Source organism: Pygocentrus nattereri, chromosome 11 (assembly GCF_015220715.1).
Source record: "Pygocentrus nattereri isolate fPygNat1 chromosome 11, fPygNat1.pri, whole genome shotgun sequence".
Lineage (NCBI taxonomy): Eukaryota > Metazoa > Chordata > Actinopteri > Characiformes > Serrasalmidae > Pygocentrus > Pygocentrus nattereri.
The window spans coordinates 31,942,093-32,174,874 of record NC_051221.1 but is presented as its reverse complement, the minus strand read 5'-3'; the positions used below and the strand labels follow the sequence as shown (position 1 = coordinate 32,174,874).

The window sequence follows — 232,782 nt, the reverse complement described above, 5'->3', positions numbered from 1 at the left end:
AAAGGACGGATACGTGAAATATTGCGAAGGTGGAAAAATGCCGACCTAGACAGAGACTTGATGTGCGGTTCAAAAGACAAAGAAGGGTCAAAAAGAACACCTAGGTTTCGGACAGTGACAGATGGAGTGATTGTAATATAATTTACAGTGAGAGCAAGATTTTTGAGAGCGTTAACAGTTGACTTGGAGCCAGTAACTATAAACTCGGTTTTGTGTGCATTTAAAGAAAGAAAATTTGCCCTAAGCCAGGAGTTCAGGTCAGTAAGACATCTATTTAACTGGGGTGGGGGAAACAGTGCTGCTGGTTTGAAGCTGAGATAGATCTGAGTATCATCAGCATAGCAATGAAAGTGTAAATTGTGACTACGAAAAATATAACCGAGGGGGAGAATATAGATTATAAAAAGGAGGGGACCAAGGACGGAACCCTGAGGGACACCATGTTCAATGGGCACTGTGTCAGACGTATGGTTCCCAATTGAAATAAACTGAAGCCTGTTAGTCAGATACGAGTGGAACCAGGATAGTACGGTTCCAGAGAGACCAATCTCAGTGAGCCTAGTTAAGAGAACATTGTGATTTACTGTGTCGAAAGCAGCAGTGAGATCAAGAAGCAAAAGAATGGAGATGCAACCTGTATCCGCGGAAAGGAGAAGGTCATTTAGGACACAGAGAAGAGCAGTCTCTGTGCTATGATGCAAACGAAAACCAGATTGAAATTTTTCAAATAGATCATTAGAGTTCAAAAAATCAAGCAGCTGGGAAGCCACGACCTTTTCTAGAACTTTAGAGATGAATGGGAGATTTGAAATAGGCCTGTAATTGCTCAAAATTGTTATATCTGAGTCAGGTTTCTTAATGATAGGTGTGACAGCTGCTGTTTTTAAAGACACAGGAACATATCCAGAAGTGAGTGAAAGATTAACCAAGTGGCATATTGGTTCGGAAAAGATAGAGACACAGCGTTGAAGAAGATGGGTAGGAACAGGGTCCAGTCGAGAGGATGAAGTCTTAGAGTTAGCTATAATATTGACAATAGAAGTTGAGTCAGTCAGAGAGAAATTTGAAAAAGAAAGTGACAGAGTTGGAGAGAAAACGATAGGCCCATGGTAGTCAACAGGGGTATTCAACAGGTCTTTATAGATGGTTGACACCTTGTTACCGTAGAATTTCAGAAAGGCATTACATAGATCAGTTGAGGCAGTATTTGGAGTTGATGGGGGTCGCAGAAGCTTATTTACCACTGAAAACAGAAGCTTGGGATTCTGACCAGCAGCAATGAAAACATCCGCGTAGTATGATGCACGAGCATTGTTTAGTGCTACTTTGTATGAGGCCAGATGATCAGTGTAAGCTAGATAGTGAACCTGCAACCCGGATTTCTTAAAAAGACGTTCTAGACGTCTTCCAGCTGTTTTCATATTGCGGAGAGCAGGAGTAAACCAAGGCGATCTATGAGTAGAAGGCACAGATCTAGTTTTCATCGGTGCCAAGGTGTCAAGACAAGCACGTAGAGTACAGTTATAGAAAGATATAGCATCATCAGTGGATTGCATTGAACTAAGATGGGCAAAATTAAACGTTTCCAGAGAGGCCAACAGAGAAGGACAATCAATAGCCTTAACATTACGATAAGTAAGTACAGATTTTGAGTGAGGTTTAGGAACAGGTGGAGAGAAAGAGGCATTGATTAGTATATGGTCAGACACACCAACACAATGTCCAGTTATATTAGTAATAATCCCACCCGTAGAACAGATTATGTCCAGAATATGACCCTTCTTATGAGTCGGAAAGTCAACGTGTTGAGTTAGATCAAAACAGCTTATCAATGACAGGAATTCTGAAGAGGCAGAAGAGTTAGAGTCAAGGTGGATATTAACATCGCCAAGAACAATGATGGAAGAGGAGAGTGAACTGGCAAACGCCAAGATCTCCCCAAATTCTGACAAAAATTCAGTCAGAGAACTCTTCGGGGGGCGGTAAATCATTAAGAAGATACACCCAGGAGCCTTGAGAACCATGACTTCAAAAGAGGAAACATCTTGCGGGTTGCCCAAAGTCAATTCAAAATTGTCCCTGAATAAAACCGCCAGTCCCCCACCTCTACCTGTTTTTCTAGGTGAGGCCAGATAATTAAAATTAGGGGGAGAAGCAGCATTCAGGTAAGAAAAGTCACCCGGTACCTGCCACGTTTCAGTTAAAAAGAAGAGATCCAACTGATGCTGGTCGATAAGGTCATTGACTAATGCAGCCTTATCTGTGAGCGAGCGACAGTTCAGTAGCGCCAGGTTAGATAGACGATGTGCCGAGATCGAAGGAGCAGACTGATGTGACGATGTAGAACGAGGGACCTGAATTACAGCATATGACGATCATTGCAACATTGCTGGAATGTAAAATATTTTGATATGTGAGACTCTGTGAAAAATACACTGTAAAAAGTGACTCGTCAGATCTACCCAAATTACTTCATGTGGGAACAAGTAAACTAACTAGTTTTATTAAACTTAAATAAATAAGAATAATAATAATAATAATAATTCTTTATTTTTATATAACGCTTTATCAAGGACCCAAAGACGCTCACAATTCAAAGTACATAGATAACACACGTACCACAGACAACAAGAGCACAGTAATACATACAAAAAGACAAGGCAGTAGCCTTGGCCACAGTGGTGCAGCCACCTCCAGCTGGCGTGCAGAGCAGAGTACAGCCGCAGCGGTGCAGCCTCCTCCAGCCGGCGTGCAGAGCAGAGCACAGTCGCGGTGGTGCTTCTATAGACAGACCAAAGACCGTGCATAATACAGTTCTATGGTAAGACCAATAACACAGTGTACAGTACAGTTCTATAGACCGACCAATGATGGTGCACAATACAGTTCTGTTGACAGACCAGTGACAGGGCACAACACAGTTCTGTAGACAGACCAATGACAGGGTACAATACAGTTCTGTAGCCAGACCAATGACAGTGCACAACACAATTCTGTAGACAGACCAATGACAGTGCACAATACAGTTCTATAGACAGACCAATGACAGTGCACAACACAGTTCTGTAGACAGACTAATGACAGGGTACAATACAGTTCTGTAGCCAGACCAATGACAGTGCACAACACAATTCTGTAGACAGACCAATGACAGGGTACAATACAGTTCTGTAGACAGACCAATGACAGTGCACAATACAGTTCTATAGACAGACCAATGACAGGGTACAATACAGTTCTGTAGACAGACTAATGATAGGGTACAATACAGTTCTGTAGACAGACCAATGACAGTGCACAACACAGTTCTGTAGACAGACCAATGACAGGGTACAATACAGTTCTGTAGACAGACCAATGACAGTGCACAATACAGTTCTATAGACAGACCAATGACAGTGCACAACACAGTTCTGTAGACAGACCAATGACAGTGCACAACACAATTCTGTAGACAGACCAATGACAGTGCACAACACAGTTCTGTAGACAGACCAGTGACAGTGCACAACACAGTTCTGTAGACAGACCAATGACAGTGCACAACACAGTTCTGTAGACAGACCAGTGACAGTGCACAACACAGTTCTGTAGACAGACCAATGACAGTGCACAACACAGTTCTGTAGACAGACTAATGACAGGGTACAATACAGTTCTGTAGACAGACCAATGACAGTGCACAACACAGTTCTGTAGACAGACCAATGACAGGGTACAATACAGTTCTGTAGACAGACCAATGACAGTGCACAATACAGCTCTATAGGCAGACCAATGACAGTGCACAACACAGTTCTATGGTAAGACCAATAACACAGTGTACAGTACAGTTCTATAGACCGACCAATGATGGTGCACAATACAGTTCTGTTGACAGACCAGTGACAGGGCACAACACAGTTCTGTAGACAGACCAATGACAGTGCACAATACAGCTCTATAGACAGACCAATGACAGTGCACAACACAGTTCTATGGTAAGACCAATAACACAGTGTACAGTACAGTTCTATAGACCGACCAATGATGGTGCACAATACAGTTCTGTTGACAGACCAGTGACAGGGCACAACACAGTTCTGTAGACAGACCAATGGCAGTGCACAACATAGTTCTGTAGACAGACTAATGACAGGGTACAATACAGTTCTATAAACAGAACAATAACAGTACACAATACTTTTTACTCTTCGTCTTCTGTTGTTTTTACTTTCTACAGCGAAGCACTTTGAGCTGAATTATTTATGTATGAAAGGTGCTATATAAATAAAGTAAGCACCGTACATAGACAAAGCTTTTCTCTGTCTAACAGCTCATTCTCTACCCCAGCTCATGTCTCTCTCTCTTTTTTTCTCTTGTCACACAGTAATAGACTTTCATAATGAAATACAGGTTCCGAAAAAAACAATAGTGGGTAAGGAGGAAGGTGAGCCATTTTTCTGGTGAGCACAGAGGCCAACTCCTCTGTAAGCTGTGTAAGACAAAACTGAAAGTCTTGCAAGCCTGTGTCACTTCCCAGTGTGGCCACCAGAGGTCGTCCTGCGTTATCTCCTTCTCCTGTCATGTCCCAGTCTGGCCACCAGAGGGTCACATCACGTTGTCATGGTAACGTCCCACCCACCTACTGATTCCTCATTATCTGCTCTCTTTTAAAGTTGCTCAGGATCATCAGAGAGGCTTCATGAGGGTTTACTGCAGATATAATACGTGGTCATGTTGGGAGACGAGCTAAACCAGCTTTAATTCCATGCTGGCTGAAAATGATTCACGAAAACACATTTCACCTTTAACTTGCATGCCTTCATTGGTGCCAATTGCAATTTAGCTTTCAAAGGCAAAGAAAAGGTGGTCATGGTGGTCATCAGAAGTCATGGCTAGGCGTGGTGCTTCAATAGCCAATCAGATCAGCCCCTCTCAAGAGATGAGCATGCGCTGGTGGTGAAGCTCAGTGATAACTTTGCTCCTAATGGCAAAATAGGCTGATTCCATTGCGTGTATGGAGAGAGAAAATCTGATCATCTTATAGATTTCACTTTGATATTTTCGTAGAAAACTGGGCCACATTAAAAATTATGAGATGACCAAAGTCGTGAGAGATTGTCACGCAAATCAAATATTAGTCCATTTGAAAAGCTAGATTCTCTGATTTGAGGTGATTTTTCCCCTGCAATGGTTTAGTGTTTTAACTTTGAAGCACCGCGTTGCTGTTTCAGTTAGCTATAACATTATACATTACATTCTTATGTATTCTGAATTTTTGTGAGCCCCCATTTCAGCTATGTGCTTTTCTAGAGTTGAGCCTTAAACCCCAAATATTTATAATTACCATTATTTTATCTCAGATGATGTACAATAATGAATTTAAAAAAAACAAACCAGGTTTCACCACGGGAACCACGGGAAGACGCGGATAATACAAAAATGACTGATTTTGACATGCGGAGCTAGTAGAGAGGACTTTAATTTTGAAGTGTGGCTGGTTGACAGCGCACATGAAGTGCGCGGCCACAGTGTCCGCTTTCAGCTCTGTGGGTGTCTGAGGGAGATGGAGAGCTCGGAGGCTGACACGTTAGGCGGCGGTGTTCGCTCTGATTAACACAATAAATACTGAGATTAAGGTTCTGTTTGCCTCAGTAACTGCGGTATAAACACTGAGGTAACAGCTTCACTGTCGTCGGAGCCCCAGGAAAGTATGGTTTGAGTTTGTGTTCATGTCGCCGGTACTCGGCTTTCCGTTCGCGCTGCTTCATAGCCCTGTAGCCGGAGCTAGCGGGCTAGCACTGTTGGCGAGACCTTAGCTAAACAGAGGGTGGCTGAAGTGTTTGAAAATCACCAGAGGAGTATATAATAAAGACTATTACGTCCCGAGTAGTCACACTCGGCGTTTAGCTTGGTTTCATCTGCTTGTCTGTCCCCGTAATTGGCGTTAGCCATTAATTCTTATCTTTCTGATCAAGCTTAGCTATCCTATCCTCGTTAGCCACGTCCGTCCACTGTGGCAGTGTCTTGTGTAGAAACGGGTTCCGAGTTAAATAACGAGAGAGCCATCGGGAAACGGGATCATGTGTCTGAGGTCTGCTCTTCGAGCTCGCTACGTGACGCGTACTTCGACACGAACTACTGGATTCCTCTTTCTGTGAAGCAGAACTGCCAGGGTGTCCTTACTGTAGCCTCCAGGTTTCAGGGCAGGTGTACCAGACAGTTTGGTTAGCTTATAGTTTATATTTGAACACTCCGTCCTGCTGCCTTCTAAACTCACATCAAACAGCGCCCTATACATAAACCAGTGATTGGAAAGCCATGTAGGTTTTGTAGCTGTAGCTTCTAACTGAGGCTGCCCGTTTTAATATGTAGATAGCTAACCTTACATATTCAATGCAGTCAGATGGCAAACTTTTAACTTTGTTGAGCTAAGTGAGGATAGGTATTTGGTAAATATTGAGTGTTTAAAAGTAATTTAGTTCGGGCTTTGTTTAGCCTGCGGGTGAGAACAGTTCAGTCTAGTTCTGTTTCTGCCGTTTTGATGGTGTTTTGTAAATGTGACCTGGATCTGCTTTTATACAGGTGCAGATAGTTTCTTTGTCGACGTATAGAGTACTGGTACTAGGCATCTAAATAATTTCTGTACATTGCATGCTGTAAAATGCTTTTTTTGCTTTGTGTATGCTTTGTCATTGTGCTTTAACTGTGCTTGATTTCCTTTACCCTGTTTTGTTTATTTGTTTGTTCTTAAAATCAGTGATGGCGGCCCTGTCGGAAGAGGTGCTGTTGGTGGTGAAGAGGGTCCGGCAAAGGAAACAGGATGGAACACTTTATCTTATGACTGAGCGCATAGCCTGGGGCCCAGAGGGAAAGGATCGCTTCACAGTCAGCCACCTGTACGCTGACATCCGCTGTGAGTGACACCTTGGAAGCCAGTTTTTTGGTTAGGATCCTGCACAGGTTTGTCACTAAAGACGAAATCTGTAAACACGCCGTGTGCTGGAGGCACTGCCTCAGTTAAAGGATTCTGCATGAATTAAATAAATCACAACATTGGCCATGTGATATTGGAAGAACATCTCCACCACTAAACAAACCAGAGCCTCTTTACATGTAGTTTCAGCTGTCAGTTGCCTCATTTGCACATTGTGACAAAAAGTAGCTTTTCAGGGTAAGATATAGTCGCTGGATTGGAAAATGTTTGTACAGTTCTGCCTTTAAAAGGTATACAAGTTTTGTTTAGGGATGTATGATGATGTCAGAATCATATTAGCAAATGATTGCATGAAAAAGTTTAACAGCATTGGGCAGATGATTATATTGGACAATATTTAATTACATATATAAGAGTAGAATGTGTTGGTGATGCGAGGTCACTACACTAAAGTGTCTGCATTTCATTAGTTGTACTGCACTGTTAAATTTAGAGCAGTAAAAGGGTTTTTTTGGCTAATCCAGGTGGATCAGGTCCCAGTTTATACATTTTTATAACTGTGTATGTATCTGTGTAAGCAACAACAGTGGTAGATATGTAGATAACATCAGTATTAATTCACAGTTCCCATATTAGTGGAGCCCTAGTTTGGTCCGAAGCAAGTTTGCCCATGGACTTGGATCTGGATTACCTCTCACCGGATTCCATCTCCACTTTTCAGCTGGACCAGATGAGCTCCAATTTGACTTTTCCCCACATTTTCCTGCATATCATGTCTTTTCAGTGTTACTTATGTTTACTTTTTTCCTCATTAAGACAAGAGTGGAAAAACTCAAACTTGGACATTTTCTTGGAAGGGAGTGCAAGCAGGCTTTTGGTCTGGAGCTAACTCCAGCCTTGTGCGCCCTAGTCTTTTGTTTCATTGTTGTTTATTCTCTCATCTGCCAGTCAGCACTCAACAGGTGCATTTCCACTCATGTCATTGTACATGGATAACTGAAATGCATTCTGTTTACACTTGCGTTAAATGTGCTTGAGATTAGTCTTGACCACCTTCGAATGTGGTTTGTGTGGTCCAGTCGTAATCTGCTCAGTGCCTTGGGGTGTTTATACCTGCCATTCCTTGCGGCCATGTGATCTGATTAGCAATGATGCACGTTAATGCAGGGTGTAAACAGGCCCTTTGTCATGACTAGTGGTTTTGCATGTAGTCAGATGGCCACACTGAGTGACGAAACCTCAGACTCTTTGGCTTTCAAGACTACTTAGGTAGAGTCTGACACAAAAAAGCTATTAAAGATGTTCTTTGGTGCGAATTGTCTACTGTTGTGGGTTTTTAAATTTGCCCTTGTGGAGTTTAAAATGTACACCGAGTCCTGATCAGACAGAGCAGCTTCTAGCTTTATCTTCTAACTTTTAAATTGTAGTTAATGTACTTTGATATATACAGTACTTGGCAAACTCTTTTATTAAAATAATTTATCTTGGTAATAAGTGTGTTAATAAGTGTGTTTGTGCGACTACAACCACCATGTCAGTAGTCACCATGTCAGCCACTACATATTATATGAATATTATTTGTATTTATGAGCAAACCAACTGCCCATGTACATTGATTTTTAAACAGTCTTCTCATGCGTCTTCTTGCACATTACTCTGTTTCAAACCTAACTCTTGTAATAGTAATAGTGGTCAAATCTCATCTTTGGTACCATTGACTTATTTGCAATCGATTTGACAGGCCCTTTAGTCACCGTAGTTCTAAGAATGGGAAGTCTTAATTCCGAATCATCATGATGTAAAATTCCATGTGGTTAATGGTAATAACTTAATGTTATTCTGTTTAGTTACTATTTAACTTTGTTATGCCGTGCTATTTAGAAAGTAGCTTTAGATGAGTTTGAAGTGACTGCTTTTTAATAGATAATAACTGTCGGGTGGTGGTGCGGTAGAGCAAGCATCTCTAGGGGTAGGGTAAAAAATGCCCAAACCTGTTTTTGACCTACAGCCTATAGAACAAGAACTGACCACGTTAACTGTTTTAATTATGTTTGGTAGGCTTTGGCTGTTTGTGCTGGTGCAGGTGACTATATATTTTTAAGACAACTTTTTTTGCTTTATGAACTTGCAGGTCAGAAGATTAGTCCTGATGGAAAAGCAAAGATCCAGCTTCAGTTGGTACTACACACAGGAGAAAGCACCACTTTCCACTTTGCTAATGAAAGCACAGCTCTAAAAGACCGGGATGCTGCCAAAGACCTCTTGCAGCAGCTCCTGCCCAAGTTTAAAAAGAAAGCTAACAAAGAACTAGAGGAGAAAAACAGGTGAGGTTCCTTTTATACATGTTGACCAATTGAGCACTTTTTTGCAACATTTTTTTCCATTGCTGTGGTCTAAATGCTTGCAGCATGAGACTTTCAGGTTTTGGCACACTATGCATGAAATCACAAAAAGAATAAAGCATATAAATACAAGTAGACTGCATTTTCAATCTTTATTTCTCCAGGATGCTGCAGGAGGATCCGGTGCTGTTTCAGCTCTATAAGGATCTGGTAGTGAGTCAGGTTATCAGTGCAGAGGAATTCTGGGCCAGTCGACTAAAGCTGAATTCTGTCGATCATGCTCTTTCCAACAACAACAAGCAGGAAGTGGGAATATCGGCAGCTTTCTTGGTAAGCCAAAGACGTAGCATGTTGCCTTTGCTAGTTTTCTCTTCAGGGCAATAGATATGAATCTATCAGTATGTATTCATGTGCGAAAATATTACATGAGAAAGATTGTAATGGCATGTTGCTGTGGCTACAGGCAGACATTAGGCCCCAGACTGATGGATGTAATGGCTTGAAATACAACCTGACCTCTGACATCATTGAATCAATCTTCAGAACCTACCCTGCAGGTGAGGAGTCATTGTGCCAGCTCTGGACACGGTGGAGTCAGTTTTAATATTAATAGTATTAATAGAAGTATCTCCTTAGAACTCAGAACACAGACTGTGGTAAAGGTGATTACTGCATAATAATGGCACAGATAGTTTATAGTGGAACAATACCCATGGCCACGATTTGATTGGGTTTATGAATCAGTATTCACACAAAATACAAATAAAGAAAAATGACAGTCCTGTTGTTGCACTTAAGCATGACGCTACAGCTGGGAGACAGGAGGAGTGCTGGAGAGAGTTATTGATTGATGCTGATTGTTTGCAAACATTAGTGTTCAAACAATGCAGGTGCATTACTTTATGGCATAAATAGTAGTATATCCATTATCCACAGTGCTTAATCACATTTTGTGCATGAATAAATTATGATTGTAAAAAGGTTGCTGACCTTATATCTCTCTCTCTCTCAGTTAAACAGAAGTATGCTGAAAATGTGCCTCACAACCTGACGGAGAAAGAATTCTGGACACGATTCTTTCAGTCACACTACTTCCACAGAGATCGCATCAACACTGGCCAGCAGGATATTTTTTCGGAGTGTGCCAAGCAGGATGAGAAAGGTAACATGCCAATGAATTGTTTGCAAAACATTTAAATGCTCCAACACTTACTTATAAACCTTTATAAAGCATTCATTAGATGATCTGGAAATTGAAAGTTCTCACTTTACTGGGATGATAATGAGTATACTCACCTCCACAGTTTTGTAGTTTCTCACCTCTCATGCTTTTTTTTTGCCAAAGGTCTGAAGTCCATGGTTGTTCAAGGTGTTAAGAACCCAATGGTGGACCTAATGTCTCTGGAGGATAAAACATTAGATGAGGTAATGTTAGCAACAAGTTGTGGGAACTGAATTCTGAACATTCACTCCATTTTGCAGTGCTGATAGTCAGAATTCTGTATTGCTCATTTAACAGTTGTGATCTTTGTCTTCAGGGCTATGGATCTTTAACAGCTCTTCCCAACTCAAGTAAAACTGTAAAGGAGAATAGCAACTCTGCCATCATTAAACGCTTCAACCATCACAGTGCCATGGTGCTGGCAGCTGGCCTACGCAAAGTGTGAGCATTAAGGGTGTGGGATTATAAAGTTGTATGCAAAAGTGTGGACAAGTCAAGTTATATGTTGTTTTGTTTTGTTTTGTTTTTTTTGTTTTTTTTAAGTGAAGATAAGTACTTTTTACATTTGACTTTTTACATTTTAAAGCACATAATAAAACAAATTAAACTGTGAAGTGTAATGAATTTGACCCACACGAAACCCTATCTCTGTATGCAGAGAGGCATCCAGTGACCAGGCCAGTGAGACCAGTAGCACTGATGGAAATTCCAGAGACTCAGACTTCTTCCAGCCTCCGATTAAAAAGGTTTAAAATGTGACAGTTTATTTAAATATCCTTTTATTGTTTGTAGGACATGTTAAGGAATTTGTGCTTTGTTTTTTATCTTGTTTTTTATTTTTTTATTTTAGGTGAAATTGCAAGAGGCTATTGAGTATGAGGACTTGCAGAATGAGTCTGGGCCTAAAACCATTGCTTTGAACCTGAAAAAATCTGACAGGTATTTTTGAGATCATCTATTACAGGAAAGTTACTTACTGTGCATTACTGCAAAGTTGATCTCTCTCTTTTCCCCCAGGTATTCCCATGGCCCAGTTCCTCTGCAGTCTCATCATTACTCCACCAGTCAGGATATCATCAATTCAGTCAGCTGCATTCAAGAAGAGATAAGCTGCTATAAACCCTGCCTTACTCGGGTATACTGCCTGTTAGCAAGATTTGCCCTAGACCAAGTAGCTGTTACACTGTTTTAACTACGGCATGGAGAGAACAAATTTGACTTATCATTTGATTTCATTACAAAAGCCCAGTTGTTCTGTGTTATTTTAGGTGATGTCCAGCAGTGCTGCTAGTTCAGCTATTACAGCCCTCTCTCCTGGAGGAGTACTAATGCAAGCTGGAGCCCAGCAGACTATCAGTCGTGAGTTGCACAAAAATTCTTTCTGGGATCTCTTTTTATGTAAACTTAGAATGTTCTGTAGTTTTTTTGTTATTGTAGTATTGTAATTGTATGGCTATATTTGTAAAACAGTCTCAAAAAAAAGGTTTAAAAACATGTTTGTTGTTTTGGTTTTGCTTGTTTTTCCCTCCACATTCTTGTTGTCAGTCATGCTGTTTGCTAATTATTTTAAAAATAACTTCTTCAGGTTTTTTATCCATTGTTACATGTTTGAGCCAGAGGCTCAGGTTAGGTGCATTTTTGCACATTGGAAGATGAATATTTTCCTTGTCTTTGGATTTGCATACCATCAATACCATGCACCATTTTCCACTGTAAAGTTATTCTAGTTCATTGTCCTCTCTGTGCTTGTGTGTAGAGTTGGTTTCCACTGATGTTCAGAGTGAGCTAAAGCACTTGTACACAGCAGCAGGAGAGCTGCTACGGCACTTCTGGTCCTGTTTTCCAGTGAACACACCCTTCCTGGAAGAAAAGGTAGAGATGACACTTTTTTATTTTACAGCCTCCGTCAGAAATGCCTTCAACAGTGTTTTGTAATCACACCCTTTAAAGTTTTATGTGTACAGACATTTTGCTTAGTGCGAGTTTATTTTGGAAAGTAGTGTGCCAATGATGGCCACTAGAGGGCTATTCTTCTACTTGTATACCTTAAAATAGTGTGCATGTCCAGTGTTAAAATATGATGTATAGACCAGATGGAGAGTAGTAGTAGTAGTAGTAGTAGTAGTAGTAGTAGTAGTGTAACAAACAATAATTTGCAAATTGCGCTACTATTAGTTGTGATTGTCACATAATGACATCATGTGGTTGCAACTAATCCAGCAGAAAATAAGACAGAAGTTTTTTTTTTTTTCTTGTATAATCTCATGTTTTACATAAGGTTGGAAAGGCTGATATGTTTTAGTTGAATTACATATTTGGCCCACTGTTCTTGCTCACTGGACAAGAAAAAAGCATATTTTTCATAATAAATAGTGTTTTGCTTGGATTGTACAGCATATTTCAGTAGTATTGAACATGCACACAATATTGAGGCTTTAATGTCTTAATTGTCAGGGTTTCGTTTAAGTAGATTGAACAGATGAGGGACTAGAAACACAGTACATACTTTGCATTATTTAGGGTTATCTGAGGCTCCGATCTCAGGGTTTTTATAATATTGAATATTGATCTCCCAAGTCCAGATCCACTAATTATATTTTTATGGATAATACAGCTGTACAGTGCACACCTGGTAAAACCAATCAAATATGTATAGCCTTTAATTATACTACAGTACAAATGCTACTGTAAAATCACTAAATTTTTCTGTGTCCATAGTTTGTGCAGTGTGATGCTTTTTTAACATGATTGTATTTTATATTAGCTTGAAAATTGACTCTGCTACTCTTATTACTAGTTCATTATAGCCACATACTCACTTTACACATGGCTGGTTTAACTGTGTTTTGATCAAAGGCAGCTTGCTTAAAGCCAGTCAGACACATTGGCATTGCAGATATTATGTTTCTTATTTCCACTTCAAAATAGTTCACACATTTAAAGTGCTTGTTAGCTTCTGAAAACTTTTGCAACTTGTGGATGTCTGTTTATCACCACTATGACATTAACATTAATAGGATCAACATTTTCTCAGCCCTGTATATATTAAATATCTACCAATTAAAATATGATTTGATCCTTAACATCACTAATTTTGTTTTCTGTGGTGGTTATTTTTACAAAAGTAACATTTTAGCAGTAACCTTAATTTTGTCACTCCTGTGCTTAGGTTGTCAAGATGCAGTCCAATTTGGAGAGATTCCAGTCGACTAAGCTCCACCCATTTCAAGAAAAGATCCAGCGGGAGTACTTGAGTACCAACGTAAGGCCACTAACCTGTCCCTTTACAGGGCTGCAGAGACAGTAGGACTCACATTTGTCAAACTGCCCAAATCTATATACTTCCTGTACTGCTTAGTGCACCAGCACTCAACAGCCATGCCTTAGCCAATCAGTGCAGGTCTGGTGTATTGATTAGTTTCAAATGTCATTCCTGCAAGCATTAACAGCAGTGTGTGCCATTTTGGCTTAGCTAGTGATTTTGGACATTTTAAATATTTGACACTCATGATTATTTTTTTTTCCTCACAGCTGACCAACCATGTGGAAGAGATGATCCAAGCAGCCTATAACAAGTTCCATGCCTGGCAGACGCGCCGTATGTTGAGGAAAACTTGAAGGAAGAGAAGCTGGACATAATCATTTGAAAGAGGCAATAGGCTATAGGGGAAAATGGAAAGAGGGAGAAAGAACTGGCTCTCCCTTTTTAGGCCAGCAGGGCCGCTCCACCCAGAGTTGAACGTGTAGAGGGAGAGGCCATCTATGTCTAGATGGACAGGACTTGACTCTCTCCAGTTTGGTCCATGTGGAGATGGACTGCACCAATCACAATAACTGTAGTTTTTTTTTCATCGCTCTTATTTTGTTTGTAATGTTTAACTTTGTTTTGCTTTTTTCTCTCCCTTATGTTTAGTGGTTGAGAAGTTGTCTGGCTTCCTAGTTAAGAGTGGAATCAGACATGTACTTTGACAGTGTTGAATTTTATGACCAAACTGTGGGCTTAATGATACCAGAGGAAGTATTCTCAGGAACTTAAAATGTTCAATGCAATGGACTTTGTGTGATGGGGAATTTTTAAATGATGCACAGAAATGGACTAAAAGACAAAGCGGACTTTATATCATATACCAATTTATACCATGTCAGTGCAAAGCAGTATGGCTCTGTAGAGACTTTGGGTGCACTGGACACCCCGAGGTCCGTGTGAGGGAGGGGGTATGAATAAAGCAATACTGTAAAAATACTTTTTCTATAGTGCATTACTGAAGTGTGCTACGTGCATACAGTCAGCTGCACTGCTCTGTGTCTATCCTAACTGCACTGAAGACAAATTTCTGGATGTTACTCAAAATAAAGTCATTGAGATTCCTACTGTACTCATCACTGCATGCATCTGACTGAGCTTTTACATTTTCTTCCCTTGAGTGGCAGAACCTCACCTCTTCAAAATGTTGTGCATCACTGCTGCTTTCAGGAACTTGCATAAAAATGTGTTAAGTAGTTTAGCAATGAGTGAAAGAACTTTAGTGATGATGATGGTCCAAGAAACCAAATTGTAATTTTCTTAAGACTGCAGTCATAGTGACCATTTCTGATTCTAGTGCCATTTTCTCAGAGGTATTATTCAGAGAGCAGATGGGCTGTTTCAGGAGGGCTTGATCAATACTTTTTAAAACTGCATTAGCAGCGGACTAAACTGAAATGTGATGCCATCTTTTTTATCAGATCTAAGGGGGATATTGCAACATTCACATGCTCTGTATTTTAAAACTGATAAAATCTTGAATACGTTTGTCATAGTACAGTTGTCGCTGTTGCAGAGACTGTTGATGTGAGATAAAAGGGTCATTTTAGTTTATCTGTGTAATACAGCACTATGCTGCTCCTCGTGTGCCTCTCGAATTGCAATCAATACAAACCCAAGTTGCCTAATGGACCGTATCACCACGTTATGCTTTTCTGCTGGAGCGTCTGCGCCCTTTTGTAATGACTCGAATAACTTAAATGACAGTGATTCTAAGGCGTAGAAGTATTGACAGTAAAGGTTTGTCACGTTGTGGCATAAAATGCATTTATTTCCACTTTTACATGAGATGCAGAAGTTTGTCTGAAAAAAAAAAGCCTTCAAAGTAGTTCCTCTGAGCGGACAAATCAGTGCGCTTCAGAGAGCGGCGTCATTTTCGGAAGTAGTGCCGGCGAGAGAGAGAGAGAGAGAGAGAGAGAGAGAGAGACTTCTCTCCGCTGTCAAACTGCGGGTTGAAGTTGCAACATTGCGAACAGCCTTCAAAACTAAAGTGGACACCACTGTCAGAGCAAACTTTACCAGGACATGGATATGACCTAAACTGGCCCATATCTGATGAAAGAAGGTAACCTACGGACGTCGTTCATATTTGTCAATAATTCACTGAAGCTCGCTAGGCTAAAGTAACGTTAGAGTGAAGAGATCTTGATTATTCACCGAGAAAAGTAAGTCAGCGTTACCTGGAATCCGCTAGCTAGATAGTCCGAGTACAGCTTCAACTTCCAAAGCGTGAAAATGTAAATTTTATAGCTAACATATTTATAAGTGAACCTTAAATTGTGAAAAGTATCTGAAACTAAAGTAAACGGACCGTCCGCCCCGCTCTGTAACGTTACTGTTAGCTAGCGTTAGCAGGCTAATGCAGGTTAGCTCAGCTCTCTCTCTCTCTCTCTCTCTCTCTCTCTCTCTCTCTCTCTCTCTCTCGGGTCTCGTGATGTTCGGTCATGCTGATATGCTGAAGTGACTGCAGGTAAAATTTATGTCGGTAACACGATTCAGGACTGTTTGAGTTATCAGCAGCGGACGGTTGGGGACGTTAAAAAGTAGAAGTAGTACTTGTGTGATGAAGTTTTGTCACTGCCTGTAAAACTTTGTGCGTTAACGGGACAGCAACGGGGGGAGGAGGAGGAGTGTCTGCCTGTAAGTCTGATGCTTTAACACTGTCGGGACGTGCGAGCTTACTGTCAATAGTGTCTCCTTGACGAGGTTTGTGTCCACTGTTACAGCTCACAGTCCGTCCTGTATTTTCTGGCCGCGCCTGAAACTGAGACACCTTTAGGTTGCAGATCGTGCTGAACAAAGTTAGCCAGCGATTGAAAAAAGAAAGGAAACTTTGTGAGACTCGTATGACTCACGTAGGTGGCGCTGTAAAGTTTTAAACTCGTTCAGATGTTGTTAAAACGGGGACGCGTTGGCGCATACGGTCAGTTACGGTCATGCTTTTTAAATTGAATTGACTCTCATCATATGACAGCAGGCAGCTTGAAGAAGGAAGCAGCAGTTCAGCAGCAGTGTCACCATTAACCAAAGGCCACGGGACACGTTAAGTCAGTGCTCTGTTGACATCCCTATGCACTCATCTCTCTCTCTCTCTCTCTCTCTCTCTCTCTCTCTCTCTCTCTCTCTCTATGTCTCTCTATGTCTCTCATTCTTTATTTCTCCTAGCTCAGCAGGATGATTCCTGTGGTGCCTGAGTCATACACTCATGTCTTGGCTGAGTTTGACTGTTTAGACCCCTTGCTCTCTGCCCTGCGGCTGGACTCGGGCAGACTCAAGGTAGTAAAGCTACTCAACTAACACAGCAGATTTCAATTTTGTGCGCAATTCTCATTATGTGCTTATATTCATATTTAGATTGGTCATTTTCACTCCACATGTATGTCTAGTTCTTTAAAGTTTTAAAGCATGCACTGCTTTCAGTGTGCAGTAACGTGTTTATTATTATACTGTGTTTAAAATTGTCTGTTGGTTTGATTATTTTATGGATATGCTGTGTCATTTTTTTCCATGCGGTCTCTTCCTATTCATCTTTGCCATGTTAATACACAGCGTATACCCCTGGTCAGATTACATGTTCTGTTGATTTTGTAAGTGAAAATAAGTTAAGACATTTTCTACAGAAAACACACTTATATGTGATTCTTTGCTGCAAATCATTTCTTTTTATTTGTTGAGCTCAGTGTATTGTAAAAAAAAAAAAAAAAAAAGACAAAATATAAAATGTGCCATGACTTCTGCACAGGTTGCATTTATGTTTTATTGTTTTCCCAATATGTTAAATGTAGCAGTAGATAGGAATTGCAATAGTTATTTTCACTTTGACAATTAGCAAAATATCTGAGACATGGGCTCTTGAGCTTTTGAATTAAAAGCCCATAGATTCCAATCCAGTGGTGATGTAGGTTGGATGCTTACAGTATGTGTTCCATATTTTTCCTTTGTTACTTTGTGTGTCTGTGTGTGCGTTCGTGTGTATGTGTGTGTTAGTGCACATGTATTGCAGTGTCTAGGAAATGGCTTGCACTTGGCACCTCAGCAGGAGGGCTGCACCTCATCCAGAGAGATGGCTGGAAACAGAGACTCATCCTAACACACAAGGTGGTCACATTGTCCTCACAAAGTGTTTAAAGTTTGAATGTTATGGGAAAATAATGAGAAATAATAAAGTACTTTTTCCCTCTCAGGAGGGCTCTATTACTCAGGTAGCATGTTGCCCACATGATGAAGACTTTATTGCTGTGGCAACAAGGTACTCCATCTTATCCTCTGTGCTCTACATTAGTTATGTTCAGATAGACTGTTAATATTCCTGAACGTAGTTTGCATTTGGATTGTGTATATGTGTTTTGAGTGTAGTTCTGTGTATGTTTATGGTGCTTATTTATTTCAGTGAGGGTCTTGTGGTGGTGTGGGAGCTGCAGTTGGAGAGGCGGGGACGTCCTGAGCGTGCATGTGTGTCATGGGAGCACCGTGGACAGGCCATAACAGCTCTGTGCTGGGATACAGCAGCTCTCCGTGTCTTCATTGGAGACATGGGTGGGAAAGTGTCCTTTCTACGTGCTGGATCCTCTAAACTTGGCAAGGTATAAAAGGGCATCCTAATACTTCGCCATTTAACTTTCAGCTTTTAGATTTATCTTGAACAAGCTTTCGGTACTAAAATTTGATTGGCTGAGCCACTTTTGAAGCCTTTGTAAATTACACATTGTACAAATGATCGCACACATCATATAAATTCTGAGTTAATGTGTCAAGTTTAAGAAACTTTGCACTGTCAATGGATAAATCTTTTTTATTTGTTATGCTGCTGGACAAGCATAAGCTACTGGGAATGACATGGAGAAAAAATGTGAACTGTTATTATTATTGATACATTATTAATAATTAATGAAGTGATTTGAATTTATTAAAAAGTGTTTTTTTAAATCATTTTGCATTGTGTGGCCAATTTATAACATCAATAAGCCGTTTTTGCGTAATGCTTAATAAAGCCCTTTAACTGTGTTAATATCATCATAATACACAACCTTTTATTGTTTGTTGCTTTAAAGGGAAATTCCAATCATTTCTCAACATGATGGAAACAAAGTCAGTAAGAATGTTTCAATGTGAATTGCTGTGTTCTAGAGTCAGAGTCCAGCAGTGTTCTAGGAATCAGAGATTCTGAAACATTGAATGTCTAAAAGCTGCCTCACTGGAGCACAAAATGGTGGCTCATATATTGGCTGAAGCCAAAAGCACAAAAAATACAAAAACATCTTTAAAAATACGATTATTGCAGATGGCGAAATAATACCCAAAGCACAGTCGTGGGCTGGAGGTTAGGGATCTGGCCCTGTGACCGGAAGGTTGCCGGTTTGATCCCCAGCACCGACAGTCCATGACTGAGCAAGACACCTAACCCCCATTGCTCCCCGTGTGCCGTGGATAGGGCTGCCTGCCGCTCCGGGCAAGTGTGCTCACTGCCCACTAGTGTGTGTGTATGTGGTGTTTCACTTCACGGATGGGTTAAATGCAGAGGTAGAATTTCCCCGTTTGTGGGATTAAAAAAAGTATCACTTAACATACTGAACTCAAAAGCAGTGTAGGTTCACTGCTGAACTGCTAAATCATTTCACGTCAAGCCACTTTGAATGGCTGTTTTCATCAGAGTGATTGAATTAAAGAATTCCTCTTTAAGTTGACATATTCAGATGATTGCCTAATGTTGACCTTTACACAGCAAGCGTTTAAAAGGATTCTGTTTGTGTGAGTGTTAGCATGTATGGTTGTGTTCATGTATACGTTTCTGCAGGGTACAGCGTTTGTGATCTTCCCAGTTCAAACCGTCACCACTGTAGACTCCCGTGTGGTGCAGCTGGGATACCTGGAAGGTCGTCTGCTGGTCTCTTCACTCAGCCGCTGCTATCTCTGTGATACTGAAAGGTGTGTGTATTTAGGATGGTTGCGTTTTCATTAGTGTGTTTTTGAGCAAATCCCATCATAAGGTAATAAGTCATTCTCAGATAATGTTTAAATACTTTGTCTCAGAGAGAAGTTTTGGCGAGTGGGCAATAAGGAGCGTGACGGAGAGTATGGAGCATGTTTTTGCCCGCAGCAGCAGCAGGCTGGGCTGAGGGGGGTGACAGGAGCCACCAGCCACCTGCTGTTCTGTGCTCGGCCAGGTTCGCGTGTCTGGGAGGCCAACTTCAACGGAGAGGTGCTCAGTACTCATCAGTTCAAACAGCTACTCGCCTGCCCTGCGTTGCCTCTCATCTCGTACAAGTAAGTGTTTCTGGATCTTTGCATGTCTGTGGCACAAAGTAGAAGGAGTAGTTATTGATGTTTACTGAGAAAAAATGAAATACAGGTTCCTAGATAGAAGTAATTAAATTAAAATTAATGGGTAAAGTAGTGGACACAAAGCACACAATGAATCTGGTAATAACGTGCACATCCTTGAAGCTGACTTTGCCCTGAATAATTTCTGAGTATTTTTGTTGATGTTGATTATATTTTTTTTGTTCTTGCTGTGTTTAGGAGTGAGCCACAGTATAACCCAGGACAGAAGAGTTCTCAGTCTTTAGCTTTTCCTCGACTACTTCACTTTGGGTAACAAAGAACTGATGAATATATCGCTGTTGTCGGAACAAAACCTTGTGTCTCCAAAAGGATGACTTTGTAGGAGAAGGGAAAAACATAATCTACTTTTAATGTAAGTCAGTGGAACCTGATTTTTTTCCAAATAATTCTGAGCCATTTCTTGTGTTCCATTCCTCACGAAATTTACACAGAATGTAAAGAACAACAGGCATTTTCAAATGGTCAAAAACTGAAGAACAACAAAAATGGAGATGCAAAGTTTTGTTCTGACAACAGTCACATAAAATATTAATTATATAATGATATAATATATATCTACACTGTCTTTTTTATCTAGCAGTATCTGAGCTCAGAACTGTCTTTCTCTCTAACGTATCGGTAACTAGCAAAGATACTTTCTCTAGATAGACAAAGCACTTCTTGTAAGTCACTCTGGATAAGAGCGTCTGCTAAATGCTGTAAATGTAAACGTGTGTGTGTGTGTGTGTGTGTGTGTGTGTGTGTGTGTGTGTGTGTGTGTGTGTGTGTGTGTGTGTGTATATATATGTGTGTGTGTGTGTGTGTGTGTGTGTGTGTGTGTATGTATGTATGTATAGAATGATTGCCTAAGATGTTTCAAGTGCACTAGTGAAATTAATAAAATTCTTGTCTGTGTAAAATTGAGGTTCATTTTTGACTGAACAGGGTAAATGGACTTTTATGAGCTTTAAATAAGCTTTTGTGTGTTTGTGTTACAGTGATCTGAACCTCCTGACATGGACAGATTCTGCTATTTATATCTTTACTCCCCAGAGTGGACAAGTGTTGCTGTGGACCGAAGTCAAAGGTCAGAAATAGTGTGCAGGAATGGCCAGTGCTTCTGTAATCTGTAAAATTAGTATATTTTTGATCATTACTTGGCAGCTGAACTTACACCAGGTGTGAAGAGCACTTTTCATTAGGGTTTATTAAACCGCTAGCTTAATGTGTGATTACTTACCAAAGAAACATTATTATGCTTGTAAACTGTGCAGCTCAATTCTGCCCTCTATTAGACAGTCAAGTACGGTTCACATGTTTTAGAAACTTTCTTTAACTTAGTATTTAATTAAAACTCTGTCTCTTTAGTGTTTCTTTTTAACTTGATTTGTCATTCTTTTGTCTATTATTGTGAAACATAATCACCTGCCTGTAAAGCATTTTGGGCTGCTACCAGTATGAAACGTGCTCTATGAACAACTGTATTATTTTTTATTGTTGTTATTATTATTATTATTATTATTAATATTATTATTATTATAATATAGTTTTTGGTACAGTTTCCCAGGTACATTTTTCACGGCTATTTTTCAGCTACTATTTTTTTCAAGCTTCATCCTTGTATAATTATCAGATGCTTGTATCCAGAGTAATTTGAACTGATATGTGAATGTAATGTCTTGCCCAGTGGAATTGTTTCTGCCTTTGTGCTTTTAGTTTTTGAATGGGGGGATCAGACTATGCTAATCTAACCATTTCTAACAGTAACTCTACTCACCGTCACCTTAGTGTCATTATAAAAAAATTAATGTCATCTTGTGAACTAAGACAACTTTTTGTATTCCAAGGGCTCTACATGTGTTGAAACAGAATATAACTAAAATTATAATAATATCACTAATAGTATTGTTAGTATGAGTGCTATGATTTAATATTTGATTGTAATTATTTCATACAGCAGTACTATTTTTGGATCCAAAATATTACAATTTTACTGTATCTATCTATCTATCTATCTATCTATCTATCTATCTATCTATCTATCTATCTATCTATCTATCTATCTATCTATTTATTTATTTATTTATTTATGCTGCCAGTTATTTTCATGTCGATGACTGTTGTTCAAACACTGATGACATCACTGTTTGTTGGTGCAAATGTTTTCTTCTGTCTTCCTAATCTCGGCCACCCTAGATATAGTAGACATTGCGGTGTTCCGTAGCGAGCTATATTGTCTCCATGGCGATGGGCACTTGTCTCACCTGTCGTTGTTGCCTGCTGAACGCTGTGTGGAGAGATTGATGAGGCGAGAGAGCTGGACACTGGCTGCCACTGTCTGCTGCATGTTCCAGCACGCTATAGTGGCATGCAGGGTACGCACACTTACGCATGATTGTACAGTCTTACATCAGTCTTGACCCTTTCACACTCTCCTAACATACCACCCAGGATATGTTGGTACAGTTTGCTTCCTGTGAAAAAACACACAGGCACAGATCTATACACATATTTTTGTGTTTTTCTTTCTGTTTCTCTTTCATTTTTGCTCACTTTTCACCCTCAGGCAAGAAAGTCTATCCCCACTGACCGCCTGGAACATCTCAAGTCCCAGCTTAGCTCCACCTCCCAGCAGCAGCTGATCAGCCAGCTGGATGAAGTTATCAGCAAGTTGGAGCCTTTAGACTCTGCCTGCAGCAGTCGCAGAAGCAGCATCTCTTCTCACGTGAGCCTGGTAGTTGACAACGCAGGGTCAAATTTAATCAAGCTAATACCTAACCAGTTTTACTATATGTACTTGTCAGCAAAGCAGGATCCTCAGTGTAATTGTTGACTCAGAGTTTATCTTAATTATATCTTTATCGCATAACTAAATGATATAGATGTGTCATTTTAGAACATAAGCATTTACAGTTTCAATATAAGATGACAGTCTTTTACGGATATTATAAAGATGCAGAGTGAGGTACGCATTGATAAACGTCTGAATAATCAGTGATGTTGAGAGCATGGTTGACTCTAATAGGAATACATCTTCTCCATTAGGAAAGCTTCAGTGTGCTGGATTGTGGCATATACCGTGTCATCAGCCGTAGAGGCAGCCAGTCTGATGAGGACACTAGTTCCCTCATTAGCCAGTCAATGCTGGAGGAGGAAAGGCTCAAGGAGTTTAACTTTGCTCAGGAAGAGGAGCAGGGGGAGCATGGTAAGAGGGAGACAGACAGAGAGCAGACACTAACAAAAATCGAAGAACAGGATCTACACCATCAGATTTAGCGGAAAGCTTTTTATGTGTCTGTAATGTAAAAAGCACAAGGTGCTTCAGAAGATACAATGTGACTAACAGTGTCTTGTCCCAGGAATCTGTAGGTTCATTTGTATTGTGGATCAAAAAGGGTTTTTTTATTTAAAAAAAAATAAAAAAAGATTTTATTTTACACACTTGAGTAACTGCCCAAGATTGCCTTGTAGACTGTGTACTTTGTATGGTATCAGAACTGTGAGTCCTGTGAGTGAAAGGTGAGAACGTGAAATAAAAAAAAACCTGAAAGCCCTTTAAAGGTCAGTTTGCTGTTCATTTCAGCAGTCTAGCAGTCCACACGATCATCTCTTACAAAGCACAGCGTTTGTGTTCAGGCAGTTTTTGCATGACAGAATATTTTTAATCACGTGAATTATTTCTTATTTTGTTTTGTGAATCACCTTCTTTTTTTTTTTTTCTCTCCACATTTCTTTTATTCCACTCATGTTTGTTATGTCATCCGCTCTCCTTTTCTTTCATTTATTATATTCCCTTTGGCTGTTCTTTGATTTATTCTGAGCCGATTCATTCCCTCACCCCTGCTTTTTATATTTATGCCCCTACGCTCTAATTTTATGTGTCTTACATACTTTCACTCCTTTCTCATCTTTTCATTTCATCTTTTTTTTCTCTGTTTCTCTTCTGCCTTTGTCTTTTTTCCATTCACATTCAGACTCTCAGTCATGTGTGCGTATAGAGGGGGATAAATCAGATCTCGGCCTACAGTTTCATCTGCCACTCTCATTCCGCCCCAAACCACCACGCATGGCCCTGCAGGCTGTTAAAGACAGGTATTCTAACTGAATCATATGCACAAAATTTCTGCTGCATTCCACACCCCATTTACAGGAAGGTTACGACTCAGTAAGGCACTAGTTCAGAGATGGCCCCTAGAAAGTTCAGGCATGATTGTGCTATATTAGCTTAGTCCAGGTGAACACACAAACACACCCTCAGTATTCATACAATATAATTATCAAACAGATCTACCCAAATAGATAAAAATCTGGTCTATTTCTATGGTAGACGTTTAGTTACACATTCATAAAAAGACTCATCTAGACAAGATCCCCTTTTTTTTGGCCAGCTGAAGAGGAAGTGAAACTAAACAGGCTTATTAGTGCAGAAAAAGTACCTGGCTAAAAGTAGATTACTTCTGTATTGTAACTTCCTCTTTCGAGATGGCTGCTGGATTTAGAAAGAGCCACCCCCTTCACTTTTTTTCATTTCACATTGCTTCATTCCATATGAACGGTATGTTTGTTTTTCAGTCCTGTAGTTTCTGTGTTATTCTTACATTGTCTTTATCAAATTTGCACTTCATGTTTACATTTACGTATTTGTAATGGTGCCCTGATTATGATTGTATTAGTTTGGTTTGTAGTGTGAGTCTTAACTTTGTTTCTTTAAGTCCTCTTTGGAACCTTTGAATGAATAGTGGTGAAATCATATTTTGTGTTTGTATGTTTGCATTTAACAGTGTGTCAAGCTTTGTGAAAAAGACCACAGAGAAGATCAACACTCTGCAAATGAACTCTGACCTTTGGACCCGACCTGAGCATAGGGAGAGCGGGCACGGAGAAATCACAGCCTCACCTGCCCCATTCCCAGATGAAGTGGACAATGAGTATGTTTCTTTATGGTGATCTTCAATTGCATAATGATACCTGTTCAGTGTAATCACTGACCTAATTAACTTTGTCTTCCAACCTCAGATCTATTGTTGACCATGCGGAGAATGATCTGCAGGAGCTGAGGGCAGCAACAGAGAAGGCCATGTGAGTACTAGCCAGTGATGAAACTGAGAAATGTAGTGTTTTTCAAAAGTGTGTCTAAACATAGCGTTGAAATCAAGTCCCCTCTCAACAGGGAGTCACCTTTACATGTCCAGAATCCTGGCCAAAACTAAATACAGTTCTCTTTTCTCCCTCTGTCCCTTTCTCTCTCTATCTCCCTTTAGCTTACAGATCCAGGACCCTCTAGTTCTTTTGGAACCTGGATGCCTGACAGAGGTTCTCTTAGAGTGGGTCCCTGTTCTAGAGAGGGTCCTGGGACCAGAGGACCATGTGGACAGAGGAGATAATAGAGAGAAGAAGGAGGAGAAGAAGAGTTTGGAAATGGAAGATGAAGATGCAGACACTCAGTCATGCTCCACCTTCTCTCAGTCTGACAGTGCAGAACAAGACCACACCTCAGCACTTCAGAAGGGAGAAAGCCTTACCGATAACAGCCTCAGTTCTGTCCCTCCTGCTCCGGTGTTCTCGTCACCCTTGACAGCTCAGGTGAAATTGATTCAGCCGCATTTGCCCTCTGACCTCCAGGATAACCTCACTCAGCTTGCCTGTCTTTACTTGGACATGGGCTGCCCGGGTGGAGCAGGTGATGGAGGAGTGGAGAAAGTGTGTGTTTTTCTGCAGACGTTCTTTTTCCTCCTGGATAAGGAGAGAGTCAGGAGGATGTGTATGTTGAGGTACAGAGAGCAACCAGATGTCTTAAAGGCGTATATTGCCGGCATGATGGGTTAGTATCTTTTTTTCTACATAAAAAGTGATTTGTTAAATAACAACACAGTTATGTGTCCACTCTTTGAACACTGCATATTTCATGTTGCATTACATCTTGTTTCATATTAAAAGTAACAAAATGTGTTTTTTTAACACACAGATGTATGTAGTTAAGGACAGAATGTGTTATTTTCAAGATTAAGATTAAGACAGTGTGTTGTTTGTAAGAGTGTAGTATCCATATTCACTGTTTACACACAATTACATATGGGTGGGCAGTATGATAGTATTATTGTTATAAATTATGTCAAAATCTTGGCCAGTTTTTCTGGCCATATCATGGATGTCACCAGTGCTTAAACTTCAATTTATTCAGAATATTCGTGCAAAATCATTGTTTTTATCGTTTTTGATAGTATTATTAAATATGGCCGTATTGATGATTTTTTTGTATGTTCCACCTCAGAAAAAGTAACCATGCGTGGAGATGCATATGGTGTATTGTGAAAATGTCTTGTTGTGTCATGATGTTTTATTTTTGCCATGTCACCCATCCTTAGTATTATACACTATTTACTATTACAGAAAAGGACCAGTTATTTAATTAGTTTTGCTTGACCTTTAAAATAAAATTGTTCTCAATTCAAGCATCTTACCAGAACGTAGGACAATGAAGTCTCTCGGAACTCTGCCTCATGTAATTTAGCTAATTTTTTTAATGAATAGCAAGTTTTACAAGCATGTGCCATTCATAGTACATACGCAGGCAGCAGTAAGATTAGTTAAGTTCAGATCCACAAAGTTTTACACATAATAATAAATCTGGTCATTTTTTTCTCCCTGCTTAAGGTCAGAATTTCCTTTTTGTTACATTTTAAAAATGTATTTGTACAGTGTAGTAGCACTACTATGTTTACATATACATATGCAAAGCACATTTCCATAAACATTAGTGGTTAGTTAGCACGTTTCATTGGACCTTAGTAGTTAGTTCATCAGGTGTCATCAGAGAGTGCCAAACCGGTTGACTGCTGAGCAGTGGAATGTTCCTTTCCCTGTCCAAGTAATTGCTTTGTGTATACGTGTCGTCAGAGTTCACCCGGGGCAGTAAGGTGGTGGAAGTAATCCAGAAAGGAGACTTGCTGAAGTCACTGCGCAGTCTAAGAGAGCTGCAGCCCTGGAATGCTCCCATGCTTCTGTCTCATCTTTACAGGCAAGTTATATGTGCAAACACGTACTACATCACACTTGATTCAGTTGGCATTGGAGCAGGGCTATAATAGTAAAGGGATCTCCAATAAGAAAGACAAAATTTAACTTGATAAATAAAATAAGTATTTTCTGTCCAAACGAGTGCCCTCGCATGAGATGACTAGTCAAATTTTCATTGTATTCAACATTAGATTTTTTTCCCTTGAATATACTATTAACTCACCCAGAAACTATACAATATAATGCACTGAGCCACACCACTTTGGTTTTAAACTGCATGTGCTTTGAGTACTTCTTAAACTTCAGCCATGAACACACAGAAAATAAATGTTAGCAGTCATTGTATAATTTGGCAGAGATTTAATTTAAGGCTGTTTAGAACATGTGATGGAGAATGTTTTAAAATAGCCTGCGTCATCATGTGATTACACCTGTACACATTTTGCATAATATGTGACCAGAGTTTTACCTTTTGATTTGAATCATGATTTTATTTCACTTGCTATGGAACATACCAAACCTGCCTGCTAAATGAATTAGTTTCACTGCCAGAGTAATATATTGCAATTAATTAACTGAGAAAAGGAAGCCCATTAGACCTCCTTCCCCAGTTGTCTTTGAATCAGCTTTTATGTCATAAAGAGCTTGAAGTGTTTTTCTTTTCTTCTTTAATTTTGTCATTTGATATTGAGTTAAAAGTGCCCTGCCTAAGAATGCTTGTTAAATAACTGCAGGGAGAACCCACACATATACATATTATGACCATAAAATGCATCAGTATACAGGTCACCTCATAGTCAATCCTTCCACTAGGGGACCCTGATTTGTTCTGTACTTAGTGTTGAGTATGGTCACAGGATGCTGCTCCTATTGTTAATTATTTTTTCCATTTATTTATTTGTAATTAAGTCATTTTTTTTGTTCTCTTTTCTCTGTTGTAGACTGTATGAGAAACATGGAGAGGTGGCCGTTCGTGCATACCCTCAGTTCTACCCTACAATCCTTCCCTCTGACGTCATGGCTATGGTCCAACCCAGTCACTTTTTGCCCTACCTAGACAATCTCATTCAGTCCCAAGTTGAGGAACAAAGGTATTCATAACAAATTACAGGAGTTAGAAATATTGTCGATGCTTACAGATGTACAGATACCTGCCGGAGTAACTACATTATTGAGTAAATTTATGCATAATTACTTGCACATGCAGTGTACAAGTCCTTTAGAAGCTCTCGCTCTAAAGTATGTGTCCTGACAAGACTGTTTTTCATCCAGTTATACAGGAATGATTTGTTGCACATGTAACCAGTGTAACACATGCTGGCTTGCCATTTCCCTCTCCTACACCAAATCCTAACACAACTGATGTCAGTATTGAGGTGTTTATAAGAGAAGCTACTGAAAGCTGTCTTTCACCACCATTAACAAACTGCCAGATGGTAGAATGTGAGATGTTACTGAGAATGATGTCCATAGACTTGTAGAATCTGTTTAGATCTTTTTTAATAATTTGACATTTTAGAGCCAGCCTCTATTCATATTCCAAAACCATGAGCAGTTTAATAAAATTAACATTTATTCATCAGCAGTTGTTATGCACCATGAGGATATGTTATCATTGCTTAGCTAGTAGTCATTCACACAAGTACATTTGAATTATTTCAAAATTATTTACTAATGCTGCTTCTGCTGAAATGCAATTGATGAATGGTGTAAATAAAAATAAAGTGTCATGTATCACAAAATTACCTATTAGTACATCGCTAGACCAGCTCCTTCAGAACAGACATCTCTTTGTCTCCAGGCTGTCTTTCTTGGGGTCACTCCTTCAGCCTGAAACATTGCGACAAGATTGGCTAGAGCTGGCTCTTACCCATGATGCACCGCAGAGAGAGGATACAATTACAGCCGATGGACAGCCAAAGTATTAATCTGTTATTCTTTAAGTATGTTTTTCCATGTAGACGGAAGAAAACTTCCTTCTGATGTTATTGCTCTTGTTGAAAGGTGGCATTCTCACTACTTTTGCTGGGGCTATGGGCGTCTGTTATCGCTGCTGATCCGCCTGCCTGCTGACCTTGCCTCCAAACAGAAGATGCTTGAGTCGTGTAGAGTACATGGGTGAGTGCAGCAATGTTCCAACTCTCAGGCATAAAATACTACTCAAAAATGAAAAATGTGGGAGAGAGAATTTGTGGGAGAGAGATCCTAGTACTACAAGTTTATGTATGTGAAATGAGTGTTTCTCTAGTATTCAAACAGGGAAAAAGTACAATGTTTGATCAAAGCATTAAATCATTCAAGTTTTTATATTAAGATGCTGTAACTCTGCTCCTGTCTTGTTGAACAGCAGATTGTATCCTCTCACAGGTTCTGGACAGGCTACCTGTATTTGTGCAATGAGCTGCAGCGCCGCACCGAGGCGTTCTCTGCCATTTGTGGACTGGATGACATGAGTCTGCTGGAGGAGCCCAGTGGTAAAAAGCTCTTATATGTAAAATGATTCTCATACTTATAGCATTGCTGTTAGTGATTTCGGACTAGTTGTACCTAATTTTAATTAATGATCTTTATGTATTTTCAAAATAGATTGTTCTGATAGTTTTGTTTGTGGTTCTCTGTAGGTATAGTTCCTCAGACAGTTGAGGAGTGGATGTTATTGATTCAGCTTTGTCAGCAGCACCGCAACAGCAGCAGCCTCTCAGCTTCAGCTGTCACACTTTCATCTTCTGCTGACGCCACCTGTCAGTCCAATGTAAACAAAAGTAACGGCACAAGCAGCGATACCTGCACAAGTGACATGAATGGTAAAGGCATTGATAGTGGGCCTGGTGACCCGTCTAATGATTCAGTGGATTGGAGCAGCCAGGTGAACGTGGAGAAGTTGACATTGTGTCTAGCTCGAGCTGTGGGACCTGATCGGGCTTTAGCAGCTCTGCAGGAGTGTGGAGTGCAGCTGGAGCTCAGCCCCCGTTCTACACTCATGTGTGAGCTTCTGAGAGTGGCAGAGAAGAGGCAGAGGTGAGGGGAGAAAGAGTTTTTGGATGTAGTGACCCCTACAGGTCATCCATCGCTACTGCAGCTATAATGATTATGAGACACAGGCCAGTTTTGCAGACATAGATTAAGCGTAGTCTTGGTCTAAGCTCTGTCAATATTTTATCACTAAAAGTCCCATTAATTTAGGGTCAGGCTTAATCTGAGTCTGTGAAACCAGCCTACAATATTTACAGGCTGTACATCTCCAGTCTATTATGGCTCGTCTTAATTATTCTCACTTTGTCTTTGTTACTCTCTCTCCAGAGCTCTGATTCAGACTATGCTGGAACGGTGTGATCGGTTCCTCTGGTCTCAACATGCCTAATGGAGATTCTCCTCTGGGTCCTCCTCCTCACATCCTCTCTGCTCTCTTCACCACGCAGCAGGATGTTCTGCTTGGAATCTTGCAGTATCTACACTACAGCCTGCCCTCGTTTGTTATGTCAGGGATAATTGATATAATTTTCTCAGTGTTTGAGTGCTGGATCTAATTTTGCCTTTCATTATCCTTTTTTTATTGAATATATGAACAAAAGAGAACTGCTTCTGTATCTGCACTCTTATTCTGAGGTGCTTTATGGTTCCCTGGACCCATTTAAAAACATCTTATGTTGATGGTGCTATTTGTACATACTGTTTTTAATATTTAGTGGCTAAGATCAGATGCACTTTCCCAGTACCACCATATTGCTATTTGCTTCTTCTAATAGGTACTTTGCATGCATCCTAAGATAACACTTACATGTTACTTACATGTCTTTGTTTCAGAATTAGACTTGCATGAATTTATGAATAAGGGTTTGTTTGTATTCGTTGGTTTGTAAAAATTTGTTTGGACCCTTGCAAAGAGTTATGTGTGAAACTACCTGTATAATAGAATGAGCATTCTATAGCAATGACCCATGCAAGCCTGCAATCTTGGATCTTGAATGAATCAGGCAGTATCCCACAAAACAGTTGCCTAACTTTAAGAGGGATTCTACTCTTGCCTTAAGTCATTCTTTTTGTTGTTGACCTACATTTCCTTAAACTATGTAAAGCCTGATCAGGAATTTCTGAAAGTGTGCCATGGTCAGCTAGAGATTAGCTCAGAGTTCAAAGAGGTGGTAAACATTTATTATTAGTTTATTATTATGACAGATTTAAAAGTTTGTTTTCCTGATTTTTTTAAAAGTGTCCTTCACTGCAATATCACAACTTGTCTGATAGTTACAGCAGTTCTTGATCTAGGCTGTGTTTATGACAGTATTAACAATGCATTTTTGTTTCATTTTGTTTCTTAAATAATATATGCTTAGATTTATTTATTTAATTGCATCTAAAGGTATTTTTCTTTGCTAATATATGTGAACATTTGTGAGCCTTAAAAACAATCAACTTTTCATTTGGCCATTAAGATAACCCTCATATAAAGATGCTGTGAACAAGAAAGACTTTTCTTGTGACTAAAACTTCAAGCCTTGTTGGTGACTTGCTGCTTCTTGGAATGTTAGTATTGTGGCAACTGTGGTGAAGATGATAATAAAGATGTCGTCCATAGGAATAATCATATTTATTCATGCATGTTGTGTACAGATGACTCTAAATGTACTGCCACCAATAAATAAATATGTAAGAAAAAGTTTATAAATATTTATTAAGTGCTGAAATACTTCCAACATACAGTATTCTTTGAAATAGTCCATTGAATAAACACTTTCAGGTTGTAATTTATATTTCTCAAAGAGGACACCCCTGTTTTCAGTATTGGAGCCCCCTTTGGCAAGAAGAAGAATAAGTCTTCTTGAGTCTTCCTTCAAGCAGAACCTTTCCACTAGGCAACCAGTATTCTGGACAAAATATCTTGTGTTTTTAAGAACTTCTAAGAATTACCGATCTTCACAATGTCCCCAGATTTCCCAGCGTGATTTATCAAACTCATTCCAAATATATGTGATGTCAGATGTATCTAGGATGACTAATAACTATCCAACAACCACTTGATCTCATCCGACTACAGCATACATTCAACTCTATGCAATATTTTTTATTCAAACAAATGTTTTTATAGGAACAAATAACCAACAGCCCCTTTCCCTTTTCCAGGAAAACCTCTCCTTGTTGATGGGGCTCTCTCCCTGGCCCAGGCTCAATCAGATAGAACTCATACACACCTGGAGAGAAGAGGAGTGATAGACAGCGGATTTGAGAAGAGAAAAAAAAAGTAAGTTCTGAAGGACTGATAAGAGCATGAATTCAAATTGGAAAGTGAGGACTGCCAGTGATGTCAGAGAGTGGATTCCAGCCTGGTGCTTCTTTAAAGGTTTTGATTGTTCTTGCTGAGCTCCTACATTTGACTCAATGATAGGAAAGGTTAAATATGCTTTTGTGCTAACTGATCGTCGGGCCTTTGAAACTAAACCTTTCCTCAATGACATACTGACCTACAGAAGAGGCTGCCTGCCACAAGATGTAGTGCTCATTCACTGCCATTAGAAAAGCTAAGGATGCGATTACCATTAAATATTATAGTTATAATTTATTAAATTAAATATTATAGTTTATAAATATTTATTAAGTGCTGAAATACTTCCAACATACATTCTTTGAATTAGTCCATTGAATAAACACTTTCACTTTTATGTATAATAAATTCCAATGACCAGAATTATAGTGCTTATAGTATCCTGATCAACCATTATAAACACACACACACATACATGCATTGTCTTGTTTTAATATTTGCTTTGCAGGCATATTCATTGTTAATATATTCAACTTTGATATATACAGTGAGCTTGGGCTTTTGCAAAATTGTGCAGTAGCAAAAATCTGAGACCACCCATCATTTACTTATTCTCTTTAATTACTTAAGTTATTTGTATTTTTTCAGTAGATATCTCTGAAGAGATTAGATATAACATCATCTGCTTGCATAAGGAAGGCGAAGGTGAAAGAAAATTGTGACAAAACAGGAGTTTCCAAAACTCAAGTTCAAAAAATGGTTAAAAATAAGGAGAAAATGGGACTCCCAACAACCCTGCAAGACCTGGTAGAACACCAAAACTGTCACAGTCAGATAAACAGTATTTAAAGCTTTCATCTTTGAATGAGAGGCGTGCCACTCTTGCTTTAGATCTGAAAAAATACACAGGCAATTCTGTACGTCGGTCCGCTGTGAGATGACAACTCTATGGGTCTGAAAAGATGTTTAGCTGTGAGGAAGCTGTTACTGAGAAAAGGCAATATACAAAAAAATAACTTTTGTAAATCAAAATAAAGAAGGTGCTGGTGTTCTCAGAAGAATGGAATGACCAGTCCAGAGTCCAGACCTCAACATCACTGAATGTGTTTGAGAAATTTGGATCATAAGAAACAGAAAATACAACCAACGTCTAAGACTGAACTTTGGAGGTGTGTAAAAATATCCCTGCAGATCAGTGAAAAACTGAAAGTAAGTCTCCTAAAAAGAATGGAAGCTGTAATGAAGGTAAAGAGTAGACACACTAAACACTGAAAAATTAGGTATAGTTATTAGTAGTTGAGGCTTTTGTGTTGTTTTCTGCCTTTTTTCATTATTATTATTATTATTATTATTATCATTATTATAATTATAATTATCATTATTATTATGCTTCATCTGTTTAGTGTGAAGAGTACACAAAGCATCCCATTAATATGTACTGTGTTATAATAAAAGTAAAAATAAAGTAAAGGTTTTTCATCTGGACAACTCAACAGCTCTTGGGAACATAGAGGAGGGTGCATGTGGTAACCTAATTAAAAACAAGTTTGATAACCTAATTAGATAAACGATGGAACGTCTGACTTTTGTGAGTATTGGGGCGGGATTGTGTGTGTGTGTGTGTGTGTGTGTGTGTGTGTGTGTGTGTGTGTTCGGTATTGTTTGATGTGGGATTGTTGTCACCGTCCAGTCAGATAAGAGAATTCTGCACATTCCGAGTCGACTGTAGCCAGACTTTAAAAGTCAAAAGCTTCACGATGACCGATTATTTTAGAGGCTGTCCCACTCACACACTGGTCTAGTCTATAATAATAGTAATAAAAATAAGATTTGGGCACTTATTATATGCTGTGGTCAGTTTTAGTGCACATCTGAACCCAGATGTTCAGATTAAAGAAAATTATGTTATAGTTGGTGCAGAGAGTCATCCTGGTGTCAGAATCAAGTGATCTTCAATACAGATGGATGCTGTTCGTATGGTAAGTATGATTAATTACATTTTACTCTAATGCAGGTGTGAGTACTTCTGAATTTAAGGAACGCATTTAAGAATTTTATTTCTGTTGTAGGTGCCTTTTTCTTCCATCACTCTGGCACTTATGATGTGTTTGCTGCCCCTGTTTGCAACTCAGTTTACTGGCAAAAACTCAACAGGTAGAAAACTTTGTTTTGGTTCTCAAATTGCCAAAAATGATTTCTATAAGTAAAACGCATTTAAATATACATCACTGCAAGCAACTGCATTAAGGTCCATTCAGTTAACTCATGAGGTAACTTGGTCATTTTAAAATGTGGCAGTGAATGTCAAACCTGAGATAATTAGGTCAATAACTGAGCTGGTTGAACAGAAATTGACCAGATTGAATTGGAAGTGACTAAAGTGAGGTTGCTGTTTTAAATTTCTGTTTATTTACCAATTACACACAAATGTTGCAATGGAAAAAATAATTACAAAATTTCAATGTACCTGTCAGTTTATTTTAACTGCATCAGACATGGAAATATTTGTGACAGTAACTAAATACAATAAAAATATTATTTTATTATTATATGTATTTTAAAAATGAATTCTAGTGATTTTTAAAAATTGTACAAAAATCAGTTCTTAAAGTGTAAACAAAGTCATTAGAGTGGTTTGGTGTGAAATGGTTAACTGTAGAGAAACTCAGTTTTTTCCCTTTTGGCTCTTCTTTATTTCCACTATTGTATTCTTTCATTAAAAGCATCAGAACAATCATCATAACAGTATACTTCAAAGATTGTGTCTTAAAAGGTGTCTTAAGAAAAAAGCAAACATAACACAGGCCTGGATAATCAAATTCTTTTTGTAATGCATTTTCATCTGATTACTGTAATAATAGTAAATTTTTTAAAAGTGGTGGTAATAGGAACCAGGTGTCAAGCAGTTTACTAAAAACAACACCAGGGAAACGGCTTGTGTCTTCTGAGTTTTAACGTGATGTTGATAATGACAAACTAAATCTCGAAAAAAAAAAAGACTATTTATTGGGGATTGCCGTAAAACACACAGCACGGCAAATTCTCTGTTAAAAATAACCTTTTTAAGAAATACATTTTAGGCCAAAACCTTCAGAAAGCTATTGTCATACAATGTCTAAGACATCAGGCTCCGTATTCAAAATGATTTGTGTCACCACCACTGTAAACTATTCCGTTCTATACAACAGAACATTTCACATCAAACCACTTTAAAGTACTTTGTTTACATTGTAACATTTTAAGTATGCAGAAATATGGACAAATTGCCTTTAATGTCCGCTTTAACTAGTAAACTGCAATTTGGCTGGACCTTCAAGAGTGAGTAGTTATTTATAGTAATTAACCAGCAGCTGTGTGCGCAGGGTATGTGGGCTCCACAATCATTCAAGAGGCTTTGAGGAGAGCGAGAGAGCTGACTGACGCTGCCTATGCACACACAAGTGAGAGGTAACAGCGGAGCTCGTGTTAAGTGATGGTTTGTTGTCTAAGAAATGAATTTTGATGAAACTGTCAGGTACACAGGCACTGATTTTTTTCCATTTTAAAATGTTTCTAGGAAGCTACTGATCATAAAAACAATGTTTTAATGTATTTCATTTGAGGTGGATTTTGTTGCAAAAAGTTCTCTTTGTAATTTCATCAAAGTTTAACTTTATCTAATCTTACATAAAACTGCCCTTTCCTGAATTCCCTGCTACTGATGTACCTGTAAAGTACGAGACAAGCTGGATCAGACGTTTTGGAGTGAAAATAGTTGTGTGCATAGCAGAGTTGATCTCACTGATTATAATGGAGAAAAGGGGGCCGTTATGTGAATAATGTAAAGTGGTAACCATTAAGGCTCATATATACATATTTGTACTTGACTTTGCAACTTTCCCTCCTCTCAGAGTGAAGATGTCTGTATTTGAAGGATCTTTTCGGCCCACTGACCTGCTGGCTCAGTTTAAACAGATAGGCTCCAGTACCAGAGGTCATATCAGCGCTGCAGAACTATTCGACAACACAGTAGAGGTCATCAGAGAGATGGTGTACACTCACACTATGGCTCAGCCTAATCATACTGGTACTGTTACTCATAAAATCACAGTGGCTCAGGCCAAGTATGTGACATACACCCAGTTTATAGCTGTGACCAAACACATTCACTCTAACTGGTTCTATTCATTTCCTCTCCACTTTGTCTAAATCAGAAGACTACTGTGTTATTTTTGCCTCCATGTACAAGCAACAAAAATCTCTACAGCACTGATTGGTTGTGTGTGTGAATCAGAGTTGTTGAGTGTGGAGGACATGGAGACTTTGCTGGAGGTTACAGGATGTTCTACAGGAATGAAGAAACCTGTGTGCAAATCTGACTGTCTCTCAGAACGCTACCGGACCATCACAGGCCACTGCAACAACAGGTATCCACATACAGAACCTGCACTGAACACTAGAACCACAGGTACTCACATATAGAACCCTCACTGAGCATCGCAACAACAGGCACTCGCATACAGAACCCTCACTGAGCATCGCAGCAACAGGTACTCACATACAGAACCCTCACTGAGCACTGCAACAACAGGCACTCCCATAAAGAACCCTCACTGAACACTAGAACAACAGGCACTCACATACAGAACCCTCACTGAGCACTGCAACAACAGGCACTCCCATAAAGAACCCTCACTGAACACTAGAACAACAGGCACTCACATACAGAACCCTCACTGAGCACTGCAACAACAGACACTCCCATAAAGAACCCTCACTGAACACTAGAACAACAGGCACTCACATAAAGAACCCTCACTGAACACTAGAACAACAGGCACTCACATACAGAACCCTCAGTGAACACTAGAACAACAGGCACTCACATAAAGAACCCTCACTGAACATTCGAACAACAGGCACTCACATACAGAACCCTCACTGAACACTCGAACAACAGGCACTCACATACAGAACCCTCACTGAACACTAGAACAACAGGCACTCACATACAGAACCCTCACTGAACACTAGAACAACAGGTACTCACATACAGAACCCTCACTGAACACTGCACTCAAATACAGAGCCTTCTAAAGTAAATCCAAGCTCAAGCTAATGTCTTATTGCTTAAACAAACTGTTGATTCAGTTAAAGCAAAAACACCTTTCCAAAAGCAACATGAGCAGAAACACAAAAGTACAACAAGCTTCTGGCTAATAGAACTTTACTGGAATATCCAGCACCTATCAGCATAGGAATGGAAGATTGTTAGTCTCTGTTCTTCTGTTTTTAATACACCCTTAGTCTGCAATAAAAAGATAAGCCTCAAAAGTCAAAGCTATGACCAGTCGCAAAGCTGTAGAGACAACAGTCATCAAGATAACATAATGACACAAACCCCAAACTGGAATGGTTAACTACATGTTAATAATTAAAATGTAACTTTGCTCACAAATATAGGTCTGTAGAGGTCTGTAGAGAGAATTTAGTTACTACACACCTCTGGTAATGACACACAGGATCTCCACTGGACACTGCATTAACAGCACATACACAGTTAGCTTTGCATTCACACCCACCTGTCATCTATAATAACTTCTCCATTCACAGACACAAACAATATTACAGGAACAGCCACACATTTTACTGAGCACCGCTGTATTTTAAAGACAGGTACACTTCTAACATTAATTATGTGATGATGATTTTTTTGGTGTTAAAATGGACTTTTTTATTCCTCTGCAGACAGAATCCTCTTCTGGGGGCAGCTAATACCCCATACGCCCGCTGGCTTCAGCCACAATATGAGGATCTTCGTGGGGCACCCAGGGGCTGGAACCCCCAGCATACCTATCACAACTTTACACTGCCTCCAGTAAGACATCACTCAATATATATAACCTGTCTTCAGAACATGTGTAGACATCAATTGCATTCCCACACTGGAATGCTCATATGTACACTAATGTTTAGCAGCTGTTTTTGGTGTCTCTGAAGAAAAGCGTCCCTTCTGGTCAGTTCCTCACTGTCCTAACTGCTTTTAACTTCTTATATAGTACTTCTTGAATAATACGTCTACAGGCCTTTAGTAAAAACAAAATAATAAGCTTTCACAGCGATAAAGGTGGAAAACCACAAAGACTACTGGACATTTCAACAAGACAATAGAAGATAAAAGATGCCATTTTGCTCATTGAGTGAGAAGACTGAAAATTTCAATGATGACATGGCTTGAGACTAAAACAGGTTTAAATCCCACTGAGAACATGTGGGCCTAGTTTGGGAAAGACACTAAAAATGGCAGTGAAGAATGTTTACTTTATCAAAGCATGACAGAAGTGGTCAAGAGGCAGTTAGAAGAGCAATTCCTTTTCATGCTGCATATCTTACCAAAAGTAACATCATTTGTTTACACTATATTCAAGTAAATGATAACCATTATACCATTTCCACCCGTCTCTTTGTGCAGGTTCGTGCAGTGTCCCAGGAGGTGTTGTACACCCATAATGAGAACATCTCTCTGGACGAATCACTGTCTCACCTGCTTGTCGAGTGGGGGCAGTGGATTGATCATGACTTTGCCCTGACCCCTCAGAGCCCAAGTACTGCCTCATTCAAAACTGGAGCGGACTGCACACGCACCTGCAGCAAAGATACACCATGCTTCCCTATCCAGGTGCTTACACACACACACACACACACACACACAAACACAAACTAGAGATCCACGCATAGAGTACCAGTTAAACATTTTGAGACATCTAGCTTGGTGCTGATATCAGATCAGGATATCATTAGAAGACACTTTGATGAACATGAAGCTGAGGGTTCCAACATCGACTCAAATGCAAATAGTTTTATATATTAACCAAACTTTTGCAGATATTACATTACTACATTAAAAACAACAGCAAGAAAATTCACATTTCAAAATGCGATGTGCCCATAAAAAAAGAGATTTCCTTATTATTTCGGAGCTGGAGTGGATCAGATAATAAGAATCTCAACCATTTCTCAACCAAGACCAAGAGCTTCTCAGCTTTGATGATGTGAATTATAATAAACTATTATTACTTTTATCTGGGCCTGAAGTATCTAATTTATGTCTTTATCCTTTTTGTCTAAAGTTATTTCTCCTAAAAAAATCACCATTAACACTTTAAATGGTCAGGGCCAAAGTTTTATTACACACTTCTATAACCTATGCATAGTTCAGCCAGTTTGCATTGAAGTCCCTATAGTTACTGAATAATAAGTCTTAGTGTGTAATATAAAAACGCCTGGGATTTTTAGGGGTTATGGCTCTTGAGGTGTACAACATTTGAACAATAAGGTTGCCCTCTGAGTGTCCCCAAACATTTTACAGCCAGTGTACATTCTTCATATTTAAAGGCAATATGTATTTATATCAAGTCTCCCTTCCCCTCTCTCTACCTTGCTCTCTCAGATCCCTCTCTCTGACCCTCGAACAGGTGTTCAGAGCTGTATGCCGTTTTTCCGCTCTGCTCCGGGCTGTGTTATGCGTCGTCACAGAGAGCAGTTGAATGCCATTACGGCCTTCGTAGATGCCAGTATGGTGTACGGTAGTTCAGAAACACTCGCTCTCGCTCTCCGCAACCTGTCCTCCCTACACGGGCTGCTTGCTCATAACCAGCTGCACTCTGACCATGGCCTTGCCTACCTGCCGTACCTGCCCCGCACACATACACAGCTGGACCCCTGTGGCCCACGCCAGGAAACCAGTACTGTCTCACCATCAGAAACAGCAAAGAACACAACATCCATGGGGAACCTGACCTTCTGCTTTCAGGCAGGTAGGCCACTGTGGACTGGCTTTATATGTATTTTTAAGCTGCATTTGTTCAAATATTTACACCCTGGTCCTAACTCAAGCATGTAAGATGTGATAATTACCTTATGACCGTATAACAAAAAAATGTTGTCCACTGAAAAAAAATCCACTGACATAAGAACACAGCATGCTGTAGTAAAAGTAATATTTGTTAGAAAAATAATATATAAATTTGAAGATTCCAGAACCAAAATCAGTAGAGGCAAAGTTTCAGTTAGCCACCCAGAATGAAAAAAAAACAGGTACTCCTGCATTCTCTCCACAGGAGGCTGGAGTATGACGCAGAACTGACTGACCTATTAATAACTAGACATACTACTAGCAGGTACTCTTCAGGTCATTATGAAGATGTTCTGTTATGTGCTGTGGTGGATGTGTTTCAGGTGACTCTCGGGCCAATGAGCACTTGGGGATGATTGCCCTCCACACCCTGTTTCTGAGAGAGCATAATCGATTGGCTGAGGAGCTTCACAAACTCAATCCTCACTGGAGCCCTGACACGCTGTATCAAGAGACCAGGAAAATCCTCGGAGCTGTCCATCAGGTTAAAGCTGTGGTTTAGATTCTGGTCCTGGAGTAGCCTGTCTTACCCATTTGAATGTTTTTGGTGTTCTAACATATCCACATCAACTAATTTGTAAATTAGCTAAATCATTGGATAAAATGGAAAACAGAAATATGTACTATGGGTTACTCAAGGACCAGGATGGGGAAACACTATAGAAGTCTAATCTCAGTTCCATCCACATGTGCACCAAACTTGAGTTACACTTGAGTACAATGATGCCTTTTTTCTATTCACTACTCTCTCTCAGGTCCTGACGTGGGATCACTACTTGCCACGTGTTCTGGGGCCGAGAGCACACTCTGAGCTCATGCCCTCCTATAATGGCTATGACCCTGAAGTTGACCCCAGCATCACCAACAGTTTCTCAACCGCAGCATTCCGCTTTGCCCATGTAACTGTGCATCCAGTAGTGAACCGACTCGGACCTGGTTATCAGCTCCACCCTGAACATCCACCACTGCCTTTGCACCGATCACTGTTCGCATCCTGGAGAGTGGTGAAAGAGGGTGCATGTCACACGCACACTGATTCTGATTCTCTGTGTATCATATGTATCATTTACAGATTAGGTTTCAGAAGAGGTCACACAGTAAAATACTCTTATAATAGAACATCACACAAACAGGCAGCACAGCTACAGTGCTAAAAAGCAGTTTCGGGACACTCCTGAATGCAATTTGTGTCTTGTTTATTTTTCACTTTCCAAGATAAAGTTAGCAGTTATTTATTTATCAGAAAAGTTTTAACCACCAGTGTTGTCAACCAGGCTTACAAACTAAATCTCTAAATGAGCTCGGTACTTAAATGAAAATGTAAGTAAGGCAAGTAAAAGTACTCAAAAATTAGTGGGACAAACTTTTCTGTCACTTTCTTTTGTGCAGGTCATTAATTAGCATTTTATTTTGGATAGTATTTTGTAGCATATCCCTTAATTGGATGCCAGGCATGGAATGCTTGTCCTTGCACTACTGATGCTCAACCAGGCTTGCCAGATTTTCTCTTTGACTGGTCAGAGCATGGCAGATATTTGAAGGCTTCACATCTTTGTGAATGACTTCAGTACTTTTTTCACTATTTTTTTCTGCAATATTTCTCATAGACGTTCTGCTACCAAGAGACAAAATTGATTGACATTTACAGATTTAGGTGTGTTGCATGTTGGCTTTCCAAGAGTATCTCTTGGTAGCCCTGGAGATCTTTGGTTGTTGAACATGTCATTTGGATTATCCATCCATCCATCCATCCATCCATTTTCTAAGCCGCTTCTCCGTCAGGGTCGCGGGGGGGTGCTGGAGCCTATCCCAGCAGTCTTCGGGCGGAAGGCAGGATACACCCTGGACAGGTCGCCAGTTCATTTGGATTAGTCTTCCAATATTTCATTCATTCGTTCATTCATTCGTTCGTTCATTCATTCATTCATTCATTCATTTACTTACTTACTTAAGTGAAACTGAGGTTTAAGTGAAAGTCTTCTACTGTGCAGTTCGACTCAAATTGTTGATTGAAAATTTATAATGTAGCTGAAATATAGATTAAATAATATACTTTTGAATGTGTTAAAGCATAACAGATCAACAAATTAAGTAATTACAGGTACAAATGATGATAGAGGGCTACTTTAAAGCACTGCATACTGTCTTTCCTGTGCTCTGTCAATGTGTAAGAAGTGATCTGATTCTCTCTCTGTAGGTGGTATAGATCCAGTGCTGCGTGGGTTGTTGTTGTCTCCAGCAAAGCTGCAGGCTCCACAAAAGATGATGGTGGAGGAGTTGACTGAGAGGTTGTTCCAGGCTCAGGGGGGCCTGCCGCTGGACCTGGGGGCTTTAAACCTACAGAGAGGAAGAGACCACGGCTTGCCTGGTACTGACTATCATATGTACTAAGCTATAAGTAACAGTACAGTAACATTACAAGTTTTGCCACATGACAACGCTGATCCCAAATTATTATTCTGAAATAGTTAATACACAGCATATGTCTAAAAGTGTCCAAATACCTGTTTGATTTACTGAATTTTACTACTAACTGCTGACACTAGAAAACTAACTACTGATAGAAAAGCACTGCTAATAAAATGGATGCTCTGAAGAAGCCACACATGAGCCCAGGGCCACCATGCCCAATGCCAAGTTTTAGCTAGAGGGCAATAAAGACCCTCCCCCCAGCATTAGGCTGTGGAGCAGTGGAACTGGAGCTCCATCCAGTACATTTGGGAAGAGTTGAAGTGGTGTTTATGATCCAGAAATAATCATCCAACGCCAGTACCTGACCTCACCAGTACCTAACCTCATCTGTTGCGGTGGCAAGCATATCCTCACTGTAATGTTCCAACATCTAGTATAAGGCCTTTTCAGAAGAGCAGAGGTTGTTACTGCAGCAAAGAGGGACAAACACCTTGTTAATACCATGACTTCAGAAGAAACATTGGATAAGCAGGTGTCCACAAACTTTTAGACATCATAAGTCTGGTCTCCCGGACAGATATTAAGCCTACTCCCAGAATACACAGGATTCTGAATGAAAATTCTCCATTCAAAGGAAAATGTAGTCCATGACTAGGCTTAAACCGTTTGGGAAACCAACCTATATTTTATTTGAGGCATGTGTTTAGACAGACTGTGCTTAACAGTTAGTAAATTATTTGATGTGTAATGACTCATCAACCCTTCCTCTCACTCTGCAGGTTACAGTGCATGGCGCAGGTTTTGCAGCCTCTCAGTCCCGGCAAATGAGTCAGAGTTAGTAGAAATTCTAGGTAATGTAGGCTTGGTGCGTAAGCTGCTTGGACTGTATGGCACAGCCCAGAACATTGATTTGTGGGTGGGGGCCATCTCAGAGCCAGCACTGCCAGGTGGGAGAGTGGGACCTCTGCTAGCCTGTCTGCTGGCCAAACAGTTCAGAGCACTCAGAGATGGAGACAGGTGAGCAGAGGGAATTAATCAAACAACTGAGGCAAAGATTACAAACAATGATGAATACAGATATTCCTTTAAATTCTAATTTAACCTGTGCTTACATATGTATGATATATGAACAGATGGGTGGGCAAATGAGCAAATCAGTGAGCGAATGAATGAACACATGAATTTTCCTTTTATTTGTCTCTGTAAGGTTCTGGTGGGAGCGAGAGGGTGTTTTCAGTTCTGCTCAGAGAGACTCATTGCGCACTGCATCTCTCTCTCGCATCATCTGTGACAACACAAACATCCGCCTGGTGCCCTCGGACGCTTTCACTCGTACACTGCACCCTGACCAGCTGCTGCCTTGCACACACACAAACATTACACACTTCAGCCTCTCTGCCTGGAAGGAACCAGACACCGGTGTGTGAATCCGAGACAGCGTACAGTGTTTATTTCTGTTGTGAGAGTTACAGTTACAGTGCTGTGCAAAAGGCAGAGGCCATCCTTTATTTATTTATATTAGTTAAAATGGACAGTAAGTACAAGTTATTCACTTTTTAATGTCACAAAAAAGCAGAAAACATTTAACTGAAAATTATACAGAAGCCCCGTGACCCTGAGGGAGAATCGGCTTAGAAAATGTGTGTGTGTGTGTGTTTGTGCGTGTGTGTGTGTATGTGTGTGTGTGTGTGTGTGTGTGTGTGTGTGTGTGTATACAGAAGCCTCAACAATTAAATATATAATTTTTTTTTCAGTGTTTAGTGTGTCCACCTTTTGCCTTTATTACAGCATTTAGTAGACTTGCTTTCAAAGAAATATGCAGATATTTTTTCTTGTTTTATCTTTTCATAACTTTTTGAACATAAGTTTTTAAAGCTCATGTTTTACTTGTGTTATTTTCATTTCACCTTCCTTGTACAAGTAGATTATCTTATGTATAATCTACACAAAAAGTGTTTTTATCTCCTGAAAAAAATGAATAATGTGCTTAATGGTCATTTTGAATTAAATAAGTCAAGAGTAGTTTCTGGCTTTTAGACAGCAATGACTGGACTTATGGACTTTAAAATATATATAGCTGTATTTATCTTTTTTTGTATCTTCTTTGTTGTTTTAGACCCGCTGTGTGGCTCCATCCCTCGTTTGAAGGTGGGTTTCTCTGTACTGTGTGATTCTGCAGTTCTGTACCAGTGTCCCTCTGGCTATGTGCTACATGGGGCTACACACATCACCTGTGACCCCAACACACACTTATGGACTCCACAACCACCCACCTGTCAAGGTGTGTGTGTGTAAAGGTTTCATATATTATTTCTCTATGAAGATTTGTCTTTGTAACTTTGGCTTTAGTTCAGTCAGCTAACATGAATAATAGTGTGTGTGCTTTTACCAGTTTTGTTTATCTGTGTGTCTCAGATATAGATGAATGTTTCACACAGCCTTCTGTCTGCCCTCCAAACCTGCAGTGTATCAACACACCAGGCTCCTTCATCTGCTCAGGTATGCACTGTCCCAGACAAAGACATAGAGCTCTTATGAATTCTTTGTCTTGGTATGGAAGCCCATTCCCACCAGCTAGCGGAGAGAAAACATTGCCTGATTTTGCCAGCAATATGTCAAAATCTTGAAATAATTACATTTTGTGAAAATACTGACTCAGTATCTTGAAACAATTTTTTTAGTTGAGCTTCAATATCTCAAAGTAATGACAGATTTTCTCAGAATAGCAACTTAATATTGTTATAAAAGCACTTGTCTACTCAAGTGATTGACTTTGTGTCTTGAAATAATCCCATTCTGTATATATTTCAATAAAAAATTCTGAAAAATAATAATTCGATTTCAAGAAAGTAAGTAAGTATGTTAGGATAGTTAATAATAAGTTGAACTTAGTTAGTCAATAACTATCAATATTTCAATAAAACAGTAATTTAATCAAAAACAACAGAAGTCAAAATTTTCAGAAAATAAATAAAGATAGAAATTCATTAGTTTAATAAAATCAATTATTACAATAAAAGTTATTGTAATTATGAAATAAGTAATTATTTCAATGTGCTAACTCAAAAAACGAAGACAGAAAGAAAATAATGGCATTTTCTCCTGTTCCTGGCCAGAATTGGCTTCCATAGCTCGCTTTCGACTTAGAAAAGTCCTCTCACTTTCCCATGCAGAAAGTTTTCATTTTGAAATGATGCACCTGCAATAAAGTTCATCAGTTAATCTGACGCACACTGTCCACAGACTTGGCATCTGCTCCTCTTTCTGCCTCCTCTGTTGTTGCGGCAGTTATGGCAGTGCTGGCAGGAGTGGCCATTATGACCCTAATCATGATCTGCTACAGAAGGCGGGTGTTTTCTTTTTTAATTTCACTTTTGTTTAAACACTGACTCACTGACTGATGTTTGATTATAGTAAGCAGATTTTTTTTATTATTATTATTTCTTTGCTTTTTTTGTAGGTTTTTTCTCAGAGAGGCAGAGCCAGTTACCAGAGCATGCTGTGAAAGGAAACACTGAAATGGTCAATGTTTACATGACTGTATTTAACTTTTTGTATTTATTTATTTACCAAAATGTCTCCTCTGTAGAGAACATGACTTCTAAATATATTGTATATCATCTTAATACACATGTACAGATACACGTTCATCTGATGTTTTTTGTTAAATCACTAATCTATATGAGTGACCATAAGAACAAAAGCAGTAGCTTTTCTTCAGCCAAGATCATCTCTCCTTAACACAATGAAACTGGTCTCAGGTTAATATTCTACTATAGTTATAAATACAGTGTTTTTGTCAGTGTACAGACTGGCTTGTTGTACAAAATGTGTGCATGTGTCTTTAAGAGCTGACTCGTAAACTTTTTTTTCCCTTGCTTTCTTTGCCGTGGCTCTCTGTGAAACCTGTTCTGCGGCTCACAGTAAGACATGGCAGGTTCATTTTCTTTGCAATGGTAGTTTTCTGCTGACCCAAGTAGGAGGCATATTAGGTTAGATGTTTTAGGCGTTCCCATTTGAAGAATAAGGGAAGTTTCAAATGCAAGTCAGTCATTTTATCCAGTAAGCCATGAGACACACATTTTTCCTCTTGATTAGTGTGTCACACACGATCAACTAGAGTGCCTCAGTAGACTCCACAGTGAAACCCCAGACGTCATGATGGTTGAAATGTAGGCATGGGCGATACCACTAATTGTCTTCTTGATACAATACAAAGTAACATCAAGGCCAATCCTGACACCAGTACTGATACCAATACTATTAAAAGTCTTTTTGTGCACATAAAAAGGAGAATTCTTTGTGATTTCTACAGTGAATCAACTAGTAGATGTTTACCTTAAAATGCTGAAAGTTGCAAGCAACTGCATTAATATCATTTATACAGCCAGATACACTAAGAAGGGAGAAGCAAAAGTACTACAATCTACAATCATTCTCCACTTTTTCTGAATCAGACACATTGTTTTGTAAAACGTTAGTTGGTTTACTGCTTAAAGGGCCATACCAACCTAAAAGTTATGCCGTATTCTGTAGTAACTTCAGTTTTTTTCATCGGTCAATATGATTACAGTAAGAAATTTGGTTTCGTAGCAGTAACTATCTGCCTTACTTTTGTATTCACAAAAAAAATTAGGAAAACCACCTTCTGATGATTTATCTTGTCTTTAACTTGGAAAATATTACTTGAGAGACTACTACAGTAGTGCTTTAAGATCCTATACACAGCTTCTTAGTTCATATTAGATACAAACTTACTCATTCAAACCACTCAGCGTTTTATTGCGTTATTCCACATACTCTAATCCTCCAAGGCAGTTCAGCTTACATGAAAAAACACATTAAAATCAATTTTTAGGTTATGTAAACTTGAATAATTGTTCAACATGTTTCCTTCAAGTTCTAAATGTATGATAAAATGATCTGAACCTGCTGTACAACATTGTGCAAATCATCTACAGTAGCGTTAGATGATATCCACAGACATGAGGTCCATGTCTATGTACTTTGTCAGTCTACCTTGAGATGAAAAGAAAAGGCTCAGCTGGATGCTGTTTGCTCCAACTTAAACGTTTATCTTTTAGTTTTTTTAAAAAAGTGAAGCAACTAAATCTGCTAAACAAGAATTCAAGTTTGCATGGATGTGTGCTGCATCCATATTGCACTGGAGCACATTCTGCTTGAAGACATCATGATTGTCACTCATGCAACATTATTATTCAATACAATATCAATTGGAACCAAAGGCCCATCTGAATTCATTACAAAAATAGATGTGAATCCAGGTATAAACACCAGCACTGACTGGTAGCAGAAATGAACAAAAGAAAAATGGACATAGTGCACAAATGAGTGACAGTAAAATGTAATAAAAGTTATAATGCCTGTGTAAAAACACGTAACCGTGCAACACAAGCCAATACAGGGGTTGCCCAATCCTGGTCCTGAGAGCTACCACCCTTCAAGGCTTAGTTCCACCTCTAATTAAACACATCTGATCCAAATAATGAAGGCCTTCAGGAGCATCTGAATATGACAGCCAGGTATGTTGGATCTGAACTCGCCAGGGTGGTAGATCTCCAGGATCAGGATTGAGCACCCTTGAGCCCAATACATTGGTTTCCATCAGGGAATGATGAATTGTCAAAGCAGGCAGATACAAGCATTGCTAATGAAAGGTCACTGTATATGATCCTAATGTTATTCATAACGATGAAGGCTTCAGTAACATTGTGAGTGAAATGGAACATACATCTTTGATATACATATGTAATAATTATAGACAACGAACATCCATAACATACTGACGGGCAGACACAAGTCCAGTGTTTTATACGATGCCAGGTTAAACATTTAGGATTACAAATAAAGGTTGTTTGTGTTTCTCTGTGGCTCTTTCTACACTAAATTGTAGTTTATCCACTACTGGATAAACTTGAATGCTTAATGGATTTAAGCATAGCAGGTGATGTGTATCTGTGTAATGAGGGAGGGTGTGGCCTAAGGAGGTCAACACCGTATATCAAGGTGTGCATAATTATTAGGCAGCTTTTTTCTTTAGGCAAAATGGACCAAAAAAGAGATTGAACTGACTCTGAAAAGTTAAAAATGACCAAAAGTCTCTCAGAGGGATGCAGAACTCTTGAAATTGCTAAGATATTGGGGCGTGATCACAGAATCACCAAACGTTTTGTTGCAAATAGTCAACAGGGTCGCAAGAAACGTGCTGAGAAAAAAAGACGCAAAATAACTGCCAAGGATTTGAGAAGAATCAAGCATGAAGTTACCAGGAACCCATTATCTTCCAGTTCTGTCATATTCCAGAACTGCAACCTAGCTGGAGTAGCAAGAAGTACAAGATGTTCAGCGCTCAGAGACGTGGCCAAGGTAAGGAAGGCTGAAACCTGACCACCACTGAACAAGACACATAAGCTGAAGTGTCTAGACTGGTCCAAGAAGAATCTGAAGACAGATTTTTCAAACGTATTATGGACTGATGAAATGAGAGTGACTCTTGACGGACCAGATGGATGGGCCCGTGACCACTTCGAGTCGGACGCCAGCAAGGTGGGGTACTGGTATGGGCTGGTATTATTAAAGATGAGCTGGTTGGACCTTTTCGGGTTGAAGATCAGGTTGAGGCTCAAAAATCAACTCCCAAGCCTACTGGCAGTTTTTAGAAGACACTTTCTTTAAGCAGTGGTACAGGAAGAATCTGCATCTTTCAAAAAGACAATGATTTTTATGCAGGACAATGCTCCATCACATGCATCCAACTACTCCTCTGCATGGCTCGCCAGTAAAGGTGAAAAACTTATGACATGGCCCCCTTCCTCACCTGACCTGATCCCAATTGAGAACTTGTGGGCAATTCTTAAACGGGAGACTTACAGTGAAGGAAAACAGTACACCTCTCTGAACAGGGTCTGGGAGGCTGTGGTTGCTGCTGCACAAAAAGTTGATCGTCAACAGATCAAGAAACTGACAGACTCCATGAATGGAAGGCTTATCACTGTTATTGAAAAGAAGGGTGGCTATATTGGTCACTAATTTATTTGTTTTATTTCTCAGAAATGTTCATTGGAAAGCTTTGAGTTGTTTGTTTATAATTCTCACTTGAACAGATGAAAATAAAAAAGTGAGATGGGGAAAGTGTGTTTTTCATTTAGCTGCATAATAATTCTGCACCATTATAGTTGCCCAATAAATGTGCACATATAGATATTCTCCTAAGAAAGCCAAAACTTCACTTTTACTTTCTTAAACATTCATGTTTGAGGTTTAGTAACATTTTGGATTAACTGAGAGCACTGTAGTTGGTCATTAATAAAAATAATCCTCAAAAATAAGACTTGCCTAATAATTGTGCACACAGTGTATATTGACAGTCAACAAAACAACGTTACCTATAATTAGGTTAAATCTATGCCTGGGAAAGTAGCCCTGCCAGCTTAGGTACTGAACTCTTTATCTCAAGCACCCTTTCACTGTAATGCACCCTGGGAAAGAAAGTGGAGCAATGCTTATCAAGGCAGAAGCAAGATTAAAATAAGGCAAATAGTGTTTGACATGTGTAAACTCTTTGGAACACTCCAACATGTGCATGTGTCATTTAAACTCAGAGACTGTGGTTATGATGAACGTGAGAAACAGGGACTGTTCTGAGGTGTGACTAGAACATCTGTAATAGCCATAGAAAATATCCAAGCATAACCTCAATGATTGCAGGCGTACTCCACAATGAGGACCGCATTTATGTCCTGAGGTCTGGAGTGTAGTGAAAGACATGGGAAACGTTTCTGTCTATTTGGTCCAGTCGCTAACAATATAATACTGATTAAACATGTAGCACACTGAGAAGAAGTCTTATCACTCTTTGAGCTGTTCTGCTACTGTGCTGTGATTCTGCTTTGGGTTGGAGCTTTCTTTTCTCTTAGATCTTAAAGCACCAGACAAATGTCTATGTTCGATCACCTGCTTTATCAAACTGCTGTGTGTACAGAATGGCCATGTTGCATGGGTGTCCTTCAGCTTTCATCTGTGAGAAAGAAACCCAACTTGGCCACAGACATTTCCCGCCGCAAACGCATCACTTCCCAAAACATCTGCTCAGCTGCAGAAAAAAAAAAAAAAAAAATCATATGAATGTCCTCTTCTGATCCAGAGCCTATTTTTAATCATAATCAAAACATATTCAAATAATAAAAGCTCTTTATCCATCCACTCACCGTCCTGTCTGACGAGGCCCTGCTGGATGTATCTGATATACGTGAAGAAGTTGCACACTGCTGTGATCTGGCCAGAGGGAGAGATGATTTGCATGTCAAATGTACCTCACTGTGCTGGAGACTTAAATAAGGCAAGAAAATGAAAACCAAATAGATGTCCTAGACAGTCAGTGCTCAAATTTAGTGCAGAAGAATTATGTCAGTGCTGACAGAGAAAGAGAGGTTTGTACCCTAGCTCTGCTGGAGGGAGAGATGTAGTAATAACTCTCTTTATCTCCCAATTTGATGCGATGTCGGCAGGTGCGGGACAGTCCACTCAGCGCACACTTCCTGTGTCAGCGTAAACATGCATGTTAACAGAGCTGGCAATCACCCAGAAGCTCTCAATAGAGAATACAGGCATAACATTCAGTTCAAACGCATCACAATAAACTGTTGCATACAGTTCTGTGAAAACTCTTCATTTATTTAATTTCCAGAAAGAAATAATCCACAGCAAGGGGAAAGTCAAAGGAAATAAACAGAAGTTTCCAAAACTCATGCTCAAAAAAATATTAAAATGCAAAAGGCAATTTGACTTCAAATTGTCACCATCAGATCAACAGCACTTACAGCAATCATCTTTGAGAAAGAGGAGAAAATTAGGTTGCACTCTTACTTCAGATCTGAAAAAAATCCACATGCCAACTCAACACCATGAGTCTGAAAGGAGTTGTAGCTGTTAAGAAGCTGTTAAGAAGCTGTTAATGAGAAAATAAAATAGAAAAAAAAGAACAAAAGAAGCTACTTGTCTTCTTAGAGCAATAAACTGATCACCCCAGAGTCCAGACCTCAACATCACTGAATGTGTTTGGGATTACTTGGATCACGAAAAGTAGGAAATGGAGCCAACTTCTAAGACTGTACTTTGGAAATGTGGATAAACATCCCTGCAGCATTCATTCATTTCAGGAGGCTGCAGGGATGTTTATCCACATTTCCAAAGTACAGTCTTAGAAGTTGGCTCCATTTCCTACTAAAGGATAAAAGGATGAACACAAAAAAAACTGAAAATATATATTTAGTTGAGGCTTGTGTAATTTTCAATTAAATATGTTTTCTGCTTTTTTCTTGAAGATGAAAAAATAATTACTTGGCCATTTTGACTGAAAGTTAAATAAAGGACAGGGTGCTCTGAGTGTTGCACAGCCCTGTATATCGCTGTTGTCAGAGCAAAACCTTGTTTTGACATAATTTGAAAACATCTGTTGCTTTTTACATTGTGTGTAAATTTCATGATTAATAAACCAAAAGAAATGCCCCAAAATGACCTGGAAAAATGCCTGGTTCCACTGACTTCAATTAAAAGTAAAGTATGCGTTTTCCTTCACCTGTAAAGTTACTATTTTGGAGATATTTTGGTTTTCTTCTGACAACAGCGATATATAACTATATACATGAGTATGTTTTTCCACACCATTCCAATATAAAACCACCTAATTCACAGTAGTGGTCTTTTTAATTAAAGGTCTCTTCTTTTTGAGACTACAAGTATTTGGCTCAGATCAGCATTTGAATGAAATACAGAGTAATGCAACATCGATGAAAATGTATTTATAATGAGTTCAAGATCAGACAGAAAAGCAACATTGCTGTTGATGAGGTAACATAACACAAGAGTCCGTCAGGTAAACATACTGAATGCAGACAAATTCAATGCAAAAAACCTGCACACAATAAGTTTGAAAAAAAAAAGAGAGGAAGAACGAAGAGACATCATTGACCCCGTGAAGCATGTTATTGGCTGTGTTAGTGACATGACTGGCTCTTAAAGTCACTTACGTCTCTACTGGTGCTCGGCAGCCACTGTGAAAACAACCCCCAATCAAACTGTGATCAGACTGTGATTAAATCAAACACAACCCAACAACGCAATCATTGACTTACAGATCCCAGCTTAAATCTGTGCATGATTATGGGGCATCAGGCATACTACAACCCCAATTCCAGTGAAGTTGGGATGTTGTGTAAAACATAAATACATAAAGACAGAATACGATGATTTGCAAATCTTTTTCAACCTATATTCAACTGAATACACTACAAAGACAAGATATTTAATGTTCAAACGGATAAACTTCATTGTTTTTTGCAAATATTCACTCATTTTAAATTTGGTGCCTGCAACACGTTCCAAAGAAGTTGGGACAGGGGCAACAAAAGACTGGGAATGTTGAGGAATGCTCAAAAAACACCTGTTTGGAACATTCCACAGGTGAACAGGTTAATTGGAAACAGGTGAGTGTCATGATTGGGTATTAAAGGAGCATCCCTGAAAGGCTCAGTCATTCACAAGCAAGAATGGGTTGAGGTTCACCACTTTGTGAACGACTGCGTGAGCAAATAGTCCAACAGTTTAAGAACAGCGTTTCTCAACATGCAATTGCAAGGAATTTAGGGATTTCATCATCTACAGTCCATAATATCATCAAAAGATTCAGAGAATCTGGAGAAATCTCTGCAAGTAAGCGGCAAGGCAGAAAACCAACATTGAATTCAAGTGACCTTCAATCCCTCAGGCGGCACTGCATTAAAAACAGACATCATTCTGTAACGGATATTACCACATGGGCTCAGGAACACTTCAGAAAACCATTGTCAGTGAACACAGTTCGTCACTCCATCTACAAGTGCAAGTTAAAACTCTGCCATGCAAAGCAAAAGCCATATATCAACAACACCCAGAAACGCCGCCGGCTTCTCTGGGCCCGAGCTCATCTGAGATGGACTGACGCAAAGTGGAAAAATGTCCTGTGGTCTGACGAGTCCACATTTCAAATTGTTATTGGAAATCATGGACATCGTGTCCTCTGGGCCAAAGAGGAAAAGGACTGTCCAGATTGTTAACAGCACAAAGTTCAAAAGCCAGCATCTCTGATGGTATGGGGGTGTGTTAGTGCCCATGGCATGAGTAACTAGCACATCTGTGAAGGCACCGTTAATGCTGAAAGGTACATACAGGTTTTGGAGCAACATATGCTGCCATCCAAGCAACGTCTTTTTCAGGGATGTCCCTGCTTATTTCAGCAAGACAATACCAAGCCACATTCTGAATGTTACAACAGCGTGGCTTCGTAGTAAAAGATTGCGGGTACTAGACTGGCCTGCCTGCAGGCCAGACCTGTCTCCCACTGAAAATGTGTGGCGCGTTATGAAGCGCAAAATACGACAACAGAGATCCCCGACTGTTGAGCAACTGAAGCTGTACATCAAGCAAGAATGGGAAAGAATTCCATCTACAAAGCTTCAACAATTAGTGTCCTCAGTTCCCAAACACTTATTGAGTGTTGTTAAAAGGAAAGATGATGTAACACAGTAGTAAACATGCCCCTGTCCCAACTTCTTTAGCACGTGTTGCAGGCATCAAATTCAAAATGAGTGAATATTTGCAAAAAACAATAAAGTTTATCCGTTTGAACATTAAATATCTTGTCTTTGTAGTGTATTCAGTTGAATATAGATTGAAAAGGATTTGCAAATCATCGTATTCTGTTTTTATTTATGTTTTACATGTTTTATGTTTTACCTCCCAACTTCATTGGAATTGGGGTTGTAGATGAATCAAAATTCATTGTGTAATTAAGCATGAAAAACTGCAGCACTGGAAGCTGCGTGATAACCGAACAACAGAATGGTGGTGCATTCCAGTATTTCCAGTTTGCCTCCTTTGGGCATAGGCGAGGAAAGTAAATGAATGAAGTGTGAGTCAGTGAGTCAAATACTCTCTCAAGATAAAACATTTAATTCTTTTCTGCTGCAGTGTTCATATTTATATTTAAATCCCAAGTAAATCAAACTACCATGATTGAGATTGGTAAATGAGGTTTGACATGATCACATGGATTCACCCAGAGAAGAAATCAAAGCAATGTCAACAGTACCACAGCGAAAAGAAATGTCATGTGTAGTGTGCATGACTCACTTGGGGCTTCCACAGTCAATAGCTGAGGCCTTGACCATAGACAGCACCGTCATGGCAACAGGCTCAATAGTCAAAGAGTTATTCTCCACTGCACTCTGAACTGACTGCGACAGCTAGAAAGAGAAAGAGAGAAAGATTACAAGACACAAGATTATTTGCACAAATGCTCACTGTATACCAATATATGCAAAGCATATGCACACAAACTTGCATACTTCAGAGCGTGTGAAGGAGAGGCAGGGCCCGATGTCCTCTCTGTAGATGCGGCTTATGAAGGCGGAGGATCGATCCAGACTTGGAGCCTCCTTCCAAGACAAAAACTCAGCAAACAATACTGAGTCCAACTAGAAAGACAGATGGTTGACCAAATAGGTAAAGAATTTATATTTTGTTGTTTTGTCTCTGTAATACAGCATGCTTGGTTTAAAATGAATCAATGAGCGTAAAACACCTGAGTATAGAGTCTTCGCAAGCAAACCAAACAAAAAGCTGAACACAAACATAAGTTCTGCTTTAAGAATATTATGCCCAGTGAAGCATTGAGGTTTAAATTTAAAAATGAATTAAATGTGTTAAATACACAAATGCAGAACACAGAGCATAAATAAAACTACTAAATGAGAGGAACATGGTTGTTTGAACATGGTGAAAAAACACACCAGTGGGCAGCCTGTATGACCAACCATGTCCAAAAAAAATTCATATGGTTCCATGAGCACGAGAAGAGCGCAAAGGTTGTAGTCACACAGACCCGCTGTCTGGAAGTTACCTGATGAGGGCTTTCTCTTGTAGACCACATTCAGATTGAGAATGAGTCAGACAAGACACAGAATCAGACAGAAGAGAGCAGGAGCTGCAGACAGACAGAGAAGTAGAAAGAAAGTGGCATCAGTAACAGACAGAGGCAGATGGAAATAAGGGTAAGAGTGGTCAACAGTGGAGAAGTGAAAGCCGACCATATGGTTTGTAAAAAGAACAATGAAGCAAGAGAAAACGTGAAGAAAAGCATGGCAGAGGAGGAGGGAATACAGACAGACAACAGGAAATAGTTGGACACTAGTATTAGTTGGATGAATTGGTATTCAGTATCCAAGCCTGGGCTGGTATCATGCTTGAAGAAAGCAAAGAATCTACTACTTTCAGCTTGTGCAACTCAGCCTGATGACTTAAGTCCCTGTTCATCTACTATCAGCCTCAGTGGCTCTGCTCACAGATGAGCACAGACTGTCTGATATTTAATGCTCATTAATCGAGCCAGAGATGTTGGGATTTTGTCAGTTTCATTCCGACTTACTTTCCACACATTCCTGTATACTCCCGTGCACCAGTTTTAACTCGGAGGAAACACACTCTTGCAAGTAACAGCTCTGTGTGCTGTGACAGTAAGTTTCTCAGAGCAAGACAGTTGCTGGATTGAAAAACTTTGATAAAGTTCACAGCATTTCTTTGAAGCATTTAGTAACTAGCAACCCACACATCCTTGTGTGTTTGCTGACGTGTCCTACTTTGTTGCATGTGGGCATGATTTTGTTGAAGCCCATTTGAAGCCCATTTTGAGAATCACCTGCTCCTACACATGAGGCTAAAGCAGTCAAATGACCCTTTTCTGTCAAAGGATGCAGTTCTTGGCCACACTGAACAATCAAACCAACCTATACCTGACAACAGGCAGACATTTGGCTTGTAAGACCACTGTTCACCCAAGCCTCTTTGCCTCTGTTTGTGTATGTATGTACCTCTTTGTCTTCTTGGTTCGCTGGTGGTGCAGTGGTTGGCTCTTGCTGTAGTTGAGGTACACTGAGGGTGGCACTCTTGTTGCGTGTGTGACCACCAGGCCTAGACAAGGTTGCTCTGGACCCTGTAGACTGCAGCTGTGGGTGTAGCTGGCGGTTGGGGGAGGATGGGGTAGAGGTCAACACCAGAGTCTTTAGGGCAGACACCTCCGCCTGCAATACATCAATCTGAGAGAGGGACGAGAACACATGTAAGACCAGCTGTGATGAGGATGTAGGGGAATATGAAAGGATGGGTGGACAGTGAAATAGAGGTTACCTTGCCCTGTGCCTCCTTCAGTTGCTTTTCAGCTCCTGCCTGTTTTACATTAGCCTCCCGGACCATCTTATGAGCCTCCTGGAGACGTGATGCAAGGGGACATGGCAGTAACAATACAATAATCTTGGAAAACACATCAGCTATACAGAGACAATGTTCTTCATTTTTGCTTCAAACCACATACACATATGATAGGATTACATACTAATCTAAACTCTCTCACCTCAAAGAGACTGGCAGTCAGTTCCTCTAGTTCCTGTTCCAGCTGGTCTCTCACTTGAGACAACCGCTCACACTCCTCCCCCTTCAGCTTCAGCTCCTGCAGAGGGACAATATTAATGGAAACAGAACAAAATGGAAGTGTGGAAGTGAATGGAACAGAATAGAATGGAATAGAAGAGTATATAAAATAAAAAATAATTACTGTTAAATTGTCAAAAATCCTTGTTGAGATGAAAACATCTGACATGAGATGAGACTAAGTCACTAGTATTGGATGTTCATTGTAGGTGACAGTGAGAGAATTTATGACTATTAATACTGTGACTTTAAGTAGCGTACCACTGTAATGGACCATCCTAAAGGGATTGTATGTTTTTAAATGAGTGCAGGTCTACCTTCTGGGCAGCGTCCAGTTGTTCTCTGAGGAACTCCGTGCCCTTTTCTCTAATCTCCAGAGAAGAGCTCCGCAGGCGAGACACATTAAAGGTATCTCCTCCTTGGGCCCCTGCTTCTTGTTGGAGCATTATATCTCCTTGTCCCCCTCCCAGCACTACACAAGGGTCTGGCTCAGGCTCCAGGTCTATCAACCTGCAGAGACACGTATGGAATTCATTACTCGACTTTTGACAGCTTCACTACAAACACCAATCCCACAAGCAAGAAACAGGCCAATCAGTATAGGCTAGGCTAAACTGAGCTAATCTAGGGAGCAGCAGCAACAGCATTAGTAGTACTATCAGTAGAAATCCTCCTCACACAGTCCAATGCGCTCAAAACTGAATCCCATATGTCGTGCTTTTGGACATATTAGCGTCATTTGTGTACAGAAGCCAGTAAACTGCAACATACCCTATGTAGTGCACTACAAAGGGAGCAAGGAGCCATTTGGGATTCGTCCATATTAATCAAAGCACAGCAAACAGCCTACCACCACCACCACCACCACCACCAACAAACCACACAGCACATTGAAGCTTTAAATAAACCACTAAACACCAAGTACTCTGTATATTCTCTAGAATAAAGCTGCATCCAGACTTCTGTGTAACTTTTCAGCACGGTATGTCACTCAGACCGGATCCCCACCCTTACGATTCCCTTCGCAGTCCGACACAGCAGCATCCGCTCCAGCTCCGAAAATAAAAACTCAGCTGAACTTCGGCTCTTCCTCTGAAGTGTCGACCAAAAGAACAGCCCAGACACGGACTGAGGACCTTCAGCAGACGCTAGAGACCTCTGCGACGCGTTATAACCCGAAGAGAAGAGAGCCAGCCGGCAGAGAGGGAGACGCACTCCCAGCGCTCTCCTCACACTTGCGAGGAAAAGTGTTGAGGCAGCTGTAAACAGGTCACGTGACCCTCAGGCGGCTCTGCGCTTCATATCTGCCCTCAGGAAGCCGCGAGACAGACAGCGATTTGTTTAGGAACATTGACGTGTTGTTATTATTAATCGGTTAATATTACAGAACTCAGAATATTACAGTATTAGTTTAAATTCAAATGAGTAGGTCTGTAAAACGTATTTCTTCGTTGCCACCAACACATGCTGGGGCTCGTCGTGGGATGCTGCTCGGTCTCGTCTTTTCTAATGTGTTATATTACACATATTACTGGGAAGCGGACTACAAAACGTAATAGATGTTCACGAATAAAACTACAACACACAAAATAAAAGACAACACACGTTCACTCACACACGGGGGTAATCTTCACATTTTGAAACCCTGTTTAAAAGTTTGAGGCCCTCCCTCAGTTTTTCAGCCTGTAATATTTTTTATTTATCTTATAGGTCCACACTGACATTTATGTGGTTTTACAAACCTAAACAGCCTCAGTTACACGGGCATTTTAATCAGGCTGTTTTTGTTACTGTACCTTTAAAATGTATGATGGAGCTCTGTTCTGATTGGCTGCCCTGTTCTGCGCCTCATTCAGTAAGCGGACACACTCTTCATTACTGAAACATGAATGGGCGTGGCTAAGCTGCGGTAGCTTTAATAGTGAGATGTATAAATGTATGTGTTTTTGTGACATCATAAAAACAGTGAATTCAAAACATTTTTGCAGGTTGATTCCATACCTGGACCGTATGGAGTTAAGGGTTAATGGCACACATTGAAACTTTGACAATGATAAACAGCCGTAAATCAAACTAATGAAATAAAAAAAGTGAGAAAATGATGTTTTTCCATTATATGAGCCCTTTAATATTGTACAACAAAGCAATTTTAATCAAGACCCCTTGAGGATCTCACCCACCTAGGGGTCATTGGTAGTTCCACTATTCCTTCAGTTGCAACACCCCTTCTCACTCACATTCACACCTTCACCACATCATTGCCTCCACGTACCTTCCCACTGGACATCTCTCTTTAGCTCTGCTGTGTTTGTTTCTTCTGTGATCTGAAAAGTCATCATTTCCAAAAAACGTGTGAGAGGAGTACACGGCTATTCCTGAGCTACCCGTCACCAGCACCTCGTACCCTGGGCTCGATCTGGACACTGGGGGAGGAGAAGAGGACAGCTGCACAACATGAATCCCTTCAAAGGCATCCATCTTCCAGTGAGGGGTACTAACACAGCTCCATGTGTCTGTCAGGGTCTCTGGGTCTGGGTACTGACCTCCATCATTCTTAGATATCTCTCTGGGCCTGAATGCAACAAAAAGATTGTCAATCTCTTAGAAATACTCTCACAAAGATAACAGGGCTCACTACAGTGTTCAGTGAACTGCTGAGTTAAACCCACAAGCAGGGTTCATATTTCTTTTTCAGTTCAATGTTAAGTCAATGTTAGTTTTCTGTGTTTTGTTTCATGGGTTTCCATTCATGATATCTTGTGTAACTAGAACATGCCCCTTAAAGGGCCCATAGCCTTTGTTTCTTGCATTTGTATGTTCTTTATGTTACCAAAAAATACAGGGTTGTTTATTATTTTATTTAACATTTCCAACCCAGCTGTCTCTCTTCCTCCGAGGGGTAGTTCTCTGCCTCTCGGTCTTTCTTATCCTGACCCTTCCCCTCCTCCCACTCAGTCAAACATCACACTACACATGGGGGTTCTGGGGGAGGGGGGCCCATGCTACAGTGAGTAGGGCCACCTACCTGGCTCTGCTCGCTGTGATGCGTGATGTCCCACTCCTCCCCTTTTTCCCCCCTTACAATGACACATTTCATGACACAGTACAGTACACACAGGGCTTTGGGGGGCAGGTGTCACTCAGTGGATGGTGGGTGGCGCTGCTGATGTGACCTCACTTATCTGCTCACTGCTACCTGCCCCTCAATTTTATTTACACATTAGACATTGAGGGCCTTGGGGGGCAGTGTGGCAGTGTGCTGTTATTCAGTACTACATTGCCTCTGTCCCTCCAATTTTAATTGCACTGTAGCTCACACACATTCTTTTCATTTCACACACATATTGAGTGTGTGTGTGTGGGGGGGGGTGGGCGGGTCCTCTCACACCCCGGTTTGGTGCACCCTGCCTGGTGGGGGGACCGGCCGGTCATTCCTCCCTGGGTTACCGCTGACCCGTGCTGGTGTCCGCCCGCCGATACTGTGAGTCCATGTATGTTCCGTGTGTATGCATGAGTGGGTGACTGGTGTGTGCGAGTGTGGGTGTGGGTGTGTGTGGGTGCATGTGAACATGTGTGTGTGGACAGCTGGGCCTGGGTCTATGACTTGCTGAGCCTGGACATCTGTGGTACATGGTGGTGGGCAGGAGTTACCCCTCTCCACCGCTCCCCGCTGCTTGCCAACTCCCCCCCCCCCCCCCCCCCGGGTATGGGTGTCCTGTGGATCCCTGGGTGCATGGCTGGACATCTTGGCGTGGTCCCTGCCCTGCTCCCTTGGCGGTTGTGTCCTGAGGGTGGTTTGGGCCTCTCTGGCATGGGGGGGGGGGTCCTGCCGGGGGTCGGCCGGTCTTGGGCGCCTGGGCCCTCGGGGGCCGCATGCTCGGCTCATGCTGGGGATGTTGGCCTGCCGGGGGGGTGGGCTGCTCATTGCCTCTGGCTCTCCGGTCACTTGCCCTTTGTCTGTGGGCGCTCTGTCTGGGGCATCCATTCTTCGTCCTCTGGGGCGTGCACGCGGTGGCCGTCGGAGCATGTGGCCTCAGGTCTCCTGAGTTCCTAATGGGCTGTGGATGGTCCGGGTCCCCCGGGTCCTTCCCTATCTGTCTCTGGACCACGGGGGCATGGTTGCGGCTTCTTGCCCTCATTGCTGAGCACATTCCATGACACATGACACGTGAACGCATATACACACATATACACATTGCTGCAAACAGTAGAATTGTGTGTGATGGGTGGGTGTATATGTATAGAGGCATATGTATAGATATGTAAACATGTGTATGTATGTAGCAGCAAATAGTAGAATTATGTCTGGGTGTATATATGTATATGTATATGTGAATATGTATATGTATGTATATCTGTATAATTGTTTTTTTTCCCCTCCCTTTTTATTTTATTTTTTATTTACTTACTTATTTATCTATTTATTTTTATTTAGTTGTCTGTTTATTTACTTATTTTGTTTGTTTTTTCTTTTTTATTTATTTATTTTTTTATTATTTTTTTTTCTATTTATTTATTTACTTACTTAATTATCATTATTATGATTTATTATTATTATCTTCTTTTTTTTTTCTTTCCTCCCTTCTTCTCTTTCTTTCCTGTCCTCTTTTTTATTGCCTGTCAGGCCTGGCCATACAAATAAAATACAAACTTTAACAAGAATAGGCTTTAGTAACCTATAGAGCTTTTTCTTGTGAAAACAAATATGTTTGGTACATCAGTACATTCGGATTACCATTCCGATTGCAAAAATGGCCAGACATGACAGGTTAAAAAAAAAAAAAAAAAAAAATTTCCAACCCCTTACATTTATAACATTTGTGTGGTTTTATGCACAGAGAGCGCTCAGTTTGCTACATGACACGCTTTCAACCTCTATCCTTTAGAATTAGACAGACAATTTTTTTGTGATGATTTTAAGATTCATGTATGTAAATTTGTTCATTTTTGTGACATCACAAATACAGTAAATTCAACACAGGATGTTTTTAGCAGCTTAGATGGTATATATGGATTTGGGGGGTGCATATGTGTGCCACAACTTCTCCATCATTGTCTAGACTAAAAAAAGCCATTGTTTTGAAAAAAAAATCCACTTCAGCTGATCTTCATAGATGTTGTACTTTGGTCATAAGCCATTGCTGATCTCCTACGCTGGTGTGGGTTAATCTTTGTGTCTTCTGTGGTTAAGACTTCAGAACATTGTGTTTTTAGCTAAATGCAGCTGTACTCTGATATGAGGCTTTGCATTTTGTGTTGTTCCATCTGAGGTTTTACAAGTGTAGTTTGATCTAATACATCTCTGCACTCAGAAGAACGTTCTTGAGATGTTTCTATGCTAATTTTTACAAATGAAAGTATTTTTTGCTTTCTTTCCTCTTGATGAAGTACTGATTTTGCAGTGCTGGTGTTTTAGTTTTGTATAAATAAGTGTTTCCTCCTTGCTTAAAGGGAAATTTCACCAGAATTTCTTTCTAATTCTATTAAAATGTAAACAAAGTTATTGAAAGTAGGATGTGAGTTTCATGTGAAATGTCTGTGCATTGCAGGCATCGTGATCCATTGTTTCTTTCACCACCACTGTGAAGAAGTCAGAGTCAGTGAGTTTCTCTACAGCGAGTCATTTCACATCAAACTATTCTGAACAATTTTATTTGCATCTCAAAAATGCAGAAATTTTGAAAACATGGTCTGAATTCTCCTTTAAGTTGCAGTACATTTTTTCCATGTGCTCGCACTGTGAGTGCAGCAGAATACACCTGAACACATAGCCTAATTAGAAGTAACTGCAAAACCAAGCGTCCTAATACTATTGGTGCCCTACAATGTGATAATGTACAAAACATGCTATTAATTCATGCCATGCACCTTATGCCTTAAACATAGATAACTAATAACTGCATCCTGTCAGATTGTATAAGAAAAGTACAAAGCAGGATGGTTATGAAACTGAATTAATTAAGTTAAAACTGCATTTCCTCTGCTGATTTTCTGCATAGCCAGTTGGTTTAAAAGAGCAAATTTGTCCCAGGTTCCTTTTGGGGTTTAGCGTTAAACAGAAACATAAGTAGTGCATACTATCTGAAAATATCATAATAGACCTTCACCTACCTGGTGATGAACAGCACTGATATGGATTCTTTGAACTTGCGTTCTTGAGGAAAGAAATGTTTGTGGAATATCTGTGACAGAGTATTTAGCAGGTTTAAAATCGAGAAGCCTTGTCTAGCACAAAAGAGATTACAGCAGCCCAAGTCTCGCTCTGTTGTTCGCTGTCTGTGACCTCCCCCTGGACGTCCTGGTCAGCCACGGGTTAAAGAGTAACTAAACTGGGCCAGCGGGCAGTTGACATTTTCTCCACCAGATGGTGCTATTAGAGTATCTGTAGCACTGTAATAGTGCCAATATTCCTTCTCTTTAACCTCAGTCATTATAAATGAAGGTTCCAAAGCCTGCTCATTCAGCCTATTTATGGCACCTTTCAACATTGCATAATGTTATTCTTTATAGAAGAATTGTGCCCTATTTGTTTGTGTGTGTGTGTTGGCTATTCTGCAGTGAAAGATTTGCTCAGATTACTAAACTGCCACTTCCCTACAATGCTCTTTTGTTGCTGAAAGAGATTAACACGTCAAGTGACCGGAGGTGTGGGCGTCCCTTTCCCTCTTTTCTTCCTCTCTTGCATCCCTCGCTCCACTGCCACTCATCAAGGCTGTCAGCCTTCGCTTCATTACGCTCCGTGAGTAGCTTTGATACTTACTGCCTTTCTTCATGTGAGTAGTATATAAAGTGGTGAGGGGCTAAGTTTCTTATGTGTTGATTACATTAGCTTATAGACCACCAGCATTTAGGTACAGATTAAACCTCAGACTGAATTCGACTACAGCAGAGGGAGTTCACCTTGAAAAAACATCTTTCTTTCTTTTTTTCCTTTTCTGAGCCTTGATTTCAGAATGAATCAGAGAGCACGCATGATACTCTAGTGTCAAACAGCAAGGGTCATCAGCTGTGGTCCTGGTGGGCCAGTGTCCGGCACAATTAGGTGATTTTGCCGCTTAGACACACCTGATTTAATTCATCCACTACCAGTAAAGGGCTGTTTGACCAGAGACATCATCAATATGTGCAAGACATCAGCCTCCAAAAACAGAACTGCTGACCCTGTTATACATTATTTTTATTGATATTGTATTTTCTTGATACTTTACATTATTTGTTGTCATATGTCCATGCATATGGGTCTTTTTGTGTATTTCCAACAGATCCCCAGTTGTTGTGATATTGTGGCGAGAGTGGTGAGGTGCTACAGCTGGTCCTCCTGGCCAGCTTGGAGCAGAGATGACAGTCACGTACTCGCGCAGGGTCGCAGACGCCCGCCTGGGCACCTTCTCCCACCTGCTGCTGCGCTGGAAAGGAAGCATCTATAAGCTCCTGTACAGAGAGCTATTCATCTTCACTGTGCTGTACTACGCCATCAGTATCCTCTACAGGTACAGGCGGACAAGTGCTGCTGCTGCTCTGCTTTACATTTTTACTTAAGAAGGTGTTAGCAACTTAAAACAAACAACAACTTTTCAGATGGGCAACTTTTAACCAGCAGCGGAGAACTTGTGCTGTCTTGGATTTTCCAGTTAGTCATGTTGTACTGGAAATGGCTGAAAGTATGTCACTGATCACTAATCCAGGGGTGGGGGCATCAGTCCTGGAGGGTGTTTGGAGATTTCCCTGCTTTAATACACCTACTTAAGCTGGTAACTAATGAGTTCAATCAGGTGTTCTTGTATAGAGAAATGCCCAAACTTTGCTGAACTTCAGCACAACACAACCAGAAATCCACAATTCTGCACTGACCAAGTACATACAAGCATGCAACATGAAAATAAAATCAACTGTAGCTGAATTATGGATAGGCAATATGGCAAAAAATTTATATCACAATACATAAGGATAATTTTCACAATAAAAGATACATATAATGATGTTTTGCCGCATTTAAAAACTATTAAACTCTGAATACAGTGATTTTTATTCAACACGCTGCACTGCACTAATTATACTCCGCTTGTAATGAAACATGCAGATGATCAGTGTTCTTTGGGTATAGATGATACCCACAACATATCTTGCCATTGCCCCCCCTCTAAACTGAACATTGTTTGCAGGTTCCTCCTGGATGATGGACAGAGAAGGCTGTTTGAAAAGCTCGCCATCTATTGTGATCAGTACGCACAACTCATTCCTGTGTCCTTTGTACTAGGTGAGTGGATGTTTCCTGTTATCTGATATAGGGACATTTACAGGACAAGAAAACATTAACATTGAATGGGAGTTGATGGATTCCAATCAAATTCAAGTATTTTTGGCCATCTCAGTTGATCCATTCATCAGTAAATTTTGAAACATTGTGAGCAGCAGCTTGTATTTTCAAATAATGTAAAAACAGTTAAAAATGACAAGATTATATTCTTCAATAAGGACACAGCTTTCTCTGTCTTTTCTGCAACACAATACGAATTAGAAGTGCTTAACAGAATTAACACCTAATATATACCGATTATTATCACTTTTATTGTTGCCTTTTCTCCCTGCAATCCTATAGATCTCTCTCTTTCTTTCTCTCCCCTTTTTACTTCACTGACCAAGTAAAGATATTTGTTGTACATCAAGGCAGATTAGCAGTTAAAACCACAACAGTAGTGGAGTTTGAGTGAAGATGCCCATGAGGGTGAAGGAATGAGTGAGTGTGCTCTTGAGTGACCTATAAGACTCCTTACAGCTCTTCTCCTTTACATGTTCGGTGCAAGCAGGTGTGTAAACAGGTAAACTGAAGGAACACTGGCTGCATGTTCCTTCTCTGAAGTTGAGTTAATTCAGTGCATGTGTGTGTTTGTTTGACAGGTTTCTATGTGACCCTTGTGGTGTCACGCTGGTGGGGCCAGTTTGAGAGCGTTCCATGGCCAGACCGCTTGGCTGCCTTGGTGGGGGGTCATGTTCGGGGAGCAGATGAGGGGGCCAGACTGATCCGCAGGAGTCTGGTGCGTTACGCTAACCTGTCCGGCGTCCTCATCTACCGCTCCATCAGCACTGCTGTCTACAAGAGGTTCCCCACAATGGAGCACCTGGTACAGGCAGGTACGCAGCATTTACTACGCCATGTTACTCACGACAGGTGAGCTTTATTAAATCCTACATACTGCTCATCAAGGCTTACACACAGGTACACTCTAAGCTAGATTACACTCTTTTCTCTTAGTGCACATACTTGATGAGTGGATGGAGTAGCTTGAAGAGGTTTTTCACAAGTTAATAAAATTATTTTGATGTTTTGGGGTTCGCAGTTGTCAGTTATAAAATATGCTAAACTCTAGGACTATTGCTGTTTATCTTTGGGAAATAACATCTGAAAAAAGACATATAAATATATGAAAAATAAATAGAAAACATTAGGGACAGAAAGCATTTAGCAAAAGTATTCACAGAAACAGTAAATTACTAAGCCACTAAAACACACACACACACACACACACACACACACACACACACACACACACACACACACACACACACTTCAAAGCCACTTATCCTTCTGGGTCATGGGGGAAGCTGGAGCCTATCCCAGCAGTCATTGGGTAGAGGCAGGATACACCCTGTTCAGGTTGCCACTAACACACTAAATATTAAAATATTCTATTGTTTAAGAGTTTGGAATCACTTGCCATATTAGCAATTTTTGTTATCTAATCAATCAATCAATCAACCTATATTTAAACTCAGGGAGACCCTCATTTACAATGTAGCTGGGCCGCTACAGAGATCAGAGATTGAGAAATGAAATAGTAAAAACATACCAAATGCTAAAAAGTATATATAATTATAGTACACACACACACACAGACACACACACACACACACACATAGGGCTGCCCACCGCTCTGGGCAAGTGTGCTCACTGCCCCCTAGTGTGTGAAAAAAAGCAAAAAAAAAACAACACTGTGACTTAATAAGATAAAATAAGTATAAATAAAATATATAATTAATGAAATAAATATAGAAATAAAGAAAGATAAATATAGAAAGAGATGCAATACAAACGCTTGGCAATTATATACAATCATCTCATACAGTGTGGGTTTAAAGACTTCAAACTATTTGCCATGAGTTATTTTGAATGTTTTCTATGACTCCTATGAGAAATAATGCATCATAACTGATGCACTTTATTCATTTTCATTGATTCTTTTACCATGTAGTTTTAAAATATGATCAATTCTAGATTATTTTCTTATAACTCAGTTCTCAATATCATACAGCTTCTCTGTCATTTTAGTCATTTTTTCTACAGCTCTGTTCATCATTCTGAACACATTTCTAATGTTCTACTATGTGAAAGCTGTGAGGTTGCACATATTAGAATCATCTTACAGAATCATTTTATTTCATTTGCAATCAGGTTTCATGTTATTTAAAAAACACTGATTCCAAACTTTTGAACTTTCATAAACAATAGTGTTCACTACAACAGCCGAATAGTGAGAGAAGCAGGTTTGGTTCTTCAGTACTTTCCCTTCACAAGGGCAGTTTCAGCAGAACACCGTAGAAAACTCTAGAGCAAAATCCTGGTGGTAACACAGGAAAAGAGTTGGGTTAAGTGACGTGGCCCAGGACGCTGATTAGAGCTCTGTGGAATGCTGCTGCTGTTGCTGTGGTACCCCCCAGTGTCTGGTATTGAGACTCAGCAAGAAAACAACAAGGATTAATGGTCCGTTTCTCCAGAGCTGTGATTGTATCAGCACGGAAAGGAATAAAAACATGAAGGCCAAGTCTAACCAGTTCAACATGAGTGTTCACACATGAACAGACAAACATGGGAGATCTACTGAATGTCGACACATGTTGTAGCACTGTCTTTTCTCATTCCTTCCTATTCTTTCTCTCCCTCGCTCCTTCCAGGGCTAATGACAGTAGAGGAGCTGAGGCAGCTGGAGGAACTGCCGTCTCCTCATAATAAGTTTTGGGTTCCCTGTATGTGGTTTGTCAGCCTGGCACTTAGAGCAAGGACAGAGGGACGCATCAACAACGACGTCGCACTCACTGCTATTCTAAACGTACGTCTGACAGCTGTTTGTGTGCCTGCATGATAAAGCCTTGTTTTGTAGCATGTTTTGGGAAGTTATTCTATTCAGTGTTCAGTTTCATCATGAATATAGAGTACAGTGACAGTGCTGCATCACTGTGTAAACGCTTTGTCAGATAGCACTGGCAGTTCTGCATGTGTTGTGTCTTTCTTCTCCCCTTTTAGGAGTTAAGTACGTTGCGCTCTCAGTGCATGAAGCTGTACAGTTATGACTGGATCAGTCTGCCACTTGTATACACTCAGGTCTGGCTGATTAAACTAGAGTAGCTCCATATTCACTTTACTAACAACCAAGAGACAATTGAATCGATAAAACTGATAATGTAATTCATGTGATCAAAACAAGAATGAGTGATTTATCCATAAATACTCCGCTGTATTCACCCATGTATTCACTAATCTCATTAGAAAATCCTGATTTTTGGTAGAACAATGTAGAGACTTGCAAATGTAAAATAATGTTTATTCTATGTAAAGCAGAAAATCCATCTTCAGTACTGTTTAAACGTCAGAGACCACCCTTCATTTCCATTCAAAACTTCCATTAGTTACAAGTTATTCATTTTTGGGAGATTACATTATAATTTAAAGATTAAATGTAAGATAATCCTCTTGTATAAGGAAGAGGAAGCTCAAAGGGGAATAAGTGAAGAAGTTCAGATTTGAAAAAATCTACAGGTGTTTCTGTCCATCCGTTCACTGAGAGAACACAGCTCAACACTGAGTCTGAAAGGATGTGTAACTGTTGAGAAGTCCTTAATAAAATATAAATAAATAAGAAAACTTGCAAGTCCAACATCACTGAACGGGTTTGGGATTATTTGGGTAATGATGAGCAGAAAAAAAACAACCAGCTTCTTTGGAGGTATGAAAAAATATCCCTGCAGATTTCTTCGAAAAACTGAAAAAATTATATATAGTTGTTGAGGGGTCTGTGCAATTTTCTGGTAACTATATGGTTTCTGCTTTTTTCTTGTTATTTAACATGATCTTGTACTTAATGCTCTTTGTCTTTAGCCCAGTACTGTATGTTCTAGTCTAACTCAATACATAGACTCCTTTAAAGCTCACATATTGTTTGGGCAGGTGGTAACTGTGGCTGTATACAGTTTCTTCTTGGCTTGTCTGATTGGTCGGCAGTTTCTTGACCCCACCCAAGGCTACCCAGGTCACGACCTTGACTTCTATCTTCCTGTCTTCACCCTGTTGCAGTTCTTCTTCTACGTCGGCTGGCTCAAGGTGTGTGTGTGTGTGTGTGTGTGTAGGCCCCATACCTGAAACAAACAAAAAGCACCTCAGGGCAAAGAGGTGCAAAAGCATGTTTATTCAATATAAAGCAAATGGCTCTGGAATGACCTGCAGAAGGTTTAAAACGGGTGGGCACTGTCTGTAATGGAACTCAACAATGACACTTAATATTGGTTTTGTAAGGTGGCAGAGCAACTCATAAATCCATTTGGGGAAGATGATGATGACTTTGAAACAAACTGGCTGGTGGATCGCAATTTACAGGTATCTACATGCTTTCCAGTATGGTGTCTGCATTCAGATAACTGCTCCCCACCTCTCTGCTTTCCTTCTCCCACCACTGCAGTAGAGCACTGTAGAAGATTAGGATGCTTTGGTATAAGATAAGAAAAATTACATCTTGCATGTAAAATCTGTGTCTCTTTCTACCTCTTAGGTATCTCTGCTGTCAGTTGATGATATGTATGATCTAGTTCCAGTAGTAGAGAGGGATAAATACTGGAATGAATCAGAGCCCCAGCCTCCTTATACAGCTGCCAGTGCTGAACACCGAAAACCCTCATATATGGGGTCTGCTCTGGACATCAGGCAAGTGCTCCACAGTAACACTGGAAGTTACTATATATCGCTCAGATGCACACACATCATAAACTGATATTTACGCACAGTATTTAATATGTTTTGAAGGGATGCTTTCTGTTTTTGTGAAGGAAAGCCACAAAAAATATGCCGACACCTTCTATTTCTTTGATGTGTGCGGCAAAATTTAGTGCAGTTGCTAAAGATATTGCATGGGTTGCATAGTAAGGAAGGAGTCAGTGCTCAATCTTATAAATCTTATCTGCAAAGGGCCTGTGTGACTGTGGGTTATTTTAACCAAGGAATTAGAACACTTGGTATTGGCAACTAGTCTGCCAGGCAGGCTAGTTAAGCAACTGGACTCTTTAAAAATTGGGTTAATGCTGCTGTAATACATGCAGAATGTGGTTTCACATTATCTTGCTGAAATATGTTGCCAAAACAGGTATATATCGTTCAGCATTTATGGTGCCTTCACAGATGTGCATGTCACCCATGCCAATGCGTACTAACGCACCCCTGTTCCATCATGAATACTGGCTTTTGAACTGTACAATGATAGCAAGCTGAGGGGTCTTTAACCAGGAGGACACAGTGTCCATGATTTCCAAAAATAATTTCAAATGTTGATTTGTGGGACCACAGGACATTCTTTAATTTCCCCTCAGTCCATTTTAAATGGGCTCAGGCCCAGAGAACACCCAGTTGATGTTTCTGGATCCTGTTTATATACAGTTTCCACTTTGCATTTTAGAGTTTCAACTTGCATTTGTGGGTGCAGCGACAACCTGTTTTTGTTTCTCACAGTTTTTCAGAAGTGTTTCTGAGCCCATGCAGTGATTTCCACTACAGAATCATATCTGTTATTAATGCAATGCCACATGAGGTCCCAAAGATCATGGCCAGCAAATGCTGGTTTTCGGCCTTGTCCCTTGCATACAGAGATTTCTCTGGATTCTCTGAATCTTTTAATGATATTCTTTGCTATTTTATGTTGAGAGATATTATTCTTGAATTGTTGCACTATTTGATCATGGAGTCAACAACCACTAGGTGTTTTTTTAGCATGACGCAACTTTGCCAGCCTTTTGTTTCAACATTTCTCAGTTGACAATTTAAAATGTTGTCTTTGTACTATTTTCAATTAAATTTAGGGGTTAAATGATTTGCACATCACTGCATTTCGTTTTTATTTACATTTTGTCCAGCATCCCAACTATTTTGGAAATGCGGTTGTATAGTCTTAATAGATGATGATAGTTATGTTCCCTGACTAAAACGTGCAGATGTTTGTTACCTGAGCTCTAAACATTTGGATTTGACTGTATGTGATGCACGTTTGTGTATTTTATAATACACGTGTGTCATAAGTCGTCAGAAACCAGTCTGTTTGATGATCTTAAACATACTGATGTAGGGTGTGATAATGTAGGTACGCAGGTTTCTAATGGGTGTGTATAAACTTCCACCACTTGTCAGCTCCAATAGCCTTGTAGCACTAGCGCAAAACTAACAAAGCAAATTTCAGGCACAAACATGACTTGGCTGGTTGACTATATGTGATGAAAGGGGAAAATTGTGTTTGATGTTCAGATGAACCTTCATTTTAATTGTTTGAAGTTTGAGAGTTGTTTAAACAAGTGCAATTAGGTATGGAAAAAAAATAAGGAAAAAGAAAGGGAAATCAAACCTGCAACCACACTTGCCCTTGATTGGAAAACCATGAGTTAATTGTTCAGACACTTTGCATTGTATGGTATGCATCAGTGATGAACACTTGACCAATTCTTTTTGTGTTCTATAATACAGTACGAAACTATGAGATTTCTACAGTGCTGTAAAGCTTCCATCATTTGTATAGATATGCAGTATCCCATAGTAATTGTTCTAATTTACTATACAGTTTTTATTGAATTCATGTGGAAATTCCAGTCATATTACTGTAGTTGCCTTCTGTACTGGTATGAATGTGCTGTGGTCTCATTGTAGTTTGAGCTATGAAAGCCTCATATAGAGCTACTTTTTAAATGTAACTCTCGCTTCCCCAGTGTTCCCAAAGAGGAGATGGAGTTCCAGCACAATCTGGAGCAGATCAAGGAACACGAAGAGGCTAACCATTCCACTCCTCTTCTAGGCAGTCTGAGTCGTCTGTTGGGTGTGCAGTCTCCCAGTTTTCCTCGCGCTACTCCTTCCTCCAGAGTTTCTCTCCTTCGCCGCCGTCCCCGAGCTCCTCTCAGCCGTTTCCCTCTATACCTTCACTCTGAGGCTATCGCCATGGCTGGCCATGGCCACAGCCCATCAGAACGAGACATGGCCGAGTACGCTTTTTCGTCCATGCCCCTTTATGAGAGACCTGGCTTCTACAGTTGCCCACAGACGCCCATTCACTGTGTTCCCCCGCCTGTCCACAGGCCCCGTCCCCCCCCGCAGGCTACAGGGCGACCTGGCACAAAGTTCTAGTTCCCTGGCTCACCCTCTGCTGGGGTCACAGCAGTTGCTTCCTCCAGATACCCCTGGTCATATCCCACCCCTGCCATCTTCGGCTTTCCCCTGGGTGGGAGGGGATGGGGAACTCCCGCCTGCACCCACTTTCTCTTTCCCTGACCCTCCGCCCAAACCACGGCCCACTCAGGGCCTCCTGTCCCATCGTCCTTTGCCTCCTCGTCTCTCTCTTGATACCCCTCCCCCAATGGACACACAGCCAGGACCTGCCAGCGCCCGTGGTGGTGGAGAGAGGGTGTTCTCATTCAGCCCTCCCTCACGGAATGTCATCCAGACCAGCACAAGCTCAGGGTGCGCAAACTCCCCCAGCACGACCAACAGCAATAACAACATCATCAACAGCACAGGTAGCCTCTGCAATGGCACTGGACCTGCAGGCAGCTCAGTAAACAACCTACGACCCATCAACAGAAGCACCACAGCCCTGACCAACACAGCTAATGCAGTCGCTCCTGCTGCTATGGCATTACCACAAACAACCAATCAGCACAACTCACCCAATGATTCTGGGATTTCACTGTCTGAAGGGGATTTGATTGGTGGGTTGGTGCAGAGTGGGACCACAAAAGCCAGTTGAGCGAGGGAACAATACTGAGGCAGTTAAAGAGCAGGGATGGCCTGCTTCAGTATATGGTAATGCAGAAAATTCAGAGAACAACACTAGTTGTGTTCAGCAGTGAACTGAATAATAGCTCCTTTGACAAGGTTCACAAACAGATGGACAATTGTGCATAATCATTGTCACGATGAAGTGAACTAAAGCATAATAAGAAGGAGGACTATTGAAGTAACTGCATAGAGCTTGCATCTTGGAATATTACTGTACTAAGAAAAGCAGGCAAACAGTACCTGTGGTCTTACACTCTTATGGTTGATCGTCTTAAAACATCTAAACTTTTCAGATTTACCCAGGACCAATTAGAAAAATAGCAATCTCAGACACAGTTACTGATACACAGCAAGGTATTAAAATGTAAAAATGTAAAAAGTAACATTAGATTTCTGCAGTATCTGCAGTAAAATGTACTGTAAGTCTTGTATTAACCTCTTGTTAACGTTATTTGTTGCTCGGGTAAAAGTGAGAGGTCAGTGCAGGCAGAGGAAAATGGCAAAGGGCAGTGTAAAAGAATAGTAGTTGTAGCTTTTCTCAAACTGTGACAAAATCCAACCATTGTACATCACATTACTGTGTCTTTTGTCATGTTTTGTTCTGTTATATATAGTTGGTGACTTTTTTTGTTCTGTGGTGGCTTAAATAGACTTTGTTGGTAACCCTTTCAGAACCATGTGTACAGATTTTTGCATGTTGACATCACTACTCAGTAGTCAGGTGTTTTCTCACCTGAGATTTGTTAAAGTACAAATCTCAACTTTGCCCACGTTCATATTAGTGAATACACAGGCTGAACAAACAATAGTGAAATAATAGTGGTTCCTGGCACAGGTAGCCTAGACAACTGTCTAGGGGGGCAACCTGCCTGGGCTGGCATTCTGAAATCATTGTAGCCCCCCACGGATCAGCCCTGCCTTAAGGCTTGGGTAGCTGACACTTTCTAAATCATGTTATTAAAGGGGAATGCCCAGATTTTTCAAAATTCTGTATAATTAAATCATTGAGTAGGGCTGGTACAAGCTTAAAATGTCTCTGGCACACTCTGTAGTGATGTAAATTCACAGTTAAAATGAACAGATATAATACAATTTATAAAACGGATACAAAGTACACTAAAATGCATTTTTATAAAGGTCTGAAGAGTGATTATTGTGATCCATAGGCCTACCAGAAAAATGGGCATTGAAATATATTTTTTATGTGAGATACATTTTAAACATCCCAAAATATATTACTAACACTGTCTATTAATTCATTAATTTACTAAAAAAATTAATATGTTGGCCCTGCATTTTATATTTTCAAACATTAAATGCTCTTAACGTAGATTTACTTTGCGTATGGGAATTTCTGCAGCAGTGTAAAACGGCTCCAATCCGCTGGATGGCGTCGATCAGGCTTCCTTATGGTTTGAGGCACAAACGTTTGGAGGACGAGCTTCAAGCGCAGGTCTACGGGTTGAATCCCAGGCGGCTCCGTGGCGCACAGAAATGTAGTGCGGTACACAGGGAGGCGGGAGGCGTTAGGGGTTGAGCCAAGGACTCCTGACCGCGGGATTCAAACCCGAAGACACAACAAGAAAACACAGCACAGACTTCACGAAAACAAGCCAGCAGTAAACACAAAACAGTTAAGCATGGCGCTTACACTTTACCAACCGAGAGGTGCTTTACTGCGTTGAATGTAGTATCTGAGGTGAACCTGTTCTCTGTCTTTTGCTCGTGTTAATTTGTCTGAGAGCCCACCGTGACTGCAGCAGGTCATGGACTCTCAGGCCACTGATTCTCCCAGAACTGTGTTCTTTGACTTGGAGACTACTGGTCTGGGTATGTATCAGCTTACCAGAACATCTTGTGCATTATATTCCTAGAGTTGCCCTCAGTATCCACCATAACATGCTGTGAATTTGACCTTCTTCTCATCCAGGGCCCTCTTGTGACATTGTTCAGCTAGCAGCGGTGAGTGGCAGCCACGCATTAAACCTTTTTATGGTCCCCCGCTGCAGGATGGAGCCCGGGGCCTCCAGAGTCACTGGCTTTCGAGTGCGAAGGCACCAGCTCTTCCTGCACCGCAGGCCTGTGCTCACCAACTCTCTGAGGGAAGCCCTGGTGTCCTTCATAACCTTTCTTGGCATGTTTGGACGCCCGCTTTTGGTGGGCCACAACATTCGGCGCTTTGATTGCCTTGTGTTGGCCAGAGCTTTAGATGAGTTTGGCTTGAAAGCGGCCTTCCAGACAGTAGTTGTGGGCTTCCTGGACAGTCTCCCTCTGGCTCGCCAGCTTCTCAAAGACAGTGGCATTCAGAGCTTCAAGCAGGAGAACCTGGTTAAGACTGTGCTGGGTGTTTCCTATGCCGCTCACAATGCCTTGGCTGACGTGCAAGCCCTGCAGAAGCTTTACTGGGCCCTCAGTCCCACAGTCAGTCAAATTCAGCAGCACATGTTCAGTCTGGACTCGCTGAATACCATGGCTGTCAGGTCTGCAAGACTACCAGCACAGAGTGATTTATGTGAGCACTTCCAAAAGACAGTGGACAGCAGTAGAGACATATAGGTGTTTGTTATAATAGACCACACAAAACAATGCTCTTGGCACAATTTGTGTAAAAGGGAATATTTGACTATATAACACCCTCCCCGGGTCTAAAATGTGGGGTGATAATACTAGCATTGAACAAGGCTCCTTTCTTTGCCTGCACATACAGCTGTATGACCATTCACACCATTGCAGCTACTGCACTGCTAGCACAAAATCAGTTGGACGTGGATAGAAATCCAAGCGTAGCCTTTTGTTTTTAAGAATAATTATGAAATTCCTTCATTTCAATAAAAGCTTAATTATCTAAAGTATATATTTTCAGGCTGTTTTTTTTACATGCAGTTCTTTTTTTTTTTTTGTTTTACTCACATTTTCATACTCATCTCAATTTGTATTTTTACATCATTTTAAACCTCCAGCTGCCCTTTATAATTGTGCAAAAAGTTTGAGGCAAACGAGTGAATAGAAATGGTTCAAAATGACTTGAAAATTGTGAAAAATTGTTCCATTATAAAAAAGGTAAGAGGGTTTTCTTTCTTCTTTACAGTTACCATCTTGGATGGTATGATATCCTTTTGTGTTAAGAAATGATCTGGGCCTTGAGAACTGCAGCCCAAAAAAGCTTCTAGGCCTTTGGAACTGCAGCACCCTGTAATTTCAAAAACTTAAAAGGTTTATTGGAGTATGTTTCGTAGCAACGCTTGGGTGCAAATGTGCCGTTATACACTAAGAAATGGTTTCTCAGTACAAAGTGTACTTCATGTGGTAATAAGCAATTTAAAAAATACTTAATACAACAGTGCAAAGAAAAAAAAAACAAGTTTAACTAAACAAGCCAATATATAAATATATATTTTTATCAGTTTAACCTCAAACAACTGCAGCCCTGTTCAACTCTTTTCTTAAAGTGTAGAGAATTGGGGCCTCAGCAGTTGTTAAATCATACAAAGAACAGAACAAGTAAAGAACTGATATTTATTAGGGTTATACAGCTTTGACAGACTCATGCCACAGCAGATTCAAAAATGCCAATCCATGCCTACATTCCTAACCTTCACTGGAGGTATCAGTCACATTATATGAAGTCCATCTTGTAGCTCTGAGACACAACCTGCCTCAGCTCATCACAGATAAAAGTGCACAGAATTTACAGTAAACAAACATTAGGATAACATTAATTGCTGTGTTGCTAGACAGCAGTAGTGCTAGAGTAAGCAGCATCTGAGCAAACACACAATATAACTTAAAGGCCAGGAAGTAACAGTAACAACTTTCAAGTCTAAAAACAAATCATTAAAAACGTTTTACCATCAGAGGAGCAATGTTTGAACCATACTTTGATTTTCATAGAGGTTAAATCTCCAAAGACCTATCCAGCACAAGCAGGGTCAGATTAAAAAAGGTTAAAACATTTTAGTTGGTTCAGTAAAAGATTAAAAGCAGTTCTTTGTCATTTGAAATGACTCAAAACGTCCCTGAACGGTGATTCGTTTCTCTTAAGAGAGTAAAAGCCGCATGATGTAGATCCTGACAGCATATTAACTATTGGCAGACTGCATGGTTTCCTTTCAAACAGATTAATTCAAATAAATCCAAGTGAAGATCAAAGATAACCATTTTAAATGCATTTTTTCTTCCACTAACCTAATATAAAGAGGAAAAAGTCACCTTGCTGAACGCTAAATTCTAACTCAAACATATATAAAAGTAGACCAAACATGCATCTGTGCATTCTCAAATAATTCATCTAAATGTCAATGTGTTGAGCTAAAAGAAAATCTGTAATTGAGTGGTAACCCTGTTAAATATTCATGCACAGGCATTTTAATAGGGAAGAAGTGAATTGCCATCATTATACAAGGAGATTTGTTTTTGTTCATATTCATTTGATATAATTTGTCTTCAAGCAAATAAAATGATGAATGTTTGTCATGCTCTGCTCAACTGTAAATTGAATAACTTCATAATACTTTAGTGTGAAGAGAGATATAATCTGGCACATTGTAAACTGTTCTATTAAACCGTCACACTGTTAGTAAAATCCCTGTTACCTAACTCAGCTCGGAAAAAGTTCAAACAACAAGACCACGAGGAAAAACTCCATAATATGTTCCCATTTACATGCTGGTGAATGTATGTGGTATTATACTGCCTGTTCCTATCTGTCTGCATATTGCTGAAGTCTGTGTGATGATCCTCAATAGTTATGTTCCCTCAAATTCACGGACAAATAAGCAACATTAAAACAGGGCTAAATTCTGACATCAGATCTGATCCCATCAAGATAAAATGGAATACTCAACAAAGACCCTTTCATCTACAGCAAACAGCAGGCCCGGAACATAATCATCCCAGTTGACGATGTCACCTGCAGCGTGACACTCTCATTGGCCGAAATGAAGAGCACAGAACCCCTCCGCAGCATGATGTCAGTGAAAGCAGCAGCTGAAGAAGCACTGGCCTCACCCTGAACCACCAGCAGAATTCCAGCACAGTCCAGAGGGCTCACTGTGTACTGTTTCACTGAGGGAGGAATCTGCAGAAAAAACAGCAGTACACCAGTCTGACCTTGAGATAATTCTGCCAAAAATCACATTTACTGCAATAATAGTCAGCCAGTCAAGACATGTTTGGTGTGTGTGTTTGCTTCTTTAGTTTCACACTGGAGCTATGACCAAGTAATATCGTGTATTCTGCCAGTCTAAATCACTGCACATGTGCCTAAACTCTGAAGAGCTCCTAATTAAACTCAAATAAACATGCTTTTGTGGTTTTTGGCACTGTACAATGTAAAAATGAACAAAGGCATGAAGCCTGAATTTTGACCATATTGTGACCATTTTTCTTGATGAGTATGTTATGCAGTAGGGGTGGGCAATATGGCAAAAATATCTCACAGTATTTCAAGTTAGTTTCATGATACATGGCTTATATTGATATTCTAACACATGGAAAAAATGCTCGTTTAAAACCATTTAAAATTAAAGATTTTCACTATTAAAACCAGCCATCAAAAACTCTAGGTACAATGTTTTTTTGTTCCAGGTTTCACACACGGCACTACACTTAATCCAGTTAAACAGGACTAAATATGTTGTTTTTGTACTGAAACATGAAGTGGCTCAGTGCTTTTGAGTGACTGATGAGGCCCAGAAAAGCACGGTGTTCATCAAAATAACAGAATTTATCAGAATAACCATAATCTATCATCATATTGCCTCAATTACAGTTTAATAAACAGCCTTTCTGAGATTAATTAACAACACAACACAGATTGATACAAGTGTGTGAAGGTGTAGGGTCAGGTGTGCAGTTTGCATGAACTGGGGGCTATAAGCTTACTTTATTTGTTTGCTACGTTAGCCTTGTAGCTCCAGTGCAAAAGTTCAGAAGCACACTTTGGCACTAAATATGTCTTGGTTGTAGAACTGGGCAACATGACAATGTTTCTCATATTTTTCTGAGCATATCATGGAAACTGTCAGTACTGAAAAATTACTAACGGCATGATTACAAAGAGCATAACTGGCCCTGTTTAAAATAAAGTGTATCAAATATTGACTACAAATTCAGTTCATTGTTTCTGTTTTTTAAAATGTGTGCTTACTTTGTCTGCTGTTAACAATTTTTTATGACATCTGCTATGACATATCGTGTATCGTAAAAAAACTTTGAAAACATTGTATAGTGATATGACATTTTGCCTCACTGCCCTCTTCTGCTTGTTTACTGTATTGATGGATGGTTGTGTAGATTAGATTTTTTTGAAAGCATCACTTTGAATCAGGAATTGCCAAAATATGGCCATGGGAAAACCTCTCTGAATTTACTACCAGAGAGCTGAACATAATGTACTGTACTGCTATATTATGTGACATTGTACCAGTCTTTGCCCTGTATTAATACAGTATCTAGTAATACCCTGTCCAGTATTTGTTTACAATGTACTATAAATGGAAGAGAAACAAAAGGCATATTTGCTTTTTTGGCCTCTATTACAATGCAAAGCATGTCCAATAAGGTTCACTGTATTAAATAAACAGTAACGTAAACAGTAATTCTGCATTAGGCCACAGTCTACATCCTATCTGGAAAAAATGAAAACGAAAATTAAACAGACTTTACAAAACTCTTCCTATTCCACTTAGCTGTGAAACTCACCTGTATCCTCATGACAGTGAAGTCTGGTACAGGTGGATCGTACAGGTAGACGCAAGGGTCTGAGGGGTCTTGAATTGAGGGGAAAATTTTGGCACTGACTGGAGCAGGACTGTAGTTCAGCATTTCACACAACGTGTTCACATCAATGTACTTTGGGGTCAGGCCAGCCCGCACAGTGTTATCCGAACAGGCCATGCACTCAATGCAGTCTGTAAGACATATTACGGACGGGTTAAATTATGGTCGATTTTGCTTACAGTGGATATTTTAGTAAGATAGTGTGTCAGTGTTTCTAATTAGCAAATAAATGGTGATAATAACAGAGCTGATAAAGTGTGTGAAGTATTCTAAACTGAACAATTCATATTATACAAGTATTCATATGTTTGTTCTTACAGTGCATGTTTGGATGCTACACTTCCTAAAATGCATGCTCTTATTGCTAGAGATAAATCAAAGATAAAGTGACCTCCAGAAAGGTAGGCATGAGGTTCGTTGGCTCCCAGGAACATAGCCTCTCCTGGCTGCAGCACGATGCGGTTCAGAAAGTAGATAGAGAAGCAGCCGATGTCACCTGGGTACTGCGAGTGCAGCTGCAGCAACAACTCTCCATTACTGCTTGATGTATCCTTCCCTGCAGCCGCTAACAGACAAAGCATAATAAAGAATTTTGATTTCTGCTCAGCTACATAAAAAGAAAAAGCAGAACCTTACAAGCTTACCTTCTTCTGACACTCTTTTAACCAGCATGTTCAGCTGGTCCACAAATACTTTCTTCTCACAGTTCATCATCCTGCTGAAGCACTTCTTCAGAGCCAGAGAGATTCGGCCTGGGTTACCTACACAACTCTGCAGCTCATCTGCTGCTTCATTACCTACCAGAGCATGGAATTCTGGGACAGCTGAAAAACACAGATAGTTAACCATTCCATACAGTCATGGACATTTGTCAATAAACAACTATACACTATAGTCGGGGATGCAAGGCTATATACACTGAACTCTTTGTATGAGTTGAAGTATGTTGTATTTACAGTCATTGGCTATTTTATCAGTTACAGACACCATTAAGTTCACCTTTTAGGTAAACAATTAGAGACTGACCATCTATTGCTGAACAGTTTATCAGCTACTCTATACATTATCAATCAATGCAAAGGAGTGTTCATAGGACCACTGCTGACCAGATATTAGCCAGTAGACCATTTCCAGCACAACAGTGATACCAAAATGGCAGTGGCATGTCAACGTGTCCTGTGCTTGTATGAGTGTCAGATATAGAAGTGTTGCTGATTCAATGTAAAACACTATGTGATTTTTTTGAACAACCATGGTTAAATTACAGGTTTTGTTGATATTCTAATTGAAAATAAGTTAACACATCCTCTACAGGCATCAAACATTTTACTGCTTTGTTTTTCTTTTTTTTTTACTGAAAAGATAAACCATAAAATAAGCCCTAACATTTGCCATAATTTCCCCCCTAATATTTTACATTTAAAACTTTGTCACTTAGAAAATCATCAAAAGTAATTTGACTGGGGTGCCCAAACTTTTGCAGACAGCAGTATGTGTTTAGCACTCACCTTTGAGGAAACTGATGATTTCCTCCAGAGGCCGGAAGCCACAGAGGCCTTTAAACTGTGTGAGAGCGATGGCCATTTCTGGCTTATGGTTGTTGTCTGGGTAGTGCTCAGGAAACTGGGCATGAAGTTTGGCAGCCAGCTCCTAAGACAGTTATTAATTAATCAGAAAATGGAAAAAAAGCATTAATGGAACACAGTGTAGTAGAGTATGTAGTGTCAGTGTATTTCATGGAATAAAGCTCTTTTTTCAGGTTCTTCCTGTCTACTCACCCTGTTGGGATGGGCCTGGATGGACAGTGCAGTGTTGACAGACAGCACTTTAAAGAGGAAGGGGAGCTGTCCCTGGAACATGTCTTTGACCTTTGATCCCAAGCATCCTGGGTAATCTGCGATCCACTGCCCCAGTGTCCTTTGAGATATCCTGTTGTCTTTGATAAGGGCATCACCTTTTGGGTGGGCTCCCATCCAAAGCTAAAGAAACATATTAGGTATTTTGTTACATTTTTACATAAGTCCTGCCAGTACAGTCCTGTAAATTTTGAGGCATTTGGTAGGATCTAGGCCCAGTTTCCCAAAAGCTCCTTCGTGTTAGTGCTAATCTTAACTTGATGCTTGCTCTACAATGTAAGAATCATCTTTGTGCTAAGACACCTTTAGGAAACCCAGCCCTGAGCAGTTAAGATGCTTCTGAACCCTTCAAAATTCATCCAGGAGTTACTGTCTGCAGTCACATCATCAATAAAAATGAATAAGTCAGTTCCACTGGCAGCCAGATGCTTATACCAGAATATCATACAGATGAGGTGCTGTGCTTTTGATCATATGCAGATTAACCGCTACAGGTTAATCTTCATCTCAACCATCTGTGACTGCCCCACCTTCTGCACGGTGATGTGCATTTTGTGGTAAACACTCTAAAGCACATCAGTTTGTTTCTTCATGGTCATCTTTGACACTTTCCTACACACTGAAGTACGTTCTTAACCTGTTTAACAGTATTCTTCCTTCATCTCCTACTGTGTATACACTGGTATGCCAGTTTCATTTGCTAAGCAGTGCCTTCTCACTTCCTAACAGGGCATCAAACAGATGATACTGATACACCAACTGTGCTTCAGTGTATAATCTGTAATCTCTGATGTCACAGCCTTCTGATGCAGTGCTTTAGTGAGAGCTGACACTTCTGTGGTGCTCATGTAGAAATACAACAACACACAGCAGACAAAGAAATGTTACATCTAGAATGAAACTGACCTTTAATTAGCACTCTTATGCATGAACTAATGATGCTACTACAAACCAAAACAACTGAACAGCCAACTATACAATTACTAAAGCCCTGAAGTAGACATCATATAAAAATTAATATAATTGTTAAATTGTTCACCCAATATGGATGTAAATATCACTGAACTGAAGCTGAGTATAGCTATTTTATAATCGTTTTATTTAAGATGCAATGTGATACAGTACAGAGCCAAAACAGACTACACTATATGCATGTATATTAACCAGTTGGCCACTTCATTAAACCACCTCCTTGTATCTACACTCTTTATCCAGTTTATCAATCCACTTTCTATACAGTTTTTAAACACTGTGTCCACTCTCTCATACATTGTTGGTCCACATTGCAGATGTAAAGTCAGAGATGATAGCTCATCTGCTGCTGCACAGTTCGTGTTGGTCAGGGTCTAGCCCTTCATCAGTGGACACAGGACGCTGCCCACAGAACGCTGTTGGCTGGATATTTTGGTCGGTGGTCTATTCTCAGTCCAGCAACTATGCTGTGTATGATTCACTCACACCAGCGCAACACACACTAACAACACCACCACCACCACGTCAATGTCACTGCAGTGTTGATAATGATCCACCACCCAAATAATACCTGCTCTGTTGTGGTCCTGACCACTGAAGAGCAGGGTCAACGGGGGCTAATAAAGTATACAGAGAAACAGACGGACTAATTGAACAACTAGTCTGTAATTTTAGAACAACAAAGTGCACTTATATGGTAAGTGGAGCTGATAAAATGGACAATCATGGCTGTGGAAAAAAAATATATACACACATACACTATATTGCCAAAAGTATTCACTCACCCATCCATATCACTGGATTCAGGTGTTCCCATCCCTTCATGACCACAGGTGTATAAAACCAAGCACCTAGGCCTGCAGACTGCTTCTACAAACATTTCTGAAAGAATGGGTCACTCTCAGGAGCTCAGTGAATTCCAGCATGGTACCATGATAGGACGCCACCTTGTGCAACAAGTCCAGTTGTGAAGTGTCCTCGCTACTAAATATTCCACAGTCAATTGTCAGTGGTATTATAACAAAGTGGAAGCGATTGGGAATGATAGCAACTCAGCCATGAAGTGGTAGGCCACATAAAATGACAGAGCGGGGTCAGCGGATGCTGAGGTGCATAGTGCACAGAGGTCGCCAATTTTCTGCAAAGTCAAAGACCTCCAAACTTCATGTAGTCTTCAGATTAGCTCAAAAACAGCATAGAGGGCTGCATGGAATGGGTTTCCATGGCAGAGCAGCTGCAACCAAGCCTAACATCACCAAGCGCAAAGCATCAAATGCAGTGGTGTACAGCTCCGCCTCTGGACTCTAGAGCAGTGAAGACGAATCACGCTTCTCCGTCTGGCAATCTGATGGACGAGTCTGGGTTTGGCGTTTGCCAGGAGAACGGTACTTGTCTGACTGCATTGAGCCAAGTGTAAAGTTTGGTGGAGGGGGGATTATGGTGTGGGGTTGGTTTTTAGGAGTTAGTTACAGTGAAAGGATCTCTTAAAGCTTCAGCAGATCAAGAGATTTTGGACAATTTTATGCTCCCAACTTTGTGGGAACAGTTTGGGGACGGCCCCTTCCTGTTCCAACATGACTGCACACCAGAGCACAAAGCAAAGTCCATAAAGACTTGGATGAGTAAGTTTGGTGTGGAAGAACTTGACTGGCCTGCACAGAGTCCTGACCTCAAGCCGACAGAACACCTTTGGGATGAACTACAGCAGAGACTGTGATCCAGGCCTTCTCGTCCAACATCAGTTTCTGACCTCACAAATGTGCTTCTGGAAGAATGGGCGAAAATTCTCATAATCACATTCCTACACCTTGTGGAAAGCCTTCCCAGAAGAGTTGCAGTTGTTATAGCTGCAAAGGGTGGGCCGACATCATATTAAACCCTATGGGTTAAGAATGGGATCTCACTCAAGTTCATGTGTGTGTGAAGGTAGAAGAGCAAATACTTCTGGCAGTATAGTGTGTGTGTATATTATACACACACACACACACACACACACACACACACACACATACATACACACACATACACACACATGAAGATGGAAAGGTCTTCAGTTAAAACACAAGGAAGACAAAAGCAGACATAGCCTTTTCACAGTGACCTTTCCTTTATGCTATTTAAAGACCCACTGGTAATTTATAACCTTTCCATGGATCTTATGGGATGGTTCATTCATGAAAACAGACTTAGGTGCCAAGACCAAACAGCAAAACATACAAAAAGCAAAACACACATACTACAAGAACAGACCTTTTTATTTGACAAATGAAACAGCAGGCAGGTAACCCTTATGGCAAAGCAGAGCTGCCTGATATCCTCCTCTAACGGCTATTGAGCAGTGTTGAGATGAACAAGGAGATGAGCCACAGATCAGTACCAAAAAGCACCATTCTACAAAGGGCCCAGCCTTACCTCAGCATACGGCTTGCCATCCTCTATTACAACTTGGGGGTCTCCTCCAAGGACAAGTTTAGCCACCTCACTGTCCAGCCCCACCTTTCCCCAGGCATAGTTCTGGACCACGCAGGACAGTGGAAATACTGTGGACACAAAATGCTTCGCCTTGAGTTTTTACCACACCCAACAATGCGCTATTCAGAGGGAAAGAAGCACACTGCTGTCTCCTACTCTCGTCGTGTTTATTTAAGCTACACAGCACGTCATTTAGCAGTAAATGCATTTCAGTGCACACTTCTAGACAACTGAGCTGAGCTACGGTAGCTGTACTGCGCTAAAGAGGAGAGAACACCTGCAGCACCACAGACACTCAGCCCAGCGCTAATACTGCCGAGGTCTAACAGCGGGTCGTTAGTTAGCGAGCTCGATGCTCTCGGTGATACAGCTGGTGTTAAAGAATGAATGAAAACAGACGAAACGTAGACACAACTGACCTTTCACTTCCTCCATGTCTGCGACGTTGACTGTCAGGGCGTTGTGACGTCAAAAACTGGCATTAAAACAGGAATCGGCAACATTTACAGAGAAAAATCATTATTTACAATATTTATGAACTATCCCTGTTTAAAACAACTTTAAGGTGGCTCACGCGGATTTAACCTATACTCCATCTGATGGCTTTAACCCTAACATGACCAACTCATTCACGACTTAAACTCTTTTATACAGTGTTAAACAGAATACTCCATAATAAGCAGGGATAGATGTAGTAAAATCTACACCTTTAGGAACAATAATAATAGAAGCACAAAAAAGCCCAAATCTCACCGGTGACGTTTTCCTCACAGTGCGGCGCATGCGCAAAGTTCGGCAGCTGCGGAAGTGCGAAGGGGAGCTGAGAGTCCGCGGCTGAAGCAGCAGCGCAGCGCTGTTTATTTTCTTCTTTAGATCATTTTCTCTTTGTGTTCAGCTTTGGGAGAAACTCCGCCAGTATGTCCGGCTTCGACACCAACCCGTTTGAAAACCCGGTAGACGTTAACCCTTTTCAGGTGAGACTGAGTCTTTTTAATCAGTTTTGAAAATTTCCTTTCAGTTTTTAGAGGAGTTTCTCAGGAAACCTATTGGCCGCAGTTTGCCTAAATCTGATTGGGCTCGGCCTTTGATTGACAGTTCACTCTGCCAGTAAAAGCGCGTCTTGACAGTGAAGAAGGGCGGGGACTATTGTAGGAAGTTCTTCGCCCAGTGTGGCTGCTACGCGCTCTGCTGGAAAATTACACACCGCCCTGGCTTTTACTGGCATTTTATAAAGCTTTACCGATAGGGGTTTAACAAGAGGTGTGGACTTAATAACCTGCCATAGTTGCCCAATTTATTTTTTTACATTCAGTTAGTGTCCAGTAAAGTTTCGGCATATTAATCATAGGCTAAATCATCAGGACTTTGGTTATATTATCTAGGCCTTCTGGGCTACAGCAGTCAACAGGCAGCTTTTCTGTGTTTGCACTCATTTTTGAAGGTATTACATGTGAAAAAAGAGGACGAAACAAAATAAAGGTGTTAAAACTTTAATGCATTATACGGCTTTATCTAATACTTTTAACAATATTAGATAAATCCACATAATGTCAGTAACCCTCATGGTCTTGCTGTTTATGGTCTTCATTTAATGTTGGCTGTACTTCCTTTCTTTTTGAGGAATGGTTTGTTGTAACACATTGAAGTGAGGGTATACAGACATATTGCCCAACTTACTGAAGTGTATTGAAGTCATGTGTCCATCCTTCTGACAAAGTGCAGTGGTCCTCAGAATCTGCAGCTGGTGTAGTTTCTGTGTGTTTCCACTGAGTGCTCAAAGCAAATAGCTTTTTCTCTTTTAAAGCACTCCTCCTCATAAAAAGGAAATCGTCCCTGCTGTACTATATTAATTATTAGCTCTGAGACAGAACTAGAAGAACAGTTAGTTTTGGATATAAGTACCTCAAAGTGGCAAAATCTTGTATCTCTTTAGTACATTTCTGGTATTTTGTATGATATAAGTAAAGTGACAGTTAATTGGTTGGACATGCGAAACCTTACGATGTGGACAGCTACACACACTCAGATTTGAGTCTGCTGTGTTGCAGTATTTAATCAACTGCCTTTCTTTGTAGAAGATCTGGGTTTTGAGACGAGTGTATACATGTGCCATTATGAATATCTGTAGCCTGTAATTTAGTGTGTAATAGACTAAATTCGTGACTTGTATACACTTAGACTGTGTCCATTGACATGGATTAAACCATAGATCTGAGTCTGCATAGCTGTCCCATTTTGTTCCAAAAAAAACTTCCAGTTTTTGTTGCTCTTGTGCCTCAGATATGTTGTACATTACACTTACATTACCTGTTTATGATAACTTTGCTTTATGATATACAGTTTATAGCATAATTAGCTCACATCCTGGAACAGGACAATGGAGCAGCTGTTATCTTTCTTTCCCTGTCTTGCTTCTGAAGCAGTGCTTTGGGACAAGAACACGCCTCTTTTCTTCTGCATGACGCGATTGTTGCATGTTTGTTTGCAGGGTGGGGAGCGGAGCCAAAATAGGATGATTGAATTCAGTGGACTAGAGGTTTATTGAATTAGGACATCCAGGAAAAGTTAACTCGATGGCTGGCCTGAGACGAGAGTGTAAAGTACCCAGAAGTTTTAAACTGTGTCCAACTGATTAAAGTCTATTGAATCAAACAGGGCTATTCTTGGTCTGTATATAGGCAGAAGATGTTTTCTTTTTTCTTTTTTTTTGAAGATTTGCATAGCTGTTATAAAATTTCTAATTAGGCGTGTTTAAGCTATAGAGGTGCAGAATTGACTGCTTGTCTGAATGTGGCTCCTGTGTGGTGGCGTCAGCTATAGCCTAACGTGAACACTTCAGGAGTATTCAGGGAGTGCCAGCAGGTGTGATCTGAGATGAGGATCGTATCGAATGACTCAAGCCTAAGAATACGTGTAGGCCTGAATTACATTCAGAATGGAAACGTCATTATACCAGTAAATTTGCTTACACTGGGATTTGTCTCCACTATCAGAAGTAAAGGTGCTGTGCAGGTGATTGTTTATCAGGCTACAAACAATGTAACTATACCCTCAAAGGTCAACAGTGGTTTTGAGGTCCAACTGTGTATATTAAATACATTTTTTCCAGGCGACAGGTACGTATTTGTACCCTTTCACAACAAAATAGAACCATAAAAAAAGTCTGCAGACAAGACAGCAAGTCTGTAGTTAATATTACACATTATAATTAATATATTATTTTTTTCTGAGAGTTTACTCTGTTCCTGGAGCTGAGCATGAAAAGTGTTAAATAGGTCAAAGCATTTGGCTACTTTTTTAAGCTCTGATACAAAAGTGTTACTGTTTGGTAAGTTTAGGATGTAAATGGCCTTACCTGCAAGAAAAAAAGAAGTGACTTGGATCAAACACAATGTGTAGAGTACATACACTGCTGATAGTACAGTTAGTTATAGTTAGTAATAGATTTTTTTTTCTACTAAAAACGGTAATTACTCACACATGTTCACACGCTGACATGGTCAATAGCATGTAGTGAGGCAAAGCAAGGCAAGTTTATTTGTATAGCACCTTTCATAAACAGTGGCATTTCAAAGTGCTTTACACAGACAGAAAAAGGAAAGCAGTAGATAATAATACCGTTTATAATGTTTCTGGGATCCAGCACCTCAGAAAGGCTTTTGCAAGGATTGTTACAAAGACATAAGAAGTGCATAGGACGCAAGAAGTGCAATTGCAGTTATACTGGAGTCACTTCCAGCATCATGAGTAGGAAGAGCACTGAAAGTTACTGCTTTCACATGTTGAATAGCAGCTGTAGCTGAACAAAAATCTTACATCAAAGTAATACCAACCTCTAAGCTGTTGATCAGTCTTTGGGATACCCATGCTAGCAAACCTTTAAAAAACCTCCAAAGAGTTGACAAAGCTTAGGAGAACATTTAGATTTCAGGATGTCAGGGGGTAGAGATATGAAGCACAGAAATATAGCGTAGGCGACAGGAAATGTATTTCAGATATTTCGTGTCATATAACTTGCTTTTCTACACACAAATGCAGCCCGGAGTGTACAGCATGGAGTGCTGCAATGTTCAGCTTACATCAGGTATTTTAATGGGTGTTGTCATAGAAAATAGTTTTTGGAACAAATATACACAAACACACATGCCATTTCTGTGCTATGTAGCACAGTCCATTTCAGGGGCTATAGGAGGACTCAGCCTCACATATACATACAGACACTTTTGTTTTCTGTGTTTTCAACATACGAAAAGCCTTTAATTAGCTGATGAGTTGAAACAGGCATGGTAGAGCAAGAAAAACCAGCAAAGGGTCAAAGAAATGGGATGGAATAATGTTTCACTTTGTCTGAGAACAGCAGACTGACTCACTCAGCAAGTAGACACGAGATGTTTTTGCAGTTCCATATTATGACAGAAGATAGTGGTAATAACCCATGTGATCAAGTAGTGATTGATTTTGGTAACAGTGCTAATCCACCAAGACCAGATTTCAAAATCACAGTACAGTACAACATGCATAATATATTTTAAGTACTTTATATTGATCTGCAGTTAACTGCTCTAGTACTGTGCGTGTTACTGAACAGTACTGTACAACTCTTCTGTGATTTTTTTTTTTTTTCTGTAGTATAAATTGTAGGCATGTGAATGTAGGTATGGAGGTGTGTGCATGATGTATTTTGGTCATTTGAGAACATTTTGCAACCAAACTGCTACAGTCAGTAGCTCCACTGAATTATATGGTCTTCCACTGAAATATTGTAGTCATGCTTACACTCTAGATGTTTGTGTGAGAGAGATAATATGAAAATTCTAAACAAATTACATTTTCTCCCAGGTGGCGATCCATTTTATAACTATTCATGAAGTTATTAGATTGTGATATGTTAAAATTATAATTTTATAGCAAAATATGCTAAATTGGCAAAAGTTAACCAGAATACATGCAGATAATTCATACAAAAATGACGATGTTGAAATGCAAAATTACTACTTTGCTCATTCAGATATTCATAATCAGTGTTTTCAATAAAATAAAAAAATATATATTGTGGCTGATGATAATAATAATAAAAATAATAATAATAACTTTTTTCATTTAGCTCTCACCATCATTATTGACTTGCAAATGACTTGGAGAGTAAGGATCTGTCCATATTGATTACAGTGTAATTATCACTGGTATTAATGCTTAACATTATATTTTTGGAATAGGTGATAGTTAAAAGTCTACACTGCAGGCATTTTGATTATTTAATTATAGTGTACTAATACTAATACTTAAAGAAATGCCTTTCTTTCTTTCAGGATCCCTCTGTGACGCAGGTGACTCACTCTGGAGTGGATCGTCTCGAGCAGTACAGCCCTTTCCCTGCCACTGACTCTGTAAGCAGTCAAACAAAACACCATAAGCAAATTTTTGGTCTAGAAACTGTTTAAATTGCAGATGAGGTGCAGTTTTTATAACTAGATTAGGTCTAAAGGGGCGTTCCTTGGGGGCAAGTTATTTGTATGTTGAATCTTTGATTAACCCCATCTTACATAATGTCTCATCAGCTGTACGTTTAATCAGATTAAATTAAAGTTTATATTAAATCATTTCAATGAAACAATCTAAAGCAAAATAAATTGGGTAGATGGCCATAAGCAATATTTCCCATCAGTTCAAACCAAACCAAACAATTGTGAGAGGAATACAGAAAATAAAATGGATTCTGTGGAATAAAAAGCAAAAGTAACTCCCTTTTTGACACACCACGTTTGATTCCCAGCTCTGCCTCTTCCCATCTTCTTCTTATTGTTATTATTATTTGATAGTGGTAAGACTTACTATTTTCTGAGTGAAAACAAATGTTGAAAAAGACAATAGAATGTAGACTAACTAATAATACTGACTGCAAAGACAAATCCAATTGGATTGAAATGTTTAAAATGAAATGCACAAAACATTGAAACCAGTATGTGAGCATTTTATGAATTACTTTGTCATTTTATTAGTTTATTCATCTAATACCATCTAATATTTGTGTGCATTTGTTAACTCTGTTTGAAGGGAGCTTTTACAGGCTCTACTATTCCAGCCTCTGCTGCTCCTTCACAGCCAGCAGTGCTGCAGCCCTCTGTGGAGCCAAGCCCTCAGGTCAGCATCTCACATGCTGCAGTGCAGTGTGAATGTGTCTGTGTTTGTCTCACAGGGATAGTGCAGTTTTTATCAACAAGATCTATCAGAATGCAGCTCAGTAGATGTAGCTAAAGTATCAGTTTTCTTCAAGCTGCTAATAGCGCTGAGTTCTTATGATGCATCAACTGCATGTATTTATTGCACCATATATGTGAGGGTCCTAACTGAAACTCTGTGCTGGTACTGTAGGCAACTGCAGCTGCAGCCCAGGTGAACTTGCTGAAACAGCAGGAGGAGCTGGAGAGGAAAGCAGCCGAGCTGGACCGCAGGGAACAGGAGCTGCAGAATAGACAAGTGACTACAGGTACTGTTACACTGTCTTCAGCTAAGAAACACTCAGGATGGGAAGTATTCTAAGAGAAAAGCGAGTACTGCTATGGAATTGTCCCATGATCTGGATTTTACCAGAGGGGAACCCTGAGCGCCATCCAGGTCTCCAAAGAAAGCCCAGTAATTTTCAGTGAAATAAAAAAAAAGAAGAAATTTAATTTAAAAAAGAAAAAAGAATCCTTATGATTGTACTATTTAAATTCTGTATGTTTTACAGTAATACTGTAATTTTATTTTTAAAAATTGATTGAAAACAAAAGAGTTAAATTATTTAAATGAACTGCTGAAAGTAGTCTGTTCTTGTTAGCCAATCACATTTAATTGGTAAAATATATGCTAATATGTTGGTTACAAGTTTCAAATAAAACATGAAATGCAGTTTACAAGCTTCAGATGTCTGTGTTTAATCTAGAACAGCCAGAAAATGTTTATAAATTGCTGTTAGAGTAGCACGAATATACCACTAGAATTCTATAGGGATGCTAGTAGGAGTACACATTGTTGTAGAGGAATGTTTTTCCCTTATTTTTGACCAAGTTTTGACATTTGTGGTCTGAACTTAAGGCCTAGTACTAGACGTCAATGAAGGCAACAGGATTTTACTGTTTTGAACCCAAAACAGGAACTCTGAACAGACCAGTTTGTGTCATATCATTGCAGCGTGTTACCTAAGGGTGGAAGTAAAGACAGCTCTATCACCACCTGAAAACCGTGCATGTGTTGGATTATGAAGAAACCACTAGAGTGCTTCAGTTCTTATTCACTGTGTGGCAACAAATCTGTTTTTATTTGCAAATTGTCTTATTTGCTTATATGAGGTTAAGAAGGACCCTGATTGTTAACTTTGAAAGACTTATAACATTTACAAATTTGCATTAATTGGTGTTTGTTTGTTTGTAGTCCATATAATGGAAAACATGATATAAATATCGCTCACTTCCAATACAGACATGCAGAAATGTACTAGTACAGCAGAACTGAGATTTCAACCAATCAGCAGAGCAATAGATGAAAAGAGAGGTGTTTTTAATTGGTTACATATTTTCCACTCATCTATTACATCGTTTAATTAGAATTGCTCTTTGCAGGGAAAGAGAACAACTGGCCCCCACTGCCCAAAAGCTTTCCCATAAAGCCTTGCTTCTACCAGGACTTCTCTGAGGAAATTCCCCAAGAGCATCAAAGGGTCTGCAAAATGATGTATTACCTGTGGATGTGTAAGTACCTAACAGTGCCGCAGACAGGCCGATGATCATTTTGTGCAAGGCAGAAATGTACTTTCATTCTTCTGATCTGCTTATTCACATTTAGCCCCTGGCTTGTGAAACGTTTATGAAGAGTTCTAAAATCACACCACGCCTACTGTGTTGTGCTGTGTAGACTGTCTACTTTGTTGTCAAATACAGACAAATACAATCTATTTTCTCTGTTTTTTTCTTCCATCTCTTCTCATGGTACTTCTTGCACTCACACTTTTTCCCATCCTTTTCTCCTTCTCTCTCTCAGTGTATTGTGTGACTCTGTTTCTCAATGTGCTGGCATGTCTGGCATATTTCACCGCTGGCACGAATTATGGAGTGGATTTTGGCCTTTCCATCTTGTGGTTCATCCTCTTCACTCCCTGCTCCTTCCTGTGCTGGTACCGACCTGTCTACAAGGCTTTCAAGTGAGTGTCACCATTATTTTAAGAACACATTGTGAACTCATAGTGTTTGGAATTCCTGTAAGTGTTCATTAGTTTCACCCTTGTGTTTTGTGTTAGAAGTACATTGATTAAAACTTGCCATTTCAAAAGAAAACTGCCTTTTATCTGTTGTATTTTTATTATTTTGTGTGTAATAAACAGTAGCAATGTGTTTTATGTTCTCTTTTAGGACTGATAGTTCCTTCAGTTTCTTTTTTTTCTTTTTCATCTTCTTTGCCCAAGTGGTGGTGACTATCATTCAGAGTGTTGGCATACCCAATTGGGGGAACAGGTGAGTGCACACATTCATTGCATCTCTTTTCAGTTTTTCTTCTTTTGAACATTTCTGGCTGGTCTGTCTGTAGTTAAAAGGTCATTTTCCAAATTTCTGTGTAGTTCAATAGTTAGGATGTGAACAGTCATTCAGAGTGTTGGTTAGATTTCTTAACAGTTGTGGTGATAGGAACCACAGTGAAAATACTTCATTCACTGCCCAAGGCCTGCACGTGTTTATGTGTATTGTTGCTGATGGTATTATAGTGGTACGTCTGAAAAGATACCTTTTCTTTGGGGACTGTTTTACCTCAACACACTCTTTGTTTACATGTTAAAGATGGATAATTTTTTTCCATAATTCAATCTCTGCCATCAACATATTTTAAAAGTGAATATATTTTTTAAAGCGGTCATAAAATGATAATTCAGGCATTGGGCAGCAAATTTGTATTCATTTCATGTACTAACTTTCTGTGATGTAGCTTTTAGAGATGATGTAGCTTTTTGGTCATGTAATTCCCATCAGCACCACTGCGATCAATTCTGATTGTTCTAACTTTCTCTAGAACAGAGCAGTTCACATCAGACTGCTCTGAATGACTTTGTTTACTGTACTGTCCTTTTGAAAAATCTGTGGACTTCCCCTTTGTGTTTTATTTTGTGTGCTTTCCGAGGGGGGCAATGGTATGAGAAAATATGAACATCATAAAAGTGGGCATAAATAATGTACAAATTTGAAATACCCATTTGTGGTTTGGCTTGGACCTTGACTGCAGTTTGCAGACCTGGACTGTGTTCAGTGATAGTGCAGCTTCAGCAGTTCAGTTAACTATGTTAAGATTTGGGGATTTTGTGACCTCTGGTAGAACTCAGTCAAGTGTGTCTGACATTAAAATGAAACAGTGTATGACATGGTCTGAAAAAGTGTGCAATCCAAGCTGAAGCTGCTGAATGTTTTTCAACATTTAGTTTAATCTGTAAAGGAAACGTATTTCAACGTGTTTTTCCCTCCTGACTCAGTAATGCAAAAACTTTAAGGTTTTAACAATAAATCTTATATAGTGCAGCTTCGATGTAACTGTCGCAGTCTAGTGTCATACCTACCAGTGACGACAAAATCCAGGAATGGATACTTGATTTAAGGGTCAGATTTGAGGCCTCCTTGCCTAAAGCAAATATGTAAGTGGAATGAACAGCCATGTCAAAATTGGTGGCACTATCTTGAATTCAGCTTTTAATCAGTTTGTATCAGATGCTTTTGACAGTATGTAGTCCTTTTTGTCACTAAACGTGATGGTGACATAACATTTTTTCAGCTTCTTTCAAGTAGCTTTTCCTGAAAACCTTCTGGTCGTGGAGGTGAAGTCTGAAGTTTGACAAGCCCACCTTAAGTAAACTAAACTGTGCAGCTCTGAAACTGTGATTTTTGGGTTCCTTTTTGCCTCTCACCATACTTGAGGGCAGAATTCTCATGTGTCCCATTCTTGGAAAAATGAAAACTTTTCAAGCTTCATTATCGCCCTGTTTCTGTTTAATGTTCATTTCAACTGACTTCACAGTTAACATCAACATCAAAGTTCTGCTGTTTTTTTTTTTGTTGTTGTTTTTTTTGTGTCATTTCTTAATCTGTGCACAACCTTCTGTCTCATTTGAGTTGAGCTCTTTAGTTTTTATCCATGTTAATAGATGACAGAGGGATTTTACATGTGTGCAAACGTTTTTTGTACCCCAGGAAAACAAAGTAATAACAGAGGTTTCATTTTCACCAAATGCAAATTTCTTTGGTTTTATTTAAAATATCGTTAGGGGTGCCCAGAACTCTGCCCTGTATTTTTAAAGAATACACTGTTCTTAAAATAATGCAGCTTCTCCAAACTGCTTTGCATTTATTATACCTACAGAAGTGTTGCATTATTTTAAAAATGGTGTATTCTTTAAAAAATCGAGGGTTTTTGATCATTTTAGTGCAGCTTCTTGAGTGTCGTCAGTCATTCTGGAATCGACTCTACATGGGAAACTACAAGTGGATTTTAGTTGAATAAATAATTGCAAATTCACTTTTCCGTGCTGCTCAGTGTACTTGATTCCCTTTATTCCCTCTAGGCCGTAGTGTTGAGATGAGAAAACACAGATAAACAAATGTTAAAAAGGCAAAATGATCCGTATGAAATGATGTTCATATTTTTATGCACGTATAAGCTTTCATCTCTGCGTCTCACCTCAGTGACTGGTGTCTTTCTGCTGTCTGTTTTCCGCTCTCTAAGTTGGAAGCACTAACACCTCTTGGACCTTTCCTTCACTGCTCTCTTGGTGTGTGATTGAAGTAGGTCTTCCACTGCATCTCTACTCTCTATTGCCTCGTTTTTCTGCCCTCCATGTTTCCATTTATCTTCACCTTGTTAGTCTCCCGTTTGAGGTGGTTCGTCTCACAGGATTGATGTCATTTACACTGCTGTGTTTTTTTTTTTTTCTTAGCGGTTGGATTTCAGCCAGCACTGTGGTTCGTGACCACGTGGCTGTGGGTGTCGTAATGCTGGTAGTGGCAGTTTTCTTCACTGTGTGTGCTGTGATGTCGGTTGTCCTGCTTAAAATGGTATGTATTTATTCTTGTATTTATTTGTATTTATATATATTTAGTGTTTAGTCAAATGTCTGGTAGTCAGTAGTGGTGTAAAAATGCATCGATGCATTGTAGTGCATCAGTCTGAAGATTCAACTGCACTGAATTTGGAATATTATAATTATTTATAACCTATTATAATAATAATAATAATATGCACTAAAGTTACTAAGTTCTCAGGCTATTTTTAAGTGTAAAAAACTAGTCTACCAATGTGTAGTTTCTCCAGTCACATTTATGTATTCAGTATACTTTCAAAAAAGATTCTGAATTGTACCAAAATAACAAAACTGAATTAAATTGTGGTGACAATTTAGATTTTATGAAGCAGTGAATTTCCTAAAGAATCATAAGGTCAGAGATTTACTTGCTTAGTTACTGCTTAGTATTCATTGTCATTTTTCCCCCCTTAGGTTCATGGTCACTATCGCCACACCGGTGCAAGCTTCCAGAAAGCCCAGCAGGAGTTTTCTCAGGGCGTCCTCACCAACCGCACGTTCCAAAGCGCAGCAGCTAGTGCCGCTGCCTCCGCAGCCCAGAGTTCTGTTCAGAGGAATTAGACCAAGCAGAAAACGTCGAGAAACCCATCTCAGTGGACCTGGGACCTCCAACTCCATCAGCCATCACGAACCCAAAGCTTAGCCAAAGCTGCTATGAGATGAATGATATGGATCCCCTCCATCATGCTTTGGTCTTTGGCTGGCAGAGGCACTAATTTTTGCAATTCACATATATTATTATGTGAAATTGTGGGTGTGAGGTAAATAATTGATGCTGTGTCTGTATAGTTGTACTTAAGCTTTGTGTTTGTGCATCTTGGCATTTTGTGGTGTCTTTTTTTTTTTTTGGAATTTGCTTAAGCTGTATATAATCTAATTTAAGGCTGGCCCACATCAGTGAAGGTACAAAATACTTGTCCATGTATTCAAAAATGACAAAGAACAAAATTGGACTTTCCCTAAAGTGATGTCCACTCAGCTTAGTTCAGTTTAGGTTTGCTTGCATTTAGCTACTATGTGATTAATGCTTTAAGCTGCATTAGTTATTCGTTACAACCGATGGACTATTGGAATATTGTGCCTTATGATTTCAACCTTTTCATACTGTATTCTTACAATCTGATCTTCATGCTGTGCCATAACTACAAGGGGGAAAAAGAAAATGACTTCATTTCCATGCCACATGTTACATGAAAAGCATGAAGGTCTGGCAGGTCAGGTCTCAAAGCTGGGTGGGGGCATGAAGGGAGATTTGATGCTAAGAAACTTAGATCACTTAAGTCAACGACTTGTTCTTTAACTAAAATTCAGAAAGAAATGTTGCTTCTGGCTTCCTTGATGAAGGATAATTGTTCAAAGCTGCTGTCTGTTATCCCCTGTGGAAACCAGGCTGAAGGGAGACTGTGCATGTAGATAAAATAATACAAAAAGGTTCACATCTCAAGTCTAATTGTGGACTAACAGTGGCCTTAGATTTGATTATTGTTCTGGTAAAATATTAGGATCTAAATCAAAATTCCTAGATTTTTTTTATTTGCACTTTGTGGAAGGGAGAAATGCATAAATAAAACTTACAAGTACACATTTCTGAAATAAATCAATATCTTTAGTGTCATTTTATGAACACATGCATTTTATCCTTAAGGATGTTTTACTGAAAATAGTGTTTGAGCAAATTAAAGTTTTTGATTAACAGTTTTCTAGTCTTGTGGTCACATTTGTATAACCAATGCGTATTTCCTTGGGATCTCACCAGTGTATGTATTGAAGCCCACAAGCATACCAACCCGTACTGCACACGTTGTATTTAACAGAAATGCTCTGGTGAATGAACGAAACTCCTGGTCAAACTTCAGAGGAATTACAAAAATGTATTGAAGCACCAATGAGGAACATGATTTCCACTTGACTTTCCACATCATTCTACAACAGCGAAAACAAAAACGTCCAAGTACAAGCAGTATGAACCATAAACCGCCAACATAAAAGCCTGTAAAACAAGACAAAAATTAAACTGCAGTTTTCATAAAACCAGCTGCTTACTTATGACATCATTGTTACATAAAATAGTTTCATATTTCATATGGCATCAGCAATCCCCTTTTTTAAATCCATATAAAATGTGCAAATGATCTCTTGACTGTGCCCCCTCCATTCCAACGGGTCAGCATGTTCTCCCCCTCTCCCACCCAACATTGTAGACACATTTACAAACATTGACTTTATTAATTAGCAGAACTTCTTACAGTCACATTAACATTCATTTGTACGAGATACTGTACATGTAAATGCATCCAGCAAGGCAGAGTTCATTATATCTTCTTCCTTTCTTTGGGAGGAGTGGTGGAACAACGAATTGAGAAAAAAGAACATATTAAACCTTGCGAATTGTAATTTACATACATAAATGTTTACAAAGCAAAGTAATTTCCTCTTATAAAAAACAAACATAAGCATTTATATAAAAAAGTGTCTTTTTTGGAAGTGTAGAAAGGTCAAAATCATTTTTTTTTAAAGTTCCTGGGAGCCCCTTAAAATGTACAGGGGAAAACCATGGACACCTTTACTCCTGTTTGTGGTGCCGCCACCTCACACAGATGAAAAACACGACTGTTGCGCTGATCTGACAGCCTAACTGTGAGCTCATGAGGTATTAAAGGTGATGCTCTCACAAAGACTGTGAAAATCAAAAAGTCTTAGGTCTCCATATCATAAGCACCACATGAACTACAGCATTGTTGACTTGCTGATGTTACATTGCAGCTGGATTGTTTTCCTTTTTTTTTAAATTTTTTTTTTTAACAAAAATAGCATTTTCAGGATCCACAGTCGTTTCCTTCTACGTCTGAATCCTATATGTACTCGCCTGTAGTGTCCCTTACGATGCATATTCAGAGTTCTATGCTACAGGTTTCCCTGGGAAAGAACACAGAGCAATGCATAAGGGGGGGGGGGGGGGGGGGGGGAAAAAAAGAAAAGAAAAGAAAAAAAAACAACAGCATTTCGACTCCGTAGTCCAAAGATAACGAACATACTCATTCTTCAATGCAGAGCTGAAGGTTGTTCCTTTTACATATATAAAGAAATGTAAGTGGAGCAACAGCTACTTTAAATGGCATCATTATAAATACACCCACACTTTCCCAATGGTATGTATGAATTTATCAATGAATACATAAAATGATCATTATGCATAATGTGTGTATGTACACATAAAAAACAAAAATAAAACAATTATCAATATTCATATGAAGTCCAAAACATTAAAAATGTCCAGAATACTTGCTTAGAAATAACAAAATGGTGTTTGCTGGAGTGCTTTTCTTGGAAATCTTTTCATTTTTCCCATCCGTCCATGCAAAATGGAGAAACAAACATCCGAAGCTCATTCTCTGTTCAGTCACTGAGAAAGGATCAGTGATCAGTCATCCAAATCAGCTGGGCCCTTCTTCAGAACAGGCCGGGCTCGAGTCCAGGGTTAGCTCCCTAGAGCGGGTTTAGCGCTGTCAGGCTGTTGTGATGGCATTCAGGTCCTTCATCAAACCCTCCAGGTGAGCCATCTCCTCTGACAGCTCATCCGTCTCATACGCCTTAGAGAGAGTGAGAGCCATGCAGGGGAAGCCAGGTTAGAGTTACAGCCACAGCCACACAGAGAGGAGGATGCAGGGTGAGAGAGAAAAGAGGGGAAGAAACAGAAAAGAGATGGGAGGATGTAAAAGAAGAGCGAGAGCAGGAGATCTAACGTGTTGGTAGATGAGTTGATACGGAGGTAGATGTGTGACCAAACAGAGCAAACAAATCCTGAAAATGTTTGAAACACAGTATCAATGAGACTGAAGTGAGAAAAAGAAGAATAAAGCAGAAAACACAGGTTTTGGTTGAGCATTTGAAGTATTGTTAATAGAATTTGTCAGGGAAACAAAACATTTTGTTTAGTTAGTCATTATTCACATTAGTTAGATTCAGTAAATGTAAACGGTTTGAATTAAGCCAGGCAGCAAGTTGAAGTATTAGAGTAAAGAAAGAGGAGAAAAGACAAAGAAAGCCTTTAAAAAAGGTTTCAACACTTTCAGAACAGTGAAGTGATCAGAAGATGTGTGGAGAAAAGATTAAGCTCACTGTCTCTTTCTGTGGCAGCATCTTGCTGTTTTCTGCTTGATCAGGAGCGCTGGGTACCGTCACTGCCACCGGTGCCCGCACTCGGCTCAGAGTGCCTATAGACGCCGTCTTCACACCAGGAACTGAAACCAAATATAATAAAAAAAAAGATTTCACTAAAGGAAAGCCTATAACCTGAGGTCCTAATGTCCACTTTGCCAGTTTATTTGGTGCATTAGTATGAAAATAAACCCCATTCACACCCATGTCTATATAAAGGGCAACACAGCCTTCTATTAATAGCTAAATAAATAATCATTCCTTTGAAGGCTCTGTATACAGAGATGGTATGGGTTTAGTGCCTTTGCGGACACTGCAGATGCCTGCGTCTGATTGTTTTTAGTAATTTAGAGTAATTTATGTAAAGGTGCTTTTTGATTGGGGGGGGAAAAAAACTTCATTTCTGAATCTGTTGCAAGTGAGCATAGCCTGCCCAGTGGCACCATGGGAACAGCTATTCAACAGTACATAAAAGTGAAAAATCTACTATAAATTATCAGCTACTGAGGTACGGCAGATGGACTGGACTGGACCTGAAACCTTTAAAAATGGGGCAGTATATTCTGAGATCATTTGCGAATTACATGTACATGGTCCTCTAAATGTTGTTTTACATAGATCAGCAAACGCTTTATAGAGTAACTAGTTCAAAAAATGCTTTTCCAAGTGTTTATGATGACTACATGACTGTCACATGCTGAGCACTGTTTCCCAAAAATGCTAGAACAAAAGGTCAGAATAAGCCGTGAAAATCAAATTAACCCAATTTATAACACTGCATAAGAACAATTCTACAAGTCTACTTCACCAGATAAGGAGTTACACACACTGAACTGTAAACACTGCAAATCCTAAGCCTGACTGTCTAGACCAGAGATACAGACGGAGTGTCTGAGAGAGGAGTGGAGGTTTTGGTGTGCAGGCTGACCTGGCTGGGCTAGCAGTGGAGTACAGGGCAGGGCAGAGCTGGGTGGGTTATGAGCCGAGACAGATACAGTGGGAACAGCAAAGCTCTTCATGGGGTGTGTGGGGTGAACGTGGGCCGTGGGGGGCTTGTACGAGGGTGGATCCTCCTCTTTAATCACCGCCTCTGTGTGCTGCAGTTCTGCTGCACTGGACTGCTGAGTTGGGACCACTGGAGGCTCAGGGGCAGGGGCCTGCGTCCTTACAGATTCTAAGGACAACAACATCAAACAAACACAAAGATTTACACTACAGTAATCATAGTACAATACAACACTGCAAATACTGACCAACAATGGTTATGACTAACAAGAACACATACCAACACACACTGGAATTATTACGTGAAACTGGAGCAATGAGAACGTGTATGAGAATGTGATGAATTCCGAATATGAGCAGGAGCAAAAACATTCTGAATCTGTTTAATACAAAATCCATAATGCAAAAAATCAATCATAATATGCCCGTTACTGCATGCACCACTAGTATTACACTTACTCAGCCTTTGATGGAGCAACCAATAAATCATGCCAGAGCTTTAATCAGGCCTAATATTTTGGCCCAACACAGGAATATTATCTGAGAACCTTCAGGACGAGGCTGATCTGAGCCACAGAATCAACTTTTGAATTCTGAACCTGAACCAAGACTGACAGCACAACTGTCTGAACACGACTGGAACTAACTGAAGTACACGCACTGGCACATACATGCGGGGTACTGCAGGAAGGTGCTTTGAGGCTGCTCTCAATATGAGTGGCTCTAGTGTGCCAGATTTAAAATTGCTTAAATGCTTAAGGTAATCTATGTTAGAACTAAGAACAGGGAGAAAACCAAAGCAAGAGTAAAGCAGACATGAACACACAGAGCCGTGGAAAAATTCAGAAACCAAGCAGGTGCATCTTCATTACTTGCAGAATTTTATTGATTTTAGCACGAAATTCTGGTGCTCTCTGAAATTAAAACTGTAAACATGTGTAACTGCTGTTTAACAAGTATGCAACTACACATCATGTCCAAATATTGTGCTGTTTTCTAGATATTTTGATGTATTTGTGAAGAATCTGTTGCTTACCATATCAAGGTCAAAAAGTCAGGCATCTCTTTTTTGAGACCCAACATCTATTATAAATGGAGGTCATACTAAAAACATGAACCACCACTTTGCTTCTATAAGCTCCATTAGATATGTTGTGCTTGGACCCCGATTATCACCACTTACAATGAAATTTGTTGATTGCCATTTAGCTTTGGTAGTGTATACAATGTGTTCTACATGCATTTCAAACACAAACAATATGGAAGCTGGTAGTCTTGGTTGCTCACAATGATAACATTTCCATATTAACTTTAATTTTGTTTTACCTTTTGTTGTTTAAAGAAATTCAACACATAAAAATGAAACCAATTTCATTGCTCATGAAACGAGGCTCTCTTTTCACTTTTAGGCAACGATATGAGCTCTAGCTGGTCAATAAAAATGAAATGTATCTATGGGTTGGCTCAATAGTAAGTGTGAACTGCTGCTGTGCTGTGTTTGGTGAGAGCAGAAATTCTCTCTCAGAATTCTTTGCTGACAGTAAACCCTCAAACTCCAACCCTCTAAACTACAATGCTCACCGAATCTACATACTACATAGTGAATAACATGTTTATGTTTCAAAAGGGCAAAAGATGAGTTAAGATGTATGGTAAATGCAGGCCAAAATTCATTAAAGCTGATAAATATTCAATACATTTCCTCCCAAGCTGTCTAATCCTAATCAATGTGCTTGATTAGGTAGCTGGGTTCCGTCAGGTTTGGACAACTATTTTAAGCTTTAAATCACCTCACAGTTCTCACCTGATGAAGGAGCACTGTCTAAATCAGGGCCAGGAGTGGAGGGAGTAGCAGGTGCTCTCAGACTGATCTGATGATGGAGGTAACCACGAGGCGGAGGGTGATAATGATGGTGATGGTGATGATGAAGATAGTCAACAGAATGGATGGGATGGGCACTAATAATAGCTGAGAATGTGCAGACACATGATGAGTGTCAACAACACAGACTTAATCACAGAAGGACAGACAGACAGTATCAGAGTAACGACAAACAGCTCACACAGGTTTGGTGAAAGAATGAGGGAAAAAAACATTGACTGACAAGACAGGCAATTTCCTTTGGGCAAAACCTGTATTTTGTAAAACAATTTCCAGATGCAAATGTTTTCCAACCACAGAAAAGTAATACAATAAAGCACTAGCGACAATCTTTCAGAATTCAGAGATACTAAAGGGCTCAGGTTTGAAGAAATGTGGATTCTGTGAGCTTACGTTGTGGGGGTTGTGAGTCGAAGGGCATCATTATTTTGGGCCTCACTCCTTTTCTGCCTGCCAGCGTTGACACACTCTCTTCAATCTCATGACCTGCGAATACAAACACATTACAGCCCTCACTCTCTGTCAAGAAGCTTGTTCTTGCAGTTACACCGCCAGCGCGTTCTTACCCTGGAATGAGTTGCGTCTCTGGTGGCCAGACTCACCGGATGGGTCCTGACTGCGGGGAATGGGGGTCTCCGTCATGACCGGGTTGGGCTCAGGGGATTTGTCTATGGGCTTCATCTCCAGACGCTCGTGGTGGATCCACAAGTCAGGGGGCTTCAGGTCTTTAGAGGTGCTTTTGTACTTATGTGATCCATTATTGGACTTGCAGGCAGCTCGTTTCCTAAGAGCAGGAACAACTGTCTGCTTACAGGAACATCTGATCTTTATTCCACCATCAAAATAGGTAATGAAATGTCTAAAACAGTGACTGACTCATAATACTAACTTTACAGGAGAAGACAAAAATATTCTGAACTTTTAATGTAAGTGAATGTAAAAAGTCATTTTGTTGCATTTTTGTTGGTCCAATTATGAAGTTTTCATACAATGTAAAAGGCAGCTGCTGTCTTTAGTACTTTCAGTGGTAATTTACAATAATAGGGCATCTATACGTTTATGCAAATGAAATTAAAAGACTTTAATAAAGACCATTTTAATACCAGTTGTAGTGTAATTAATGCAATTTATTGCAAAAGACCACTATTGAGATTCATTGTCATACAAATTTTTTAATTAAGCAGCAAACTGAATTTGCACTTTCCTTTACTTTCAGAACATGCTTTTTAGATCTAGGCCCCCAGTTTGGGCCATAAATGTCAAAACCCATGTCTACATTTATATTACTTTCTCACTTTTTCTGGTGGGAGTTGGAGCGTCGTGTACAGAGAAATGCCCCCACCACCACAGCGATGATGGTGAACACTCCCACAGAAACGATGATGACTATCACCAGAATGTGGTTTTCCTGACTGCCTGTGATTCCTGGCTTATCTGTGAGACAAAGACAGAGTGAGAGTGAGTGAAAGAGAAATGAGCCGAGGTGTACAAAGCATTATTTATACTCGAGAGAGCACATATTTACCAAGGGTGGATCCGAATCCATGATCAGGCAGAGGAGAACGTCCCCCAGGCGTACCATGGAAGCCTACTGACAACAAGGATAAAGCATTAGGTACAAACTGTCTTAGCAGGTAATTGTAAGGTCAGGGAGTAAATGAGACAAAGACAAAACGAGGCTTCACAGAGGGACGCAAGAAGCAAAAAGAAAGAAGCAAAAGAAGGGTAGAAAAAAAGAACAGTTACCTTGATCACTCGACATTTTGTCAGAGGGTTCAGCTGAAGGAAGCGAACAAGAGACAAAACCAGGGCAAGAAAGAGGGAAAGAGAAGGAATAGAGTGAGTAGGGGTAATGGAGGTAGAGGTAAAGGAATATTTACATACAAAGAGCTTTTCTGAGTCAATGCTTATGATGACAGTATCAGTGGGATTCTCATTGCAGCTGCTGTGAAATGTTCCAAAGTTTTTTACTCAGAGATGCGTAATAAAGTGATCTCAGAGTGGTGCTGTAATCAGCTAAATTACCTTTTGGTGTGCGGAACTGTACGGTATCAGAGAGTGGTCCCATGCCTTTAGAGTTGCGGGCCTGTATCTTAAAGTAGTAAGTTGTGTCTAGAGTGAGCTCCTGGATCTGGTGCGTCAGTCTGTTCCCCATCACCGGCTCTACAACCCAGTCATGTACCTCTGCATTCACATCCGTACTGTAGTAGATGATGTAGCCTGCAGGCAGGGAGATACGACAGTACTTTAACACAGAGACACGGCCCAACTCCAGAGTGGTTCTGGCCCACCCAGTGATGAGCTTTGCCCACCCTAGCCGGCTGTCAGAACAATTCAGACTTTTTTTTGTTCTTGGTTTAATTAAGCACTGTATCATAAAATTAGCTGGTGGGCAAGGGGAGAATTACATTCAATGACAAGGCCTTAATTAAATAAAACAGTGATATAAAATATTTGTGAGCCCTTTGAAATGATCTGAAATTCTGCATGAATGGCTCATAAAATCAACTTTATCTTTATCTAGAGTCTTATTTAACAGATAATCCACACAGCTCCCATTTCTATCTGCAGTGCAAGGTTGTACTGTACATGAAGATTTTCATTCCATGATGATTTATGTCAATTTCTATCCATTTGTGATACAACATGTTTTTGAAAAGAATGAAGTCACCCTGTTGTATGAAACTCAGATCACATTTTTGGAGAAATTCATCCAGAAATCAATGTACTTCCAATCTAACTTAAATGCTTCAAAAAATGACAAAAACATTTGTAAAACACTTCAGAAAGTGGGAAAATGTTTGGACATTGTAAAATGCTACTCATCTGAATGACAGCTTGTTCATCCAAATATCCATTTCTGTAACGCAACTGCAACGACTTAATAATAGACTTAACTTCAATTAACTGCTCAGAAACCAAAGCATATCCATTACATTACATTACATTACATTTAGCAGACGCTTTTATCCAAAGCGACTTACAAATATATCCTTTACAAACAAAGGTTCCTGAACTGCTGTGGCCAATGAGTCTGACCCATCCACTCTGTAGGTCAACAGTCATACTGCAATTTAGACTATAAAACATATAACAGAAAACTCAACTCTATTGTTCAGGGCTGTGAATTATTAAAATCAGAGGCTTTATTAAAAAGCAAAGGCCAGATTTGAGCTGGACAGTCAGCACCACTGTGTTGCAGCATTAGTTACCTGTGATTTTGCCATTGGCCTCCGTTGGTGGCTGCCAATTGATGTTGATGGTGCGAGGACGGCCCTCTTTACTGACCACAGTGACGTCTTTGGGAGCGGAGGTGGGAACTAGAGACACAGATATGTATCACTACACAGTCCAGCTGCAGCCTCTTTCAGCCTTGATAGCTTTTAAATCAGCCAGTGTTTATACTGTTAATGTGGAAGTCCACATTCCTGAGTACATGTGCTTTTACACACGATAACAGGGAATTTCCATGAGAGGAATCTCTTGATTTTTCCACAGTGAAATGCTGGTAAGTACAATCGGATGCAAAAGTTTCAAATTACATTTTGTTGACTTTCTAAGTGAAAATGTACCGCAGTAGTTGCCAAGCTGGTCTCTCAGGGATCCGCAGACAGCCCACATATTTGCTCAGTCCCAACACACAGAGATCACAAAGAGATCACAAATACTGATCGTCTAGGGGCCCCTGATGACCACTGAGAGAACCACTGCTCTACAGAGAACAAACTTAAATACTGCAAAATAAAACATGAAATGTTATATTAATAGTATAATTACTTATACTTAATAGTATAATTATAATACAGGCCACATTTTATGTTTATTTTTTCTCAATAGAGAAGAGAGAGAGAGAAAGTGCCATTAGAACTGTTGTCTGTACTGGGTGTGAATCATAAGGTGAGGTTCTTACGAGTCTCAAAGGTGGTGCCGTGAGCGGTCATACTCCACGTGCTGCTGCGTCGGCCTTTGGTGACCATAACGGAGAACTCGTACAGTGTGTTGGGCTTCAGGTTCATCACTGTGTGTGTCAGAGTGGTGGTGTTTGCAACCTGAAAATACAACCGTCACACAAGAAAATATCTTCTAAAGATTCTTAGACCTGTTCAGATGTTTGCATAAAGGAACCGTTAGATTGCCTGCATGTATTATCACTAACATAATTCCAAAAACCAAAAGCTCAACAACAGCGAGAGATTTTTTCGTGCCATTTAAATGCAATGTCAATACTTGCCCACTTGGAGGCAGTGTAAGTATTTCTTAGAGACACTGGCTTAAAACTGCAGTAAAAGAAGTAAAGGCAGAACGTAAGGGCCAAAGGGAACCCAAAGGGAAATCCAAAATCGATTTAGTGGACTTTGAGAGAGTTTAATGAATTCTAAAGGGCATTTCTAACATGCACATTCCACAGAGTGGTCTCTCTTCTGTGTGTATGTGCTGTAGCACCTTGTACTTGGTGTTGGCTGGTATGTTGGTCTTCCAGCGGACAGTGTAGAACCTAGAGTCTGTGATCTTCTGGTTCTTGGCCAAGGAGTTGTCAGCCCAGGATACTTTGATGGTATCGTGGCTGATGACGGAGGCCTGCACGCCCACGGGAGGGAGCATGGGGGAGGGATCAGGCGCTGGGGTATGGGGGGTATGATGGAAGAGTTCAAACAAATCAATATCTGGATCTATGGGATCTGCCAGCAGTCAACACGGTGTCAGGTGATTCAAACACAAAGCATGAAACAAGCAATGGATCCAAAAAAAAAAAGAAAAAGCATTGGTAACACAGAAATGAGGGAGGGGGGAGGTCATGAGGATAAAGCATTTGATGTGTTTAAATGCAGGAGGGGTAAGAGGGAAAGGAGTGATGAGAATTTGGGAGGGCAAAGAGAAAGAGATATACTATTAGAAACAGAAAGTCAATAGACTAACATACATACATACAGTTTCAGTGTCTTGAAACAGCAGAATTGTGAAGGATCATAAAACATTCAAAACCAAATACAGGATATGAACAGTGAAAGAAACCCGAGGAATCTCTGGAACAACAATGATGTGCTTATCTGTCTTTCACTAAATCCCAAAATGACCCCTACTCTACACAAACAGTGAATTATAGAGAACTACACAGGCCAGGGTTTGACCGAAATTATTACAGGAACAATTTTACGTGGCTGTAACTTCCGATAACTCATAGTATCAGCCGATAGAAATTTATTAGGTCAAAAATCCTACAGTTCTAGTTAAACAGTGCTTTACTGACTGATATGGTTGTTGGTAACTGACAAATCAGCAATCTGACTGATGTAAGGGGGTCAAATCCACAGTCAAATGACTGTTCTCCTCATATTAGAGGTGTGTATTCAACTTTAAAATATCTGTTATTGGCGGAATTTTCACTCACACCAATAAAGACACGAGACCTTAATATAGGTCACCAAACATTTTGGTTGGACCTTATTATGCATCAAATGTTGCAGCCTTTGCATCATACAGGGAATTCTAAAATATCCAGCTACAGTATATAGGACCTCGTTTGATACTCTAATATTTGCTCTTCTAAGAAATGTGTGGCAAACAGATTCACAAATTTCGCGATACCCACAAAAAGTATTTACACTTGTATATACTCCTTTCGCACTAGCTAAGTCTTTATTTCTAGGTCATGGTTATCTGATGCGCTATTCTCTCACATCTCTGTCAGGCCTGCATGTCTAAACAGCGTGCATCTCCAGCTGCAGCAGGACTGATGTTTGCCCCAAAGACTTTACAAATGTTTGAGGCAAACTGAAGTTAGCCGTGACAGGCCGGCAGGGGGTCCTGGAAGCGCTGCCCCCCCAATCCCCCCCGCAACAAAACTCCCATCCCCACCGCCCGCTGCCTGCCTCTTTCCTGTTCAGCTCTACAGTATGCTGAAAGAGAGACATGAACAAGGGTGCCTTGGCGATGGGGGGATAGCCTTCTAACACGCTCTTCAAACCCACTGACACAGACCAAACTAATTCCCTATGTCCCCCGAGCTGCAGGGGGCACTCCACTCTGGAGCATTCAGCACTGAGCACATCCAGAGAAAGAAAACTAACACAGAGTACATTTCCAACATGAACAAGCCCCACATGTACTTCAGCAAAATAAGACATTCACTCAGACTGTGTTTGTTCAGTGTTTGTGTCTCTGTAATCATATTTACTGTGACACATTAGAGAATGAGGGGTTTTGAGTGTGTGACATATGTGCTAAAGTATTCAGACACACACTACACCATAAGACAGCTGCACATGTCTCAGGGCTGCTTAGATTCTAATAAAATAATAAAGATATGTCACATGTGTTACCAAAGCTGATCCTACCCCTGAGATATGGTATCACCTCAGACAGTGTAGATATTGGATGTGGGACACAGAACCAGTCTACACAATAAAAAGGTACAATACATGAATTTTTTCAGCTTTAATAAAACAAAGAGCATTGTGAAGGCTTTGTGACACACATTGGGAAACCATGTTGTCATGTAAGATACACTTCGGGGAAAGAAGCCCCCCAGGATAAGATGCTTCCCAAACCTTATTTTCTCTCCAGATCAAATGATAGGGACCAAATATTTTTTAAAGATGTACTCTACTGCTATGGTACAATTAATTCAGAAATGAGCGAATTAGGCAACATTATGTAAATTAATTTAATGTCATTATGTACTTAATATAATCATAATAACTTTTAATTAACAAAACTGGCATTGCAAGAGTTTCTAATTTACTCCAATTTGTCTTTCGACATAGCTTATTAAAATTAAGTGTAATTATTTAGACTTGCCTTGATCAAGGCCCCAATTTCTTTTTAAATATATATTTATAATGTTAGACGTTGATTAATAGCACAATTCCTCAAAATGATTTGACAGATACATTTTATCCAGTTCTATCAAAGATGATTAACCAATGCAAGATTCACCCGGTGGCTTCTTACCCAAATTGGCGGAGCATTTTGCCTCAGATAAGCCTCAAATTCCCTTTATAAGATTTTATTTTTTGTGCTATTTACTGTCTTTGCAATCTACTTGCCCAATTTTATCACCTGAGTCTGGTTTGGTCTATGCGTCATGCGCAGATATGGTTTAGCTTTACAATAAATGGACACAGTCCTTAAGGGGGGCATTTGCCTCATTTCCCACATCCGTACTTCACAGTGATTAGTAGAACGAACTTGAGAATTATTAATCTGTGTAATTACTGATCTGTGTGTTTACCTGACTGGGGCCTGGTGATGGCACTTTCGTACACAGGTATTCCCTCACCCATATTGTTGAAAGCCTTCAGAGTGATCACGTAGTGCGAGCTGGGTTCTAGAGAAGGAGACAGAATTAAATATCACATTCCTCCCCAACACACTTCCACATTCTTTTATCCAGCCCCTCTGATGCTAGCCCACTCCCAGCTTGAGAGGGGATGATCTGACTCCAAATGTTTGTTTCAGTGGTGGAATCTAAAAAGTTACAGATGCAAAATCAAGGGGAAACATGTGAAAGAAGGGGAAAAAATGGCTACCCAAGTTGTCGATGCTGTAGTAGCGCTGTTTGTAGTCCACTTTGACAGTCTGTGCGTGAGGGTTTCCTATACCATAGCCGATGCTGTAGCCCCTCACCACGATGTCCTGGTTCTCCGGAGGAGTCCAGCTCACTACAATGCTGTTTACCAGAGGCCGCACATGCAGAGAACTGGGTGCTCCAGGTACCTGAGACTCTAAAACAGGCATTCACAAACACACTTATTTTAGTAAAAAGGGTTGAACAATATTTATCTTTTAGATAAGATTTTGAAAAAAACCAAACAGACAACATTGTGTGTTTAGATATTATACATATCCTAAAAGAGAGACACTCATTAAAAATGTATTCTATAAACCTCATCTGGCTCCTTTAACAATGTGCCTTCTATACTTTGGCCAAAGGGTAGCCAAATTCTAGTCATCTGCAGCATGTCTGACAGAGAAAAACAAACTTTCACTGCGCAAAAATGAACTTTTTCCATCGTAATGAATCTCATGTTTGCGTGTTCCTTGAATCTCAAACTCTCATGCTTGTTTCTCACAAGCAACCAATAGTACTTGGCTGTATCTGAGTCTGACTTGTGGATGGCCTCTCTTCCGCACTGGGAAACAGTATAAATTATTAAACATTGTATAATATTAAAACTGGGTGTTATATTACACATCCAACAAAGTCCACAAGAAAAATAAGATAGAAATACAATAAAACTGTGTTTAAAACTACTAAATCACATCTATTTGAGAACAGTCTGGGCATGGCTTATTATTCAAATGAGCATGCACAATTGATCTCTCTCAGTCCAGCACTCCCAGATATAGTGGGAAGATGTGATTACAGGCTCTACATATATAGATAGTGATGCCTTCATGGTTTAATAACATTAGCCAGCTTTTACAGTCGTACGCAAGAGTTTAAACATCCTGGTCAAATTACACGCTCTGTTGATTTCCTCAGTAAACATAAGTTAATAACAAATCCTCTACAGAGAATTTAAATATAGAATTTTGTTAGATTTAAATTTAAAGCCTTGTGACTAGTGGGGGTAATGATTAGGACTACCCAGTTTACACCAAAAAGTGAGAAATTTGGCAAAATGTATCGACCATTTAAATGGACACTGGAATGTTATTCACAGTGCATGCACTGTATGTGTATACAGTTTGCCTAAGCAAGATTAACCCAATTAGAAAAAAAAACATGGATTTACATTGCCTGGGGTTTTAAACATGCACACATAATAAAGTGGCAAAGTTGCAGGACGAAAAGCAGAAGTGGGGGAAAAAAAAAAAACACTGGTCAGGACTTTTGACATGGCAATAATATTGTCAAATCATTCAAGCCTATTAGTGAGTGTCTCTGTTGCACGCTCCCTTTCCAGCAGCTCCTCCTGCTATTCCCCTGAGGATGGAGTAAAAACATTCAGTCTCCAGCTCCAGCAGTCTGTCAGCAGATCAGCTCTAATAAAAGGAGAGAAGCCAAGTGCAGTCTCCTCTCTGGCCTCGCAGAACTGGGCTCATTTCTTCTATCAGTGGGGTTTCCTAAACCTGGTGCACAGGGACGACTCTTCTCTAACCACTATCACCTCGGGGGCAGGAAGAGATGCAACTTCAAAGCAAAGAGGTAAAATAAATGGAGAAGCATTTATATGTATCACAGAAGCATGGGTGCAGAGCATGTACGAGAAACTTACAGCTTCGAAAATTAATTCATAATCGCACCGTTTGCAAGGAAATTGGCATAAGTGTGGAGAAATGCCTCAATTTATTTTTGGTACAACTTAAAAGAAAGGCTTACATTACACGGACATTTGTACGCTGTATCACTGAAGCTGCAGAATTTCACTCCAGTCCATCTAAAGAACTGCACACATGCATTTTAGAATATACACAGCCTGGCATATCACCGCCTTCAAACCCTCCCAGATTTGGAACCATTAAATTTGTTAATTGTTTCAAAGGTCATCATATTCGCAGAGCTAATTCAAGTAACACTTTGCTGTCCCATTTCAACAGCTACAAACAAGCTTATGAGAGTCATGAATACAGAGAGAACGGCTCAATCAAAACAAACGCACTAGCTGGTTCATCCCAGATGTCTTGTCCTATTATGAGTGGCAAAAAACAGCCAGTTATTAATCCAACTTAGCTGTCCTAATCGGCTGAAACGCGTATTATTATTTATCCTCCCTACTTCAGTTTGTCTTTGAATTGACGCCTTATGAGAAGCATGAATAAGAAAGTGGGGATAAGGAATAAAACACTTTCTTTGAACAGAAAGCTGAAATCTTTCAGCTACAATGAAAAACAACCACCACGACAGCCTCAGTTCCACCAGTTCTCATTTCTGCAATGAAATCTGATCGAATGTAATTTCACTCTGAACATGGTTGAAAGGAATCTGAACTTTTAAAACCAGCAAACCGTTACAACGGCAGCACTTTGTCTCAATTTCTTTCAATTCTGCTTTTGTGATTATAGGACTTGTTACATTGAAATGGCAGTCTTGTATTTTTAATGACTCTTCCCATAAAGAAGACAGCATTTGGCCTGCACTCCGAAATCAAGAATATATGTTAGAATGGTGTCAGGGACACTTGTGGGGTTCTAGTGAGGGGAAACACTTCACTCTGAAACAGATGTTTCAGAACATGTGAAAGCAAACAATAGCCTGAATAAATTTTGATAGCTTTGCAGAAAAAAGGTTCTCCATATAGTAAAAGGTTCCAAATACACACAAATTCTAGGTCAAAAAGGCTACACAATATGTTATTATATTATTACTAGTGAAGCTGCAAATAAAAATTCCAAAACTGAAATTCAGGACACAGAAACCAAAAACTCAAAAGAAATAGTTTTTTTTTAAATATATATACTTTGTTGTTTTACATCTGTTGTTAAATTAGCATAATAATATTACAATGCTTCAAAGACAATAATCACTGTTGGGAGAACTGAGAGGACTAGAGGACTAATTTAATTTTAAACAGCTAGAAAAATAATCTAAAAAAACTTGTATAATTATAAAATACTCTCCAATAGCTGAAATTCAGAGTGGCTGCGATATAACCACAGAAAACACACTTTGTTCTTTAAATATGTAAAGCACATGGAACTCCCACCTAGCAGTCTTAACTTCCTCCAGCAGGGGGTGCTATGAGAACAAGTCGCTTTAAGCGTATAGCCCAGTCCCGAATGGTGACTTAAGCCCCTGCTGTTTGCCACACTTTGTCTGTATAAACCTGTTGGTCAAGAGACCTTCAGGGTGTTTACATGTGCATTCCGGATGGACTCTTGAGACAGAGGATTGATTAAGCTTACTAGCACAATGCAGCTTTATTGACAAGTTAAAGTAATAAATAAATGCATTTTAATTCACATCTGTATATCTACCTCTCCACATCATAGCAGTCCTTGCCAAAGACCACAGTGTGGGATCATAGAGGGCACAGACAGAGCTAGTGAGCAGCCCACTGATCGACAAAATAAGAAAATGGTACACCCTACAGCCTGGTGGTCTTCATGTGCACATGCAGAGGTGGACTGCATGACAGTACATGCACCATTTAAGACAGCGCTTAAGCAATTTAGACAAGAAACAGCCATAAACCTCAGCAGCATCCAACGAACACACGTCTTTGCATTAATAACATCTAAAATAGGGAGGTGAAAAAGTTAATTACCAAAAGATATTGAGTTAGTCAATATTATGTATGCAATTTCCATTCAATAGTTTAATTATATCACTAAATGCTGGCATGTAAGCTAAAGACAAAAAATTGTAAAGACAATAAATTGTAGTTAGATTCTGACATCTCACGGCAGACGACTTTAATCGTTTGTTTCTCAGCCAAAAAGGGCTCAGTGATATTCCAAGAAGGACACAACACGCTGCATTTCATTTACCATAACATATTTTAGAAATCTGTACAGTGTGCTGTGTAGGCACGCTGCCCACATTCAGCTCATCGTGATGCATGCTATATGAGCTTTCTGACAAATCACAAGCACAGCAGGTGTGTAGAACCTTCACCCATGCCCCATAAAAGTATCAAGCTTTTCCCATGTGATTTGTTAGCACAATTCCAACATGTATCCCTCAGCCAATATGACATCTTAGTCAAATCTGGTAGCCCTTATACTAAAGATACAAATCATTCTATGGTTCCAGCAAGGTCATCAGCATCATCCCTGAATTAAAAGATTTATCAGCCCATCGCAGTGGCTTGACTGCACTGAGGTCTCAGAGCAGAGCAGTGGTTGTCACAGTCACTCACCTTCGAGCCGGTTCTTATAGACTCCTCCAGTACACAGAGGAAGAGCTGAATTATTCAGCGTGTCTTTCAGTATTGATGAGCTACAGTCTATCTGTGTGCTCCTGTTTGATCTGTGTTTAATAATCTCCAACTCTCTTATCTCCCAGGCCTCATCCAGGCCAGACAAGCCTGCAAAGCGATCAATAACAGCACTTTCACGCTAACGTCTACTGGGAAGGAAAGTGGAGTAAGGACCTCGTCCAAGTTCAAACAAAACCTTTGGTGACATATTTAGTCAATGCCCAAGTTAAGAGAGTGGAGAAAAATCTTTCAATAAATGAGGTCTACACCTGGACATGCTGAAGTAGCAGTTTTAACTCTCTCTGACTCTCCACAGCTTGGGTTTGCATCTCTCTTACCATCCAGATCACTCTCGAAGGTCTCGCCTGTGAGCCACTCTGTGGCTGGGCCGCTTCCGTTCACCGTAGTGGCCGACACCCGGAATGAGTATTCAGTCCCTCTCTCCAAACCTATAGTAAGACACAGACACATCAACAGATGGTTAACTGCCGGTCATCTTTTCTCAGCTTTTCAGTATGATCATTATTTATTAGAGATATATGTATGTTTTATATTTTATTTAACATTTAATTTAACTTGGCAAGTTGTTAAGAACATACTATCATACAAACAAACTACACAGTTGCGCAAAAACCTTGTCTCTCCACTTTTTGCATAATCTGGCCACTACCTCTTCGCCTAAAATTGAAACGGTCCAAAATATATTGCGTATTATATATATATATATATATATATATATATATATATATATATATATATATATATATATATATACATATATATATATATATATATATGCGCGCATGCACACACAGACACACACACAACCACCACCACCACCACCACCACCATCATCATCATCATCATCATCATCATCGTCGTTGACCGCTTAATCCAGATAGGGTAGCGGTAGCAGTTGGGAAAGCAGAGAATCCCAGATGACCCTGTCCCCTGCTACCCCCACTGGGAGGCGTCCAGGGGGCATCCGAATCAGATGCCCCAACCACCTCAGCTGGCTCCTCTCAATGCGGAAGAGTAGCGGCTCTACTCCGAGCTCCTCCCGGATGGCTGAGCTCCTCACCCTATCAAATAGAGTGTAGCCCACCACCCTACGAAGAAAGCTCATTTCCACTGCTTGTATTCACGATCTAATTCTTTCAGTCATTACCCACAGCTCATGACCATAGGTGAGGGTCGGGATGTAGACCGACCAGTAAACAGAAAGCTTTGCCTTATGGCTCAGCTCCCTCTTCACCACTACAGTCCAGTACAGTGACAGCATTACTGCTGCCGCCTGTCCCAGCCTGCGGCCGATCTCACGATCCCGTCTTACTTAATGCTGAGTATATGAACACAGCTGTCACTCTGGGAGTACAGCGATCGAATGGCCCGGAGTAGTAGTCCCGGTGCCCCATACTCCCGGAGGACCTCCCACAAGATATCTCGGGGAACCCGGGCATAAGCCTTCTCCAAATCCACAAAACGCATATAGACTGGGTTGGGAAACTCCCATGCCCCCTCAACAATCCGCAAGAGGGTGAAAAGCTGGTCCATTGTTCCACGGCCAGGACGGAATCCACATTGTTCCTCCTCAATCTCAGGTTCAACAATTGGTTGGAGTCTCCTTTCCAGCACCTTGGCATAGATTTCCCAGGGAGGGTGAGCAGTGTGATCCCCCGATAGTTGGCACACACCTTAAAAAGGGGGACCACCCCCCCAGTCTGCCAGTCCAAGGGTACTGTTCCTGAGGTCCATGCAATATTGCAGAGGCGCGTCAGCCTCGACAGCCCCACAATATCCAGAGCCTTAAGCAGTTCCGGATGAATCTCATCCACCCCTGGTGCCTTGCCACTGAAGAGCTTGCAAACTACCTCAGTGACCTCCACCAGGGAAATGGAGTGACAGGCACCCACAAGCTTTTGGCCACAGCTATGCCTGGCAGCTTCCACAATGGACGTTTTGAACAGGGTCCATTCAGACTCCATATCCCCTACCTCCCTGGTAGACATGAAAAAAGCTCTCCCAGAGGTAGGAGTTAAAATCATTCCAAACAGGGGCGTCCAATAGTCGTTCCCAGCACACCCTCACCATTCGCTTGGGCCTACCGGGTCTGACTATCAGTTTTCCTTGACATCTGATCCAACTCGCCACCAGATGGTGATCAGTTGACAGCTTAGCACCTCTCTTTACCCAAGTGTCCATCCTTGTGTTCGAACTTTGTGTTCACTATGGACAATCCATGCCTGACACAGAAGTCCAATAACAATTCACCATTCAGGTTTAGATCGGGCAGGGCCTTCTTCCTAATCACGCCTCTCCAGGTCTCCCAGTCATTGCCAACATGAGCACTGAAGCCCCCCATTAAGACTATGGAGTCTGTAGTCAGGACCCTTTCCAGAACCCTGCCCACTCGCTCCAAGAAAGCCGAATACTCTGACCTGTTGTTTGGTGCATAAGCACACACAACAGTCAGAGGTTTTTTTTTTTGAGGCGACCCTCTCGTCTACCGGGACAAACTCCAACTGCATGGCCGCCAGCCGGGGACTCATGAGTATCCCCAATCCCCATGCCTGGCACCTCTCACCCTGTGAAACCCCTGAGTAGGAGAGGGACCAACCTCTATCAAGGAGTTTGGTTCCAGAGCAGACACTATATAGACAACTATATCTAGTTGGTACCTCTCAACCTCCCACACAAGCTCTGGCTCCTTCCCCCCCCAGTGAGGTTACATTCCACGTGCCAATAGCCAGTTTCTACCGCAAGGGCCTAGGCCACCAAGGGCCCCCCGCAATCTCCCACTGCCTGTGCAACACTGCACTGCTCCTCCATGCTGGACCTTGCGGGTGGTGGGCCCACATGGTACCCCCAAGTTGCCTCTTCGAGCTGAGCCTGGCCAGGTTACACGGGCTGCCCGGCCACTAGGCGCTCGCCGGTAAACAGAAAGCTGACAAAACATCAGTGCGTGAGGGTATATCAGAGAAAAAAAAAAAAAAAAAATTATATATATATATATATATATATATATATATATATATATATATATATATATATATATATATAATTTTTTATATATACACAGACACACAGACATACATACACTTGCCTAATAGGACCTAATGGTATAAATCACTGCCCCCATAATGATTTTGCATCGCAAAATCTCTGATTTAACCATGATTTGATTCAATTTGATACAGTGAACGCATAAATGTCACTGGAGAAATGCCACAGTACACAGTAAAACACAGTAGTGAAATATAGAAAATATAATTACTTCTAATTCTAAAACTCATTTAATCACCACCTTCGGATGCACTGATGTATTTTTAAACCCCTATTACTCATCCACTAATTTATACCCAATCTTGTTTTCACACTTCAGTGCTGACTTTCTGCTGTGGCTCTCCTTCTCTGCACATACTGAATTCTTGGCATTCTCCTGCTCAACTCTTATGCTCATCAGAGATCACATGCTCAGAATAAATACCAAAACATTAACAAGGCACCCATATCCTCACACTGCTCAAACCCCCAAAAAACAGAAGAGAGCCCACAAAAAAAGATTATTGGTGACTGCTTCAACCTTTTCTGTTTTCAGAACTTTCAGCAAGTTTACAGGAAATAAAACTAAAATGAAAGTATATACATGCTTTTGATTCTGGCACGACAGGTAGAATTTGTATTACTCACCATCAATAAGCTGAGAGAGCTGAGTAGTCATGATTTCAGCTGCCTCTCCTTTTCTCCCTCCCTTCCTGTAGCGGATCTTATAGCCCGTCAATTCACCATTCTGAGAGCCCAGAGGAGGCGGCTGCCACCGAACCATAATGCTCTGGGGTTTAGGAAAAAAAAACAAAAAACAAAAAAACACAGGAGATAAAGCTGAATACACCACATCCTAAAAGAGTGAGGTTCACTTCCTCACAAATAAGAACACCACCGTTTTACCTGAATTAATACCAAGTCTTACCCAGCTCAGCTTAGCTCTCTAATGACAAGAGAATATAGCAGAAATTAAGTAGAATTAAAATTGCTTATCAAGAGATATTAATTTTATACTCAGGCAAATAATCTGATATTAAAAATACACTTGCCTTGAGGTTAAAATCTAAAACTGCCAATGGGAACTAGCAAGGCAGTTAAGCTTAGGCCAAAGGGTGTGAAGAAATCAATGAACTCTCAGATCTTAATAAGCAGCTTGAAACAAATGTTAATGGAACTTGGTACATTAGTTAGATGAGACATCCATTGCTAAAAGTCTGAGCTACTACCTTTGGTTTGGATCCTATTTTGCATTCTCACCGTCAGATCAAAACCTTGTATTGCATCTCTAAAACAATAACTTTACAGGAGAAGGAAACATCCTTAACATTCAATGTAAATAAATGTAAATAGATTATATTTCAAGTGCATTTCTATTATATTCAATTTAAGCATTTCTATTGGTCCATTTATTAGGAAAACTGCACACAATGTAAAGGGCAGCTGATCATTTCAAATTATGTCAAAAAATGGAAACACAGTGTGCTGCACATAGCACCACTTACCCTTGAGTTCTGGACTTCGAGAGACAGGTTCTGAGGTGCTGCGCTTGGTACTGCACAAACAGGTAAAACAGTGAGAAACACTTTTACAGCAGAGCATGAAGAACAGTATTTTGCTCATTATATGGCAGCTCATATCTGGGCTCAAATAACAAATTTATACACAGAACTTCATCTATGCTGGGAGTTTATTTTGGGATTCTGTTGTCTTTCTAAATAAAGCTTTGGGGATCATTATTCCCTGGCGAGACATTAGCAGGTATCCATGCAAAAATAATACTACTCCTGAGTGAATGCAGGTGAGAGAGAGTGAGCAAGAGGGTGTGTTTGAGTGTGAATGTGCTTAGAAACAGCTTGTCCTTTATAACGATTTTCTTCATTAAACTGTCTCTTTTGTTCTCAGGTTTTTCCCTTTTTAAGAACTGCAGAACGCCACCTGCCACACTTAGCCTGTTTTCCCTGAGGTCCTGTTGTGACAACCCCATCTTACCTTTCAGCCTGAGTAAAGAGCATTCAGTAAACAATATGCTGCATCTTCCAGTTTGTGCACATAATGTGTGCTCACTTAACTGGGTTAATTAGATTAGCTTATGTGCTGTGCTACAGCAAACTGAGTGACAAGGTCTTGTCTGTGAAATACTGTAATATTTACTTTGATACTAAAACATTATAAGAATAGTAAATAACTGCATGCAAAGTACACAGAGATTAAAGTGGCTTAAACCATGTAATACCAAACTATTATAGGGATGCAAACCAAACTAATTATAGGGATGCAAACCATCAGAGAGGGTCTGAACGGTCAAGTCTTCTGTAGAGACTCCGGGGCCATGCTTGTTGTAAGCGACCACTCTGAAACTGTATTCTGTGAATTTCTTTAGCCCGGTCATTGTATATGCCAAGCCTACAACATCCATGTCCTGAGAAAGAGAAACAGCACAAGAATAAATAAAGCCAAAGTCTTCAGAAAAGTTTGGAAGACACATCTTCAAAAATCCAGTACTGTACATCACATGGATCTTTTGGGTCTTACCTGCTCAGAGTCTTGTCCCTTCTCACTGTAGTAGAGTTTGTAGGTCTGAATCTCCCCATTGCCGGTGACTGGTCTCTCCCAGGTCAGAATGACTGAGGTGGATGTGACAGACACTGCCTGCAGGTTGGGGGCAGGTCCTGGGACCTGCACTGGAATGACGAGATGATGGAGCGCACTTTTCAGAAGCTACTTAAACCCAGTAGATTAAAATTGACAGAACAATGATATTCACAGACAGACCAAGCAAGGAAACATCTGAATTCAGAAGGTACAAAAAAGCACTGTGTTACTAAATATGATCTGTTGTCCATCTTCACAAACAAAATATTGTAAAGGGATTCTAAAATTTAGTTTTGTCTGTCTGTAACCATCCTGAGTATACACCAATCAGAGGTTCCAAAGCAGTTTTGACAAAGGGTCTTCTCAATATAGATTATCTGGATGAGCAACAGCTGCTCACTCATCTCAGATGAGGCTAATTACAGGAGCTGAACCCAGCTTCTTCAAAGCACATGCATTCACCAAACTTTGACTTGTTACAGGTCTACTTTCTGCCTTACATCTCTTTTGTTCAACTGCTTGTTTTGCTCAGTAGTGAAACTTTACAGTGCGCTGAGGCAAAAGATGACACATTTCCTCCCACCACAGCAGGCTCCTTTGAATAATGACATCTCACACGGAAAGTGGTGCAAAATCCACAGCAACCAAGGCACAGCTAGCTTACAGAAGAGATTTCCACTCCTGATAACTATGGAAATTGTTTTGTAGTTCACTGTTGGTATTCCAAAAAGTATCTCCATGTTGGAGTGCTGACCTAGAATCAACAGTATTGGCTGCTGCTGTTTTAAGTCAACAAAGAAGAAAACTAATCCATAGCAAGCAGCCCTGCACCTGGATACCTTCGCCTTTGTGTTTATTGTGTGATGATTTAGGTTACTTGATGAACAGAACAACTAGTGTGATGTAGCCAGGTTCATCAATCTCTCAGGAACAGCTAGTGTTGCTGGACGTATCCAAGAGTGGCCTGCTATTACAGCAAACACTACAACGACCCAGAATAAAGAGCAACGCCCTCAAAGCAACTAAAGCTTAATACATTATAAATCACCCTTAATGCTGTTGAGTGACGCTTCAATACCAGACAGGTTGAGTGCACAACTGTCTGAATATTCAATATTCACCCCACACACATAGGGCAGACCTTGCCAAAAGGAGCACTGGAACAGAGCAGGCTTCAGTCTGAAGGTGCCTGCAAAGCCCCTGGGTTTGCTCAGCTCAGTTTTAGTATGCCGGTCAGCTTGGTTTGAATGAACAGGCAGGCAGACTCTGTCTCAGCACACAAACAGGTCCTGTTCAACTCTAGAGGGAAGGGCTATAGTGTCAGAAGGGAGACCACGGACTTGGCCCTGCTTCAGCAGTTTGTGGTAATATGTGTGAGGGCTACAGACTGAATCTGTGTCTCTGTGTGTTTATCTCCTACCTTCAGGCTGGGTGGCCACTGTAAGGGGGGTTGAGCTTTCACCCAGGCCGTTTCTGTTGGAAGCCACCACCCTGAAAGTGTACTTGGTGTCAGGGATGAGGTTCTGGATGGTGACCTGCATCTCCCCCGGAGCTGAGGTGTTCTGAACACGCTCCCTGTGGAGTTGAGAAGAGGAACAGCATCTTTAGCTCAGCAATAAAAGCTTAAACTAGGCCTGGGAGGCACAAATGAAATCGGGGAGATTGGGAGATCTCTGTTGCGCTTTCATTATGTAAATAAAGTGAGCCAGGTAAGTGCACTCAAGCTCTATTTGAATGCTGCTGCTACACCTGTACCAAAATGTCATAGCACAATTTTGCATTACTCCCCATGCTAAATAGTGAGCTGCACTTTATATATTTGATGTTATTTAAATAGGAAACGGATTTAAAAGTAAAAAATGCCCGTTTATCCCATTAAAGAGCAAATTACATTGTTAATTTTGCAAATTTGGTTAAAAAAAAGTACTGCAAATGTGTTTCATGGGTTTATTTACCCCATACAGAGTGATCTTCAGATAAAGTCTAATAAAAATCAGCCATTTGCTAATTTGGCTTAAAAATGAATCAGAATCTGACATCAAAATGAATGATCTATCCATCCCTAATGACAATAATAATCAAAATCAGACTTTTGTCTTGTCTGATACCGATGATGTATATTTGAGGTACTTGATTATGATCACTATGCCAGTCTGTTTCTCTTATCTGGCATTACAGTAATGTCTCTTTCAGTACTCTAGCTGGGGCTTATACTCGCTAGATGGGGAGGTACAAGAAGTCTAGCTGTTCACTCATGACAGCAAAAACATGTAGGATGGTTAGCTAGTCATTTACAGTATTGAAAATATGAAGAGCAAAAATGATGCACGTTGAATGTAAAGGCCTGGCAAACATAGATTTTTATTTCTATTTTTATTTACACTCATCTTATGCTCTATGTTGGTAATACATGTTTTTATATAAATAAAAAAATAAACATCTAAATTCAAAATGCAAAAAATTATGTAATGCACCTAATATTTAGTGACAATTATTAATATAAACTAATATGGAAAAATACATCTGACATCATGACTTGGGCCACTTCGCACACCCTGTGTTGTCTAAGCCTTTTATCACATGGTTATGGGTTTATCACACTAATGATTCTTTAACATTTTCAAGGTGTCTACCTGCTGGAGCCAACGAGGCTGTAGAAGACAGAGTAAGTGATGTTTTCTCCATGTGGCTCGGCCGGCAGCCGCCAGGTCAGCTTGATAAAGCGGGTGGAGACCAGTGAAGCCACAACGTCCCGTGGGGGCGAGGGGGTAGGGCCCAAGCGTTCCCCCAAACCGGAGGCTACATGGTCAGTAGTGGCACTGGTCAGTGAGGGGACAGTGGAAGTGGGGAGGGCAATGTCTTGGGTACATGAAGGGAGGGGAGGAGGATCAACATGACAGGAAGGTTGGAGGGGAAACAGGGAGGGTAAATTATATATACAGAGGCAGGGGAGGAAAGGAGGGTGAGAAAAATAGAAAAAAGAAAAAGAACATAATAAAATTGACGCAAAAAAACAAAAACACAAACATTCCACCACAAAAGACATAAAAGAAAAACACCAAATTTACAATGGAGCAAGAGCGCAGGAGATGGAGCTAATATACAGTGGGCTGGCATGCAGAACGCCCACAATAGGCAAGCAAAAACAACTACAGCACTGATGAGAGGGAACGTCTTTAACAAAATCAGTCAGCACAATATGAATTTTGTGGTCATATCTGATGCTGACATTACATTTAAAAGCAACAGAAACCATTTATTTTCTTTTCCACTGATAACAACAGAACTGAAAGCATTTGGTGCAACTAAAATGAATTTTAAATGGTGAAGATTTGCTGAAGCCATCACAAAAAGCCTAAGAGCAAGTTGTATTTTCATCCGAAACTCAGGCCTGAAAATTTGAGATGAACTGTGCTGTCTGCTCTGCACAGAGAAAACATAGGCTGCCCTTTTACTCCTTTGTTCCTTTGGCCTTACTTTATATGTCTGAGTGCATTACTTGAATCAGTGGAGCTAAAGCTCTCTATATCATTCCTAATAGGAGCAGTCACATCCAGCCAGTCCATGAACACTCAGATAGAGATGTGCACTCTAGCTTGTAACACACTGAATACTGACTAGCCCATTTTCTGTCTTGGAGGCGCGGCAGACTAGAAAACGACGCATGGTGAATACTCGAGGCAATTCATTATGTTCATTTGCAGAAGGATGGGCCAGGATGCAGGCAGTCAGGCAGATAAGAGCAGGGCCCACAGCACAGCTCAAAGCAGCAACCAGCATCAGGGGTAAAGCACAGAGTGGGGGGCACAATGCGTGTGAATGGAGTAAAGCTGGGGGATGCATTGTGATTTCATCAGCATCACAATACTGAATTGCCATTGCAACAAACGTATGAAGGTTTGCATAAGATGATAGAAGCGATCTCTACTAGTTTGCGATACTGAATCAGAATAAAAAGAAATACAGTGCAATAAGGTTTGGGGCAGTCACAATTACATGATTAAACTTGTTTGAAACTGGTTAAAATAAATAAAAAATGGCCTTGAAGAATCAGCAACAATATTTGCATGATGATAATGCACAACGCAAAGCCTGTTGGACACACCTATTCATAAGCATTTTTGGCAACATAATGTGACATAAGAAAACATAGCTTTTAACTTTTTCCAATAAATTACTACTGAATCTTTCTTCTATCAATGAGTTAAAGATTAATAATCCAAAACGAAAAGAAAAGAAGAGTATCTGCATCTCCTCCATGAACGGAATACACTGTAGGTCAACAACTTTTCACAATTTTCATGCAACAACGTCTCAGGCATCAGGCGGCATGTTTGTGACCATTTCATGTAATGCCTTTCTGTAAGGGGGTGTTTAGAGCCATTCAATTCTTCAGACGTCTGGTTTCTATCACCACCACTGTAAACAATTCTGACTCTCTACAAAGGAGTATTTCTCATCAAACCACTCTGAATGAATATGTTTACATTTTAATGATTTATTTATGCAGAAGAGTTGAAAAATTGGTGAAGTTCCACTTTATGCCAGTTTTTATTGCTTGGCCTTCATTCTTACAACTCTGACCACTCTTAAAATAGAAGATGGTGAACTGGTCATACAGATTAGTACAGACAATTAGTACTACACTGATAATGACAACACTAAATGGGATGAAGTTGAAAGAGCCAGAAAGAGACCTTTTAAACCCAGGCAAACCTGAGGCTGTGATGCTAAAACGCAGCTCTAGAAACATTTCCCCCAGGAGCCTCAGAGTGACTCAGAGAGGGTGTTAAGGGATTGCCCTTCATGTAGGCTACATCTCACTGCATGAATGAATGTGTGTGCCAAAGGGACAGCATGGCAGCTCTGTGACGGGGAGAGCGATAGCTAGGCGAGGTGGTTGCCAGCCTGAAGCGCTTGGCAGTGAAATGCCCATCTGATGCCAGCTGGAGCCTGTCACACGCAAGGCTGGGCACTACAGCTCAGAGTGGAGCTCCTCTCCTCTCACTGAGTGGGACAGAGCCACGCTGGAAACAGCAAGAAGCAGGACAGGCCATCCTTAACAGCACAGTCCAGTCTTCATTTCAGCCACGTTGACATCTTGATATCAGACACAGAGAGCTGGCTATAGTGAATAAGACAAGAGTAGCTATGGGTGGGTCAGTCTCTGAAGCTCTAAACGAACCCACAAAGTTCTCCATGAGTTCTGTATAAGAAGTACTGCACTTTCGTCAAAAACGGTTCAGGTTTAAGATCCACTTGTGGGCAACAATTTACATTCTCTTTAAAATGGTCATAATTACATTGTACTGACAGCAGGGTCTGGTTTGTCAGGGTCAGGAGCTCACTTACTGCCCGCTCACAATTTGTTTGTGGACACTAAGCTTGTGGGTTTAGACAAACCGAATTCCACAATGAAAATTCTTTAGTTTGACCAAACAGTGAACGCGTTTACATCTCAATAATCCAACTCAATAATGCAAATCATAATTGACTTTCTGGAATTATCTGATTATTCAAATGGTCACGTAAACAGCATACTCCGATTTCTTAGATCGGACTAAGGTCTAGAAATCCGATTGAAATATCCAAGAAAGAGAGCTGGATTTTAGCTCAGTAGTCAGATTTATTGGCGCATGTAAACTCTTAATCAGATTTATTTCAGATTTCTGCACATGTGCAAAAACAGACGGCGGTACCAGAAATAAGCAAACAGCGTTGCCGTGAAATGGCAGCAAAACTCTTTGGAGTGACACTGAAACCAACTACATGCCTGACGAAATGAGACATATTAAACATTAAATGCTTCATCTTACAGATAATGTATGGTCATATTTTTACGTAAAATGGCGTGTTATTTAAAAAAAAAAAAGCCATGACATGAACTTTGAGTGTTACATTATGTTTGTCACATCTTCAGTGAGTTAAAAATCCAATTACTGTCTGACTCATGTTAACCCAGAGTTTCCCCATTACCTGATTAGTGCACATAAACGTGTTGATCAGTTTACTGACAAAACCAGATTTTCTGAAGCGGATTATTAAGAGCATATAAATGCAGTTAATGACATTAAACCACAAACCACATGAGATCATATGGTACATTAAAATAATCTATGCAAAAAAAAAAACTCCAGTAAAAGTCCTCTATTCTTTATTTATTATAAACTTAAAAGTACTGTCAAATAGTGAAATAGATGGTGTAGATACAAAAAAACATAATGGGCTAACTTTGTTGTCTGATTACAAAAAAAATGATTTAGTTAAAACTTAGAAACTTAATTTTTAATAATTCAGAACTTCTTTTGTTACTCATACATACTGGTTATGATCACTGGGCCAGTTCCTTATACAGCTCAGTGGTGGAGTAAAAGAGAAGGATAATTTACTTTAAAATACAGTAGAGGGAAAGTCTCAAATCTTAAAAAAATACCTTAATTAAGTACAGCTAATTATGGACATAATCAAAGCGGTATTCTTCTCGTCCAACTAGGTCACGAACCAAGTTACAAAAAAATCCAAATCCAGTCTGAGCTGGCTAAATCCACTACATCCTCAGGAAGGCCGCAAAAGAGCGAGAGCTGCCCACGTCAAACACCTGGCGAGCACGTACCACAAGGGCACTCTTTCCCGGTACACATTTCTCATAAACCACGTCACAGAACAGCAGGGGAAAGACACTAGGCCACATAGGACAAAGTCCAGCCCAAAAGATAACCATAGCACAGTGGGGCTGGCCACGCCAATGCATTCCACAGAACTGTAACAGCACTGCCTATGCTTCACTACATTCCCTTTAATATCAGTAACTCTATTTGTTAATGGCCCTATAATACAAGGTAATGGATGGGTGTGTGGGGTGGAGGGGGATACACACCCTAATGATAATGCTTCTGGGGCTATATATACACTGATTCCCCCCACAGTGCCGCCACTGCAGGGGGGCATTAACTCTGCTCTTCAAAGGGAATAACAACATTCAGGAAATGAGTAAGTACAGGGGTGGGATGCTGGGATATTATTCTTAGATATTATAAGATACGCACTAAAATAATAATGGAAAAAATTATTATATACAATACAACTGTAATGCATAGTAGTGAGAGAGCGGCAGGTTTGTTGAGGGCTCATATCACAATAGGTTTAATCAGAGAGAGAGAGAGAGAGAGAGAACGTTTGAAGATGGCATACTTTATCATGATCGGGAAACCACATTAAAGATTAGATGAGACGGAACTCAAATAGAATAAGCTCCACATGTTCATAGACACTTGTGATACCTACAGGAGAGGTCTTAGACCTTGATGTCGAACAATGAAATATAAACATGACATCTCAGAGTGGCAGATGCTCCTCGGGACTAAATCTCAGCACTGTGTCTCTTTAACACTCATCAAATGTCTGTCTGATTGCTGTTACCCTCCACATGACTTCATGCAATAGCAAAGAGTATCTCTCCAAAAATCAAATGTTGATTAGACATTACTGCCCTTCAAAAGTAAATCACTGATAATCACAGTTTTTAATAAAATATAACCAATTTTGTGGCAGGAAATGTTGAAAAACATTCAAATAGGTTCTCAATATGTGTCCGGATTAATGAACAGAGACGTGTCCCCAATAATCAAGCAAAATGAGAAAGCTGTATAACATTAGAAATTAAGGTGCTCTAAAAATAACTGTGTGTGTTCTTGTCTTGCTATACTTGTGAAAAAAAATCCATCCTCACAATGATAGAAAAATAAGCCATTTTTCTCAAGTGATGACATTTTGCTGGCCCTCACTCGAACATTTTTTGTTTTAATGACAAATTAAATATTTTTTTTAAAAACTAAAAGAGCAGAAATATTGCCTTTTGGATGAGGTCAGGGTTAGGTGTACATGTATTATTATTTTGCTAGAGTAATAGAAAAATCAACAGAAACCTATTGAAGTCCCCACAAGTATAACAGGACAAGTGTGTGTGTGTGTGTGTGTGTGTCTCTGTCTCCATATGGTTTATCATGTCACAAATTCCTATTGATCCCAAAATGCTGAATAATTGATCTAAAAAGGTTTGATCTCTAATTTACAATTTTAAAACCCCCAAAGTAGCATATAAAATGACCTAAGCTATTAACATGACACATTTAAGCATATTTATTATTTATTTATTTACTTACTTTTTACTTCAGCTTCTTATAAAATGTTTGTCCATTTTCATTTTGTAAATGACTCCATGTTTTGCTTATGAATTGCAAATAAAAATAAACTTAAAGTTGCTGAAACAAATAAAGTTGATGCATTTCAAGTGATTCCACACTTCTGAATAGTAGTGTAGATATTATTATAATAATATGAATCCCAATGTAATAAAGTGCATTCATTCTGAGTTACAATAAGGAGAAACATCTTCCACTCCAAAAGCTCTGATTTTATATTTCCTTTTCACAGACAAAGGGCTGAAAATAAAGGATCCTAGGCTGATGCTCTGACTCTGAAACCTTTGAAACAGACACTCTGATACAGCCTGACACAAGACTGTTCCCTAGACAAAACTTATTCCTAAGCCTGGACTGAGAAGGTTTTTCAGTGGTCACTCACCTTATACTACAGTTTAGCCCAAGAGCAGACTGGATCCATGTTTGAAGAAGCTATCTATACAAGCTTTAAAATAAGTGAGAGTTAGACCAGGTCTGGATGGGCTTTCAGCTTACATAACTCTGCTTTAAGACACGGCAATAGACCTGGTTTTGACAGCCTCTGACTAGACTGTCAGAGCTTGAAGTTATAAGCACTTGGGTGAAGCCCAGAGGCAAGGTGTTGCAAAGCATTAGTAAATGTGAAACCACAGCCAGGAACCCGGCTGCGATGGGCAACATGGTCAGAAGTGCGTCTGACAGACAGTTTGCATAACCTGTTATACATTACCTGGAAACCACAGGATGGTGTTATCACAGGAAAAAGCAGCAGGAGCAGAAAATAGACATGTCTCTAGGCCCCCCAACAGCCAAAACATATTTACGTCTGTATTACAGCTATAGATATTTAAGGCATGGTAATGAAGGAAATATTGATGAAATGGTGTTGGCCTCCATCATCATGGTCATCAGGGTGGAATGGAGAGTGAAGAGAAATGTGGTGAGGGGCAGGCAGGGATGTGTGGCTCTTCCTGCTGGGTTAATGGCCACCTGGGCTCCCAAAGGAAACATCCTGCTGGAAGACTGGGACTTGGCTCAGCACTACGGATGAATATTTTAAGCGTGTATGGTTCAAACGTGTGTTTTTAAAAGAACAGTATTTTTAAAATAATAGTAATTTAAATATCCCAATGAGAAAAACTCATTGACACTGTACAAGTGTCATCCTTATATATATGAAGATACTCATATATTAAAAAAAAATGTCCCTACCCTGCACCAGGATCTGCACAGGTGGTCTCTCTCTCAGCTATGAAACACTGCTATAATAACCTGACCACCTCTCATTCTGCTCCAGTGCTGTGTGCTGCTGTAGCTGATGCTACTTTGCATTCTTTCCATGCTAGACAGCTTATCTAGTGTAGCCAACCGGTCATCTCTTTAAGCAAACATACTCCCGCTCAGTCACTCCCTAGCCCCCCTCCCTCTCTCGCTTCTCTCTCCTCTCCATTCCCTCCATCTCTCAAAATTCCCCTCAGCCCAGTCCAGCTCATCAGCACCAATTCACAGCCTCAGTGACGTCTGATTGCTCATTGATGCAGTAGCAGTGGGCTGTGGAATCACTACCTGTGTGAGACACGAGCAGGCCTCAAGAAAAATCCAATCCCAGTCAAGAGATTTGGTGTGAACAGGTTTTTGCCTGTAATCTTTAAGATATATAGCGTACAGAGACACAGAGACAGAGATATACTGGAGCACAAATGCTCCTCCTGCTCTTCAAAACCAACCACAGGATGAACACTTAAGACATTTACCATTTAAACTGCATTTAATCCACACGTAATCCTCTGCCACTGCTGTAATTACTGCATGAAAAAGAGACATTTCTAAAACTACTATCACTTTCTGTAACTTAGGCTGAAGTTATGGTGTCAGCCCAGCTGCAGAAGTGAAAAGCTTTCACACCTTGTCCTCAGTAGCAGTCGCAGCATGAGACAACTATACACACACACACAAAGACAAACAGAAACACACAAGTTATCCACACATTTAAAAATGTTAACTAAGTGCTAGCCATCTCAACAAGACCAAAGATTCCTATTAACCTCAGGGAGAAAAATAAGATGAAAGAACCTACACAGTAAATAGATCTTTTACTAAAATGTTTGAAAGTACCTTAGAACAAGACAGTCCTTTTAAAGGGATTATGAATGGCTATTAATTAAGTCATAAACAACATTTACATTACAAGCAGCTATTAAACCTAAATACAGCAGAAAGAGCACCAGTGACATGCCGCATGCAAAATAGTGAGCTCAATATTAAATATACTGTTAAACCTCAGGTCTTGCCGATTACTGATCTTACTCGGTCTTCTCCATCTGTCAACACTAAACCTCTAACAGCTCACTGTCGCCCTTTTTATTAACACATTATAACTGTTTAGTCATGATTTTACAGGTGATGGTGACCTAATTAATAACCACCAATAAATTTTAAACCAATCATAAACCATTTAAAAGGATGTTTGAACTCTTAGGATTCTATCTAGACCACTGTCTCAATACAGTCCTTGGAGCCCACCAGACAACTCTACCTTTTCGGTCTGACCTAGCCTGCTGGAGTCTGGAATTGAGCAAAGATGTGGAAACTTCAGGTGGGCTACATGAATCGGGTTGAAAAATACTGAACAGAACATTATACTTTGGGCCTCCAACACAAAATGTTTAGGCATGCCTGGTGTAGAATATCTTGATCTCATTATGAAAATTATGCCCTTATTAGTTCAACAATCAAAACATAATAAATTAAGGTTATGTATAGAGAGGACGAGAACACACTGAAAAGTCCGATCTACCTCTGAGGGATTTTTAAGTGGTATAAAAGTCTAATTTTCAGATTTCTAAACCTTTAGTCAGAAAGAGGGAGACCTTTTTAGGACTGGACCTCTGCCTGCAGCACTGAAGCATTAGGCTTTGAAAAGCTATTAACCTGGGAAAGAGTGGAGCCTTTCCAGCATGAACATTAAAGACAACTCTCCTCCTTTATCAGGACTCTGGTGAGCCTTTCTCTCCTTTTCTCTCTCCCCTGACAAACAAGCATGATAAACTAGTGCACAGCTAGGGAGAGCTTGTTTTTGTTCCCTTTGTAGCTAGTGCTGCAAGTGAGAAAACAAAAGCTCTGAAGAGAGCCATTACTTGCTCTCCGCTTCAGCTGCCATGCAGCAGGTAATAACAGAGCAGAACATCTGGGGGACTACAAAACCCTCAAGGACTTTCACAAACCGGACTTCAAACCCCATGAGACTCTGCTCTGGCCTGCACTGTCTCCCCCTGCGCTTTTATGTGGTGAAGGAGAGCATGTTACTAACAACTTGTTGAACCTTTAGTCACAGTTATCATCGACTATAACAAAAGCATGAAGTTACTCCATTATTTTTCACTGAAACAAGTGAAAAACTTTAGGTTTGTGTCTTTTTATGAATTAAAGCTATTGTTGCAAGAGCGCTTGTGTTGCAGAGATCTTGTACAATTTTGTACAATAACTTGACATTGAAACAAACAGAGAAAAGCAAGAAATGCAGACTCAAACCTGTCGATACAGAGAGTAAATTGACTGTAAACACAACTATGTAACAGTAATTAATGAAGTAATTGTCATTATATAAGGATAATTAAATGGTTTCATTCCAAAATGTAGACTCATTTGTAACAATTCTGGACATTACAAATTACTGAAAAGAGCAAAGGTTGATGCAATAATATAACGGAATACAGGTAGTAATCATCATTATATAGCATTGATATTTCTTGTGAGCATAAAGCCCACCTCCAATATCGTACGACAGTGTTTTAGGGCCACTGTTCATAAAAATGAAAATAGCAGACTTTGAGACTAAAGTTGTAAAATTTTGAGAAAAAAGCTGCATAGTATGATATTTTGAGAATAAAGCAGTACTATTTAGAGAAATGAAGTCATGGAATTACGCCATTAAAATGGCATTAACACCAGGATATGTTGGAATATTGTGGCCAAAGGGTTTGATAGGGAAGGCAGCACCTGTTAAAATAAGGAGTGTTGAGATGCTCGAGTTATGCTTTCATATCAATTTCACCCATAGACAAAATACTGTCTCCCTGTCTCTCCTGACATATCAGCACCAGATCTATCAGTATAACGGCTGAAACTGCTGTGTGCGAAGCTTGGTTTATTTAGAATAAAGAGCCAGACGGAGTTGGAGGAAACTTTGTTTTGTTGAAGGAGAATTGCAGGCAGTGACCATCTACACGGCTATCAGTGGCTACATCTCTGTGCCATTCACAGAGAGCATGAAGTTTCACAGACAATGAGAATGATAAATCACAATGATAGATCCACAAGGAGACAGGAGTGTGTAGAACTTCGGCGCACCACAGCAATCAAGACCCCAACGCATTATGGCAGCCCCCCTAAAGTTACACTTTATCCTCAAAATATTAGGTTTTTTTCCCTTGAAATATTACGTCTTTTTTCTCTAAATATCATTTTTTTCTCAAAATAGTACAACTTTTTTTTTTTAAGTCTACTATTTTTATTTTTTAATTAACAGTGGCCCTGAAACAGCCACCATAACGTACGTCAAGAAAAAAGGAAATTCTTGAAAGTGGTCTATATAGCATTTTGGAAAATCCTTGAGTTATGTATTGTAAATCTGAACATCAGCCATGTCTCTGGAGCCCTACAGAGTAAGCATTTAATATTTAAAACTACTTTAATTATGCATCTCCCCAAGTAATTACATTTAAAGAATAATGTAATGCAAACTGGCAACAAGACGTCTGGACTTCAAAGCTATAAGAGTGTTAAATGCATTTAATTTCCCATAATGCCAGAACCACACTAGTGCCAAGAACCTTTAGCAGGAGGTCTGAGCTGCAGCAATTCCTCTGCCACTTCCTCGCTCTCTCACACACAAGCGAGTGTAAGAGAGGTGCTAATATACAGCTGAGCGGTGTAAATGAGAGACTACAGACTGTGCTAACGAACAAGGGAATTTTAATTGGAGTTTGAGTTGTAGAGCCTCTAAAAGCTGAACTAATGCGTGTGCCTGGAGACCCCCAACGTAGCAGCCAGAGACACACACAGCAGCGAGGAGCAGACTTCACACACTGCAATCAATGCAGTGCCACTCACACCTCCCATGTGCTGTCGACGTGTGAGAACATGTGCTTGTGCTGCGTCTGCAGAGATGCATGTGAGAGTGTGTCAGTGCGTCGGGTGACAATGACAATGAGACAGAGAAGGAGAGAGAGAGCGGTAGAAAGAGATAGTAAGAGAAAGATTGGGTTTGTGCATGTGTAGCACAAAGAGACCATCTCCTATGTGAGCTAAGCGTGTGCCTGCATCCAAATCTGCCTGTGTCAATTCATTCCAACAAGAGCATACCAGAATCAGCCATACTGCTCCACAACACCCAGACACTGTCATTCCATTAAAAAGAACCATCACACTAACCCTCAGAAATGTTGGAGCTGGGTTAAGGGTTAACCAAAGCAGGAAAAATATTCTTAAAATTAAATGTATAATAAAGGGCCCATAACCTACATTTTTCTTGTATTTTAGCTTTTCCTTTGAGGTTCACTTACAACAGTTATGCGCTTTTATGTACCAAAAATAATTGTTCCACCTCTCATCGTCCCTTAGAATTAAACAGACTCTTTTTGTTACTGTGCCTCTAAGACTGACATAAGACACACAAGCTCGGCTCTGTTTGGCCGTTCTGTATTGCACCTCATTCAAAAAGCACTGAAAAGTTTGAATGGGCAAAAGTAAACTTATCGACTGAATGGGTGAATAAATGTAAATGTGTTGGTTCTTGTGACATCACAGAAACAATGAATTCAAAGTTGGCTGTTTTTGCAGCTTAGTTTCCGTCTATGGACGGTTTCATTTTGAAACTTAAACGATGCTCACATATTACTTTAAAGAACTTTATTTAAAAAAAGAGTGAGGGAATTTTGTTTTTCCATGATATGGGCTCTTTAAAATAAAAGCAATTTATTCCAACAAATTTTGGACCAATTTTGTTGGTCCATTCACTACAAATTCTTCACATAGAGTAATAGATAACTGGTATTTTCAAACTCTCAAAAATAATAATGTAGAATCATATCGCTATTGGCAGACATGCATTTAAAAAAATGACAAGCACTGGATAGGTTTAGATTTGACTGATATTTAAAACTATTATTTGATAACATGTTTATTGTACTCCGGAAGAGCAGAATGTTTAGGCGACACTGAGCTATTGTGATAAAGTTTGCATTTTTTGCATTTTACCTTATAACCCTATAGAAATAAATATTATATTTCTCCATTATAGTAATACAGATGAACTTACTCATAATTTCAGCATTGTATAAATGCACATTCGTCAGCAAGTTGATGAACTGTACTTGCAATCATCAAGGTATATTCATCCCTTCAGTTAATCGTTCATGCTGGCAGTGATTGCCTTTGAGTGATAAACAGTGACTGTGCTGGGCTTCAGTGAAAGCAGTGCATAGCTGGCAAGTGTGAAGGCAGCTCTTACCCAGGTCCAGGATGATGAGCTGGGCGCTGGCCTGAATATTCCCAGCCTCGTTCTCAGCCAGGCACTGATAAAAGCCCTCATCAGACCTCACCAAGCCCAGCACCTGCAGGTTGTTCTGATTCTGTGGCAGAAACACACACAAATAAGACAATTATAAACAGTATCAACTCATCATCCTAAGACTGGCTGCCAAATAAAAAGCTGCCAAAACTGGCTTTTTACAAAATGAGTGAGAAGAATTTGTCACAGAACGAGGTCAAGATCAGTCAGTGTTATCTATACAAAGGCACAGATGTTCTGATATGCACTCTCTCAAACACAAGCTCATCAATTGAGTGTTTATTTGACAGTGGCATGGACAAACACATACTGGTACTACAGAAAACATTACAGGAGTCTAGTTTATATGCCCTATAAATGGCAGAATATAAGAGGTATATGAGGCTTGGGCAGTATGACTATATCTATTACTATTGTGCTACATTCTAATGCTTTTCTGAGCATATCGTGAATATTGTCAGTACTTCTAGAACACTCTCCAGCTGCATGTTTCACTACAAAGAGAGCATAATGAGTTCTGTTTAACTGGATTTAGCACAACACATGAAATGTTAGACAAAAATCACTGTATTCAGTTTCTGATAGTATTTCATAAATGGCACCACTGATTCTTATTTGCCTGTTACAACTTATCAGATGACTAAAAATACATATTGTGACATGGGTATCGTGAAAATTTCTAGTAGTGTTATATTTTGCCGTATTGTCCACCCCTATTCTGTATACAGGTATAAATTCAGGCCTAAATTTAAAAGGATTTCCTATTGGAAATTAATCCAAATCAAGTGGTAAATAGCAGTTCACATAGTATTTAGTCCAACATATAAATCAGTTCAGAAAGCAGCCCTTAGAACATTGTTAACAGGACGCTTTGGTCTCACCACTATTTTGAAGTAATCACTGGGGATGACGGCATCTCCGTTCTTCAGCCACTTCACTGTGGGGGCAGGTGAACCTGTGACTTCACACTCAAAGATGATATCCATGGCCTCATGGGCGTACATATTTGAGGGTTTCTTGAGGAATCGAGGAGGAACTGGAAGAGCCAAAGAAAATAGGAACATTTAAAAAAAAAAAAAAAAAAAAAGCTGAATTGACTACAAGTCAGACATAGCAAAAGAGAAGAGACAACCAATTGCTTGTCTCATCAACTAAAGACAATGAATTGGCAACAATGTACAGAGAAAGGCTGACAATCTCTCATTCTTTACATATACAGCCAAGAATTCATTTTGGAGCAATAAAAGCAGAAATCAATAAGGTTTAGCTGCCTCCTACGCACAGTCAGCTAGAAAGAAAAAAAGAACGAAACAAAGCCAAGATAAGATGCATTCTACAGCTTTGACAGCTTTTGAACTCCGTGTCGCCAGTCAACATCAGCAGTAATGTATTGAGTGTTGATTTAAAGTGATAGGCCTGAAACTGATCCTGCTCTCCAGCAGCGTAACTCTGGATCTCTGTGGGCTCAGCCTGGACCGCATCCCTGTGCTGAGCTTTGCCTCACTGCTGAAATATGCACTCTAAAGCCTTGAAGGGACTGCTTTCAAATGGCAAATGAGACTAGTGAGAAGAAAAGCATTATTTCACAATGAGAGATGACACAATCTGATATTTGATAGCGCTGGAACTGGGAGCGTCGGGAGTGGAAGGGTGGAGGGATGGGGTGATGGGCATAATTTCAACATTAGGGCTTGGGGACTCACACAGAAGTGGGGCTGGCAAGCTGCTCTAATTCAAAGAGGTGCTTTAAGAGGATTATGACAGGGTTATAAATGAAATGCCTACATTCTCTCAACATGTACTTGCATGTACACTGCTAGGCTGTATGTGTCTAAAGGGGAAATTTTTAAGTGCAACCCAAACACATATTTAGAATGTGTATTTAACAAGATTCAGAGATCAGAAAACACTATTCTCTGATACAGTACATGATTATAAGATGCACAGGCATTTATCAGGAATTCTTCTTGGTTTGGAGGCACAGAACAAAACATTTAGAAAAAACAGACAGCACTAAGAACGTAAATGACTGAGTACTGTCTAATAAAGAGGTTTTCGATGCTAGACATGAAAAAATAATCATTTCATGTCATTTCCAATCAGCTACAATTCCTATCTGTATATTTTTTAGGTTTATCATACAAGTTGAAAAATGTTAAAATTGTATGCACGACAGCATGATAGGCACATGATTCTGCATGATAGGCTAACTGGAAAAATTAACCTCTCCTTGGATCACCACCTTATCGTGGTGGAGGGGTTTGCGTGCTTGAATGATCTTAGGAGCTATGTTGTCTGGAGCAAAAGCTCCTGGTAGGGTCTCCCATGGCAAACTGGTCCTAGGTGACAGGTCAGACAAAGTGTGATGCATAATAACCCCTATGAAGTCACAAAAACGGGACTTGTGTACCCTGCCCGGAACAGGGTTACCGGGGCCCCACCCTGGAGCCAGGCCTGGGGGAGGGGCTCGCCAGCGAGCGTCTGGTGGCCGGGCATTTACTCATGGTGCCCGGCCGGGCCCAGCCCGAAGGAGTTACATGAGTCCCCCCTCCCATCGACCCACCACCAATGGGAGGGGCAGTAGTAGGGGTTCAGTGCGTTGTGGATCGGGCAGTGTCCGAAGGCGTGGGCCTTGGCGTTCTGATCCTCGGTTGCTGAAACTGGCTTTTGGAACTTGGCCTGAGTTGGTGCGCGAGGTTGAGAGATACCGGCTAGATATAGTCGGGCTCACCTCAACACACAGCTTGGGCTCTGGGTCCAATCTCTTTGAGAGGGGCTGGACTTTATTCTTTTCTGGAGTTGCCCATGGTGAGAGGCGGCGGGCAGGTGTGGGCTTTCTCATAGCCCCTCGACTCGGTGCCTGTATGTTGGGGTTTTCTCCGGTGGATGAGAGGGTAGCTTCCCTACGCCTTCAGGTTGGGGAACGGGTCCTGACTGTTGTCTGTGCTTATGCACCGAACAGCAGTTCAGAGTACCCAGCCTTCTTAGAGTCCTTGGGAAGGGTGCTTGAAAGTGCTCCTCCTGGAGACTCTATTGTCCTACTGGGGGACTTCAACGCTCACGTGGGCAATGACAGTGAGACCTGGAGGGGTGTGATTGGGAGGAATGGCCTCTCTGATCTGAACCCGAGTGGTGTTCAGTTTTTGGACTTCTGCGCAAACCACAGTTTGTCCATCACGAACACCATGTTTGAACACAAGGATGTCCATAAGTGCACATGGCACCAGGACACCCTAGGCCGCAGTTCAATGATTGACTTTGTAGTCGTGTCATCGGACTTGCGGCCATGCGTTTTGGACACTCGGGTAAAGAGAGGAGCTGAGCTGTCAACTGATCACCACCTGGTGGTGAGTTAGATCAGGTGGTGGGGGAAGATGCCGGTCAGACCAGGCAAGCCCAAACGTATAGTGAGGGTTTGCTGGGAACGTCTAGCGGAAGAACCTGTCAGATTGATCTTCAACTCACACCTCCGTCAGAACTTTGACCAGATATCGGGGGAGGTGGGGGACATTGACTCAGAATGGGCCATGTTCCGTTCCTCCATTGCTGAAGCGGCTGACTGTAGCTCTGGCCGTAAGGTAGTTGGTGCCTGTCGGGGCGGTAATCCTCGAACCCGGTGGTGGACACCCCAGGTGAGATGCCGTCAAGCTGAAGAAGGAGTCCTACCGGGCATGGTTGGCCTGTGGGACACCAGAGGCAGCTGGCAGGTATCGACAGGCCAAGCGATCTGCGGCTTCAGTTGTCGCCAAGGCAAAAACCTGTGTATGGGAGGAGTTTGGTGAGGCCTTGGAAAGTGACTTTAAGTCGGCTCCGAAAAGATTCTGGCAAACCGTCAGGCGACTCAGAAGGGGAAAGCAGTGTGCCACTAGCACTGTATATAGTGGAGATGGTGTGCTGCTGACTTCGACTGAAGATGTCATTGGGCGGTGGAAGGAATACTTTGAGGACCTTCTCAATCCCACTGACACGTTCTCCAGTGAGGAGGCTGAGTCTGGGGACATGGGAATAGGCTTGTCCATTACTGAGGGCGAAGTCGCTAAGGTAGTTAAAAAGCTCCTTGGTGGCAAGGCTCCAGGGGTGGATGAGATCCGCCCTGAGTTCCTCAAGGCTCTGGATGTTGTGGGGCTGTCTTGGCTGACATGCCTTTTCAACATTGCGTGGACATCGGGGGCGGTGCCACTGGATTGGCAGACTGGGGTGGTGGTGCCTCTTTTTAAAAAAGGGGACCGGAGGGTGTGTTCCAACTACAGGGGAATCACACTCCTCAGCCTCCCTGGCAAGGTCTATGCAGGGGTACTGGAGAAGAGAGTCCAGCTTATAGTCGAACCTCGGATCCAGGAGGAACAGTGCGGGTTCCGCCCTGGTCGTGGAACACTGGACCAACTCTTCACCCTCTCCAGGATTCTGGCGGGTTCATGGGAGTTTGCCCAACCAGTCCACATGTGCTTTGTGGATCTGGAGAAGGCATTCGACTGTGTTCCCCGGGGTATTCTGTGGGAGGTGCTTCGGGAGTACGGGGTACATGGCTCTTTGCTACGAGCCATTCAGGCCCTGTACAAACAAAGCTGGAGTTTGGTTCGCATAGCCGGCAGTAAGTCAGACTCGTTCCCAGTGAGAGTTGGACTCCGTCAGGGCTGCCCTTTGTCACCGATTCTATTCATAATTTTTATGGATAGAATTTCTAAGCGCAGTCAAGGGATGGAGGATGTCCTGTTTGGTGACCTCAGGGTCACATCGCTGCTGTTTTGCAGATGATGTGGTCCTATTGGGGACATCAGGCCGCGAACTTCAGCTTTCGCTGGAATGGTTTGCAGCCGAGTGTGAAGCGGCTAGGATGAGAATCAGTACCTCTAAATCCGAGACCATGGTTCTCAGGCGGAAAAGGGTGGAGAGCCCTCTCTGGGTCAGGGATAGGCTCTTGCCTTAAGTGGAGGAGTTCAAGTATCTCGGGGTCTTGTTCACGAGTGATGGTACAAGGGAGCGGGAGATTGACAGGCGGATTGGTGCTGGGTCAGCAGTGATGCGGGCTCTTTACCGGTCTGTTGTGGTAAAGAAAGAGCTGAGCCATAAGGCAAGGCTCTCGATTTACCGGTCGATCTACGTTCCCACCCTCACCTATGGTCATGAGCTTTGGGTAATGACCGAAAGAATAAGATCGCGAATACAAGCGGCCGAAATGAGTTTCCTCGGCAGGGTGTCTGGACTCTCCCTCAGAGATAGGGTGAGAAGTTCAGTCATCCGGGAGGTACTCGGAGTAGAGCCGCTGCTTCTTCACGTCGAGAGGAGCCAGCTGAGGTGGTTCGGGCATCTGGTTAGGATGCCTCCTGGACGCCTCCCTCGGGAGGTGTCACAGGCGAGTCCACCTGGGAGGAGACCCCGGGGAAGACCCAGGACACGCTGGCGTGACTATATCGCCCAGCTGGCCTGGGAGGGCCTCGGAATCCCCCTTGGAGAGCTGGTGGAAGTGGCTGGGGAAAGGGAGGTCTGGGCTTCATTGCTTAGGATGCTGCCCCCGCGACCCGAACCCCGGAGAAGCGGAAGATAATGAATGGATGGATGGATGGATGGATGGATGGATGGATGGAAAAATGAACCCTTAAAAAAATAGTCGTATTCAGGACCACTTTGAGAGGACAAGAGCACAGCAATGTACCACATCGAAACACAAGAGAAACCGTTTCATCTGTGTTCTCAGAGAAGAAATGTGATGCACATTCACGTGCGAGAGAATCACATTGTCTGAAAATATAAAGAAGGACATGTTGGACAACGTCAGCTTTCATGAGATGCTGAGCCAAAGCTAGACTCAGCATCTTATGGCATTTATGTTCATTTAAACTTGGGCCAATAATAAGTGGTAGATACACAACTTTAGAATATTAAACTTTCAGCAGCTGATCATTATATACCACATTCATTTCATAGTTCTTACGTAGGGTATGGTTAAGAAGGTTTTGGGCCATTTACTTTATATACGTGCTTACAAGTACTATGTTTCACGGTAGACACAACACAACACTTGTATATGCATTAATATACAATTCAGTTGTTGTGTATATCAAGTACTTTATAGCGTTAAACATCTTAGAACTGTAACCTTTCTATGATGGATAATTTGATATGCTGCATCCTTGATTTTAGGCAATAACAATTAACTGCTGACAGCAATCAAAATAATTTTCCCTCTCTAAACAGAGCATATAACCATGTAAGGACAAATGTGCATGTACAGACAACATGTTTTAAAAGTATATAATGTGGGACAATAAAATGATGCTGATGCCATAGAACAAATAACTGTAACCAGGTTCTGAATTTACCCCACTGCCCACCAAAGAAAGCTGCCATGAAGCACAGTAAGATTCACAGTGAAGTTTTGAGCATAGCTGCACACAGATGTTTACTAAGATGGTAACATCTGTAATTTTCAATTTCCAGAGCCCTCTGAAATATGTCTTCTGATCTAGCAAATCCACCTCTTATAAAACAGAACTCCTTCATGTGAATGGCCTTTATCCACTTTAGAAATGACCTCCTATGCCTTCCGACTTCACTTTAAGTACACCCAAACTGTTAATAACATGTCAGCGCGTTGCAGAGGAAGACATGAAAGAAGGGGACACTACATAATTTAGAGCTTATCCAGAGCTTGCTGCTTAAAGACTTTAAAAACACCTTTCATCCCCTCAGAAATCCCAGTGTCACTGAAAAGAGAATGTCAGCAATGTGATCATTATATTAAGTGGTTAAAAAATAAAATCTCTTCGCTGAAGCTAGAAGATGCTCTCTACTCAGAAAAGACAGCACATGCTCTCAATCTGTACTTTTATTAATAATATATTCACTTTTGCTGCTGCTATATGGTGCATTCAGAAATGCACTTCTTATGGCCTAAAGCAGAAAGTGCACTGCTCCACGAAACATGAAATGCTCAGATACATAAACACCTGAACATGATTTTGATTCTGCTCAAATACAGCACACTGAACATGATGGTGGAATCAGAAGCCCAGAAGAGTCCAAACAATGGCTCCAAATCATGCATTTCTAAGGCTATTAGAACTGAGCTTTCTATGCTCCGCCCAGCAATGTGTTCTTTAATGGAATCTGAGTAGATTAAACAAGCTTCACAAAACGTTCAACCTAATGGGGGGCGGGGATCACATTCAATCTAATAAGAAATTAAAGGGCACAGCTCAACAAGTCTTAATGAATACACCTAAATTTAGAGCGTGTTATTAATTTCAAAGTATATTTTCTATGCATATGAAAGGTCACACTGTTTGGTTTGATCAGACATAGTTTGTTGTGTAATTGAGTTAACATTAGTGGGGTGGCAAACTCACTCATCATTTTTCACCTGTCTAGTTTTGTCATTTGTCATTTGCGTACATCAAATAAACATTGATAAGGCAGTGCACATACAGTGAAAGCACACCAATTCCACCACCATCTGTGTAGTTTTAAATAAGGTAGTGCACTGTGTTGCTGAAGACACCAGAATGTAATGATTTAATGAGCTATAGAGGGAAAAGAAAGTGGAAAGAAAAGCTAGTTTTTCATGACTAGCCAGCTTTCCATGTGCTTGGCCAGCAGCTTTGGGTCATACAGTTATAAGGGTCTGGCCTCCAAGTCAAGAAGCTACGTACCTACTCATCTACTAGTTAACAGTGCGAATGGCTTTTAATATTTAGCAAATTCCAGCAGCATCTAATGTACATATAGCTGAAAGTGCGAATGTGATAAAGAGATGCATGTATTGTACTTGTATGAGACAAATAATGTGTGAAATCTGGACATGAAACAACATTCAGCATCGCTTTTGTGAGGATCAAAGAAGTTGCTCTGTGCTTACATACACTCGGCTTTATCTTGTTAGGATTCGAAAGCAATTTTGACATCTGTGTATAATGTTCAGTTTCATTTTCATCATTTCAGTCAGTAAAAAGCATTGGCTCGATCATCAGGAGATGGCAGGATTTATCTCTGGTGATGCTACAGCCTTCTGTGGCCAGGAGTCCAAGAGAGCACAATTGGCCTCACTCTCTGCCACATCACTCATAGCGATGTTAGTTTTATCCTACCTCTAATTAATGTGTAATATGTGCGGCTGACAGAATGGTACAAGTGCAAAACATACACAAGTTCTGTGCAATATCTGTAATTATTACTGTGCGTCTTATATCTTAGTCAGGCGTCTGTTAGCTGATGTAACAGATCTGGTGGTTGGCGCTTTCATTCGAGCATGTTCTGCTGTCCAATGACCTTGAGTGAGCATTAGTTTGAAAAGATACGGTGGGGCTTCACAGGTCTCGGACGAAGCCTGTGCTTGCCTTTGTCCTCCTTGCGCTTGTGGTATCATATGATTGGGGGATTCCTAACCAGTGGGTGGAACTGGAGAAGAAAAATCCAAAAAGTGAAGGGACATCCCAGAACAATCCTCGCATTGTTAATCTATAAAATATGTATATAAAATCATCTAAAATGGTTTAATTTGTAGAACATATTCATAAATACACTATATATATATATATCTCACAGTATATCTATGATTTCTGACTGCTGTGGTGTATGTGTTTTTTGCTATAATGTCCACTAATACGTTTTGATTAGTAGCAACAACACAGTCTCTGCTGTGTACACATCTCTGCAGCGAAGAATTTTAAGCTCAACATAATGTAGTGAATCTGAACAACGGTTACGACAATTTCTTTTTAGGTTGAAAGTGATTTGGGACATTCGTGGGTGGAATGTGGATCAGTCAATCGAATGTTCATTAACCATCATTATAATCACAGCCGTTTGTTATGATAAACCATGCAGGGTAGTAATAAATTGATTTCATTCACCTGTTCCATCTATATCAGCCACTCCTAACGCTACGCTAGTTAAACAGCAGCTTCTCAGTAAACGAGAGCTCCTGCAAACATAAACATCCGTCAAGCCCCGGCAGGCATGCTGATCAGTCTCTGATGTTCTTGTTTTGAGTGTTTTATGAGCAGATCCCAGATCCCACAGCTCAACAAAGTGCATCCCAGAGTATCTGTGACTACATTACTGAAGAGCACATTTGTCTCAATTAATGAATGCAATCATGCTGTCATTCAAAACTATTCGCAATTACCATTTTTATCACAACCGTGTCTGCATCCCAAACGTCTACTGTAGGCAGAGCTTTGTGCTCGAGAGAGGCAGGAAAAGAAAAGCTTCTTTCTGTCTGTCAGTACCCAAATCACATCTGCCTTCTCTCCTGGGGAGCCAGCTTCCGCAGCACAGAGACAAACAGATCCAACCGTGCGTCAGTCTTTATAATAGAATGACTAAAAAAGGCCTTGGAAATATAAAAGCGCAGGAAAATATCATCAGAGTCATGTCCCGAGAGACCTCCATCCGCCTATCTGTGAAGAAACCAGCAGGAAGGGTCACAAAAAAAGTGAAAACATCACACCTCAAGTCAGGAAGGTGACAGACGAGGTGATACACACCTACTCATAAGCACAACTGTGTGAGGGGAAAGTGAATCAGTCTCTTTCACAGTTTTCTATTTCTGAGTCTGTCACATAAAACTAACACTTGTCGCTGATGCCTCAGCTACATTCACATCTCTTGCAGGTACAAAGAAAAGGCTGAATCACACAGCGTCCATATTAAACTTTTATATGCCTGAGCCTGGCCCAGCAATCAAACTTTTATTGTGTAAGTAGGCCTCCACTCAGAGACATGAGGGACATGGATCAAAGCTAAACCCATTCCAATTCTCAGACTATAGTAACAAACACGAGAGCAACACACTGTCACCATCTAAACCGCCCTCACCATACTCTCTGAAAGTACCGCACTGATAAAACTGACCTATATTTCTAACCGTGCTGGGTTCCTCCATTAACATTTGCAACCTGTGTTTATTTTAGAACATACTTGCTCTATTAAACCTTTTGAAGCATGTGAATTCTCTAATGCTCTGTGAAGATTAGCAACACTATGAGAAGATTGAGGGAAGTAAACAAGCAATAGGGAGACTTGCTTTGAAGTCTGCGTCGACACAAACAGCTGAAGAACAGGTACTTAACCCTGAAATGCATATAGACTATCTGGCCAAAAGTTTGTGGACACCTGCTCATCCAATGTTTCCTTGCAAAATCAAGAGTATTAAAAAGAGCTTATCCCTCTCTGTGCAGGAAGTGTCTTTCCTCTTCAGGGAAGGCTTTACACTAAAAGCTGGAACACTGCTGTGAGAATTTGATTGCTTTCAGCAGCGGGAGCAGTAGTGAGATCAAGTAGTAATGTTAGATGATTAGTTCGCATTCAAAAATGCCACTAACTCATCTCAAAAGGTACATCTGAACTTCTTTGCAATGAGTGCACATTAATGCAGCTGAATTCATTAATAGAAATGGTGTGCACAAACATTTGGGCATAGTGTATACAGTAGCAATCAGAAGTTTGGACACTCTGTATCTGACTGTGTGCCTTTCACACTCCTTTCAATTTTTTTATTCCATTGAAAACAACTTTGCTTGAGAAGTGAGTAATCTGTCACTCAGAACTTCAATGAAAGTTGGAAATGGTTATTTTATCCTAATTACAATAATTCCACTTTCTCACTGTGTGATCTGTGAGGTAGTAGAGTTTTTGAGTAGACTGAGCCTGAGCCTACTTTTGAGAGTTTGATTCCAAGTGATGCTGCAACCTTCACTCAGTGCAGTGCTTTTTAAAGGACATCTTTACAAAAAAAGAAAAAGTGGTACTGTGCCATCCCTAATGTGCACATTACCAAAATACAAGAGGAGGAGTTTTTACCCTACATCAAACCCCAGACCGTAACTTCTAGACTGACAAAGCACTTCTTGTAAGTCACTCTGGATAAGAGCGTCTGCTAAATGCTGTAAATGTAAATGTAACCTAGACAGGATGCACACCTTGTACAGTGAGCTGTGCTTGCGTTTCTATGGTCTCATTGCCGTTGTCCGCCTGGCAGCTGTAAGTTCCAGCGTCGTTCTCTGTTAGGCTGGTGATCTGCAGGATGCCTCCACCAATCACAGCAAACCTCCCATCACTGCAAATAAACAGCAAGGTAGTCATTAAGGAGGGGAACATGTGCACTATTGAAACATTTAAAAGACACAAGGCGTGATATGTTCATATAATGGAACAAACTGTCAAAAGACACTATGAAAAGCCTTAAGCACAAACATCAACACTTATGAAGGCTTCTCTACTGCGAAATGCGACAATCTGGATGTTTCATCACCTCCTGACAGCACATTCTTCACACAGCAATGCAACCATATGCAAATTTTTCTGCACATACTTTCAACCATCATCTATGTTTGTGTAGTACACAAACAAGCTGCTGCTCATTTCAACCTGACACCAGCAATAACATTAAGTGTTTGTGCAATTCAAATGTTTAATCCAGTGAATCCCTATGAAAGTTTCAGGCAACAACAACAAAGATGCTAAAAGGCTACAATAACTTTGAACATCACACACATTTACTGTAGTCTACATCAGCAGACTCAGAACAAGGCGAGGTTCTAGCTAGTGATTAGGGCTTTCAATGTTTATGACAAATGTTTAAACACTTGTAGACTTTTTACAAGTTTTTATCATTCCTAATTAAGAAGTGGTTGAAAGTTATTGGGTTCTGAAGTTTATTAACCATTTTGCTGTTCAACGTTTCCTTTCACTTGCAATGAGAAGGTAAATGTACAATAAATAAATAAAAACAACAAACAAAAATAAAGAAAAAGAAGAAAAAAAAGACACTTTAGTAAACATGACAAATATCAACATGCTGAGACAAACAAACACTGTTTCAACTTCAGTTGAAAGGACTGAAGGACTGCAGACCAAGAATTTAAAGTCCTGCCTGAGGAGCAGTGCATGTGTATAATATTAGAGAGAGAGAAAAAGACAGAGAGAGAGACAGAGCGAGAGAGCTAGAGCGAGAGAGCTAGAGCGAGAGAGCGCGAGAGAGATAGCAAGAGCGAGCGAGAGAGAGAGTGAGAGAGAGATAGCAAGAGCGAGCGAGAGAGAGAGCGAGAGAGAGCAAGAGTGAGAGAGCGAGCGAGAGAGCGAGCGAGAGCAAGAGCGAGAGAGAGCGAGAGCAAGAGCGAGAGAGAGCGAGAGCAAGAGCGAGAGCGCAAGAGCAAGAGTGAGAGAGAGAGAGTGCGAGAGAGAGATCAATAGGTAAACACCAGTGCAAAGCAGAAACAACACATGGGACCTGTGGGGACCTGATGGATTTAGGGTCTCAAATCCAATCTCCCTCCAATCTTATCAGCTCACTATAGACTATGCAGGAGAGGATTCATCTTAGCATCTCAGACACTCTTATCCACTTATAAAGTCCCTTACTTAATTGGCCATACAAATCTATTTGCAACCTATTTCACTGATGAACTTTTTCATTGTCAGTTAACGCTGCCATCATTGCCGTTTTTATTCACATTCATAAATACTGTTACTGTGTCATGCCTGCACCTAGGCTTCATGGCATAACGCTGCTTCAGACCAAATCTACACTGTTAGAAAAGTTCTGTGCAGGTACATTTTTGTTCATCAAGGTACAAACAATGTAAATGTGCCCTCAAAGGAACAACAAGTTTAAGGTACAATTGTGTACATTAAATCAGTTCTTCTCAGGTGATAAAGCACAAATTTGTACCTTTTTATAACGTAATGTTTTAAAACGGAACAAGAAAGTAAAAAGCCTGGAGATGAGATGGTGTGTGTGTGTGGAGGCAATAGAACTTAGAAAATATATCTTCAATGGATTATTATGGTACAGTTATGTTCCTACTAAAGACTAAAGGTGCTGAGATGTACCCTTGAGGGTACCACCTCAGTGACCATTTCGTACCTTTTTTTTCTCAGAGGGTAGGAGTGGAACGTTGAGCCCAAAGGTTGGAAAATTCTCTGTGAACTTAGCCATAGCTAACCTTTAATTTGACAGATACAAGACAATGTTTACTTTGTGCTACATCTGGCAGTTTAATAGGCAGTTTAATTCATTTCAGACAGTGAACAGTAGTGACATGAGACACTGTGATATAACAATAGATTTATCACTAAAAATGAAAATGATTAGGTTCTGAAACACTGAGCAGGAGCGGGTCCAGCAGCGGAGTAGGTGAAAAAAAGCCACTAACATAGTGAAAAGTGTATTCATGAAGACGGGTTTCTGGATCTTAAGATTAAAGAGCATGTTAATAAACGTAATGGAAAATGAACGTTATCTTGAATGTAGGATTTCAAACATGCTTTCAGGAATTCAGCTTCTTTTAGCAGTTAATTAATGCTAGCCGTTTTGATGGATACTAGAAGTCTCTTCTGAGAAATGCGTGAACCAAACAATTACCATCATTAGTGGTGAATATACTCGCAAAAGACATACACAGCATTAGTGCTTTTGTATTATTTTTGTCACAACAAAAAAACAAACAAAAAAGGTATTTACCCAAACAGAGCTCATTTTGAGTTAATCACTTAAACAACTATCGACAGAAGAAAAACAGCCATAAATATGTGACAGTACGGTGTGTCAAACTTGCAATATTATGCATACGTTAAAGGAACATAGAGAGTTGCTTGTAGAGGATAAGTTTTAAATGGCTTTTCATTACACACATTAACAGATGGTTGCATACCTTTATCTCATATGTTTATGAGGTGTGGGATCTGCTGAATAGATGCCAAGTGCAATCTGGGAGGTTCTGGATCAAATTGAGGCCTGACTAAAAGAGGCCTATTGTTAAAGGCCGCCAATCCTCTCTACAAAACGACAGTGAGTCAGAAACATACTCAAAGCTTTAAGTGTCCTCTGACTTAAATATTGTTAAATATTATATCAAACGTTAAACCATTATTCCCTCATCAAAATCTACCCTAAACTGCTGGAATAAACACTGAATAGTCAATGTATGTTGAAATAAAGAGACAGTAAAAGAAACTCATGTATAAATACACTGGCCCTTCTGAACACAAGCATCCACAGAAATTTCACATTCACAGAGCTTAACCTTGGCTGCTGCCTCAAATCTAAATGCACAGAGAAAAATAATTTTAGACTTACCGTCTGTAATAATAGAGCAGAACAATTTAAAAAGTCAGAGAGGAGCATAACACACCTTGGGGACTCGCGTACCTCACAAAATAACTGAAGCGAGAGAGTAAGCTAATGTGCTAAGGAACTCCTGAAAGAGTGCAGAAGGGGTGGGGACAGGTAAACAATGCTTAATTAAAAAGAAATTAAAGAGGTAGAACAGTCACTGCATATGAAGAGCTACAGTTAATTGCCTTTTAGAGTAGCAGTAGTGCTCCAGCGGACAGTAGTAAATGATGGCTGATAGTGAGAGAGAGACTGAATGGGGCTCCAGAGGAAGAATGAGAGACACCCCCCATGCCCTTCACACATGTTTTACGATGAATCACTCACAGAGACAGAGACAGAGACAGAGACAGAGACAGAGAGAGAGAGAGAGAGAGAGAGAGAGAGAGAGAGAGAGAGAGAGAGAGAGAGAGAGAGAGAGACACACTTGTGCCTTCATGCCACTTTGTGAACATATTCAGTGTCATGCTTCAGTCAGGTGGCCCAGCCAGCCCATCATCCAGCAGTCATGAGATCTCAGTCACCAGAATTCTAAGTGCTTTCACCCGTTACCTCTTGTTTATATACACCTGTCTGTCGTTTCATTCATTGTGAAGTATGGCCTCTGTTTTGCTAGAGAATATCAAGCCTTACTTCTATATTTCTTCTCCTGTTATGACCCGAATTTGCCTATCAACTCTATTTCTGTGTACCCATGTCCAGGGTGTATCCTGCCTTCCGCTCGATGACCGCTGGGATAGGCACCCTGACAGAGAAGCTGGATGGATGGATGGGTGTCTGTTTTGTTCACCCAGCATTACAGTAATATAGAGATCGATCTTTAATAGAGAGCAATCACTGGTTCTTTAGCTCCTCATATACAGTGGTGTGAAAAAGTGTTTGCCCCCTTCCTCATTTCCTGTTTTTTTGCATGTTTGTCACACTTAAGTGTTTCGGAACATCAAACCAATTTAAACAATAGTCAAGGACAACACAAGTAAACACAAAATGCAATTTGTAAATGAAGGTGTTTATTATTAAAGGAGAAAAAAAAATCCAAACCATCATGGCCCTGTGTGAAAAAGTGATTGCCCCCTAAAAATAATAACTGGTTGGGCCACCCTTAGCAGCAGCAACAACTGCAACCAAGCGTTTGCGATAACTTGCAATGAGTCTTTTACAGCGTTCTGGAGGAATTTTGGCCCACTCATCTTTGCAGAATTGTTCTAATTCAGTTACATTAGAGGGTTTTCGAGTATGAACGGCCTTCATCTCAACATCTCAATAGGATTCAGGTCAGGACTTTGGCTAGGCCACTCCAGTGTCTTCATTTTGTTTTTCTTCAGCCATTCAGTGGTGGACTTGCTGGTGTGTTTAGGATCATTGTCCTGCTGCAGAACCCAAGTTCGTTTCAGCTCGAGTTCACGAACAGATGGTCGGACATTCTCCTTCAGGATCTTTTGGTAGACAGCAGAATTCATAGTTCCATTTATCACAGCAAGTCTTCCAGGTCCTGACGCAGCAAAACAGCCCCAGACCATCACACTACCACCACCATATTTTACTGTTGGTATAATGTTCTTTTTCTGAAATGCAGTGTTCCTTTTACGCCAGATGTAATGGGACACACACCTTCCAAAGAGTTCCACTTTTGTCTCATCGGTCCACAGAATGTTTTCCCAAAAGTGTTGGGGATCATCAAGATGTGTTTTGGAAAAATTGAGACGAGCTTTAATGTTCTTTTTGCTCAGCAGTGGTTTTCTTCTTGGAACTCTGCCATGCAGGCCATTTTTGCCCAGTCTTTTTCTGATGGTGGAGGCATGAAAGCTGACCTTAAGTGAGGCAAGTGAGGCCTGCAGTTCTTTGGACGTTGTTGTGGGGTCTTTTGTGACCTCTTGGATGAGTCGTCGCTGCGCTCTTGGGGTAATTTTGGGCGGCCGGCCACTCCTGGGAAGGTTCACCACTGTTCCATGTCTTCGCCATTTGTGGATAATGGCTCTCACTGTGGTTCGCTGGATTCCCAAAGCTTTGGAAATGGCTTTATAACCCTTTCCAGACTGATAGATCTAAATTACTTTCTTTCTCAATTGTTCCTGAATTTCTTTGGATCTCGGCATGATGTGTAGCTTTTAAGGATCTTTTGGTGGACTTTACTGTGTCAGGCAGCTCCTATTTAAGTGATGTCTTGATTGAGAACAGGTGTGGCAATAATCAGGCCTGGGTGTGGCTAGAGAAATTGAACTCAGGTGTTAAAAACCACAGTTATAGTATGTTTTAACGAGGGGGGCAATCACTTTTTCACACAGGGCCATGATGGTTTGGATTTTTTTTCTCCTTTAATAATAAACACCTTCATTTACAAATTGCATTTTGTGTTTACTTGTGTTGTCCTTGACTATTGTTTAAATTGGTTTGATGTTCCGAAACACTTAAGTGTGACAAACATGCAAAAAAAACAGGAAATGAGGAAGGGGGCAAACACTTTTTCACACCACTGTACATGAAGGTGGTGAGAGGGGTCTGAGGACATTTACAGTATTCAATTATGCACTGGAAAAAAACTGAATATGACTTTGGTTTGGGGCCACTTTGAATGCTGAAATTATCCAAATGTCAAAATTCTCCAAGATGTAAGCCACGATAACTAAAAGGCCCCAGTCCTGAACTGGGAATAACAGCCAATAAAACAGAAAGACAATTTTTAGACAATTATCACTTGACCAAAAAAAAAAAAAAAAAAAAAAAAAACAAACACAACAACAGAAAACAGATGCAGTGCATCACCATGGTCAATTTCAAAACAAAGGAAACTGATTTTGACTAAGTGACACACACTCCAGCGTTCCATCCCTAAACTGTGTTGCGGGGGGGGGATTGTTTAAATATGATCCAGAAGTAAGATACAACTGTAATGAGAACACTTTAGACTTGGCTCCGTTTACCACCGATCTACGAACACCTACCACTGCACAAATGTTAATCTCTACCATAAAGCGATTGCATGCAGGCTGCTCTGAGTTCACTTTAAGAGGCCACATTCCCATCATACTATTGATCCACCTGGATTAAACAAAAGGGAAAAAAAACCTCTTACTCACTCAAGGGATTCCGTTCTCCGGGCACGCTAAATGCTTGTTTATGCTTGGCTTGTTATGAATGACCACTAGGGCTGACAATGAATGGTCTTTGCATGCCATTCAGCAGTCTCTGTTTAGTCAGAGCCTGCGGACTGTAAGACAATCTCAAGATAAGGGTTAGAACAACAAAGCATCTAGCTGCAGCCTGCATCAAGGTAACAAACAATGGTGTTGTGAATGCATGACTAGTCATGCAATAAAGCAAGGTAGTGTTTATGGGAAAGAGCCAAGGACTTAGCTGAGAGCATGAGAACCCTAAGCCTTAGTCAACAAGCAGTGCAAGGCTACAAGACAATGAGTCAGAAAATAGGGCAGAACACCAAAAACACAGTTCTATTTACTTCTGTGGATATTTTGTTTGTTTGGGCACAAAAGCAAAACAAAAAGTAACAAATTAGTACTTCGTAAGAAAAGCCTGGCGAAAACTCGAATTTACAGTGTTTACCCCTCATCTCAAATGCAGCCAAGACGTGCCTGGTGTCTGAGGTTTGCTCCTTTTACACTAAAGCTACAAGACTAATGTAACTAGCAAATAGCAGCAGCATATCAAAACTTCATATGAGAAGATGCACACAAACATACTTGCACTGAGACACACAGAATGGGTTCATAAGTAAGCATAGCTTGCTGAAACCACCACACGTACACCTCTAAAACCTCAACTATGTGCTTTGATGTCCAACCGGCTAAACAAATTCTGTTACAAACATTTACATGATTCAATCCTCAAAATATTACAAAAACGGTGAAATGAATAGCCATTCCTGGCAAGAGAGGGAGTGGGAAAATGCAAAAAACATCTCTTCGTTTTCTGTACATTCTGGTGGACAATGCCCCAAGCATACACTTTCAAATTATGTACAAGTAAAAACATTAAAGTATGGGGGGGGTGTATGTGTGCGCTGTTGTGAGTCACCATGTCAAGCCTGAAATAATAGTTTTAAAGTGAGAGGTTTCAGATGTTTAGGCGTCAAATGCAAAATCAACATTATACTGAATATGAAGACATGATAACAGTAGATTCAGTCAAAACTTGAGTGAATAGTTCCCTTTGAATACTCTTTCAATGTGCTTGCAGTTATCAGATTCATCTGCTCAGGGAAGGGGTCTGAAGCACAACTCATCTTACAAAATGTTATTCCACACATTGTATGCAATTAGACATTTCCACCAAAGAGGTCTCAAAATCCCCAAAACTTAGTGTAGCGCTGTGAACCAAAACAAACTAAGATTGAAAAATATGAACAGTGCTCAGGCAAGATGGCTGAGGCTATTGTTTTCAGGTCTCTATCTGATCAGTTTTAACAAACAACAGAGGATCTGTGTGGTGATTTAATCATGCCGTTTGTGTGATGCTAATTGGTGGGATATATGCTTTCATTACTACCCTGCAAAATCACTGCATTGTAGCTCCAGTGCAAAATGAAAGCAGCAAAATCTGGACTCCAAACACATCTTGGCTACAGTTCGAGTACGAACGGAATTGTAGACGTTTCATTTTTCACCCGACTATTCTTTAAATTTGTGCCTCTCCAGCACTCTGAGACAGAAGTCAAGAAAGCAGACTTGAGTGTCAGTGTGAATGTGTCATTCTGGTCACAGTGTCTTCACTCTATTCACGCACTGCTGCCCAGCTTCTTCACACTCAACCCTATCTCCACTGAGGGTGCATCTTTTCTTCTCTTTCTCTCTATCACTCACTCCTTTTCTGTCGATCTTTCACTAGCTTTAGTGTTATCTGGCCTCTTCTTTGCCACTGTTCTTTCCGCTTGAGGAGAGAAGGCTAGGTCCTACAGTCCTCTTGCAGAAGCATTGCCTTTACCAATAACAACTGCTCAGGGATCATGGACTTGGCTTTGACACACTTACTCAAGTTCATCATGTTTTAATGACTTTTTAATGTTTTAATGACTTTAATGCCTTTTCTTCTGACCAGTGATCAGTTTCCTGTATTCCCTGCTGAGCTTAAAATTCCATCATGGGTTTAGGTGTTAAATCAGGACTGGTTGGTTGACAATTTCCAGTACAGAGGGAATAGCCTAACTATGTATGCAAAACACTAAAATTTCAAAATGATCACTAGATCAATGGAAAAGAAACAACAAGGCCACAATATAGCCCACAACAGATATGCCTCTGTAAGACTGTGTGCAATCTGAAGCTCAAGTTCAAATAATTTCTTAATTATAGCTTAGAGGACAGTGACCGGAGCAGGGTGAAAAAGGTCAGCCGTACAGCAACACTTCATTTCTTACTCCCATTTGAAGCCCAGCTGCATAAAAATCTGGTGGCAGTCATGCACTTCGCAAGGGTCAAACAAGCCGTGAAGGTCTCGGTCTGGCCTCAGAGGGTCAGTGCATCGTGGATAATACTGCAATATTAGAATGTATGAGGGATGGACAGGGCGCAGCAAGGGGAGACATCAAGAATGCATTACACTGTCGGAAGACCATTAGAGAGGCAATTACACTGCAAATGGAGTCTGTCAGCAATCTCCATTTTAGCTCGCCAAATGAGCAAAGACCTGCAATTAGACATTTAGTCGCCCTGCCTCACGCTGCACAGTGACGAGAGGCCGAGCTGGGAGAGCCGAGCATCATCAGGATGCAGGCAGCATGCCACGTCTTTTCAGAAACCTAAACAGCTCATGATTACTCAGCTCTTTAATACAATCAATTCAATCATCACCTGCTCTATTCCTCTAGATTACAGAAGAAGGGACCAGACCTGTGGGGAATATGTTATTTCAGAAAAATTGCAGCAGCGTATGAATGATGAGCATGGGAAATACTCTTAGACGTGATAAGCCTATAAAAATCCTGCTCCACAATGGTACAAAATTCTGTGTTTTCAGAAGTTATTAATCGAAGAGTGAGCTGTAAAACACATCCTACAACCACACTGGAACTACAGGGGATTCACGAAGCAGTTTGCTGAAGCAAATGTATGGACAGGTACATTCATTTAGGAACTGGCTTTGTGCAGTTGCTCCTCACCTCCTGTTCCATTCCTCTCACACTCTCTCTAGCTGTTCCAAATCTCTAAGAAAAACACCATAAATTTTACATGGGAAGTGGCAGGGAAGAACCCTCTTCATTAATCTTGGTAATCCTGGACTTATGGGGTAGACATAGACTAATATTGATAAGATATTTGGACCAATTCCCCAGAGCCCAAACACTGTGATACGATTTTTATCGAGCCAGTTTCAACCTGGTTTTCTCCACAGAAGAAGAACAACACAGAGTTTGGGGGGATTCAGGAGAGATCTGAGATTAAATCAACATCAGCAGACAGGGATACTCTTTTTTTCATGCTTAGTGGACCAAAGGGAGGCTATTTGTTTTATGAGCCATGGCTGCTTAGACACAAACAAACATAAATTGAAGGAAGTTCTTAGTAAATTCTCTTAATACAGTTACTGGCAGACAACTTTAGGTTTAAGAAAAAACCCTTTTATATACGTTAGCTCAATTTGCAGTTGTTCACCGCTCTAATTCACAGTGACTTGCAGAAAGAAGATGATAAATGTACATAATGATGCACAAAAATCCTGCAAAGAGCCGTAGTCTAAAGACAAGGGATTTACCAGGCTTATTCAAATGCAAGTGCACTACTCTTCTTAAGTCGTAAAGAGAAGATGCACGGCAACTCCCTCAGCCTGCTAACCAGACAACCTCTCTCTTGCTCACAGATGAGAAATAAAATAAGACTGAGAGGCCAATAACCTCCTTGAAACAGCACACAGAAATACTTTATCCCTCAACTACAGTTAATCGCACTAGGGTAAATACAATAACTGCAATGACATCAAAATGAACGATTGAAGCTAAGTGAAGAAGGAACAGATTGGAGACTCTGAAAGCTGATTTACATGCTGGGTCAATCTTGTCAGCTATACATAATTCATGTGTGCCTGACGGCTCTCTGGTGGAAATGGCCTGCTGAAGATAGTCATTTCCCCCTCCTCATCAGAGAGCAGAGAAACGGCCATCTTACAAACAATTCAGACACAATGCAGGGCAATTTACAGTGTGTAAATGGCTTAGTGTGATTCCATACAGGCACACAAATCAGGGAGCATGTAGCTGTGTGTGTGCATGGCATGGTTATGATGCACTTATCAGGAGCAAACATACATACATACATACATGAAGAGCTACATGGATTCCATAAGATTAAATAACAAGCAGAGCAGATAGGATGGTAGTAGTATTGATCAACCCCAACCAACACCCCCATAATTCTATGCTGCTGCTGTCCGAACAAAATCTCATATTTTAAAAAAGCAACTTTATACGAGAAGTAAAAAAACAAAAACAAACAAAAAAAAACATGATTTAAACTACACTAAGTAAGATCTGGGGATGTGCAGAAGAATACTTTGTAATGTGGGCTCCTTCGGACTCCTCTGAACAAATTAATCTGGCAATTGCTATTCAAAGAGAACTTCGAAGATGCACCTTAACCTGGTTTTGACTGAGTATGTGAGTGAATTATCTACTATTATCACCATATCTTAAATCAGTATAACGTTGGTTTAGCACATCGCTGCTGTCGGATCAAAACCTTGTATCTCCAAATTTGTAACTTTACAGGACAAGGTAAAAACATACTCTACTTTTAATGTAACTCAATGGAGACTTTTTTTCACAAGTAAATTTAGGTCATTTCTTTTGGTCCAATCATCGTGGAATTTACAAACAATATATAGGACTATGGGTATTTTCAAATTATGCCAAAAACTGAAAAACGACAAAAATGGAGATACGAGGTTTTGTTCCGACAATAGCGATATGACCCCTAAACATCGAGCCGGATCTTCTTTTTGAGCCTTGTGATGTTGATACGTAAAGATGTACAACATAGTGCCAAAAAAAATCCTGCAAATCTAACAAATAACCTTAATAAAATAATTTTTTAATCAAAGTTTTTTTTACAGGTTTTACAGGGTGACTCACAGCAGTGCATACATACCATGTTTTTTGGCCATTTTTGATCAGTTTTTTTCCCCCCTCAATAACGCTATTTCTTTTAGTTTTAATAAAAATTGTACATCATGCAGCTTTGAGGTAACAAGATATCATTCTACATTTAAATTAGGACACCCTATAAAAGCCTGTGTGTTTGTTTAACATAGACTGTACTGCCAAAGGTTTCACTCACCAATCCAATTAATTGAATTCAGGTGTTCCCATCACTTCCATGGCCACAGGTGTATAAAACCAAGCACATAGGCCTGCTTCTACAAACATTTATGAAAGAATGGGTCACTCTCAGGAGCTCAGTGAATTCCAGCATGGTACTGTGACAGGATGCCACGTGTGCAACAAAGTCCAGTTGTGGAATTTCCTCGCTACTAAATATTCCACAGTCAACTGTCAGTGGTATTATAACAAAGTGGAAGTGATTGGGAATGACAGCAACTCAGCCACGTAAAATGACAGAGATGTCAGCAGATGCTGAGGCGCATAGTGCACAGAGGTCAGCAACTTTCTGCAGAGTCTACAGACCTTCAAACTTCATGTGGCCTTCAGATTAGCTCAGGAACAGTGTAGAGAGCTTTACGGAATGGGTTTTCATGGCCGGACAGCTCCATCCAGGCCTTACATCACCAAGAGCAAAGCTTCAAATGCAGTGGTATAATGCTGCCACTGGACTCTAGAGCAGTGGAGACGTGTTCTCTGGAGTGACAAATCTCACTTCTCCATCTGCCAATCTGACGTACGAGTATGGTTTTGGCGGTCGCCAGGAGAACGGTACTTGTCTGACTGCATTATGCCAAGTGTAAATTTTGAGGAGGGGGGATTATCGTGTGGGGTTGTTTTTCAGGAGTTGGGTTCGGCCCCTTAGTTCCAGTGAAAGGAAATCTTAATGCTTCAGCACCAAGAGATTTTGGACAATTTCATGCTCCCAACTTCATGGGAACAGTTTGGTAATGGCCCCTTCCTGTTCCAACATGACTGTGCACCAGTGCACAAAGCAAGGTCCATAAAGACACGGATGAGTGAGATTGGTGTGGAATAAATTGACTGGCCTGTACAGAGTCCTGACCTCAACCCGACAGAACACCTTTGGGATGAATTAGAGCGGAGTTGCGAGCCAGGCCTTCTCGTCCAACATCATTGTCTGACCTGGTCAAAAATTCCCATAAACACACTCCTAAACCTTGCGGAAAGCATTCCCAGAAGAATTGAAGCTGTTATAGTTCCAAGGATGGGTTGACATCATACTAAACCCTAGGAATTAAAAATGGGCTGTCACTCAAGTTCACATGCATGTGAAGCCAGACGAGCGAATACCTCTGGCAATATAGTGTATTTAAACGTGTGGAAATAAAATATAAATTTTAACAAAACAGAGATTCAAATAATATAACTAAACAATTAAAACTGAAGAAAATACTTTTTGAAAATTTCTGTAAAGTGTAATTTTAAAAAAAAATCTTATTTCTGGTAAGGAATAAATTAGGTCACCCCCACATTTATCTCTAATTAAAATGGCTAAAATCACACACGGCTGTATCACATCAGGTGCACATGATTAGAAAAATCGTTACTCAACATTTTGAAGGAGGCTTGCTTTATTTAAACCTCAGACATTTAGTTTGGTGTGCTCCTGAATGATGAAGTAAGAGTGAACACCATGATATCGAAAGAGCTGTCTGAGGCCATCAGAAAGAAGGCTGTAGCAGCTTATAAGTCTAGTAAGGGATTTAAAAAGATCTCAAAAGAATTTGAAATCAGCCATTCCACTCTCCGAAAAATAGTCTACAAGTGAAAGACGTTAAAAAAAACTGCCAACATGCCCACGTCTGGTTGTCCAAGCAAGTTCACCATGAAAGCAGACTGCAAGATGCTAAAAGAAGTCTAAAAAAACCCTAAAATGTCATCACAGGACCTACAGCAGGCCTACAGTTGATGTGAAAGTGCATGCCTCTACAATCAGAAAGAGACTGCACAAGTTCAACTTTCCTGGGAGGTGTGCAAGGAGAAAACCTTGCTCTCTAAGAGAAACACAAAGGCCAGACTAAAGTTTGCCAGAGAGAATGTAGACAAAGCCCAGGATTTCTGAAATAATATTTGCTGGACAGATGAGTCTAAAATTGAATTATTTGGAAAGCGTGTTTGGCGTAAACCAAATACAGCATACCAGGAAAAGAACCGCATACCATCTGTGAAACATGGAGGTGGAAGTGTCACGGTTTGGGGATGCTTTGCTGCAGCAGGACCTGGCCAACTCACCATCATAGAATCCACCATGAATTCTACCATGTATCAGAGGATGCTTGAGGAACATGAGACCATCTGTAAAAAAAAATTAAAGCTGATGCAGAACTGGGCCCTGCAACATGACAATGACCCAAAACTTCCCAGTAAATCCACCAAGAGCTGGCTGAAAACTAAGAAATGGAGAGTCCTGGGAGGGTTGAGTCAAAGCCCAGATCTTAATCCCACTGAGATGTTGTGGGGTGACTTGAAATGGGCTGTACCTGCATGAAACCCCTCAAACATCTTACAGCTAAAAGAATTCTGCGTTGAGGAGTGGGGCAAACTTTCCTCAGACCGACGTCAAAGATGTAGATGGCTACAAGAAGCGTCTCCCTTAAGTTACTTCAGCCAGGGGGTTAACACTAGCTTTTAGGGGTAGAATATCCTAACTTTTTGCTCAGTCATATTTTTTTGTTTAATGAGTAAAACGGGGTTATTTTTTGTTGTTTACCTGCAATTCAATCATTTCTTTTCCAGAGATAAATAAAAACAAGATTAGGCATCAGTATGTAAATATTTCTTAATGAAGAACTGAATATTTAATGGGGTGTCCTAATTTTTTCACATGACTGTACGTAGTTTCGGACTGCTTCTGCTAGTCCGAATGATTCAATTCCCCTATTTCAGAAGCTATTTGCACTTCATAACCCCAGTAATGGGTTGCAGTCATATCTTCATGTCTCTCAGGTACAACATGCTACTATTAGTATGCCTTTGAAGCCAAAACTCTAATCTGGTACAGTTCTCAAAAAGGTTTGCTAAAGGAGGCCCCAATAGTACCTGCATTTTGAATTGCCCTGTTTCCAAAGTGAGTTCCCTTTGAAAATAAGAATCCGCATGTTAAAATGTACCTCAGTTAAAACCAATGGGTTAGGTCTTTGATTATGCCAGCACTGTCAAGGCTAATTACCATAGCAGGCAAATAGCTCTTTTACCCTCTGAGTTCTTGAATAGTGGATACTGTAATTAAGCCTGAGTGAATGTAGTCTCATTACAAGGCAGTAGCACTGATTTGTGCAGAGTTTAGTTTGGCACGGCAGGCCTCATTCTGAACAGAGGAAGTATGAAGGGTAGCAGCATGTGGCTGTAGGTGGGCTAAGCAGGAGCCAAAGCGGAAGCCGAAGAGAGAAAGAGAAAGAATACTTATGGTATAATTAGTGGTTTGCAATCCCATTTTAGGGAATCCGATACATTTATTACATCTTTCTGTATTCACCCTACTATAATACATCTAAGGTCGTATTACAGAAATGTCCTCAGCCATATTAAGTTCTGACAAGGTCAAGGTAAGATTTTTTTTACCAATTTTTATTACAGAAGCAAGTCTTTTCTTAATTAAGGAATTACATTTTATTTTATTGCGTTATTGAATACTGCGAGTGCACCCAATGCTGTTTAAGCAGGTCACTGCTATCAAAGTTCCAGCTTTAGCTGCTGTGGGGAAACTGCGCTAATGTTATTCTTCCTAATAAACAGCCAGACATTCAATTGTCTCTCCATTATCGTAATTTGTTATTAAATATGTTTTAATGAGCATTAACACAAAAGGGGAGGGAAACTCAGTCAAACCACTGTTTTGCCACATAAATAAATGCAAAGGTATTATGCTGCTGCCTGTGACAGCTGCTTAAAAATGACAAAAATGGAAGAATAGACACAAGTTAGGACACTTACTGTGTTTTGTACTAAAGTTAGAACAGAACTTAGAAACTTCTGTCTAGCTAGAATGCTTCTGTAATACTGTTTTCTTATCTGGAGTTAGGATAACATTCTAAACACAGAACTACTGCCCTAAATTTAGTCATGACTGAAATTATGGTGACTAAACAGATAAGAATATACAGATAAGGTGATTCAAATCAACAAATATTTATGTTCATTAGCTAAGCAAAGCTTATTAGAACAAGTAAAACAGAAGCCTGCATGCAACCTCCTGTAGCACTGAGACTGAGAACGACTGGCACAGTTATATAAAGACTGCAGAGAATGCATGCTCAGCAAAATCCTGTAAATCACAAATATCTGGTTGATGTAGAAAAGCATACGCCTTTCTGCTTAAAGTGCATCAAGTCAGAAAGGCTTACTTTTCCTTTCAGTCGCCCTGGCTGTGTGGGCTGTTGCGGGTTTGAGCAAAGTGTGAAGTCAGAGAGTGGTAGAGAATACTACGGACACACTCACCTTTCATTTATGAGCTTGCCGTCCAGCATCCAGCGAATGATAGGGAGAGGGTAGCCCTTCACCACGCAGGGTAGTAATACAGTCTCGCCCACAGCTTTGGTCATGGCAGTTGGACCCAGTAGAACCTCCATCCTGTCTTCAGCAGCAGAGTCTGAAATACAGCACAGAAAAATAGCAATTTATCACTTGTTTTGAATAGACAAACATGTATTTTTTAACAAGTCCTTCTTTAAGAAATAGTGTACAATGGAATGAACGGACTACAAGGACAAATTTAGGTTACAACACAATGTATGACTAGAATTCTCTGCTCTGTGATACAATTGCAACACTGACGGCTGTTTTCTGTTCAGCTGCCCAAGTGCCATTAAAATGTAGCATGGCTCCTATTCCAACCATTGAGGAATAAATCAAAAACAGCAATTTGAGTGTTTACTGGAACATAAGGACATCTTAACCCCTATGGATAATTAAATATGTGTATAAAATAGTTTGGATAAAAAAAAAGGCAATATTAACTGTATTTTATCTGGTTAAACAGGTTTTGGGCTGATTGCATGACATATGACAATGATGGGACACAAGCATGACTCTGCGGTTAATTCAGATTCAGATTCCTTTATTGATCCCAGGGGGAAATTGCAGCACAGGGGGAAATTGCATTATTAAAGGGGAATTATCCCCATTGTTCTAAATATCTGCAATATTTAATCGTTGAGATGTATGCAAAGTTGTTTACAGTGCTTTGTTGTGAAACATTTTTGTGGATAAACTTGCAGGAACCAGAGGTCCTGATGTCTACAATGCAAATGTATTTTTTTCACTAATCAAAACTTACTAAATCTGCATGTACCTCTCCACCATGAATGGCTTTTAGATCATGCTTTAGATCAGTGGCATCTAGCCCTGGATCTGGACAGCTGCCTTCCTGCAGAGCCTAGTTCCAATAATAATTTCTCACACCTGCTCCAGCTAATCAACCTCTTCCCAAGTCACTGATTGACTGGATCAGATGTACTAGAGATAAGTAAAGGGCAGGGCAGCCTATTGGATATAGGTAGGAAGTAAGCTCTGCAGCAAGGTAGTTCTCCAAGCCCATGGTTAGAGACCACTGCTTTAGACCAAACCTAATCATAGGCTGCTGGAAAACAATGTCTCAGACATCAGGCCATATTAGTAATCATCTGATGTAACAGCTTTCTTTGAAAGAGATTTTGGAAGCATTAAACTCTTCAGGTGTACCAATCACCACCACAAACATTCTGACAATGTTCTCTAGAATGCAACATTTCAGATCAAACTACTTTGAAGGACTTTACATCTTGAGGACAGAATTTTGAAAAATCTGTGGAATTCCTTTTTAAGCAAAATGGTAAATTTACAGTCTAAACTGTGTGATTCTGCATTCTGTAAGTGAACTGGTAGGAGGTTAAATCACATGTCTACAACACAAAAATAAACCATCAACACCTTAACATTAGTTTTTCTTAACATCCATCCATCCATCCATCCATCCATTTTCTAAGCCGCTTCTCCGTCAGGGAGGGGGGTGCTAGAGCCTATCCTATCCTATCCTATCCTATCCTATCCTATCCTATCCTATCCTATCCTATCCTAGCAGTCTTACCAACATAAAAAGTCTATTCAAATATTCATATACTATTAACTTTAAAATGTAGATATTCAAATAGTTAGTGTGTCCATTTCTAATTTAAACTACATTTGTATTTGTTGTCTGCATCAGTACCTGGTAGGATCTGTAGCTGTGCATCTTCACTACTCTTGGCTGGTCCCAGTCCTTCTATTACACAGCGGTATGAGCCAGCATCGGCCTGCGAGGCGTTGCTGATCACCAGAGCTCCGCTGGGTAGCTGGACCACCCGGCTGTCCGTTTCCACAGCCTGGCCGGATTTCTCCCAGTGGGTGAACGGAATGAGCTCAGCACTCACCTCACAGCTCAGCACCTCGCTCCCCCCAGGGCGCACTGACACACCCTCCGGCTGGCTGGAAAAACGTGGTAGCCCTGCCAGAGTAGAGACGGCACTTTATCAGAACACTTCAAATAAGAGACAAATTAAGTGACTTTACACAAGAGACAAACTATCCAGCACTGATATCTTACTAAATTTGCAAACGTTTTATTAAAAAAAAAAAAAAACATGCATACGCTAGTAAATCAAATGGTTGTAAGACTGTAAAAAAAAAAAAAAAAAAAGTTAGTCCACAGGTTTCTCTACAATGAACAGTTTAATATCTAACGAGTCTCTGAATGACTTTGTTTACATATTACTGATTGAATCGTGTACAAATCTTGAAAAATTAGCGCAATCCTGCTTAAATCTTTTTAATGTATCTCAAATGTAAGCATACAGAATAAAATATTTCTATCCATCACTCTAATATAAAGGCACTAGTTCTGACAAACTGTGTTTCTGTGTAAACGATCACTCTTCTGAAATGATGGGACAAAGAAAAAAAGAGCTATAATGTAACTGAAATATGTTTACCATTATCTATGGCACAAACACACACACACAAGCACACGACGGGACACAGAGACACACACAAGGTCAGTATGGCTGTCTGTCTCTGCTGTTTTCTTTCATCTCATAATAATGACTTAGGAAGTGAAAGCAACTCTAAAAACACTCTGAAATAAAAGCCCAGAATTGCTGGTTTGGGCTGCTAAGGTTTGTAATGGACTATTTTTACTATTCCAGGAGCACTTTACTCTTCTGCAGTGCTGCTTGTCCCTTCGCTCTGCAACGGTTTAAATATACGACAGGGAAAAGCAATAGTGACATCCTAATGTTTTTACTGGCTGTTTGTTTCCCTCTGCTGATTTGGGGGTTGCTGTGGTCCAGATGAGACAGAGAGGAGGAAAGTGTTTGTGTGTGTGTGAAGATGGCACCAGTCCGAGGAAGGGCTGTTGACAGTTTTGTGAGTCAGGCCTGAACCCAATGGGACATTGCCAAATCCTCTCTTCACAGAAAGTGACAACAAAAGGCCACAGCAGGGGAATATTAGCCTCTACAAACATCACACTGCAGCTGTTTTATACTAACTGATCAGGTACCCAAAACACATTACGTTAATCTAATGGAGGCTTCATGTAGTAATAAAGACCAGCACCTTCCTCGCTTGGTCAAAAGGTTCAGAATAATGGTTCTTCTGCAGCTCTGAGTGAACTCAGCCAGCACAAAACACTGTAAACATCCCGTCAGACAAACCATACAGACAGCATCAATGTGTGCAAACATACTGCTAGAACTATACAAACACAAACGTAGCCTAGACAACACTGCCTAAATATAAAGACAACAAGCAAAGGGTTATAAACAGTTACAACCCCACACACACACCCAGACAGACACACAGACAGACACACAGACAGACACAAAAAAGGGGAATTTCACTGATTTTTTTTTAATTCCTGCCTAGTTGCTGCTATGTAAATAATGCCAGAGTGTTTTTCTTTTGTGGTGCACAGTTACAGACCATGTTATGGAACCAGAAAGCAGGGGCCACAAGGTCTACAACACAAATATTGCAATTCTGAGTCTTTTTATTGCGGCTGTTAAAACAAAACCTCACATCTCCAAAATGGTAACTTTACAGGAGCAGAAAGAAAACATTCTTGTTATGGTAGTTAATGTAACAAACTAACTTTCTGTGACGGAGCCATTAGTGGCATTAACACTTTGGAGGAATGGTTCGCCACAACTGTGAAGAATTCTGACTTGGTAAGTTTCGTTAGAGCGGAGCCTTTCACACCAAACCACTCTGAATAACATTGTTTACATCTTAACCATTTCATCATGCAGAAATTGGTGGAATTTCTCTTTAAGATGGACAGTGAAGTTCAGCCAAGCCCAAGACAAAAAAGGCAAAACATCTGGTTAGACTGCAGCAAAACATCAGAAACGCCACTGTGGGGGTTCTGGCCTTAATAGAGAGAATATTTATTAATTCTTTGGATTCCAAGGCCCATGCTCACACAATAAGGGTCCCCAAAGACCCTCTGCTGCTACTGTAGCGCTGCCTGTGAGGCAGAGAGAGTGTGAGCACACAGTGATGCTATAGGCTGGCACTGATCCCTCTACTTACACACAGACACAGGGAGATCATTAAACACAGCCACGGGCTGCTGCCCTGGGGGGTTGGGGGCTTTCAGCAACCACACAAATAAACAAAGTTACACACACATACTTCACTAAGCCATTCTATCATTACTCACCTTACACAGTTAACTAGGAGAAAGTCTACAGTTAAAATAGAGAGCCTATGTCTCTCTCTCTCTCTCTATCGCTCTCTCAAGACTCCACTAACTCTGTTCCATTTTATCAGTAATGACTCCACTCACTCCATTTTATCAGTAATGGGCCAAACATACAGTCATTTTACAGCTCCATACTAAATCCCACAGTGTCTCATGTGCCGGCGCCCCCCCCCCACACACACACTCTCTCTCCCTCTCTCTCCTTCTCTCCCTGTACCAGTTGGCGGCAGCAATAAAGCTGCCAGTGTGTTGTGCATATGGGGAATAGACACACAGCTTGCTTTCAAAACCCCTGGCACACATTCCTCCTCCTCTCTGTGTCTCTTCTCTGCCATCCCTCAGCAAACAGTCAGAAAAAAAGCCTCTTCAGTCCTCCGCCTCAGAAGAACATGGACCGGGAAACTGACACTGACTTCTTCTGCCCTCCGCAAACATTTGCTGGAACATTACCGCCTTCACTAGTGCCTGATCCAGCCTGCTTGGCCTTGATCCTCTGACCAACACTGCTGACCACCCTAAGGCTGCACAGTGTGAAGGAAACAGTGGCTCTGTGATCAGGAGCTCCAGGTGAGGGTCTGTGGCTGAGGACCCCACACACTGACCCAACCCCAGCCTGGACAGAGTAAACAGGGCTTAGGCTCACAGCACCCTGAGACCACACAGTCACCATTCAACGCTACCAAAGGCAACTAAGCTACATGGACCACACAAACACGCTGTGGCTCGACAGTATAGGAAATGCATCTGAGTATAGCCGAGCAATCTGCTCCACAACTCCAATCATGAAGATCTATAAAGATATGAAGATCAGTCAAAGCTTACTGACAAAGATGAAGCCTACAAAGCACACAGCAACTCTGCCTTAAACAGGTCTAGTGAAAACGCCAATAACACCTGTGGAATTACTACTATCAGAAAAGTTAGGCTTCTATCAAGTAGAGGTATTTAGACTCACCCTACTTCATATTAAGAACGACAGATAATCCACTTACAACAACACCACCAACAACAAACAAACAAACAACAAACACAACAACCACCAACAAACACAACAACAACAGAATTTTATTCCTGTCCTATTTTACCCCAGTGGTAAAGATGATGAGCATATTTTACTATTTTTCACCCCATTTTATCAGATTAAAGAAATAACTTGTCAAATTTAGCCACTGAAGGACCTCACAATATGAATGTTTGAATTTATTGCAAGTAAAATGTAATGTTCGTCTTTCATGTCTGTTACTGTTAAGCCTTTTAGTTGTATCGGTAACACTTTATTTGGAGTGGTTCTTTGTAGATGATTAATAACCTCTTTAAAGATTATCAGTAACACTACAACATATCAGTGATGAAGCAGTAATGCAGCATCTAAATACAATGAAGTAAATATCTTGCAGATGTTCTGTTGATACAACTGTTACTTACATTAAGTAGATGTATTGTTTAGTTCCATTACATAAAACCTAACCTTACTCAATCTTACCTAAAAGCTAATCTCAACCCCAACCCGGAACCTAATCATAACCCTTTATATATGTTTGACATGTTACTGAGAGTCCATCGAGTGTTTGTTTCATCTAAAAAGGACCACTGAAAAAAGTAACGGTTGAATCTTTTACTGTAACAATACACCATATTAATGTAAATAGTCAAGGTTGCTGTTTGTCCTTCACTTTTAAGGCCATTATTATTATACCATTATTCCATTTGTTGTCGTTATAAATGTTTGAGTAGTTGCTGCTGAGTAAGATTCTGTTTTTGTTGTAGAACTGAATGGAGTATCGAGAATCATTTAGTTTCTCTACCACCAATAGGACAACAGCATGGAATGATGTACAACATGAGCGCAAGCGACAAACAGATGTCAGTCTCTACAGCAAATCTTAAACAGAGAGAAACCACACATTTTTAATCAAATTTCTTCAAAGTTTAACTTCACGCCAAGCACTGATGGATATCCAAGCAGAACGCTGCCACTGCTCTGTGAGGTACACCTCTCACCAGAGAACATCACAGCAAGTTTGAGACCCCCAAAAGTCAGACACATTATTGCTCTCCAGCGAAGAATACACAACAGTCCACTCACACCATTCTAGCACTTGCTTTAACCGTTAGCCGATAAAACAGCCTGTGGCTTTCAGCCCACTTATAAGTTACATGACTCATACTCCATGAAGGGAGGGTCTTTTCAAATATCAGGGCAAATACATTCCCAGATTAAATATTTCATGAGCCAGCTGAGATGACTCAGCATATTTTTGTTTTAATATCTTAATATCGATCAGCGAGTGAAAAAGCGAGTGGGGTGAGAAAGAGAAAAAATGTCAGAGTAAGAGGACAAGACAACTCTATAACAGATAATGGATGGCCTCTGTTATTTTAAAGGGCGTTAAAGATGGAACTCTTAAGCAGGTCAGGAATATTACACTATAACTGGAACAATATGGATTAATATCCCACGTCCAAGAAAAACATTACTGTCTGCCACCTAAAGCCTAACAGCAGCCGTTCACATGCACACAAAGATGTGAAAATATGTGAGTTATACACTCACAGGCCCTGCACTAGATTTTAACAGCCCTGGAAGTGACAGACATTGTAATTACTTGGAGCACAGCCTCATGACAAATGAGCAACAGGGATCAATGCTGAACGCCTAACTAATATCAGCTGCATCTGCAGCAGAGCTGGGCAGGGCAAAGAGAGCTCTGAGGCCCAGGAAAAACATTAAAGATGTCGTGAATCCAAAGAACCACTCTGCCACAACAGCCCAAGCAGCTGGAGCCCATATGGGCAGAGTATACGTTCAGCTTTTAGCTGAAGACAAACGTCCCCTACAAAAACTGCCCAGCTTTCCTTTTCATCAAACAGTGGTGTCCATTACAACAAAGATCTTGAAGCCCTAAGGAACCTAAATCTGTGTTTTCTTTCTAAGTAGCTTAATTTTACTCTAATGGGAACACAATATGCATATACAAAATATACTGTGAATTACCTTCCATTGCACATTAAATGGCCAATGTGTTTAAACAAAATTCTTTTCTCAATGCAATCTGGGATGTCTTAATCTTTGGACATACGTATGAAATCAGTGTCAGCACCAATCTCATGGCTGATGTGGTTTGTACATGCCGCACAGCTTTACGAAAGCTGTATTCTCCTATGAGCTCTTTGTGTCGGAGTCAAAGAAAGTAATCAAGCAAAAGCTAACCACCAAGCGAAAGGTAATGTAGCAAGCAGTATACGGTCATCTGTCCATCCATCCATCCATCCATCCATCCATCCATCCAAATTCATTCAACTGGCCAGGCCAGCATTCGATGGATGCACAACCTTCAGTAGCATAAATAAGAACAGTACTGTGTAGCCATATAAAAGCTGGATAAATGTTTTTAGTGAGCCCTGGACACAGCAGGCCTAGTCCACATGGATATGTACTGTCAGTTTCACTCATATCTTTCTGTTTGTGCATTTGTGTTCAGTTCTGCTTCAGTGGAGTTGCATGCTGGGAGTGTTGGACTGAAGAGATGTTAAGCACGCTGGCTTATTAGAATATTAAGACCACGCCCAGACAGTTCTCAGATATGTGCAGTGCTTTAGCTACATTGTGTTGCCTGCAACTTTAAAGGAGAAACCTTTTCAAGTGGCCGCTTTTCTGCTCTTCTCCAGTCTCAAATAGTTTCAGCCGTATGTTTGGAAATGTGGCACTGGCCCACCAAACATCAGAGCTAGGCTTTACGATTCCCTTCTCTGTTTGAGGTTACTCTGCTTCTTAATCTGGCAAACAGAGCCTCAAAACACACACAGAAAACTAGGCCAAGAAACAAAAGCAGCCCAATAAACCAGGCCTTAACCTTATAACTGCATTTACTACAAGCTCTTTTTCCCAAAATAGGGAAAAACATCCAGAGACGCTCATCTTCTCTTTTTGCCTAGTAAGCAGGCGGTGGAAGAGCTATAAAAAGGCGGGTGAGATAAACGAGGCGGCTGGCAGGAAAAGTAAAGCTAAACACGTGAGAGGCGTTTTACGCGCCGTCTCTGCACTGCCTGCTCAAGCAGTAATGTGACTCTGTTAATCTTAAGCACATCAGTAATTCAGAACGACCTCCACATAATGACATAAAGGCTGTATTTTAAATATGGCTTTAATCGCGTTGCGGAGAGTGTGTTAACTCAAGGCCGGCCTTAATGGAGGACGAGAAGAGGGGCAGGCATTAAAAAGGCCAACTGTACCAGCTGTGCATCGATCAGTTTTTCTTTTAGGCATGTAAGCCACCAGTACTGAGGGGGACAAATCTTCTACTCCAAGAATATTCCTTTGCTACAGTGATCTCGTCTTCTCATACCAGAGGAAGAACAGATGTGCCATTATTAAAAGGTCAGAGGCTGTATTCATCTTCAGAGCTCCCTCCTCTGGGTAATAGTGCGGATAACGTCTCGCTATTACCCAAGAACAACTTTATGCACAGACTAGACATAATACTTGCAATCAGCTGTGTTACTGAGATTACTGAGATACTTGTAAGATATAGAACAAAAAGAAGACAGCAACAATGAAAAGAAGCAGCTGCTCAGGAAGCATGTATGTGCTTCTATGAAAACAGAATGTATCATCAGGATAGTTGTCAGTATATTTTAACATATAAAGAGAACATACAGTAATATATAGGGATGTGAATTCTGGGCCGATGCCAAAATCCGATATTATTCATGTAAATATCTGCCAGCGCTGATACATCAATATTTACAGAAAGTAGAGAGTGGAACTACATCTACTTGTATTTGCATCATGGTGAAATAACATTTATTTGCAGGGAGTTAGAAATGTAGCAAAATAAATAAAATGCAGATATTTTAGCCCAGCAACCCAACATCTACTAAAAATTCTGCTATTCAGGAGAAAATAAGTACATAATCAGAAACCAGTTTAAAACATTAACCAGATCTTAACATCTGTCCAATGCTGACAATTTTTAAGCAAATATCTGCTGATATATTTTGTTGACTAGATGCACAACAGCAGGCGCCGTTTCTACATCAGATCTGAAAACACAGTGACCGAGATCAGCATGTGTGCTGGAAATTCAGATCCTAATTTTGGAAAGACCAAGAGAGCACTAGACAATTAGCCTACCGAGGACAGGCTGAAATCATGGCATTAAAAAGGTCAGCTAGTACAGCACAGACTAAATGAAAAGGTGATCCTGTTTCACAGGCCAGAGACTGTGACTATGCATAGAACAAAAAAAAACTACTCTAGATCTTTACTCCCTACAGTCTCTCCTGATAAAAATGAGAGGTTAGTGAAAAGGTCAATAGTGTCATCTTTGGCCAAGAGAGTGAGAGATGATTAAAGCAGTGATTAGACTCCCTACAGGCTTAGCTGCATCACAGATTCTCATATTAACCTTGGACCTCATAAAAGATATGTGAAAGTGTCCATGTGGACATCAGAGCTGTTTGCTTATTGTACCTACATTTCATAGGCCATTTTATTAAGTACATCTACCATATGCTGTAGGTGCTCTTTTCAGGTTTACACTACGTGATGGATCATTCTCAGCACTGTGGTGAAACTGACATGATCTTATTGTCAGTGTGTGTTGTGCTGGAGTGTATTAGGTGTGATGCAGAGGTCTGTAAAAAATTCTTTAGTACCAACTACTTTTGTTGGAACACCTTGTTTAGAGAGACTACAGTATATCTATGAACAGTTGGTGTTTGTCCTCCTCTAGCTTTTCATCAGTGGTCAGATTCTGACCACAGGACCGCTGTCATATGGATGATTTGGCTGCCAGGTGTTCACATGCATACCTATGGTTCTATATTAGTCCAAACGAGACTGCTAGTCTATAACATGATCATGTAAACTTCATGACTCAAGAGTCAAGGTCCAACTAGAGTGTTCGTCGACCTACGCTGAGTGTGATTAAAACATGCGGTCCAGTACTGCTGATTACAGATTTCCTGTTATTCTTAACTCAAAGTCTAAATACCTTATGGTAGGCCTGTGGTGGTGCGGTGGTGGTCCCTTTCCTTTGATGGACATAAGAGAGGGGCACCAATCTAGCTGCAGCAAGAAATGAGCTTCAATCTGCAATTGTGCACATAACAAAGTGGCAACTCGAACAGTGTCTCAGTTCATAAGTGTTAATTTGTTGGTTTTCTTATCAACCATTCTGCAGATAACAAATTCGCCAACAAGCAATCAGAGACAATCTGCATGAGAGCCCAGGAAACATGAAATAACAATGCAGGTCCTCACAGGTTCAAAAATACCTTGGATGAACCAAGTGCAGCTCAGTGCTGCTGCTGAGACTTTCAAAAAGGTCTCAACAGCAACAAGGTGACGACAACTGAGAGAAAGCTATACATGAATAAAAAGACCTAGAAGAGAGGTGAGGATGTCAGCAGAGTGGGACTAATCTTGAAGCCTCTGACTGATCGTAAGAGAAACAAACTGGAAGGCATTTTATGAAGAACTCAATCTATCTGGAATCATCCATCCATTATTTTCCGCTTCTCCAGGGTTCGGGTCACGGGGGCAGCATCCTAAGCAATGAGGCCCAGACCTCCCTTTCCCCAGCCACTTCCACTAGCTCTCCAAGGGGGATTCCGAGGTGCTCCCAGGCCAGCTGGGCGATATAGTCACGCCAGCATGTCCTGGGTCTTCCCCGGGGTCTCCTCCCAGGTGGACTTGCCTGTGACACCTCCCGAGGGAGGCGTCCAGGAGGCATCCTAACCAGATGCCCGAACCGCCTCAGCTGGCTCCTCTCGACGTGAAGAACCAGCGGCTCTACTCCAAGTCCCTCCCGGATGACCGAACTTCTTTTCCTCTCTGCAGAGGAAACTCATTTCGGCCGCTTGTATTCGCGATCTTATTCTTTCAGTCATTATCCAAAGCTCATGACCATAGGTGATGGTGGGAACGTAGATCGACCGGTAAATCGAGAGCCTTGCCTTGTGGCTCAGCTCTTTCTTTACCACAACAGACCGGTAAAGAGCCCGCATCACTGCTGACCCAGCACCAATCCGCCTGTCAATCTCCTGCTCCCTTGTACCATCACTCATGAACAAGACCCCGAGATACTTAAACTCCTCCACTTGAGGCAAGAGCCTATACCCGACCCAGAGAGGGCTCTCCGCCCTTTTCCGTCTGAGAACCATGGTCTTGGATTTAGAGGTACTGATTCTCATCCCGGCCGCTTCACACTCAGCTGCAAACCGATCCAGCGAAAGCTGAAGTTCGTGGCCTGATGTCCCCAATAGGACTGCATCATCTGCAAACAGCAGCGATGTGACCCTGAGGTCACCAAACCAGAGACCCTTCTATTATGAATAGAATCAGTGACAAAGGGCAGCCCTGACGGAGTCCAACTCTCACTGGGAACGAGTCTGACTTACTACCGGCTATGCAAACCAAAGTCCAGCTTTGTTTGAACAAGGCCTGAATGGCTCGTAGCAAAGAGCCATGTACCCCGTACTCCCGAAGCACCTCCCACAGAATACCCCGAGGAACACAGTCGAATGCCTTCTCCAGATCCACAAAGCACATGTGGACTGGTTGGGCAAACTCCCATGAACCCTCCAGAATCCTGGAGAGGGTGAAGAGTTGGTCCAGTGTTCCACGACCAGGGCGGAACCCGCACTTCTCCTGGATCCGAGGTTCGACTATAAGCCGGACTCTCTTTTCCAGTACCCCTGCATAGACCTTACCAGGGAGGCTGAGTAGTGTGATTCCTATCTGGAATCAAATATAGCTCAACACACGTAAGGAAAAACCATAAAAGAACAGGCTTCATAAAACTAAACATATGCCATCTCATAAATCAAATGAATGAGTAACACAGGGAGAGAATATGCTGAGCACAACCAGGCAGACGCAAAGAAAGTCCTGATATGTTTGGAACTTTGAAGCAAAGCTGGGAGGGGAAGAAGAACCTAACTGGAATAGGCAAAGATGAAGGCTGAGTTTGTGAGGGGGGAAAAAAAAAAAGAAAGTGGCAAGAGAGGAAGGGAAGTGGATGCAGCCTGTAGCCGCAGTGCGTGACTCTGTGTTGCGCAACTGTTTCTGCCTGCAGTGAAGAAGCACGTTAATAGCTGAAGATGCATAAGGGAAATTCTCTCTTTCACACATCCCAGCGCTCTTTGGCCATACAGATACTGGGAGGCAAAAGAGACCCACTACTGCATTCTGCATCACTGAGATCAGACCTAATCTACAATCCACCCCCATTAGCCCCTCCTGCTGGGCTTGCACACCCTGCCCATGCACTCGTTTAATCTCTTAATTAATGGCCTCTTCTCTCCTCGCCTGCTGTTTAGTTATGAGATCACCAGGAGGTGACACAGCACATCTGCACACAGAGAGAAGAAGTACTATTAGTGCTGAAAACAGCAAATAAAACAGAAGAGAGGATATGCATGAAAAAAAATGTTATTAACCCTTACACAAAATTCACACCAAGCTGATGTCTTACAGAAGCAGAGTACACAAGAAGAGTGAGTGACCATGCATCCAATCCACACTGCCTCTAGCTGAGCTGTCAGGTAAAACACTTCAGATGGGAACATCAGCTCCTTTATTCTCCTTTTCTTTTATAAATAACAAGCTTAAAGCTTGACAGCACAACAAGCAGATCTGCCTTTTGCAAAGAAATCACAATTACTTCATAACAAAGGCCTCCACATTCCCCTAAGACAGCGCAGGAGATTCTCAGCATCTCATACGCCAACAGATTTGAGTAAATAATGTTGTTACCTGTAGTTTAGAACAGTATAGAAAGTGTGAGTGTGTGACTGGATGTCTATGGAGTTTATGCTTCACTCACACAAAGATCGGAAGGGCTTTTGTTTTGACGTACCTAAGACTGTCTAGAGCACCCAATTTGAACTAATGACTGTGATCGCGCGATGCAAGAAAGCGACAATAAACATCATTCACATGAAATCAATGCATTGTGGAGAACGCGTTTTCTATCAATTACGGTAACCGCGCCATTCACAAACGGTCAGCACCAAATCAGCATCCTTCTCTATGAATTTCCTTGAGAAGCTGTGCAACATGTGTACAGTCATCAGTTTTATTTGTTCAAATTTTGTTCTAAATATCATGAAAATATATATAGTGAATCCAGTATGGAGAGTCAAATTGAACTGAGGGTTAAGCGTATTACTGCACATCTAATTATTTATATACATTTACATAATGGCATTATTAACTATATTACAAGGCATGTAATTAATTACATCAATTCAATTTATATTCTGTATCAACAGGTATGAGCATGCATTTCTGTCTTGTTCTATTGTTTTAGTATCAAGGAATGAGAAAATGTGAGGTTTGGGTTTTTTTTTGTTTTGTCACACAAGAATAACTGTCAGTAAAAAAAAGCATCTCTTTACAAACATGAATGTGGTTTTGATCACAAGCTTAGAATCTGCACTTTCCCCAAAAAAAACATCTGCGCTTGTTCAAAAAAAAAAAAAAAAAGATAAAGAATCGGTTCCAAGGACCATAGGGGACCTAGAGGGTTCTAAGAGTTTGATCTCCCTGTCCAAGTACGTTATTTTATGTAAACACACCCTCAAAATGTACAATAATGGTCTTAAGCTCCGGTTATGTACCTTAAATGATGTTTAAAGACAGACTATATTCACTTTCCCAGCAATGAGGTACATGTTTGCACCTTTTCATAACCTGCTTTAAAACAAAAAAATTAAATAAAAGCTTGGAGTCTAGAACAGTTTTCTCTAACTAAAACCACTGAAGATCCCAAGAGTACCACCCAAGTCATTTAATGGGTGACACAGTCCTAGTATCTTTCTCCTGACAGTGTAGGAGGACTGATAAATGTTCCAGACCTTTTGGTGATCAAACAAACAGTAGCCAATCTGTGGTGAAGTGTGACAGTGTTGTTCACCTACAGCTCATGGAAATGGAGCAAGTGCACTCACACACACACCTCTGCTATGTGTTTATTTGCAGCTGCCGGTGTGCTGAATCTGGTCTGCTGGAATCCCAGGGGCCATTGCACATAAAGTTCAGGATAGCCCACAGGAAATGAGGACACACACTCACTTACTCATGAATGCACTTACTTCGCACGGCCCTCTTTCTTTCAGAGTGCTGTTCCCTTCCCCCTCACCCAAGACCCAACACGCACATACACACGTCTCCAACCTCAATTTAACGCTTCTGCAGTTCAAGGGAGACAATTTAAAGCAGGATAACGCTGGTTCTGACAGTTTGGTAACAGGATTTATTTCATATGGTAATGCTTTAATTCACTTCAACTGGAAGGACTGCGTTTCAGAGCAGCACTGCTGTCACCCCTCCTTCTTCTTCTCTGTCTGACTGATAGCTCGCTCACTGGCCTCCAACACCCGCAGAGAATGGACAGACAAATACGCTTCCCGCTCAAGACCAGCAAACAAAAAACTATCTATTTAACTGAGGGAAGGGAGGGAGAAGCACAGACAATGATACAGTCCTCAAGCATTACGTAATCAAAGTTTTTCACAAAAAAAGGAAAAAGTAGACGTTTATAAAAGGCATCAATGCCAATCATGGCTATAAATGAGGATGTACACACTGAAGCCCATTTTAATCTCTCTAAACAAAACAACTTCTAAATAAACTGCTTCCAACTGCTTTTGAAGAGATATAGCATAAATATTTATCCTGAGAGAGAAGGGAAAAATTTGCCAAATCCGGTGAGTTTGGGGGTTTGTTTAGTGTAATATGGTAACAAACTTAAAATAACCTCTAAGATTCAGTGAGTGTAGTAAAGGAGCATCAGAGAGCCAAGACATCCACCTGCCTGTCTTTAATGGATGGTGATGTAGCATCATAGACATTTATTACAGAAAGCCATCACAGCTCTGTTACATTCACATTGGCATGGCCATGAGCAGAAAACAAGGCTGAAACACAGCCGTGAAATGATCCAAAGAGCTTTTAGACTGCAGCTCAGCAGGGATGAGTGAGAAGATAAGGCTGCACTTCTTCAAATAAAGAAGAAAGTACTAAACGCAAGCAGTTACTGCTCTTAGTTTCATTATTCTGTGCTTTTTTTTGTAGTTTTCTCAGGTTGCAGTTTTCAAGCTAGAACAACAGAACTTGTATAGAACTATGTATAGCCTATACACTGCGCAATCAAGCTTTGGGAATGGATCATGCATGCGCTTTTCGTACAGCGTTCGTTCGATCACAATTTATTCCCCTGTAAGAAATGAATGGTGTAATGTTGAGAACAATCAAATCTAACACAAATGATGTTTAAAAAAAAAAAAAAAAAAAGACACTTTACACTGGCCCCTCATCGAAATTACATCACATACACACACAGCATCCACCTGGAATACCATAAAAATGGTCTAACAACCACCTGGGATAACAGCAGCTGCCCAGCAACACCTTAATAACCAACTGGGATTCCATAACAATTGTTCAGCAACACCTTAGCAATCACCCAGGACACCATAGCAACAGCTCAACAACACCATGGCAACAACCTGGGATTTCATAGTAATGGCTTTTCCAAGCAAACTTAATTTGTTCACAAACTTTCCTCTTCTAGTTTAACTATGCCACACAATTCCATTAAACCAAAAACAGACTAGAGATGGCATTTAATCTAACACATCACAAGTCTGTCACCCAAACAATTCTCTTGACCGTTTTTACTGGAGTGCAGAACGGACCTGTTTTAGGAGGTAAACAGTGAAAGACAGGGCAGAACCACAAACACCTTCACTTCCCAGACTGTACCATTTCAGGCAATAATGGGCAGAAGCAGGGAGCAGAACTGACAGGCATTAATAAGGGGACATAAAAGAAGAATAGAGGGTCATCACAAACCAATGGCCTTAAATGCATTGTTGTCAATCTACTTCTTCTAAATGCTTGTCACTTCCATTCACTGAGCGAGAAATGATTTTTCCAGCGTTGCTGCTGAGCCACTGGATCGTATTCGGTGCTAAAGCTCAGAGCACAAGGCTGGTGAAAGAGAGACAGTTACAGACAGAGAGGGAAAGAGAGCAATGGAGGGTAGCTTGCATCTTCTGTGTGTAGGGGGAAAACAAAAGAGTGGAGTCACACTTGAAGGCAGATTCTTCCCTGGAGGGGACAGAAAGAGGGCAAAAAGAAGAGTGAAAGAGACAGACAAGAGAGACTCTGAGAGCGTGTGGGAACTTCAAATGTGCCAAGCGGTTAATTTGGAGACAGAACCTTTCCATGCAAAAACTTTGAGAAACTAAAACTTGTATTTCAGCTTCCAGTGGCTTGTGTTTGAGTGAGAGAGGAATTGTACAGGAGTGCACAGGAATATGCCTCTGATCTCAAATGCTAGAACAGACTAATATAACCTATCATCATGAAACATAATTAGATGTTGTGCAGAGCTTTGAGCAGCATAATCCAATAATCTTCACATGACTTTTCCCATCTCAAAATTGGCCTGCAATGCGCTATACAGATGCCCAGCACTTTAAGCCAGGCCTTGTTGGATATTGGGTGAGCAGTGAACAGAAATGTTGCATGGGCTGTGAATCGTAGCGCTCTCACTTGCTTCCATAATAATATATATAACATTAAAAACCATCTCACGTGCAGTAATGTAAGTGAAGCTCCAGACACCAGGGCAGCAAGATATTTAGAACTACCTTATCTTAATACAAATCATCTCAGTCCACAACTTGGTGAACCTCAGTCCCTGTTATGTGCCGCTGGTGAAGAGTCAGCGCATGACCACGCAGACTGTGAGCAGATGGTCTGAGGACACTTACGGGGCACTGCAGGATTGCTTTGAGGCTACTGACTGGCAGGCACTTTGAGAGCCGCACGGAGAGGACATCGACGGGCTCACAAAGTGCATCACTGACTACATTAACTTCTGTGTAGACTCCACTGTCCCAATCAGGACTGTTAAATGCTTCCCAAACAATAAGCCATGGGTAACAAAGGACATTAAAGCCCTCCTTAAAAAGAAGAAGAGGGCCTTCAGAGCTGGAGAGAGAGAGGATTTGAGAATGATCCAGAGGGAACTGAAGAAAGCTATCAGGGAGGCCAAGAACAAATATAGGAGGAAGCTGGAGTGGAAACTCCAGCAGAACATCATGAGGGAGGTTTGGAGTGGAATGAGAACCATAACCAGCTTCAGGTCCAGCTACAGCAGAGGAGTAGAGGGCAGCATGGACGGGGCCAACAAGCTAAATCTGTTCTTTAACAGATTTGACTCTGCAGGCTCTGTACTCCCCCATCCTGACTCCTCTGCTGCCGGTCCTCAGCAGCCCATTCCACTCCCCTTCCCTCCCCCTCCTGGTAGCCGGCCCCCCCCCCCCCCCCCCCCCCCCCCGTGACAGTCCATCTCACACCTCCACCCCTCCCCCACCCATCACCTTTACAGTCTCACTGCTGACCAGGTGAGAAGATAACTGAAGAGACTCCACACAAACAAGGCTGCAGGCCCTGATGTGGTCCCCCCAGGGTGCTTAAAGCATGTGCCTTCCGGCTTTTTGGAGTACTGCAACGTCTTCAACATGAGCCTGAGTCTCCAAAGGGTCCCTATGATGTGGAAGATGTCCTGCATTTTTCCTGTTCCAAAGACGCCGCAACCCAGTCATGCAAAAGACTACAGGCCAGTGGCCCTGACGTCCCACGTCATGAAGACCATGGAGAGGCTCATCTTGGATCAGTTCCGACCCACAGTCCAGCCTTATTTGGACCACCTCCAGTTTGCCTATCAACTCCCGCCTGGGAGTTGAGTATGCACACCTGGACAAGCCAGTCAGCACTGTGAGGGTCATGTTCTTTGACTTCTCCAGCACATTTAACACCGTCTGGCCTGCTCTTCTGGGTGAAAATAGAATAGAACAGAATTAGAATAGAATTTACAACCACTTGTCACTGTGTTTGCACACTGTGGAATTAGACCTCTGCATTTAACCCATCCGTGTAGTGAAACACCCACATACATGCACACTAGTGATCACACACTAAGGGGCAGTGAGCACACTTGCCCGGAGCAGTGGGCAGCCTTATCCACGGCGCCTGGGGAGCAGATGGGGGTTAAGTCCCTTGCTCAAGGGCACTTCAGTCATTGACTGTCAGCCAAGGGGATCAAACCAGCAACCTTCCAGTCACAGGGCTGGTTCCCTTACCTCCAGCCCACGACTGCCCCAAGCTGACAGTGTTGCAAGTAGATGCCCCCCTCGTGTCCTGGATTGTTGACTACCTGACTGGCAGACTACAATATGTACACCTACGGCACTGTGTGTCGGACAATGTGGTCAGCAATGTTGGTGTTCCACAAGGGAACTGTCCTCTCTCCTTTCCTCTTCACCCTCTACACCGCTGACTTCAGCTACTGCACAGAGACTTGCCACCTTTAGAAGTTTTCTGATGACTCTACAATAGTTGGATGTATCAGCAAGGGTGATGAGGAAGGGTACAGGGCGACAGTGAAGGACTTTGTCGCATGGTGCGAGCGGAACCACCTGCAGCTCAATGTGACAAAGACAAAGGAACTGGTGGTAGACCTGAGGCACCGGTGACCCCTGTGTCCAAAAGGGGGGTCAGTGTGGACACTGAAGGATTACAAATATCTACAAACAGGACTGGGCTAAGAACACTGGTGCCCTCTACAGGAAGGGCCTAAGTCGTCTCTATTTTCTGAGGCACCTGAGGTCCTTCAACATCTATGCTCAGGTTCTTCTATGAGTCTGTGGTGGCGAGTGCTATCCTCTATGTTGTTGCATGCTGGGGAAGCAGGTTAGGGGTGGCAGATGCCAACAGACTCAACAAACTGATCCGTAAGGCCAGTGATGATGTGGGTGTGGAGCTGGAGAGGAGGATGCTTTCAAAGCTGCAGGACATTATGGACAATGGCTCCCACCCACTCTACGACACAGGAGCTCATTCAGTGCAAGACTCATTCTACCAAAATGCACCACAGAGCGCCACAGGAAGTCATTCTTACCTGTGGCCATCAAACTCTATAACTCCTCCCTCGGTGCGTGATTCACAAAGTGTGGTTCATCTGTGCAAAACTCAATACCAAACTATACTGATCAAATGTCTAATAATAATAATTGTGTGCAATAACTCAGAGGTACAATAACTTGAACTGCTTTATACTAGATGTTTGACATTTATCACAGTCACTGCCACTTTACTGTATTTATAAGAACTTAAATATTGTGTACATATGGCAAATTTCAATTTCTCTTTTGTTCTAAATTATTAAAGTGTTTATTCTTTTACTAAAATGGTTGCAACTGTAACAACTGAAATTTCCCTCTGGGATCAATAAAGGATTCTGATTATGATTCTGATCTCCTCTGCATCCCCCATTCTAAAATCTGTCTCTTCCTCTTTCTATTAAAGTCTCACTCTGCGTCTCTAAAGCCCCCCATCTCTGATGCTGATCTGGTATTCGGACTCTGTGCCAGAAGTGCACGTTCAATATTCATGGAAGCCGAGGTGCACTAATGAAGACGTAGCACTGTGTGCATGTTTGGCTTTCACCCAGAGACCGATGTGCCACTCACAGGCCTTTACTCCATGTCTACATGCAGCCTGGACTACTGCATGCAGAAATAGGCTGCAGGCTAGTATAGGAGGCTCCAGTGCGGTATAGCGGTCATGAAAAAAAGGACATGAAAGAGAATTCAAGGTCAGAACACTGCTTATTCTACTTCTGCTGCAAAAGAGGAAGCAAAGCTGTATAGGTTACTCTACCAACCCACTGGTAGTGTTGGGCGTGTGATTTTATTGACAGCCCCTCCAAAAGGTTTAGAGAAAATAATCTTCCATTTCATTGAAAACCATAAGAGTAAGAGTCCAATTCTGCTTCATGCAAATACACATAATAAGACCGTTAAGATCAAATTTGATATTTGAATATTCAATTAGAAAAATAAATAAATAAATAAATAAATAAATAAATAATCAATCAATCTTAAAGCTTAAAACCAACTCTGTCAGGTCTCCAAGTATGTTCCTGGACAATTAAATACTAACCTCATCACAAATGACTACCAAACAGAAAACACTAAAAGGTCAAATATGTCCTTGTGTGACGTAACCAAATGATTAGCCTCAAATGGCAAACTTTCCTGACAAGCCAGTGCTTCAAATGTGGACAATTTGTAGCATGGTAAGCTAATAATCATGCAATGTTTATAAGGTGGTGAAGCTGCATAGCTAAGCTGCAACACAGTTACCGAAGCTGCCCATGGCAGTTACAGACTTTTGCTTTTACTACAGCTTGTGTGTGTCCTAACGTTTTCAGTGCAGCCACACTTTTTCACATATATTAACAGTGGGCCATCACTGGCGTGAGGATTTTCTGGAAAAGTCCTTCTTAAAAGATATGTCATAGTAGGCCTATGTAGCTTTTAGATGAACATCTCACGAGTGGTGATCTCCAGGCTGAGAATCACTGGTTTAAACACCGGTTGCTTAATAATTTATGCCGAGGGCCCCCTGGCACAACATTGACTTGGTTATCTGATGTTTGTCCATCATCATCGTCTTTAACCACTTAAATCCAGATAGGTTCGTTGTAGCAGTTGGTAGAGCAGAGAATCGTAGATGACCCTGCCCCCCGCAACTTCCTCCAGCTCATTCCCAGGGACCCCAAGCTGCTCCCAGGCCAACTTGGAGATGTAATCCCTCCAGCGGGTCCTAGGACGACCCTGGGGTCTTATCCCGGTAGGCCGTGCCTGGTACACCCCCACCGGGAGGCGTCCAGGGGGCATCCAAATCAGATGCCTGAACCACTTCAGCTGGCTCCTCTCAATGCGGAGGTGTAGTGGCTCTGCTCCGAGTTCCTCCTGAATGGCAGAGCTCCTCACCCTATCAAATAGAGTGTAGTCCGCCACCCTGCGAAGAAAGCTCATTTCTGTCGCTTGTATTCGCGATCTAATTCTTTCAGTCATTACCCACAGCTCATGACCATAGGTGAGGGCCCCCCCCCCTCCCATATGGTCTCCCCACGTTGCCTCTTCAGGCTGAGCCTGGCCAGGTTACGCGGGCTTCCCGGCCATGAGGCATGTTTGTTTATCTTCTTACTTATTTTCTTTAAAAAATAATGCATGATTAAAAATGTCTGTCAAATATTGAATACATCTGAATGTTTCAACAAACAAAGGGAAAATTCTAATTTGATTTCTAATCCCATCTGACAGCCCTAATGCACAATGACATTCAGTGTTTGGAGTACTGATATTTCTGGTCATATTTTTAATGCAATTCTCATTCGTTTCCTGTGTTTTTACTTTCATCATAGTTCTGATGTCACAACCATGAACATATTTACATATTTGTGCCCATTCGTCCTATAGCTGTTTCGCTCATAAATTAATGTTGAAGTGACAGCGTTGTTCCTGCAGTCTGGCTGTAGTGGATCTTCCAAAAGCACATTATGTGAGTGAAAATGGTTAAACATTGTGCACTTACTGGCTTTTAGGAACCAAATGCACCAGTATATGCCACCCAAAGGATCCAATTATCCAATAGGATTGGTTGATTTAATTTTTTAAGTCTGACCACAACCCTCTGTTCAATATATCAGCGTGAGCTGCTTTTTGAACGAGGTACAGTACAAGGTAATCAATTAGTGGAGGGATCATTTACCAAAACTGTCTGTTTAAGTGGAAAAGAAAGCTTGGGAGTTAGTCATGAAAACTTATTTAACTGCCTTTGGTACATAAAATCACAAAGTAGACTTCTTGGGAAAAAATTGAAAACCATAAAATATGGCACCTTTATAGTACCTTATTCATGAACCTGTCAGACTCAATCTAAACCTGCCTTTTTTCACTATACTTGACAGACGCTTATTCATAAAAACTACCTGACCCAGAGGTATTCATAAAAAATGCTGTGCTAAGAAGACTCATTAACTAAGTAGCACTTTTACAACCACCACTGTTCTGTTGCCTCAGGTGTATTCCCAAACTGAAGATCCAAGAAGAAACTGCAGTTCCTCTTTTTGCCTTTTGCAATATTGATTGTGCAGCCCCAGAATGCATCAGTACATATTGCTTAAAGACAGGACAATATGCTGGATATCCAGGGTAGTGTTCTCACGGAGAACACGCGAGAGCTTTATGCCAACATCCCTGCTTCAAACAGCCCTCTTTCCTTGCCCTGACATAAAAACAGACACATACACTCTAATGGTACCTCGCTCTCTCCCACACACACACACACACACACCTATTGTCTGTAGTCTGTTGGAACATCAGAGCGAATATGAAAGGGCAAGCAATGCCAACATCTGGGGAGCGGAGTGACACAGAGCCTGTTTTAACACTTTGAAGAAACTTCTGCCTTCCTTCCGCATTTCCACCAGACAGAGCAGCAAGAACGCTCTCTGGAGGCTGTCGCCACTCTGCTTTCATTCCTCTCCTCACACTCAAACCAAAGAGATGGAAAAGGGGAAGCCGGGTGAAGGAAGAGGACACAGATCTGAGTCCTCTCTTATGAGCATCAGAACATCGCAGCATGGCCTGGAATATACCACCTTTCATCCACCACCACTAAAGCTGCTACAATTGGCTAACTAAATCCATGAGACACGGAATTTTGACAGGAAAAATATTAGTTTTTTTTAATCTTTTGTATTGGCAGGAAAGTTTATTAAAACAGTGAATTCTTGAATTTTATTTATCTTTATCTTCACTGTTAGTAAAAAACAACCTCAAGCTAAATTTAAAAGCTAATAACTAAATACTATGAGAGGCAAATCCTGCCAAAAAGGAAATGATAATGAAAACAATAAAATGTAAATGCAAACCTCTTTTTCCAAACATCTGCGCAACTATCCTGCCAAAATTGAAAATTAAATGAAATGCCTTCATTTGCAATTTGATTTTTCATATGAGCACGAGCCGTCTGTGACAAAAATGGGAATACCTACTTGTCATTTAATTTTAGTCGTCATTCTGGTTTTTCATGGCCAAATCTAAAATGAAAACGCTAACAGACAAAAGAAAACACAAACTTCACTTTGGCTTTGGCTTTTCTTCGTGAAAAGCAGAGTAAGTGTCAAAACTAAAATCAAAATGCAAAATGAATAAATCAACAGCAAAGAGACCGTTCGTGATTCCGTTTTCGGTCCTGGCGCGCTTTAAGTGTCAGAATGAAAAAGAAAATGAAAACTAACTAAGTATTTCCCAATACTTGCATATCTCATCCAGCCAATCAAAGACTTCTGAAGAAGTTCTATAGCTGGAGCAGGTATAACACACTGTGATTGACACATGGCTCTGAGAGAAGGTAGATCTCCATTGACCAGGGTTGATGACCACTGACTTTGTAGATCAATTGAAGCACTATACAGCAAAGTAAAATTTACCCTAATTCTACGTGTGGTCAAATTTATGTGTCTCATTATCAATATTATTATTGCTTTTGCTTGTTCTAATTAGGAAAAATCAGTTTGTATTACTTGTAACTTGAATTTACTTTATTGATTTTCTTGAAACTGTAAGTCTGTCAACCAAAACAACAAAATGTTATGTGGAAAAAAGAATGGCTGTCAAAGCATCATGGTAATGACATAAAATAAAAATAAAAACTGCAAAATATAAATAAAATATTTAGCAAAAAATACATATTTAATACTGGTAATGTGACTACATTGTAGCATTCTAATAATAGTTGATGGATTCATTGATTGACAGATTATTGATTATAGCCCTAACTATGAACAAAGGCAGCCGTGATCCCATTACCTGCTACAGTCAGGCGTGCAGTGCGGCTGCTGATGGTGCCCAAGTTGTCGATGGTGGCCACACACTGGTAGACGCCCTCGTCAGGTTTGTTGTGTTTGGAGTGCACCACAGTGCTGATGAGAAGAGAGCCGTCCGAGACCAGGCGCCGGCGGTCGTCTGCAGCCAGGTTGGGGAATGTGCCGTCCTTCTTCCATTCCACTCGCACTGGAGCCTTGCTGGACACAGAGCAGTTCAGCACAGCAGGCAGCCCGCGCACAGCCAGTGTGTCCACTGGCTCCACTGAGAACCGGAAAGGAGTGAAAGTCCGCACTGCACAACAGAGGAGAACACGAGTGAGTGACTGAATGAGTAAAGTTATCTGTGAATAATGATTTTATTGGTCTGATTTTCAGCTTTCAACTTTTCAAAGTCGATTAAGAACCCCTAACAAATAAACCAACAACCCTGTATCATTAACCACTGGATTAGAAAACAAGTTATTGGGAATGTTATTTTACACCTTTTACATTTCTATTTATTTTTTTAAAGACTTAATTAAATGACATGTTATACAAACTGATGCTATATATTTGGCCATCAAGGTTATAACATATTCATGGGTTAATTAAAAGAGAAATTAGCTCCTTTACGCTCACAGACTTTAAAAAAAGTATAAGAAAACTGGCTACAGATTTTTTTGTGTTTGACAAAAATAGCTCAGATTTGGTGTTCAGCCACTTTGTGCAACTGCCTATCCAACCAATTTTTGAAAACTGTAATAACTTTATAATGTCACAAGTGTGTGTCTGGTCAAATCATGCATGTGCGTGTGTGCGCGTATGTATATGTACTGTGTATGCAGTTGAATTGAAGCGTCAATAAAAGGCTAAAAAGGAGGATTTAAGGAAAAATCTTGTTTAATACAGATTGGCTTCCCAATAAAATGTTCTGAATTCCATTAGACACTACACTCTGTGTGTTGTGTATATGTGAAGTGACTTAAAATATTTCTGAAGTGATCTAATTATGAACAACAGAACTTTATAAAAAATAGCAAATTAAAGAAGTAATCCTTTTAGACCTAAGAAAAAAGTAAGAAAATTAGACACCATTGCCAAACCATTTGACCAATTTTAATTTTGTTTTCAGACTTGTGCTCAGTGCAGCTCTAAGAAATACTGTAGTAAAGGAAATGTTGAAAAATTCCAGTGTGGGCATAAATGGCATGGCTGGCTGCAAGTTGTAGTGCGAAGTTGTACTTTGCCAAGAAAAACTTTTGAATTCTGAAGTGCAACCACAAAGAGGATTTTCCAACATTGTGTTGCATCAGCCATGTTCTTCAGTACCCACTGAGCTGCTGATGCTGATTGATGGATGCAAACAACACATTCAGTAAGACAGAACACTTCACTGTATAAGGAGACTCGCCATCTCCATCGAGACTCCAACTGATTAGTGAGCTACTCAAATTAGAAATGACAGCCCTACTGTGAATGAGGTAGCGTACAGAGGATCCCTTCCAAATGGGACCAACGTGGGCATGACGACGAGTCAAATCCAGAAATGCTGATTAAAAAATAAATGCTGAAGAACTGTTGTAAAACTATGCTTTGGCAAAATATAGCAAGAAAGTAAACAACTCTGAGACAGTACAACAAACATATGAGTTGGAACTACATGTGCAGCTCGTTACTGCGGCATGGAAATGGCTAAATTATGGTCATTTTCTTCTACAACGCAAAGCCAAGGGTCACAAATCTCCGCAGTTAAGCTAACAGTACTTGCCCTTCTTTTTACTGTGTGTGCTTGTGAAGAAAAGTCTTTCTGTGGGAGGTTTTATATATGGGCATAATTGCAAAATATTTATCACGTTGCATAAAAAAAAAAATGTTAAAAAAAAGGAAAAGAATAAAACGTTTTTCAAACGATAATAAGACCAATTATCTGCATCAGCGGGGTGGCGCAAAAACAATTAGCACGAAACGTTTTGTAACGGAACAAACAAGCCATTCTATATTTTCCTTACTGAGAAAATGACACGCTTCTTCCAGCCCATGTAAGGCATTCCATGCACTACAGGATCTTTGACTGCAGCTTGTGTTTTCAACTTGTTTGTCTGACAAATAATTGCTGGAATTTAGTTCTTCTACTGGTTATTTTTAACTCTGTTCTTCTGAATAGGGACTATAAAACTATTCATTACACCCAAGATACACAGCAAGAGAACACTTCAAAGTCCCCTAAAGTCTTTGCAGAATCCATCAAAATTCTTCCATTTTAATATCATTAATAAAACCTGATTAAAAGATCTCAAGATAATATGTGGGTGACCTACCCACAGCTGACAACTGACTATTCTAAACAGCTTGTTAGTCTAACTTGAGTGGTCAGGAGATTCTCCACAGAAAGGCTCTTTAAAACTACAATTAATCTGTAAGTTTGTGTTTTATCACCTCCGTGTCGAATAACAAAATTATTGCTTTGTGAAGCTGGAAAACGTGAGCTGCTCTGTGTGTGTGATTCTGTGTGGGATCAGTAAAACAAACATCTCAAAGATCGATGTCGACATGAAAGCTGAGGATTTTCTAAAGTGGAAAGCTGTAGCTATAAATAGAGACAAAGAGTGAGCAGGTTCCCACACGTTCCTCTGAAATCCTCCAGAATAAAATGTCCAGTGTGCACCACAAAATGAGGAACAGAAGACCAGACTTTGTGTATTAGCTGCACTCTACATAACGTCAGTAACGGCTGCTAACTTTCCCAAATTCATTCTCTTCAAATCCCAGTACTAGGAACGGAGGTCATGAAGAATAAAGGAGGCTTCCCATCCCATAAACAACAGGACAGGGCCTCCAGCAGGATATGCATTAGCTCTAACTTTGCTTTTGGCAGCTTTTCAAGCATGGTCTAATACAACTATCTGCCATAGCTGCTGCGAACTGGTCCCCTAACCCTTCATGAAGTAGCGTGTATGCCTGAGGCTGCAGAATAAATGAGTAGCTATCTGCGAATTGCCCATTACCTAATAATTTATGTTTGACAAAATAAGATTTAACTTTTTATTAGTGGCAGCGCGCCTTTCTCAGAGCATTAGCAGTGACAAAAAGCCTGCCACTGCGACAGGCTGTTAGGACTAGATCAACAAAATCACATTTGGTCACAGAAGATTTGAGGCCTCCTTCCATATAAATGTAGACTATTCGCTTCCCTGTGTTATGGTCAGAAATGCTAGAGGTTTAGCATAAAGTATGCAGCCTCAAAACATAAATAAAATATCAGCCATTCAATAAGGCTACTTATAGGCTCTTGGATCCAGTGAAACTAAACCCAGCCTCATGAATTCTAATTATTCCAGTTCAACCTCAAATTAACTGTCTGTGACTAATTCTTATACCAAGTAAACTAACCCATAAAACAATCTGCTTATCTTGAGGGTACTTTCTTATTTCCTTGCATAGGAGCTTTCAAGATAAATGATCTAAGAGCTGCGTAACCACTGATAGGGCTTATGAGGATCAATGTACCTACCAAAGCCAGCAGTACACTTGAAAAGAAACATGTTCTGCTGCTCTGGAGCAAAAAGAAGTCTTTTAGGCAAGAAAGATCGGGTGGTCTGAGGTTTGTAGTGTGGGTAGTCTCCCAAACAGACCCTCAAACACCCTGTTTTTTTTTCCCTGAGATTCTTACCCAGTCTGTGATTGGTCCTAATATCATATGGTGGCTTGTGCCACTGGACAATGAACCAGTTATTAAAAGTTGCACGCACAATTTTTAACACAAATGAGGAGTGTTTTTCTTCTGTATACTTATGACTGCACGTTCGGTGGCGGTTCATTTAATACTGGAAGTCAATATAAGTCAATACATCCTTCATCATTCAGGTCTTCATTAGGTTTATGCAGACTTGTTGACGTAGTTTTGGACACATATGACCTTCAATAAAAACAAACAAAAAAAAAATTAACAAAACGATGTAGCTGAATGCTGCGAACTGCTACAGATGTAGTGCCGAATTCCAACTCCTCTACATCTGGATGCTCACGATTACACTATGTCAATGAGTCTGCATGACCTTAACGAAGATCTGGATGTAGTTTAAGTGGGTTGAGAAAAGTTTTTGGGATGTACTTACAGAGGTGACTGGGATGTCTGTTGACTTGTAGTGTTTCTTAGCAACGTTAACCTTGTACCTCCGGCACTAAATTAAGAAGCAAAATGTGAACTCCAAACACGTCTCGGTGGATCGACTACATCTGGGTTAAGTGGAAAACTGTATATTTTGCTGAGCCATTTCTTAAAGGCCGCATCTTTAGCTGCAGCAATCAGCAGCTTCACTCTCTCAATATTATACAACCATTATAGGGTTGTCAGTATCGATAATATCAGTAATCAAGTAAATCTACTGATTATTCTACATTTCTTTTCTTGCAATTTGCACTTAATGTCTGGCCTTTTTTTTTTATTTTAGAACTGATTGCTCCATTGACAATTGAACTGAACAATAACAAACAATATCATTCAAGCATTCCAAAATACTTGCACTGAGAGGGTAAATGATAAATCAGTGATTTTTTTTAATCAAGGCTAAATCATTAATCAAGACAGCCCTAAACCACAACATGATGAACAGCTTTCATATCGTTTAACACTGGACTGATCTAGAGAATCCTGAGATCTTGTGTTCCCATTTTCCAACCGCAAAGAGATGCTAGCCTGATGGCAGAACGTATGATACTGGAAAGGCAACATTTCACAGTGAGGGAGAGCCTAATCTTCCTAGGCCAACTCTGATGCTGGAGTAAGGGGTATGACGATGCATCCTTGACCCCAGAGCAGCAAGACAGCCAGAAAATGAGGCTGTCGACATGATGAGTATGAGCTGTTACCCTCCATCCACACGCTCGAGAGAAAAAATATCCACTTTAGAAACGGCCTCAGTCAGCTCAACCACACAAAGTGGGTAGGAGAGGAGTTTCACAGACAGATGAATGCTACTGAGGGCAAGAGAGAGCAGGAGAAAAGGAAAGAAATGGAGGGACAGTCTGAAAGAGAAAAAGAGAGAGAGAGAAAAAGAGAGAGAGAGAGAGAGAGAGAGAGAGAGAGAGAGAGAGAGAGAGAGAGAGAAAAAAAGAGAGAGAGAGAGAGAGAGAGAGAGAGAGAGAGAGAGAGAGAAAAAAAAAGAGAGAGAGAGAGAGAGAGAGAGAGAGAGAGAGAGAGAGAGAGAAAAAAAAAAGAGAGAGAGAGAGAGAGAGAGAGAGAGAGAGAGAGAGAGAGAGAGAGAGAGAGAGAGAGAGAGAGAGAGAGAGAGAGAGAGAGAGAGAGAGAGAGACTGGGGGTGAGTGGGGGATTGAAGGCGGGGGGCGGTAGGGCACAAATCCAGAAGAATGCAGAAGGAGCAGAAACTCCGCTATAAAGCCATTTTTCTCCTAAACCCACCCAGAATCATCAGAGAGATTGCAACTGGGTTAAATACAGAGGGAGCAACTGGGTGCAGAGATTTATCCTGACAAATCATGTAATCTGTTAACCCCCTGACAAAGAAAATCAAGAACACAATAACTAAAAAGCCAAGAATGGCTCAAACAGTATTGAGTAAATGCACAAAAAAGGTATTGGTCATCTATACTGGTGCACACCAACAGCAGATCAGGGGTGCTCAATCCTGGAGATCTACCTCCCTGGAGAGTTCAGACCCAACATACCTGGTTTATATAGTCAGATGCCCCTGAAGGCCTTGATTACATTTACGGCATTTGGCAGACGCTCTTATCCAGAGCGACTTACAGTTTGATCATTTTACAAAGGTAGGCGAAGGTGGTGTTAGGAGTCTTGCCCAAGGACTCTTATTGGTATAGTGCAGGGTGTTTGCCCAGGTGGGGATTGAACCCCAGTCTACAGCGCAGAAGGCAGAGGTGTTACCGACTACACTAACCAACCACACGATTACCTGGATCAGGTGTTCCATTAGGGTTGAAGCGAAACTGCAGAGTGGTAGATCTTAAGGACCAGGACTCTGAACCAGCCTAATCGCAACAACCTAACATTCAAAGGTAATATGCACAATTAACTCTAGATCCAGCACTCTACACAAATGAGCTTATGATGAGATCTGCTTATTGACACAGACGAGGTGAAAGAGGAGCTACCCAAGAACCTCTTACGTTTCACTCGCAACAAGAACATTAATGAAGACTGAGTCGTGTCACGGCTGCTAGCCAGGCCAAACAGGACACATTGAATTTACTTCAATTTAAACAGTCTATTTGAAGAAGAAAAAAAAAAAAAACACATTACTGTAGTGCTGCTTTAAAATCCTAAATATCGATCACTCCTCAGAGAAAATGTTAACCAAAGGTAGCCAACCAGTACTCCCACCATCAATTTGACTCACCCACCTCTCTCCTAACACTTTCATCTTCAAGAGTTGCTCGCTTCCATCCTGGACTTAGACATTTCTAGGAACTGTTCTCAGGGCAATTCTTTACTATTTGTACCACCAGACAGCGCAGAGGAGAGAGACACACACACACACACACACACACAACGCAGAACCTTTAAAGGACATGAAAGGGCCCATTTTGAAAGAGCAGGGCGCCTGGGCTTTCATTTATCAACTGAATCATCTGAAACCAGCACTGGCTTCAAAACTGACTGAATTATGCTAGCTAGTGCAGCCTCGGGGAATGCAGGTGTCTATGAATGAATTAGAATGAATTAGTAGGTTAGAAATATCCTGTCCTCAGGCTAATGCGAGGCCATGACATCCATAGTCACTACTACCGTATGTACTGCAAGACCAAACAACCAATACACAAGCATGTACAGCGCGGTGTAAGTCTTAGACACCCAAGCAAATTGTTTTAAATAATTTATCTTGGCAATAAATGTGTTTGAGCTCGTAAAACACCATATATCATTAGACTAATTTAAAATAAACAGTAGTACAGTAAAATATAACAAGAACTCCATGTTGAAAAAAGTAGTTGCTATTTTGTGAGCTAAAGAACATTTTGGTCCCAGAGTTCTCTTAGACGACCCCAGCGATCACATTTTTGTTAAGCTCCATCACCAACACACTGTTGTTAAATGATAACTACAAATAATACTGGGCTTCCTCAAGGAAAGGTTTGGAAAAGATTCGATGAACACACTGACCAACATAAAATCACAATTTACTGTAGTAAAGTTGTTTGTATTTGTTCTAATATTACTGTTTTCCTAAGCAAATACAAGTTTGCTGACTAGATAAACAGCTTTTTATTTCTAATTTTCTCAGGTGCGTAAAACTTTACAAAATAATATACAACCATATACAATATACAAATACTGGGGGAGATGTGTATTACCAATGTCCATTATTAGTTTAACTAGACTAAAGCTACATGAATCTGAAAAAAAAAAAATGTTTTGCTAATTTTTTACAAAATGCATAACATTCCACCAGTGACACTGAAGATGGTTCACAAGGGAATAAGCCACATGTAATCCATTTCCATCAGGCTGGATATCTTGACACACGCAGCACTTAAAATGCAGGAGCCTGTCCATGTGGGAGAAGATTTCTGTTGGGGGAAGCATCTGCAAATGGGCTGGAGAAAGAGTCTGTAGACAGAAGAGAGGCACTTAGGGCCTCCATATCCCTCAACATGAGTGGGAATGTAAATTTGCATTTGGTGTCTACTGCAGAATCTCACACCACAAAAAATGAAGCTTTTATATGAACAGAAAACGACCTATGAACCTACCACCGTTAGAGAGGACACCGGCCTGATATTGAGTACCTTTTTTTAAAAGAGGAATTCTGCTGATTTTGTCTGCATAATTACAATGATTATAAAATGCTATAAAATTTTTATATATCATATAAAATATATATATATATATATATATATATATATATATATATATATATATATATATATATATATATATATATATATATATATATATATATAGTAGGCTGCAATATGCAAATGAGCTTTTAGTCAGTCACTAAATGTTTTATTGTGGCTTTGAACATATTGCCCAATCCAAGAGGAGTTTAATGAATCAAGACATACTGATATTTTTCTGATTTAAGCTTATTTTACCATAAGTATCATTACATGCAAAACCTCAAAAGCAAATAAAATGGCTAAATTTGCATTGTAGACATCAGAATCTCTGGTTCCCATCACCTGTAAAGACTTCTGAGTCTGTAAGTTTCTCTAGAACAGAGCATTTTACATCAAACCACTCTGAATGACTTGGTTTACATCAACAACTGACTTAAGCATAGCAGTTCTAAAGAAAAAAAAAATAAGACTGGTATTGGGTGATCCTCAAGGTTTCAATATCAGTATCAATATTTGAAAAGAAAACAGTGGCACCGTGCCATCTCTAACCACCTTAAACACAACTACATCTAAACCAAATTCAAACAGGCCCAAAATGAAAATAGACATACTGGACAACAACAAACTGCTGTTAAATGAGAGAGTTTATCCCAAGCTGGAGCGAATAGGACACGGCGAGTTAGTATGTGAGCACATGAACGGCTCATCTGCTCCGCTTCTGCGGCTGAAACGCTCGTGAGATCTTGAGGTGAGGTAATTGATCGTGACACAGTGATGAAGGCTGATTTCAGTCGTTTTACTCCATCATTATTCATGGTGAGGGGAACCAAACGGCAGAGCTTGGGGGGTTATTGGGGAACGCCCCCTGGGCCTCAGGGGTTACCATGGAGAGATTTTTCTCACCAATGGCCTATGCTCCGCAGTCTTCAAAAGCAGCAGGAGGGGGAAGTCACTTCTAGTTGTTCTTCACAATAGTGCTATTCACAGAGTATCTAGCGGATATGGAACAAAGACTTTTCCCATTAATCAAATAACAACAATACAGCCTGGATGTTACAAATACATGCAGCGCAAGCGAAAAAGCACAAAATTTGATGCTAAGTGATTCCCACGGGCGCTCTGAGGCTAAGCCAACTTTCCCTCTGTTTATTTGGAGTTTCTCTTGCATTAAACTAACACTGCCAGCGGAAATCAAAAATAAGAATTTTGTGATTTACAGAGCAAAGTGGGTTCCACTTCTCAAATACTGACGAATAAGTGTTCCAGTCCATGAAATATAAATCAGGGTTAAGGTGTGTCTCTCTGTCTCTCTGTCTCACACACACACACACACACACACAAAAATCAGAAGAAAAAAAAAAAAAAAAAAAAATTCAGTTCCTTTAAACATTTAAGGGTTTTTTTTCCTCAGTGCATCTACATTCAAAGGCGTTCAGCTGTGGATACAGAATAAGATCTGCAGCACATAAGCCCGCCAAGAGCACACTCAAGCTCCAATCCACTTAAATCCCAATATTAAATTCTCCCTTTTTTACCTTCCTGAACAGCATCACAAACAACATTTCAAACACATCACAATGCCTAAACGAAAAAGGCCAGAGCAGTGCAGCAGACAGGCCTCTGCTTTACGCTCAGGGACAAGAGCCAGGTAGGAATTGATTCTAGATGCCATTAGCTCACTGCTATAACGGGGAGAAACAGGGCCATGAACATTGAACATCAGAGCAAAACAGCCCTCTCGAGCAATAATTCTGCACTCATTTGGACACAAAGGCGAAGCTGCAACAGAAAAGGGAAGGTAATGATGATAAATAATAGTCCGGGATTCAATTAATCTCTGAGTGTTTCCTCAGGGAAGGGCAGAGCATCAGGGAAATCTGTGCTTCAGCAAGAGCCACGCTGAACAAGGATGTGACAATATGAATAACAAAGACTTCCACTGTGCCATCAATAGATTATGGAATATTACAAAATTAAATCCTCTCCTAGAAACTTAAAATTAGGCAGCCTAATGTAGGGAGCTCTGCCTGACGACAAGCGCTCTAAGAGCTCAGCGACGTCGACAATGTATAAATATAAGGCTTCTCAGTCCTTTAAAGACAAAAGATCCCTGCCTATGAATCATTTACGCTCATACATGGACACAAACAGTTATGTTAACATATCTATATTTCACACATGTGCATAAAGCGTAAGCAGTTATGTGGGTATTATAAAAGTAATGTTCTGGTTTCTCTCTTGAGCTATGTGGTTTGGCGTTTATGAGCCAGTTTACTCTCTTGAAAAAGCAGCAATTTATCAGGCTTAGGTTTTACTAGGTAATATGTCTAGAGGGAATTACGAAAAGGCAAAAAAGACTTCGACTTTAAACAAAGCCATAAAAAGATGCCATCATTGATAAATACACACATTGGTAAATGTAAGCCTTTGTTCTGCTTTTAGAAGACTGTGCAAAATGAAGCTCAAGCGCTGCTCAGCCCCGTTACGAATCTTTAAGTATGAAATTGTGCCCATGACGAATATGACATGAAACTGAGTTAATAAATTACTCTGCATTTTGACTTCAGTGGAAAGGAAACCTGCTTGTTTCAGGTGTTATAAAGTACACAAACGGACAAAAAATGTTTCGTTTAACACAAACACCCCCCCCCCCCCCCCTTCATAGCCCTCCCTAGCCTAACACTCGTGCGTACACACAGGTTGGGGCGGCTGGGCAGAACCATCAATCAGGGTTAAATTACAGTGGAACAGTCCAGCCTACACAATTACTGCCACACCAGCCCTTTTAAATCAGCACAGTGACAGATGAAAGATAGAGAGACACACGCAGAGAAAGAGAAAGAGAGAGAAAGAGAGGTGAACATATATTATCACTACATACACTGCAAACCCATCCCCCACAAATAAAAATGTAAAAATAACGTATGCGTTTCCAGAAATAGTCCAGGTAATGGTTTAAACTGTACTAGAATGCAGCTCTGTTGGATTCTGCTAGGTGAAGTTCTGCTCTGGAGGAACATTCTGACCTGTGCTCATGGGGCTGCTGAAGAAAAGAAAGGGGGAGGACTGCATGGCCATTGCCAGGAACAATATACATCCACCATTGCCATGGCAACCCACTAATGGCGACAGGCGCTTCAGAGTAACCAATAAGGTCCCACAGGAACGGACCCCTCCCCCTCCATCCAACCTGTGCACACATGGCTTTGGGCAGGTACGCTCAGCCAGCGGAGACAGATGAGATCAGGAGGGATGGCAGTAGAGGGCCTGACAGCTCCAGTGCTGTACCCACAGGGCCCCCCGCAGGGCCGCCAACAGCGGGGGTCCCGAGTGACTGACAGGCTCCGGGTGGATAAACCTGTGGTGGTCCTGCTTCTCCACCCAGGTGGGCTGTTGGTGACTGTGCGCATGTGTGTATGGCAAGACAAAGACAGAGAGAGAGAGGGAGATCAAGAGATCGAGAGAGAGATCCCATTTACACCTGGTCGTTTCATATTTCACAGTTTCACAGTTTTGAGTTTCAGGATTACAACCGGATAAAGAACGCAGGTGTAAATACACTCAAAATGCATTTCAAACAGATATAGTTGTTTTGCAAGACTGAAAAAAGTGAGTGAGTTTCAGTAACCTTCAGCACCCAGTGCACTTTGCTCTGTAAAATACTGCATCACATTGGTTCATCTTTACTTCATAGGGCGTGACTAAATGTAAATGCATGTGGTTAAAATCTTAACCGGACTGTGGAGAAGGGGGAGTGGCCGAGTGTCAAATGCAGGAAGGAGAAGCCGGTCAGGCTGAACCAGCAGGCTAAGAACCTGATGATATACACCTGTGATTTGTTTCTGCCAGCCTGCTCATAGTCATCTCTTCCCTCAGTAGGTGGCAGAGCCCAGAGAGAGAAGGAGAGATGTGAAAGTGTGAGAGCTGAGCCAAGGAGAGCTAAGATGAGCTGAACTAAAGAAAAGAAAGAAAGGACTGAAAAGCCCCAGCAAGCAGTGTCTTAATTTGTCTGTTGGATGGAAAGCTGGGTGGTTTTTGTGTTGTGTATAAATAATAATAAAAAAAAAGCTTTCATCTCCACATCTGCCCCCAGCCTCCTCCCTCCTCCCATCCTTAAAGGCGTTACGCAGACATGATCAGACTGAAGTCACACTAAATGACCAGGTGTAAAAGGGGTCAGAGGTAGAGAGAGCAGGAGAGATACAAAGGGAAAAAGAAAGTTATAGAATGACAGAAAGAGAGAGAACTAGGAAAGAGTGCGAAAGACCGTTTGAGTTCAAACTAACAGTGTGAAGCTCTGCTGAGAAAGCAGGAGACGCGTTTGTACCTGTGAGCGTCTTCATAAGGGAGATATGTGAGAGACGTTGGCTGACACTTGTGCACTGTTTGTAAGTATTACGAGAATGAGAGCGAACGGCTCTCTGTGTGGGTTTGAAAATGTGTGTCTCTGCATGCGGCTGTGCCTGTGTGTGTTTGTGCATGAGTGTGTTCCTGCATGTATGCGTACATGTTCACTGGCCCGGCAGGTCCTGGCATGTTTCCTGATTCACTCCATCATGGAAGTCGGTCGAACTTCAGAAGTCTCGAGTCCATTAGCCGCTGAATAACTCTTATCTGTCAGCAGCTCTAAGAGAAGAGAGTGGACTGCAAATTAAAAGGCAGAGATTTGAAAAATGATGGCAGCGAGGTGTCGGCGTGCAGCGCAGCGTTTTCATTAGCCCATATTTGATGGATCCTGCATGGAACACGGACATTGATTTATGAAGAGATGCTTACAACTCTATTACAAAACTCCACCGTGTTTTCTTTTTTCCCCTTCCCTGCACACAGGCCTTGACTTCAGTGTTTGTTCCAGAGGGACTCCTTACTGAGGGCTGCAGCAGAGATTAGGTTCATTGATCAATATGACTGTCAGCTGTATCAGAATTACCTAATAGAATTGATCAACAGTTTCAAAAGGCCCTTAAAACGTACAGTCCAAACAGTGCAAAAACACACCAAATGACTGAATTTAGGCCATATTTCAGAAAGAATAGGAGGGAACATTATTACATTTGCAAATGATTATTGTTCACACTCCAAGATAAAAAGTAGCATCAGAAATGAAGAAGAACCTCCAGGATGCTGCTTTAAGCCTGCTAGTCTTTAAGTTAACACCATATGAGTCAATGCACTCTATCGGACACAGCAGGGGCTGACATTTCCTTTCTTGGGTTGGCCTCGCTCTCAGCGGTCAAGTGTTGATGTGACAGTGTAGCCAAGGAAAAACACGTCCTGTGTTTGAAGTTTCCAAGGGAGATTCAACATTCTTGTCTGTTGTTTCTAAGTATTAAATAATAGAAAAGCCCTGTTCCACCACTTTGAGCGCTCATTACCGAGTTCCTAAGCTCTTCAAAAAGCGAATCACATTTCACTGTAATTACAGGCCTTGAATCAGACAGAACTTTCTCCAAGAGCTGGAAGCATGGTAACACATTTTTTCCTCCCTTCTATTTTTATGTTGTTGTTTTATGAGTACTTTCTCTCCCTCCTTCCATCTCCCTCTCTCTCTCTCAGTGTGTAGCTAACCATCTTTGACACTCAAGAAAGCAGTTTGTGAGTGACAGCCAACAGCACGTAGGAGCTTTAAAAGGGTAGCTAAGATACATTTCCAAAAATGAAGAAAGAGACCAGAAGAAATTTACTTGGATGAGACATGGTTACTGGAGAGAGGCCCTGGCTTAAAGAAATGCCTCACCATAATACAGACATGTGAGCACCCACAGCTCAAAGCACAGACAGTTAGACAGACAGCACAGTCCTCAAAGCAGAGCTCTTTACCGCAGCCAGGACTTTAGTCCAGGAAGCCTACTGTACCCATCGGCCTAAAGCGGTGACGAGAGAGAGACTCGGTTTAAAAGTTACAACTGGTCCACGGTAGGAGTGGGAGACACATGCCCTATTCGAGCAGGATTAGTGTCCTACAGAGAGCTGGGGTGATGAAAGTTTATCTTAGGACGTCTGTAACCCCGTGTTCTCACCGGCAGTAACTTTTCACCTCTTGTCGCCCAAATGTGCAGGAAAACAGTATTTGGGTTTTGCAATCATGTCTATTTGTGACACCGCCGCCATTATTCCACCTTTAGTAAGAACAATTATCTAGGAACTAAAACTGGAGTGTACCGTATCACAGTGGCAGAGATAAAGCGAGTACTACTCAAGCTCTCGATGAAAAGGCGTCCTATTCGAATCTCTGGCGCTTCTTTGAACGTCTCAAAGTGTTTTTAACGACGTGTCGATTCGCATGGAACTAATATCACCCAAGGCTGTTTTTTATGGCTGGGTTTACAGAAAGTAAAGGTCCCGGAATAACAGTTACTGACGCAGGAGCTTGCACTCAATAAAAATGACAGGCATGGCGCATCGAGACGGGACTAACATCACTGAGACACACCAGTATGGATTACATTACCCCACATCCCTCGGTAAAAACAATCCCGCCCCTATAGGAATATCACACTGTTATCCTCTAGCCAGGCAATAACCATTCTACAGCACCAGGGTCGCACTGATATTGATATCGTATCAGTATCACGCATTCACGCATACACACCATCAAATGGACCTTGACTAAAACAAGGAACACCTTGGTAGTTTCAGGCAGCAGTGAAAAGAAAAGAAAAAAAAAAAAAAAAAAGACTTCACTCCAAAAATCCATAACATCATTATTTTTATTTTGGGTGGTACATCAGTTGAATTTCTTCCTATTAGAAGTTAGCCTTTAGCAAGACGGACTGTTTTCCATAATAATAAGCAATTGTTAACTTAAAAATATGTTTTCTTAAGCAACTATTACCCAACGTCTTTCATTCAAACTTAGTATGTATTATTTGTGATGCAGTATAACTGCCAACTGGGCTCACCTCTAATATTATGTAATAATCTATAATGATAACTACATTCTGCATAGATAGCATGCAACACTGTTACCATTCAGTGGTTCTCCACGTTCAAGTGGTATTAAATCAAAACACCACCAAACTGGCACATTGGCACCCTTCTTTTGGGCAAGTCTATTATACTCTCTGACAAAGAGCAGACCTCATGTATGTGGGTCTTTTTGTTTCGTGGGCATATTCTCCAGCATTCTTTTCTATAAAATCTACTCTATAATCCTCTCAAAGAATGTCTGTGTTAATTAGCTGCTGACATTCTGTTTGAACAGCCTCTATTTCAGTGCAATCTCTTCTATTGTATACACAGATTCAAATGACTATATAAAGTGAACAGGTAAATAAAGCACAGCAATAAAAAACAATATCTACATGCTGCACACAAAAGAGGAAGGAAAAAACACACGCACACAAAGAAATTTTGGCTTAAAACCCACTTTCACAGTTCTTATGAAGATTCACCAGTGTTTTCTTACTTGGGATTTGTTCTTAGGTAAGTTTTGCGGTTTAAGAAAACATTATGAATCTGACGTAGGCTTTTTCTTAAGACCTTCCTCAAGAACACATTTAAGAAAAAAACTTAGGAAGATGCTGGTCAATGAGACCCAATCATTTGCACAACATCAGCATTTCATTAACTTTTTGCATTATTCAATATTATGAATTATCAGCCTGAAGGCTAGTGCATGCATGTATTTTCACATGTGTAAGAACCATGGATCAGAGTTGGGCACTCCTGGCCTACAGAAAAGTGCTTCATAATACATGTTCATTAAGCATTAGCGCAATTTCAGCATTTCCAACTCTGATCTCATTTATTTATATATATATATATATATATATATATATATATATATATATATATATATATATATATATATATATATATATATATATATATATATATTTATTAGTAGGCTGCACCATGCAAATGAGCTTTTAAATCAGTCACTAAATGTTTTATTGTGGCTTTGAACATTTTGCCCAATCCAAGAGGAGTTTAGTGAATCAAGACATTCACATGATCCATAATTTTGGTCAGAAATAAAGCAGGCCAGTCATTAACTGTCACATCAATGGTATGATAGTGTTTACAGTGCATCTCAAGTCATATTGTAATTAGCAATTTAATCGTATTGTGATATTTTATCCATATCGTGGAGCTTTAACTCCATTTCCTAGTAGTAAGTCTTTGGTCAACAGGAGGTATTTGACTTGAGTTTTCTAAATAACAGAATGTGCTCAACCAAGCACAGCTGAGAATGAGACCTGCTACAAATTTAGGTGATAGACATTCAGTAGTATTTCTCTACAAGTGAGCATGCTGCCACACAGACTGACAAGCACAGCTGAAACAGAAGCCCATCTGAGAGTGGGAGAGGGAGAGTGTGTGTGCACATTTGTGCGTGCATGTGAGAAGAGCAGGCTAACAGCAGGTGCTTCACAGCTGAAGAGGACATCACCAGAATACATAGCAGCCTGCCTGTGACATCTGTTAATGTGCAAGTGCAATTTTTGTTTGTGCATCGCGTCAATACACAACTTACTCTCAGCTCCTCGCCTAACTCGCTGCACCAAGAACCAAAGCTCTGCAGTGGTCTGTGCATCAGTAAATCAAGCCACACTGAAGTAAACTCCAGTAAAACAATGCTGGCAGCAATTTGACAGACATCGGCCTTAAAACTTTTTATCGTTATCGCCCAGTAGTGCCTGTGCGGACGTGCTGGGTTGGGCTGGGTTACAGGCGAAGCATCAGAGGCTTTGCGTGGTCTACAGGGGGAGATTAGAGCAGAAGAGCTGCTATACATCACTGCCTGTGCAGGTGCTCAGGCGATAAATCACTAAGAAGTCTAGGGGCCACTGACTCCAGATCAGCGCTAAACACAGGTGCAGCACAGCTGCTTCCACTGCTGCAATCACTCAGGCGCTTCTGGGGTCAGCGTTGGGTGCAGGTCTTTCTGCCAGGCGAGATTCAAAAACTAGATTCTTGGGAGTCAGCAGAAGATGCCCTTGAATGATCATTCGAAACCATTTTTTTTTGTTTGAAATGTTCAGTGACTTAGCAAAGGCTGTCCAGTCCTGCAGGTTCAGCTCGTCATGGGCTTGATAATTTGATGATCAATTAATTATGCATTAAAGTGTTAATGAAACTAAGGAAGAGGATCAAATGTACATAAAATAAAATGTAGCTAATCAGTCAAAAGACATGTTTGGTGTCCAAAGTGCGCTTATGTACTTTCATGCTAAGATGAACAAGTCATAAATCTTATTCCCACTCAAACCCTCTTATACCATTACCTCAAGTTTCAATGAGTTCAAATTTGATTTAATTGCTGAAATATACTGGACAATACTGGCCCAGTAATTGATTTTCTAAGTGAAAATAAGATAACATCTTCCATAAAGAACATACTTCTGCACATTTAGGTTTGCTACCTATAGAGGAACTTTTTTTTTTAATGCACAAATGCTAAGACAGCACTAGAATATGAAAACAGATAGTAATGCTTGTGCTTGTTTTAAACGCATGTTGTGAAATGTGCTTCATTAACTCAAAAAAAAAGGCCAAAAACTCTGCACTTCTAACCTACGATGAATGAAGGCCCACCAGACTTCGTCCTGTGGCCTGGTTTACTCAGGTTTAATGGAATGGTGATGTTAGTAATTTGGAAAGTTTTCAGATCAGGTAAACTCGATTTAACCTACTGACACAGTGCCACAAAGCCTCAAGCTAAGAGAGGATTTAGCTGAGAAACATACACATGCTGATGAGCTCTGATTGATTCCTGGATCTTTTCATTCAGACAGCTTATGCTAGAGCGGGACTAATCTGATAGGGCTAATACCAGAAAAATCTCCACTCCTGCCTCACAGAATAGAAATGGGGTCACTTGGGCATCATCTTCCACTGGTCTGTGCTCAATGCGAGATGCTTACCTTTTAATGAGGAATGGTGTCACGCCACAATCCGATTTACTACTACGAATTGATTCTGGGAAGATAGAGGACTTTGCTGACTGAAGGTGACTTTGAGCAGCTCTGAGAAAGCACATGCAGAAATGCTGGAGTGCTGCAGATTGGAGAGTTCGGCAAGCCACCATCACAGGAGCCAATTCAAATGCGGTTAAGCGGGAACTCATCATCCAAAGAGTGGCACTCTGAAAATGTCACTCTCAAAATGGTGGAAAGGGCATTTTTTTAACTACATAAAAGCCTCCATTAAGAGGCCTGCTCTAACCCAAAACTCACACTTTCCATGACTTCTTAAGACCGTGTTTCAGGAAAACCCTCTCTTTTTCTCTCCTCTACTGAAATATCCACTGTTCCACAGCCCTCTTAACATCGACAGCAGCATGGCACTTTCCAGAAAGGTAAAGAGAGGGTGAACAATGGTGAAAATGAGTGAATAAATTATTATTATTGATGATCTCTGCTTCACACCTGGGTCTCTGGAGCTGGACCAGCATAAATTCCAACCCAGCCTGTCTACAAAGGATCTCCACAACAGGAGCTTCTGAAATCCATTCTGAAATCTCAAATTCCCAAATTCTGCTTCTACTTTTGTTTTTCTTCAGATTTTTGAGTTTCTGCTCATTTTAATGCATGTAAGGTATAAAAACACAAGTATAATAAACAATAGAAAAATTATACTCTGTATTCTGTTTACTCAATCTGCTGAAATGATATGCAGCAACAGCACAAAAATTTAGGTCAGCAAGAAAATGTATAAATAAAAAATGAATTAAAGAGTATATTTGATGTTGCTGCCATTGCAGTACAACAACAACAACAGTTTAGTGATAAAAGACACATTTAAAAGATCAGAGGAACGACTTCAGCTTGGCAGACTAAAGGTGAAAACATACGATTTTTTTTTTTAATGAAAAGCTGATGCTTAATAATAAATACATTTAATAACGTGCACTACACTATTGTACAATCCAAAGAATACAAGTTGGGATGGTAACTTTTTCAGCTTTGTTAGGGGTTTTTCCTTCTCAACAAGTGAAAATAATGCTCCATTGGTTTTAAATCAGAAAACTAAGCTGGCCAGTTTAAAACTTTCTTTCTGATGAAATCCTTGGTTAAATAGTTTTTGGTTTGGCTCATCTTGCTGCATTAGGAATTTCTGCCTAATAAGTTATGAGGCATTTTTAGGACATGAGAAGTGTGTACACTTCAAAATTCATACTGCTGCCATCTTCACTCAAAATCATCGATCAGTGATTCAGATCCAATAGTAGCCATACATGTCCACGTCATGACACTGCCTTGTGTGCTTGGGATCATTTGCAGTCCTACTTTCTCCTTATTTTCCCTTTCTGTCACTTTGATAAGTTTCTCTTTATTGTGTTTATATGATTTCACTTCATCTTTCCATGAAACCTTTTTATGATTCTTCTGGCTGATCGCTGTAGACCCTTGTAAACTCCAGTCCCTTCTTTCTGGTGTTGGTGCTGATGAGAAGTGTGCATTGTGAAGTGTACCTTGTGTATTGGTCCTCTGGAAGTTTCCTGTGAATGATGAGTTGTGCTCATCATCACCTGTACACTGTGCAGACTGCCTGCAATTTCATTGGCTATTCTTTTTCTATTCTATTGGTTTTCCTCCCAGCTCTAATGATTTACTTTCCTAACTTACTGCGGTCTCCCTAGAGCAACCTGTACACTGCATAGTTACTACTTGTTTGGTTATTTCTTTACTTGTCAAGATATTCGATACCAGTAATTTGCCAACTCCAATCGCAATGCAGTTCAACTGTGCTTGCTTTAATCTCATCTTCACAATGGCTTGCTCAACTTCTCATCCAACATTTCTTCTGAAATCAAGGGTACAGAGTTTGTACAAGTAATACAGAGCTTGTCTTCCTGCATTAACAGCCTCTACCCTTCTAAAGGACTTCACACTAGATAATGGAACTGTGCTGTGAGGATTTAACTGCATTCAGCCACAAGAGCGTTAGCGAGGCCAGGTAGTGGAGTTGGTCAGTTGATCAGTGCTGGATCACAAACTCCACTCCAACTCATCCTTAAAGTAGGAGGAAGATGGGGCTTTATAACTCTATAGCTCAGTAGTTCTCAAACCAGTTCGCAGGGATTTCTAGATGGTCCACATTTTTGCTCTATGCGTTTTGAGTTGGGCTAGAGCAAAAATGTGAACCATCAGGGGGTCACAGAGGACTGCTTTGCAAATCACTGCTCTAGCTGACACTTGGCTTGGCTCCAAAGCATTCCAATCTATTGTACTTGTGTATAAATACTTGTATGACGCTTATACAAGCACACACACACACACACACCCCAACATAAAAAATTATCTTCTCTACCTCCGCATCATACCTGCTTTTGATCTGTATCAAACATTAACAATTCATGTCACTGCCCCAATATTTTCAATTTCATTTTTACTGACGCTTAGTACTTAGTCATTTAAAACAGAGGTTTGGTTTTAATTATGCTTATTTATTCATACAGCACTGTATGAAGGCTACGAGGTGCCCTCTGAGTGCATTTTCACCTTCATCCACCAGGCCAACAGCTCTGCTGCATTCTAGCAACGGAGCGCATTGGAGATACTATGTGGTGAGGTACTTAGCAAACAAATTCACCACAGAGTAAACAACTTCATTATTCAAGAGCCCCGCATCAGGTCTTAGAAGACAGAGGAGTGAGGTTGCTCCGCTGAGGACTACGCCACTGCTGGATGGGAAAAATGTACTGCTGGGGGAGGGAGTGTTCTGTATGCAGGGAGGTGAAGGAGGTCATTTGAGTAAACCGTGAGATCCACCACAGTTCAGAGCAAACCAAGGCAAGGCAAGGCCCCAGAGCCTAAGCAGAAACAACCTTGTTGGGGTAAATAATTCAGTGTTGTCCTATACTCAGCGTCAGCAGCTCTAGAGAATGTGATGATATTTATGGCCACATGCCTGGAATGGGGAGGGGTGTGCATGTGCATGTGTGTCCATGTATATAAAAAGACAGAGTGAGGAAACAGGAGCAATAGGAATATGATGGAGGAAAAGAGCATACAGTATGGAGGGAGAATAAGCAAGCAAGAAAACGAGGGGGAATACAAATAAATCTTTCAAGCGCAGGTGTTCAAGAGGCCATTCAGCAAGAATTTACATCATGTTGACTTGTTGGCTCAACAGAGACAGGCTAGCAAGGATTTATGCCATGAAATCAGGGTTTCTGTCACAACACCGCGAAAAGTTGTAGAACGGACAACAAATCACATTTTACTAGCGTTTGGAGCGGAGTGGCGAGGTGCTTAACACCTTTCTTCAAAGCTGAAGCAGTGTTTCTGCTTTTGGCAGCATCCACGACTGCAGAGTTTCTGTGCTCAGAGGATCAAGCTCAGCAAAGTTTCTGGACGGGAAATCAAACTGGCACGCAAGTGCAGTTCAGACAAAGGCCAAAGACACGGAGCGTGTGGTGAGAATGAAATGTGTGTGCTCAGACACAGCCAGGGGTCACACGGTTAAAAATTACCCTTAGTCACTCATATAGACTGCTTTTATACCCTCTCCTGACCTCGCACATGAGGATTAAATGAAAAACGTGTCAGCAATGTTGATTTCAAATTACTGCAGAACACACAAGATATGGAACCTAGGCAGTACAGGCCGAACTCTAGGCTGTCCAAGCCAGGCTTTAATAAAGAGGAAGAGGAGTGGGGGAGGTTTGGAGGCAGAGAATTACAATGCCATTACAATGCAAATAGGTTTAGGGGTGGGCTGTTGCCGTGACAGCGCAACAGTAGTATCACACCACTCTAGGGACTTGATTAATAATCAAATTAATTGGATGGCGGCACGCCTCCCTTCAGCGGCTGAGACAGACATTGGATTCTTTGAAATCTTCTACAGCGAAGCTGCCTGTCACAGTTAAACAGCTAACCAGATGTATGAAGATTAAACTACTGAGCTGAATTCAAACTGGAGCCTATTTAGACATACAAAGCAGCTGGGAGGATATTGGTTTTCTTTACGTCATGTGAAAACCCAAACTCTGAGAAAGAGCAGGAGCCTTATAGGAGCATCCCACCAATTTTTCCAAATGTCTTCATAATTGAGTCATTCAGAGTAGTTTGATGTGAAATGGTTTAATGCGGAGAAGCTTATCTATTTTGCCACACAATGCCATGCATGTACCTCTCTGGCCTGTAAGCTTTTAAAAATGTGTTTAATAAGCTAAAATCTTCTCAACAGTGTCTCGGGCAGCAGGCAGCGTATTCATTATCATTACATGTAATAACTTTCTGGGAGTGAGCATTTAGAGGCATTTAACATTGTGGACCTCCTCTGGTTCCCATCAACACCACTATGAACTATACTGACTTGGTACGTTCTCTAGAACAAAGTTTTTCATATCAAACCAATCTGAATGCTTTTGTCTGCATCTTAATCGTTTAATTATGCAGAAATTTTGAAAAATGACTTTTATATTGTATCTTTCTGTCTTTCTAGAGCTGCCCCGGTCAATTATTATTACCGTGAAACGAAACATCCAATGTCTTGTATGCTGCTGAAACAAACCAGTAGTCCACACACGCCCACAGAGCAGGACCTCAAAATACTGATGTTTGGAAAACACAGAAGAATCATCTCGTTTTCAGCTGCAATGCTACAAGTTCCAAACTGCCTCTGGAAGCAATGTCAGCACTACAACTGTTGGTTGGGACCTTGACTGGGATTCCAGAGCACTTCAGTATTTCTATCAAACCACTGTAAATGACTATTTGCATCTTAATCATTTAATTATACTGCAATTTTGAAAACTCCATGAAATTCCCCATTAAGACTGCTTATATGTTTGACAGAGCAGTGAAGGTGCTCTCCCTATCTTGCTCATATAAACACACAGAAGGTCAGACCGTCCGGCGCTAATCCTATGGCTTGTTGGAGATAAGGTATCAAAACTAATATTGCTATCATGTACTGTGCAGTAACTTCATTAGCACAAATAAAAAAGCAAATTTAGAGAGCAAGACAAGGTGACCCCAGCTTTCTCAACTTTGCTGTAACACTGCTGCTTAACAGAAGGAGAGTGCCAGTCGTTCACCTCTTGGTATAATAAATGAGTGCTGCATCTATCAGGAGAGTGGGCAAATTGAGCAGCCAACTCATGCTTGATTAATGCTTGGCTCGGCACCTGCAACACTAACGGAGTGAAGGCTCTGGGCTCCACACTGGCTCTGTGATGGGGCTTTGGAACTTTTTTGCCGTGTTCTAATCAGCTGCCTCTGTTGTCCGTGCAGATGCTTACAGCTGTGTTAGGCATTCAGTGGATGCACCAGCCATTTTTCCATCTCCAAACTGGCAGTACAAATCAGCAGAGTAAACTCTGATCATGCAAATACTGTTGGCATTTTTCACACAAAGTGTAAGCAGGTTCAACCCACACCATCATGTACCTGGTCTAAAATAATCTGCTGCATTGTACTTCCTGCAAGTAGTATATTCAAATGGGAAAGGATAATTATAGGAGGTCCAGGCACACTGTGCAGGATATGACCAGCACTTCCATCAGCGTGCTCTAATTAAAGGGAAAGGAAAAAAGCTTTAAACAGGTAAAAGAAGACTCATGTAAGATCGTAGCTGCAACACGCCCATAAACTCCGCAATTTTCTCCCGTCCAGAACGTCGCAGGCACTGACGGTTCTAACCAAGAATCGAGAAATGATAAATGTAGTTTTTTTTTTAATTGTTGTTGGAAAAAAAAACAGCTACACCAGAGGGATTCGTACTCATGCAGTCATAGTACTTGAAACAGAACCACACTGGTCACACTTTTGATGAAAAGCATCATGGGTTTGGAAACTTGATCAGTCCAAAAACACAATCAATGCTCATAACATCCTCAGAGGAAACTGATATGCATGATGACAGGATGCTGAGATTAATCAGGAAATCCAAGACAAAAGACTATTTTCTGGACACACCAGGGCAGAAACATTACCTGAGCCCTGTCTGAGCCAGGAGCATTAATTAGTGCAGAATTAAGTGTTAATGGCTGTTCTGTCTGAACTCTCTTCCATTATGGCCATCACCATGGTAACCGGGGACTGAAAGACGGGGCTCACAGAAGAAGAGTTGAGCTTGCTACAGAAGGACCCCAGGGACCAATAAAACCAAGTGCATACGGACACACAGCCTGCACAAGTTGGCCCTCACGGACGGAGAACAAGTTTCGTTCACACCAGTTCAAATTTTAAAATAGGGGAGGGCCTGTCTCAGATAAGCCCTGTGTGCTAGCAACCCTGGTAGGGAAAATGTGAGAAAGAACTAATCAGACAAAATCAAACTGAGAAAGAAACGCAAGCAAATCTGTCCTCAATTTGTATAATCATAATAACTATGGTTCCAAAAGGCCACAGTCTACTCCTCAATTAGTAGTGATCAAGTAGTGATCACCCTATGAAATGCAACAGGATGCAGTGTACTGTTAATCCCTAGCTGAACAGTGGAAAAATAATCTATATGTTGCAAACTGACTGACCTCCACCATCCCAGGCTGTCTTACATGAAAGAGCAGAGCTTGGAACCATTTAGTACAAAATATTAGCATTCTGTATCAGATGATACTACCCTTCAAAATTCCAGGTACTAGACGGTCAAATGCACCAGAATTGATATGAGGGATCATTTGAATTGAATATCCACTAATAGCCATCTTTAACATTTTAAATTTCCTTTGACTGGTATGAGATCTGAGCTTATCTGAGCATTAATCTGAATTTATTTATCATATTTTTAAATCTAATTACATGATACTACTGATTTTTAACCAGAAAATCCAGAGGTGACTATAAATATTACACAGAATCAAAAATCAAATGTGTGCTATACGATAATTATCCAGGATATTTATGTAAAAGTTTAGACCAAATCAGAAAAGGTTTAATAGCTATTTTAATTAACACATAGAATGTAGTTCTTGGATATGAATAACTTAAATGCATGCTGAATAAAAAGAATTGAAAAAAAAAATCCTGCCCTGGTCAACTGTTATAAGTGGAAATATCCTTTAAAATGGAAACGACCAAAATCAAGAAGACCTCAGTAGCAAACCAGTAGGCCACACCAGGTCATAGAACGGGACTGCCAACTACTGAAGCCTAGAAAGTGCAGGAAGAAATTGACTATTGTGCGCTGATCCTGTCCCCATCCAACCCCTACGGAGTGAACTGGGATGCACATGGTGAGTGAGCTATCACCCAACATTAGTGGATGACCTCACTAATGCACTTGTGGCTGAATGGATGCAAAACCCTGCAGACATTTTCCAAAATCTAGGGAAAAGACTTCTAAGAAGAGGGGAGGCCGTCAGGCAGTCCTGATATGTTTACAGTGAAGCATCTGTAATGGCAATCATTCGTCCAAATCGATGAGCAACACAAACATGAGACTCCTCTGTAAGGTAGCTCCACAGGCCTGCGAGCTTACACAGGCCAAAATTAGAGTGGTAGTATGACAATCCTTCAGCCTCCAAGGACAGTGTTTCTTTCATGCCTCAAAAAACATAATAGATGCAACAGACATTCCAAAAAAGGCCCGGACTGCACCCCAGACAGCAGAGAGCTTATCAAAGCAAATATGAGAACTGAAGACATATCAGTTACAAGCACAAATCTTTCCTGCTGCCGAGGCCTGGCAGAAAATTATGTTATCGACATATCAGGGCTATATCTGTGTGTCTGCTATTAGAATAATATCCTTTCTTGTCCAGATATTGAATAAATATGGAAGGTGTGCAGGCAGAAGGCACCATCTGCTTCTCATCAAATTATTCTCACTTAATATGAAGACAGGAATCAAGGACAGGGTCAAGCACTGCTGTGTAACAAGATCAATCTGAAACTTTCTCTGAAAATAGACCTTCAAGGTAAGTTAAGTGCAAGTACCTTAAGTAAAAGTACTTTAATTCTGAACTTCTGTTAGAACTAAGAGAAACCTGTATGTTCAAATAAATCTGTGGTATAAGATGAATCAGCTTCAAGAATGCAAACTCATTGCCTTTATATAGAGCAATAAACTCTTAGCAATAAGCCACTGTGCCTACTCACCTCCTTCTCTGATCATGACTATATCTGATCTCACTTTTCTTGTGTTCTTTTCACCACTTGGGACAAGAAAGAGACTTGACAAGACTTTTAGAAGCCTTCATTCACATTCACATCAAATTATCAAGTTGAATGCTTGTAAACAACTAAGCAAATGTGACCGATTACTAGACTTTTGCCAGAATTTGCGGTTCTCATCATTCATTTACAGGAAGCCCATGTTTCCGTTTGGAAATTACATATGCTGCACACACTGACCAAATGATTAAAGGGTGATTAGGCTCAATTATCATCAATTATTATTAGGGGGGCAGTCGTGGGCTGGAGGTTAGGGATCTGGCCTTGTGCCCGTAAGGTTGCCGGTTCGATCCCCAGGGCCGACAGTCCATGACTGAGGTGTCCTTGAGCAAGACACTTAACCCCCAACTGCTCCCCGGGCGCTGTGGATAGGGCTGCCCACCACTCCGGGCAAGTGTGCTTCCTGCCCCCTAGTGTGTGTGTTCACTAGTGTGTATGTGGTGTTTCACTTCACGGATGGGTTAAATGCGGAGGTGGAATTTCCACAGTTGTGGGATCAAAAAAGTATCACCTAACTTAACTTAAATATCCGATCACAAGATATTTTGTGTACGTTACTAACAACAATGCCAGACAATGCAAAGTCCTGAGAACCACTACATGAACGCTTTTTTTAAATCTCTTCAAATAATCTAAAATACAAATTTGAAAAATGAAATTTTGCTTACATTAAAATCTTTATGGATGGGATTTTGGCTGGGAAATACACAAACCAAGTGGCCCTTCATGAAGTTTAGCTTTCTCAATCACAAAATACCATTTTCTTAATACCTCACAAAGGCTCTGAATGTCAAACTCAAGCGTATATCTGATAGATTTCAGCATCTGATGCTCTTAAACTTGCTGTGGCTTTTTTATATGCATGAAATCTTTAGAATTCCTCTCACAGAGTGGATCCGCTTCACTGGAATAAAGGCTGGTTAATCTTGGCTGGAATACAGCAAGCTGACCACAGCATACTAGGCCACAGGCCTGTGATATGGATTTGGCGTCGTATTGCTCTCACAGTGCAGTCATTCATACAAGTGCTTCTCTCAGTTGTGCTGAAGCCTGCTCTATTTTCCCAGTGAGTGCGTCTTGACGGGAAGGAGAGGGAGAGCTCAATAAGAGGGATCAGTTTTTGGCAGGCGAGGGTTACAGTCTGTCAGTGAGGTTTCGCTTTTTTGAGTAATTTTTCATAGCATCTTCATAGCATAAGGAGTCCCTGAGACGTTTCACGAAATGAAATAACTACTGCAAAATGCGCGAAAAATGAACAGAAGTCACAGAAGAAAGCACAGATCTGCCGAATATCATGGCGACAAATCAAGGGCCCATTTTCATGGTGCGCTGCTAAGAAGACACTCATGCCAAGACCAGACAGATTTGTTGTGAGCATCCTGGTAGAAGGCAGCCATGTTCATTCTTGACTTGACATGCAAGAGAAGTGCTTAAAAAGCGTCATATGCGCCGTCAGCATCCTAAACACATGTTTGTCTCCGTTTCATCAGCTACAGTGACTTCACTTCTTAAAGATCCATCAAAGCTGCTGGTGATGGCTGATGGGAAACAGCTTGCATTAAGAGCAGAAGCAACTCCTCAGCTTCAGCTACAGTAGCTGCGAGCATTAGAGAACACCTGCTCTGATGGTATGCATCCAAGTGGGCGAGCGTGTGTGTGGTCTCTAGCTGCCAACTGTATCAACAGAGATAGAGCATAATTGGCCCTGTGCCACACAATGGCTCGGCCACACAGACTGTTTGTGCTCTTGGTGAAGCTTGTTTTCTGACCCACAGTGCTAGACAGACTCGCTGGAGTGAGAGCAAACCCAGCTCAGCCACCAAAGGGGACAGATCAGAAAACAGAATGGAAAAGGGCAGTGGTGGGAGAAGAAGATAAGAATTCCCTCCTGCTTCCGATGCTTTAACTCCAGCCACGCCCACTCCAGTCAAGTAGTGTGTGTGGCCCACTGCAACCAAGACTTTTTTCGCAGAAGCTGAGCACTGCCTGTAATCTCAGGAGAAAAACTGCAAAAGAAACTTAAAAGCACAGCACCTTGAATACAACGTATGATAACAGCAGGCTGAAAGTGATGATAATAGTAAGATTCCTTTTCAAGACATTACTCCTGCTGAAATGACAGCTTTGTAAAAGGGGAATGAATTCTTAATGCATGTTATTAACAACTGCCTGTTTCAATACTGGTTTTAACAAGCCCTTGTCCACTTGGCCTCGTCTTTTCCCTTCAGGGAAATACCCAATGTCATTTTCTGGGCCGTTCCACTACTTAACTTTAGCTCAAGTGAAGGGTGTTGGATGAGCCCCCAGAAGAACGTGAAAGGACTGAGTGAAAACAAGTATCGACTTAGCAGCAGAACATACCCACAAATCATTGCAACCTGATGCATTTCCCTTTTTAACTCAAAATAATGACAGACAAACCGTTTATACTTTTAAACAATTAACATTTCAACACCATAACCTTCAGTTTGCTGGGCTTTAGGATACAAACTGCCTGATCTCCTACATGACTGCTGATACAACTTCATCACTTTACTTAGCTAACTGGCACGTTACTATGGTAGTTGGTGTAGTGTAGTGGGTAACACCTCTGCCTTCTACACTGTAGACTAGAGTTCAATCCCCCACCTGGGTAGGCACCTTACACTATACCAATAAGAATCCTTGGGCAAGACTCCTAACACTACCTTCGCCTACCTGTGTAAAATGATCAAACTAAGTCGCTCTGGATAAGAGTGTCTGCCAAATGCCATAAATATAAAGGCTACGGGGCATACGACAACAAAAAGAAAGGCATTACATAAAGTTTAGAGCAAAACAAAGCAATTACTCAATGTACATTGTTTTCAAACCTTGCATGTAGAGAAAGACCCAATAACCAACAAGACAAACATCTGACTAATACAGTCATAAACTACACTATCTAGCACCAAAGTCAAAGGCTATGAATACCTGTCCACATCAAAATATAGCTTATGATATTCAAATGTCACTGGCACACACGCGCACACACAGCTTTCAGGCATAAGGGTGCAGGGAATGGCAGTCAGAGATAAGGTGACAAGACACTAAACAACTCACAGGCAGGAGCATCAGAATAAACACCCTTAGCCTTCCTCTGTCAGAAGAGCGCAATAACACAACAGCTCAGCCTCCACTGACACCAGCAAAACAATCTATTTTGGAAAGGCTCGGTGTCCTACAACAGAAACAGTCTCCGTTATACTGGGTGTATCTGGGTTAACAGAGAACGTGCTTTGATAATTATATAAATTCTGTTACAGCAGGCCAGAAAGTATGTTAAGACTGAGACTGCATCTTCTTACTCAGTAAACAAAAGTTTAAAAAGCTTTGAGCACTGGTCTCTCTGCATGTTACCACCCTGTTGTTCTTTGATTCAGAGCCTTTTTAAAACAGTAATTAGCACGCAAGACCTCAAAGCACACGCTAACCCTTCGGGAAGTCTAATAATACATACAGTTATGTTAACAATACATACAGGCTCCAGCGCAGCACTTTTACACTGATCCCAGACCAGCTTTGCGGTTTGTCTTATAATGGCTGAGATTCGAGTTTGGATAAGGGAAGCTGCTCTTAGAAGAACATTAAAGGCCTTCTTCCCCTGAGAGCTGATATACCTGACCACCCTCATTAGCCTCAGCAGGTTAAATGTTTGCTAGAGTAGGGGTGTGTCCCTAAGGAGCCAGAAGTGGGTCAGTGGTGAATATTTATTCAATACAGGTACACCACTACAGACTGTTAATTGCATTGTAGCCCCTCTAGTTTTGATCTAATCTAAACCTTTGATTAGTATAAGTACAGATAACATTATATACAACTATACATGTGCATAACAAGTCCCTACTGTCACTTCCAATGTATGGGATACAAACAAGTAATATCTTAGCTTCTATATGTTAGCATGACCCAGCGTTCAGCTCTCACCTAGAAACGAACCTGCCTTGAACGAGCCTAGTTCCCTTAAGCTCACTTTTGAGAATGGACATTCCACCAGCCATGGACAACCACCCTGAAAACTCTCCCTCTTCCCTGGTTAATGCATGTTTTTCTCTGGCAGAAGATAACACTGAGGGCATTTTCTTGCCTCGTATGTCTATCAACAGAAAAATCTCTGTTGTATAATATGGCCTACATTATAAGGGAAATTGCACAGTCTGCCATGGAATTTGACCAAGACTTTATTTGCAGTATGACATTCAATAAATGTATAAGACCAACAGGCTTTTCCCACTTAACAGACCCTAACAAATTTTATTTATCCACACAGACTTGTGAATCTACAGATACCTGGGTTTCATTTATCAAAATCTCATCTGTTCATATCAGTAAACCATAAACATACAGCATTAGCCTTGCATACAAACCAAGCAGTTCTGTGAAAGACTGTCCCTCAGAGCCAAATCAAATGTTACTTTTATTTTATATCTATCCATCCAGCAGATGCTCTTCTTCAGAGCAGTCAAAAGTGGCCAGATTGGAAAACAATTGAGGGCTAGACTTCTTATAGTGAGTCGAAGCGACTAAAGTCATCTAAGAAAGAAGCCATGTGCTCAGGGAGCCCTGCTCTGCGTATGTGAATGGGGGAGGGGACAGACTACCTTGAGAGGGGTTTGTGAAAAGAGGTAGGGGGTGGGCAGCCACCATCTATTATTGAAAGGGGCGAGGGGTACGAAGACAGAGATCTAATGTGGGCCTCCAGCACAGGAGCGCCTCATTCCAGCAAGCTGTAAAGCATTCCAAGAGTCTCTCTCTTTGTTTTCCAGTCCTCTGCAGAATGGAGCAGAGATGACTCACGTCAGAGTACAGCTGTAGGTGAAGCTAACGCTCAGTAGAATATTCTCTTCTCAGACACTGGAATAAGGAAGCACTGGGGGGAAAAAAAAAAAAAAAAACACAAACAAAACAATAGCTCCCTGTAGCTTTATTCTCATGTTCCCTCTCTTTCTCATCCCCCAGGCTCTCCCTCACACTCTGCGTCTCTTTCTCACCTGTCTGTGACTGCCCTTTCCATTACTGCTCCAGCCTCCTCTTCTTCAACAGACGCTGCCGTTACTTTTATCTCCACGCTGCAGGCATTCGTGACAGCCAGCCAGCTTAAAAGCACCACCGCGTTCAAACTCTCAAGGGTGAAAAACAGATTAAAAAACATCGTCCACAGCTCTGTGGCTTCGTAGAGTAAAGTTAGAAACATCTCTGTTAATCAGCTGGCATCTCTTTCATCTGCCACAGTTTCCAAGGCTAAGCTGCAGCTGGAAATAAACCATCTTGTTCCTCCATATGGACCAAAACACACAAATGGATGTGAGGGAGTAGGAACGGACAATAGGTTTCATCAAGTGTTCCTGGTGGATTTTAAGCTTTCACAGCACAAAAATGCTTTCTAAATATGCTTGTGAGGAAGGGCTTAGGCATAAAAGAAGAATAAAGAAAAAAATAATAAAAAAGAAACATTTTTCAGGAGCTCTAAAATAATTGTATGGCTTTAAGGAAAGTGTACAACTTTTTGATCTGTCAGGATGCATTATCTGTAAACTCAGCGGGGACACCTTTGATTAATCAGTCACAGCACACGAGTAAAATGATTCATACATAACTAGAAATACACACATGCAATAACACAACAGAAGCCTTTCACTGCCAACTCATTTCAGAGGCTGCATGCGTGATTGTCACTAGTTCAGCTCTACTTCCTAGACTCTTATGTTGCCGCCTGCTTCAACAGTCAAGCTCCCCAGAAGCACCAGTCAGCCGTAATGAAGGCAGAAGCTGATCCAACAACAATAGGCGACAGATGAGTGCCTGAGGCACTCTCTTGCTTAAAACTGCACCCCGACCCTGTGGGCCAACAAAGTCCCACAGGACAAAAACCAGCCCCAAAGTCCCCAAACAACTAACCAAATTGGACATGGGCAATGATCCTGCACAGCTTAGCATAGTCCTATACAAACAATTTAGTCATTAATCATGACCCAAACAGCCAAAAGAGGGAGACCCGGACTTGCTGCAGGTCACTGGGGAGACATAGGAAGTCATTAAATCACCTGCACAGCTTTTTCATTAGACAGTGTAATTTACAGTCAGGGTGAAGGTGATGATACAGGCCACTGTGGTAAATGAAAAACCAGTGAGATTACTGGTGCTTCTGAACATGATGTATCACAACCCTGAGGTCCCACTGAGAGCTGGACAAGCTGTAATCTTAACATGTAAAACCATGTTTTAAGAGAAGAAAGGGCTTCTAGATAATATAGAAAGTACCTTGTAATGGACCCTATAATGATAGCTGTTCTCAGACATCAGTGACATTATTTTAAATTAACTGAAAAAACAGTCACTTTTCTGTTATAAAATGTGATGAATACAGGACATTCAACTTCACCTGGGGTATTTAAGCTGGTATGTTTACTGACCGCAACAGATTACAGACTAATCAAGAAGTGCTGCTTTTATAACATGCATGCAGAAAGTACATGGAATTTTACTTGGCATCACTGAAGCAATTCGCTCAGTACCATAAAAGTACTGAACTTCGTAACATTGTTTTTGACTGAACTGGCCACTGGAGAAGGGTGCCTTGGGGAGGGGGGGGTGGGAGTTCACAGGAGGTGTACACAATCACCCCCATTCTTGATTTTATACTGTAATGTATGTTATTGCTTATAGGTGTAAAATAATGGAAATAAATAAATAATTGATCAAAAAAAAAAAAAAAATACTGAACTTTGATACTCAGCCCTAATCACAATCACAACACTGGTATTCTGTCTATAATGTGCAGCCAAAGCTTCTCTGCCATTCTATTATCATCCCACCCAATCTCTACAACAAATTCATACACGGCCATCCAGGCACATATTTACGCAGGAAGCTCAAGCTGACAGCCAGCGCTTCCTAATTGCTTCCTGCATAACACACAATAGTTTCCCCTCCGGAAGGCTCATCAATATAACCCATTATGGTTCCAAATACAAACCACTGTGGCTGAGACCAGGAGACTCAAAACATGGAGGTGTGTAGACCAAATGTCCCATTAATACAATACTATGGCCTGCTCCCTATAAGCCTATCACTATTATTACCTAATCACAATTACACAATCTGACTGCAGTCATTTTCCACAGTTGTTAGCTATCTTACTACTATGTTTTCATCACAACAATTTCTGTAGTCAGCTGTAAGCTACTAAGTATTGACAGCTAGAAAATAAGATAGCTGTCCCATAGTGATAGACAGATATCAATACTGGGCTGATATCAGCAGTATATGCTGGATCAGAGTGAAAAAGTCCAATCTGGACCAATCCTGTAACAAATCTAGCCTGAAATAGCACTCACATTCTGTGACCTGATGTTATCTGTGTATTGGCAAATGTTAGACTTTTAGTTTAGTAGTTAAGATAGATAATTACATTCATTCATTGTACTTTTAATCGCCAGTTAAATTTTATGATGGTGACATGCCTTCTTGTTAGAAATTAGAAATCATTTCCAGTCACTTCTCCAAGATGAGTACATGCATATGTGAAAAACATACTATAGACTATGCATATGAAGCATGAGGTTTACACATGCATACGTTGGGATACCTTTGGGCACTTCACCAAGACCATAAAGGCCATGTGCAGTGTTCTTCATTTAATTCGAATAAAATAATTAGAATAGAATAAGCTAGAATGCCCAGTTGCCCTGATCTGGGCTCACTGTGCTCACACTGCCCTGAGGGAGCACTTGTACTCCTCACCCTGGCTTTCTGTGGAGAGCGCACACACACACACACACACACACACACACACACACACACACACACTTAGTTTGGGCTTGCCAGAAGTCATGGCTCAAATGGTTCCAATAACACCCACTCCAAGGTATTTTGTGTGCATGCATAGGCCGTTGGGGGTGTGGGGCAGAGAAGCAAAGCGCTTCTTTAATTATCACTAGTCCACTGCCAAAGTCATCTGTGCTGCAGTCAGCTTCTGTCACTGTCCCCGCTGACAGAGTTATTAAAGTGGGCGACAACACTGTTGGTGTGCATATGCGTGCGTGCATGTAGAAGCGAGTTAAAGAGCATACAACTGGCAAACAACCTCTGGGGATACAATACAGAATATTACATGTGAACAATCATACATGTGCAAACACAAAGGAAGAAAGGAGCATTTTGTTCAGGCAAGGGGTTAAATTGCATCCCCAGAGACGAGTCCTGTGTGAAGAGTTAAGGAATGTGTACTGCTGTCATACCACAGGCAGTGAGTAATTGCACGCCTTAACTCATGTCTAATTAGCAACAGCAATTTCATTGTGATGGAAGAGAACTTATAATAACAGCAGTGCTGGATTCAGTCTCGCACATTAAACAGGAAAAATATTTATGATCCACTGCTACTTAGGGATGAAATTAATTGGCTTCCTGACAATGTAGAAGGGGGGAAAAGAACTACTAAAAATGTAATTCATATCAGTCTTTTGGGGCAGCATCTGTGCTGAGGGATAGGCTAGTTATGAAAAGTTCACACAGGGTTCACTGCTAATTTAATCCATGAACTACCCTGGCTTGCTCGGGGGATGAGAAGGTCGAAGGATGGAGAAAATCAATCATAAGTATCAGAAGATGCCATAATTGCCTGACACTTCACAATTCATTCACTCAAAGGTCAGTCTCCTGCAGTCCATTCCCTTGGAAACACCTTGGAACGTCTCTAAAGAAAACTGGTGCTGGTGTAGATCTTGGATGTTCAAAGCAAACCAAAGAACAGTCGCTCTAGGACCCCATGCAGGAACTAGCCAGTTTTGCGGCATCTCTGCCCTGTGGGTTTTAAGGACGTCTGGTCCTGGCTTTCCTGCGAATTAATGGATGAACCAGCAGAGGGCTAGCTCAGGCCAGAGCTTGCCCTAAAGAGATAGAGCTGCAACTCCATAAAACTAATGAGAAGGAAAGGCCAGTTTATCATTCACAAGCCATCTCCAAGCCTGGCTGTCTTTTATGGCTGCTGTGGACTGTATGGAGCAGCAAAGTACTGAAGGGCCTTACTGCAGTGGTGCTTTTAAATGCAACACTCATGTTATGTGGGTGGATATTCGTCTGCAACATTTCTCATTTGTTTTCAATGGGAGGCCTCAGAAGTTTAACCTTTCAACTTAGCAAGACTACATTTCAATTGGATTTCTCAGGGAACTCCTTCTTAACATGCACATGCGACCAGTTGAAGCGGCAGGATGCTTTCCTGACTGTCGGCCACATTGTAGGCTTTAGTTCAAGACCAAACTAAAAATATCAAAATCATGATCCACTAGTAAAATATTTTATAGTCTAGACTTACCCTGTGAAACTAGCACTTTATGACAAAAATAAAGACTGGAAAGCTGGAACATCAGCAGGCATTTACCGTGAAAATAAATACACAATATATATGTAAAAACTACAAGTAGAAATATTTATAATAAATATAATGGAAACATTAACTTTCTAAAAATACACCATTGTGTATTAGCAGTATTGGGGTAGTTTTCAGTACATTACATTCCAGAAGTGAGTATTTCATTTTGTGGAGTTTCATTATGCTGATCCATGAAGCACAAAATTGGCCATCAATTAAGTCATTCATTAATGTAGGTTGTGGTCCGGCCTGCAAACAGATTACTGAAGTTTAACAAGTCTCCAGGTAAGAAAACGATTGAAAATCGTTGCACTCGTGGGCTGCTGGCACAGGCCCACAGAGCTAGAACTGTCTTAAAGAGCAAATCCTCCAGTCAAACATCATCCAAAACAGCTTTAGCACTCTTGGGCACCAAACCCAACAATTTTAAAACCTAAATCTGCACTTTCCTCATTGTAACCCTTACATCAGTCAGAGTGAGTGGGAGCACTGTTCTACATAGCATGTTGGAAATATTTTGTGATGTGGAAAAGATCCAGCAGAGGAGGGGAGTGGAATCTGACTGCAGGTCTGTAGGTGGGTGAAGGTGCAGCTAAACCAAATGCAACCAATTAATCACTCTGTTAAAGACAGCTGTTTTATTTTAATTATTCATGCCAAGCTTGAAAACAATCCTAAGAGAAAACACTGACAGCTGCTGAACGAGGTGTGCAAGTTCCTCATCTTTCCCATAAACTAGTATTTGGAACAGATAAGATGTAAGTGCACATTAATGTCATGTTAACAGAATGAATGTGAAACACTTTCAGATTCCTCGAAAATACTTGCCAGTCCATCACTGTATATTTGCTTTGCTAGCTGTTGGATTTCCTCAAGAGCAGTCTCAGGGAATTCATATATATGAAAATCGCGCAACCATGCCAGTGCCCAACACTAAAAAGTCGAAAACAATTGCATTGCGAGTTATAGGCAGCTCTATGTTGACTGAAAGGCAGCAGAGTTTGGCCAATTCAATTTCTCACAAAGGGCTGTCAAGGCCTTCAGCTTCAATTCCCATACATAACTACTCTCAGCACCCCTTATATACACACTTTTCATTCTGAGAACACTAGTATGTCAGGCTGCTGTCAGCAAAAGCTGTGTTGACAAAGTTAAAGTGAAGTTCTAGCCTTTAACCCCACTTCTACTTCTTCCTGGGTCTTCGCAGACAAACTCAATAAGTCAACAGAGGTGTTGAACAAGCACTAATAATTCAGCTTGGCTTTCTATTCACCAGGGAGGCTTGGAGAAACCAGGAGTGGCCCTGGCCTTTGGATGCTGATGACCCTTCCACCAGCCAAAGCCACACACCTAGGAGCTGGCTAGTCAAAGATGCATTCACAGATGCAAACACACCCTGCCACTACAAACAGCAACAGGAGACCCAGCTCAGACTGGAATTTTCCATCTTGCCCAAATTCACAAATTTACTAGTCTCAATGGCTTCTGAAGCCCAAGCCACAGCATTTCAGTGTGTTGCACCGCCACACAACTTGGCCCATTCAATGCCTAGTCAACATAAGTTCAAAAATATTCATCCAGCTAAATGGGGTTGTGCAAAACATGCATTTTATGGTCAAAGACAAAACCATAGAAAGGGTCCTAGGTCTAATTTTGGACACTGTGTTCTAAGAACATTTGCTTCTGCTCAGAAACACTGAAATAATAGGCGAAAATGAAGACGCTTGTGAGTGATTGCAAACAAGAACCAATCTGATCACTTATAAGACCACTACAGGCCCTATTCTTTTCCACTGAAGCAGAGCATGTGCCAAGAAATTATGCCTATTCCATTCCCCATAGCAGAATGACTGGCACTCAATGAATGACTGAACCAAGCCTCAAATGAGGGCTTTAATGAATACTCTTCACCGTCTGTGTCTATATCTCTACACAGGGGTTTAATTAGCCAGGCTGATTAATCCATGTCTCAGTATATAGTCTAGGATGAGGGGCAGCTGGGGGGAGATAGATGGCTTCATTCCATGGGCAGAGTTAACAAAGCAGTGTGATCAGGAGATGGAGCAGTGCAACAGCTGAGAGAGGCCTGCAGACACCCTGCTGCCTGTTGCCATTCACACTTAGACAAGAGCTCACAGATAGGATGTGTCGGGTGTGTTTGTGTGTGCGCTCCGGGCCAGCTGCAGGCGGCCAGAGCACAGCACAATGCAAAGGAGGAGCAGACTCTGTGTGTGTATGTCCATGCATGCAAGGACACACTAATTTCCCCTTGGGTTTAGCGAATAAGATCGCTGCAGTGATATCCTGCTAACAGCGAGAGGAGGGGTAAAAGGTTGCAGTAAAATGCCAGTCAATCATTTTTACTGACACTGATGAGGATTAAGCTCGCTTTCAAGATCAGAGCCTCCCTACCCCCACACCGAGCTCTAGCGCGAAGGCTGAGATAGCTACAGATGTCTCCATTTCTGCTCATTACCTGCTGTGCCACAAGCAATTAAGCCAAGGCATTTTAATGACAAAGTGACCAGATTCTGCCATTCTCTGAGAGAAATGAGAGGTGACAGGCCGCTTCAGGTTTGCAAATCGGAACACTGAGACTTTTATGACGCCTCAGTCATAAATGTAAAAGACATAAAATGGATATTGCAGCCCACACCTCCCAAATTTCTAATGAGCATGCGGTTCTTCAAGGCATGTATGTATAACTGCCATACACCTTGAAACAGACCACTAGTATGAACTGTTGAGTGGAAGTCAGAACCGACTTACTTATCCAGGGCATCCAGTGCCGTGTATAATGAATCCGTTCAATCTTCAAACAAATGAGCATTCAGATAATAAAAGAGCAGGACAAATACGAAGCACCTTCCAAAGAGGGGCCACAGAAACTGAGCATCAACTGATCCAACACTTCTTTCTTAGAGACGGGTGGCTTAAAATTCACACCTGTAAGCTTGAAAGTTCAGAAATGATTTTTTTATATATCTTATTTCCTGAAGGGAAATCTTCAGTTAGTAACTTAAAGCTTTCATTCTTAATTTCTTACCCGTGCACGAAACCCCATTTTGAACCAGCACACAGGTTCTCTCACATCTGCTTTAGCCAGAGTTTGCTTTTAAGGAGCTCGGTCACTCAGCAAAGCCAACCTGTCAAATCTCCCACAAACCGAAAAGCTCGTATTAACAGATGTCCCCTGAGGAGTTCAGGATCTAATGGAAAATCAATTCCTCAACAACCTAATCAGTGCCATGAAGTAGCCCTTACCTGTCCCCTGTGTTTATTCACCCACACCAATGCAGTGGCTCAACACTGACCAGCATCATTAGTCAGTCACAACATGTGAGATTCCCATTTCTAATGTGTGCTCAGCAGCCTTTCAGTCAGCATATGCAAAGCTGTCATCAGTGGGATTATTCACAGCACATACAGAGCATATCAACCAGAGGAACACCACACTAAACCTGGAGGCTCTGTAAAGCAGTGCTCACGGGTGCTCCGCTCTTCTCCTTTGCCAGTAGCTTTCCTTCTATTGATCACAGGAATGTCGAATGGCTTCTGGCTGACGACTTGAACCGACCAACACATTAAGATGGCAGATGTCGACCGCAATTACTGGCTACTAAAACATGAATGGCACTGCGCTGCTGAGATGAGCCGGCCGGCGTGATGCATTAGGTGCGGACAGGAACACTGCAGCATTCCTGAGCGGAAACGGCAACTAGAGGGAAAGACTGGAAGTGATCAAGTACTTTAATATACCCTCACCCACCGGGGAAAACGACTGAGAGAAAGGGAAAAAAGAGGGAGACGAAGGGGGAAGGAAAGAGAGAGGGAGTAAAACTTACCTTTATCTGCAGCCACAAGGCTGGAGGTGAGAGTGGAGAAAAACAGGAGCCACCGCGCTCCCCGCTCCGCCATCCCTTTCGGAGGGAAAAGTCCAAAACAAGCCGGAGAAAAACGGTCCGAGTTATCCACCGCGCGCCTCCTCGGCTCAGAGTTCAGCTCTCTCAGACCCGGAGAACGAATTTCACAGCGAAATGTTGGCAGCGGCACAAACCCGGAGAGGTGTGAGGCTCCCCCGGGAGACACATTGAGCTCTCCGGCGTGCGGCGACGCCGAGCAAGAAGAAGGCTCCAGTTGTTTTCTCCAACTTGGCTGGAGGGGCTTGAGGAGGAGGAGGCATGAAGTCAATCCATCGGCGCTGGAGAACCGCACACGAGCCGGAACTACTCAGAGCTACACGGCGGCTGTAAGGGCGCCTTAATAGCGAGTGCAGGCGGTGCGGGCTGGCTGGCTGGCTGGCTTGCTTGCTTACTCACTCACTCACTCACTCACTCAGCTACTGAAGAGCACTGAAACACTACAGAGAGAGACCGGGTGTGTATGTCTGTGTGTGAGCGTGTGTGTGTGCGGGGAGACGGCGCGCCGTGCTGTAGTAGGTATTGACCCGCGAAAAACCAGGAGCTGGAAAAGCAGATGCGTGGGATTCTGGATTCGCTGAGAGAGAAGAAAAACACGGAGTGGAACAAACAGGAGCGCTGCGTTTCTGATTCCAGTACACTGATTAGGATCGGTTAGTTAGGAGTAATCAATACATAAAAACTAGTTAAAACTAGTTTAACGGTTAGTTAGGAGTAATCAATACATAAAAACTAGTTAAAACTAGTTTAGGAATGACAATCAGATCTAGTTTGATCTAACCCTAACAACCATTTAAAACCAGCTTAGACACAACAATCAGTTAAATGTAGGAATGACTACCAGACACAACCACCAGTTAAAACTAGTTTAAACATAATGTCTAGTTAAAACTAGTCTGGACATAACAACCGGTTTATAACTAGTTTAGACAAGACAAATAAGTTAAAACTAGTTTGAACAAAACAAACAGTTAATACTAGTTTATAGTCTAAATTAGTTTAGTCTCAGAAAACACTCAAAACTAGTTTATAACATCTTATGTTGTTGCTGAAGCAAGCAGAAAAGTAAATAAATAAATAAATTAACATCCATGCATTTGTAACAAAATCTGATTTACCAGCTCCTTGTGCAGTTAACAAATAGGATGATGAAATTGTTAAGATTATCCCGTTACAAAAATATAACACACATGCAGAAGTGGAACTGGAACTGGAAGTTCCACGGTCACTTTCCACTTAAGAGTGACATCACCTGGTTTCTCTGCTCAACAGCAACTTAATAAATTGCCTAACTTAAAAGCTTAAAGGGAACATAAACAAATGGTGTGGAATTAAATACCTACACCCAAGCCAGCAAGGTGTTGGCTGAACATAAGCTGTGAGCTGGCATTGCCGCACGAATGAGGCAGGACAGAAAATAAATATCCTAATTTAGATACTTTGCAGATATTCAGCAGCATAAGCATATTTCTTTGAAAGGGCATAGCATACTACCATACACACACACACACACACACACACACACACACACACATATATATATATATATATATATATATATATATATATATATATATATATATATATATATATATATAGTATATCAATACATTGTGAAAAACAGAGGACTGCTGTGCACAGCTTTAAAGAATAAACTAAAATCTCCCAGCAGTTTTATGTTACATATTATCTGTTAAAAATGCAGAGTGTAAATATATACATCATTATCTTTGCTTTAAATGCAGCTTAATATCCTGTATAATCAGAACACATACAAATACTGTTATATTTAATGTGCCATGACCGTTTATGGACCTGTAAGGATCTACACTCAGAGAAAAGAAAATCAAGTCTTATGCGAACGCAAAAACTGTTAGGAGATGAACGCTTCTCTTGTAAGACTGGAATGTCATTTTGATTCTTACAACCCATGATGTGCGTGGAAGTTGGATGGTGTAATTAAGCTGGGGTTTCTGTCACTTGCAGAAAAAGCTCCTGACTAGTTACAGCAGACCAGGCCGCTTCTCATTAATCAAACTCTTTTGTGTGGGTGAGAGTGTGTGACTCATTGTATCTGGCTTTTGTGGACTCAGTGTCTTGTGTATCTCTTCTCCGATCCTGACAGCTCCAATTATGGCCAGCTCTTCGGCAGTCTGAGCACTCTTCTCACATAGAATTTCGAGCAAATGCAAGCAGCAAGAATGAAGGTAATGTGTGTTATTAGGGGTAATTCTGTATTTGAATAAAAAGAGCACGTTGTTTGATGAGTGGGCTAGCGGCAAGGGCAAGAAAAAGAAAAAAGCGTGTCTTCCAGCTAAGATGCTGCTTAAAGACTGGCCTCCCCGCAGATCTACTCCTGTGTTATCAAAGACGCAAATTCTAATCTTAACGTAGGTCCAGATCATAAGGCCAGGCCCTTGCAACACTAACTGCTGTTATGGACATTATATTGCTTTGTCCCTGTTTGATAGAAGACATGTAGATGAAAAAGCCAAAAGATGAATGAATTCTTTTCTGGCTCAGGGATAAGAGCTATAGGTGAAGGCTGTGGAAGTCACAGAGTGACTAGAGTGTAGACTACTTCAAAAGCCAGACAGATGGAGAAATTACACCGAGCATCGTTTGATTACTGCAGGAAGTGGCTGACACACAGAGGCTCAAGAGTGATTGACAGGCTGGATGGGACAGAGCTCATCTTTTGTCTGAGAGCGAAAGGAGCAGTGAGGGAGAGGTCATCATTCCTCCAGCATCTCTCTCCTCCCCCTGAGGCATGAAGGGATTAAATCTCGCATGACCAAACTCCATGGATTAGCAGGGGATTACCAGAGAGTAAGAAAACACTGGCAGAATTAATGTGATCATTGTAAGATGTGAAAACCCTGTTACTTGGAGAGGAAGGATGGTGGTGGAGTGTGCGTACAAGACAGAGAGATGGCTCCAGGCTTTGCAGGGGTCACAAGTAAATAAACTAATCTGTTAACTCCACCAGGAGTCAATGACGTATATGGTGTGCATGATATGCACGAAGATTTCAGCAAAGACAAACATGCATGTGCACAGGAGATACGGTAACTCAATTACATGCATAAGTTTCTACATTTGTTAGATAACCACCACTCTTAATACTTTATATGTCCAAATGTTTGTAAACACCTGCTAATATCACATTTCTTCTGAAAGCAAAAGTGTTAGTAGAACGTTTGTCCCCCCTGTGATGCAGTAACAGCCTCTACTCTTCTGCAATGACTTTACATTAGATGTCGGAACATTGCTGCGAGGGTTTGATTGTTTTCAGACAGCAGAGCGTTAAGTGAGATCAGGGACTGATGTTGAATGATTAGTTCTGGGTCACAAATTCATCCTAAAGTTTTTAGCTGGTGGTCTAGGGAACAGCTCCAGCTGGTGCTTGGCACTGGGCATGGTGACCTAAGACTCATGGGTGGCTACTCCAGAGCATTCCATTCTATTCGTAATGCTTTTCTATGGAGATTACACAAGCTTCACAGCTGAACATCTGTGTCAGCAATGGGCGCACCATAAAATGGCTTAATCCATTCACATGAATGGTTGTCTGGATAGTCTTGAGCATGTACCCTGCATGACATTCAATAATAGCAAAGAATGTGATATTTCAGAAAATATACACAATTGCTGTCTGAACAAAACTTTTAACATTTCAAGGAAGACAAGGAAAATACATTTAAATGTATATAATGCAATGATTTTATTGTCGTAATTGCAGATAATTTCTATTGATCTATTCTTCATGAAACATTCACACGCTGTGAACAGCCGCTTTCATTTTAAAATGACCTAAAAGGTGATATGGTTTGTTTTAATATGAGAGTAATGGTGCATATTGCGTCTATAATGGCAAATCCTGCACTCGGATCTTATAGATAATAAGACTTTAATCACTGCATATCCCTTCCTATGTGGTGGGACATGTGAGATAATGAAGATACAGAGAAACAGATACCCTTATAGTCTAATATGTAATTGCAGATCTCATATTGAAGGGTACAGGGGGTGTCTCACCTTCATCATGTGTTCAATAATTGAAGGGCTGTGATTAAATTTTCACTGTCTCTTGTCACCTATCTTGAATAATACGGGGTGTGAATGTAGCCTGGTTGGCTGTGAGGTTGCTTGGTGCCTCTGCTGTCGTTGCAGCTCTTATCAAGGAGGCAGGATGCCCCCCTCCTTCCCATCGGCTCTCTGGAAGACACATACAGAAGGGCAAGGACATCATGCCTGTCAATCAAGCCCCTCACGTGCCAAGCAGCCTGAGGAAGGAGGCATTTGACTGATGGTGGAGGGCAGCAAGGGAGAAAAAGCCCACATCTCCTCATTTTCTTTAGTTTGTTCTCCAAGCACTCAAGGATGTAACTCCCCCTTTGTGGTAGACACCAGGTTTGGTCTTTTTAGTTCCAGTTCTGCGCTGGATCCACGTTTTACATTCATGCCCCTTTGTGATTAGTAGTCTCATTCAGGGATGGACTGACCATCAGGAGGGCCAGAACAATTGCTGTGTGGGTGGGCCGCTGAGAGAGCGAGAAAGAAAATGCATGGTTCTTTCTGATAAAGTCCTGTGAAAAATGAATGGAGACCACCCCGAACAAATGGCAGATACGGATTAGAAAATGTGTGGGTATGTGTGAATTTTCCTCTAGTCTAGTTTATAATATTTCCTGATTTGTTGTCTATCTTATCCTCTCATCATTATCCTTCTTGGTTCTCCTCTTGCCTACATATTTGAGTTGTGCCTGGCCATGAACTTCTGGTTTCTTGGATATGTCTGTGGTTTTCCATTAATAAAGCACTTGCTCAGCACAGTCATTGTCCTGACCATCATCACGTTACAGTTTATATGGCTTTATATGAGTGCCTTAAAGCATGTTATGATAAATTAATAAGGCAATTCCAGTTTATATAAATTCGAGTTTATATCAATGTCATAAACTAGACACATTACTGTATATGTTATACTGAGCAGCATTGCATTTGCCTCAGTGATTTCCACTGAATCAAGTTTTTTTATATCTCTTATCAATGAAGTTTCCCTCAAAGCATTTTGTGCCCCAGTTTCATCCTTTTGAATGTTACTCACCAAAAACAAAGCATATTGACTGCTAAGTGTGTTGTTTCATTTTGTACATTTTTCTGGATGAGCCACAGACTCAACAATAATGCTGTTAAGAAGTAATATTGGATGTAAGCTTGGAATTTGAGGTTATCTGTAATTTCTATATATTAAGTGCACCTGGAGCAGTCTCTGCACTGTTTATTTTCCATCTTAGATAATGGGAAATTGTACAGACATCCATGTCTATAATATATACAGGTGTTATTATCTTACCACACCAGAGAACCTACGCAATTGCATTTGACATTTTATTTAAGGCTGGAAAATAGAGTGTTAATAATAAGTTATTATCCCACTTCAGAGAGGCTTAATAATTAATAGCTCTCAGGGTAAATCAGGCCACATCACTGTGTGTATTTTTCTCTTCATTGCTTTTGTAGCTGTAATGCTCTACAAAGTGTGACACTCTTTGTTCTGACATGGTGATCACTTTGTCTTTGGGCTTGCAATGTGTTATAAGCTTTAATTTTGCAAAATATAGCCTATAATAACCCTTAAATTCCCATGAATATAGTATTTTAAGACTTGAATTCTATGAATTAATTACATGGAAAAGGTGCAAATGGAAGTTATTCTGGGTCCAAAATTTCCTAGGTTGGTATAAATACTAATAGCAAGTTATTAGACATAACTACCAACTTGATGGCATATGATTAATCCAAAAGCTCAAATTAGAGCTGTAAAATGTGACAATCCACCAACGAGATGCTTTCTCAATCGTTTGGGTGCTCTAAGGTCACACATCCTGCCTGTCAAAGAACAGAGGAGTGCTCATTTTGAATCTGTCTTGCCTTTTTGTATTCTGATGAATGTTCTTACATGAAAAGGGAGGAGACTGTCCTAGATCTGCACTCTCACGCTGAGAAAAATGACACATGAAGACTCTTAGCAGAGCATGTTAAATGTCATTTACTCTGTGCGCTCACTAATGCTGTTTGGTGGAAGACCCATTCCACTGAAGGCAAAGTCAAAGAGAGAAGTTTTGGGTCATGTGTGCAAACTCTTCCTCTTGACATTAGCCGATGCACTCGCTTACATGAGGACACAAAAAAGAAGAGCATTGCTGTGAAAATAGGGGCAAATCCTCAAATGGCACACATACACATCCACACAACCAGACACACATAAGCATTAGAGAGGAGGACAATGAGACAAAAGCCTGCAATCCTCTACAACCAGGGATCCGGCAGGACTTTCATAAAAAGAAGCTCCTTCGTCTCTCCCTCCTATCAGCTCCCAACAAGATGCTGTGAAGAAGAGAGCTCAGCTGGTTTCACGCTGTGCTCCTCTGCCATGCAAAAGCGCTCTGAACTCTCTCGCTCTCGCTCTCTCTCACTCTGTTGCAATGACAAGGCCATAGGATTGTTCCTGCTGCACTGCTTTGGAACACTGACATCCAATAGCAAAGTAGGCCACTTGGTTTTAGAGTGCATATGCTGCTACTTGCGAAACATCTTTGACTAGTTAACGATTATCACAGCCGGCCCTTTGAAGCTTTTGCTCTTAATTGTGTCCCACACAGAAAGGAGCTGAATTATTGTTCTGATACAATGTTGTGTGGCACTTAACAATGGTTCAAGCGGTTTCCTTACTCGATTCCCCTGGAGACGAGACACAGCAGCCGAAGCCTTATCACTGCAACTTCAAACGAAACTCCCTCAAACCTGAAATCAAGGCTTTGTGGCTTTCTGGAGGAGGGTAAGCTAAAAGAAGGGAAGGAGAATGAAGGAGAGAGAGAGTGAGGAAAGAAGAGTAGTCTGGGTATAATTTAACAGCATGCATATTTCAGAAGATGAGATGGTTTTAAGTGTATGTTCTCCTCTCTTTCTTGCTCCATGTGTGTGTGTGTGTGTTGTGTGCGTGTGTGCACGCTGCTGAGCCAAGAGTCCTCGCCTTTACATCCCAGCAGGGTGCCAGAGCCGATGAAGGGCTGTTTGTGGAGCGCAGGGCATTAAAAT

At 40.8% G+C, this 232,782-nt stretch overlaps 9 protein-coding genes across 25 annotated transcripts; 6 read left to right on the top strand and 3 right to left on the bottom strand.

Annotated features, from left to right (window-relative positions):
* The first annotated feature begins 5,533 nt into the window (after nt 1-5,533).
* Nucleotides 5,534-14,863, top strand: gtf2h1 (general transcription factor IIH, polypeptide 1). The gene is made up of 15 exons (XM_017701224.2): nt 5,534-5,689; nt 6,743-6,898; nt 9,051-9,243; nt 9,426-9,591; nt 9,725-9,818; nt 10,274-10,423; nt 10,607-10,686; nt 10,800-10,924; nt 11,142-11,229; nt 11,334-11,422; nt 11,501-11,618; nt 11,752-11,842; nt 12,240-12,355; nt 13,653-13,745; nt 14,015-14,863. The coding sequence occupies exons 2-15, from the start codon at nt 6,745-6,747 to the stop codon at nt 14,099-14,101; spliced, it is 1,644 nt and encodes a 547-aa protein (XP_017556713.1). The 5' UTR covers nt 5,534-5,689; nt 6,743-6,744; the 3' UTR covers nt 14,102-14,863.
* An 837-nt stretch (nt 14,864-15,700) lies between these two features.
* Nucleotides 15,701-31,791, top strand: hps5 (HPS5 biogenesis of lysosomal organelles complex 2 subunit 2). 5 transcript variants are annotated; one of them, XM_017701220.1, is made up of 23 exons: nt 15,701-15,852; nt 16,958-17,063; nt 17,775-17,885; nt 17,972-18,036; nt 18,178-18,370; nt 19,582-19,712; nt 19,818-20,051; nt 20,307-20,378; nt 21,107-21,195; nt 22,305-22,483; nt 22,675-22,842; nt 23,154-23,313; nt 24,083-24,200; nt 24,890-25,036; nt 25,125-25,187; nt 25,370-25,929; nt 27,006-27,126; nt 28,067-28,216; nt 28,927-29,046; nt 29,130-29,243; nt 29,493-29,599; nt 29,747-30,143; nt 30,426-31,791. In XM_017701220.1, exons 2-23 carry the CDS (start codon nt 16,962-16,964, stop codon nt 30,484-30,486), a joined length of 3,462 nt encoding a protein of 1,153 aa, XP_017556709.1. In that variant the 5' UTR covers nt 15,701-15,852; nt 16,958-16,961; the 3' UTR covers nt 30,487-31,791. The 5 variants fall into 5 exon arrangements, with proteins under 5 accessions (XP_017556709.1, XP_017556712.1, XP_017556708.1 ...); XM_017701223.1 differs by having other exon boundaries at nt 16,953-17,063; nt 22,675-22,833; XM_017701219.1 differs by having other exon boundaries at nt 16,953-17,063.
* A 2,510-nt stretch (nt 31,792-34,301) lies between these two features.
* On the top strand, nt 34,302-46,966 carry epx (eosinophil peroxidase). The gene is made up of 16 exons (XM_037543065.1): nt 34,302-34,364; nt 34,455-34,539; nt 35,748-35,832; nt 36,276-36,451; nt 36,659-36,791; nt 38,113-38,242; nt 38,837-39,043; nt 39,815-40,181; nt 40,603-40,763; nt 41,035-41,293; nt 42,477-42,647; nt 43,471-43,708; nt 43,899-44,110; nt 44,808-44,972; nt 45,107-45,190; nt 45,935-46,966. The coding sequence occupies exons 1-16, from the start codon at nt 34,347-34,349 to the stop codon at nt 46,078-46,080; spliced, it is 2,637 nt and encodes an 878-aa protein (XP_037398962.1). The 5' UTR covers nt 34,302-34,346; the 3' UTR covers nt 46,081-46,966.
* A 2,988-nt stretch (nt 46,967-49,954) lies between these two features.
* rab3il1 (RAB3A interacting protein (rabin3)-like 1) lies at nt 49,955-63,483 on the bottom strand. Of its 5 annotated transcripts, none has more exons than XM_017701217.2 (12): nt 63,344-63,483; nt 59,505-59,804; nt 57,550-57,742; nt 57,156-57,251; nt 56,933-57,010; nt 56,617-56,841; nt 55,096-55,224; nt 54,881-54,993; nt 52,741-52,764; nt 51,150-51,249; nt 50,920-50,986; nt 49,955-50,804 (listed from the first exon to the last, which is right to left on the bottom strand). In XM_017701217.2, exons 2-12 carry the CDS (start codon nt 59,708-59,710, stop codon nt 50,719-50,721), a joined length of 1,317 nt encoding a protein of 438 aa, XP_017556706.1. In that variant the 5' UTR covers nt 59,711-59,804; nt 63,344-63,483; the 3' UTR covers nt 49,955-50,718. The 5 variants fall into 5 exon arrangements, with proteins under 5 accessions (XP_017556706.1, XP_017556707.1, XP_037398853.1 ...); XM_017701218.2 differs by lacking the exon at nt 63,344-63,483 and having other exon boundaries at nt 59,505-59,556; nt 59,637-59,691; XM_037542956.1 differs by lacking the exon at nt 52,741-52,764.
* A 412-nt stretch (nt 63,484-63,895) lies between these two features.
* On the top strand, nt 63,896-74,440 carry best1 (bestrophin 1). Its single transcript, XM_017701213.2, is given in 11 exon segments — nt 63,896-63,971; nt 64,495-64,722; nt 65,395-65,489; nt 66,131-66,364; nt 68,183-68,337; nt 68,532-68,609; nt 69,453-69,605; nt 69,798-69,878; nt 70,051-70,202; nt 72,242-72,611; nt 72,613-74,440. Coding segments are annotated over 10 exon segments (2,130 nt in total). The 5' UTR covers nt 63,896-63,971; nt 64,495-64,570; the 3' UTR covers nt 73,273-74,440.
* Nucleotides 74,441-74,683: 243 nt separating this feature from the next.
* trex4 (three prime repair exonuclease 4) lies at nt 74,684-76,156 on the top strand. The gene is made up of 2 exons (XM_017701216.2): nt 74,684-75,134; nt 75,235-76,156. Exons 1-2 carry the CDS (start codon nt 75,071-75,073, stop codon nt 75,858-75,860), a joined length of 690 nt encoding a protein of 229 aa, XP_017556705.1. The 5' UTR covers nt 74,684-75,070; the 3' UTR covers nt 75,861-76,156.
* Nucleotides 76,157-76,806: 650 nt separating this feature from the next.
* mpi (mannose phosphate isomerase) lies at nt 76,807-86,195 on the bottom strand. Its single transcript, XM_017701210.2, has 9 exons — nt 86,138-86,195; nt 85,804-85,859; nt 85,325-85,452; nt 81,863-82,063; nt 81,593-81,734; nt 80,729-80,908; nt 80,476-80,649; nt 80,007-80,215; nt 76,807-78,381 (listed from the first exon to the last, which is right to left on the bottom strand). The coding sequence occupies exons 2-9, from the start codon at nt 85,817-85,819 to the stop codon at nt 78,163-78,165; spliced, it is 1,269 nt and encodes a 422-aa protein (XP_017556699.1). The 5' UTR covers nt 85,820-85,859; nt 86,138-86,195; the 3' UTR covers nt 76,807-78,162.
* scamp2 (secretory carrier membrane protein 2) lies at nt 86,174-98,174 on the top strand. The gene is made up of 9 exons (XM_017701211.2): nt 86,174-86,358; nt 90,694-90,771; nt 91,439-91,525; nt 91,757-91,871; nt 92,986-93,114; nt 93,404-93,563; nt 93,772-93,873; nt 96,333-96,450; nt 96,891-98,174. The coding sequence occupies exons 1-9, from the start codon at nt 86,302-86,304 to the stop codon at nt 97,035-97,037; spliced, it is 993 nt and encodes a 330-aa protein (XP_017556700.1). The 5' UTR covers nt 86,174-86,301; the 3' UTR covers nt 97,038-98,174.
* Nucleotides 98,175-98,327: 153 nt separating this feature from the next.
* On the bottom strand, nt 98,328-226,387 carry LOC108429463 (neogenin). 9 transcript variants are annotated; one of them, XM_037542954.1, is made up of 29 exons: nt 225,604-226,387; nt 186,477-186,785; nt 164,199-164,474; nt 162,452-162,602; nt 146,693-146,829; nt 136,655-136,809; nt 135,714-135,834; nt 123,656-123,881; nt 122,443-122,597; nt 120,963-121,111; nt 120,711-120,849; nt 119,933-119,982; nt 119,076-119,217; nt 115,724-115,834; nt 111,051-111,245; nt 110,753-110,848; nt 107,965-108,200; nt 107,432-107,570; nt 106,734-106,841; nt 105,547-105,741; nt 105,268-105,300; nt 105,047-105,112; nt 104,817-104,955; nt 104,088-104,305; nt 103,915-104,007; nt 103,444-103,608; nt 101,563-101,808; nt 100,596-100,717; nt 98,328-100,309 (listed from the first exon to the last, which is right to left on the bottom strand). In XM_037542954.1, exons 1-29 carry the CDS (start codon nt 225,674-225,676, stop codon nt 100,301-100,303), a joined length of 4,254 nt encoding a protein of 1,417 aa, XP_037398851.1. In that variant the 5' UTR covers nt 225,677-226,387; the 3' UTR covers nt 98,328-100,300. The 9 variants fall into 9 exon arrangements, with proteins under 9 accessions (XP_037398851.1, XP_017556694.1, XP_017556697.1 ...); XM_017701205.2 differs by having other exon boundaries at nt 98,328-100,066; nt 105,047-105,109; XM_017701208.2 differs by having other exon boundaries at nt 98,328-100,066; nt 107,965-108,140.
* Nucleotides 226,388-232,782: the final 6,395 nt, after the last annotated feature.

What these genes read in the sequence shown, in the direction of transcription:
- gtf2h1 (XM_017701224.2), top strand. Translation starts at nt 6,745, where the DNA reads ATGGCGGCCCTGTCGGAAGAGGTGCTGTTGGTGGTGAAGAGGGTCCGG. An exon ending in ATAAACCCTGCCTTACTCGG is followed by an intron (nt 11,619 to 11,751) that starts GTATACTGCCTG and finishes GTGTTATTTTAG; the next exon opens with GTGATGTCCAGCAGTGCTGC. An exon ending in CACCCTTCCTGGAAGAAAAG is followed by an intron (nt 12,356 to 13,652) that starts GTAGAGATGACA and finishes TCCTGTGCTTAG; the next exon opens with GTTGTCAAGATGCAGTCCAA.
- hps5 (XM_017701220.1), top strand. Translation starts at nt 16,962, where the DNA reads ATGATTCCTGTGGTGCCTGAGTCATACACTCATGTCTTGGCTGAGTTT. An exon ending in TCTCTTCTCACGTGAGCCTG is followed by an intron (nt 22,843 to 23,153) that starts GTAGTTGACAAC and finishes CTTCTCCATTAG; the next exon opens with GAAAGCTTCAGTGTGCTGGA. An exon ending in TCTGCTGGAGGAGCCCAGTG is followed by an intron (nt 29,600 to 29,746) that starts GTAAAAAGCTCT and finishes GGTTCTCTGTAG; the next exon opens with GTATAGTTCCTCAGACAGTT.
- epx (XM_037543065.1), top strand. An exon ending in GGCTCAGCCTAATCATACTG is followed by an intron (nt 36,452 to 36,658) that starts GTACTGTTACTC and finishes TGTGTGAATCAG; the next exon opens with AGTTGTTGAGTGTGGAGGAC. An exon ending in AGGCTCCTTCATCTGCTCAG is followed by an intron (nt 45,191 to 45,934) that starts GTATGCACTGTC and finishes CACTGTCCACAG; the next exon opens with ACTTGGCATCTGCTCCTCTT.
- rab3il1 (XM_017701217.2), bottom strand. Translation starts at nt 59,710, where the DNA reads ATGGATGCCTTTGAAGGGATTCATGTTGTGCAGCTGTCCTCTTCTCCT. An exon ending in TGACTGCCAGTCTCTTTGAG is followed by an intron (nt 57,011 to 57,155) that starts GTGAGAGAGTTT and finishes TCACGTCTCCAG; the next exon opens with GAGGCTCATAAGATGGTCCG. An exon ending in TCTCCTTCACACGCTCTGAA is followed by an intron (nt 54,994 to 55,095) that starts GTATGCAAGTTT and finishes TTCTCTTTCTAG; the next exon opens with CTGTCGCAGTCAGTTCAGAG.
- trex4 (XM_017701216.2), top strand. Translation starts at nt 75,071, where the DNA reads ATGGACTCTCAGGCCACTGATTCTCCCAGAACTGTGTTCTTTGACTTG. An exon ending in CTTGGAGACTACTGGTCTGG is followed by an intron (nt 75,135 to 75,234) that starts GTATGTATCAGC and finishes CTTCTCATCCAG; the next exon opens with GGCCCTCTTGTGACATTGTT.
- mpi (XM_017701210.2), bottom strand. An exon ending in AATCATCAGTTTCCTCAAAG is followed by an intron (nt 80,909 to 81,592) that starts GTGAGTGCTAAA and finishes TGTGTTTTTCAG; the next exon opens with CTGTCCCAGAATTCCATGCT. An exon ending in TCACTGTCATGAGGATACAG is followed by an intron (nt 78,382 to 80,006) that starts GTGAGTTTCACA and finishes TTTTTTCTGCAG; the next exon opens with ATTCCTCCCTCAGTGAAACA.
- scamp2 (XM_017701211.2), top strand. Translation starts at nt 86,302, where the DNA reads ATGTCCGGCTTCGACACCAACCCGTTTGAAAACCCGGTAGACGTTAAC. An exon ending in GATGTATTACCTGTGGATGT is followed by an intron (nt 93,115 to 93,403) that starts GTAAGTACCTAA and finishes TCTCTCTCTCAG; the next exon opens with TGTATTGTGTGACTCTGTTT. An exon ending in CCTGTCTACAAGGCTTTCAA is followed by an intron (nt 93,564 to 93,771) that starts GTGAGTGTCACC and finishes GTTCTCTTTTAG; the next exon opens with GACTGATAGTTCCTTCAGTT.
- LOC108429463 (XM_037542951.1), bottom strand. Translation starts at nt 225,676, where the DNA reads ATGGCGGAGCGGGGAGCGCGGTGGCTCCTGTTTTTCTCCACTCTCACC. An exon ending in GCTCATCATCCTGGACCTGG is followed by an intron (nt 123,882 to 135,713) that starts GTAAGAGCTGCC and finishes CATGTACCCAAG; the next exon opens with ACATTGCCCTCCCCACTTCC. An exon ending in TGCTGCCACAGAAAGAGACA is followed by an intron (nt 100,067 to 100,595) that starts GTGAGCTTAATC and finishes ACTCTCTCTAAG; the next exon opens with GCGTATGAGACGGATGAGCT.